Genomic DNA, 226,699 nt, shown 5'->3' with positions numbered 1-226,699 from the left:
TTTTATATGAAGTTTAATAACCAAACTTCCAGATACTTCTCAGTCAAAGAAGTTTTTACTGCTTCCCCCACCACCTTCATATTTCTTTTTAATAACATAGGGACAATGCAGGTGGTGATGCAATCACAACCATACCTGATTCAATACCCACTGGAGTTACTTCATTTAGATTGTGGGGGAGATTACATTACCAAAGATCCCTCATAGCCACGTAGGACTAGCTTTGTAAGCTGAGGGTACACAGGTAGAAAGATCCTGCCAGTCATCTGACAAGGACACTAAGGAGGACCTCCTCAGATCTATAGTGGGTGTCAAATCTGTGAGAACTCAGTGACCCCCCAGGGCACTAGGAGATATATTGCTTGACAGAGATGAAGACACAATGCTAGTGCTAACCTGGCTGGCTACTTCTTTCTTGGTGAAGTTAAATTAAAACTGTAGTTGTCTTTTTTTTTCTTTGTTTTGATTTTTCAAGACAGGATTTCTCTGTAGGTTTGGAGACTGTCTTGGAACTCTCTTTGTAGACCAGGCTGGCCTCGAACTCATCTGCCTGCTTCTGCCTCCCGAGTGCTGGGATTAAAGGCGTGTGCCACCACTGCCCAGCTCTTGTTGTCTTTTCTTTTTAAGGCACATCTTAAGTTGCTCTCTAATCTATAGATCAGCTAACTTCTAGTCTACAGAGGCTTGACTGGAAGTATCCACCAGCAGCTGCCTCATCTGAGGCTGCTGACTTCTCCAAACCAGATGCTACCCAGTTGCCCCTTCCCAGCTCCCTCCTTAGGCTGCTACAGGGCTTCTGCTAAACCCCCACAGAGGAGAAGGAATGGCCAGTCCTCTAGAAGTGGGCATGGTCTTGGGTCATGTGGCTGGCACAAGAGCAAGTAGCAGCCTCTTGCCTCTCTCCCTCCCAAGGATCCAATCACTCTCTTCTAGCCTCTCACGCACATGGTACACATACATACATACTGACAAAACATGCACACATATAAAATTTTTAAAAATAAAAAGGAAACAAAAACAAGGATGCTGATTATTTAAACATAGTTTCACAAAGGCCACCTGTTCTTTTCAATAGTAGGAAAAAAAGAGTCTGTGGACATTATGCTGGCTACTTTTTATGTCAACTTGACACAAGCTAAGGAAGTCTGGAAAGGATAGTTTTGTTTTGTTTTTTGTTTTGTTTTGTTTTGTTTTGAGACAAGGTTTCTCTGTGTTGCCCTGGCTGTCCTGGAACCCACTCTGTAGACCAGGTTGACCTCAAATTTAAGAGATCTTCCTGCCTCTGCCTCCCCAGTGCTCATGATGCCCAGCAGGAAGCAATTTTAATGGAGAAACTGCCTCATAGGATTGGTCTATAAGTGAGTCTGTAGGGCATTTTCTTGATTGATGTAGCAGGGCCCAGCTCTTTGTAGGTGGTGCCATCCCTGGGCAAATGGTCCTGGATGGTGTAAGAAGCAGGCTAAACAAGCCATGATGAGCAAGCTAGTTAGCATTCTTCCATGGCCTCTACATCAGTTCCTGCCTCCAGGTTCCTACCTTGAGTTCCTACCCAAGGCCCTTCTGGCTCAAGGCCCAAGGCCAATTAATACAATAGTTTATAACCTACCTAGAACCTAGCTATGGACATATTTCCACTGTTACTCAAGTGTTCCCTTTATTCAGTATTTTGTTCATGTCATCTACACAATGTCTTTCTTGAGTATAGATCTGAAATAGCCCCTATCCCTCATCCACTTTTTCAAAACTGATTTTATATACAGCCTGTAGAAGCATCATAAATACAGGTTATTTTTGCTATTTCTCTGGAGCCTACAGCAAGCAGTGTATGGCATATAAAGTGCTTTAAAAGATAGTTGAGGATCTCTCTTTCTCTCCCTCCCTGTCTGTTCCCCTCTCTCCCCGTCTCTTCTTTCTCCCCATTTTCCTTTCTCCTCTTTCCTGCTGCTCCTATCTCCTGAAGCTCATTTCCCCCCTTCCCATTCCCCTTTGCATGATCCCTTTCCCTAATTAAAAAAAAAAAAAAGGATAGTTGGGGCCAGACATTGGTGGTGTATGTCTTTAACCCCAGCACTTGGGAGGCGGAAGCAGGCAGATTTCTGTGAGTTCAGGGCCAGCCTGGTCTACAGAGCGAGTTTCAGCACTCTACATAGTCAGGACTGTGTAAAGAGATCCTGTCCTCCAATCCACTGCCCCCAAACCCACCAAAAAAGTTGGATTAGGCCGGGTATTGGTGGCACACGCCTTTACTCCCAGCACTTGGGAGGCAGATGCAGGCAGATCTCTGTGAGTTTGAGGCCAGCCTGGTCTCCAGAGCGAGTGCCAGGATAGGCTCCAAAGCTACACAGAGAAACCCTGTCTTGGAAAAAAAAAAAAAAAAGTTGGATTAATGGATAAAGGTTCCAAAGCATCAATTGTAGTGAGATCTTTAATGCTCTCAACTTTTTTTTCAACCTGTTTTTGTATGAAGTTTCTCATACTTGGAACCTAATACATACTACACTACTATTCAGTAAATAGCTCTGATCTAAGCAACCTGAATGGCAGGGACTCTACATTTGTCTTCTGCCAATCTATCCCAAGAAGGTAAACTCATGCTCTAAATGCACAGTAGAGGCTGCTGTGGAGAACGGTAAGAGATAGTCAAGGCACTGTTGCTTAGTGATTTATTCTCCTCTATAGGGTCCATCAGCAGGTGGAATGGAAGACGCCTCCTACTCTTACCCCTTGGGCAACCAAGGCATTATACTCCTTCACCGCCTGTTCTGTCTGGAGGACCCGTACATTGATGCCTTGTTTCTGGAGGTACTCCACAGTGGATGGAGGCACCTGGAAAGAAGGAAAAGAGATGAGTAAGAAGGGAGAAAGGGGCCCCAGAAACTGCTTTTCCTGTCATAAGGCAAGTGTACTTACAGAATTAGAACACCTGTCACTTCTCAATCACCCAGTGTATCACCATTCCAAAATGGCAGGGAGCCCCAGTGAGTTCCAGAGAGCTCCTGAGGAGCTGGGGTTGTACTGCCATGGTTCAGAGTGCATGCATGAGGCCCTGAGTTCACTCCCCAGTACCAGGGTGGGAAAAACGGACCACTGTCAAGTTCCCAAATGTCTCACACCCATACTTTAGCCCTGGTGAAAAGGAAAGGGGCAATGCAGCAGTTTTGACTCAGCCCTAGATTGAAGCCCTTCTAGCAGTTTAATTCTGAGTAAGGAATCAAACTCAGCACTTCTGTGTTTATCAATCAGGGATAGTCACATCACACAGGGTTAGCTGTGAGAACCAAGTTAAGATACAGAACATGTCTAACATGGTGCATATATATCCTATGTGGTGTAAAATTTTGAAGTTTAATCAGTGCAACTTAAGTTTAAAGTCGAACTTCCCATGTGCCAAACCAAAAGACCGTCCACTAACTTTTAAGCATGAACCCTCCCGTTTCCTCTTCCATAAAGTGGGGCTAACAATACTTCTATCACAGAGTTTATATGACGGTGTCACTGACACTGTATATACTCTGCAACTCAAATGTCTTCTCAGAGTGCACAGTGGAGGCTGGTATGGAGAACAGACCACTCATAAGCAGCCTACCCTAAGGCACCATTTGCTTACAGTATTTATTATCTGAAGTTATCTAGTTTTAGTTATCTAAATTTTTAGATTTATTTTATTTTATGTGTATGGTGTTTTGTCATGGACACTGAATGCAACGACGCACATGCATACATGTAGAAAAAACAATCTCTGAGTTTGAGACCAGTCTACTCTACATAGTGAGTGAGTTTCAGGACAGCCAGGGCTACATAGCAAGACACTGACTCAAAAAAACAAACAAATGGGATAGCATCTCTATAACTGCATTTATGAATATTTTAAGTATTTTTCTACAGCTCAGATACTGTCCCAGGCATTGAGGACACTGAGATAAATAAAGTGAGTGAGGTTTTATTATTATCATCAATCAAAAAGCAGGCTAGAGGGGGCTGGAGAGATGGTTCAGTGGTTAAGAGCACTTGTTGCTCTTGCAGAGGACCCAGGTTTCAGTCCTAGAACCCACATGGTATCTCACAAACTACCAGTAACTCTAGTCCTGGAGATCTGCCTTCTTTTGGCCTCCACAGACACCAGACACATATGTAGTATAAAGATGTTCATGCAGGTGGAACAACTAACTATACATAAAAATAAAGAATAAATCTTTTTTGTTGCAAACAATTTAATTTTGTGTGTATGGGTGTTTTATGGCATGCATATCTATGCACCACATTTAGTGCCTTTGTAGACCAGAAGAGGGTATCAGATCCATGGAACTGGTGTGATAGTTGTGAGCACTGTGGGTCCTCTGCAGTGTTGTTGTTGTGAGTCACTGTGAGCATCCTCTGCAGTATTGTAGCTGTGAGTCACTGTGGGTCCTCTGCAGTGTTGTAGCTGTGAGTCACTGTGGGTCCTCTGCAGTGTTGTAGTTGTGAGTCACTGTGAGCATCCTCTGTAGTGTTGTAGTTGTGAGCACTGTGGGTCCTCTGCAGTGTTGTAGCTGTGAGCACTGTGGGTCCTCTGCAGTGTTGTAGTTGTGAGTCACTGTGAGCATCCTCTGCAGTGTTGTAGTTGTGAGTCACTGTGAGCATCCTCTGCAGTGTTGTAGTTGTGAGTCACTGTGGGTCCTCTGCAGTGTTGTTGTGAGTCACTGTGAGCATCCTCTGTAGTGTTGTAGTTGTGAGCACTGTGGGTCCTCTGCAGTGTTGTAGCTGTGAGCACTGTGGGTCCTCTGCAGTGTTGTAGCTGTGAGCACTGTGGGTCCTCTGCAGTGTTGTAGTTGTGAGCACTGTGGGTCCTCTGCAGTGTTGTAGTTGTGAGTCACTGTGAGCATCCTCTGTAGTGTTGTAGTTGTGAGCACTGTGGTCCTCTGCAGTGTTGTAGCTGTGAGCACTGTGAGCATCCTCTGCAGTGTTGTAGTTGTGAGCACTGTGGGTCCTCTGCAGTGTTGTAGTTGTGAGTCACTGTGGGTCCTCTGCAGTGTTGTAGTTGTGAGTACTGTGGGTCCTCAGCACTGTTCTTAAGTGCTGAACCATCTCTTTAGGGCTGCTTAGTTCTCTGCATGTAAAGTAGCAAGCTGAGCTCAGTGGCTCATGCTTCTACTTCCAGCACTTGGACGGTAAAGGCAGGAGGGTCACTGTTATTTCCAGGCCAGTCAGGGATACAGAGGAAGACCCTGTCAAAAACTAAACTAAAATAAAAATGACACAGAACTGGAGATGGAGCTCAGCTCCTATGGTACTTGACTAGCATTCATGAAGCCCCAAGTTAATCCCTAGCATGGCATAAACTGTGTGATAGTGCATACTTATAATCTTAGCAGCCAGAATGTAGGGGCAAGAAGCCCAAAGGCTCAAGGACCAAATATGTGCCTCTTAATGGCTTTCTCAGCAAAAAATGGACCCCATGTTTAAGAGTGCTAGAAGCGTACATCACCAACTGACACTGCTGCAGCTCTGTGAACACACACTATGATGTTCACACAGTGATAAAGACAGACAGTGCACTACTCAGAATGTATCCCTGTTGTTGACCCACACATGACTGACTGGATAACTGCAAAACATGAGAAATTCTGGAATTGAGGTATTTTGTGAGAAATAGCTGAAAACAGGGTTGGGCACAGACTTGGAAAGCCCTATTCTGACTGTGGAGTAGTGTGTGCAGTCTTACTCACCCTAGGGCACTTACTGCTCAGCAAAATGAGAAGACATGATATGTAGAGTTGAACTCCAATGAAGGAGATACCTATGAAAGCTAAGGTCCAAGAGATAAGTGTCTGTCCTCACGAATGCTGCAATACCAGAACCTACCTTCAAAGCCTCACTCATTCCTCTGCCGATCACCAGAGTCTGCACACCCTTCTCAGCAACTTCCTTTACATCTGCAGGCTGCACCCCAGGGGAATGCTGCATATGGAGGAGAGAGCAGGAGGTACCATCTTTCATCACAACACAATTATTTTTAATTTTTTTTTTGCCAGGCATTGGTGGCACACGCCTTTAATCCCAGCGCTTTGTAGGCAGAGGCAGGTGGATCTCTGAGTTTGAGGCCAGCCTGGTCTACATAGTGAGTTCTCAGACAGTCAGAGCTATTACACAGAGAGACATTGTCTCCAAACAAACATACAAACAAAGATTTAGATTTAGGAAACAATTAAGAATCCTGGGGCTGAGGACATAAGGAAACATAAAGAAACAATGCCTTAAAAGTTAATTAATTAAAAGAAATGATAAAAGAAAAAGAAATAAAATAAAAAATGGAAAAAAAGAAAAGAAAAAGGGAAAGGTAAGCACAAAAGCCATCATTTTCACATTACAGATAAGGAAACTTAAGCTCAGAAAAAAATATACAACTTGGCTAAGATGATCCAGCTGGCAAGTGGTAGAGCTGGGATTTGAACTCATAAGGAATGTTCTTTACTGGGCTCCAATACCAAGGAGCAACATCCTTGAAACTTGAAAGAATGAAACATAATGACAGTTGGGCTAAGCCCAGAAACTGGCCTATATAAGTCCTATTTTTTTTCAGAGGAAATCTTCCTTTCTATTTCTCTCCTCTCTCTTCATTGGAGAGCTAAAAGGCTAGAGAGGAGACAGAATAAAATATTTAAAAGTACTTCATTAAAATTGAAAACCCATGGGCTGGAGAAATGGCTCAGAGGTTAAGAGCACTGGCTGCTCTTCCAGAGGTCCTGAGTTCAATTCCAAGCAACCACATGGTGACTCACAACCATCTCTAATGAGATCTGGAGCCCTCTTCTGGCCTACAGGCAGGGTTTCACTATATAGCTCTGGCTGTCTTAGACTCACTATGAAAATCAGGCTGGTCTTTAACTCAGAGATCCTCCTGCCTCTGCCTCTGCTGCCCAAGTGCTGTAATTAAAGGAGTTACTGTATCTGGCATCATACAAAACCTTTTATGGAAGTGTTCGAAGTAATTTTATTCATAGTAGCCTACAGTTGAAAACAGCAATAAATGATCATTAACTGATGAGTAAACTGATTTGTTACAAGTCACCTGATGGACTATTACTCACCAAGAAAAACAGAACAATTTTATGATACACATGTCAGCACTCTGGGACAGCTAAACTTAAATAAGGCCTGTGTATTAGACAACGGTATTTGTTACTTCCCGATTTTAATCATGGCCTCATAGTGGAAGAGAACAGAATTTGTGGGCTTAATCCAGTGGTTAAGAGCACCGGTCATAGCCGGGCATTGGTGGTGCATGCCTTTAATCCCAGCACTCGGGAGGCAGAGGCAGGCCGATCTCTGTGAGTTCGAGGCTAGCCTGGTCTCCAGAGCGAGTGCCAGGATAGGCTCCAAAGCTACACAGAGAAACCCTGTCTCAAAAAACCAAAAAAAAAAAAAAAAAAAAAAAAGAGCACTGGTCATAGTGGGCATGGTGGCGCCACCTATAATCCCAGCACTCGGGAGGCAGAGGCAGTTTGATCTCTGTGAGTTTGAGGGCAGCCTGGTAACAGAGTGAGTTCCAGGACAGCCAGAGCTACATAATGAGACCTTGTCTTAGAAAAACCAAAAACAACAACAAAAGAATACTTGTTTCTTTTCCAGAGGTCTCAGTTTTGAGTCTCAGCACCAACATGGTGGCTCACAACTGTCTGTAACTCCAGTCCTAGGGGACCCAATGCCTTCTTCTGGTTTCTGTGGACACTGCATCCAAGTGTTATGCAGACATACATGCAGGCAAAACACCTACGCACACAAAATAAAAATTAAAAAAGTATTTGTGATTTAAACATGGTTATGGGATTTTATTTTATGTGTAAGTGCTTTTCCTTCATGAATATCTGTGTACCATGTGCATATCTACTGTCTGTGGACGTCAGAAAGAAATGTTGGATCCCCTAGAAATAGAGTTACAGAAAATTGTGAGCCACCGTGTGAGTGCTAGAAGGTAAAACTGGGTCCCCTAATGAGAAACAAGTGCTCCTTGTTAACCGAGACATCTCTTCAGGCCCAGATTGTGATGTTTAAAATTTTTAAAAGGCAAAATTGGAAAAGGGACTACTCACATGATTCAACTACTTATTTTAAGACTATAAAAGGATTGGATCAGATGCTCTTCTTAGTCCCATACTCTGATCAATCCTAGACCCACACTGAACTTAATAAACATGATTAAAAAAATTTACATGTTTTGTTTTGTTTTTTTCCTGGAGCTGTGACCACAGTGAACATTTACTAGAATTACAGGTCAGGGTTGGAGAACTTCACCTCCCTTAAATAAATGCATTTATGCGAATTTTTGGGCAGTTACTTCATTTAACAAGAACAGCAACTGTTTTGAATAGAGCCACGACCCCCAAACTCTTAGAAGTAACTATCATGCAACAAGCCTGCTGACTGCTAAAAATGCAACGAAAGGTTGTAAGGAGTGCAAACTGTAACCCTCTGGAGATTCAGGTTAGAGCTAGCCGAAGCCCATCAGGGTTGCTTGACCAGTGGAACACATGTGATGAATTCAGCTGGGCTGTTACTGCTGCTGCTATCCTGCAGGCTCACGGTGTATACTGAGCAATAAAAGATAACAGCAGGGGCCTGCAGATCCAGGCACTGGCAGTAATTACTCTCAGCTTCTCCTGGAAACCTGGAATTGGAGCATCACACTGTTATCAAGGCATCTTCAACCTGCCCTCAGCTCCTGTATGCTTCCAGGTCCTCAAGGCAACCGAGGCTCTCATTGAGAATGGTTCTGCTCTTCATTAAGGGGCTTTTATCACACAGCCGAGGGTTGTAAAGCTCAGCTTTTTTCTTGGGGAAAAGCTATTAATTGTACAACAGTGTCTTGACTGCTACCCCTTAGGGCAGCCAGACAAGAGGATTTCATCCTTTGTGCCTCAGAAATCTTATCATCAAACTGAAAAGGAAACATGCCTAAATTAAACCTGAATCATTCCCTTCTGCCAAAATTATAGGCTTGGGAATGGTCAGTAGGAATGCTATTATCTGGCTGCACTGTGGTAAAAGTAGACTCTGTGAGGGCAGGTAAAGATTGCTGGAATCTATCGCCTGCAGATACTGAGTTGTGTTCTCATTGTCCTTACCTGAATGGATGGATCTCGACAGATCTCTTACTCTACCAAGGCACTGGCTGTTTTTCTGACACGGTATGGTGAAACTTCTGACATTTCTCCACAGTGATTTTAGCCCTCTTCATTTCAGCCTTTGGCCACAGGAGCCCTGAGTTTCACTTTCAACAAACAACCTTCTCATGATCCCACTAAATATGAGGAGGTTGAAAATGGTCTTCTAGGGCTGGAGAGATGGCTCAGAGGCTAAGAGCACTGACTGCTCTTCTAAGGGTCCTGAGTTCAATTCCCAGAAACCACATGGTGGCTCACAACCATCTGTAATGAGAGCTGGTGCCCTCTTCTAGCCTTCAGGCACACATGTAGACAGAACACTGTATACATAAGAAAGGAAGAAAGGAAGAAAGAAAGAAAGAAAAAGAAAGAAAGAAAGAAAGAAAGAAAGAAAGAAAGAAAGAGGGGCTGAAGAGATGGCTCAGAGGTTAAGAGCACCAGAGGTCCTGAGTTCAATTCCCAGCAACCACATGGTTGCTCACAACCATCCGTTATGAGATCTGGTACTTCTGGTGTGCAAATATGCATGGAAGCAGAATGTTGTATACATAATAAATAAATAAAATCTTTAAGAAGAGAGAGAGAGAGAGAGAGAGAGAGAGAGAGAGAGAGAGAAAGAAAGAAAAGAAAGAAAAGAAAGAAAGAAAGAAAGAAAGAAAGAAAGAAAGAAAGAAAGAAAGAAAGAAAGAAAATGTTGCATGTATGCCCATGACCAGCCCTCTCGGGAATGAGAGGTCCTGTGGGGTAGCGCATAAGATTCAGAACCAAACTGTACCAGGTCTAAATCCTGTGCCTGTGATACAGGATTGACGAGGCTCACATGTTTTGAGGACAAACCACATGTTGGAAAGGATCTGGAACCCCAATGGCCACCCCTCAACTCAAGGTGTATGTCTAGGTGTCTTTCCTTCAACCAAGCCAGGAGCTGATCTGGCCTAGAATTCTGCCCCGTAAGGACTGAATCCCCAACAACAACAACAAAAATTAGTCATTGCCAGAAGCTGGAGGTATGGGATAGAGAAAGTGGCATTGGCTGCTCATGGTAATGGGGGTTCTCTTAGGGGCTAATAAATTTTTCTTGGGATTACTATAATAGCAACTTACAAGCTTATGAATATGAATGGAATTTTGAGTCCATTATATTACATTGTGTAGTTTATTTTGTGTGTTTGGGTGTTTTGCCTACATGTATGTCTGTGATTCACTGATGCTGGAGGAGGCCAGAAGAGAGTGTTAAGACACCCAGGAACTGAAGTTACAGATGGTTGTGAGCTGCCTGCCAGGTGAGTTCTGGGGACAGAATCCAGGTCCTCTGGAAGAGCAGTCAGTTCTCGTAATTGGGGAGCCATCTCTCCAGCCTTACAGTATGCCCCTCAAAAGGGTTAGTTTAATGGTGATGAATATACTTGGCAGAGAAGAGGGAGAACTTGGCTGTGTAGGAGTTGGAAGTTACTTGGCCAGCCTCCTGTAGTGTCAACCAATCTAATCACTAGAGTCTTACCTCAGTTCCTGTTTCTCTCCAGTCCCAAGCCCGACTGCCTCCTGGCCATACTTTGCAATCCTTATAGGTTAAGTTAGAGCCTTGTACTTTCATTTGTCCCCAAGAAAGGGAAGCAATTATAGGAGAAGCCATAAGTTACTGAGCTGAAATCTGAAATTAAAAGAAAAAGATTTTAAGTCAGTCACTTAGGAAAGTTGAGACCACTCCAAAATTCAGAGATAGATGCCCCAATTCTCTACATGAGAGGTTCCCTTCTCTAACAAGGTCCTTACATCACTGTGAATGCAGGCCTCTACTGAGAATTTCTCTAAGACAGAAATTATTCTTGGGATCCGGAATCATGAAAGCACAGAGAGTAGAGATGGCAATTATTCCTCAGACTCCAGAGGTAATACTCAAGATAAAGTCTGAAAGTGGAGATTTATCTGGGGTGGTGGTGGTGCACACCTTTAGTCCCAGCCCTTGGGAGGCAGAGGCAGGCAGATCTCTGTGAGTTCTAGGCCAGTCTGGTCTACAGCCTGGTCTGTTAGTTGCTGGACAGCTAAGTCTACACAGAAAAACCCTGTCTGGAAAAAACAAAAACTAAAACAAAAACAAAACAAGCAAACAAAAAAGTGGAGATTTACTTCAGTATGATGGAATGAGGAGGTGGCTTGTCTTATCTCAATATAAACAATACAGCCAAAAAAATCCTATAATAATAATTTGGCCAGCAAGATGGATATCCAGCACCAAGCCCAACAACTTCAGTTTAATCCCTGGAGCCCACATGGTAGAAGAAGAGAACTGACACATTCACCCATTTACACATGGGTGCACACACACACACACACACACACACACACACACACACAAATATAAAAGAAAAACCCAAGCTGGCAAGCTGGAGATACAACTCTGCACTTAGGAACACTTGGTGCTCTTTCATACGACCTAATTTAGTTCCTAGTACCTGTAGGGCCCAGCCATGAAGGCAATACCTGGTTCCAGGAAAGGCCACAAACTGAGACACCCAGGCACCACCTGAGAATGGACCATCCAAGGAGGAAATACCTAACATTCCAACCACTGTAGATAGGATCACCAGATGTCCCTTAGCCCAGCACACACCCATCAAGTGTGTGTCTAAACAAGGGGTGTCACCAAGACACCCCTAGACAACTGTCAGCCAATCAGGCAGGGGTCCTGAACCTTGGAAATTCCTCACCCCAACCTCTGCTATGATTAAAAAAAAAAAATGAACCCCAACTGAGCTCGAGGATCTCTGATCCTGCCGATTCGTTGGACGACACAAAGGGCCAAAGTTCAAATTTGAATAAAGGCTCTTTGCTTTTATATATGGGATTTAGTCTCCTTATTGGTTTTGGGGGAAACACCGAGATCTGGGCATAACAGCAACCAAATTAAACAGCTCATGACTGCTGCTAACTCCAGTTCTGGGAATCCATTCACATCAGCCTCCAGAAGGACCCACACACAGGTGGCATACATGTATGCACACATTCATACTTGTAAATTTTAAAAAATAAAATGATGCCATGTACATGCCTTTAATCCCAGCACTCAGGAGGGAAAGGTAGGTGGATCTCTATGAGTTGAAGGCAAGCCTCGTCAATAGTGAATTCTGGCACAGCCAACACTGTTACACAGAGAAACCCTATCTCAAAAAACAAACAAACATGTGGCTAGAGATATGGTTCATTGGTTAAGAGCACTGGCTGTTCTTCCAGAGGTCCTGAGTTCAATTTTCAGCACCCACATGGTGGCTCACAGCCATCTCTAGTGGGATCTGATGCCCTCTTCTGGCATAAAAGCATACATGCAGATAGAGTCCTCATACAAATACAATAAATAAGTCTTTTAGAAAATTAAAAACAAAACAAAAAACCCAGCAAACAAAAACAAAACAAAATAATAAAGTGAAAGACAAGCTCAACATCTTGCTTTTGAAAATAAAACAATTATTTGTCCCTCTAGAAATAAAATTAAAGACCTGCCATAAACTGCCTAGTGCTTATTTATACAAACCACTGAATTTCAGATTAATGCAGCTCCAAGGAAGTCCCCTTTCCATATTCTGTAGGCAACTAAGTTCAACTAGGTAGGAGTATAAAAGCAAATAGGCTTCCTGCTACTGTAGGTAAACTAGGCAGGGACCTAAATTCTCAAAGTTGGAGAGCTGTTTGGAAAGATGGTTTAGTCAGTAAAGTGCTTGATGTGCAAACATGAGGACCCAAGTTAGATCATTAACACCTATCTAAAACAACACCAACCAAAATGAAAAACTCGGCATGGCTGCACACACCTGTAATCCCCATGGTGGGAAGGCAGAGGCGTGAGGATCCCTGGGGTTTGCTGGCCAGCCAATCTAGCTCAATCTTCAATGAGAGACCCTTTCTTAAAAACTTAAGGTGGAGAGCAATTGGTGACCTCAATGCTCACATGCATACATGTCCACACACTCCCTGATGTGTACAGTAGCACACACTAATATGTACATAAACACACACACAAGATGAAATTCTCAGAGGTGACACAGTCACAGAGGAGGCCTGTATAAACTCTCCACATATCCCAAGTAGAACAGAAGCCACAAGCCTATGTTCCAAAGGCCTGGGTAGCTTAATTCACGGGAACATTACAAGCTGATAACGCTTACACACATGAACAAAGATAAGTAGAAGGCATAGGAAGGTAGGCAGATATAAAAACCAATAAAAACAAGTGGGTCTTTTTTTGTTTGTTTTTTGTTTTTTGTTTTTCGAGACAGGGTTTCTCTGTGTACCTTTGGAGCCTATCCTGGCACTTGCTCTGGAGACCAGGCTGGCCTGGAACTCATAGAGATCTGCCTGCCTCTCCCTCCTGAGTGCTGGGATTAAAGGTGTGCGCCACCAACACCCAGCTACAAGTGGGACTTTTAATTAATCCTTCAGTGCACAAATGGATCCATTAGTAGTGCACAAAACTCTTGCTAGCTCAAGGTATATGGATATTGAATACATTTGTGGCTGAATACTAAACTACATAGACATAGAGGAAACCCCTAGAAAATCAGCCTTTACAGGCAGATCTGAGTTCAAGGCCAGCCTGATCTGCAGAGTGAATTCCAGGACAGCCAGGGCTACACAGAGAAACCCTGTCTGGAAAAAAAAAAAAAAAAAAAAAAAAAGTCGGGCATTTAATCCTAACAGGAGGCACAGGCTGGTGGATATCTGAGTTCAATGCCTGGTCTACAAAGAAAGTTCCAGGAGAGCCAGGGCTATACAGAGAAACCCTGGGTTGAAAGCAAAAACAACAAACAAACCAACAAACAAAAAAACAGCCTTTAAAATAAAAACATGATCAAAATAAAGGACTGAACAGGTATTCTAGTAGCCACACACTAGTGGGAATCAGAAAAATAACTTTTAGTATTGTGCTTTGAATATCTTCCAAATTTATGTGGAAATTTTATATATATATATATATATATATACACACACACATATATATATATATATATATATATATATATATATATATATATATCTTCATGGTTTCTCTGTGTAGCCCTTGATGTCCTGGAACTTGCTCTGAAGACCAGGCTGGCTTGGAACTCACAGAGATCCACCTACCTCTGCCTCCCAAGTGCTGGGATTAAAGGTATGCGCCACCACTGCCTGGTCCAAGATTTCCTTTTTAAAGTTAGGGTCTCAAGTAGCTCAGGATGGCTTCAAACTTACTGTATACCCAAGGACAACCTTGAGCTTCTGATTCTCCTGCCTCCATTTCTCCAGTACTGGGATTACAAGTGTATGTGTGCCTCCATCACCATACTTGGTTCCTTATATTAAAAGATTTATTTCAAGGAAATGGCTTACACAATAGTAGGGGTTGCTAAATCCAAAACGAGCAGAAAATGCTGACTGGTTTTAATGTCTGGGGCACAAGTGATTGCAGTGTCAAAGACTTATTTCTTCATCAAGAAGACATTAGTTTTGTTTTAGGCTTTTTACCTAATTGGAGGAGGTCTGCTCAGAGGATGAAGGACAATCTCATTTAATTAAGTAAAATAATTGTGGATGTTAGCTGTATCTACAAAGTAACTTCATAGCAAAATCAATGCAAGTCTTTGATCAGGTATCTGGACACTAGACCACAATGACGTCTGAAGTTAACATAGAGCTAACAATCACAATTCATTCTTCTTATATAAGATGAACACATGGTTTGTTTATCATCCTACTGTAGCTTTCTCATGTGCTACTAGCCTGTATAATCTGTGCATTCTGTAACCGTGTAGATGGGAACAAAAGTTTGAATGAGTAAAAATAAAATGGACATTGTTAACTGCAGAAAATCACAAGGCAGCCAGACTAGGTATAGAAAAGAAAGTCATTCAAGATATTCTCCACCCATTTATATTAATTTTAGAATCCATGAATGATGAGCTTACTCCTTGACATGGCCAACCTTGCAAGAGAGAAACTGACATGCTTTTTTTGGCCACCCTGAAGCTGAAGAACTTCTACATTCCTGAGATGTTCAGTCATGATACCAGTACAGGCAAATTTCTCTTTTTAATTATGGGTTTCTTTTTGTCATAATAATCAGTGATGCCCTGACCATTAGGCAGTCAGTGTCTTCCTACAGTTGAGCAGACTTTTATATGGATGTAACCCTTAGTCTCAGCTGAGAGTAAATCTTTATCACCAGGTGCATCAGCAAAGTTGAAATATAGAAGGTTCTGGAGATACTAGTATGATACTAGTGTGTAGCTGGTAAGTAGCTAAAATTCTTGTGGAGGCCACCCAGATGGCCTTGTCAGGAGGCCACAGTGAGGAGAAATGACGATAACTGATGAGAAATTACAGTAAGTGAGATGTTCCACTCTATGTTTGGGGTTCTGCTGGGGCATGGGCCCATGATCCAGTCTTTGTCAATTTCCCACCTCTCTCTCCTAAAAATATATAACCTTCAGTAAAGATAATTACAAAGTCATACTTTTACTCAACACCACTTAATTACCAATGCAATTTTGCTACTTCAATTTCTAAACAGCCATTACAAAATACGTAACAGAGAAGATATGCATAGTGAGACCCTGTCAAAAAAAATTTAACTTTTTGGCAGTATGTGTGTGTGTAAGTGCACACCATGTTTATGTAGAGGTTAGAACTGCCTCTCTCAGGCCACCTTGTGGGATCCCAGGATGGAATTCAGGTAGTCAGCTTCCACCTGAGGAGCTGTCCCCAAGAAAACTTTTGAGAAGCAGCACAATGAAAACAGCAAATTGGTATGAGCAGAGGATGTCTGTATCTGTAGCTTGAGGGATATGCTATGGTTTCTAATACAAAATACCACAGGTGGCTTAAATGACAGAACTTTTTTATTCAATGTGGAAAGCTAGGATATAAAACTAAAATGCCAGCAAGGTTGGTTCCTGATGAGCCACCCCTCTAGCTCCTTTCTGTAGGGAGAGAAGGAAGCCAAGTGAATAATATTCTGAGTGAATTCACAGCCATTAAAAAGATCAAGGCCTCAGACTCATGATTGGCAGTCTTCTTCCTTATCCAAGTTCAAGTGTTTACTGATGATTGATCAGTGTGTACAGAAACTATCAACTATAGCTCCCTTTCCCCTCCCCACCTTCCCCCATGCTGTACCTAATAAACACACCGAGGTTCAGAATTATTGAGGTAGTGAGTGCTACTTCATTAGAGTGAATACCACCCATCTGCCCCTTGCGTTCCTGTGGCCTAGTGGGTATATCACTTTAGTATTACTGTCCTTTCTTCATTCTCTTGCCATCCCCACCCAGTCTGGTTTCTAGATCTAAGCCACAGGCTTCTCTGCACCTGTCCTTTTTTGGAAGACCTGGTCTCACTATTTAGTCGTGGCTGGATCAGAACGTGGACAGAAACTTGCTTTATAGGCTGGCCTAGAACTCAGAGATCCTCCTGCCTCTGTCTCCTAAACTCTGGGGTTAAAGGTTTGTACCACCAGGCTTTATTATTATTATTTAATTTTATGTATATGGGTGTTTTGCCTGCATGCATTTCTATGCACCATGCACATGCCTGGTGCCTACAGAGGACAGAAAAAGGAGTCGGAGCCCCTGTTACCGTAGTTACAGTTAGTTGTGAGCTGCCATGTGAGTGCTGGGAATTAAAACCTGGTCCTCTGGAAGAGTAGTCAGTGCTCTAAATCACTGAGTTATCTCTCTAGCCTCCATTTACACTTACATTCATTATATCAAACATTACAAAGATGTTTGAAATCTTTCTGGTTCAAAATTATTGTTTGAAAATCCATCCTCGCTGGGCAGTGGTGGCGCACGCCTTTAATCCCAGCACTTGGGAGGCAGAGGCAGGCAGATCTCTGTGAGTTTGAGACCAGCCTGGTCTACAAGAGCTAGTTCCAGGACAGCCTCCAAAGTCACAGAGAAACCCTGTCTTGGGGGGAAAAAAAAATCCATCCTTATAGCTCAAAAGCAGTGTGTAAAATATATACTAATAGTAATGTTGTGCCTAGACTCTGAACCCCAAAACTATCATGAGACCAAATCCAATGCAAAAGCAGTCTTTATAATTAGCCAGTTAACTGGAATTAACTCAGTTCCTCCATCTGTCTGACACAGCAGGTGAGTAGGAGAGACCCTGAGCAGCCGTGGGGCAGGGCATATATTGGAGGTAGAGCAAGGGGGTAACTGGGGAGTCTGCTAGTTGCATAGTAATACTCTCAGGATTGGTGCACCTCCGGGCTTGGGCATCCTGTCCTGAGTTAATTGGTCAGCTGCCTAGAGGCCCTCACAGGGCAGCTGCTTCGCCCTCCTCCCCACTATTATCAGTAAAGCACACCTAGAGCCTGCCAACTAACTTCTGATTGGTTCCTTGCCATATGGAGGGTATACGGCTTCCTAGTGATTAGGGCAAGGTTGGGCAAGGTAGGGGCCTCAGAACATGTTGCTGAGTCAGGGGCCTACATCTTTCTGGGTCTTTTCTGCAGCCTGTCATGGCTGCCAAAGCAGAGGGCTGGGTGAGGGTCTGGGCACTTCAGCAATAATATCAATATGAACAAATTTCAGAAAATATTGCAAGGGCACACTACAATTTCCACTTTCTGATATGGAAGATAATATTGTAGGGCTGAATAGCTTTAAGAGAGTTGTGATTGGAACTTAAGTCCACCAGACTATCATCTCACCACACTGCCATGATATTTTCATTCTTCTGCAAGTAGATACCGCTAAAAACAATTTCCTCTACACTAAAGAGGTAGTGGTTTCCTTATTCCATTCAGTTTGATAAAATGATAATGAAGGACTCTTGGCTCTTCCTTACTTGCTATTTGTTTTATTGTTGTTTGTTTTGAAACAGGGTTTATCTGGGTAGCCCTGGCTGGCCTTGAACTCACAGAGATCTGCCTATCTCTGCCTTCCTCGTGTTGGGATAGCCCAGCATGTGCTTCTCTTGTTTCGCACCCTCTAATTCTTCAAACATCTGAATTATTTAGTTTCTTGTTGGGAATGAATTTTTTTTTTTTTTTTTTTTTTTGGTTTTTCGAGACAGGGTTTCTCTGTGTAGCTTTGGAGCCTATCCTGGCACTCGCTCTGGAGACCAGGCTGGCCTCGAACTCACAGAGATCTGAAGGCCTCTGCCTCCCGAGTGCTGGGATTAAAGGCGTGTGCCACCAACACCCAGCCCAGGAATGAAATTGTTACTTCCTGAATTTCTTATTTAGTAATTTCTCTTAGAGCATAAATGTTGTAAGCACATGATGCAACTATGAATTTGATGTTTCAAAAATTATTTATCTTTCCCCTCTATGTTTACCTTCATGTACTTATTTATTCATCCAGTTCCTGCCTATCAGTGAAGAGATGTGATGGCCCATTGAGTAAAGTGCCTGCTGCGAAAACCTGATTGAGTTCAATCCCCAGAAACCATGTGGTTTTTATTCCTTAAGATTTCTTATGTGGAATTTGACCATGCTCCAGTGAGTCTATGAGCAACACAAACTGAACATGGTATTTTTTTCTTCTTCTTCTTTTGGAGGGGGGTCACAGCAGTGACGGGGGACCTGGGAGGACTGGGAAGTGAGTGTCATCAGGGTGTATTATGTGAAATTCCAGAATAATCATCAAAAATTTTATGTTGGAAAAAAGTAAAAGCCCATGTCACTTAAGATAAAACATAAATTGTCAGGATGGTTGAGTAGTCTAAGGCTATGAGTTCAGTTAAGATGGAGTTAAATCCGCATAAACCTCTACCCACACTAATCTGAATATATTTTCTTTCTCTTACAGTTGCTTCTTGACTTGAGACAAAAACCTGACAGCTTAAAACAAAGGCCTTGTAGGCTTTTGTCTCCCACCAGCAGGCCCCCTGCTGATGGACCGGCTCAACAAGTTCAAGGCCTGCTCAGGAATGCCACACAACAGTTCTGAGACAATCAACCATCGTAGCTTTCCTCAAACTGACCAACCCTAAATTAGGGCGGAAGACTCTTCAGAGTTTCAGAGGATTCTTATCCCCTCCCCCCCCAAACACCACACACACAAAGAGAGTCATTTTTCAGCTTCCCGAGTCCTTCCTCTGCTTTATAGGGGTCTTTTTCCTTTCTGAGCCTGCTGTATATGTGTGTTTCTTCACCTTTAATACATGTTTTTCTTCAACTGCTAATTCTGTCTGTGGTGTTTAGATTTCTCTGCTGCACCGGGTGGTGGTGGCAAATGCCTTTGATTCCAGCACTCTGTGAGTTCGAGACCAGCCTGCCTACAAGAGCTACTTCCAGGACAGCCTCCAAAGCCACAGAGAAACCCGAAGAAGAAGAAGAAGAAGAAGAAGAAGAAGAAGAAGAAGAAGAAGAAGAAGAAGAAGAAGAAGAAGAAGAAGAAGAAGAAGAAGAAGAAGAAGAAGAAGAAGAAGAAGAAGAAGAAGAAGAAGAAGAAGAAGAAGAAAAAAGATTTCCCTGCTGCTTGCTACCTGTTGCATTTCAGACTTTTTCTTGCCTTTCAATTCCTTAACTAGCAGAAAAAAATGAACCCAATCAAGACCACTAGACTGTGGGGGAGGTAGGGGAGGAGGGGAGGGAGAAGGGAACTGAGATTGTCATGTAAAACAATCTTGTTTCTAATTCAAATAAAAAAATCTGGGGAAAAAAAAAAAAAGACCACTAGACTGTATTACTTCAAGACCCTTAGACTGACTGTGTCCCCTTTTTAAAATTCTCTTTCGTTTTCAGTATAATTTTGATCTTGATGCACTAAATTGATTGTAAAACACACCAATGTGTCATGAGTCACAGTTTGAAACTACTGCTATCAGCTGGGGGTATATTAAAATATTTAAGAATGAGACAGCATAAACATAGGCTACATAAAAATGAAGTGGTGTGCTGGGATAAGTTCTTTTTTGTGTCTGTATTATATATCCTATTGCTAGAATTTGTTGGAAAGGCACTTGCCAAACAGGACAGCAGAGGGCAGAGATATGCTTAGGAGACTCAGGGCAGGGCTCCTCTGAACCTAACATGTAAGCAGTGTGTTAGCAACTTTGTGATCCACACCAGTGAATATCAGTCTTTGCCATATAGCATACCAAACTGCATAATATGATTTGTGGGCTTAAGTATCTAATAGAAATATTAAAGTTAGATATAAAGGGCTGGTTGGAGAGATGGCTCAGTGGGTTAAGAACACTAGCTGGTCTTCCAGAGGTCCTGAGTTCAATTCCCAGCAACCACATGATGACTCACAACCATCTGTAATGAGAGCTAGTGATCTCTTCTGGACTGGAGGCAGAACACTGCATACATAATAAATAAATAAATCATTTAAAAAAATAGAAAAACAAAGTTATAAAGGGTGTGAGATATATCTATTGGTAGAGTGCTCCCCAGGCATAGTATTACTGAGCATGGTGACACATGGCTTTAATACTGGAGGCTGAAGCAGGCAGTGCTCTCTGTATGTTCCAGGCAAGCTAGGGTCAGAGAGATATAGTGAGCTCTGTCTCAAACAAAATAAAAGAAGTGGTTGACAATTGGGCTGGAGAGATGGCTCAGTGGTTAAGAGTACATACTACTTTTGCAAAGGACCCAAGTTTGGTTTTCAGCCACCAAGTCAGGTGACTGGTAACTGTAACTTTAGCTGGGAGGGGGGGGAAAGGGGAGGATCTGATACCTCTGAGCTCTGTAGGCACTCCCACATGTGTACACACCCATGCAAATATGCACATCATTTTAAAAAAATCAAAATAAATCTTTAAAAAGATGCAGGCCATGATGGCAAGCACCTGTGGTCTTAGTACTTTTGAGGTGGAGGCAGGGGATAAACTTAAGGTCACCCTCAGTTACACAGTGAGTTTGAAGCTAGTTTGGGCTGCATGATTATAGGCATGAGCCTCTGCCTGGATTGGAATTAGATTTTGTGTTTTGTTTTCTTTCATTTAGTTTATTTTTGAGGTTCATCCACATTGTAGTGTTGTTGAAAGTATATTCCAGTATTTGTGGTAGTTTACTTCAGGAATATATCATAATTTACAAATCACTCTGTTGGATATTTTGCTATTTTTAATAAACAATATAAATTTGAGCAAAACTCAAGTGAGTGCAAATTAGTGCTTAGCAATAAATCTATTCCAGGTTTAATAAATAGCTTCAATTTTATCTTTATATCCCAATCTGATATACACAAATATAATTCAGCTATCTAAATTCACAAAGTGGAATTAAACTCACTTTTTTACATTTTTATTTTCACTTTTTTGAGATGGGACAGGGGTTTACCATGCCTCTAGGTGCCTCTGAAACTAACTGTATACACAGTCTGGCCTCAAATTCAAGGTGCTCCTGCCTCCATCTCTCTAGTGCTGGACTGAGTATGTGCCAATAACCTGCAACTGCTATTAAATTAAAAACTTGTAACACACAAAAAACAAGAGATGGTAATAGTATTGTGGGAGTATGTTGCATATATATTTTTCAACGACAGACTTTGTGACAGCATGACCATAACTTTGCTTTGTAGCAAAGCACCTCTTATCTTTGGGTGGATACAATTTTCAGATGCCCAAGGACTTTGCTCTCATTCCAGTCTGGATTAGAAAAGCAGAAACTCTAGCCTTAGTTATCAGCCCCCTTTGGATAAGATTATGAATTAAGTAGAGTAAAAGAAAACTACAGCATTAAAGCCTTTTCTTTTTTTGGATTTTTTTGAGGCAGCATCTCTTTGTGTATGTAGCCTTGGCTGTCCTGGCCTTGAACTCAGAGATCCTCCTACTTCTGCCTTTAGTACTGAGATGAAAGGTGGTGCCATAACCAGCACCTAAGCCTTTTCTTTTTTAGGATGTTATTTTACAACCTCATGGAAAGTGGGAGTCAGGTGCTAGAAAAGGTGAAAGTTTCTGGGCAGTAGTGCCGAACACCTTTAGTCCCAGTGATTGGGAGGCAGAGGCAGGTGGATCTTTGTGATTTTAATGCCAGCTGGTCTACACAGCAAATTCCAGGACAGCCAGAGAGGTTATACAGAGAAACCCTGCTTCATAAAACCAAACAAAGAAAAAAGAAAAGCTGAAAGTTGGAGGTATGGTGGCTGGCCCCTGTAATCCCAGCACATGGGGAGGTAGAGCAGGGTGGGACACACCTGTAATCCCAACACTTGGGAGGTGGGGAGTAGTTCAAGTAGCCTCACACACATAGTCAGTTAGAGATGCCAGGATCAACAGTAGCCTGTCTGAAATACAAACAGATGAAAGTCAAGATAGAAACCTGTTAAGGTTTATATCACATGTAATACAGTTTCCCATTTCCTCTGAAGTTTCTTTCTATAGAAATTCTTTCACAAAGGTATAATTCTGGCTTAATGACTACACAAAGGATTTTAGATTTTTGTTTTTGTTGTTACAAAAAGGTTGATAAGGATGTATTTTGGGCCAGATTTTCTTTTTCTTTTTTTTTTTTTTTTTTTTTTTTTTTCGAGACAGGGTTTCTCTGTAGGTTTGGAGACTGTCCTGGAACTTTCTTTGAAGACCAGGCTGGCCTCGAACTCACAGAGATCCTCCTGCCTCTGCCTCCTGAGTGCTGGGATTAAAGGCCTGTGCCACCACTGCCTGGTTGGGCCAGATTTTCTTTCTTTCAACATTTTTTATTTTCCATGTGTATGTATGGAGATGCATGTGTGCTAAAACATGCTTGTGGAGGTCAGAGCACAACTTGCAAGAGTCAGTTCTCTTCTTCTACCATGTGGGCTCCAGGGATCAAATTCAGGCCATCAGGTCTTAAACCACTGAACCATCTCACTGGCCTCTGGTTCATATTTTCTTCAGCTGGGTCCCCAGGTTTCCCCTTTCTCCCCCCCCCATCCTCACATTTTGCAGTTTGAGACTTCTTAGTTTGATATTTCCAACTTCATTGGTTGCCTAAAATCTGTATTTTCCCACTTATTAAAACTTCATTTCCAGGGGCTGGAGAGATGGCTCAGAGGTTAAGAGCACTGGCTGCTCTTCTAGAGTTACTGAGTTCAATTCCCAGCAACCACATGGTGCCTCACAGCCATCTGTAATGAGATCTGGTGCCCTCTTCAGACCTGCAGGCATGCATGCAGGCAAAACACTGAATACATAATTGTTAAAAAAAAAAAGCAAAAAAAGCAAAAAAACAAACTTCATTTCCAGTAATAATCCACAGCCATATTATGTTTTAATAAAAGTTATTTTATGAGTATATGTGTGTGCCTGAGTGTTTGTATAGTTCATTATGTGTGTGCAGATGTTCTCAGAGGCCAGAGAAGGGCATTGATTCCTGAGAATGAGAATTACAAGTAGTTGTGAGCTGCTAGATTCAGGTGCTGAGAGCCAAACTGGGTCCTGGAATCTAACCTAGGTTCTTTGAAAGAGTGTTCTTAGCTTTGAGACATCTTCAGCTGCACCGCTTCTCCCCCTTTTGGGACAGTTTCACTGTGTAGTCCTGGCTGGCCTGAACTATTCAGAGATTTGCCTGCATATGTCTTCTGGTGCTAGGATGAAAAGCCTATGTGTGTGTGTCACCATATCCTGTCACAATCATATTTTCTTAAAGACTTAAAACAAAAACCCAGAAAAACTTTATTGTAGTAAAATATGTATAACATAGAGAACATTTAAATAGTTTTTAGTAGCAGCATTAAGTACATTGTTGTTTATAATTTCTTATATCAGTATGTCTTTTTGTTTTCTTTTTTTCAAGACAGGGTTTCTCTGTGTAATCATTGTTGTCCTGGAACTTGCTCTGTAGACCAGGCTGGCTTTGAACTCAGAGATTCACCTGCCTCTGTCTCCCATGTCCTAGGATTACAGGTGTGCACCATCATGCCTGGCTCAAAATATTTTCTTGATTTGAAGATTTGAATATTAGATTATGAATCGTTATTCCAGAGGCTGGAGAGATTATTGTGGGATATTTGTACACTGTCTGAAGATGTATTTTCTGTGAGTGATGTAACAAAAAGCTAAAAGGGCCAGTGGTTAGGCAGGAGGTATAGTCAAGATTTCTGTGGAGGGAAAGGAAGAAGAGGAGAAATCTAGGCATACAGAAGATGCCATCAAGACACAGTACAAGTTGGCTACACAAAATGGGAGACAGGTAAAAGCCACATGGTAGAATGTAGATTGATAAAAATATGGGCTAATTTAAGTTATAAGAGCTAGTAGGACAAAGGCTAAGCTAAGGCTGAGCTTTTATAATTAATAATAAGTCTCTGTGTTGTTATCTGTGAGCTGGCAGCACAAAGGAAAGTCCGACTACAGGAGATGGCTCAGTGGTTAAGTGTCATTGCTGTTCTTCCAGAGGACCCATGTTTGTTTTTTAGCACTTCTATTTAGTGGCAGGGAGATCTAATGCCCTCTTCTGAATTACACACAAACTCTTAAAATAGAAACAAACTGAGTATGTTGGCACACACCAGTATTATTAATACTTGGAAGGTTTAGGCAGGAGGATCAGAAGTTCAAGTCCATTCTTGGCTACATAGAAAGTTGGGAGGCCAGAATGAAATACATGGGACCCTGTGTAAAAATAATAAGATAAAAAGAATCATTATTCTAGGACTTAGAGAGATGGCTCAGTAGTTAGTACTTATTGCTTTTGTAGACGATCCAGGGTCCAATTCCCAGCACCTACATCTGTACCTCCAATTTTAGGGGATTGATGCCTTCTTGCCTCTTAAGGGCAGCTGCATGCATGCAGTGCACATAAAATCAGGCAGGCACACAGGCATATACATGACAGTAAGATGTCAGTAGGTAAAGGTGCTTGCAGAGTGAGCCTGACCTCTTGAGTTCAATGCCTGGAGCATACATAAAAGGTAGGAGGAGGGCTGGAGGCTCAGAGGTTAAGGGCTTTGGCTGTTCTTCCAGAGGACATGGGCTCAAATCCTAGCAACTACATGGTACCCTCTTCTGGTATGTAAATACACATGCAGTCAGAACACTGTATACATAATAAATAAATAAATTAGAAAAATAAAGATGGAAGTAGAGAAGTGATTCCACAAAGTTGTCTTCTGACCTGCAGGCAAGTAGCACAAATGTCTACACACACAAACAATATTTTAAAAGAATCATTACTACAAGAGAAACCTTTTTCTCTTGAAAAAACAAAACAAAGAAACCGAGATCCTTTGATAAAGAAAATGATACAGAGCTCTATGACTTTGTCTCTTTTTACCTGGAAATGCATAGCAAAATTCAGTGTTTATCTGTGAAGCCATTTTCCATGTTCCTGGCATAATTATCTGCCCATTAAAAAAAAAAATCTTTCTTAGGGCTGGAGAGATGGCTCAGCAGTTATAAGCACTGATTGCTCTTCCAGAGGACCTGGGCTCAATTCACAGTACTGACATGGCAGTTGACAACTGTCTGTAACTCCAAGATCTGACACCCTCACACAGACACACAAGCAGGGAAAACAGAAATGCAAATAAAAATAAATTAAAAAAATCTTTCTTTAGCCACATATTTTATTTCATATGATTCAGAATATATGTTGCTTTATATGAGTTTTATGAAGCAGATGTGTAAGCTTTAAATATACCCTTAAAATTTTGGCCTAACGTAATAAGTTATAGGCTAAATGTCACTGGATTCCATCTAAATTATAGGAACACTTTTTTTGATAACAAGAAAGTTTTGTTTATTTGAAACAGAGTCTCACTTTGTAGCCCCATCTGGCCTGAACTCAAGAGCTCTTCCTGCCTCTGTGCCCTGTCTGCTGCAATTAAAGGAGAGAGTGCGCCACCTGCCAGGACAAGGACTATTTCAAAGTACATACAATGTGGCAGGGAATGACTAACCACTTTATTGTGAATAATTTATGGTCTAGATACTATCACCTCACTTTACTGAAGTTCAAAGTAATGAAGAAACTTCAGAAGGCTATAAAGTACTTAGGGGTAGGACTCAGGTCTGTCTGGTTCAATCCAAAATTCTGGCTCCATGTATACAGTGTACTGTTACCCAAGCAGCACATTCTATTTTACATTGTCGATGACTTTTTCCCCCCCTGCTCTGGGATTCTTTCTGGGAGAATGCCGCATCTTATTCTTCAATGGAGTAGAACTCTGCTTCCTAGCAAACTTACTGCCATTCTACCAACTCCCAGCTCTCTATGTAGAGTCCTAGCTCACCTCACAGACTGAGCATCTTAGATCTCCAGTAGAGTCTGGTTTCTTAGATTCTGTCACCAGCAGGCAGGGGTGGGAGTAATTCCTCACTAGTAATCCCATTCCCCCCGACTGCCGGCAGAGCCCTGAGACTGCTGGGATTCTTGTGCTTCAGTGTTGTGTAAGACTTTCCACTCGCAAGATAGCTCTTTAAATAGGAACATAAAACAATGCAAAATGGATTCAGGAAGTCCCTGAAACTGACCAGATTCATTAGGTCCCTCCCTGCCAGAGTCAGCAATAAAAGCTGAGAGCCCCCCTCAGACAGAAGGAAGCCGAGCAGCACAAAAGCCTCTTAGACAAGCCGAGCTGCGAAGACTCTGAGGTCAGGCCAACCGCCTGGAACAAGCAGAAACCACCAGCTGAAGAGGTTCAGACCATAGTCTCTTGGAAACGACAATCTCCAACCTGTTGAGCTGCCTGCAGGCAGTGCTGGGTGCTCCAAGTTTCCTAGCTTTGTGAGCTGTCACCTGTGCTGGGGTGGGCCTTGGTGATGCTGCTGTCTTTGAGTTATTTTTGCTCCTGAAAGTAAACCCTCACCCATATTCATGTAAAAATAATACTCATTGGTTCACCAAGTTGAACTCTGGTGCTGTCTGTACTTCGGCCTGTCTGTGGGAGCCCTATCTGGGGTGAGGAGATCTGTGTAGTGTCTCACCCAGGAAAATTCTGTCACACAACACTCAGTTAGCCCTCGGCAAACTTTCTGAGAGACTTTTCTCCATGGTCCCGCGCCAAGCTACAACCATACCTTTTCCCACGTTTCCTAACCTCTCTCCACAGCCGCATTCCCACCCGTCATTCTCTTTTTCTGCGTCTTGGTGTCTCTGTTCAACTTCTCCCTCTTTCTCCTGGTCGTCTCCGTTCCCAGGTCCCGCAGAAAACTCACGCAGCGCTTCTGTTCTCGGTTGCTCCTCCGCTCAGCTCCGCGCCTTACCTCTCCCTGCCTCTCAGCTACCAGGCCTGGAACTAGCCACCGTCCAGCAGGCAACCAGAGCCCCGCCCCTCCCTCCCCATTGGCTAGCGCTCTCAGAAAGTCCCGCCCCCAGGCTCGCAGCCCGCCTCTCCGCCCCGCTTCCCTTGTTTTCATTCCCCCTGTCACACGAGGCAGTGGCAACCCCGAAGTGGGAGGGGAGAAGAGAAGAGGGAAGGGGACGGGAAGAGGGCGGAAAGTGAAGGGGCCCAGCGCGCCTCTCTGTCCCCGATCTAACTCAGTTCTCGACTGCTCCGGGCCGGCGTGGTATTGTGGGATCGCGGCGCCTGGCCTGAGACGCCCGCATCCGCAGGGGCGTCCACTCGAGAGCGCCTCCTGTCGTCCGTAAGGCTGCCCTGCCATTCCTCGGCCCCCCAACTCCTCCCGCCCCCCCATCCCCTCCTCCTCCATCCTCCAGTTCAAAATGGCGACGGCGGCGGCGGCGGCGGCAGCGGCGATGGCTCCTCCGGGCTGCCCCGGTTCGTGCCCCAACTTCGCCGTAGTCTGCTCCTTCTTGGAACGCTACGGGCCGCTGCTGGATCTGCCCGAGTTGCCGTTCCCAGAGCTGGAGCGGGTGCTGCAGGCGCCGCCGCCGGACATCGGCAACGGAGAAGGTAAGCGATCGGCCCGAACGCCCGGCGGGAAGCGGCCCTGGCGCGCTCTACCTCCCCATAGATATTTGGGGCTCTGCGGCCGGTTTCCTCCAGGGACTGGGCTTCGCGGAGTCTTTACTCCGCGTAGCCCGGGGGGTTCCTGGGTGCTGGGGAGGCGGGGCGGAGGCCCCCTAGGGCCACCGTGCCCCGCGGGGACGGAGGTGGGGGCGTCGCGGGCCCGGTGTGGGCCGGGGCCCGGGAGGGGGCATTGTGCGGGGCAGATGCCCTGGGGCAGGGTCCCCCGCGCCGGTGTTGGCCCCCAGTCCTTATCCCTTTAGCTGGCGGGGGAAGGGGAGAGCAGGTTCCGGCCAGCCTTGCGCTTTTCTCCTCCCCTCCTCCCACCAATCCTCCCCACAGTCTCCGGGGAGGCTGGGCCCATCTTCTCCCGGCGCCCCCTCTGCTCACTCCACCTGAGTGGGCGGGGGCCGGTGGACACTCCACTCTCTCCCTGAGGTGGGAACTCCCCCGAGAGAGTCGACTCCTGCCTCTTGCTGTTCCCTCGAGGGCTGGTCTAACCCCCCCAAACTCCTTCCTCTCTGAGGGAGATCTGCTCCTCCGCCCAGAGAGGGGGCTACCCCCCTATTCTCTCATAGGAAGGGGAAATGAAGTCGGCTCAGCTTCTCCACTCTGGACAGGAGAGGGTTAATTTCTCCTCCTCCATAGTTTTCCTCCTCGCCACCTCCCCCAAAATAATAGAAAAGCATCTCCCCACTTTTCACTGTCCCTTCCCCCTATCTCGGCAACAGAGCTTAGGGGAAGAAGTCACTCTTCCATTTGCAGGGTGGGGTGGGGTGGTTAGTCTGTAGGCTGGAGGAGGGGCTCAGACGGCAGGGGAAACAGTTGAAGAAGGTGCTTGTTGCTCATGTTTCTCTCTCTGGTGCCTCTGGTCTATTATTGGTGTTCGCAAGTGGTGCTCCTTCCACATAAGGCCACCGCGCGGGTGCAGGGCGCATGCTCTGCCCGGCCCCATTGAAACTTCCTGCTGCTGGTTCTTTTGCTCGAGCATCTCAGCGCGGTGCCTGTCGCTTGTAGCTCTCACACACTGAGCGCTAACACTCTTCCCCGGTTAACCCTGATCCACGCCGCTCCTTTTCTGGCATTTTATTTTCCTTAGAGAAGCTTATTTGTGTACTCCGAACATTGCCTTTGTCTGGGCACAGCCCTTGACAGAAGAAACGTTTTCCAAAGAGATCTTCCCCCCCCCCCCCCTTCGTTTTCTTTTGATCTGCGCGTAGATGCGTGTAGATGACCAGGATGGATATTGTACAGGATAGCTATGACCTTTCTAAGAAAGCAGAGTTGATTTTCGGTTCTCTGTGGAAATGAAGTTCCCGATATGATGTATTTACATAGTGAGGGAAAGACCCAAGTGTGAAGTTCTTCAAAGTAACCTGTAGTGAAAATGTGTGATCTACGGTGTTTTCAAACCCTAAGGCGGTTATTAGTACAGCGTTCTTATGCTCTTTCACCTTTCTCTTTTGAGACACCATCTCACTATTGCTTTGTGTTGTCTGCGGGCCTGGAACTCTTAAAAATCCTCCTGTTTCTGTCTCCCATGTGCTAGGATTAAGGCATTAGCCACCATGCCCAATTCTCTATCTCTTTTTACCGGTTTGAATTTTTTAGACTTTGGCTTATAAAAGGCTAATTTTTTTTAAGCTATGAAATTGGAGGGTGAATAAATCACTTTATATTACTTTATATTAAGACTTTCTGCCGGATTTCCTTAAACATTAACCTTCTAGTGTATTCATTTTGTTATTAAATTATGTTTGCATTCTTTTTTAAATTTTTTTTTTTTTTTTTTTTGGTTTTTCGAGATAGGGTTTCTCTGTGTAGCTTTGTAGACCAGGCTGGCCACGAACTCACAGAGATCCGCCTGCCTCTGCCTCCCCAGTGCTGGGATTAAACCATGCGCCACTACCACGATATATATATATTCTTATTGAAGGAAATAGTCACTGTGAGGTATGATGCCTCTAGTTAATTTTAGGATACCTTAGAAATAATTGTAATTTATTTGTCAGAGAGAAAAATGTGAGAATTTTAGGGGAAATTGGTGGTAAATTGTTTTTAGAATTTATTTGGACTGAGTTAAGAGGCAGGCATAGGTTTTTTTTGGGTGCCATTGCAGTTTGAATAGCAGAAAAGCTTTCATTCCTTTAAAGTTTGGCCATTGTGCTTACTTTGTATTAGTACTGGAAGAAAAATATTAGGGATGGTTTGATATATCTAACATTGAGCTCTGGGTCATCAGCTAAGCAAAAATGGGGAAGAAGTTGGAATAAGAGGAATCATTTAACTCAGGCACAGCATTACCATTGATTTAGTTGCTAAGAGGATTGATAATAATAGATTCTGTCATGGGAATCTAAGAATAATTGTTAATTAATCTCACAGTTCAAGAAACCTGGCAAATGAAAAGTCTCTGAAGGTGGAAGTTTTTACTGTGCAGGAAAAAGATTTTCAGAACCTTGATGATGTCTCAGACAACTTATAATAGTTTAGTTAATAGGATTGACTATCTTTTGGGAAAAGTTTTGTAGTGTTGAGCAATGTAATATATTGGTTGTAGAGCAATTGTCTCTCTAATATGGACCTTAGCTTCTGTAGTAGACAAAGGTAATGACTAAGAACCAAATGAAATCTTTCAAAAAACCCTTTTGTAAACCAGGTACTTAAAAATATTTCTGTACGCCTTTAATCCCAGCACTTGGGAGGCAGAGGCAGACAGATGTCTTTGAGTTCCAGACCAGCCTGGTCTACAAGAGCTAGTTCTGGGACAGACTCCAAAGCCACAGAGAAACCCTGCCTCGAAAAACCCAAAAAGAAAAAAAAAAAAAAATTCCTGTACTACAAATTACGTTAAAGATTTTTTTTTTCCAGTAAAGGATACATGGTACATTTGTAATTAGTCTTAAATTTTTGTTAAGTTGGGAGTAATTGGGGTGTCTGTTGTAATCAAGTGACTTTTGCTTTGTATAAGTTTTATTTAAAAAGCAGTTCTGGTGCCATTATAAAGTTCTAATTGGGCTGGCAGGATATATCAGGGGTTAGTGTGCTTGCTGCCAACTGTAATGATCTGAGTTTGGTTCCCTGAACCTTTATAGTGGAAGGAGAGGACCACCTGCAAGTTGTCCTAACGTCTACATGTGGTTTTTTAGCATGTGTGTACAGAGTGCACATACATGCACACAATAAATAAAAAAAATTAATTTATGTAAGTTTTGTTTTTTCCTATTGTGAATGGCCCTTAGACTATGTTTTAATTTGTCTTTTTCAGTTCTCTACCCTAACAACTGGAAAATGGAAGGGGACAAGTTTAATATTTGAATATAACATTTATTGAGGTAGACTTAGCAACAAGAAAGATATCGTTCTTTAGTAGAAAATAGTTTATTGATTTGTCCTGTTTAAATACATTGTGATCTGGCCAGGCGTTGGTGGTGCATGCCTTTAATCCCAGCATTCTGGAGGCAGAGGCAGGTGGATCTCTGTGAGTTCGAGGACAGCCTGGTCTCCAGAGCGAGTGCCAGGATAGGCTTCAAAGCTACACAGAGAAACCCTGTCTTGAAAAACAAAACAAAACAAAACAAAAAATTCTTTGTGATCTTTCCCCTAAAAAGTTGTTTGCAAGCTTTAATTTGATATTGTTTAGGATGCCCTGTCCCTTAGTCAAGAAGGCTCTCATGGAACAGGAAATAGATCCAATATCCATTCTAATTTTAAAACTTGGTAAGTTGTTCTGTGCCCCATAGTAATATTCCATAGGTAGTTCTGGTTGTAAAAAGATAAAACCATAAAAGTCTCAATTTAGTTGGATTAATTTTTGTTTTTAAAAAAGGAATGCCTGTTTTTACATGTATTCATGTGGTTCTGGTGCACTTGGAGGTCAGAAGAGGACATCAGGTCCCTGGAAGTAGAGTTACAGATGGTTGGGAGCCACCATGTGGGTGCTGGAAATCAAATCTGGGTCCTCTTCAAGAGCAAGGAAGGATTGGTGCACTCCTTCAATCCTAACACTCAGGAAGCACAGGCAGATGGATTTCTGTAGACCACAGCCTGGTCTACAATGCAAGTGTTCCAAGACAGCCAGGTCTGTTACACAGAGAAACCCTGTTTCAAAAAACAAAAACAACAAATTAAAAAAAAAAAAAAGATTGCTAGCTGCCCTGTGTGTGTGTGTGTGTGTGTGTGTGTGTGTGTGTGTGTGTGTGTGTGTGTGTGTGTGTGTGTGTGTACAGTGTGGCACATGAATATCATGATATAGAAATCAGAGGATAGCTTTCAAGAACTAGTTCTTGCCTTTTGAATTGCATTCTCTCTTGTTTGTGTTACTGCAGCCTGTTGTAGACTAGAGCTTTGGGACAATTTCTGTCTCCACCTTCCATGTTGTCATAGGAGGGCTGAAATTAGAGATGTGAGATTTCATACCTGACTTCTGTGGATTCACGTGCTAGAGCTCACTTTATGTGTTGGCCCATCTCCCGGTTCCCAAAGCGGGGGTGGGGGTGTCTTTTGTGTTACTGTTTTTTGTTTGTTTGTTTGTTTTTGTTTTTGTTTTTTTAGGACAGGGTTTTTCTGTATTGCTTTTGAGCCTGTCCTGGCACTCACTCTGTAGACCAGGCTGGCCTCAAATTCACAGAGATCCACCTGCCTCTGCCCCTGAGTGCTAGGATTAAAGGGGTGCGCCACCACCACCCAGTTTACTGTTTTGTTTTTGAGACAAAGTCTCACTATGCGGCCCTAGCTGGCTTGTAACTATTATGTAGAAATAGACTGAACTGGTGAACTGGTTTTCAACTCAAAGAGCCTCTTGCATGCCAGGATTGAAGGTGTGTGCCACCACCACCCCTAAAGAGAATTCTTTTTAAAAATGTCTTGTACAGGTGTGTTTTGAGAAGTGACATATCTAATAATGATATTGAATAATGTTATAATGTAGCAATGTATTTTTGTATAACATTAAGTAAATTGAATTTTTTAAATTTTGAGATGTTCTCATTATGTAGCCAAAGGTTAATCTGAGACTTTCTGTATATCTCAGACTAGCTTGGAACTCTATAGGTAGCCTAGAGTGGCACTGAATTTGTGATTCTCCGGCCTCAGTCTCCTCAGCTCTGGGAATGTAGGCATGTTTTCTGTTTGTTTTATTCTTTCAGTGCTGGGGTTCTAACCCAAGGCTTTCTGCATGGTAGGTAAATGCTCTGCCCCTAAGCTCCCTCCCCAGTTGAAACTCCATATGGAGTCCAGGCATGTTTTGAATTGGGAATTTTCCTGTCATAATGTCCAGAGTGCTGGGAATTCAGTCATGCACATTTGTTATTGTACTTAATTACAGTGACTTTAACTCTGCAGTCAAAATGTCAAGTATAAAAGGATATGTCTTTTATATTGCTATGGTTCTCACTTCATATTCCTGGTGCCTACTTGAATTCCATGATAGTCCTTTTTTGTATGCATTTGATGAAGTGAGAGGATGACCATTGTAATACCATCTCTTAATATAAGCATATCTCAGGAAGAGTGCCATATGAGTTTATAATGGCAAGTCATTGATGGCCTTACTGGAGCAAGAGCCTGGTTGTTTGAAATTTTCCAGTTTTAGCACTTCTGATTTTGAAGAAATAAGATTCTTTATTTCTCTTTGAGGTCTACTCTGTTGAGACTGGGTATCTGTTTCTGACACTATGCGGTGTCATTTTGGTTTTTCACAGAATTGAGGTAACCAGCAGTTTAGTGGAGAGGGAGGCTGTTAGCACTATTCTAGGACAAGAGGTAATTGGAACAGAAGACCTTTTGGCTAATGTGAGACTCTTAATGCAAAGTGGCCTGCTTTTTGTAGTCTTCTAGTTATTCAAATTTTTACCATGAAATTTCCTGTTAAATGTTTTAGAGGCTGGACAGGAGGCTCAGCAGTTAGGAGCACTGACTGCTCTTCGGAGGACACAGGTTCAATTCCTAGCACCCTCGCTATCTATAACTACAGTTCTGGTACATTCTGGTCTCTGCAGGCACCAGGCTTGCATATAGGCAAACCACTCATACACATTAACAAAATAAAATTTAAAAAAGGTCCTTAGGTGCTGGCTCATTGCATGAGGACCTCATTTTATATCCTGAGCACCTACATAAAAGCCAGGAGTGGAGTCAGGCGTTGGTGTCGCACGCCCTTTAATTCTAGCACTCGGGAGGTAGAGGCAGGTGGATCTCTTGAGTTCGAGACCAGCCTGGTCTACAAGAGCTAGTTCCAGGACAGCCTCCAAAGCCACAGAGAAACCCTGTCTCGAAAAACCAAAACCAAACCAAACCAAAAAAAAAAAAGCCAGGAGTGGTGGTACACACCTATAGCCCCAATGCTGCCAGGGAGATAAAGGGTGAGGGGTTAAGATAGGTGTGTCCTTGGAATTTGTTGGATAGCCAGCTGGTGAGTTCCAGGTTCAGTGAGAGACCTTGTCAAAAAAATATATAGTGGCTATAGAGGAAGACACCAGTTCACCTCAGGCCAACACATGCTGGAGTGAATATGAGCATATACCACACATACCTACTTACCACCAGTAAGAAAGATCACGGTGGTTACTTCATTAATTTACCAAGTATACTGACCATCTGCTGCATGGTAGTTCTAGCAAGTATTGTAAGGATTTAAAGATTTTCTCAGTAGGAAGCTAAACCGAGTTTGTACACTACCCTCTAAAGACGTTTTCCCTCTGAAATTTTATTAAATGGAGTAGTAGTATATGCATTCTAGACTACAGATTATAAACTAAAATTATCCCTCACAAGTTTTTGATAAGGTATGTGACCATATGTATTGTAGAAAAGTAAAAGTAACTAAGCTTAAAGAACATTTAACCTAGCTGGATGTTGGTGGTAGTGCACCCCTTTAATCTCAGTGTTCAGGAGGCAGAGGCAGGTAGATCTCTGAGTTTGGAGGCCAGCCTGGTCTACAGAGTGAGTTCCAGGACAGGCTCCAAAGCCACACAGAGAAATCCTGCTCAAAAGAAAAAACAAAGAGGGGCTGGAGAGATGGCTCAGAGGTTAAGAGCACTGACTGCTCTTCCAGAGGTTCTGAGTTCAATTCCCAGCAACCACATGGTGGCTAACAACCATCTGTTATGAGATCTGGTTCCCTCTTCTGGTGTGCAGATATACATGGAAGCAGAATGTTGTATACATAATAAATAAGTAAAAATTTTTTAAAAGAAAGAAAAAAAGGAAAAACAAAGAACATTTAATCTGAGCCATGTCTTCAAGGAGGGTATTTATAGGTGTTGCTAGATTTAAGAATAGTTATACTTTCTACCTTATGGATGTGGTCTTTTTTTAATATTTATTTATTATGAATATAGTGTTCTGTCTGCATGTTTGCCTGCATGCTAGAAGGGGACACCAGATCTCATTATGAATGGTTGTGAGCCACTGTGTGGTTGCTGGGAACTGTATTCAGGACCTCTGCAAGAGCAGCTAGTGTTCTTAACTGCTGAGACATCTCTCCAGCCCTGTGATGTGGTCTTGATATAGTAATGTTTTTTTTTATTCCTGACTTTACTAATATAGATGTCATAACAGAAGATACCAGGATGCTTTCTGTTTTCCAGTAGTGTTAGAATTGTATAATATCAAATACTGCTTGAGAAAATAACTTCATTTAGGAAGTTATTTCTGGCCAGGAGGGGAGGCAGGCAGATCTCTTTTTAGTTCAAGGCCAGCCTGGTCTACAGAGCGAGTGCCAGGATAGGCTCCAAAAAATTAAAAAAAAAAATAAAAGTGTAAGAAAATGAACACAAGCCACAAACAAATATGTGACATTAGAACTTACTTGGGGAGAAACCAAATTTAATGGCATTTTAAAATCAGTATTAAAATTTACTTAATTCCGAGGCTGAAGAGATGGGTCAGCAGTTAAGAGAACTCACTGGCTGCTCTTCCAAAGTACCGAGGTTCAACTCCTAGCACCCAATGGTTGCTGACAACCATCTATAATTCCAGCCTCAAGAGATTTGATGGCCTCTGTGGGCACTGCTTGTATATGGTACACACATACATACATACAGGCAAACACCCATCTACGTAGAAAAAAGAATTTTTAAAATTACTTAATTTTGAGAAATTTTTGAGATAAAAAGTATTATAAGATGAATAGCAAATATAGGTTTGCCATTTGTAATCCATAAACCACTCCTCACCCACTCCTACAGTACACACACACACACACACACACACACACACACACACACACACACAGCTGAAGAGTTGCTCATACATCTTTTTTAGACAGGGTTTCTTTGTGTATCCCTTGGCTGTACTGGAACTTGCTCTGTAGTCCAGGATGGCCCTAAAATCGAAGAGATCTGCCTGCCTCTGTCTCCTAAATTCTGGGATTAAAGGTGTATACCATGACTGCACTGCCTTTGTATTTTAAATCTTACAGCTTCATTATTTATCTTCACTATTAAACTATAAACTCACTTTAAGTTCAGTGAATGCAGGTGTATTATTTATGTGGCTTAATAATAAGTTGCAAAGGTTTATGTACAGAGATCTGCCTGCCTCTGCCTCCCAAGTGCTGGGATTAAGGGCATGCGCCACTACTGCCTGGCCTTCTTACACTTTTAAAAAGTAACTTATTTCATGTATGTCTGTATGTCTGCAAGTACAGCCGCACTCACATGGAAGGCAGAGGACAACATGTAGGAGTCAGTTTTCCTACCTTGTTAGTCTTGGGGATTGAACTCAGGTTGTCAGGCTCTGCAGCAGGTGCCTTTACTTGCTGAGCTGTCTTACTGACTTCCCACTCTGAAAAAGAAAACTTTTTTTGTGGACTAGTGGGTGGGACCCAGAGCTCTGCCTCTGTGCTTTATTATTGAGATATATCCCTGGCCTATTCTGCTTAATAAGAGGCACAAATTTTCTGAAGAGGCAGAGGGAAGGGGACAGACATGGATAGAGAAACAAACATGTTTGCATTTTTTCCATCAAAAATACCTGAATAAACAACTTGAAAGACAGAAAGATGATTTTGCTCATGGTTAGTAAGGTTTCAGCCCATGGTTGTCTTGCTTCATCTCTTGGATTGGTTGGTGGTAAGGCATTTTGATGGAAGAGGGTTGTGGTGAGCAAAGCTGTTCATCCCTGGAAGCCAGGAAGAGGGACGGAAAGGAAGAAAAGAGGGAAGGAGAGAAAGAGAGAGAGATCTGTAGCACAAATCCAATAAAAAAAAGTACTCTTCAAAGACATGCCCAAAGTGACCTACTTCTTTCAGTTATGCCCCAGTTCCTAATTGCCCATTCAGCTGTGAATTCATTGATGAGTTAATCCATTAGTGAAGTTAGTGCCCTTATGATCCAGTCATTTCTCAATAATATCACCAGCTGAGGAGCAACCCTTTAACACATAACTGTTTCGTTATATCCAAACTGTAAAAGCAGGCACACTAACACAAAATAAAAAATTTGTTAGGAAGGCATCTGCCTTGTGTCAGGGGGAACTTTTCCATACCCACACAGGGTATGAAAGTAGTACTAAGCCAGTGGTAAGAAAGAAAAGGATTAGGGAAGAACTTGACACATGCCTCCAGCAGACAGGTTAGGTTTCAGCCTTTTATACTGCACAGAGTTTACTTGAATTGCACAGTTAAGTATGCATGGTTCATATGCAGTGTTTAACAAAACATTCAGAAGCCAAGGTGGAGGTGGCAAACACCCAGGAGGCAGGGGCAGGAAGATCAGGGATTCAAGGCCAGCTTGGCTGTATAGCAAGTTTGAATTCAGTCTGGGCTGTATGAGACTTTGCCTGGAAAAATTAGAAACAAAAGACCAGCAGAGTGAAGGTTGAATCTGTATTCGTTGTAGATCCCAAACCTTCCCCGGTTTTTGTTCTCATTTATCTTTGTCATTTTCCCAAAAGTAGAATTAAAATTCTCCCATTTGCTTTTTCTTATTTTTTTGCATTTTGTTTTCTATAATAATCATACATTTGTTTGTCAATCACCAAAGTTTACTGAAGAGGCTTTCCAAAAGGAAATTTTCTTTTGCAGTAAATGTTACCATCATTTACTCTAACTACAAATACCAGAAACCAAGGACCAAACCCAGATACCAAGCAGCACGCTTTCTTGTTTGTTATCAGTGCTTACTGAGCCTATTGTCCTCCCATTTTAATACTCAGCCACGCTCTTCTGTTATCATTGTCAGGCATGCTGAACTGCTTACAAGTCCCTGAAGGTGTGAAAAGTTCTTTCACGTGCTTATGTCTTTTCTTTTTCCTTCCTTTAGAGTTGCACGCCCCTTCCCAGCCTTCCTTCCCTTGTTTGCTCACTGTACACCTGCTGGATAGGTCTGCTCTGGGAGCATCCAATGCTTCTCTGTCTCCTAGAGTGACTTATTCGCTTCCTCTCCCATGTAGATTGTCAGAGTCCTTATAATACTTTTTCACATACAGTCTAAGCTTGGAGGAATTTCTTGTTTATCCTTCCTTCCTTCCTTCCTTCCTTCCTCCTCCTCCTCCTCCTCCTTATTCTTTTTTTCCTCCTCCTCTCCTCCTTTTTTTTTTTTTTTTTTTTTTTGAGGCAGGGTTTATCTGTGGCTTTGGAGGCTGACCTGGAACTAGTTTCTTGTAGACCAGGCTGGCCTCAAACTCACAGAGATCCGTCTGCCTCTGCCTCCCGAGTGCTGGGATTAAAGGCGTATGCCACCACCACCCCTTGTTTATCATTTTAACCCTGTAACTAATGAGTAATAGTGTTTACTAAATGTTTATGGTGTGAAAGTTTTCCAGTTTTTTTTTATAGGACCATAATCTACTCTCAAACTTTTTTTTAGAACTAAATCTAATATAAAGTAAACTTTAAACTGTACACTAAACATTTGTCTAGCATATGAGAATGGAATTCTTTCCATTGACAGTTGAAAGTAATTGACACATTGGCTAGTGATACCACGTCAGTCAAGCAGGTTTTATGTCTTATATTAAGTGTAACATTGTGATGAGTGCATGTAACTGGAAATTAAAACATACTCTGCAATGGTTTAGTAGGTGTGGACAAATGGCCTGTGGGCAGAGTCTGGTCCCTCATCTGTTTTTGTAAATAAAGTTTTATTGCAGTACAGGCCTGCTCCTTTGTTTATATCCTCTGTGACTGCTTTCAGATTACTATGGCAGAACTGAATAATCAATCATCCAACATGTAGAGCCTGAAACACAAAGTATTTACTGTCTGGCTCCTTCCAGGAAAAAAAATGTATCAGAATATTTCTGTTTGATAATATATTTAGAATCAGTATAATACATACTAAATGCCTGGTGTCTTATGAGTGAAAATATCAGTATATCAATGCCAAGCTGAAGCTTGTTTATTAACAGGAGTATGTGGTGGTGCCGGCCTGAAATCTCAGCACTTGGGAGGCAGAGATAGAGGATTGCTACAAATCCCAGCCAGCCAGACCTCATCTTGAAAAATAAGAAAACAAAAACAATTCATTTAATGGTTCTTTTTTCCTTTCTTCTTTTTCTTTGTTTCTTTTTTCTTTTCTTTTCTTTCTTTTTTTTTTTTCTTCTTTTTTTTTTGAGACAGGGTTTCTCTGTATTGCTTTGGAGGTTGTCCTGGAACTAGCTATGTAGACCAGGCTGGCCTCGAACTCACAGAGTACTGGGATTAAAGGCGTGAGTCATCAATGCTGGGCTGGTTCTTTCTTTTTTTCTTTTCTTTTTTTTTTGTTTTTTGTTTTTTGTTTTCTGAGACAGGGTTTCTCTGTGTAGCTTTGGAGCCTGTCCTGTCCCGTAACTTGCTTTATAGACCAGGTTGGTCTCAAACTCACAGAGATCTGCCTGCCTCTGCCTCCTGAGTACTGGGATTAAAGGGGTGCACTGCCGCCGCCGCCGCCGCCACCACCACCACCACCACCACCACCAGGCTTGCTTTATTTTTTAAAAAAATATTTATTTATTATGTATACAGTTTCCTGTCTGCACGTATGCCTGTAGGCCAGAAGAGGTCATTGGATCTCATTATAGATGGGTGTGAGCCACATGTGGTTGCTGGGAATTGAATTCAGAACTTCTGGAAGAACAGCTAGTGTTCTTAACCTCTGAGCCATCTCTCCAGCCCAAAAGGCTTTATTTTCCATAACTAAATGATTATGCTTCTATGAGAGCAGAAAACTTTGTATGTATAGTAAAAGCATTGTGACTCATGACATAAAGTAGTAGGTGTTTCAGGCTGTGATTCTTGACTTTTGTGGACTGAGTTATGTGCTGGGGATACAGCAAGGGACAAGGACTGCCAGAAACATCTCAGATTCATGACACTGCTTCATTTTGAACTAATTTTTTGGTCATTGGGTGTTCAAAAGTATTTCAGGGCTATTAGAATTTTTTCAGCCTCTACTTCAGTCACATGTCTCCATGTAGGTCATGAGTTACAGTTTAAGAAACTAGGATTTGCTGAGGGAAGCCACACAAGTGGCTTGCTAATATGTAGGGTTGAGTGAGAGCTTGGTCATCAGTCTGTTCTCCAGGGAGAGTGGAGAGGCTTGGTTGTGAAGTCTTGGAATTTGCTAATTGAGTATCTCAGAGAACTAGTTTAGATACTTTACTCCTTTTGTGCTGAATAACCTCACAGTTGGCTTTACAAGTGTAACTGTAACTTCCATGCTTAAAGGTTAAAAATCTTCCAGGTTTTTTTCCAGCTGTGACTTTTCTTGCCGTTTGGACTATAGTAAGACTGTAGCACATTGACAAACTGTGACTAATCAACTAATAAAGGCTGTTTGCTTATTGTGGAGCTGGAGATGGAAGTCAGGGCCTGGTGCCTGTGAGTTGAACACTTCACTGGTGAGCCACATCTTCACCAGTGGAGGTTCCTTTTTATTCCCATTACACACGTTTGAGCACCATGAAGGAGCTATGTATAGCAGCCTAACTTGTTCTGTATCAGACATTCTGTAACTTTCCTAATTGTAGGCAAAAAATATTTTAATGCTGATTTTCTTTTTTTTAATCATAGCCTGGTTTGATTTGCCCTGATAACTTTATCTTACCCCTTTCCTATTTTCTCATATTTTGGACCTCTTCGTTCATCTTTATCAACTTCTACATTCTTATTTATTTATTTATCAAGCTGGAGATGCCCAGGATCTCATGCATGCACATGAATAACAATCCCTGAGCTGCACCTTCTCTGTTGTTTTTCATTCTGATATAGTGTGCTTTTCTATTGTGTGGGCATATATAGAGGACAGGACAACTTGTGGGACTTAATTCTTGGCTGCTACTTTCTGGGATTGGGATCAAACTGAGGTAACCATCCTTTCCCTTTTGTCTATCTGCACTGCATGCATGCAATGCCCATGGAGACCAGAAGAGAGTATTGGGTCCGCCAGTACTGGATGGAGTACAGATTGTGAGCTGCCATATGGACATATGGATGCTGGGGAATTGAACCCAGGTCCTCTGGAGGAATAGCCAGGACTCTTAACCAATGAGCTATCTCTTCAGCCTCTATTCTTTTTGAAGTGGGTGTGATGTAGTACATATTGAGGCCCCCCTTTCTATTTCCACTTTTATTTACTTTATTTTTTGAGATAGCCTTACACTGAATCTGAATCTTGCCATTTCTATTAGGTTGGCTTGCCTCCCAATTCCTCCTGGAATCCATTTGTCTCTGCATGTTCACTGTGGGGTTACAAGCACATGTAGCCACAGCTAGCTTCTTGTAGGTGCTGGGGATTTGAACTCTTGGTTTTGTAGGAAATGTTCTTACCCACTGAGCCATCTCCCTAGCCCATATTCTCTCTAGATAGATTAAACACATACACCAAATACACTTTTTCCTTTTCTTTTGGTTTTTCAAAATAGGGTTTCTCTGTGTAACAACTCTGGCTGACCTGGAACTGGATTTGTAGACCAGGCTGGCCTCAAACTCACAGAGATAACACCTGCCTCTCTCTGCCTTCTGAGTGCTGGGATTAAAGGCATGCACCATCACTGCCTGGTTTAAATACACGTTTTATATTGAGTCTGTTATACAGATGAGGAGCATCTAAGTGCCAGGCCAAAAGCTTATGAAAGCCTTGATACATGAAAGATTGTTTAGTGGTTGATATTTCAGTTGAAGTCCTGTTTGGAAAGACCATTTTTGTACCTGTTACATACAATATTAGTTAGACACCGTATGCTAACGCTAATCTGTACTATTATTTGTGGTATCAGTAAAAACGAATCAGTTAATTAGTGAAGGATAGTTCTATAATCTTGAGAAAAAATGTTACTGTATAAGAAATTATATACTCTGAGCAGTAGTGGCATATGTCTTTAATCCCAGCACTTGGGAGGATGAGGCAGGCGGATCTCTGAGTTCCAGGCCAGCCTGGTCTATGGAGTGAGTTCCAGGACAAAGCTGTCACACAGAGAAACCCTGTCTTGGGGTGGGGTGGGGGGACCGGAGGAGAAGAAGAAGAAGAAGAAGACAAGAAACGGTTCCATCCCAGACCTTACCTTAGTGCCAAACCCAGCCTGTCAAAGTAGTCATTACTTGGTATTTTAGTCCCATGGAGTTTGTTTTTTTTAAACTTAATATTATTTCTCAGCAGTATTTAAATTATATGTTATGATAGTCTTTTTTTTTTTTTTTAAAGATTTTATTTATTATGTATACAACATTCTGCTTCCATGTATATCTGCACACCAGAAGAGGGCACCAGATCTCATGACATGGTTGTAAGCTACCATGTGATTGCTGGGAATTGAACTCAGGACCTCTGGAAGAGCAGTCAATGGTCTAACCTCTGAGCCATCTCTCTAGCTCTTGTGATAGTCTTATCACTGTGTTTTTATCACTGTGTTTTTTTTTGGGGGGGGGGTTGAGACAGGGTTTCTCTTGGAACTAGCTATTGTAGACCAGGCTGGTCTCGAACTCACAGAGATCTGCCTGCCTCTGCCTTCCAAGTGCTGGGATTAAAGGCGTGCGCCTAGTTCCTTATCACTGTTTTGATTTCCATACTTTTCCTCCTTAGATTTGTTCCTTTGTTGTGATACATCTTTTCCAAAGAAGGTCTTTAAACACTAAACATTTAGTTCTGGCATGTTTGTCTTCTATTCTGACTACTGCTTAACTGAAAACAGTAGTCCAGTATCAAGAACTTTCCTTACAAAAGTTTGACAATACTGCCATTTTAAAAAGTCTTCTAGCATCCACTGTTGCTGATGAAAAATCTTTAAGTCTTATTCCTTTGTGAATGGCTTTTTTTTCCTTCCAGGATAATTTTATATTTTCTTTCTTTCTTTTTTCTCTTTTTTTTTTTTTTGATTGTTTGAAACAGGATTCCTCTGTGTATCCCTGGCTGTTCTGAAACTCACCCTGTAGATCAGGCTGGTCTCTAACTCAGAGGTTCTACCTGCCTCCTGAGTGCTGCGATTAAAGGCAAGCACCACCTCTACCATGGTATCTATTTTTCTTTCATTGCTTTCTCTTATGTATATGTGTTTTGTCTGCATGTATGTCTGTTTACCAACTCTAGTTGGTAACATGAACCTGGGAGAATGGAGCCAATATAAGAGGTACACTAAAGTCTCATGCAATAGCCAACTTTATTTAGAGCATTAGGCAATTTATACTGAGGGTTAAGAGGAGTCACCTAAGTATATAATCACAAGGACAAGCTACACATGGCAAAAACATGTTTTTCTGTAGAGGCATATAAACAATAACAGTATCCAGCTGTAATAAACAATTCAAAGTGAACTCACTCTTACAGCTACATCTGGGAGGGGCACATTCCAAGAACAGGAAACTGAAGTCACAAGACTATTGGTCTTGTTTTCTTGGAGTTTTTTCATAAGCACTCAATGCCCCTTCAAGGACCCCATTCTTGGACTGTGTTGTTTTTTATTTTTTAGTAGCAGGATATCCAGAGTGATTATGATTTGAGATGTTGTAGAAAATCTAATTGCCATTTGGTGGTATATGCATATCCTATAAGCAAGTGAATTATAAACCTAATAAATAATATTACACTCATGACACCAAGAACAGAGATCCAAATTATGTTCAATATTATTAGCTACCTTATTACATTGATCAGAAAAATCTAGAGGCGCATCAGAGGCCTGAAAAACCCTCCTGGGAGTGGCAAGCAATTGCTGAGAGAGATGACAGCAGCAGCTTCCAACAGTGGCTTACAGAATCTATTGTTAAGAAGTTCCTCTGGGAAAGAGCACCTGGGCTCACAGTGCCCACTACCATTTTCAGGTATGAGATACACTGCTGCTGCATTGGACCTCAGAACCTCAGCCCCAGTGCTTGGGAGGCAGAGGCAGGTGGATCTCTGTGTGTTTGAGATGAGCCTGGTCTACAAGAGCTAGTTCCAGTCTAGGCTCCAAAGCTACAGAGAAAACCCTTTCTCGAAAAACCAAAAAAAAAAAGAAAAGAAAAGAAAAGAAAAAGAACCCCACCCACACCTAGAGGAGATTACTGGAACCATGGCCCCGTTTCCACCTAGAGGAGTGATCACTGGAGGCTTTGTCCTGCCTGCACCTGAAGGAGTGGTCAATGGAGCCAGAGCCCTCAACTACACCAATGGAGGAAGAGGGACTCCCTGAAACGCAGGCTCCACAGATTGGAGGAAGAGATGGGTAGACAACTAGGTAAGAATACACTCAATAACAGAAAGAGCAATGCAGCACCATCAGAAAATAGTGGTTCTACAACAGCAAGACCTGAACATGCCAACACAGATAAAGCAGAAGAAAGTGACTTTAAATTTTATGAGCCAGGCATTGGTGGCACATGCCTTTAATCCCAGTACTTGGGAGGCAGAGGCAGGTGGATCTCTGTGAGATCGAGACCAGCCTGGTCTCCAGAGCGAGTGCCAGGATAGGCTCCAAAGCTACAGAGAAATCCTATCTTGGAAAAACAAACACACAAAAACCTAAAGCCAGCAACAAAAAGAGCTGCAAAGGAAAATGGCTGAGTAACAAATAAAGGCAGACTATCAGAATTACACCCAACTTCTCAATGGAAACAGTGGAAGCCAGAAGATCCTGTACAGGCTTTATGTAGACACTAAGAGACCATGGATGCCCTCCCAGACTGATACCCAACGACACTTTGAATCACCATAGATGAGAAGACAAGATATTCCATGAAAAATCTAGAGAATACCTTGAAAAGAGACCCATATGTTGTGGTTGGTTGAAAGAAAATGGCCCCAAAGTAAATGGCACTATTTTTGGGAAGTGTGGTCTTATTAGAGTAGCAGGTGTGGTCTTGTTGGAGGAAGCATGTCACTGTGGAGGCAGGCTTTGAGGTCTTATATATGCTTAGTGACTCAGATAACTTTCTGTTGCCTGTTAATCAAGATATAAGAATTCAAAGCTTCCTCTCCAGCAGCATGTCTGCCTGCATGCCGCCATGATGATAATAGACTGAACTTCTGAACTGTAAGCCTCAATTAAATGTTTTCCTTTATAAGAGTTTCTGTGGTCATGGTGTCTCTTTATGCTCTTTAATACAGTAGTTCTCATATTCTGTAGACTACAAGCCCATATTTGACTTTAATAATAAGAATATAATTGTTATGTCTTATACAAATAGGAAGTGATTTAAATCCCAAGGAAAAATTAAGTATCTGCTTATGGAATGGGAGAAGGTTGAACAACTTTCGTAATCACAAATTCAGTTTGTTTGAGAAAATCCCATAGCTTACCAGCTATATAATAATTTCTGTCCATACTAATCTGCAAATGAAATTCAAAAGTCCACAGAGTTCTGTAACACTCTTAAAAACTGATTGCTAGTTAAGGGTAAGATAATGCAACAAGATCAAACTCATATAATTGTTGACATATAATTGTCTTCCCCTGATTTACTAATTGAGTAAGAAGAGTAAGGTAAGCAGTTGCTAGTATTTTATGGCCCTTGTGGTGTAAATGAATCCATCCCAAAGGCTTATCCTCCTGTGCTATAATACCTGTAGGAAATAATTTAGTGGAGAAAATAACTAAGTTTAAAGGCAGTGAAGGATCCACATGATACACAAAGGCCTCTTTTAGTCTGGATTCAAATAGCTGTAGTTCTGCCTTGCCTCTGGAGATAATATTAGAGGGCTGTCCAATGCCATCTCTCCTAGCGTTTTAAATAGATTGGTTAGTGCATAATTAGGTAAACACTTTGATTTTGCTGAAATTGCACTGGAAACACCAGTCACAGCTCATGAGGCCAGGGAGGAATTGGGAAATAAGATGTTTTTCTGTGGAGCCTTAGCTTACATAGTTAACTTTTTCATAGGCTATCCTAAGTCCTCATCAGAAAGTAGAGAATATTCAAGATTAGATTGACTATCAAATTCCTTACCCCATGCTTCAGGGTCATTTTCAGGCAATGAGGGTAGATATTTAAAGGAGGCTCCAGTAAGGGAGCTGAGGAATGGTCATCAGCATAGTTATCAGTGGCGCCATGTTTACTTTAATCTTGCCTCAATAGAGAAAATCTTCTTTGACTCTTTTATTTATGTTAAGGTTTGATCATCCTCATGATTAATATCCTCCTTACCTTCCTTAAGCATTTTGATAACAGTTCGAATTAATGCCCAAGTGACTCACGATTGAACAAGGATCTTTCCCCTTTGTTTCAGCATTTTTTTTTTTTTTTTTCTTTTCCAGATTATGTCCCATACTTGGTCATCAGAAGTTCTTCTTTCTGGAAACCAGGGGTTATAAACTCTAATAGTTGTTATTTTGATACTTGGGCTCCTCCTTTCTTTAAAAAAAAATGGTGCAGAATCTCGACATAGTACATAGCCTTTCCTCGTTTCTACCCCATCCTGTTCACTCACCTCCCTTTGTGAGGCTACTCTTCTTTTCTCATAGCTGACCTCAGGTCCCTGAACTCACTCGCTCACTGCTCTCAACAGTGTGTGACTCAGAGAGTGGAGCCAATAAATGAGGTGAACTAAAGTCTCATGCAATAGCCAACTTCAGTCAGAACATAGACAATAAATATAAAATTTTCTGAGGGTTAAGAAGAGTTGTAAAGTGTACAACCACAAGGACCACCCTACATGGCAAAAACATGTTTTTCCATAGAGGCATATGACTAACACAGCTGAAGTAATCTCACTTCTATCTGCTACACCTGGGAGGAGCATAAAAACACTTTATAAGAACAATTGTGTTTTTGAAGAAAATCTGAGGTCACAAGATTTTTGTTTTACTTCTTGGAGTTTTCTAACAAGCACTCAGAATGTCCCTCCTTGCAGGACTCCATATTAGACTATGTTTTGAAATATGTCTGTGCATGTGTGTGCCTGCTGATGACAAAGGCCTATGTGTTCAAATGTATTTCCCACTTTCTCTTCTGTGAGGTTCAGGGTGGGTAGATTTATATTGAGGTCTTTGATCCATTTGGACTTGAGTTTTGTGCATGGTGATAGATCTATTGCATTCTTCTACATGTTGATAGCCAGTTATGCTAGCACCATTTGTTGAATATGTTTTCTTTTTTCAATTTTATATTTTTAACTTTGTCAAAAATTAGGCGTTCACTTCCATTCCATTGATCCACCTGTCTGCTTTTAATTAATATTTTTAAAAAACCCGACACTGAAATTTTCTATGATGTGACTTTCACATTATTTTCTCACTTTGACGTTTTTAAACAAGTGATGTATTTATTTTTATTTTTTGTGCATTTACATTTTGTTTGCATGTATGTCTGTGTGAGGATGTCAGATCCCCTGGACTTGGAGTTTCAGTTGTGAGCTGCCATTGTGGGTGCTGGGAATTTAACCCAGGTCCTCTAGAAGAGCAGCCAGTGCTCTTAACCACTGAGCCATCTCTCCAGCTGTATTTTACTCTAAGGACATTAAAGTTAAAGCTTTGTTTGAAGCCCTCCATGTACTGTTCCTGTTCTGAGTCCCTTCTTCCATTACTAAAGGCAAGCATTGCGACTTTTGGGTTGTCTCCACATGCTTTCACACTAAGTGTGTCTTTGTGTGTCTACAAACAATACATGTAAGCATTTACGTGCTTTAAAGGTTTATCGAACTCACTCTTCCCCAGCCTCTTTAGTTGGCCTTGACATTATTTTTGAAATAAAACCATATTAGTACATGTTGTTTTAGTTAGTAATTTCTACTTATTACATTAAAATTGTCTAACTCTTTAAAATTAATAGCTATTTAAGTTTGTTCTGTTACTCTAGCAGCTTTGCTAAAGGATAGAATTGTTAGATTGAAAGGTGTGGGCCTAGTTTTATCTTTTTTAGCACACCCAGTTACTCTACAAAGAACTTTATGAATTTGTACACTGCCAGAGTTACACGAGAGTTCTTTTCAAACTTTAATGTGGTTGTCAGGTAGTTTCATGTGGTGTCAGTGTGAAAGGAGGCATGTTTCATTCTGTTTTCAGACATGGTCTTTTGTGAATTGCTTTTTCATAGTACATGTTTTTGGTTTAAACTTTAAAAATTGGTGCTTAATAGTAAGCCAGGCGGTGATGGCACATGCCTTTAATCCCAGCACTTGGGAGGCAGAAACAGGCAAATCTGAGTTTGAGTCCAGCCTGGTCTACAAAGCTACACAGAGAAGCCCTGTCTTGAAAACAACCAACCAACCAAAGAAACCAAAAATTGGCGTAGTATTACTGCTAACTTCTAATCACCTTGAACTAGCTTCAGATTTCACAAAGAGTACATTACCAACCAAACCAACCATTGCCGCCATCACTTCATACCCATCCATATGTAGGGTCCTCAGGTACATGTATGTATTTCTGATCAACTGGCCACAAGTCTTAGGAGTCCCCATGACTTGCCATAGATTCTCTAATTCATTAGAACGACTATCGGGAAAATTTCGTACTTCCCATAATTATGGTTTTGCCATAAAGGATACAACTTGGAACTAGCCTAAGGACGAGGCACATAGTCCAAAGGAACACTTCAGAAATTACAGATGTTACAACTAGGTATGGTGTAGCCTAGCTCGTACCAGTACTTGGGAGGCTAGGGCAGGAGAATTAAGACATAAAAGACAGTTTGAGCTACAGAGAGGAATCCTGCCTCAACACCCCCCTCTTCACTCACTCTAAAACAAACCAGGCATGGTTGCACAAGACTTTAATCCCAGCACTCTGGAGGCAAAGGCAAGTCGGTCTCTGAGTTTGAGGCCAGTTCTATATAGCAAGCTCCAGGTCAACCAAGGCTACATAGTGAGACCAGGGGATCTGTCGACCTCTGCTGGCCTCCATGGACACCTGTACACACACACACACACACACACACACACACACACACACACACACACACACACACACACACACACACACGGGGTGGGGGGGGGAGAGGGAGAGAGAGAGAGAGTGTGTTAACAAAAGAGTTGAAAGAAAATATAGCATAAGGAGAAATTAAAGATTTAAATTGTACCAAAAAAGACACTTGTGGCTCAGTTGATAGCATGCAAAATCTGGTGTCTTGATTGCCGTGAAGAGACACACCAATACACATGACAGGGGGACTTGTTTACAGTTTCAGAGACTTAGCACACTATCACCATGCCAGAGAGCATGGTGGCAAGTGTGGCAGCATGGTGTTGGAGAAGTAGCTGATGGCCACATCCTGACACAGAGTGTGGAAGAGAGACTGGACCTAGCATGGGCTTTTGAAAACGCCAAGCCCACCCCAAGTGACTGACTTCTTCCAAGGCCACACCCCCCAGAATAGTGTCACTCCCTGGGAACTAAGCTTGGGAGGGGGGCAAGAGGCATTTTTATTTAAACCACCACACCTGGGTTGGGTTCCATCCCAGCACCACAAAAACTGAACTTGTTCTATAGACCAGGCTAGCCTCTAATTAAAGGTGTGTGTCACCACTGCCTGGAGTTATGTACGTTGTTTACCATTGTTTGAGTATGTCTTCCTATGTAGTATGTATTTTAGCTGCTTTAGATTTATTGAGATTACTGGGCCCATGGGCTAATGATATTAATCAAATCTGGAGATATTGTAGGCATCATTTCCTCCAATGTTTTTTTACTCCATATTCTTTATACATTTCACATATACTTTATTGGACTTGCATGATATTGTCCCACACACCAGTAAGATACTTGATTTTTCTCAACAGTTTTTCTTCCTGATGCATTTCCACAGTCCGATTTTAAGTCACTTTCAGTAAACTTTTTTTTTTTTTTTAATTTAACCTTTAAAGATAAAGAGTCTCATGTAGCTCAGGCTGGCTTGAAAGCTCACTACAAAGCTGAAGATGACTTTCAGCTTCTGGTCCTACTGCCTCTACCTCCTACCTCTTCCAGAGGATCTGGATTAGATTCCCAGTACCTCCATGGTAGCTCACAAATGTCTGTAACTCCTGTTCCAGGGGATCCAATGCCTTCTTCTGGCTTCCATGAGCACCAGGAATGCATGTAGTGTGCATAGACTTAAATGAAGCCAAAACATTTATGCACATAAAATTAAAATAAAAATTTAAAAAATACCAATTTGGGGGCTGCCAATATGTAAATCTTTTATCCATCCAAATATTCTTAAGAAATATTGGAGAAATGAAATTCTCAAACAAATTAAACTAGAGGATTTGCTGTGAACTAGTTTGTCTACACAGTAAGAAGGGACTAGACAAGGAATGTAATCAGATGGCTGGTAAACATTGCAAATAAATAGTCAATTCATTTTCTCCAGTTTTAAGTCTTTTAAAAAGATAATTCTGAAACAGGGTTTCTCTGTATTGCTTTGGAGGTTGTCCTGGAACTCACTCTGTAGACCAGGCTGGCCTCAAACTCACAGAGAACCACCTGCCTCTGCCTCCCGAGTCCTGGGATTAAAGGCACTGGCTAAAAAAAAAGATAATTCTTAAAGACAACATTCTTACATAGTGTAACTAACAAATATGTAGAGATAAAACACATGACAACTGTATCGCTGGGGATGAGAGCAGGGCAATGAGAATTTAATGTCACAAGGGAACAGAGTATTACCCTCAAAGTAAAGCAACAAGGATATTCTTTTTTTTCTTTCTGGTTATTTGAGACAGGGTTTCTCTTGTGTTAGCACTGGCTGTCCTGGAACAGAACAGCTCTGTAGACCAGGCTGGCCTCGAATTTACAGAGATCCATTTGCCTCTGGAGTGTTGGGATTAAATTCTTGTTCCACCACCACTTAGCTACTAGAATTTTCTTTAATGGCCCTATATAGTTAAAGATTCTGATTGTACAACTCACAGTAACCACTAAAGTTACAACGCAATGAGACAGAGCAGGTGTTTAGCATGTGCAGAGCCTTGCACAGTCTGCAGTCCTGCAAGAGTGAATAGAGGGGGTTAAAAGTATTCATATAAGTGAAGAACAGTTTCAAGTATGTAATACTGAATAAAATTTTCTAGTAAAACATGGAAGGGCATGCTGGGATTTATGCAAAGTAAATGATAGGATTGTGGTAAACTATTTTTGCTATTGTAGTGTGTAGTGTACTGCAGACAGTACAAGGTGGAATGAATGCAGTTATGTCTAGTTTCTAGAAACTAAAATTTGAATTTCCTGTAATTATCATTTGTCACAAAACACTTTTTATTTTTCCACCAAACCAAACTTTTTAAAAATGTGAAAAACGGAGCTGGGGGGTGGTGCACACCTTTAATCCCAGCACTGGGGAGGCAGAGGCAGGCCTGCCTAGTCTATAGAGTGAATTCCAAGACAGAGAAACCCTGTCTTGAAAAAAAACAAAAAAAGAAAGAAAAAAAAATATGGTGGTGACACACGCCTTTAATTCCAGCATTTGGGAGGCAGAGGCAGGTGGATCTTAAGTTCAAGACCAGCTTGATATACAACGATAGTTCCAGGGCAGCCAGCATGATTACACAGGAAAACCTGTCTTGAAAAACAAACAAACAAAAAAATGTGAAAACATCTTGAGCTCAAAGGCTGTATGAAAAGGGCTATTAGTGTCTTTTGCCCTGTGTGAGGGAATTTAGTAACTTTTGGTCTAAACTAGTGGTTCTCAACCTTCCAACTGCTATGACCTTTTAATATAATTCCTCATGTTGTGGTGACCACCAACCATAAAATTATTTTCATAGTTACTTCATCATTGTAATTTACTATTGTTATGAATTGTAATATAAATATCAGTGGGGTTGAGAACCACTGATAAAACCTTTTTTTCCAATTCATACCATCCAGTCCCATATGATACTTAATTATAGTTAAAATAAAAGATGGAGGTTATCTGAGTGGATAGGAAAGCATGCATTCAACTTTATACAAAAAGGTACAGACTTAAGAAAAAGGAAGATATGTGTGCAAAGCCCTGGATTCAACCCTAACACCTCAAGAAAAAAGGAAAGAATGGAGTGTCCAGAAAGGAATATGAAATGGGAATACTTTGTAATTCCAGAAGTGAATTCACCAGGAAGAAAGGATAATTTTCATTAATGGCAGAGCTTTAAAATTAACCAAAACTTGACAACTGAATGTGCACAGTCCTTGAGTATAACTAAGTTTTAACACTCTCTTAAGTAGGGTTAGGCATGGTGGATGTTATTGCTGGTGACATTGACATTTATATAGTACTTCATGCAGCAAAGTAAAAAAAAAAACCACTGGGATGTGTTGGTGAGCACTGTCCCAGGTGCTGAAGACAGACCTAGTAGATCTAGTCTCCAGAATTTTGATACCTTTTGATGCATAAGGACAAAGTGGGGTCATTCTTGGATACTAGGAAGGACTCTACACTGATAAAGTGCATAAAAGAATTATTTCCTAAGGGCCTATGCCTGAGAGTGAGGTAAGGTGCCTAGGATGAAGGAAGCTGTGCAGCCATGGATGCTAGAAATAGGATAAGTTCCAGGAAGTCTAAGATGACACATCTCTGAGGTATTAGGTGAAACTATCAATTCTTTATTCTGAACTTCTTGTTACATGAGTAAAAGGAACACTTTGTTTGTGAAGCCACCCTGACAGTCTTTACCTTAAATTCTTCAGCTTGTACAGTGATATTAGTATTTTATACCAAAAATAATCTAGGGGACACAAGAAAGGAAATTCTAAAATAGAACTAGCTTTCAAGAAAACAGCAGAAACATGAAGCATCCTAAGAATTTAAGAAAAAAAAATGATGCAAGGATGGGAACCCTGAACTGGTCCAGCCTAATATGCTGCACTTTGGCCATTTAACTATGAGCTGTATGTATTATGGTGAGTCCAGAGCAAATGGACAGGTAAGAAAATGGGTGTGTGTGTTAGAGAATACTCTAGGAACAAAGCTAGAGGAGCATGTGTTCCTTGAAAAGGACTTAAAAATAATAGTACTAGCATGTTAGTCAATAAATGTTCCTTTAAAATTATTTACAAACAGCAATCCAAAAATTCATTCTGTCATGAATAAAAGTACTTGAAAATTTTATGTTTTATGATTCTTCAAGAGACGGTGTCTTAATAAGTTACCTAGAAGAATATGTTTTCTTCTATAATGTAGCAGTTTGAACCAGTCATTGACATCATGGGTGTCTTTGTGAATATACATGTGAACATGTGTTGCTGAGGCAGGAATAGTTGGCTTTGAGCATGCTGAATAGGTGTCCTTCACTGCATCACTAGCCCCAACAATCGTCTTACTTTCAGTTAGGGCAATTAGGCTTTATGTACATAAGAGTAAGTGAGAATAGCAAGAATGAGTATGTTAAGTTTTCAACATAACTTTAGGATTCTCTTAAAAATCTTTGTATTACATTTATTGACTAACTCATTGTGTTGTGGGCATCTGTACATCATACCCATGGTTTCCATGATGCATGTGGAGGTTAGAGATTGCTGTGCCATTAATTTTCTCCTTCCCAGGGATTGAACTCAGGTTGTCAGAGTTGGCAGCCAGTATCTTTAATCAATAAGCCACCCCAACAGCCCTGTTTAATAAAACTTAAAAATAAAAAAACTGGTCTCAGGAGGAAGGATTATTTTTCTTTCCTAATCCTTCCTTCCTTCATTTTTTTCTCTTCCTCCTCCTCCTCCTCCTCCTCCTCCTCCTCCTCCTCTTCCTCCTCCTCCTCCTCTTCCTCCTTAGGTTTTTTTGAGACTGGGTTTCTCTGAATAGCCTTGGCTGTCCTGGAACTTGCTTGTGGACCAGGCTGTCTTCAAACTCACAGAAATCTGCCTGCCTCTCCCTCTGAATGCTGAGATTAAAGGCATGTGCCACCACTGCCCATCTCTCTTTAATTATTATGTGTGTGAGTGTTTGTCTGTGTGCATGTATGTGCACTGTGTTTGATTCTGGTGCCCATGATCAGGTGGCATTAGATCCCTTGGAACTGGAGTTACAGACAGTCGTGATTTGCCATGTGCCTGATGGGAATCAAATCTGGGTCCTTTGGAAGAGTACCCAGTGCTCTTAATTGCTGAGCTCTTTTTTCTTTTTCCTTTTTCTTTCTTTTTTTGGGGTGGTGGTGGCGGTGTTTGGAGACAGGGTTTCTCTATGGCTTTGGCGGTGGTCCTGGAACTAGCTCTTGTACACTAGGCTGGTCTTCAACTCACAGAGAACCTTCTTTTCCTTTCTTTCTTTCTTTCTTTCTTTCTTTCTTTCTTTCTTTCTTTCTTTCTTTCTTTCTTTTTTTGATACGGGTTCTCTGTGAAACAGTCCTGGCCGTCCTGTGTCCTAGAACTTGCTCTATAGACCAGGCTGGCCTTGAACTCACAGAGATCCGCCTGCCTCTGCTTCCTGGGTGCTGGAATTAAAGATGTGCGCCAATGCCGCCCTGCAATTCTGAGTTTTTAATCTCCAGTCCAGAAGGGCTCTTTAAATTGGTATTTTGAGTATCTTTTGGGCAATTCATATATGTAAAATTGAGCATATGTGCAGAATAACTTTAAAAATTATTTGGACTGAATAACTAAGTTAATACTGAATTTCCCAAGAAGCAGACCCTGAGGAAGGAATATGAGTGTATGTAGGTAGTTTGGAAGTGAGCCTCAGGAAATTCTGATAGGGAGGCCAGAGTTAGACAGAGCCAATAGAAGATGTGCTATCCAATAAGTTCTTTCTGTGAGCACCTGTGACTGAATGTCCCTTTTAAACTACAGGACTTGCTGGAGAGATGGCTCAGCAGTTAAGAGCACTGGTTGTTCTTCCAGAGGTCCTAAGTTCGAGTCCCAGCAACCACTTGGTGGCTCACAACCAACCATCTGTAATGAGATCTGGCACACTCTTCTGGCCTGCAGGCAAACATGCAGACTAAACACTGTATACATAATAAATAAATCTTAAAAACAAACAAACAAAAAACCCTAAAAACTCCAGGACTGTTGATGTATCTCAGATTTGTCCTAGCCATAGGTAAAGGAGCTTCTGTCAGTTTCTGATTGAGGCCTGGCTCCAGGAAAGGTTAAGTCCCAGGTGTGTAGTTAGAAAAGTCAACACCCAGACAGACTTAGAGCATCCTGTTCTGTTCTGGGGAGAAGCATTTGAGTGCTGACAGCTTCTGTCTGAGACCGTTGCTTCCATTTAGTTTGACGTTTTTCAAACTTGTTTACATACGTAGAAATTCTATGGTACTCACTAATTATTAACTTTTAGGAGGTAATAATGGTATTGTGGTTGTTTTATTTTATTTTATTGAGCCAGGTGCTGAGAGATGATTTTTGAACTTCTGATTCTCCTTCCCCCACCACCCAGGTGTTGGGATTACAGATGAGTGTCCCCACACCTAGTTTTTATGCAGTGCTGGGTATTGAACCTAGCACCTTGTGTATTGCTAGTTAGATTCCCTACCAACTGAACTAAATCCCTAGTCCCAAGTCCCCGTTGTGGTTATTTTGAAAGCTAGGCATAGTAACAATCTCAAAAGAATACAAAGCATAACATTGGTATTACAGGACTTGTATAAAGTAGTTAGTTCTTTGAAGTAAGATTGAAGGTATGAAAATTTTTAGGGATTTAGAAGATCCCATTATTTAACAATTTTCCTTGGACATACTTTTTATCTCTACAACCACAGATTTAGCCCAAGCATCTTGTCTCCTGCCTAAAGATAGCAATATCCTTCTAGTGTATTTGTCTGTATATGGGATCTTAACCATCTGTGTACCTCTAAAACAGTGGGAAATGTTGAACAGGGCAGAAGAAGCAATTGTGGGCTAGACAGAGGCCCAGCAGTTAAAAGTGTTCACAGCTCTTTTAGGGACCTGCGTTCATTTCCCAGCACCCACATGGTGTTCCAGAACTTCCTGTAACTTTAGTTACAGAGGATCTTATGCTCTCTTCTGGTCTCCTCAGGCTCCTGTATGCACGTAGTCCATGCAGGCTCACCAAGGCAAACACACACTCAAAATAATAAAGCATCAGTTTGTATAGTTGACTTTTCTGTACCTACCAGTTTTAGTGCAATTTAGTTTCATATGTAACTCTATCTTGCTTCTGCCCCTGCTTCTAGAATATTTTGAAGTTAAACCTGAATATAGATTGATCTTTTAAAAAATTTAAATCAAGGAACTTTTCTCCCTGTTCCTCCTGTGGATTCTCATTCCATTTAGAATAAATCTAAACTCTTAAACCGACTCAAAGGCTTCATTAATTTGAGTTTTGCTTCTCCAGAAACGTGTGTCCTCTCCTCGCCCCAGGTTCAGGCTTTGAACTCAGGGCCTTCCTCATGCATCTTGAGACTTTGAACATGCATTTCTTCTAAGCACATTTCTCTCTTCATTGACTTGCTTAGCTGCTGCTTATCCTTTTGTTCTGAACTGTATTGTTAGAAAGGTATTTCCTGGTGGCATTAACTCTGTGGCAAAAAATTGAGCACTTGGTCTGTCTAGAGTAAAGGCTTTTACTGTTACTGGTCTTTCAGCTTTTAAATAATTTTAAATGGTTGGAGAAAAACATTGGGAAATTTCTTTTTCCCCTAAAATATGACAATTTCATTATTCTCTTAAGTTGTTTTGGTCCCACCTTTCCTCTCATGATTATTAAATTGAGTAGAAAGAAAAAGCAAAAATAAGGTCACTTGATTACAGTTGCAGCACATGTTCCTTTGCCTTCAATGCCTGCTGCTGGGATTCTCTGTGTGAATCTAAGCAAGGTGTACTCCTGCTAAGACTGAAGGAAAGGCAGGCTCCATCTCCCTTCCCTGGAGGGCTTTCCTCCTTCCCTAGGAGGGTGACTTCACACAGGGCTGCAGCTTTACAGGCTCCATTTCCCTTAAATTCTATCAGCATTTGTACTAACTACATTGTTGATAGTAAATACATTTTCCACTTTTGGATTTGATATAATTTGAGCCGCTTTGGGTGTGTTGTTTTACTTATGAGAACAGAAATTCCTTTTGGAATGGAATTCTGAAACTAGAGTAGAGTGGAAGGACTCCATAGTCTCCTGCCTGCCTCATGGCTGTCCTTGGATACATTGTTAGAAATGGTAACCAGCTGAGTGTAGTAGTTTCTATTATTTTTGCCTAGAATCTAACTTGTGCTTTTCCAAGTGGCCTAAGTTGTAGTTCATAGTCTTGAGCCATTTCTTTGCTTTTAAGAAAACTAAGATGATTGGTTAAGTGAATTCTTTGAAGATAAGGTATATGAATACATGATTTTGAGGTGATTTCAAGGATCAAGTGGCCTGAGGGGGATCTGTCTCATTATTCTGAAACTCTGCATCCCACCAGTTTCCAACAACTGGGCATAGAGTAAAGCTTCTTGTAAGCTTGTCTTCCAGTCACTGGTCTGAAGTCAGTGTATTCTCATCTGTGACCAAGATAAAAATAACTGTCTTTATAATCCTGAGTCCATCTCTGCTCATAGGTGTAGAGAAAATGTAAATAACAGATTTTTAAAGGATTGAGGAAGATACTAGGCATTATGAGTTGCTGTAAATTTATACCATCTAAACAACAGAATTTCGAGCTGGAGAGATGGCTTAATGGTTAAGAGCACTGGCTGCTCTTTCAGAAGACCCAGGGGTACAATTCCCAGCACTCACATGGCAGTTCACAGCTGTCTGAAACTCCAGTTTCAGGGGATCTGATATCCATCCACATATACATATACATATACATATACATATACATATACATATACATATACATACATATATATGTAGGCAAAGCCCTAATGTATACTAAACAAATAAATATTTTTTAAAAAAATCAGAATTTAGCCAGGTGGTGGTGGCACAAACATTTAATCTCAGCACTCGGGGTGCAGAGGCAATTGGATCTCTGTGAGTTCAAGGCCAGCCTGGTCTACACAGTGAGTACCAGGATAGCCTCCAAAGCTACACAGAGAAACCCTGTCTCGAAAAACAAAAACAAAAAAACAAAACAAAAACAGAATTAAAGAGAATTAGGGTTGACAAAATGGCTCCTCAGGTAAATAAGGGAACACTGTGACACCTGATAACTGGAGTTTGAGCAGCCTATTAGCCACGTGGTGGAAGGAGAGAACTGACTTTGGCAAATTATTGTCTGTCAGACCTACACTAAATAAATAGATTTAAAAAGTTTAAAGAGTAAGTAAAAAGCTTAGCTGTAGTTCTGGAGAGACCCCTCAGCAATTAAGAGCTCTTGCTGCTCTTCTAGAAGACTGGCATTCAGTTTTTCAATAACCATGTTGGCTGGCTCACCACTGCCAATAACTCAAGCTCCAATGTCCTCTTCTGGCCACTGTGGGTCCTTACACTCACATCAGTTAAGTTCAGTGCCCTTAGAGATCATTACATTTTAGCTCTCTCTGTAAACAAAACTTAAATAAATTTACTTACTGTGTTAGTCGTTGTTCTGTTGCTGTGAGGAGACATCATGACCACAGCAACTCTTATAAAGGAAAAACATTTAACTGGGGTTTGCTTAAAGTCTATTGTCATGGCTGGACATGGAGGCATGGAGACAGACATGGTGCTGGAGAGGTGGCAGAGAGTTCCAAGTCCAAATCCACAGGCAGCAGGAAGAGAGAAGCCCAGATTTGGAATGGGCCTTTTGAAACCTCAAAGCCCACCATCAGTGACCTATTTCTTCCAGGAAGGCCACACCTCCTAATCCTTTCAAATGGTGCCACTCCTATGAGCTTATGGGGGCCATTTTCATTCAAACTATCACCACAGTTACCAAATAATGAGTTATGAATTTTAATTTAATATGCCAGCTCTGCACTCTCCCACACCATAGGCACCACTTACATTGGCTTCCCTGCTTAAAGCCTAATAAATTCGGTACTTACTGTTTTTATATACCTAAATCAACATAAACAAGACTTGTAAACATAATGAAAAGCATGTTTATTGCATGTTGAATTTTGTTTTCTCTTAGCCTTTTAAAAAGTAATACCAACAGAATAAAAATCTTCCATGATTTCTGTATGATGTGGTAGGTAGGTTTAAAAACTGGTGTTTGAGTCACCACTTGGTACAGGCAATAAAAGACATACTGGTAATGGAAAGCCTGAGCCTTACATTCCCAAGTCATTGGAAGATGAATATGATTCACATAAGGATATGGAAATTAGCTGGAAGGCTTCCACAAGGCACTCACAGGCAACAGCTACAAGAGGTTTAGTGGGCAGTAAACAAACCAAAGTGATTTTTTTCCCCCTTTTTGGTTTTTCAAGAGGGTTATTTTGGGGGGAGGGGGTGTGTTTAGTGGGAGTGAACAGACCAAAGTGACACCCCCCCCCAGACAGGGTGTGTGTGTGTGTGTGTGTAGCCTTGGCTGTCTTGGACTCACACTGTAGACCATACTAGCCTCAAATTCACAGAGATCCACCTGCTTGTGCCCTCATGAGTATGCCACCACTGCCTGGCCAGACAAAAGTGATTTCTATTGAGGATTTCAGTGTAGATGTAAAAGAAAGGCTTTGGGAGTTAGGTTGAAAATAATTGTCAGTACTCTGAGGCACGGGCAAGAAATTTAAGTGAGCTTATAGTATTTTATAGAGCTATAAAAATATTTACCAACTGATAAGTTTTGAATTCCCGGTTATTGGATATCGGCCACTGCTGATGTAATAAGCCAGTCAAACCAGGTTTAATGAACAGAGCAAAGCACTCCTAGGTGACCGTCTGACAGGTGGGAATCATATGGCAAATATGGCCGCCGGGTCTTAGGTAGCCTATAGGCATGGTCTTGAGCAGCACTGGGGAGGGACCACTGTTCTGAGGACTTTCTGAAGGGGCAGGGTCTCGGGGGAGAGAGAGAGGTGTGGCTTCCACTTAATCACCAGCTGCTAAATTGGGATATTGGTTTGAGTATATACTATCCTTTTTCTTCTTCTTCTTTTTTTTTTGGGGGGGGGGGCTGTCCTGGATCTCGCTCTGTAGACCAGGCTGGCCTCAAACTCAGAGATCCTCTGCCTCCCAAGTGCTGGGATTAAAGGCGTGGCCGCCGCCGCCGCCGCCGCCGCCACTATCACCCAGTTTGACTATTTACTATTTCTGACAATTGTTTTCTGCAGTGAGGAGGTGTGGCCTTCTCTATATGTCCTAGAAAGAAGGGGAAGAAGATGGCAAGTCGAAATGTAGTACACTAAGGTTAGAAGGTAGCAGGCCTGAGGTGTAGTGAGGTTAAACCGTGAACTCGAGTGTTTTGGAAGAGTTAAAGGCGATCTTAGTTTCCAATATCATGATAGAAATACATTAAAAGTGTTTCCTATAGTGTTTTGTAACCATAGTCTTATAATACAGATAAGAAAGTCAAGGTTCAGGGCTAAAGGACCTGACCACTTGAATAGAATGGAAGAACTGAGAATTGAGCCTTTGTACTGCATTGTCTTTGGTTTCCTAAGGCAGCACCTCATTTGGTTATTGCACTGCCAGCCTGTCACACATTTTATTGATTTTATTTCCTAAAACATTTCTCAGTTCTGCTCACTGCTATGTCTGTTGTCCTTAGTATTCAAGCTTAGTTCAGGCCACACTCATCTTTACAGATATTTCCTTGAATTTACTTCAGATTTTTACCCTGTACTCTAGCTCTTAAAGCAAGCAAATGAAAACTTTCATTTTAAAATCTTATCTCCTCTGATATAGTTATTGAGGCATTTCTAAAATGCAGAACGATCTCCTGCTTTAACTTGTAAATAAAATCAGGCTTTTTAGGTGGCGTTGTGAGGCTGTCTTCATGGTAAAAGTCCCGGTCTGAAGATTCATAGTCATTGTTGCTCTTTTGTTTTTTTACACCTACTCTTGTTTCTATATGACGTTTCCCACTCCATCAACTGTCTACTTCAGGTTTTAGGTTGTACATCAGGTTCTATATTTATTTGTGACTAACCCATCCATGGAAGATTTATTCATGGAAGCTCACTAAGGACAAGGACTGCATGTCTGTATGAGGGTGTCAAATTCATTAGAAATGGATTTATGCACAGTAATGAGCTTCCATGTGGGTGCTGGGAATTGAACCCTGGTTCTCTGGATGAGCAGCCAATGTTCATTTCTCCAGCCTCAATCATTGTTTTTTACTTGCTAATAGTAGACCCTCACAAATTGCTGAATGAGTGAATGTTACACTTCTAGGTTGTCTCAAGTTAGTAGTTCAGAGTAAAGCTCTTGAGAGAATGGAGGAGTCCCAACATGAGGGAAGGGAGTCCTGGGACCAGGGAAAGATTGAATAACTGGAGTGAATCTGACCTGTTTGTTTGGATCCACTTCAGCTCCCTGAAACTTACAAGAATCCTTAGAGTTTGTGGAAACATAAGTGTTAGACACATTAGCAGCATATTCTTATTAGAAGCAACTTGGCTGAAAGCATTAACATTTCAAAGTTGACAGATTTTTTTATGACAATGAAAAGCATCTTAATCTTGACCTTGTAGTTCTGATCCTATAGTGGTATTGTAGAACTTTACTATGAACAGTAACATGAGAAATAGAGAAATCAGGAACATATTTTTGTCTCAACTCACTTTATCATCACTTAAGCCTTTTTAATCCTCAGACCTTCATAACTTTAATTCATACACCTTACATTACCATCTTATACCTTCCATTTTCAGACCTTTATACCTTCCATTCTCAGACCTTCATAACTTGCATTTATCCACCGTGTTAGACATTTCCATCTTCAGACCTTCGTAACTACATTCCCAGACCTTCATACATCTTACACTTTCCTATCTTCACATAGATAAACCCCAAAATACCTGTTCCTGAAATCTGTTTTGCTTTTAAGTTGGCAAGACTCCCAGTCGTCAAAAGCATCAGAGTTCTTGAGAAGGATAAGATTTTACCCGAATTAATGATTAAAGAATAACAGAGACTTGCCAGCAGGCTGCATGGACAGCCATCCCCAAGGTCCTCCATCCATAGTAGCGGGCTGCAGGACACCTGCCTTCTTGCTGATAACATGTGACCTGTGGATTACAGACTATAGGAAGACTCGCCTACTGTTGGCCCAAGCAATGCGGGGGAAAGTCGATTCCACTGTCCTCTTGTCCATGATCCTGGAGTACTATGTAGCAGTTGAGGTGAAGGGTAGGGTTGCTCAGTGACCAGGGTTGTCATTAACTTGAGATGAAGTTTCTTCAGTGCCCATCAGTCTTCTTGGAGGAAATGGGGTGGAGCCAGCCAGAAGCTGGCCTATCTCTCTGTTATAAAAAGCTTTTTAACAAAACAGTTTAAATGCCATATTCTCTAGATCTCTGAGCATTTGAGGGCTGTCTGTTTAGTATCTCAGCAGTCAAAAGTTTGCCTTTAGTTGTTAGACCCCTGGAAAACTCAGGTATCCGGGGTCCCAGGCCACGACTTCAGTCACCCCAATCACCAGGCGGATTCGAGAGCTTGATGCAAACTGCACGAGGCTTTATTGTAATTTAACGAGCTAACCCCATGTTAGCCATGGCGGATGGCTCGCAAAAGACAGCTCCTAGGGCCTCCCAAGAGAGCTTATAGGGCAGCATAAGGGGAGTGTCTAGGGGTACACACAGGCTCACTATTGGTGTGCCTCCAGCCTTGGAGGGCTTGCTCTGTGTTGATTGGCCAACTGGTTGTTATGGCCCATAGGCCCTCCCAGGGTGGTTGCTATGCTTTGTGCGTCATTGCTGTGCGCTTGTCCGTAAAGCACACCCAGGGTCGTAAAGCATAGGACCACCAGCTAACTTCTGATTGGTTCCTTGTCACAAGGCAGGCATCTGACCTCTAAGTGACCAAGGCAAGGTTATGGCAAGCATGTGTTCAGCTGTTATGGCTGCCGAAAGGGAAGCTGGTCCCTTCATAGTTAGAGAAAAATCCCTTTTTGTAATAAAAGCTGTACCTTTGTAAATGGCTTACAGGATGAACTGAGTGGCATAAATATTTTGTTAATTTGATATAGACCTTTGTGATTTTAAATGTTCATTATCATTTAAAGAACATGAGTTAAATTTAAGTTGTATAGACTTAGCTTATATTTTAAATATAGTTAAATTAGACCTTTATGACTTTAAATGTTTACCATCATTTCAATATACATAGCAATTTAGAAATATGAGAGTTAGCACAGTTTAATTTAAGTTGTATGTAGAGTTAGGTAAGTATAAAGTTAAATTACAGGTACAGAGACAAGCAGGACTAGATAACAGTAAAAGTGGGAACCAGAATGTAATCTCTGAACCGTATACTGTAGAAAGCAGGCAGTAGATTTAAAGGGACAGATAGACTTAAACAGAGGGCCCTGGAAAGACACAGTATATTCTGTAAACAAGCCATGAGCAACAGAGCCAGTGAAAGAAGAAATCACAGACAAAATAAGATAAAATAAAAAGCAAAAAGAATCTGAAAGAAATAAAAAATCTGGCAGACAGGTTTGCTGGCACACTCCAGCACAGGCTGGAATGGGTGTGCCTACAGGTAGGTCATATGACCAAGATGGCAGCCCCCAGGTTAGCCCACATGGCCAAGATGGCGGCGACCATAAGCCGGTTTTTTGTCTTGTCTGTTTACCGGCTTGTTGGCTGCAACCAGAAAGGTTCCTTATGCATTTCCCATGGGTGAGGCAAGTGGAAAAACCGGCAAAAGCTCCTCTCTGGATGCCCGTTGGCCCGTGGGATTTGTCAGGGGCCTGGCCCCGAAGGGGACACAGCTGTCCCTGAAACCGAAAAAGGACCCAGTGGTCCGAACTGAAAAAGCAAAAAAAGCACCGCTCCTGGAGTGGGATCCCAAGCCTGACCCTAGGGAAATTGAAGTGATATCTTACTGGATTGTAGCAAACAGGCAGATGAGTGAGTTCCAGAGATGCTTAATTGGAAAAGCTGCGGAGTAGAAGTGTACAGAGTGTGCAGGCAGGAGGAAGTGCCAGGAAAAGCCGAGATGGAAAGTGGGTTATGAGTTCGGATTTTAGGATTCCCGAAATTTCCCATGCCCCTGGCAGGAGAGTTTACAGGGAAAGCCTATCCCGCTTGTAAGCTGCGAGCTTACGGAGAGAGCCTAAACTGAATTGAGCGCCAAATGTTATGTTTTTGCTCACCATAGAGAGGCAGAAGAGGTTCGAGAAGAGAGGGAAGTTGGAACTTTTAAAGGGAACACTACGCTTGCACACTGAGGTCCCACACATGTGTGGCAGGTGATGTGGTGATGACATAGCATGTTTTCCTGTGTGTGCCCTGACTGTTGTCAGGGGGCGAAGTCTGTCTCTTAAAGAGGTAGAGCTGATCAGTTAAAGCCTGAACCTTTCACCCCCTTTATTTTATTTTTCTTTCTTTCTTTTTCCTTCTTTTTTTTTTTTTTTTTTTTGGTTTTTTGAGACAAGATTTCTCTGTGTAGCTTTGCAGCCTGTTGTCCTGGAACTCACTGTGTAGACCAGGCTGGCCTCGTACTCACAGAGATCCACCTGCCTCTGCCTCCCAAGTGCTGGGGTTAAAGGCGTGTGCCACCACTGCCTGGCTGGTACCTATAATTTCTTTTATGTTGTTAGTGGTATTTGGGATTTGGGAAATACAAACTTTGGCAGCCATATCTGTCCTATATATTTCCCTTGGTTCTAATTAATATAATTTAAAAACAATCAGATCGTGTCTGAGAGATATTTAGAGGAACTCTTGTTGTTTGCAGTAAGAACAGAGAACCTGAGTGAAGTTAGAGCAATCTTTTTAAGTTTAAATAAGAGTTAAAACCCAGTGAGGAAGGTATAGGAAGGTAGAGTTTCTCTTAAAGATGGCCATCTAATGGTCAGTCATGTTCAAGTGCCAGTGCTTTGGAAGATAAGGACTTTTTTTATTTGTTTGCTTTTGTGTTTATTTCTCAGATAGGGTTTCTCTGTGTAGATTCGGGTCCTGTCCTGGAACTCGCTCAGTAGGATGGCCTCGAACTCACAGAGATCCACCTGTCTCTGCTTCCCAAGTCCTGGGGTTAAAGGCAAAGGAATCTGCCACTACCGCCTGGCCTTTTTTTTTTTTTTTTTGTCTGAGAAGGTTTGCAGACAGGGATCCATAGGATGTTACAGAGAAATTTAGCTGGTCATATAGGAGTTAGATTTAAAGCACGTTTTTTAGTTTAGTTTAGTTTGTTTGTTTTTGTTTTAAGTTTGAACTCTGTTAGGCTAGTTTCTAAAATGTCCACCAACCTGAGATGAATATTCTTCAATTCTTTTCTCATTGTATGATTTTGTATCTCGGTCTGGAATCCAAATGTATAACATGAGGAACACTAAGAAATTTTAGTTGTTTAGTTAAGTGCTTTTATTTGATGGTTATTTACTTATTTTATAAATGGGGGGTTGAACCTGTCCCCTCTACATGCTAGGCAAAGTGCTTTACCACTGATCTACATTAAAAATAAATGAATAATGGCTTTGTGTTTTTGGAGCAGTTTTCTGTTCACAGGAAAATGAAGCAGAAAGGCCAGAGCTTTGACTTTGCTCTTCTTTCTTTCACTCCTCCCCATCCCCACCCCATGTGGGGCCTGCACCGTGTGGGTCTTCTGTGACCATTAAACTAATGTGACTTACTCTGTAGTTTACAATAGGTCTCATTCCTAATGATAGTTCAAGATATGACTATTCCCCATTAGTTCTCTGAAAACAGTATTTAGTCATTTTTCATTCTAGTTTAGGCTTTTAAGGATTCAGGGATAAAGAAAGTAGAACCCGCAACATTCTGGGTTTTGAGAGAGGATTTAGGACTGGAGGAAGTGGATTTTTATTTTTGATTTTTTAAATCTTAAATGTTTGTATAAATATTTTGTTGGCTAACAGAACTTTTTCCTTTTTAAGTACCAAAAGAACTGGTGGAGCTCCATTTGAAGTTGATGAGGAAGATTGGCAAATCCGTTACAGCAGACAGATGGGAAAAATATTTGATCAAGGTAACTGCAAATTACGTTCTGACACTGAAATGCGCTCCCATTTAATATGAATTGATATTTGCATTTAGTAGCATGCGTTTAAAACAATTTATTAAGAGTTACAGAATATGACTACACTCCATGTTGTTATGTTTTTCTCTTTGCCGCTGGTAAGAAGCAGTTACTTTGTAAGTTCCTGTTGGGAAACAACATTATATATTTATTTAGTTTTGGTTTTGGGCAAACTCTGGGACACTCAGTTTAGCCTTAAATTTGAGATACTCCTGCCTCACCATGCCTAGGTGAACAACAGCTTTATCATGCCATGAGCATACTAGACAAAGAACTCTAGCCTTGTCGCACTCTTATTTCTAAAGTTAAGTTTAAAAGTTGTGCCTTTTTTTTTATATCCCGAGGATTTGTTTCGTTTTGTGGTTGTTTTTTAAAGCTGAAGTCTGTGTAGTCTAAGCTGGCTTTGAACTCCCCATCCTCTTGCATCTGTAACCTCAGTCCTGAGGTTTTTGGCACATCACCACTACCACTTGCTCAGAACTTCCCATACTTTTTCTCATTCTTTCTTTAAAATTAACCTGATCAAATAAAATATTTTTGTTTAAATCACCTAGAAGATATAGATAGAACCTGAATTTATTCCTGATTTGAAAGATAACTCTCAAGGCTATAGAGATCAGCTAAGAGCAATGGCAGCTTTTCCAAAGGTCCTGAGTTTAATTCCCAGCAACCACAAGGTGGCTCACAACCATCTTTAATAGGATCTAATGCCCTCTTCTGGCACGCAGGTATATATGCAGAACATAAAATACTTAAAAAAAAAAAAAAAGCTGGTGGTGGTTGCGCATGTCTTTAATACCAGTGCTCAGGAGGCAGAGGCAGGCGAATCTCTATGAGTTTAAGGCTAGCCTGGTCTACAGAGTGAGTTCCTGGAAAAAGATGAGCAAGAGGAGGGTGGGGGGAATCAACAGGACATCCTGGGCAATCTCAGCTTAAGATGGATCCTACTAACCCTTTGTAGGATGACCTTGAATTTTCTGCCTCCACTTGAGTGCTGAGATTATAGCAGTACTGTGTGGTGCTGGGGACAAACCCAGGGCTTTGTGCCTGCTAGACAAACATTCTACAACATGAGCTCCATTCTCAGTCTCCCGTCCTCTGCATTCAGACTTATTGTCCAGAATTGCATCCAAATGATGAGTACTTACCAAAGGCTAAGCTCATGTATTTTGTTGTACTTTATTTATATGATGCTGAGTGGGAGTATTTTGACTTCTGTAACATACTAAAGTATTAAGTTATAATTTTAGGCGATTGAAAGAGTTTTTTCTTGCCTACTTAAAAAAACAAAATTTTAATCAGCTAATTAGATGGCTCAGTGGGTGAATATAGGCCACCAAGCCTGATGATCTGACTTAGATCCCTGGGTTCTAACCAGAGGGCAGGAGTCCTGAGTGTTATCCTTTGACCTCCCTCACACACTGGAAATCACTTGAAAAATAAACAAATGAATTCAGTAAAACTTTAAAAATGCTATCCTGTTTTAGCAGGGGGATCTGTGTGATTATAGGACTCTGTGAAAAGAGTATTCATCATAGATAAGAGCTCTTGTTTTTATAATAAATACCATATGTACTATTTGGGTTATCTTTGTTTTATTATATACTACTCTAAATTAAGTGATAGGAAACAATGATTTAGATCAGTTTTTTAAAAAGATTTTATTTATATTTTATTTATTATGTATACATTTATCTGCATGCATGCTTGCACACCAGAAGAAGGCACCAGATCTCATTATAGATGGTTGTGAACCATCATGTGGTTGCTGGGAATGGAACTCAGGATCTCTGGAAAGAGCAGCCAGTGCTCTTAACCTCTGAGCCATCTCTCCAGCCCCATTGGATCAGTTTTTATCAGATTAGGAATAGCAAAAATCACTTCTATCATCCTCTATTTGCTGAAGTAGTGAAAACTCTGACCATAGCCAATGGAGGAAGAAACATAGACTTCCGACTCTAAATTTGTAGGACTGTCTTAACTTTTGAAAAAAAATCAATATAAAATATATTCAGCTGGGAATGTAGATCAGTGGGTGGAGTCCTGGCTTAGCAAATCCTGTGTTTGATTACCAGTACTGCGTAAACCTGTAATCCCAGCCACTCCAGAGGTAGAAGCAGGGGATCACAAGATTTCAGATCCATCCTTGAAATAAGCTAGCTACAAGGCCCCCTAGGCTATGTGAAATCCTGTCTTCAGAACAACAAAAGGAAAGTTAGATTTTTCTTCACAAACATGTACCTGTAAGCACATGAGTGCACACACACACAGGCACACAATTTAATCTAATTAAAAAGGTAAATGTTAGTAACAGGTCAGTCAAATGGCTCAGCAGGTATAGGTGTCTGCTGCCAAGTTTGACATTCCCTAGACACATGGTTATCCTGACATCCACAAGTGCCCTGTGGTAGATATGCACCCTCATGTACATGCCTGTGCATTTATGCACATATGCACATTAAATAAATTAATTTAATTTGCAGTACACTAAAATATAAGATAAAACACTGTAAAGTTGACTTAGAATTTCAAAGATTTTTATGTAATGGGATTTTCTAAAAGAAAAAATTGGTAATATTTCATTACCAGTTGCTGAAAACATGAATTTATGAATGATAAATGAATAAATTCCAAGTGATTTTTAAAATACCAGTGGAATTGATGTTTTTTTATTCAAAAATGATTAATTAATGAAGAGTTCAGAGCTTAAAAAAAGAAGCTGGGATATCAGGGCATTAGCTTTAACATAGTATTTAAAAATTATAAGGACTGATTTTTCTATTTTATTTATTTATTTATTTATTTATTTATTTATTTATTTATTGAGGCAGGGTCTCACTTTGCAGTCTAGGCTGGTCTTTAATTTGCAATCCTTCTGAGTTTTGAGATTACAGGTGTACTATAGTAAGCCTGGTTAAAAGATTTTAATTTCTTGCTTTTTTTTTTTCAATGTCTGAAAGCTAAGCTAGAAGTAAGTATCTTATATCCTAATCCTGGCTCTGTTACTAACAAACCTCAGTATGTTGAGTAAGTTAATATGTTAAATAATTCACTCTGAATTGTTTTCAGGCTTTGTAGGATGTGAACGTAGAGATGATGATTTTATAAGACTCTTTAGCCCTGTGATGTGGTTCTAGTTCAACTTCTTAAGTTGAGATATACTCACATACTGTAAATTCTTCCTTTCAGAAAAAATAGTTGAGTGGTGTGTAGTACATTCACAGAGTTGGGCAGCCACAGCAGTAGAAGAAACTTGGTACTCGTTAGCCACACTTCCCTGCATTTTATGATGCCATGAATTTGCCTGCTCTGGATGTTATATGTAATAGGGTCATCAGTGTACAGTCATTTGTGTTTGCTTTCTTTTATTTAGTATTTTCTGCTAGGGGTGTTATATTCATGGTGCTCTGCAGTGGCCGCTGTGTAGTTGCAGAACATTTTCATCACTAAGGAAACTTTGTATCTATTAAAGACTTCTACTTTGTACCTGTAGCTCAGGCAGTGGGTAATTTATTTGTCTTGGAGGATTTGCTTTTTCTTGACTGTTCCTGTAAGTGGAATCTTAGCAAACTGTTCTTGTGTCTATTTTCTTTCACTTAGCTTGATGTCTTCAAGGTTCATCCATTTTTTCTTGTGTTGGTATTCTTGTTTATACTTAATAATATTCCACTGTAACATTATGGTATTTGGCTTGCTTCCATCTTTTGCCTACTGTGAAGAGTGCTGCATTTTGAACATTTGTGCACATTTGGGGAATACAAGTGATTTCATTTCTATTATGGAAATCCTGTGTCATGTAGTAATTCCATATTAACTTGTATTATATCTTCCATGACAACTTACACAATTTTACATTTCTGTAAGGAATATATGAGGGTTGTTCTTCCATCATTCTTCATAGCAACACACTTAACTCATTTTATTTTGTTTTATAGTAATGATGATCCTAGTATGTTTGCATTTCTCAAATAATTAGTATGATGAACATTATTTTCATGTGTTATTTCTGTTTATCTTCTCTGTCCTTGCCAACTTTCTTTTTTTTTTTTGGTGGGGGGGTTTCTAGACAAGGTTTCTCTGTGGCTTTGGAGGCTGTCATGGAACTAGCTCTTGTAGACCAGGCTGGCCTTGAACTCACAGAGATCCACCTGCCTCTACCTCTGCCTCCTGAGTGCTAGGACTAAAGGTGTGCGTTACCACGAGTCTGCCCTTGCCAACTTTTAAAGTGGTCATTTGTCTTAGTGCTGTTGAGTTGTGTGTCTTGTATAGTTCTTCATGTATTTTGTAGACTAGAACTTTACCAGATACATGATTTGCAAATACTTCATTCTATTTTTTGAGTTGTCTTTTTACTTTATTGATAGTTTCCTGTGATGCATTAGAAGTTAATTTTAGTTTTAATTAATAAAATCCACAGTATCTACTTTTTCCTTATATTTCATACTTTGATGTCATGTTTAAGAAACTCTTGTGTAGCCCAAACTGAAAGGATTGTTGTTTTGTTTTGTTGAGTTGCTTGTTTGTTTTTTGTGGTGCTGAGTGTTGAACCCAGGATGTTGAAGACATGCTATCACTCAGCTTCATCCCTGACTCTCAAGGGAAAGATGTAATGCTATGTTTTTAGGTTGAGGTCTTGGATTTAGACCTGTGATCTACTTTGAGTTAATTGTTTATTCTGAGATGGCCATCTAATTAGATTCTCTGGCATGTGGATTTCAAGTTGTTTTACCATCAGTTATCAAAATGAAGTTCTTTCTGTCATTGATTTTTTTTTTCCCCCCCAAGACCGGGTTTCTCTGTGTAGCTTTGTAGACCAGGTTGACCTCGAACTCACAGAGATCCTAATGCCTCTGCCTCCTGAGTGCTGGGATTGAAGGCGTGCGCCACCACTGCCCGGTCTGTCATTGAATTTTGTTGACATCTTGGTAGAATGGTTGGTGACCAAGAATGTGATAGTTTTGTTTTGAAGTTTCAGTCCCATTCCATTTATCTCTTTTGTTATTGCTGTACTGTCTTGATTACTATATGTTTTTAGTTAGTTTTAGAATTGTTTATTATCCCCCTTCCCACATAGGGTTTAATGGTGTAGCCTTGGCTGCCCTGGAACTTGCTCTGTAGACCATACTGGCCTCATACTCAGAGATCTGCCTGCCTTTGCCTCCCAGGTGCTGGGATTAAAGGTATGCATCATCACCACCCTGCCAAAATGTTACCTTTCAAGATTGTTTTACCTCTTTTGCTCTTGGATTTTCATACAAATTTGGGATTAGTTTACCAATTTTTAAAAAATGCCAGCTTGAATTTGTGTAGAGATTGTGTTACCATCAGTAACTTTTGATCCATAAACAAAGTCTGTCATTTAGTTTTGTTAGGTCTTCTTTAAAAAGTTGTGTAGTTTCCAGAGTTGGGCTTAAATTCATTGTGCCTTGGTCTGTATAGTATTTTATAGATGTCAAAATCTACAGTTGCACAAATCTCTTAAATGGCTTCGTAGTTGGATATAACCGATATATGTCTTCTTCTATACATGAAATTAATTAATTAATTATTTTGTGTGTGTGTGTGTGTGTGTGTGTGTGTGTGTGTGTGTGTGTGTGTGTGTTGGTGTTTTGTTGTGTGTGTGTGTGTGTTGGTGTTGTGTGTGTGTGTGTGTGTGTGTGTGTGTTGGTGTTTTGTTTTCATGTCTATGCACCATGTGCATGCCTGGTGCCCTCAAAGACCAGAAGAGGGCATCAAATTTCCTGGAACTAGAGTTACAGAGGGTTGTGAGCTGCCATGTGGGTGCTTAGAATGGAACTCAGTTCTCCTGGAAGAACAGCTAGTGCTCTTAATTCCCAAGCCATTTCTCCAGCACCATGTGTTTGTTTTTGAGGTAGGGCATTACTATGTAGTTCTGGGTGGCCTTGTATGCTATATGTAGAACAAGTTGGCCTTAACCTCACAAGAGATCTGTGTGCTTCTGCCTCCTCAGTGTTGTGATTTAAGATGTGTGCCGCCGTATCTGGCTCCTAACTATCCATTTATCCTGAATACTTGTATTTTACCACTTTGATCCCTGTATTCTTGGGCACCTGAATACTTGGTCCCCAGTTTTGTTGGGGTAGGTTTAGGAGGTGTTACCTTGCTGGAGGAATGATGTCACTGGAGCAGATTTTGAGGTTTCAGGAGCTGTGTCATTTCCAGTGCACTTTCTTAGCTTCTTGTTTGCTGTTTGAGATGTGAGTTCTCAGTTGTTGCTCCAGCTGCTGTGTCTGCCACTGTTACTGTCGACCCTAACCACCTGAAATTGTAAACCCAAAATAATCCCTTCCTTCTATAAATTGCCTTGGTTTTGGTGTTTCACTACAGCAATAGAAAAGTTTTGAGACTCCTTTAAAGACTATCAGGTCCATTTGCTATTTTGAATTAAGAATCTTTAGTTCCGGTCAGCAGCTTGGGGAGGGAAGGGTTTATTTTGCTTACACCTCTGATCATAGTTCATCACTGAAGGAAGCCAAGTCAGGAACTCATTCAAGCAGAGACCATGGAGGAATGCTGCTTACAGGCTTGTTCTCCATGACTTGCTCAGCCTGCTTTCTTATATAACTCAGACTGATTGCATAGGGGGTTGCCCTTTCACATCAATCTGCTTTTTTGGGGGCGGGGGGAGGCTCGAGACAGGGTTTCTATGTGGCTTTGGAGGCTGTCCTGGAACTAGCTCTTGTAGACCAGGCTAGGTCTGAAACTCACAGAGATCTGCCTGCCTCTACCTCCCAAGTGCTGGGAGTAAAGACCTGCACCACCAACATCCGCTAACGTTTTTGTGTGTGGTTGTCTTGCCTACATGTATATGTGTATATCACATAGGTTCCTGGTGCTGGAAGAGACTGTTTGATCCCCTGAAACTGGAGTTATGGGTAGGCCACCTTATGTAGGTCACCTTATGGATGCTGGGAATCAAACCTGGGTCCTTTGCAAGAGCAGCCAGTGCTCTTAACCACTGAGCCATCTCTCCAGCCCTCACATCAATCATTAATCAAGAAAATGTTCCACAGGCTTGCCTAGGGGGCCAGTTTGGGAAACATCTACTAAATTGAGGTTCCATCTTCTGAGATGACTCTAGCTTGTGTCAAATTGACAAAAGACTAACTATCACAGACCTCAAAGTCTGCTGTGCTTATTATGTTGCCCTTTACTGAAAAAAAAAATGCACTTGACCTTTGATGAATATCATGCCTAGAATACTGCTGAGCATATACGCATCTAACCATTATTTGTTTTATTTTTATTTTTATTTTTTTTGAGACAGGCTTTCTCTGTGTAGCTTTGGAGCCTTATCCTGGCACTCCGCTCTGGAGACCAGGCTGACCTCGAACTCACAGAGATCCTCCTGCCTCTGCCTCTCCAGTGCTGGGATTAAAGATGTGGGCCACCAACGCCTGGCAATGATTATTTGTTGAGTGAATAAATGTTATTCAATAGCTTGGAAAAGACAGAGATGTATCTTTGATTGTACAGCCTTAAAAACAACAAAGTTCTCTATTGACAATAAAGAAATTTAGCTGGGTGGTGGTGGCACATACTTTTGATCCCAGCACTAGGGAGGCAGAGTCATGTGGATTTCTTGAGTTTGAGGCCAGCCTGGTCTATATAGCCAGTTTCAGGACAGCCAGCACTACACAGAGAAATCCTGTCTTAAAAAAAAAAAAAAAATCTATATTGTTTTTTAAAGGGGTATTATATTTGTTCATATATTATATAATATTTTTCTCTCTAAATCACCAAAAATGGGCATGATACTTTATATTGCATGAACCTTGTGTGTAGTTGTGTTTGCCAGGAAATTTTATTATTATACAGTCATATTATGCTTGTTATGGTTTAAATATGGAACTCCTCTCACAACTTGTGTGCTTGAGCACCAGATCCCCAGCCAGTAGTACTACTTTGGGAGATTGTGGAGCTTTCTAGATCTGAGATCTAGCTGGTGGACATAGATCATTAGGAGTAAGCCGTGAGGTTATATTTCCTGACTCTGCTTCCAGCCAGAGCTGTCTGTGTTTTTGGTCTGCCAGAATGTGGGTAATCGCAGCTGTATGTTACCTCCACTGTGCCTTCCCCACTCTAATGGACTAGCTGCTACACTGTGATCCAGAATAAACCGTCTTCCCTTATATTGCCTCTTTAGGTGCTCTGTCACAGTGATAAGAAAGTAACCAATAAAATCATGTGAAGGTTCAAGTTTCATTTTGGCTCAGGTTATATTTTTAAGATTTTCCTTTTTAGCCACTGTTCTGTCAATTATTAAAAATGCTATTGCTAGCCTAGTAGGAACTAGCAAACTATAGCCAAATCCTGTCTGATTTTGTAAATAAAGTGGAATTGAAACAGGGACAGGTCTGTGGGTAGATGACTTCATTCTACAGTGTCAAGCCAAGTAGTTTTAAACAAGAATTGAGTACATGATGCTTAAAATGTTTATTATTATCCCTCTGCAGATACAGTTGATTGATATCTGGTCTAAAGAGTGTATATAGATCATTGGCCACTATAAAATTAAAATGCTAGAAAATGACTGACCAACCTGATGTTAGGCATATAAAAAGGACAAACATCTCCATTTATATTAAAATGGTGGCCCAGTCAACAGATGTCACATAAATACATCAAAAGCCAGCTTCATCCTCTTTTAAACCTGTCATACCTATAGAACCCATGATGTATTCATGTTAGCCTGAACCAAGATTTAGGGATTGCCTCAGAGTTCTTTTTGCTGTTCCCCAGCAGCAATCAGTCAAATCTATCTGGTTTCCTTCCTGTTTCTCTGATCTGCCTTTTCATATCTCAGTTGTTCTGCTTATTTCATGCAGTTACCATTCCTTGCCTGATTCTTCACATTCTACCTCCTTTTAACTTTGGACCACCACCCTATCCTTGAACTAAAAGGTTCCAGGTACAAAAGTGTGTGTGTGTGTGTGTGTGTGTGTGTGTGTGTGTGTGTGTGTGTGTGTGTGTGTGTGTGTGTGTGTGTGTGTGTGTGTGTGTGCACATGTGCAGGCATGTGTGTTTATCCATTGGTACTTTATGGAAGCTGGAGCAAGCTAGCTGTAACATTCTTCTGCCTCATTCCCTTGAGGCAGGATTTCTCACTGAACCTGGAATTCTCAGCTAAGCTGGCTGGCCAGCAAGGCCCAGTGCTCTTCCTGTCTAACACATATCCAAACACATCAACACCCCTCTTCTCCTCCCCAGTTCCCAGCAAATGCTAGTATTACAGGTATGTGTGGCCATGCTTGGCTTGTACGTGAGTATTCGGTATCTGAACTCAGGTCCTTGACCTGCACAGCAAGTCCTCTTACCCACTGAGCCATTTCTCAGTCCACAAAAGGGACTTTTTTTTTAAACATAGAAATGATGCTATAATACTTTCAGAAATTCAGAAATTTTTCCTCTCACAATCTGATCTGTCTTGAACCTGCCATCTTTTTCTTGCATATGCTGTGTCTTTTTGGAATGCTTTCCTGGCAATCTCACTTATTCCTTAAGCCTCAGTTTGAGTATTACTGTCTTCTTAAGGCATTTTCCCAGGAAAATATTCCTTAGTTTAACTCCATTATAGAAACTATTGTTTGAATTTTTCCTCTGTGGATTTGGAATTAAATTCATTGTGGAAACTATTGTGTTTTGTTTTGTTTTGTGTTTTCCTCTGAGACAGTGTCTCACTGTGTAGCCTTAAGCTTCTGATTCTACTGTCTAAGCCTCTCTGGTGCTGAGATTACAGGCATGTGCCAAAAGACCTGGTTCCTATTGTGTGATTTTTATAATGAATATGTGCTATGTACTGTTTAAAACTTTACATTTTCTTTTGTGTCATTGTAACTTTGAAATACAGATTATCTGTTTTGTGTTTGAGGAAATTGAATTTGAGAAGCTAAAAAACTTGTACAGGCCCACATTGCTAAAAATGGCAGAGCCAGCATTTTGTTGAAGCCCAGGACTTGCTGACTCCAGTGCTTTGATGGGCCATTCCATGAAATGCCTCTCACATTTGTCTTTCTTCTAGATTGTCTCTTGAATGCTTGTTTCTTTTCACTTGTAAGCAGTGATGCTAGGTTAAATAGCCACTTAGACAATTCCAGCTTTCTTGTTTTTATTTCTCATTTACAGTTGGCAGTCAGTTCTGTGGTAGTACTTTACCTTTCTTTGCTCTATATTGTTTTCCTTGTAGTAGTGCTATGCATGTGTACTTCTGAGAGCTATTTCTCCTTTGAAGTAATGGGATATCATTAAATTAAAATTCTGTTTAAATACAGACCAAGCATCTGGCATTTACTTCCCTCCTCATCCTAGACTCAGCAAACTACACTACTGTCACCTCTTTTTTTTATGATTTTATTTATTTATTTATTATGTATACAACATTCTGTTTCCATGTATATCTGCACACCAGAAGAGGGCACCAGGTCTCATAATGGATTGTTGTGAGTCACCATGTCATTGCTGGGAATTGAACTCAAGACCCCTGGAAGAGCAGTCAGTGCTCTTAACCTCTGAGCCATCTCTCCAACCCTGTCACCTATTTCTTAAGTCTTCTTAGTGTCTCTTTAAAACAGCTAAACTAAGACCTATAGAGTGAGCAGGAATTTGTTTGGAAATTGCCAATAGCTTAGCCTTACTATATAGTACATCTAATAAGGTACCGAGAAAGCGTGTAGTGAAGTTATTGTGAGAAGCCAAGTAAATAGTGAAGAAGCCTAAACTGGGGTTTGGGTGCATTTCCCTTCCTTCCCCCTTCCCCACTCCCTTTCCTTTTGTGGAAAGTAAAACCAAATTGACAGAGCTTGATACCTCTGTGTAACTAAGGGTATTCTTTTTTGTTTCATGTCTTGCACTGTCTAACATATATTGTCCAGTGTTATCCAGAATAGAAGAGAACTCACAAATTTAATCTAGTTACTTTTTAATTTTAAGATAGACCCTTCTAAAAATAAACATGGTTTACTAGAACTTAAACTAATGATCTGCTAGGACCTGTTGACTTCTGGCTTGGTTGGGTAAGCCTTGGCCTAATGCTTCACATTCCTCTCACTTGGCAAGCCACAAAGAAATTTCTCTGTCATTGAACTCTCATACATGAACTCTCCTGTTTCCTTTGGTTGTTAATAATTTTAGCCCCCACAAATGATTTCAGACAACCTTGACTGTGGATAATAAATGTCACTATACTATATTAGTATATGCCACAAGTTCTTCAAAAGTGGCAAAGAAAGGGGATTGTAAAGGAAGCTATCTGGACTGGAGAGATGGCTTAGCTGTTAAAGGCTGGACTCACAACCAAACATACAAAAGAAGCTAGCCTAGCTAGGTGCAATGGTACATGTCTTCAATTCTGGTATTTAGCAGGCAGAGGCAGGCAGATTTCTGAGTTCAAAGACAGCCTACAGCTGGAACTTACTCTATAGAGTAAGTTCCAGTACAGTTGGGTACACAGAGAAATCCTACCCCCAAAAATACACATACATAAAAATGAATGAATGAATGAATAATCTAATAATTAGGGCCTATCCTCTTCTTTTTTTTTTGTAAAATTTTTAAAAGATTTATAACTACTATTTTCTTGTTTCATGTGTATGAGTGTTTTGCCTGCTTGTTGTATAGCTGTGTGTCATGTGTATGCCTGATGCCCAAGGAAGCTAAAAAAGGGCATCAGGTCCCATGGACCTGGCGTGAGTCACCATGTGCATGATGGGGATTGAATCCAGGTCCTCTGGAAGAGCAGTCAGTTCTCTTACCCACTGAGCTAGTTGTCTTTCCACTTCCCAACAACCTCCCCTCTTATTTATTTATTTTTTTAATAATTTATTTTATTGTTTTTTTTTTCCGAGACAGGGTTTCTCTGTGGCTTTAGAGCCTGTCCTGGAACTAGCTCTTGTAGACCAGGCTGGTCTCAAACTCACAGAGATCTGCCTGCCTCTGCCTGCCGAGTGCTGGGATTAAAGACGTGCACCACCAACGCCTGGCTCATTTATTTATTTGTTTGTTTGCTTGTTTGTTTGTTTATTTATTCAGGGTTTCTCTGTGTAGCCCTGGCTGTCCTGGAACTCAAACTCAGACAGCCACGGATCTCTGCATCCAGAGTGCTGGGATTAAAGGTGTGTGCCAATATTTCCAGGCTGAGGCTGTCCTCTTAAATTAGTTGTAATTCTAAGGGAAGTAGGTGACAGTTTAAAATTATTTTTCTTTGATTCTTTGAAAGCTTCATGTATTCTGCACCAGTGAGTTAGATAACTTTTTAAAGAAAAAGAAATTGGATCACATTGAATTGTTAATTTCCCCCCCCAACATAATATTTTTATTAATTATTTGGAAATTTCATACAATGCACCCTATCACATTCTTCCCATTCCTCTCAGGCCCACCATCCCACCCTTGTACCCCCCCCAAAAAACAAACAAACAAACAAAAAAACACCAAGTCCAATTTGTGTTGCCCATATACTCACTAAAGCATGGTCAATCTCCCAGTGCAGCCCTTAAAGAAAACTGAGTCCTTCCCCACCCCTCCAGCCCCACCAGAGGCCATCAGCTGTGTAGGACTATACTTGAGCATCTTTATTATAGTTTTTAAATACTCTCTTCTATAGCTTCCTGTTTGGACTGTTTCTTTCTTTCCCTTTTTTGGGGGGTGGGGTGGGGGAGATTTTTGTCACAGAAACCTTCAGTGTTAACCATGTTGATGTTCATGATGTGTGCTGCCACCTGAGGTCATGTTGATGTCTGTGGTTTGTGCTGTTGTTGGAGTCCCTGTTGATGCTGTGATCCAGGCTGCCATTGGAGACCATGTTGATGCCTGTGGTCTGTGCTGCCTCCAGAGGGCATGTTGATGTCCACGATCTGTGCTGCTGCTGGGGTCCAAAAGCAAATGTGCTTTTTAGACAATGAACAATTAAGTAATAAGTAAATTACTTTATGGCTTTTATGCAAAATAATAATGAGAAAATAACTTAATTTGGGCCAGTGAAATGGCTCAGTGGGTAAAGGCACTTGGCAGAAAGCCTGATGGTCCTGGCTTTGATCCCCAGGACTCACATAGTGGAAGGGGGGAGCCAACACCCACCTCTACAGTATTCTAGGACTTACCTGGGCATGGCTGTCCTTACACAAAATAAATCAATAAAAATGTGCTGGGCTGTGGTATCAAACACCTTTAATCCCAGTTCTTGGGAGGTAGAGGCAGGCAGATCTCAGTGAGTTTAAGGCCAGCCTGCTCTACAAATCTAGTTCCAGGACAGCCAGAACTGCTACACAGAGAAACCCTGCCTTGAAAAACAAAACAAAACAAGCAAACAGTAAAAATGTAATAGAGAATAACCTAATTTGTATCTTCTGGGGTGTGTTTGTACTCTTCCACAAGAAGTAATCTCATTGTTTATCTCAGTCTCCCCTCAGAACTAAAATCCCAATTGGTCCATCCATGTCCAAAGACACAGCTTCTTTTCAGGAATTTTTTTTCATACCACCAAAATTTTTAAAAATGTTGTCTTTTTTCCATAATGTAATAATGGCTGCTGATGTTTGGTACTGTGCTGTTGTACATGCACTGTCATCTAATTCATACCACATCCCACATCATATACAGATAACTCCCGTGGTGCTCTGAAGAATATAGAGGATGGCAAGGCAAGGAGTGAAGCCATGTTTGTCTGTAGATGGAGGTTTCTTTCCTTCCTGGTCATGCTGCTGATTAACTCCAAATAAGCACACTGAGACATATTAATTATGAAACTGTTTGGCTGATTTCTAGGGCTTCTTATTGGCTAACTCTCTAATTATTAACCCATTTCTATTAATCTTAAGTATTTCCACCTGGTCTTATCTTACCGGAGAAGGGTCTGGACCTATTACTCCTTCCTCAGTTACATGGCATCTCCTCTCCCCAGAATTATCCTCATCTGGTAGCCCCACCTATACCTCATGTCTGGCTACTGGCCAATCAGTGTTTACTCATCAACCAATAAGAGAAACATACATACAGAAGGATATCCCACATCATTTGTCTACTACAGCATGAATGCTCCGTCCTCACACAGCAAAGCATGCTCACGGGCGCTGAACCTTCAAGAGCACTGTTTATTCTGTGTTCATGTAATCTGTCAGTTACTTTGCTCATCACCGGGAGATTGTACCCAGTAGAAGTAACTTAAGGGAAGTTTTGGCATACACTTTCAGGGTTTTCCAGTCCATTGTTTAAGGAAGGCTTGCTTGCAGAAGTGGTTCAATCCTTGTTTGATGTCAGTCTTCTAGCTGGACCAAGAAACAGAAAATATCCCAAAAGTTTCATAACTTTACACAGCACCACTATATGGGAACCAAGTGTTCAAACACATGGGCTTGTAGAGGATATTTTATTTTATTTATTACACATGAATACCAGCAAGAGCACCAGATTTGTAATAAGAAAGTAGCTGACTCAATTCCTAAGTGCATAAGTTAATTACCCACTAAGTAAAGTTTAATTCTTATTAAATGTAGCTGTATGAATGCTCTCAGCATACAATTGTCAAATTGTTGGAGCCCAACACATATTGTATAAATATTAACAACTCATCAAAGAAACATCACTATAATTTTAAATAACGTTTTTCCCTTTTGTGGCATTCATTTCTTCACATATTTGCTTGCATTTGACACAGATTTATGCTTGTGGATATAGCAATGCTACATTGTGCTTTCCTAATTTTCTATGTGACTTCAGATGGTTTAATGACTGTTGTATAAAATAACATGTCTAGTACTTTGGTTCCTGACTGAACTTAGAGTGATAGAAGAATTCTCTCTCTCTCTCTCTCTCTATATATATATATATATATATATATATAGAGAGAGAGAGAGAGAGAGAGAGACTGTTACCTATAATGTTAAATACTATTTTTTAAATACAATTTGCAAAATGGAACATGCATCCTACTTCATGCCTCATATAAAAATGGTTCAATAATGTAAGACCTAAAGTTGTAAAACTCTTAGGAGAAATCTTTGTGATCTTGCATTTAAACTATATTCTCAGTTATGACATTAAAAGTATAGGCAACAAAAGCAAAATTTAGCTAAACTTTATTGAATTAAAAACTTCGTGCACGCTGGGCAGTCGTGTGTACACCTTTATTCCCAGCACTTGGGAGGCAGAGGCAGGCAGATCTCTGTGAGTTCGTGGCCAGCTTGGTCTATAGAGTGAGTGCCAGGATAGGCTCCAAAGCTATCCAGAGAGACCCTGTCTCAAAAAAAACAAAAACAAACAAAAAATCAAAGACAAAAACAAACGAACTTTGTGTATTAGAGAACATTCTTAAGAAAGTGAGAAAGGCTTGTCGAATGACATAGTTCATGCTGCAAATTATGTACCTTGCAAATCTGGAATGTTTATTATCCATAGTATATTAAGAACTCCTGTGTTGGAGAGATAGTTTAGTGGTTAAAAGTACCTGAGTTCAATTCCTAGCTCCCACATGGCAGCGCATAGCTATCTATAGCGCCAGTTCCAAGAGAACCATCACCATCATACAGACATACATACAGGCAAAACATCACATAAAAAAAAAAAAAAAAAAAAAAAAAAAAAAAAAAAAAAAGGTCCTAAGGGCCAAGGAGATGTATCAGTGGTTAAGCACTTACCGAGCAAGTTGAAAGACCTGAATTTGGATCCCCAGAATCCACGGAAATGTCAGGTGATTTTGGCAACCTGCTTGTAATTGCAGCCTTGGTAGGTAGAGACAGAATTCCCAGATCAAGATGGTTAGTGAGCTAGCCATATCTGCAGGCTTTGGGTTTGTTTGAGAGACCCTGCCTTAGTGAATAACAAGAACAGTCGAGGATGATTCCCAGCAACAACCCCAGTCTGCCTTTGACATGCACTCAGCACACATGTATGCACCCCCACCACATGTGTGTTCACAAACATGCATAAAACATTTGTGTAATACAATATATACACTCTAGGGAAATGGAGGAAGATAAAACAAACTGGTAAGCTGGTGAGATGACTTAGCAGTTAAGAGCACTTGTTGCTCTTGCAGAGGACCGAATTTGATTTCAAGTACCTGAGAAAAGATGCCCTTTCAGAAATAAACCGCTGGTTTACATATCCATTTCTAGGTGCTTAGGATGTAGCTCAATTGGTAGAGTGATGCTTAGTGTGGATGAGGCTCAGGGTTGGAACGCTGGATAAACCGGATGTGGTGACACACTCCTGTAGTACTTGGGAAACTTGGTTACATAGTGAGTTTGAGGCCAGCTTTGTCTTTATGAGAGTGTAAAATTAAAATGGGACATTTCCACAGAAGATGTTCATTAAGTACCTGAAAAGATGCCCTATTTCATTAGTGAAGAAAATGCAAGTTTGTTTTGAGACAGGTTCTATGTAGGCAAGACTGTTCTCAGACTTGCTACATATAGCCAACGCTAAGCTGTTACTGCCACACCTGGCAAAAACACAATCTTAAACTACAGTAATAAAATACTTTATATACAATAAGGTAACTATTTCTAAGGCAGGATATAACAAAGTTAGGAGGAAATTTAACCCCTTCCACATTCTTCAAGAGAATCTAATGGCAGTCTGCTGTGGAAGCATTGGGCATTTCCTTGGAAATCTAAAAGTTGGTTTGCCATATGACCTAGGAGTATCACTTCTAGGTATATATTTAAACACAGGACTTAGGTACTTTTATGCTGATGTTTATTGCTGCATTATTCACTAGAGCCTACAGGTAGAAACAAGATGTTCATCAAAGAGATGCATTCTAAAGGAAAACTTGAAAAAAAGAAACAAATATTCTCTGATTCCATGTATATGAATATTCTAGAATAGGAAAATCCTTATAGTCTGAAAGTAGATTACAAGCTCACCCCAGGTCCTGTAAGGTGAAAGGAGAATTAAATGGTTAAAGAATTTATCTGAGTTATGAAATGGTGTGTGTTTGCACATGTACTCATGAACACATGCAGGCATGTGTGTCCATACATAGCGGAGGTCAAAGGTTGATGTGGGATGTAATCCTCAGTTGTGCTCTCCATCTTATTTTTTTGAAGTAATCTCTTACTGAACTTATAGTCACTCAGCCAGGCTGTGTGACCAGTGAGCTTTGGATATCTGCCAGGCTGCCTCTCCAGCACTGGGATTATAGGCACACCTGGCTTTTTACATCAGTGTCAGGGATCTGAACACACAGCTTCATGCTTTCAAAGGTTACATTTTTCTGACTGAGCTATTTCTCTAGTCCAAGAAGTATTTTAGAAATAAAAAGTTATAATGGCTACTCAAAATCCTGGATAAAATTAATAATACTATGAATTATACAGTTAAAAATGTTAAAAGGGTAAATTTTATTTTAAACAACTTATATATAAAATAAGCTTAGTATATGTATATAAGTATCCACAGTAAATGAGATCTAATATAGCAGGTTTCTCTAGATTTAGCAAGACTCTTAGCTTCAAAATATACACTGTTGGTGCTGGTAAGAGGGCTAAGAAGGTACAGAATCTCATCAGCAAGGCTGGTGACTGCTTGACACAGAGAACCAAGTTGTCCTCTGCCTTCCAAATGCATGTTGTGGTGCATGCATGTGTGTGTGCATGTGTATACTCATGCACATAAACACAAATCATTAAATATAAAACTTGTCATCTGTAAAAACAATCACTCTCACAAACAAGACTCATTGGGAAGAGAAAGGGCCTGGCAGGAGTGGGAGGAGCATGAAAGTGGGTTACAGAGAGGTGAATGTGATCACAACAAATTACCTAGCTTATGATAAAAACAATGGTCCCTTGCCCCTAAAGCAATAAGTTATAAATTTAGTTCGGGGAGTTGGGGAGGTGACTCAGCTATTAAGAGCAATTGCTGCTCTTTTGGAGGACCCAAGGTTGGTTCTCAGCACCCACGGTTGCTCACAGCTGGGATCTGGCACTGTTTTTGGCCTTTATGGACACCACATACATATGGTGCATGTGTCTTCCTGTAGGCAAAACACTCATTTGCATAAAATAGATGAATAAAATAAATGGAAAAAATCAGTAAAATATGCATTATGTAAATGTATAAAAACATAATGAAATCCATTGTCATTAATATATGCTAATAACATTCAAAATTCACTATCATACTGGATATAGAATGTAACATTAGAAGTGGTTCAGCAAAATATATGGTTAATCCCCAGAAGATAAAAATTGGAAATTAAAATGAATCAATAACTAAAAATTATATTTATGTCTTAAACATGTTTCATACATATGATGAAACTAGTGTTGAAAAACAATATTTACCTACATTTTGAAGAGAACTAGCATACTTTTTTTAATCACCTCTTTTAACTCCTGTTTGTGTTCTAATTGATTCTTCTTATGGCTTTCTAGAATTCTTTTCAGGTTTGCATATATATAATGGAGGCATGACACAGCAAGTATGTGATTGGCACATTCCTTATCTTTTATTTGCCCCACACCTCCATTTACAGAAGAAGAGCCTGCAAGTCCAAGTCGAACAGGTGATTGACTCAACAAAGTCACCCTGCTGGTAGGGAGAGGCAAGATTTGAATCTCAAGCTATGTGGTTTTAAACCTCCATGTAAGTTCAACCCTCAATCAATAGACAGACAAAAGTGATCAAAATCAGGGCAGAAATCAGTGAAATGGGGTATAAAAGAAGAATATAAAGAATCAGTAAAGAAATGTTCTCTTTTTGTGGTTTTAATTTTAGTTTGTGTGCCTGCAAGTCATTTTTGTATGGGTATCCATATAGATTGGGACATCAGATCACTTATATCTCTCCCTATGTCTGTCAGTCAATCTGTCTGTCTCTGTTTTTCTGTCTCTGTCTTTCTCTCTTACACACACACACAAAATCTATTTTTCTATACTCTTTTTTTTTTTTGGTTTTTCGAGACAGGGTTTCTCTGTATTTTTTTGGAGCCTGTCCTGGAACTCGATCCTGTCCTGGAACTCGATCGTCTCTGCTTCCCAAGTGCTGGGATTATAGGCGTCTGCCACCAATGCCTGGCTGTCTTTCTATACTCTTGCTCCTTGGTGGGTAAAATGTCACTAATTATTCTAAACTGCTCACAAATGTCACTATTTGAATAAAAGCTTTGTTAGGTTTCTCTTCCTCCATTGGCTCCATTGTTATTTCTGTTCCGTGTTCTTATATTTATAGACTATCGATTGATTATATGGTTGACCAGTCAGTTGGATTTCTTGGTATAGGAACCATTTCTTTTTTGGCGTTGGTTTGTTTGGCGTGGCTCAAGACAAGATCTCATGTATCCCAGGTTGGCCTCAAACTGGCTATGTAGGATGTTGTTGAACTCCCAGACCTCTTACCTCCACCCACCAGTGCTAGGATTGCAAGTATGTACTACCACATCTGGTTTAAGCAGTGCTGGGGGTTGAACCTAGGACTTCATGCAAGCACTCTGTCAACTGAGCTACACCCACAGTCCCCAAAGATCACCTCTTAATTCACTTTTGCCTTTCCTGTACTAAATGTGTACTGTGTCACTATCGGTGTTCACATACTAACTTCAGTCCTCCTGAACAACTATGTTGTTAAACTATATTGTTAAACTATGTTGTTAAACAACTATGTTGTTAAACTATGTTTAAAACGTGGAAGACAGAGTTTAGTGAAAAGTTTCTATACCCAGATAAGCCTCTCTGCCGATGTATCAATCCAACTCAGACCAAATCAAACCAAATTAGAAAAAGTCCACATTTAGCCGAGTGGTGGTAGCCCATGCCTTTAATCCCAGCACTCGGGAGGCAGAGGCAGGCGGATCTCTGTGAGTTTGAGACCAGCCAGGTCTACAAGAGCTAGTTCCAGAACAGTCTCCAAACCTACAGAGAAACCCTGTCTGGAAAAAAACAAAACAAAAAAAGAAAAAAGAAAGAAAAGAAAAAGCCCATGTTTAATGGATACAGTGCTCCTGGGTGGCCTTTCAGCCCCCCACAGAGAAGACAGGAAAGGGAGACCTGAAACACCACCAGTGTGGTTTGGGGGGGGGGGCAGTTTAAATACCCTGTGGAAGTGGTCTTTTGAATCTCTGTGGGAAGGATCATCATTTGACTGGCTTTCTGAGATGCAGCAGGGTTTGGAGGGAGATGGGGGGATGGGACTTGTGTGGAACTTCCACCATAACATCCCAGACTCTTTGGGTATATATGGATGCCAGTGACTGGGGTGAAGCTTCCACCATAACACTTAGTTCTGGTAAGGCATAGTTTAAAAATATCTATAAATTTGTAAATAAGCTTAGTTCTGTATCATATCTCTTAGTGGAAGCTGACTTCTATTAGGAGAGTAGTGCCTCACTTATTAGACAAAATACAACCGCTTTGCCTCATTTCCTTCCTATGGATGAGAACATTTAGATTATTTTTTTACATTTCATAAAGTTGATGCTTTTTCCAGATGTGGTGGCATACATTTATAATCCTAGGACTTGTGAGATAGAGGCAGAAGGATGATTTGTTCAGAGTCAGCCTCAGGTACATAGTAAATTTGAGGCTTTTGTGACATGAGACTCTGTCTCAAAAGAACAAAATTAATAATTTTAAAATAAACAGTTTGGTGGGTTTTGTTGTGGTGCTGGTTTTTTTTGTATCTACAAGGAATTTGCTACCTATCTTAATTTCAAAACACTTACTACTCAAAAGTGAAAGCCATGCACATTAGGTCTTACTCCCTGTTTGTCTGTTTCCGCCTTCTCCCCTGGTATCTGAGTTGTTCTGATAAAATGCTCTGACAAGCAGCTTGAAGGAGTAATTTAGATTTGTTGTGGATCACAGTTTGAGGTAGTTTATCATGATGGTGAAGCTAAGGCAGCAGGAGCTTGAATCAGCTATTTACATTGTATCTAGTTATTGATTGCATTCTAGGCTCAATTTTCCATTTATCTAGTCTAGGATCCCTGTTAGGGAATGGTGCCACCTACAGTGGGTGGATCATCTCACCTCAGTTTTTATAAACAAGATAATCTACCACAGGCATGTCCTGATGGTCTAGATTCTGTCAAGCTGACAGGATTAATCAGCATATCTATTAACTACTAATCTATTTTCTGTCTCTGAATTTCAGTTTCAGTACTTTGGATGTTTTGTGTACCTTGGAATCAATAGAATCCTGTTGTAGGTATCCTTTTGTGTGGTTTCTTGCATTAGCATGTTTTCCAGATTCATTCAGGGAGCCATATATATATATATATATAGTGATTCTTCATTTTTGTTGTTGTTGCTTTGTTTTTCCTTTTTTTTTTTTCCTTTCTTTTTCTTTGTGAGGTGGGCAGTGGGGATAGGTCTAAGGCCTTCCCACTCTATACAGCTAAACCACATCCCCATCTGTATTGCATTCTTTGTTAAAGCTACATAAAATTCCATTATGTAGACCAGTATTTTGTTTTTCCTTTCTTCTGTTGACATTTGGGTTGTTTCTATTTGTTATTGGGAACAACATTGCTCTTTCATGTTTTATTTTTGTATCTAAATTCTTAGAGTTACTAAGTAATGTAGTAATTAATTATTAATATTTGAGAAGCTAACAGCTTTGTATCTGTACCACTTGGCAGTCTAGGTCTGCTGTAGCCTTTCCATACTCATTATTAGTTTTGTTCATTGGAGTGACCCACCTGTACAGCTTTTGATACAGTCATTTCATGTCTACTCCGTGTCAACTATGGTTTTCCTTTAATAGCATCTCTTAGCTTTTTATTTGCTTTATTACATTAATATACACATACACATATGAGTACAGAACAATGCTGTCAATTAGAGGGGATTTTGTGGCATACTAGGAAATGGGGAATTTATCCTTTCTGTGAGACTTTTTACCATTTTCTATATAGTTCTTGGTTTATTTTATATTCCTCCATCCTATGCTTATTCCTGGATTAAGAGGGTTGCTGAAGCTTTCTCTGTTGCCTGCTTGTATGTTTCTCTGTTTTAGCCAATGCCCTGGCTTCAGAATAATGTTTCATCTTGTATTGGTTCTACTGCTTTGGGATTCATTTTGCTATTTGTTTCCTAAATTGCAAAAAGTAAAAGCAAAACAACAATAAAAATTCTAGGATGTGGCAGATACATTTGCATAATGTTTTATGTTAACTTAACAGCTTCTAAGATCAGTATTATTGCTGTGTGTGGTGTCAAGCACCTTTAATCCCAGGACTCGGGAGGCAGAAGCAGGCACTTGTCTGAGTTCAAGTCCACCCTGGTCTACAAAGTGAGTTCCAGGACAGACAGGACTACACAGAAAAACCCGACTCAAGAAAAAAAAAAAAGCAAACAAATCATCATTATTATTCTTAGTCTCCTTTTATTGCTTGAAAAACAAGCAACGGGGGAAAAAAAACCACTTTGTCAGAGAAGTCATAGCCCTCTGGAATTTTGCACTTGAATCCTTCCTAGCTTCTTATGAAAGAATCTAAAACAAGAACTCTGTTGAACAGAGAGTGTTTACTTCACTAGCTGTGTTGTTGTGTGAGACAAGGTATCACTGTAGTCCAGGCTTTTCTGAACCTTGTGATCCTTCTCACTCCACCTCTGTGCAGATTTCAGGCATGACCCCACACCCAGACTGCACTGACTTTTGAGTGGAACATTTCTATGTCATCTCTTCCGTCTGTTACGGTGGCTCTGATTTGACTAAAGTACTTATGTAGGAAAAGAACCCTGAAACATTCAAGGTAAATTCTGTTACTGAAGTCTTAAAGTGACTAGCATAGAGTTTTTACTGTACCCATAATAAACAGGAGGACACTGATTTGAAGAGAGGTTCTATTAAATATATTTATAGAATTTGACGGTTTTGAACTTCTTTCTCGTGATAAAAATGAATAAGCTGTACTCTTAAAAGAAATTCAGCCTTTTGAGAGACAATCAAATAACTATTCTCAGGTGGAAAAATTATAACCATAACATACATGTGAAGTTGTTCAGCAGAGTAGAAAACAACAGAGACTTTTTTCAAGTCATTGTTAATGCTTTTTAGATTCATTTGCTTTTTATATATATGCGTGTTTTGCCTGCATATATGCATGTGTACAATGTATATGCCTGGTGCCTTCTGAGTTTAGAAGATGGCATCCGATCCTTTTGGATTGGAGTTTGTGAGCCGCCATGTGGGTGCTGGGAATTGAACTGGCATTCTCTGCAAGAGCAGTAAGTGCTCCTAAGCACTGAGCCATCTTCTTTAAGTTGTTAATATTTCTGATGGCTGTAAGTAGCATGCATTGTAGGTTGGAATTGGATTGGTGTGTCATTTCTGAACTCTTTCCTCTATATATGTGTATTAATAAGAATACCACATAACCATAAAAGACAACCGGTATTTATTGTTTTTAATCTTTATGATGCTGTGACCATATAGCTAAGAAAACCACGTAAACAAGGAAAGAATTATTTTGGCTTTTGGTTTCAGAAATTTTGGTGCATGGTCACTTGTTTCTGCGCCTGCCATGAGGCAGAGCATCATGTCGATGTATGTGGTTCAGGAGTCTTCATCACATGGGATCCCAGAAGCAGAAGTAGGCACAGGAAATAGTGACCTACTTCTACAGCTAGCTGCTGCCTACTAAACTAATAAACTTTCAACACCTGAGCTGTTGGGGGGACATTCCAAATCCAAAGTGTAACAAATGTCAACAAAAATAGTTTTCATGTATTAAGCTATTCATTTTCTCTTACAGATATGCCAAGAATTTAACAGTACCTGGGCATGGGAGATGGAAAAGAAAGGCTATCTTGAAATGAGTGTTGAGTGCAAACTAGCACTCTTAAAGGTAATGCATGTATTTTTTTTTTTAAAAGTTTACTTTGACTCTTAAATTACAAAGTAATGAAAAACAAGTGTCAGCAAGATAATTCAGTGGGTAAAAATACTTGCTACCAAGTCTGACAGCCTGAGTTTGCCTCCCTGACACCTATTTGGCTGAAAGAGATATGACTCTGGAAAGTTGTCCTGTGTCTTCACATGTACACTGTAGTATGCAAGTACACCCACTAAATATGTAAATACATAAAGGTAACAACAAAATTTGAAGTAAAAAGAAATTGATTATGGATGTGCACATCTGTGATCTCAGTAATTGGGAGGATGATTCAGGAAGATCTGGGCTATTTCTTATATCCCAACAGAAAGAGGGAGGTGGGGAGGGGTATGGTGAGCATTTTATAATTAGAGGAACAGTAGGTTCTTTCATTATTTTTTGTTTCCCCCAGTGGCAAAAAGTCTATTCTGGGTTGAGGAAATGGCTTTGCAAGACAAAGTCCTTGCCTGAGAAGCATGGAAATCAAAGCTCAGATCTCCAGAACCCACTTAACACCCAGCCTACCTACCTATGGTCCCACCCTTGGGAGGCAAGCTGGGTAGATGGTACACCAGGCAAAGCCTTGAGCTCTGAGATCAGTGAGGGACCCTCTCTCTATAAAAAATGGAGAACAGTCTAAGAGGACATACTTCATGTTAATCACTGGCCTTCATGTGTGGGAACTCCCACACTCATGCAAAAAGTGCATATGCACAGCACACTATTTTTAAGGATTGTCATTACAGTGTATCAAGGTTTAATTATTTCCGATTAGAGATATAGTAATAGAAAGGGAAGCAGGTACTTTGACACCTTTATCATTGTTTCAGCTGTCACCTTCATCAGTCACTATATGTGACTGGGTAAATAAGAAAATAATAATAATGAAAATAATAATTAATACATTTTAAAGTCCTCATTGTTTTCCAGATAACTAAGGGCATATCATTGTGTTAATAAAACCATCATGTAACCAAAAGTATTCAATTAAAATAGGTCCTCTCAATCTCAACATGGGGTTGCTTTCAAGTTTCAGTTTTCTTCTGTTTCTTTATATTTTTTCAAATTACTAATCAGTGGTCAGTATAACAGAAGAAGCTAATATGTGAAAAAGTGAGACAGGTCTTCATTACTTTGAAATTTCCCAGTGATTTATCAGTAGCATCCTTACTCATAATGCCTCAAGGTTTTTTGGCAATTCTTTTTTTGTTCATGTTTTTGTTTGTTTTTTTGTTTGTTTTGTGTGTGTTTATTTGTTTGTTTCAAGACAGGGTTTCTCTGTGTAGCCCTGGATGTCCTGGAACTCACTCTGTCAACCAGGCTGGATTCAAACTCAGAGATTCGCCTGCCTCTACCTCCTGGAGTGCTGGAATTAAAGGTGTACACCACCATCCCCTAGCTAAGTGATTCTTAATACACAATATCAACTTGTCTGTGACATAAGATATGGTGAAGGAGTAGCTTTTATTTATTGTTAGGTGTTAATTGCTCTTCTAGCTCACATGAAAAGTCAACAAGATGCATATAGCAGACCTTATGGAGGTACCCTGTTCACTTAGCTAGTGTGTCTAAATTTGTCTTTGCTTTTTATTTGTTTGAACCTGGACTTTACTATTTTGCAAAAACTTGTCTTAAACTCTTAGGGTCAAGCAGTCCTTCTGCAGCCTTCACAGGAGAGGAAAAATTAGGATTTTAAAAATTACTTCTGAGAAACAAACTGTGTGACAGTTTGCTAAGAAATGTTTAAGTGGAATGACATACCAATTGATACAGCACTGCCACTGCTGGCTATAAATCTTGTTGAAATGAAATCATCATTAAACCCATTCTTGTTCTCTTGTGTACACTACGGCTGTAATTACAGTATCAATGAACCTTACTGAATAAGAAATGTGTGGTACATACATACACATGATGGGATGCTTTGTAGTCTTTTTTTTTTTAAGTTTTGGTATACAGCTCAGTGGATAAAAGCAACTACTCTCAAGTCTGAAGACTGAGTTCAATCCTGGGACTCACATGGTGGAAGTCGAGACCTGTTCCCACAATTTGTCTTCTGACCTATACATCCAAGCTTTGATACATGTGTGCCCCCACATACACATAAAGAAAAAAATGTAATTTAAAACAATTTGAATCAGGTGGACATCATATTAAGTGCAGTAAGCCAGGCACAGAAAGAAATTACATGATGTCATTTCAATGTAGAACTTTAAAGAATCAGGAATACAATGGTGGTTAGCCCTGGTCAGTGGGGTAGCAATCAGATTGGAGAGATTTGGAGTAAACATACAAAGTTTCAATTAGTTGGGTTGAAGGTGATATTGGAATGTGATTGAACACATAGATTTTAAGTGTTCTCATCACAAAATATGCTTGAACTAACCATTCTACATTGTTTGTATATTGTATCATATATATGATTTTATTTGCCAATTATACTAATAGTTTTAAAAACAAGTGAAAATTTTAGTAGATTGTTATACCGTGATATAATTGGAGCTTTTAGTGCACATAAACTTACCATTTTAGTAATATAATTTGATTTGTGTATTAGTGATTGTGTTAAAATTCTACATTGTTGACAGACTTTGAAGATCCCCATGGAAGGCCTCACCCTCCCTGGGGAGCAGAAAGGGGTGGGGATAGGGGCCTGGTGGGGGTCAAGGGAGGAGGATAGGGAGAGGAAACTGGGATTGACATGTAAGAGAAGCTTGTTTCTAATTTAAATTTAAAAAGAAGGGAAAAAAACCTCTACATTGATGTAAAATTAAAATGTTACCTTCAAATTTTTCTATTATATTGATAATTTTAAGCAGATTCTACATAATAAATTGAAAGAGTAGTGCAAAATAAATGACCTGTGTGATCTCTAGGCTCTGTCCCTGAATCACTCCTGAAAGTGTATCATATTTATTGGAGAAGTGTTTGTACAGCATTTTAAGCCACAGTATAACTGTTTTTCAGTATCTCTGTGAGTGTCAGTTTGATGACAATCTTAAATTCAAGAATATAATTAATGAGGAGGATGCTGATACTATGCGTCTCCAGCCAATTGGGCGAGACAAAGAAGGCCTCATGTACTGGTACCAGTTGGATCAAGACCACAATGTCAGAATGTACATAGAAGAACAAGATGATCAAGATGGCTCTTCCTGGAAATGCATTGTCAGGTATCTTTATTGGGATCTCTTTACATATTGCTTTCATTGATCTCTTCTCTACTGGAATGTGACCTATGAGACCGGAATGCTCTTTTTCTTAGTGGAAATTGACAGATTTTCTATAGCTAATCTAGTCTTCAGCATAATGTCCATAGTAGGTACTTAATATTTGTCAAATAAATTTAAAAAGCATTTCAGTCCATATCAGAACATATACTTTTTGCTCAAGATGTTATGATCTGAATATTAATGTATTAGTTTTACACAAGGAAGAAAATATTCTTAGATACAAATATAACAAAAGCATTGTTTGACTCTCTCTTTTCAGTTTGAACAGTTTATCTGTACATTTCTTTCTTGGGGTTCTGGAGAACATTTTGCTTTTGTATTGTAATCCTTAAATTTTTTTGTTTATCATTTGTATTGACTTTATACACCTTGAGATTAGGTTTTGTTTGTTTGTTTTTTTCTTTTTTTGTTTTTTTTTTTTTAAATAGGTGAGTGATTCTGGAGCTTTGCAGAGAATTTTTATGTTTTTGAATTTTTTTCTTGCAATTTCATTATTTATAAATATTTCATTAGTAGCCACATTATGTGGTAATTTTGGAAACATTTGTGAATGATAAAATAGGGAAAATTCATATACACCTAACTCCTGGCTATAAATAGTTCCTTTGACATATGAACTCTTACCTGTTTTTGCCATGTTTTTGTTTTTAGCATATTTTTGTTAGTGATTACTAGTCCATTCATTCATAATATTCATTTTAGTAGTAAATGTCAACTTTCATTCTCCAAGAATCAGTGTGAGTTGAAGGAATTAATGGGGTGTTATTGGTAGGTGATTAGTTAAGTTCCTAAACAAAGGTAAGCGACAAACTCATAAAATACAATTTATCCACTGTTGTTCTCTGTGAATGTAGACACTTAAGATGTTTTACTGCAAGGTACTGTTCTCCATAGCAGCCTTGTGTTGTTCAAAACCATATTCTTTCCTGCTTTGCATATCAGGAAAATATTCCACAGAAAAACAGCTATCCATGTTTATTATTGCTCATGTTTACTATACACTTAAAACAATTTCACATGTACATGTTATTTTAGCTAATATGTGTATTTGAATCTGGGTTTATTTCCTTGCCACATGTAGACACATTCCTTCTTATTTGTTAACATTTTTTTTCCTGTGCTTCATTTAATTTTTGCATATGTTTCTGTGTATGTATTGGTATGATGTGTATGTGAGCACACTGAGTACATTAATGTGTTGGCTGGAGGCTAACATTGGTACTCTTCCTCAATTGCCCTCCGCCTTCCTTGTTCATTGAGGCATGGTCTCTCAGTTAAAGTCAGAACTCTCCAACATGGCTAGTATGGCTAGCCTGCTTGCTTCAGGGAACTCCTATCTCTGCTTCCTGAGTGCTGGGATTACAGGTGGGCTGCCATACCCACCAGGCATTTATGTGGATTCTGGCTGTAAAAAGTCTGGTCCTGTTTTTTTCCTGGCAAGCACTTTCCCCACTGAACCATCTTCCCAGGCTTATGTTAAGATAATAATACCTCCTTTACAAGCTGTTACGAGAACTATATGAAAAATTATACTAGGACCATATTGCATCCTCAGTAAACATTTGCTCTTTTCTTCCCTTTTTTAAAAAAAGAATATGTCACATTAAAAAAGTTTAAATTTCTTTTATTATTACTGAATGTGTGTATGTGTGTGACACATGCATGTGCCACAGCTTACATGTGGGGGTCAGAGGACACCTTTGGGGAGTTGTTTCTCTACTTTCACCTTTATGAAAAGGCTAGTTTCCTTACTTGAAATAGATACTATAAAGGGGTACTTTTCTCTTGTTTGAATAACAGTTTTTAAAAGACTTACTTTTTATGTATATGGGTGCTTTTGTCTGCATGTACATCTACACACCAGAATGGGACCTTGGAAGTCATGAAACTACAGTTACTGGCAGTTGTGAGCTGCCATGTGGGTGCTGGCATTGAACCCCGATCCTCTGGAACAGCAGCCAGTACTCTTAATCACTGAGCTATCTCTCCGTTCCCAGTATATTTCTTTATGAAAGTAAAAGAACCTTAAAATATAGACTGACAAATGTGTTAGTAGGTCATCAGTGAGAAGGGAATTTTAACAGAGATCTTAAGTAGATAAGACTCAGTCAGGTGCCTCTTTAGAATCAGAGTGACACTATAGAAAGTGTTCAAATTCTAACTCTAGTCCAGAAAAAAAAAAAACAAAACAAAACTGATGTAAATAGTTGAATGATTATTTCAACAAATGCGAGTTCCCCATGGAAACCACAATTAGGTATGACTTATTCTCAAAATGATTAAGTGAACATTACTCAGACTATCAGATATTAACAAGTATACGAGCTTACATCTCACCTGCTAGAAATAAATGTACTGCAACTTCTTCGGGTAACAGTTTGGTGATGTTTTCAAATATTAATAAACTGTTATCTCCTAACATCAGTTTCATTCCTTTGTACTTATGTTAAAGACAAAAAGACTTATATAAGCATTTTCATTATATCTCTATTCTTTTGTTTGCGTTTGCATTTTGAAACAGTGTCTTACTCTGTTTCCCAAGCTGGCCTGGAACCCACTGTGTCAGCTGCCATACTTGGTATAGCATCACTCTTCCTAACAGTATTCATCAGTGGATTACTCTTAACAGTAAAAAGGAATGAGCTCATAGGATAGGAATTTTCTCAAAAATTCTTATTTGTGTAAGAAGCCAAAATCATGTACTGTTTGGTTGCATTTGTTTTAAGTTTGGGTATTAACAAAACTAATGAACTGTGGTTATAATAACCAAAACTCTGATAGTCACCAGGTGTGGATACATACACCTACAGTTCCAGTACTCAGGAAGCTGAGGCAAGAGGATCTTAAGTTTCAGGCTAGCCTGGACTATGTAATGAGTTCTGGGCCAGCTTGGGTTACATAGTAAGACCCTGCTTCGAAAACAAAAACACTGTATTCCTTCTTGCTTTGATAGGGGATGCAATAAAAAGGGACGTTAGGGAGTATTTTTGTGATACTTATGGTATCTGGATAATGATGGTGTGTTAGTGTTTGGATATATATCTATGTCCGTCTCCCCCCAACCACTCATGTTCTGAACACTTGTCCCCAGCTAGTGGTATTGTTTATGGAATATTTTGGAATCTTTAAGAGATGGAGAAACTAGCCTGAGGAAGTGAGTCAATGGGGGCTAGCACCTGAGGTTTGGTAGCCCTGCTCTACTCCATGTCTATTCGCTACTTCCTGTCTGCCCCCCGCTTTTGCCACCATCCTTTCCCAGTCATGTTGGGCTGTAACCCTTCAAACAAAACCCTTTCTTAACATTGCTTTTTGTCAGATATTGTTCACAGCACCAAGAAGAATTGCTAATATATGAATGTCTTTGTTAAAGTAACTGAATTAATGCTAAATGAGTTTATTTTAACCCTAGCATGATGGAAAAGCCTGTAACCCCAACATTTCTGAGGCTGAGGTAGGAGAATCATTAATTGAAGGCCAGCCTACTCTTTATAGAAGACACCATTTTAAAGCAACACAATTGTACAAGTAAACAAGAGGTTATGCTAATTTCACAGTATATGAGTTAAATTGATTGTGGTTTCGACAGTCATTTACAGAAATTTGTTTTCTAAGTAATGAATACAATTTTCATGTACCTCTATTTATAGACCATCAGGATGTTTTAAAAATTTGTTTTACACTATATATTATATATATATATATATTATATATATATATATAGAGAGAGAGAGAGAGAGAGAGAGAGATCCGTGTGTGAATGCAAGTGTCTACAGAGTCCAGGAGAGGGTGATGGATCCCCTGGAACTGTAATTACAGGTTGTGAGCTGCCTAATGTGGGTACTGGGAGCTGAACTCAAGTCCTCTGCAAGGGCAGAGAGTGCTCTTAACCACTGAGTCTTCTCTAAAATTGTCAGGAAATGATTAAGAAGGTGAGCCTAATGCAGGGTGTGTGTTGTCTGCCTTACAATTCTAGTACTTGGGAGACAGAGGCTTAAGGATTACCAAAATTAGACCAATGAACTGCTACAATATTAATATAAAATAAAATGTACAAAAATATGAAATTAAATGATCATCTAGAATTCAGTCCTGCTGTCGCCTGAGGGAAATAGTCGAACCTCTTTGGATGTCTTTTTTCACTTTGTTTTATTTTGAGAAAGGGTCTTGCTGTGTATCCTAGACTGTCCTTGAACCTGTGATCTACTTACCCCAGCCTCCTGAGTGAGGGTATTATAGACATGCATTACTATGCTTTTATGTTTGAGTTGCATTAAAGAATGAGTGTTATCTTGTTAATAATATTGTGGACATTACTAACATGCTTCTGTTTTCTTGGCTTCTGTCAAAGACTATTGTCACTCTCGGGTTTTTGTTTTTTGCCACCTCAATAACATGTAGCTGATACGTAAGAGACAAACTAATGTTGCTGAACCCTAAACCATGAGGAAAATTAATATAAAATACTTGCTATATTTATATTATGTGCTTCATTTTGTGGGAGAAAGATCTAGGGTCATAACTGCTAAGACAATACGAGAGAGCTTTGATGGAGAATGTCCCAGGGTGCCAAGAAAGAGCCAGAAGTAAAAGGTTATTTTTTCAGTTATTTTTGTTCCAGTTTGTCAGCTTTTGTTACTATTGGCTTTCCAGTGCTATTATTCCTGAAGGTTTAGTTCTTACCACTAACTCACACTCTGAACAGCTGTTAGTCTGGCAGAGAGAATATTACATAAATAGTGAAGACAGTGTGTCCCATCTCTCCAAAATGTAAGTGTTGAGTATCTGGTAAATTTGGAATTAGTCTGCCCTAAAATGAATCTAGAATTCCTTCACATATACTCTTCAGGAATATGGACTATATCTACAGATATTATAAACAGCATGACAAACTAACTCCCAACAGACTTCCTTCTACTGGTTGGTTTTTTTTGGGGGGGGGGATTATTTTGAGACAGGATTTCCCTGTGTAGCTTTGGAACCTGTCTTGGAACTCACTCTGTAGACCAGACTAGCCTTAAACTCACAGAGATCAGGGCTGGAGAGATGGCTCAGCGGTTAAGAGCACTGCCTGCTCTTCCAAAGGCCCTGAGTTCAATTCCCCCAGCCACATGGTGGCTTAAACCATGTGTAATGAGATTTGGTGCCCTCTTCTGGCCTCTAGGCATACATGCATGCCAAACACTGCATAAATCACTTTTTTTTTTTCTTTTTTTTTCCTTCTTCGAGACAGGGTTTCTCTGTGTAGCTTTGGAGCATATCCTGGTACTCACTCTGGAGACCAGGCTGGCCTCAAACTCACAGAGATCCGTCTGCCTCTGCCTCCCAAGTGCTGGGATTAAAGGCATGTACCACCACTGCTCTGCTCTACTAAAAGATGTATTTTTATGTGTATGAGGGGTTTTGTTTCAATGTAATAAAGTGGAGAGTGATAGACCAAGGCACCTGACAAAGTCTTCTGGTTTCCACTTACCCATACACATTTTATACTTACAGCAAACTCACATGCGTCATACTTACATATATACACAAATACATTGCAATTGGTTAATCTTGTGAAACATGTCCTAAATTAAGAGAATAGAAGTACAGTCATAATGTCCTAAGAGAACATGATATGTTGGAGAGATATGGCTATTATATGCTTGAAGGAAGATTGGTTTGAAGGAGATAAAAAGAGAGGAGGGAAGGAAAAATATCCTGATTGTTGCTAGTCCACTCTGAAAGATCCAGTTACTAGCTTAGCACTCAGGAGGGATAGGCAGGCGGATCTCTGAGTTCCAGTCCAGCCTGGTCTACAGAACTAGTTCCAAGACAATCAGAGTTACACAGAGAAACACTGTCTCAAACAAATAAAAAGATCCAGTTATTGTGGTTGGAGAGATAGCTCAGTGGTTAAGAGCGCTTGCTCTTACAGAGGACCTTGATTCAGTTCCCCAAGCACCAATCATGTTTCACAGATCTCTAACTCCAGTTCCAGCAGATACAGTACTCTCTTCAGGCACATACAGGCAAAACACATAAAAAATAAAAATCTAAAGGAAAAAAATTTTTAGTATAGTTAATTTGTGTGTAATATATATATATATATATATATATATGTGTATATATATATTCTCTCATGAGTACTTTAAATGTAGTATATTTAACTTATAGCACAATAAATCAGCACAAACTAAGAAATACCTATGTATAGGTAGTTTAAAAACATTAATCAGGTTAAAAGCCTTTTAGGGAATTTTTCTTTTTTGTAAATTTCCTTTGCTACTTAGAGTAGCATAAGTAATTTAAATAGATCTTTTTCAGTAATAAGGACATCCAGTGAATAACTCCTACAATATACTTCTCAGAACACGGCATGACTCCAGAAAATAACACATGGGTAGAGGCATGCTACATATAGAATTATGCAAGGAAAAGGAATAACACTATGTGTTTATATAATCTTGGTAAGAGACAAACTGGTGTAGCAAATTATTTACATGTAGTTGAATCTTATTCTTTGTATTAAAGTGATATATTATCAGAAAAGACTCTGAAAGAGCATCTTATCTGTAATTCTATTAGATGGTTATAGTTTATCCTCCTATTGGGTGGTGGCAGCGAATGCCCTTAATCCAAGCACTACAGGAGGCAGAGGTAGGCGGATCTTTGAGTTCCAGGACAGTCAGAGCGACACAGACAAAACTTGTTTCAACATTGGGGAACTCTTGCTCCCAGATTGATAGCTGGGATACCAGCATGGGACTGATCCAGACCCCAGGAACATGGGTTTCAGTGAGGAAACCTTGGAAATCTACAGGACCTCCTGTAGTAGTTCAGTACTTATCCCTAGCATAGGTGTGGGACTTCGGGAGTCCATTCCACATAGAGGAATACTCCCTGAGCCAAGACACACGGGCGTGGGCCTAGGCCCTATCCCAAAAGATTCGATAGATTCTGATGACACCCTATGGAAAGCCTCACCATCCAGGGGGAGCAGGGGGGATATGTGATAAATAGGGTTTTAGTTGGGCGGGGTGGTAGGGGAGGATGGGAGGGAGAGGGAACTGGGATTGTCATGTTAGAAAATCTTGTTTCTAATTCAGATAAAAAAAATCTGCAAAAAAAAAAAAACTTGTTTCAAAAAGACTGAAAGAAAAGAAAAAAATATACTGTTTATTTATGTGTATACATTATATACATACTCCCACACTTGATAAAGAGTTGTCATTTTAATAGCTAAGGGATTTCCATTAGTGGCCATTTTCTTACTTTCCCAGGGAGACCAATTTGATATATTAAACATAATTTGGTCTTTGATTTCTTGTATGTGTATAAAATCTAAAATGGAAAATAATCTAAAATCTCTGATTTGTATTAACAACATTGTGCTTCAAGTGGAAAATTCCACCTCCGATCTCGTGTGATTGGTGCTGTCCTGTCAAAAACAGGCATTCGGCGTAAAGTTTATTCAGCATCCTGAAGGAGGGAACAGACACCCTCATAGGCCTCTTTGGCGTGGAGCTCTTCCTCACATTGTCTAGCACAATAGCATCCAGAGAGGGGAAAACATTTGTGCAGTCCAGGTGCACTAGTGACAAGCTGCATGTCCCCCATGAGGCTAAGATCTACCTGCCTTTCACACTGGTTTTTAATTTTTGCTTTGGAATCTAAAATTATTGTTGAATCAAAAAGTCCCCCAGATAACAGGTCTGTGAACAACAGGTATACAAGAAAGAAGTATTTATGTTTGTCTTTGGCACAGAAGGTTAAGTTGCTAGAGCGGCTGGGCATTAGTCTACAGCACCATCCAAAACCTGTGGTGTGTTCAACCGAGTTCAAGGATGGACTGCAAATGCTCTGTGTCAATAAATGAAGTTAATAGAACGCAGAGAAATGATGCAGAAAACTTTAAATGGCGGTCTTGCTCATGTACAGAACACGGGATTCATCACTCATAGTGGCTATCTGCCACTCAATGCTGTGCTGCTCAGTAACTAAGTAAAGATCTGTTTTGACTAAGGGAATGCTCGTGGGACTGGTGAATAACTGACGGGCTGATTACAGAAATGTAAGGAAAGGCTAAGAATTAATGTCTGAAGATTGAACAGACTAAGGATCTTAATCATGAGCTATGGGAGTTTCTTGGTGGACTTGTCCATACCTTGCTGATGATGATTTCAGCAGGACAAGTCTACCTACTGGATAGTGTGTGCTCTGTAGCACATGCATAGAGTGTAAAACAGCAGTGATAGACCAAAGTCCAACTACTTACTGCTATGACTTTAGTCTACTCTTACGCTAACAAGAAGGCAAGGGTCACTAAAGATATCTCATTAAGAACTTTAAAAATAATTTTCTTTAACAGTAGTTCATGCTCATATGACAAACCTGGACTGGATAGGATGACAAAATTTTATTATTCATTGACAATGATTCTGCTCATCCCAGGTAAAATTCTCTACAAAACCTTCATTCATCCCATGTACTGTACTGTAAATGTAACTTCATTGTTTCACCCTTAGCTTAAGAGTAAAAATTTTCCCTCTTTCTTTCTTGGGTTTTGGTTTGGTTTTTTGAGACAGGATTTCTCTTTGGCTGACCTAGAACTCAACTTTGTAGCCCAGGCTGGTCTCGAACTCACAGAGGTTCGCTTGCCTCTGCCTCCACAGTGCTGGGATTAAGAGCATGTGCCACCACTGCCAGGCCAAGAGGAGTTGCTTAAACTCAGGACATTGTGACTCATGCCTGTAATTCTAGCACTTCAGAGATAAGAGGTAGGAAGATCAGAAATTCAGGGTCATCCTGGGCTTCATAGAGTTTAAAACCAACCAGGATACATGAGACTCTATCTCCAAGAAGTAACAGAGGGGAAGGAGCCTTTGTATAACCAGTGAACTCTATGCTTTTACCAGTGCTTGGAACATAACAATTAAAGACACAGTTGTGCCAGTTTAGTACAATTTCTGCCTTCCAACTTTATGTAGTGGTGATGATTAACATTGAGGATTTCGCATATCAAGGAAACACCTTTTAAATTTTTTTAAAATTATGTGTTTTGCCAGCATATATGTGTGTGCACCACATTCGTGCCTGGTGCCCATGGAAGCCAAAATAAGGCAGCAAATTCCCTGGAACTAGAGTTCCAGATATTTGTGAGCTAACATGTGGATGTTGGGAATCTAACCCAGGTCCTCAGAAGAGCAGCCAGTGTTCTTTACCACTGATCCTTCTCCAGTTCCTGTCTATCAGAGATTTCATTACACAGGGAAAAAAAACAAACACAAACAAACAAAAGACCAATGGGAGGCTCTTACAGTAAGCTGGAAGAAATAGGTGTCAACTTTTTAGCTTCAATTCTGATATTTCAGTTGTTCATTCATTGACCCATGATGAAATAGTCAAAATGGTTGTGAACCACCATGACGCAGACAATGGAGGTGAAGATGATGTTAGTAACTGCAAAAGATGTTGTTGTACACTTTGCAGGGGGCATTCATAACAAAATAAATGTCCATTTTAAAATCAGATTTCTAAGATAAAACTTGAAAGAAATTTTGTATGTGTGGATCTGTGTTGGTGGCTCCTTAATGAGTATGTTTGCATATATGGGCAGAGGACAACAGCCTCAGGTGTGGGTCCTCAAATGCTATCTACTTATTTTTTAAAAGAATTCCTCACTAGCCTGGAACTAGGTTCTCTGGCCACCAAGCCCCAGGGATACATGTCTATCTCTGCCTCTCCAGCTCTAAGGTTGCAAGTGTGCACACCATACCCAAGCTTACTAACACTGATGGAACTAGACTCAGGTCCTTATGCTTGTAAGGCAATCACAGCACTGAATAAGCTATCTCACCAGCTCTTGGGAAACTTTTTTTTTTTTTTTTTTAAGATGTTGGGTCTTTTGACATGAGACATAACAAAGGGAAGAATTGCTTAAGCTCATGTTTTCAAAGGTTCCCTACAGTCCATCCTGGTCCTACTGTTTCTGGGCATGAGGTAAGAGAGAATCGTGGTGGTGTGAGCATGTGGTCACGGCTGTCTAGCTCATTCAGATGGCATGCAGAGAAAGGAAATATAGGAATGTACCTGAGGAAGATACACACTCATTCAAATATGCACTCTCAGTGACCAGGACTTGAATAAATTCTATCTGCTTCCTACCCATCCTACCCTCCCAATGCCATTATGGTAGTGCTTTAAGAAAAAATCAAACCAGATTATAATCAAATGCCCACCAACTGTCAGTCAGGCCCAATACTTGGATCTATGGGATCGTTTCAACAGCTATTCGAAGAATATCTCCTTATCATTAAGGAAGGGACTCATTTCTAGATCCCTCAATTGCTCCAGATTTTTCTTGTCACCTTGAACAAAGAAAACTCAGCTATACATGACAGCACATTAGTAGCATTTGGGACACTAAGACAGAAGGATTGAGAGATTGAGAACAATTTGAGCTGTACAATGGGACCCTGATTCAAAAATATATTCAAACTGGAAGAAACTGTACAATAACCTTTTGCCTTTTTTGGTTATGAGCCTAGTCTTTAATGGTTGAGCCATCTCTCCAGCTCTACAGTAGCCTCCTGGTCATAGAACAGCACCACAGGTAGAGATTGAAAACCTGCCATTGGTTGCTGTTAAACATCTGATATTGGCATTCTGGAGCTCCTCTGCTGCCTGGTTTCCCCAAATACATCTTATTACCGGAGTGACATATTCCAGTTATTTACATGTGAACAAGTATAAGAAAATAGTAATTTATTGGGGGCATATAAACTCAAGACAAGTATAATATTGATTCCTATTAAGTGTAGATTGTCCACATAGTTGGTAGAAATAGTATTATCTTTGCATCCTTTTGGCACGATACATACCTTCTTTATTTAATTCAATAAATTATTGGAAATGTTGTGTAAAGTTATCTACAGATTGTATTTATAGGGTATACATGATACAGAGTCTGGGGAAATGGCTGGGTGGGTGAGTGTTGCCCAATTGTGAGGACTGAAGTTCAGATTCCCAGCATCCATGCAGAAGCTGGCACAGTGACAGGCATCTGAAACCCTACCACTGGTATCGGGGTGGGGGAAGGGGCAGAGATAGGTGGATCCCCGGACCTATATTAAAAAATAGCATGGGTGGTAATTAAGGAAGACACTCAAAATACCATACAGAAATTTGAATTGTTAAAAGAGTCACAAACAAGGATTACACTGATGTCCTTAAAGATTATAGAATACTTGAAAAGTATTGTATAATATTGTATCTACCTTTGCTTCCATCCAATGTTGTGTGTTGCTGTTCTATTCAGTAAGGAAGAATATAATTTGTTTGATGAACAGTACATCTTAATGTATGTTCTTTCCCCAATATTAGTGTTAGAATCTGGGTTGTGTTAGGACTGCTCCCAGACTTTGATGTTCTTCATTGTGTTGTTTTCCCCTTATTTTAATTTCCAGTAGCTGCTGTTCACAGAGTTCACTAGACTCAGAAAGATTTTTATGCTGTCTTATTTTTTCCCTTGTTTAGAAATCGAAACGAGTTGGCTGAGACTCTTGCCCTCCTGAAAGCACAAATTGATCCTGTACTATTGAAAAACTCTAGCCAACAGGAAGACTCTTCCCGGGAAAGTCCCACTGTAGAGGATGAGGAGACTAAAAAAGAGGAAGAAACACCTAAACAAGGTTTTTTTGTGTGTTTTCTTTTGCTTTGTTTTGTAATCTCTTCTCTTTTCTATTCTTCCACACAAATATATAATCCTGAATTTTTACCTTAATTTTTCCAATTGATAGCCTTCCTATAAAATACTTTATTTTAAAGGGAAAAATGTTTCTTCTTTCAGACACTTCAAAAGTATAAATCAAATATGTTCAAGTCATTAACATGTGTCTTACTAATTTTAGAGTCTTGGCAGGTGTGGTGCCACTTGTACTCTCCACACTTGGGAGGCCAGAGGCAAGGTGTGCTGAGTTCTGGACCAGCCTGAACCAGACCAGAGCAGTAACAGTACTAAGACTGAACTTGTTCAGGACATGTAAAGATAGATCAGAAACTTGACAATTTTAAACATTTTAGGTTTATAGGGTCTGGAGCATTTCAATCCTATACTTAGCATATATTGTAGTCTTCCCCCACTAAGTGTCTGAACAAGTTAAACATTAAGATCCTGTTTTCTCTGTCTGCAGCCCTGAGATCTACTTTCTGTCATGAATTTGCTTATTGGGAACCTCAGAAGAATCAAAAACTGCTTTCCTTTGTTTCACTGTTTTCAGGTGTCTGTTTTAGTATATGTGTGATGGTTTTCTTTCTCTTTAAGAACAAATAATTCACTGTGTAGGTACCACATTTTGTTTATCCATCAGTGACCATTTGAGTTACTCCCTCCTTAGGCTGTTGTGAATAATCCTGCTGTGGATATACTAATACAGATACCTCTTTTAGTTTATACTTATGCTACACACTCATGGGTGAAATTGCTAAATACTGCTTTGTTTTTTTGAGGCCTTACCATACTTTTTTTTTCTTGAGGCTGAGTCTCACTATGTAGCTCTGGCCCTCCTGGAACTCACTATGTAGACTAGGTTGGCCTCAAATTCTCATCTTCCTCTGCCTCCCCATTGCTGGGGTTAAAGGCATAAACTATCACTCCCAGCTTTTGTTTTGTTTTGTTTTTTGATAATTCATCCTCATAAATATGAAATGCTATCTTATTCTAAATTTTAGTCCCTAATGAGTAATGGTGTTCAGCAACTTTTCAAATGCTTATTGATCTTTTACATATCTGTGAAGATGTATTTATTAAATTCCTTTGTTCTATGTTCTTATTGTATGAGTTAATTTAAGTGTCACAGTGACACTTAAATTAAAACTGTGACACTTAAATATGAAGCTCATATTGGTCTTGAGCTCCTAAGGTAGGTAATTCTTCCTAAGACAGAGTAGCTGGGATTATGTCACCATGCCTGGACTGTCCATTTTTCTTTCTTTTTTTTTTAATTTTTTTTTTGTGGATTTATTTTTTATATTCCAATCCCTGTTCCCCCTCCTTCCTCTCCCCCCCCCACTCTCTTCACTGCCCCCTACCTCCTATGTGCTCCTCCAAGAGGGTAAGGCGTCCCCTGGGAAGTCTACCAAGTCTGTCCCATCAACTTGTTTGGGCAGGTGGACTATCCATTTTTCAAACTGGAGTGGATTGTTCACTTTTGTTGTACTAATTTTTTTTCAAACTTTTAGTTATTTATTTATTACTTATATGTCTAGCATTCTGCCTCTATGTATCCCTGCAAACCAGAAGATGGTACCAGATCTCATTATAGATGGCTGTGAGCCACCATGTGGTTGCTGGGACTTGAACTTAGGACCTCTGAAAGAGCAGGCAGTGCTCTTAACCTCTGAGCCACCTCTCCTGCCATTGTTGTACTAACTCTTAAGTTTATGACAATTATAATTACTTAACCTATTTTTTGGGGGTGGTGGTTCAAGACAGGGTTTCTCTGTATTGTTTTGGAGCCTGTCCTGGAAGTCACTCTGTAGACCAGCCTGCCCTCGAACTCATAGAGATCCTCCTGCCTCTGCCTCCCTAGTGCTGGGATTAAAGGCGTGCACCTCCAACACCCGGCACTAAACCTATTTTCATTGAGTTTACTAATTTTGTATCCCAGCAAATAAAGGAAAGAACCAGGTACTGACTTGTAGAGAAGAAGTCATCTAATTCCAGTGCACATTCATGGTACTGGGGTATGCCTGTGTACATGTATGTGAAGGCCACGGATCAACTCAGGCTTCATTCCCCATTTACCTTGTTTTTTTGAGAATGTCTGTTATACTAGGTCCTGGGATTCCCTGATTAGGCTACACCAGCTAGCAAGTGAGCTCTAGGAATTCTCCTCCCCAGCACTTGGACCACAAACATAAACTGCCACATCAGGGGTTTTTTGCCTGCCTGCCTGCCTGCCTTCCTTCCTTCCTTCCTTCCTTCCTTCCTTCCTTCCTTCCTTCCTTCCTTCCTTCCTTCCTTCCTTCTTTCTTTCTTTCTTTCTTTCTTTCTTTCTTTCTTTCTATGTTGGTTCTGGAGAGTAAGCTTGGATTTGCACCACAAACACTTTCTGAACTGAGCTATCTTCCCACCTAAGTTGACATCTTTAGTATGGGAGAGATATTATATACATATTTTATTTTTACAAATTTATTTGTTTAATTGTTTGTTGGTTTTTCAAAACAGGATTTCTCTGTGTAATAGTCCTGGCTGTTCTGGAACTCACTTTATAGACCAGGCTGGCCTTTAACTCACAGAGACCCACCTGCCTCTGCCCCATGTGTACTGGGACTAAAGGCATGTGACACTACCACTGGTTTTAGTTGTATTTTTTCTTTTTAATGATGGAAGGAATTTGCATTTGCATGCCCTGTCATGTTGTCTCCCACTGGAAGCCTTTGTTTTATGTCTTACATTATGTTCTTTCTTTTCTTTGATGCTTTGAAGAAACTATCCATAAAACAACCCCTGTATGTAGGAAACATTGCTTGAAAACAAATAATCTCCTTGTAGTGAAATGATGTTTCTATAGATTAAGCATTTCTGTAGTTAGATCCTAATTATCATGCTTATTTGTCCATTGTTCATATGATTTCAGGTACTCGTGGTCGTCTTACTAGTAAGCTATGTTTTCATAGATATGTATGAAGACAGAACACCCATACACACTAAAAATCTTAAAAAGTAAAAGTCACATAGAATATGGGTGGGAACAAATAGAATTTTTTTTTTTTCTCTCTGTTGCTCTGGCTGTCCTGGAACTCACTTTGTAGACAGAATGACCTCTCACAGAGATGTAAGATTAAAGATGTGTGTCACCACATCTAGCTGCAAAATAGAAATTTAATTGGCAGTTAACAGGGTTTAGGAGTCTTTAAATTTGATTTTTTAAAAACATTTTTATATTTATGGTGCTGGAGAGTAGGATCAACAGTTAAAAGCACTTTGATACTATTGCAGAGGATGTGGGTTTGGTAGTAAAGTTTCTTTATATTTATTTTATTACTGTGTGGATATGCACATGCACAAGTACATATGTGCCATGTGTGCACAAGCACTTTCCCCACCAGGCCCTTGTTGACCCTTCCTCGGTAAAGGAAAACTCTTCCTACTGTATAATTCAAAAATTCCTCTGTGGGGCCTCAGAGTAGAGGAGGGGAAAAGTGATGTATAGGAGCGCTTCTTCTTCTTCTTCTTCTTCTTGTTCTAATTTATATATTAGTTCTGGTTCGGGAATAGGAGTGCTTCTTAAACTCACGTGTGCTCATTGTCCCCTTGAGGATGTTAGTAGGGATATATTGACTGTAACTGTTGATGCCTTTTTGCAAAGAACCTGTGTGATGTTGCTACACTTGTCAGGTCTGTATAGGGAGGAGCATGGCATGTGGAGGCTGTTTTCTCCTTACTCTAAACACACGTGCCAAGGCTTTTCATATGCCTGTTCCCCAGACACTTCTCAGTACATGCAGCTGGTGTGCTTCCTGGTAAAAAAGAAGCTTCGAGTGATAGAGGACTTTTCTGGAGGGCGCAGGGAGGAGCAGGCTATTGGGGTTCCATTCTCTCGTCTTTCGTGGCACCTAAGGGGAGCTTAGAGGAGAGAACCTGGTGAGTTCACATTTTGCTATAGGCTCAGCCTCATGAACCGCAAAAAATAAAGACGAAATCAACAGAACTTTTCTGCATCTCCTTATTCTGACAACAAAACGTTTATTTTTTAAAGATTTCTTTTTCTTATTCATTCATTTTATAACATTGGACATCTTCTTTTGATGAATCATACTTTCTTGCAAGGAAGTTCAGTAAACTGAAGCACACCAAAAAATAGTTGTTTTTATGAAACTTACACTATATTGGACACAATAACTAACTCGTGTGCCATTCACCTCAGCCTGTTTTGTTCTAACATGATTTCCACAATACTTGATTGCATAATCTAAAGCATAAAACTCAGTAAGTTTTCAGGAACCCAATTGGGTATCAGCAACTGTAGATAATGCTGCAACTTATATATGTTATAGTTTTTCCATACAGGTAAATTTTAACTTATAAATTCTGTACATTAAAAAGATAAGAAACAGTAAGATAGAATCCTCGAACAATGTGCTGTAAGTAAGTTACATAGATATGATCTATCACTTGTTCGCCCCCACTCCTCTGTACCTTTTTTCCTTTAGGGTTGGGTTATACTTGAATAGGTAACTGAAGCCATAGAGAGTAAAACCATAGGTAAAGGAAGCCTACTAGATATAATTACTTCCAGATCAGGGAAATAAGACAAAGACTGTTGTAAGTAGCTTTTCTTAGGTTACATACTCTGTTACTGGCCACCTCAATATTCTAACTGAGATTGTGTGTGTATCCAGAGGTCAGTGTTGATTCTCTGCTTAATTTTTGAAGTACCATTTCTCATTGAACCTGAGCCCTCCATTTCAGCTGTGATGGCTGCCCAGCTAGCGTCAGTGACCGTCTTGTGTCTGCCTCTCCAGCTCTGGGCTAAAGGCAGATGTGCCAGTGCTCAGGTTTTCCATGGCTGCTGGAGTACTTTACCGGTTGAGGCGTCTCTCTCCAGCGCTTCTGTGCCCGTTGATGCTGCACTTTTGTATAACTTAAGAGGTAGCTCATCATTCAAAACCTTATCTCTTATGCTGTCTTCTCAGATGTAGATGTAATGACCACAATCCACAATCTGCCCTAGCGTGAGATTAAAGAAATTTGATTCTTAGTTGGTCACTTTATCCCTCTTGTTCCATCAGCAAATATTGCTGGTGGACTTGGTAGAAAATGGGAACAGCCTTCAGTGTGTGATGTAGATAGATGCAGCTGGAAGGTAGAACGTGGCAAAATTTTAAAAGTGTAGTTGCAATTTGGAAATTAGGCCAAAAATAAGAAATGGTTGCTTAGTACTGGAGAGAATTTTAAGGCCATTTTTACCACTCAAATAGATCTTTAATCAATTAGTCCAATGGCCATGCTTTAGACAACCCCAGCAAGATGATTTTATCATTTCTGTTTAGTGGGTGCAAAGGAGAAGTACATTACTGTAAACTTATGCACAAATCCGAAAATGACAGAAAATAGCCCTGAATATTTTACCAGCAACTGATGTGGCATTAGCATCAAAATCCTGGCATCAGGTGGTGATGCACACCTTTAATCTCAGCACTTAGGAGGCAGAGGCTGGTGGATCTCTCTGAGTTTGAGGCCAGCCTAGTCTACAGAGTGAGCTCCAGGATAGCACAGGCTACAGAGAAGCCCTGTTTTGAAAAACCAAAAGGAAGGAAGGAAGGAAGGAAGAAAGAAAGAGAATTGCATTTAACAAATGTTAAATTTTCCCAAGAATGCTTTCTATAAGCTCCCAGCCAGCCCCACCGTGCCTCTCCAGTTGTCTTCTGTTACTCTGGGCTTTGATTTTCCCCTCTGTCTTTTCCTGTCCTGGGCCTCTCCTTCAGATGCTGTTCCCTCTCACCTGCTGTGGGAGGCCTGATTATACTCTGTAATAAACCTTTTCATCCCTTTCTCAGTTTGTCTGGACTACTTGGTATTTTGTGCCACTTATGTTAGAGCCATTCACAGCACATGGTAATAGCTGCCAAATGGTTAAAATTTAAATTCCAAACGATGGTTGACATTCAAGTGAATGTTCTGGTCCTGCTAAATTGTTGTGCGTTCAGTATGTGCTTTTAGGTGGTATAGTACTAGGAGGTTACAGTGCTTGTAAAGAACACAATAACATTTAATGCCCAGTGATGGGGGAGTATTATTTTAAAGCCTGTGACTTTTGTTTATGCTGCATTTGTTTAACTCTGTGAAGCTGATTCTTTTGCCTATCTATAACACCTGGTGGTCATAATAAAGAGCTGACTGACTATCAGGGAGGCAGGAACAAGAACAGGCTTGGCTGGCAGGCAGAGAGGATAAATAGAAGAGAAATGAAGGAAGGAGAAGAGAGCAAGTGAACATGGAGAGGAGGACATCAGGGGCCAGTCACCCAGCCAGCCACGGAGAAAGAAGGAAAGTAAGGTATACAGAAGTGAGAAAGATGAAAGCCCTGAGGGAAAAAGCAGATGGGTTAATTTAAGAAAAGCTGGCTAGCAGCAAGCCAAGCTAAGGCCGGGCATTCATAAATAATAATAAGACTCCCGTGTGTGATTCGTTTGTGAGCTTGGTGGTGGGCCCCTCAAAAGAGAAAAAACATTTTATTACACTATATACTCTGTTCTAATTTAGAAGGCATAAAAGATGAAAAAGAAACTTGTGAGAAAACGAAGTTGAGGAGAACTCAACTAGCCTTTAGGATAGCTTTACTCTTAATTGGAAAGGACTTTAGTTAATTTTTGTGTTATATTCTTCTGCCCACATGTCAGCTGGTGAAGAAATGTCATTTGAGGGTCTCCAATTCAAAATGAAACTGTAGACTGGCAGTTTTCAGTCCTAACTTAGTCTGTAAATATCTTAAATCTGTACAGCGTTTGAATCTTATTTTCTTTCTTTCTTTCTTCCTTTTTCTTTTTCTTCTTCTTCTTCTTCTTCTTCTTTTTTTTTTTTTTTTTTTTTTTTTTTTTTGAGACAGGGTTTTACTGTTTAACAACTCTGGCTGTCCTGGAACTTGCTCTGTAGTCCAGGCTGGTCTCAAATTCACAGAGATCCTCACACTCTGCCTCCCGAGTACTGGGTTTAAAGGTATGCACCACCTCTGCCCTGCCAGTGTTTGATTTTGAAAGGCTCTGATAAACTTACCTTTTAAAGGTTTATAGTTACTAGTTTTCTGTATACTCGTGATATAGGAAACCATAACCATGATCTAATTCTATCACATTTCCATCAGCTCTCAAAGAGACTGTAATCATTTAGTGGCTGTTGTTCACTATCTCTCCTTTTAGCCCCTGGAACTGGTTATGTACTTTCTCTATATAAATTTGTCTCTTTAGGACATTTTATATAAATGAAATAAGTATTATATTACACCTTTTTGTTTGAGTTCTTTCACTTAACATGTTTTCAAGTTTCACCCATGTGTGCTTTATCAATATATTGTTTTGAAGGATGAATAATGTCCCTTGTATATATGTAGTACATTTTGTTTGTTCATTTACCACTTGGACATATGAGTTATTTATTTATACTTTATAGCTCTATGAATAATGCAGCTGTAAACATTCATGTGAATTTTTTTTTTTTTTTTTTTTGTGGGAATACGTGATTTGTAGGTGTTGGCTGGTGCTAAGTACCTAAGTAAGGGCTTCAGGAATACATTCTAGGCATACACAATACTCCTGAGTTACATCTCAGCTTTAGAAGTGTGGTGGGTTTCCCCCCCTTGTTCTTTTTTGGGGAGAGGGACTGTTGGTAGTCCTGGGAATAGAACAAATGGTCTCTTGCATGATGGTTGAACATTCTACCACTAAATTGACCTAGAACTTAATATTTTCCTGCCTCAGCCGGGCAGTGGTGGCACACACCTTTAATCCCAGCACTCAGGAAGCAGAGGCAGATGGATCTCTGTGAGTTCAAGGCTAGCTTGGTCTACAGAGTGAGTTCCAGGACAGCCAGGGCTGTCTCAACAAAAAACCCCAAAAAACACAAATCCTCCTGCTTCAACTTTCCAAGTAGTTTTACAAGCCTGCCCCAGCTCTATGTGTGTGTGTATCATTGGGAATTGAACCTCAAGACTCACATATGCTGTGCTATCACTATGCTACCAAACCACGCCCTCAGTCCTTAACTTTACTGTTTTGTTTTGATTTTTCTTTTTAAGTAGAAGGTTTCTGAGTGGCCCAGGCTAGCCTTGAGCTTGCAGTTCTTCTGCCTCATACTCGCTAGTAGCTGTTTATATGTGCCTGACTTTAGACCACCATTTTCACAATAGAAATGAGATAACCAAGTAATACATGAATTGCAAGACCCTAACATAGGAGTAATTCAACACTGTACATGAGGGTAATCATAGCAGACTAGGCAGAGAAGCAAAATCTGGCCTGCCACTTGTTGTAATCATTAATAAATTTGTAAAATTTTGAAAGTAGGCAGAGAGGTGTACATTGATAATTCCAGTACTTGGAAGGCTGAGGCAGAGAGTTCATCATGAGTTTTACACTAGCCTGTTCTATATAGTGAGTTCTAGGCCATCCTATATACTACTTGATGAGACTATCTCAAAACAGAACAAAACAATTTTGTTTGTTTCTTGTTTGAGCCTGGGTCTCAGGACACTGCCTAGGGTGGTTCTGAACTCCTAGGCTCAAGTGGTTCTTTCCTCAGCGTCTCAAGTTGCAGAGACCACAGCCGGGGACCACTATACTGAGCTGTCAGTTCAATTTAACTTTTGTTTTGTTTTTTGAGACAGGGTTTCTTTGTTTAACCACCCTGGCTGTCCTGGAACTTGCTTTGTAGACCAGGCTGCCTCAAACTCAGAGAGCTCCACCTGCCTCTGCCTCCTAAGTATTGGGAGTTCTGGGATTAAAAGCATGTGCTTCCACCACCTGTCGTAAATTTTACCAATTTGCTTAGCATTTTTCAGTAGCTTTGGGTTTAGTTTATGACAATGTGACTTGTAAGACTTAGAAACAGGAAGATTGGGGTTGGAGAGAAATGCAGACTCTGCAGTGTTTAGTGTTAAGTGTATTAAGAATCTGAATAAGATTAGATGGCCTTGATGAGCTTTTTTTATTGGTAATTCTCCTCCAGGAGTCTGCCAACAGTTCTTGTTTCTGTCTTTCATCTCTTTATTCTCAGAACCGTACCAGTGAGACCTCATTAAGACAAGTGAGATGGAGACACCACTGAAAACAGAGTAAACTGCAAGAGATGAGGTCTGAAGCAGGAGTGGTAGACTCTGCCCTGCCTGAAAATAGGTGTCTGTGTTTGGGAAGCAGTAGGTTTATGTCTGGTGATAAGAGGGAGCTACTTCCTTGTGGCTTCTGTTTTCTCTGTGAAATTGAAGGCAGAATCACCTGAAATGTGGGTATGACAGAGAGATTGTAGACTTAAGCATAGGGAAGAAGATTGAAGCTTTGCTAGAAAAAAATGGGAAAGTTACTAGTTACATATCTTTATTTTTAGGCATGGTTACTGTTGCATTTATTTGTTGGACTTATGTGGTAAAGAGTTTTGTGTCTTTTGTAGTTAACATTCTATTCTAACCATTCTCCAATGTGTTTCTTCTTTCAAGAAGGAAGTTCTCTAGGTGCAAACAGAAGTATTTGATACTGAGTAGTTGCACTTGTGTATCCTTTAACTACAGAGAGAACCGTTATTATTGGACTTTACTTTCTTTGATGAATTGTATTGTTTGCATAGTTCATGTTTACTTTGAGACAGTCACTTGTAGCCCATACTGACCTTGAATTCACTGTATAGCTTTAGGATAATCTTGTTCTTCTGATCTTCCTCTATGTCCTTATACTTGGATTCCAGTCATGTGCCACCACTCCCTGGTGTATGTGGTGCTGGGGGCTCATACCCATAGCTCTGGGCATGCTGCCAACTGAGCTATTCCCAGCATTTTGAACATTGAAACCACTCTGAATTGTTGATATATATCTATAGTTCTGTATGTTTTAATAGCTTTGGTTTTATCTGGTATTTTAAATAGTCTCTTAAATAAGTGTACTTAGTAGTTCTTGGGCACACTGTATCATAGTCTGTTAAATCCCCTCTCACTTTCTTACTTGTTCACATATAGTTTTAAAAGGGTATTGATGGGGACAGAAGAGGTGGCTCAGGGATTGAGAGCAGGTGCTACTCTTAGAGTGGACCTGAATTTTGTTCCCAGCAGCCAGGTCAGGCAGCTCATAGCTGCTCATAACTGTCACTGTAAGGAATTTGATGCCTTTGCCCTCCATGTGCATCTGCACACACATAAACATAATTCAAAAAATAAAATAATATTTCTTAAGTTAATTTTTTTTGTTAGTTTTACATTTAGTCTACAATTTATTGCCTTTACAGTTTATTCAATTAGATCAGGTGTTTTGAGTGTCCTGTAGGTAAAAACCTATGATTCTGCCTCAGTAGTAATTCTTAGACTAGTTGAACAAATAAATGTGTGAGTAAATAATTAGGATTCTGAGTTGTAAGTGCTGTTAAAAACATACATATAGTAATATGTAATCAACATAGGAAATCATTCTTTATTTAAAAAAAAAAAATACAGAATTACCCCGGCAGTGATGGTGCAAGCCTTTAATTGCAGCACTCGGGAGGCAGAAGCAGGTGGATCTCTGTGAGTTCGAGACCACCCTCATCTACAAGAGCTAGTTCCAGGACAACCTCCAAAGCAATACAGAGAAACCCTGTCTCAAAAACCCCTCGACCCCAAAACAAAACAAAACAAAAATACAGAATTAAAACTTACATAGAATGGATTTTAATTGGGCTTGAAAAATTTAAATTTTGCCAGTAATTATATTAGCCAACATTGAGAGCTTGCTTATGCTACTCCAATATTGTACTTGTATAATAAGTATACATGATATATACAAGTAATACTGGCAGATAGTTGCAGGTATTCAGACATTTTTCAAGGATAGGTAAAGACAGTAGTAGAATACTTTCCTGGCTTGCCCAATGCCCTGGGTTCTGTCCCCAGCGGACCATCAGCCAAAACATTCTAATGTTTCAGTGGGGGGGAAAAAAAAAAGACAACATGACCCCAATGTTGTGGAAAATAGAGAGAGATGGATGGAAGTATAGATAGAAGATAGGTAAACAGACAGAAAGACAGACCTGAAACCATTAGCAGAGATTGCCTGTGACTATTAGACTTGTGGGATTTTTCTTTGTTTCTTTTCATTTTCCCCGACAGAGTGCTCATGTTACCTTAGTGACATGAAATACTCAGTGAATCCTATACAAGAACATTTCTCACTTTATTTTAAAAAAAAATTATCTTTTAGGACTGTTTTATGAAGCATTTCTATTTCATATTTTTGAGACAGCGCTTGAGTTGGAATAAATTACTTGAACTGTATAAATATTTGTATTCCATCAAGAACACCGAAGCTAAATGTAGAAAGCAGAAACCTGAGTCTATATTTTGACATCTAGAAATTGTGACTCACAATTTTTTGTTTTCTTTATTGTCAGTTTTTTAATCAAAATATCCAGTTACAAAAGACTTCAGATTGAAATTGAGAAATAGGTATTGTATTGTCTAAAAGATATTTTTTTAACCTAAAAACTTGTATTCATGTAAGCTTTTTTTTCTGGTTTTAGAGGGATCGAAGGAAAACGAAAAGACAAAAGGTAATGCACAGCCAGTAGATCCCATACAGCGCTCTGTGGACAATGTTCTGGAAGAGGCAGCTGTGAAAATTGAAAAAGAAGATGAAAAGGAGCTCATGAAACTGCCTGTCATTGTAAAGCTTGAAAAAACTTTGCCAGAAAGTGAGGAAAAGAAGATTATTAGAGAGGAAAGTGATTCCTTCAAGGAAAATGTCAAACCCATTAAAGGAGAAAAAAAGGAATGCAGAGTGGACTCCAAAGATCTCAAAGGCAGCTCAGAGAGACTGGGTGCACAGGAGCCTGAGCGAGTAGAATTTGGTGGCAACATCAGATCTTCTCAAGACATCACAGAGAAATCTTCTGAGGAAACAGAGAAGCTTAAAAATGACCAGCAAGCCAAGATACCACTAAAAAAACGTGAAATTAAGTTGAGTGATGATTTTGACAGACCTCTGTGTAAGTCAGCTACTCCAACAAAAGAGTTTTTGAAAGATGAAATAAAACAAGAGGAAGAGACTTGTAAACGGGTCTCCACCATCAGTTCTTTGAGTCATGAAGGGAAACAGCTAGTGAATGGAGAAATTAGTGATGACAAGGTAGCTCCAAATTTTAAGGTGGAACAAATGGAAACACAGCTTTGTGATACAAAGGACGATGGCTCTGCCATCCCTTCTAAGGATGGAAATAATGTCATGGAGGGAAATGGTACAGAGTGCTTAAACTCTGTCATAACAGGCACAAAGATACATGAGCTTGAAAAGGAAGTCTCTCTAGAGAAGGGTACGGACAGCTCTGAATCTGCCTTAGAGAACCACTGTCAGAAAGGAGCGTTAGAGGAGTCTGAGCCTCCAGACGTGGAAATGCCTCTTGAGCCTTCAGACATAGCAACAGATCTCTCTTTAAAACATGCTGTGTCTGCCACTGAACTCTGCACTTCGAAAGTCGAAGAGAAGACCCCCAAAAGTAAGAAGGAGAACCACGCACCAGGGATAGAATGTCTGGAAAAGGTGGAGAAGGCCAAAAAGACTGCTGTTGATAAGGAAAGATTGAGTCCAATACCTGAGGAAGTTGTAAGGAGTCCTCTAGAATCAGAAAAGCCAGGTCACTGTGAAGTGGCTGAAACTTCCCTCCCACCCGAGATAACTGACCCCTCCAAGAAACTGGCCTCAGAAAAAAAAGGTGTAGAATGTCTACATAGAGGTTTAAGTGAAGGTCAGTCCCCTGAAAATGCAATTCCAGAAATTCTAAAAGAGGATTCTGAGTCCATGAAAGTAGACATGGCCAGTCTGGATAATGCCCAGGCCTCTGGCTTGGAGGATACTTCTGAAACAAAGGGCTCTGTTCAAAAGAACAAATTCAGATATAAGTTAATTCCTGAAGGAGACAGCACTTCATCAGAAAACACAGAAATCACCTCTGAAAGGCAGAAGGAAGGCATCAAGTTAACAATTCGGATATCTAGTCGGAAGAAGAAGCCAGATTGTCCCCCACAAATTGTAGACTCTGAAAGCAAGGAAGATAAGGTGGGGAAGGAAAAAGAGAAAATAAGTGTGGGGCGTACTTTACGAAGGTCTCCAAGAATATCGAGACCCACAGCCAAAGTAGCTGAGATAAGAGACCAGAAAGCCGATAAAAAAAAGGGGGAAGGAGAAGATGGAGTGGAAGAAGAGCCCACAGCCTTGCAAAGAACAGACAAGAAGGAACACTTGAAAAAAACAGAGAAGGATACAAATTCCAAAGTGAGCAAGGTAAAGCTTCCACCGAGTTTTCAGTGTTAAAATTTTAAAAAATTATTTTAATAGCCTCTGTGTTTGACATGTGCATTGGGGGTTCAGAGCACAACTTGCAAGTATATTCTCTTCTTCCACAGTGTAGATCACAGGGATCAAATTTAGGTCATCAAGTTTGGCAGCAAGCTCCTTTACCCACTGAGTTTTCAATTAAATATTTTTTTTGCATGTGTACATGTGTGATGCATGTATGTGAGTGTGCGTGTGTGAACATTGGGTGGCTTCCTCCATCCCTTTCCCCTTTTGTGAGACAGCTCTAAGCTTAAGGGTTCAACTAGGCTAGCTAGATAGTGAACTTCAACAGTCCACCTATCTCCATTCCCAACCCGCCAGGATTACAGTTGCATACTGTTATAGATGGCTTTTTATTTGGGTTCTGGGCATCCAAATCCAGGTCTTCATACTTGTGTGACAGACATTTTACTGAGCCATCTCGAAAGCCTTGTGTTCTCATTTTTAATTAGAAAACTAATTTGGATCTAATTGTTTATAGCTTTGCCATTCAAAGATAACTAATACTAAGCCTTCCCTTTCAGTAGTTATAGCTGCACACTAAATTTCAGACCATATAATGTTATCTTTTAGACTTTTTTCTATTGCAAGCAGTTATAGAGATACATTTTATAAGCTATTCAGCTACTAATGAGCTTGTAGAGTGCAAAAACAAAACTCCCCATACCCACTGTTAACAGTTTTGGGGATACATTGTTTCATTCCGTTTTCTAAGCATTTATGTGTATGTTTATGAACATTTTGTTCATAAAAATTTTAAGATAATTGAATCACACCTATTTGTTTTACTATGAGTTTTTCACTTTAACAATGATGTCTCTATTCTTATGTTAGTAATTACAGTCTACTTTTGTTTATTAGTGGCCACATAGTATTTCATAGGGTGGATATACCTCAGTTTATTTAATTACTCCCTGATTAATTGACATTTAGGTTGTTTCCCATTTTTCACTATTACAGGCAATGCTGCATTGAAGATCCTTTTGGACATAAGTGAGTATTTCTTTAGAATAGACTCCTAGAATTGGAATTACTGGGTCAAGGGGCATGTGTGTTGTAAAATTGATAGTTATTGTCACATTGCCCTCAAAAAAAGCCCTATTAGTGTACCACCCATAACCAATTTACCATTTTCCCCATTTTAATCATTAGTTTTATGAGCAGGAAATTTCTTTTCTATGACCTTAATTTCAGGCAAAGTCTTTAGTCCATGGGAGTTTGCTGTTAAAACTGCTACTCTTTTCATTTAAATGGCCAGGTTATTATTCATTGTCAGTCATTCCTCGCTCCCTGAAATTGGAATTTTTAATTCCTTTGAAAACCTTTTTTCTTTTGTTGGAATTATTTTCTTCTTTCCTAGAGGCCTGTAGAATAACAATGAAGTGAAATAGAAGTTAAAAGACTGAAACTAGGTGATAAAATGGTGTATCAGGATCAGCTTATTCTCAGAATCTTAATATTTTTAAAGCTTATTGGGACTTTTATATGCAGCTTTGACCTGCTTGAAAAATTTTGTTTGCTGGGGCTAGAGAAAAGGCTCAGTGGTTAAGAAAACTAACTGCTCTTCCAGAGATCCTGAGTTCAATTCCCAGCAACCACATGGTGGATCACACCATCTATAAACAGATCTGATGCCCCTTTCTGGCCTGCAGGCATACATACAGCCATAAAAAATACTGTATACATAATAAATAAATCTTTAAAAATTAGAGGGTTCTTTTTTTTTTTTCTTTTGGTTTTTTGTTTTGTTTTGTTTTGTTTTGTTTTGGGTTCTTTGAGACAGGGTTTCTCTGTGTGACAGCCTTGGCTGTCCTGGAACTCCCTGTGTGGTCCAGGCTGCTATCGCAGAGATCCTCCCATGGCTGCCTCCCAGTGCTGGAATTTAAGGAGTGTGCCACCATGCCCAGCCTTTAGAGTTTATATTTTTCAAAAAAATAACTGTGTCAGTATATCTTCCTGCTATTGATAGAGCCTTTAAATGTCCATGGCCTTTGACCCAGAATCCTGTTCAAGGAATTTATCCTAACCACAAAGATGGATGTAAACATTAACATCTATGAGGGTACATCATGAAAGTGAAAAAATGGGAAACAACCACCCAAACATGTGAATAAGATCATACAGCTATTTTTGACATATTTAAAGACATAATGGTCACTGTATAATCCCATTTTTAAACCCACCAAATGCAGAATAATGAATACACATACCAAAACTTAGTAGTAGATAGACCTGATGACAAGACTATAACAATTTTCATCTTTTCTTTCTGTATCAGCTAAATATTCTCCAAGGGACATGTAATTGGAGAAATCTGAAAAAAATTCTCATGTCCAATTGTCTCATGTTTTAATTTATGTAAGGTAAAACCCAAAGGCAAAGTTCGATGGACTGGTTCTCGGACACGTGGCAGGTGGAAATACTCCAGCAATGATGAAAGTGAAGGGTCTGACAGTGAAAAATCCTCTGCAGCCTCAGAAGAGGAGGGAGGAAAAGAAAGTGAAGAAGCCGTCCTTCCAGATGATGATGAACCATGCAAAAAATGTGGCCTTCCAAACCATCCAGAACTAGTAAGTACCTGCTCTTAATGAGCAGTGCTCATCTCATGGCTATATGCAGTTATTTGGAGTGACCTAGTTTTGATCATGATTTCAATTTTGTTTTTTTGAACCAGTATCTCACTGTTAGCCCTGGCTGGCCTGGATCTCATTAAGTTGTCTTACTTACTTTTCTATTACTATGATAAAGCACCATGGACAAGGAAACATAAAGAGTTTGATTATGCTATGGTTCCAGAGGGTTAGAATTAATAATGCAGAGCGAGAGAATGGAGACAGGTGGCTAGAGCAGCAGCTGAGAGCTCACGTCTTCATGCACAAGCAGACAGAAATCACACTGGAGATGCCCTGAGTCTTTTGAAACCTCAAAACCCAAGCCCAGTGACTTACTTTTCTTCAGTAAGACCATGTTACCTAATCCTCCTCAAGCAGCTACCAACCGGGGACCAAGTATTCAAATGATTGAGATGGGGAGGGGGCATGTACTTCAAAGCACCACATAATGAGCACAGCTGTGAAAGTGAAGGCTTTAAAAGTGTTGAGGATGTTTGAAGATTTGATCTCTTTTTGAAGACCTCTTTTCTACCCTCTAACTCAGAGAATCAGCAAGGCTTGTGTTTGCCATACCATTTCCCAATTTATTTTATTTGTTTGTTTGTTTGTTTATTGGCAAAATGGCTTTAAAAAGTAAACAAGCTCTAGGGACAAAACAAGTGTGAGGAAATAGTGTATTGAGCAAAAGTGACAGCAAGGAGATCCACAGGATTTCACTTTGTAATTATAAGTAGTTGGGAAATCCCATTTCTGTTTACTGTGGCAAAGAGAATGAGGTTGGAAACTGAAGTTCTACAATCTGGTGTGTTTCTTATGCCCTGCACTTGAAGATAATCCCAGGTCAAAATTAGAAGCAATACCCAGGCTGTGGTGGCCCGAGCCTTTAATCCCAGTACTCAGGACGCAGAGACAGGCAGATCTCTGAGTTTAAGGCTAGCCCCGGTCTACAAAAGGTGTTACAGGACTGGAAGACAGAGAAATCCTGTATCAAAAAAAAAAAAAAACAAAAAACAAAAAACAAAAAACAAAACAAAACAAAAAACAAAACAAAAAAACAAAATTTGAAGGAATAATAAACCACTATTGTATTAGTAAAGGCCCTTTTTCTTGGTGAATAGAAAAGCAATAAATTCAGTAAATCTAGAACTCTTGTCTGTTCTAGTTGTTTTAGGTAAAAGCAATGGATCATTGCCTGAGACTTAGAAATTCTTTTCTGTTTGTATGTTTTCCTGTACAACAGCTCTAACTGTCTAGAACTTGAAGAGATCTACCTGCCTCTGCCTCCCACATGCTGGGATTAAAGGGATGAGCCACCACCACCCAGCAGAAATTCTTATGTAGTAATAGGTATTCAGTGGAATTTGGGATTTTGTTGAGGTGTAAGACAAGTTTTCCTTTTAGAAGTAAATTAAATTGTAAAGTTTTAGTTTTAATTGTCTAAATCTGAAATTTTGGTTAGGTTTTCTGTTAGAAACAATGTGATTAATGAAATTTGGTGCCAGGCTTAGTCCACATATGCCAAAGCAATGGATTTAACAGCTATTTATACATCTACCATGGAACTGCTTTCCCAGCTCATTTATTTTATTTTATTTTATTTTGACAAGAATTTCAAAATGTTGCCCACACTGGCCGTAAAATCTGATATTTTACTTTCCTAGTAGGTGGGATTACAGGCATTAACCATAAGGCCCAGTGAGCTTTATTTTGAGGGTAGAAGTATGAAAATAAACAGTATAACTTCTAAGTAGAAAAATAAAACGCTACTTAAGTAATCAAAATTAATATCACAGGTAATAATTTGTATTATGTATCCCTTGTGTGGTGGTTTGAATAAGAATGGCTTCCATAAAGCCTCGTGTGGTGGTGCACACCTTTAATCCCAGCACTCAGGAGGCAGAGGCAGGCAGATCTTGGTGAGGTTGAAGGCAACCTGATCCACATAGAGAGTTCCAGGACAGCCAGAGCTACATAGTGAGACTCTGTAGAAAGAAAAAAAGAGTTATCCTAAGTTTATGAGCTGGAGAAATTGTTCAGCAGTTGAGAAAACTTACCACTCTTCTTTACAGATGGTTGTGAGCCACCATGTAGTTGCTGGGAATTGAACTCTGGACCCCTGGAAGAGCAGTCAGTGCACTTAACCTCTGAGCTATCTCTCCAGCCCCGACTGCTCATACATGCTCATATATATATACACACACACACTCAGACACAGCCATACACAATCAATCAATCAATCAATAAATGTTTTTTAAAAAGAAGAATGGCTCCCATAGTCTCATGTATTTGATTGCTTAGTTACCAGGTAGTGGAACTATTTGAAGAATGTAAGGATTAGGGGGAGTGACCTTATTGGATTAGGTGTGATCTTGTTGGAGGAAGTATGTCACTGCTGGTAGGCTTTGAGGTCAATAGCCCACACTAGGCCCAGTTTCTCTCTTCCTGCTGCCTGCAGATCAGCATATAGAACTCTCAGGTACTTCTTCACCACTATATCTGCTTGTGTGCTGCTATGCTCTCTGCCATGATGATAATGAACTAATGTCTGAAACTGTAAGCACACCCCCTAATAATTGTTTTCTTTTATAAGAGTTGCCTGGGTTGTGGTGTCTCTTCACAGCAATAAAACATTGACTAAAGACACCTTGATATGTATGAGGGGACATTCTCTCAAACATGGATCCTCAGCGTAATCATTTGGAAACATAAACTCAAATTCTGAGTTGTTTATAAAATGTTTGATTTCTAATATTCTACAGACTGTTAAAGTCACAAAAAAAAAGAGGGGGGGAGGGCTAAACATCTGTTAGTACCAGAGAATGAGAGTAGGGAAACATATCAAATACAGTACAGTCTAATAGCCTTTTATTCATAATCAGAAAAATGACATTACTGTTGGGAAAGGGTCTTATGAAACTTACTGTGTTGATACTAAGTTTTCAGTTTTGAAAGAGATGGGTAAGATTTTAGCTTTGTAACTGGGAGTGCTGGCACACACCTCTAATCTTACATTTGTGAAGGTGGAGCAGGTGGATTGTAACTTTGAGTTCAGTTGTATATGAAAAAAATTGTAGTGTTGTGGAAAGTTGAAGGAAAAACATATGAGGGTACTTTAACATTTTTGTAATTCATGTATAAATTTAAAAGTACTTTCAACTAAATACTGTTTTCAGTTAAATGATTACCAATAAACTGTGGTAGGTTTTAAATGACTGGTCATCTAGAGTTCATTGCAGTAAAATATAAGGTAAAACTAGTTGATGGTGTGGGGTGGGGGGTAGGTTGGAGGTGGGGGAGAAGGAATGGGGGTAACGGGAGGGAGAGGGAGAGGGGAATTACATGTGAAACAAGCCTGTTCCCTAACTTGAATTAATAATAATAAAAAGAGAGAAAAAAAAAAAAAAAAACTAGTTGATGGTGGTGTTAGTGTTTGAGCAGGACTGCTCTGACACTTCTAGTCCTTCCCTGTGTGTCAGTCTCTTCCTTATCTGAATTTACAGAATAGAAGAACTGTATTTCTTATGTAAAGGCAATTTAAATGTAATTAAAATAGAAATACTTTATAATTCTCCATATACTAGCTTATTTTATGATACTGCAACTCTGATATTCTGTATAAATAATGTAAGATTACCCCTGGGGCAAACTAAAAATTGATTCCAGTTCAGAAAGGTCTTAACTGTATTTCACTGATTTATATACCATAATATTTTTCTTAGGTTGTCAGAGGGGGTGCTTTTTAATTTTTAAATTCTTTTTGTTTTTGTGAAACAGGGTTTTTCTGTGTAGCCCTGGCTATCTTAGAACTTGCTTTGTAGTCCAGGCTGGCCTTTGCCTCCCTAGTGCTGATTAAAGGTGTGTGGCACTAATTGTCAGAGCAATTTCATTTGTTAGCTTTATACAAACACTATACTGTTCATGGAATGTCTGTCTTTACCAAGAATGGTGTCATGTACCTGTACAAACCCATCACTGCGGAGGCTGAGATGGGAGTATTACTGAGAGCTTGAAGCTGTCTTGTGCTACATAGCGATCACCAGCCTAACCTGTGCTATTAGTATAGCAAGGCATTGTCTCAAAAAAAAGAAAGGAATATCATTATTGTAACAAAATGCAGTTGATTGATATTAATGTGTTTTTTTTTTTCAGATTCTTCTGTGCGATTCTTGTGACAGTGGATACCATACTGCCTGCCTCCGCCCTCCTCTGATGATCATCCCTGATGGAGAATGGTTCTGCCCTCCTTGCCAGCATGTACGACCCAACTTAATTCTGTCTCCAGCCCTCCAGTTTTATCTTTTTTTAAAAGAACTGTGTTTTTGTTTTTGTGTTTTAATTTATTTATTATGCATACAGTGTTCTGCCAGAAGAGGGAACCAGATCTCATTATAGATGGTTGTGAGTCACCATCTGATTGCTAGGAATTGAACTCAGGACCTCTGGAAGAGCAGCCAGTGCTCTTAACCTCTGAGCCATCTCTCCAGCCCCAGCCCTCAGTTTTATATTCAATACCTTAATAATACTTTTTAGCAGTAATTAAACACCTTCCCTTTTCAAAGCAGTTGTTAATAGTGTTTGCCTTTTGTTTGGGTCTCTACCTTCTATTAGTGTCTTAGGCTTGCTTTTTGTCTTCTATAAAACTTCTGGCTTATGTAAAACTATCTGTTTTCTACTTAAATTGTAATAAATATAAATAGCACCAACTAATATGAAATAAATATTTCTGTAGTTCACCGATTTTTTTTTTTTTTTTTTTTTTTTTTTTTGGTTTTTCGAGACGGGGTTCCTCTATGGCTTTGGAGGCTGTCCTGGAACTACCTCTTGTAGACCAGGCTGGCCTCGAACTCAGAGAACCGCCTGCCTCTGCCTCCCGAGTGCTGGGATTAAAGGCGTGCACCACCAACGGCCGGCTGTTCACCGAATTTTTAAAACCTCGTTTTTCATTACTATATCCATTTTTGTTGCTAGCACTAGAAGAAATATCACTCTGTTCTGTATTAATTCACAGTTTCTTGTAAACTGGTGAACAGTAGATTTCTGTTCACTGCACCAATTGGATACTTTGTTTCCAGTTGCTTGTTTGGCTTTCAATATAATGGCTTTTTTCTCTGAAGTTATCTTCTCACTTCGCATAGCTTGAACTATATTTTTTATGTCCTGTTTTGATCCAGTAACCATGTAGCATTGTTTTGTGTATTTTTTAATATTGGCATTATGCTTTGTCATATATATGCGTATATATAATTTTTCAAAATTATTTTGATAGCCTTATTTTTAAATAACATTGTTTTGAATAATAATGAACAAAATGCAATTTTGAATAGTAAAAGCAGAGTAGGCACAGAATATGCCTTTTTGTTTTAGTTTTTGCAAAGCTATGTTTGTTTGGCATGCTTTTGTTTTGTTTTGTTTTGTATTTTGTTTTTGTCGAGACAAAGTTTCTCTGTATTGCTTTAGAGCCTGTCCTGGAACTTGCTCTGTTGGCCAGGCTGTCTTCGAACTCACAGAGACCTGCCTGCCTCTGCCTCCTGAGTGCTGGGACTAGAGGTGTGCACCACCAACACCCTGCTTGGCATGCTTTCCTACAGACATGCTGTGCTCATCATCCATTAAATGGATCCTGACTACCTTTTTAAACAAAGCATTTTCAATATTCATTCACCATGTAACCATTTTCAGATCATAAGGCTTTTATTATCATTAAGACTTAGTAATAAGCATGTGATATTTGGATGTGTTCTGGTATTAAAAATAACACACATATATATTCCTTCAGAAACTACTGTGTGAAAAATTAGAAGAACAGTTGCAAGATCTGGATGTTGCCTTAAAGAAAAAAGAGCGTGCAGAGCGAAGGTAAATTGATATATGTGTTAATGTTTTCCTTAGGAATTTGGCTGTAAAACTGTCTTGCAGTTTAGATGAACACATCCATTTAAATCAAAGACTGGCGAACTACAGGCAACTCAAACCTGATCTGCTCTGCTTTCTTCATTGCCTTCTAAGAATGGTTTTTATGTTTTTAAAAACATCACTATAAACTCATTTCATGATGTAGGGAAACTACATGATAGTTACATGTCATATCCCGAGAAAAAAAACTTTACTAGAACTCAGTTTTGCTCATTTGTTTGTGTGCTTACTATAGCTCCTTTTGCTTTACAACAGTGGCATTGAGCAGCTCAGTAGAGACCCAGTGACTTCCAAACTTGAAATACTATGTGTCCTTTTACACATGTTTGCCAACCCCCTTTGTAGAGTATCAGAGTCTACTATGGAAAAACATTGCCCCACATCTTGTGGAGGAAATGTACTTAACTATTACTGAACACAGGAAAAATTTAAGAGCCTGCTTATAGTTTGTTTACTCATATTATCTTTTTGGGTGGGCTATATTTAATTGCTGAACTGTGTCCTACTGATAGTAGAATATACTGTCATTATGTCACTGCAGTGTAGTCTAAAACAGTTGTGTTATCTTCTTGGAGCAAATAAGATTGACCTTGATTCTAATACTTACTAATAGAAAATTCAGAATGAGTTTATATTTATTTGTTCTTTCTTTGGTCATTCCATTTCTAAACATTCATTCAAATCCATGGCATAATTAACTCAATAGAACAGATGAATCTTGTTTACATTGAACTTCCTTTCTACCAGAGAAAACAGAGACCCAGTGATACAAGAAAGATTTAGACACAGAGATTCAACATGATACGAGAACTTAAAGGAAGAGCATTTTAATTCTCCTAGAAATGGAATTATCAAGGAAGGCCTTGGAAGAGAAATTGGGTTTATACAGGCAGACATAGAAACATTTCCAGTTGGTGTGTACAAACATAATGAGTAAAGGCAGAGCGTAAAAGTGAAGGTAGCAGAATGGTGTGAGATGATCTCCATACAAGCAGAGGAAGCCCAGACTGAAAACAGCTTTGCATAACTGGCTAGGGAATTCCGAGTGTTCTCTGTTGGTAGTAGTGGAGTATCAAAGTAGGGATATGCTCTTCATTTCAGAAAATATGACCTGGTTAGTGAGAGGAATGAGTGAGAATTGGAGTGTTGTAAGAAAGCCTGGAAGTAGTGCCACCATTGTAATGATGTAGGGTCAAGGTGGTGGCTTCATGCAGTCTCTGAAATGACCTCTCTAGTACTCATCTATCCTCATACTACAAGAGCATCTGTATCCTAACCCCATTGCTTTCTCCTTTTGTATTCAGCATTTAACCAACTTTTATTGAATAGCTGTTTTATGCCAGGTAGTGTATTCAATGATAAAGCCTACCCTGTTTCTCCCTTACATATTGTACAATCTGCAAAGAGGGTTATGACAATGAGTTTTTAGTGACTACCCAGCAAATGTCTACAGCTCTGGAATCTGTTGTTTTAGAAATCTCTATTTTGTGGTTTATAAATGTTCCTTCTAGAGTATGGTGTCAGAGATAGTATGGGAATTCTGAAAGCTCTGTTCTCCGGACTACAATTACTAGTGCTTTTCCTAGCAGGAAGTTGGATTAATTGGGGTTGGAATTTTCCTGGTAATGACAGTGGGAAGGAGAGAAAGAGACAAGGAGTCCAAAAGTGTACGAAAAGCAGTATTTATAATGATGGATTGTAGAGTGTCAGCCAGCTAAGAGGGATAATGATAGACAGTGCTTAATAGGGGGCTTAATAGGGGCTAGAGTAAGTTGAAGTTCTGCTAGAGTCAACAGATTATTGAAATCTTAGCATTTAAGGTGGAGTAAGTTGGCCGTTGAGTTAGAAGTTAGACAATAGGATGTGTAAAACTGAAATTGTAGAAAGAATGGGGTTCTTGGTAATGACTAGGTCTGCAGATCTAGGTAGTGAGATGATGTGGAAGGCATCATGGCAGAAGATTACTATCGAGAATGATACGAGGAATCACGTCTACCTTCAAGATCTTGCACAACAGTTAATTCATTTAAAGCTGCCCATCATTTCTCTGGTCAGATGAGATTAATCTATATCTGTTCATGTTTCCAGGACAGTTGTTCAAAATGGTCTGTAGTCAGTTGATAACTAATTGTGAAGGCAGAAACAATGTCTTTCACTCTCCAAGTTTGGCATAAGTCTACCAATGATGAACATGAGCAAATGTCTCTTCAGTTGAATTGAGAAGAGCAATAGTAGGCAAAGAAAGCCGTTTGAAGATTTAAAGGAGAAAACTGGTATTTCAATGAATGTGGTTTTTGTAGGAACAGATGTATATCACACATATGTAATAACAGAGACAGTTCAAACTATGAAATATTCTGATTGTCCTGGTCATTATTAACTACCTGGTATCTTACAAAGTTTTAATAAAGTGATTTTAATCATTTTCATAAATGTAATAGCTTCTCCATCTGTTCCTAAGATTCTTGTTAGCAGGTCAAGAGTTCATAGCACATTAGAAGCTCCATTCCAAAAGTCTAGACAAGTAAATGCATTCATTTCCTTTCAGAAGGAACATCACAATAAGCAAGAAAGGGCAGTTGCTTTTCTAGTTTAACATACTGTGATGTTCAGAGCTCAGCTGTCCTCAATATACTGGATTAACATAGAGATGACCAGAGCAAGCACCTGCTGTATAGAACTGTTTGCTATTGTTTTTTGAATTAAAGTAAACTGGGCTTTTGTTCATCTGTTTGTTTGTTTGTTTTTCCCCTTGGGAATGAAACCCATGGAGTTGTTGTTAGGAATACACATCCTTGTTTTCTGGCACCACCACTATCTTCATTTGCATTGTTGGATGCATAGCCATGTGTCTGCATTGCAGTTTTCTTCTCCACAGCGAGGCAAGAGTGTCTTTAATGTTATTCACATTGATCTGGTTTTGTTATGTATGGTTTGTTAGCCATTATTTTATAGTGATGTTTAATACCATATACTTTTATTCCATTCAAGACAGGGTTTCTTTGTGTAGCCTTGGTTGTCTGGGAACTGTTCTAACTGGCCACGAATTTACAGAGATCCTTCTGCCCCTGTCTCCCAAGTGCTGGGACTAAAGGTGTGCACCACTACCACCGCCCAGCTATTAATTATATACTACATAAACTCATAATTGTATACCACACTCAGAACATTACCCATCACATCTAATATGCAAAGATCTAGTTTGTCTAGTCAGAGTTAACTTTCCAAATTTAACCACATTGTCAATTCACAGTTTGAAATTTATTTCGGTTCAAAAGTATAGCTTTCATACAGGTAAGAAAATTGGTGGTTTTCATCAGTACTAATACTCTACTAAAATTTCACTTTAATATCTGTGACAGCCTCTTAATTACCATGAAATTGTAATTTTATTACTATCTACAATGGTATTTTCATACCAATTTCATTTTTAGCAAATCTTATTTTATGCCTTTTGTTTTTTGGTTTTAAGGAAAGAACGCTTGGTGTATGTTGGTATCAGTATTGAGAACATCATTCCTCCGCAAGTAAGTTTATAGTTTTTTTTAAACATTTTATATGTGTGAGTGTTTTGCCTACATGTATAGTCTTCGTAACTCATGTATGCCTAGAGCCTACAGAGGTCAGAAGAAGGTGCCAGATTCCCTGGAACTGGAGTTACACATGGTTGTGAGCCACTCTGTGGGTGCCAAGAATCGAACCTGACTCCCCTGTAGAGCAGCCAGTGCTCTTCATCACGGAGCCATTTTCAATCTAGGTTTATACAGTATCTTTAGAGGAGATGCTATATGCTTTCTAAAATTTAACCCAACTATATGTGATTTTAATATTTTAGATGCCTATGCTGTTGAAGCTAGACATTTTAAGCACTCGGATAAATAACTGATTATCATATTCAAACTAAACTTATACGTTATTGCTTTGGGTTAAACAGAGCAATTTGTGATTTGCTTTATAATGTGTTATTTGCATAAAATAACTAAAGAATATTTTGGGGATATTTTACTTTTAATTTGGTACCACTGAAACTTTGATTTCTATTATAATTTGGTTTCTATGAAGAACTGCCATTATTTACATTTGTTAGTCTATAATTAAGCATACCTTGTGAGTATTTTGCATATTAAACATAGTTTCCAACTTGATTTTGTTGTGGTTTTGTCACTGTTGATTTTAGATAGTGTATGTAACCCTCACTGGCCTGGAACTCAGATACACTGCCTCTTTCTCTTAAATGCTGGTTTTGAAGGATGGGATTAGAGGTGTGAGCTACAACATTCAGTAGTTTCCAAATGAAGATTTACTGTTTCATAATTAAATCACAGCCTTAAGTAGCTTATCAAGTTGTTCTTCAGTTTAAATCAAATCATCTCATGATTTTGGCATACATATCTATTCAAAGTTTTCTGTGTATCATATTTAATTGGCTAAAAGATTAAATTGCTGGTGGTGGTGCACACCTCTAATCCCTACACTTGGGAGGTAGCAGCAGGAGGATCTCTGTGAGTTTAAGGCCAGCCTGGTTTACAGAGTGAGTTCCAGGACAGCCAAGGCTACACAGAGAAACCCTATCTTTTTTTTTTTTTTTTTTTTTTTTTAAAGTGTGAATTGGTAGAACAACTTCATCCTGTTCATTCTGGTTATTTTCATAACAGACTATTGTAAACTCACAGAAGTTTAAGAATTTCAATACAGAAATAATTTATCTATTTGACTAGCAATGTCTTTAGGTGTATAATCTCAAGAGTTTCTCAGGCCTCTCATGTGTGCTATGTAGGTAGAATATTAAAGTTGTTCATTCCAAGGACTATTTCTGTCACACCTATGTATGTTTATCTTTAAAGGAGCCAGAGTTTTCTGAAGAGCAAGAAGAAAAGAAAAAGGATGCAAAAAAATCCAAAGCCAACTTACTTGAAAGGAGATCAACAAGAACAAGGAAATGTATAAGCTATAGGTATGAGATAAAAGAAAGTTGTTATAGTAAAAGAACTTAACATTTTTTTTTTTCCAGTTAGATAAAAAACAGAAGTGGGTGGTACTCTCAACACAGTGATTTATAACTGTTATGTATGTCACCTGTTATCTTTGGGTGTTAGGTTCCATGACCTCAAGGCCAGGGTGTAGCTCAGTAGTAGAGTACTTCCTTAGCATGAGCAAGGTCATATGTCCAGTCTGTCCAGTCCACACCACATACACACCCATGCTTGCACACATACAAGCATGAGATTTGCCACAGAAATTGTTTGTACAGTTAGCATGGCTAAGTTAGTTCATCTTATGGTTACTTGAGCCCTAAACTAAACCGATCTTACAGATCATTTCTTTTTGTTCCGTTTCTTTAAACCAGAAGAAATAGTCCTTTAAGCAAAAGTACATTTATCTAGTTCTAAATTTTGATCACCTGTATATGAATTTCTATCACACAATTATTTTCATTAGCAATGATAACCAGCCTTAACACTTAACTGTGGAGCAGTAATTTTGTCCAAATTACTTTACCATGCCACTTAAGTGTTTAGAAGTCAGTCTTTAGGCCACAGCTTGCCAACTGCTAGGTTTTGTATAGTCTGTATCCCAAGAATGGCTTTTACATATATACATGATTAAACAGCATTTTATGAGAACCATACGTAAAAACTTAAGTTTCAGTGTCTGGGAAGTTTTTGTTACACAGCCATCTACAGTTACTTAACATTTGATTAACAATTGCATTTACTTCACAGTGGCATAGTTGATAAAGACTTTATAATCTAAAAAGTCTACAGTTAACTGTCAGATTCTTGGAAGTTTTTACTTGTTTATTGATTGTCTAGAGTACATATATGTGTGAGTGGTAGGGTGCTTACCTCACATATGTAGTTCTTGAGGGCAGATCTAGTGTCTGGTGAGGGCCTTGCTTCTTTGTGTATGTGGCCGTCCTTTTGCTTTAAAACTTCACATGGCAGAAGTGGCCAAGGGATTCTTATTTTCTCTTTTTTTCTCCTGTTTAATGAGGACATTAATCATATTCATGGGTGCCCATGTTCTGAGATCATCACATATGAGTTGGGGTGGGGACAAAATCAGAATCTTGCAGCCACTTTCTGTAGGTGGTCTTTGGAAATCAGACAATAATACAGCTTACAGTCTGATCACTGTGCTTATTTTAGATTTGATGAGTTTGATGAAGCAATTGATGAAGCTATAGAAGATGATATCAAGGAGGCTGATGGAGGGGGTATGTCTACCATTTATTCTTTTTCACATAAGATTATTTCTCTCCCCAATGCTAACACTGAATAAACTAGCTCATATTCAGAGTAATCTACTAACATATGCCAGAGTATTATGTCAGAACGTATTACTAATTTGTGTATGATCTAATGTAAAATTTTAAATTCCTTCATTGATCAAACCATTTATATCAGGTTCTAATTAGAACACTCAGCAAACTTTGCTATTGTCTTTACAACAAAGTCTGAAAATATGTGGATAAATCTGAATTTGAATGACAGTGTAAAACTGTTACAGATCAGGTTACTGATTTAATTGCCGTCTCTTTCTTTTCTTGGTTTTTGTTTTGTTTGAGACAAGGTCTCTCTCTATAGTCCTGGAAGTCACTTGCTCTGTAGACCAGACTGGCCTTTAACTCAGAGATCCTCCTGCCTCTGCTTCCTGAGTGCTGGGATTAAAGGCCTGTACCACCATGGCCAGCCATAATTGCCTTTCAAAACAGCACTGTAGAGAAATTAGAAGTTACTAATTAGCCAGTTATTAATGCTCTGTACAACTTTCTGGTTTCTACTTGTTAATGTGAAAACTTCAGGATGGATCAATAAGCAAGTTTTTTGTTGTTGTTGTTGTTGTTTTGTAAAGAAATTGATGTCACTTCCTTTTTTGAATTAGGTCTTTTAGTTACATCTTTATCGATTTTTTTTTTTTTTTTTCCAAGACAGGGTTTCTCTGTGTAGCTTTGGAGCCTATCCTGGCACTCTGCCTCCCGAGTGCTGGGATTAAAGGTGTGCGCCACCAACGCCCAGCTATGATTTTTTTTTTTTCTGTCCTTATTCAAGAAGAGTTTTGAGCAACTGCTAATAGGTATAAGGCTGATTTTTAGAGAGAGGAAAGTGATGCCAGTAAGACAACTTTGTGACCCATCAGAAATCTGAGTTACTTTCTTTAAAAGATAGGTCTTGGGCTGGAGAGATGTTTCAGAGATTAAGAGCACTGCTTTCTCTTCCAGAAGACCTGAGTTATATTAGTAGCAACCACATGGTGGCTCACAACTATCTGTAATGGATGCCCTCTTCTGGTATGCAGACATACATGCAGACAGAACACTATACATAATCAGTTTTTAAAAGGGGGGAGGGGATCTTGGTAGGCACTACTGGCACACACTTTTAATGCCAGGACTCAAGAGGTAGAGGCAGGCAGATCACTGTTTGAGTCCAGCCTGGTCTACAGAGTGAGTTTCAGGACAGCCATACAGATGCAGAGAAACCTATCTCAAAAAAACCAATAAATGAATAAAATGAAAGATGGGTGTGGAGAGATGCCTGAGCAGTTTTGAGAACTTGCTGCTCTTCCAGAGGACTAGAATTTGGTTCCCAGTCTCCATTGTGGATAGTTTACAACTGCCTATACCTCTACTTAAAAGATATTTGATGCTTTGTGGCCCCAGACAGCACCCACACAAATGCTGCATTCACTTACAAAAGCACGCGCACGTGCGCACACACACACACACACACACACGCACACACGCACACACACGCACACGCCAGGCAGTGGTGGTGCATGTCTTTAATCCAGCACTTAGGAGGCAGAGGCAGGTGGATCTTAGTGAGTTCAAGGCCAGCCTGGTCTGCAAAATGAGTTCCAGGACAGCTACGACTGTTAAAACCCTGCCTCAATGAATGAATGAATGACAGCATATGAATTTTATTAAAATCTTAAAAGCCATGAGATCTGAGTGCTGGCAAGATCCCTTAGTGCATAGAGGCACCATTTGCTCACAGTCCTAACAATCTGAGTTAGATATCTCTTGGACCTTACCAGGTGGCAGGAGAACTGATTCTTGAAAGTTGTCCCCTGAGCTCTATAAGTGTGTGTGCCTTGGAATGTATGAACACACATACAACATAAAAGAGGGAAGGGAGGGAGAGAGGGAAAGGAGGAAGGAATGAAGGAACAAAGGAGTATGTTGAGGGATTAAACAGATGACCCCAAGGTTAAAAGCACTTACTGTTCTTACAGAGGACCCAGGTTAAGTTCCCAGTACCTACTTCGTAGCTCACAACCACACTAACTCCAGTTTTAGTCAATTCAAATCCATTTTCTAACCTTAGGTGCCAGGTATGCATGTACTATACATACATAGATGTAGTCAAAAAATTTATGTACATACAATAAAGATTATTAAGTCATGATACAAATCTATAAATTAGGGGGATAAGAGAAGGATCACAAATTCAAGGCCAACCTGGGCTGCACAGAGAGATTTTTTTTTAATGGCCCTCTACCAAATAAAAGGCAATGAAATAAAGGGGGAGGGAGGCATCACTAAGTCATCAATCATACAAAATATACAACTAGGAGTTGTGAACTCATATTCAGTATGATATGCATGTTAATTCATTCTTTAGATCATTGTTGGTTGATGTTGTAAGCAATCTGCATATTTCTGAGAAAATTAAGCAAAGAAAGAGCTGCTGCTTTTACAAGTCTGGGGAAGATTCAGTAAACATACAGTTATCTCTTCCTCTCAGGAGTTGGCCGAGGAAAAGATATCTCCACCATCACAGGTCACCGTGGGAAAGACATCTCTACTATTTTGGATGAAGAACGAAAGGAAAATAAAAGGCCTCAGAGGGCAGCTGCTGCGCGCAGGAAGAAACGCCGGCGACTTAATGATCTTGATAGTGATAGCAACCTAGATGAGGAAGAGAGTGAGGATGAATTCAAGATCAGTGACGGGTATGTGGCCTGCCTCAAGACCCATTCTTTTTTTTGTTGTTGTTTTTTTTTTCCGAGACAGGGTTTCTCTGTGGCTTTGGAGGCTGTCCTGGAACTAGCTCTTGTAGACCAGGCTGGTCTCAAACTCACAGAGATCTACCTGCTTCTGCCTCCCGAGTGCTGGGATTAAAGGCGTGTGCCACCACCACCCGGCAGGCAAGACCCATTCTTTAGGTGCCAGCTTACACAGAGCCAGGTTCTGAGAGAGCCTTGGTTGAACTATGTTATGGCTTTTATTCTTCGTGTACATGGACAATCTGTATTTTTCAGGACATTTAAAGCAGATCTGAGATTACTTGTTTTGATTCATTTTAGATTAAAATTAAAGCTACGTTTATGGTGGTTTAATATTTAATATTACATTTAAATTTGATTAACTGTAATTGAAATTTTATTTGTTGAAATCTTTCTCTATACTACCTTTTGCTACCCAATTCATCAGTGGAGTTTAATAAAGTCTGGTAAATTGTAAAGGAGTAAGTAATTACTGTCTTCTGGTGCACTGTAGAGGTTTGGTAAGGGGTAACTAATCCAGTATTAGGTTAGGACGGCTTCTATGCAAAACAAGTATAAACTACTGCAAGAGTTTCTCCTTTTGACTCAGTAGTACATGTAGTAGGAAGTCTATAAAACACAGAAAAGTTACTCAGCACTGCCTGCCTCTGTAATTTAGGTAAAATAAAGTTAGGGTATATAGGGTATAGCCTTAGATGTGTCCATCTAAGGTAGTCAAGGAAACCTCACAGTAAGAAGTAATGTTAGCATCAACATGTACGGAATAAGTATTTTGAACAGCTGTATGAGTTTAGAGGCAGGGTAAGAAAAGAAAGCAACCTGAACAAAGACGCCAATGTTCAAATGTCAAGGAATAGTTAGAAAATTCCCTGAAAAGCAAGAATATGGAAATGATGGAGCTGGAGAAATGGCTCAGAGGTTAAGAGCACAACTGTTCTTCCAGAGGTTCTTGAGTTCCTTTCCCAGAAACCACATGGTGATTCACAACCATCTGTAATGAGATCTGGTGCCCTCTTCTGTTGTGCAAGCATACACACAGGCAGAATACTGCATACAAAATAAATAAATCTTTAAAAAAAAAAGAAAGAAACAGAGAAGTTGAGTATGGGGATGAAATAGAGAATGCTCTGGTAGAGCTGCAACCAGAACATAAAAAAGAACAATTATGGAGTGGGTTTTTTGTTTTGTTTTGGTTTGGTTTGGTTTTTCAAGACAAGGTTTCTCAGTGGCTTTTTAGAGGCTGTCCTGGAACTAGCTCTTGCAGACTACTCGAACTCACAGAGATCTGCTTGCCTCTGCCTCCCGAGTGCTAGGATTAAAGGTGTGCACCACCAATGCCTGGCTGGGGTGGGTCTTTTCTATTTTTCTTCTTTTATCATGCATACAAATTTGAACTTGTCCTGAAAATGTTTTTAATAAAAATACCCAAAGGGTTATGGTGTGAGGTTAAAAGAGGAGTCAGGATACATACCATATGTCTCTGGATTGGGTTATTGATGGGTGAATGATTCTCAATACCAGATAGCAACTACAGGTGTTTGCCACCAAAGTCTGGCAACCTTATTTCAATCTTTTGAAACCTTGTACAGGTGGAAGGATAAAACCTACTCTACAATGTTGGCTGATATCCACATGCAAGTACAAGTACCCCATTCCTCCCCATAAGAAGAAGACAGGTTTTTTGTATTCAAAAATTTAAATATCAGGCTGGTAGATAGAAGAGGAGAAATAATGAGCATTTTGGGGTATGTTGGATTTAAGATGCATCCCAAAGAGGACAGTGACAGAAGTTGTCTATGAAATTTAGAATCACGTTTTTATTTTTAAATAAGGTATTATTGACAACAGAGAACAGTAGCATCTTTTTAAAAAACATTTTTTAGATTTATTTATTTATGTATTTATTTATTATGTATACAGCATCTGTCTGTATGCTTGCAGGCCAGAAGAGGGTGCCAGATCTCATTACAGATGATTGTGAGCCACCATGTGGTTGCTGGGAATTGAACTCAGGACCTCTGGAAGAACATCCAATGCCCTTAACTTCCGAGCCATCTCTCCAGCCCCTCAGCATCAGTTTATCTTTGTGGCTTTTACAAAGAGGATAGGTGATAGGATATTCGTTTTATAGACAGAAGTTGACATAATTTTCTAAATGTGTCTTTAAATATTACTTAACGTTTCACTGGAATATTACTTAACAGTTTGTGTTTGGAACTATGAAAAACTGATTATCACTTCCAACTGTACCATTACAAAACAAACAGAGCACCATCATGACATATGTGGCTTTTCCTGCACAGATCTCAGGATGAGTTTGTTGTGTCTGATGAAAACCCAGATGAAAGTGAAGAAGATCCACCATCTAATGAGGACAGTGACACGGACTTCTGCAGCCGAAGACTGAGGAGGCATCCTTCTAGGCCAATGAGACAAAGCAGGCGTTTGCGGAGAAAGACTCCAAAGAAAAAGTATTCTGATGATGATGAAGAGGAAGAAGAATCTGAGGAGAATAGTAGAGACTCTGGTAAAAATGCCTTCTGTCTGTATCAGAGCAACTCAGTTGCTTCCTGTGGCTTCTGGAATTCCAAGGTGTCAGAATTATATTCAGCTGTGACTTAGGCATCCTGATGAGACTCTAGAGTCATTTTCTTATGATTTACTAGTCACTTTTTTCATACAGAGCACATCTGAGAAAATTCATATAAATTAATGTGTTACCTTCATGCCAACTCTTTGAGAATGTTAAATTATGATATTGAGAATGTTAAATATGATAAATCGTTCCGGTTCCAAGTATTTCTGAGAATATTTTGAGATGTTGCAGCGTGAATACCAGAACCAATTAACCCACCAGGGCTTCTTAAACTTTCCACTCACAACCTTTTATTCCTGAGAAGCTTTTACACAACTTCCAGTACTTAAGTATATGAAGTAGGTAATAGAAGTCAAACATTGAATCAATCATAAAATTATTAAAATATTTCTCTCTCTCTCTCTCTCTCTCTCTCTCTCTCTCTCTCTCTCTCTCTCTCTCTCGTTTGTTTTTTTGAGACAGGGTTTCTCTATGTAGCTTTGGAGCCTATCCTGGCTCTCCCTCTGTAGACCAGGCTGGTCTTGAACTCAGAGATCCACCTGTCTCTGCCTTCTGAGTGCTGGGATTAAAGGCATGCACCACCAATGTCCAGCTCTTTTTCTTTTTTTAATTTATTTTTTTCTGTGCATTGCTGTTATGTTCGTGAAAGGGTGTCAGATCCCCTAGGACTGGAGTTACAGACACTTGTGAGATGCCATGTGGGTACTGGGAATTGAACCTGGGTCCTCTGGAAGAACAGTTAGTGCTCTTAATCACTGAGTCATTTCTCCAGCCCCTAAATAAATGTATTAAATGTATTTTTAAGCCAGTTGGTGGTGGTGCATGCCTTTAATCCCAGCACAAGGGGCGAGGGTGGGGGGGGGCATGCATCGACAGGCAGATCTCTCAGTTCGAGGCCAGCCTTGTCTACAGAGCCTGGTCTATGTAGTGATTTCCAGGCCAGCCAGGGATACATAGTAAGACCCTGTTGTTTTGCAATTAAAAAAACTTTTTTTTTTTTTTTTGACCAGAAAGATTGTTCAGTGAGTATAGATACATATTCACAACCTTGTGTTTTATCTCCAAGACCCTTATGGTAAAGGAGAGAGCCAGTTCCTGTAAGCTCTCCATGTTCACCATGGCACTTACAGGAGTTGCCTAGGTCCTCTGGAAGAGCAGCCAGTGCTGCTCATCTCTCCAGCCCCCAAATAAATGGAAAAAAGTTTAACTTAAATAAAACAATTACTTTGGAAACATAATTTTGTGTACTTTTGATAACAGATGTACTTATATTTTCTTTATAAAACTCAATTGAGAAATTCAAACTATTTTTAAAAATCAAAACATTATAACAATGAAATCCATGCACTGAGGAATGATAATAAATCTTAAAAACCATATTTGCTGTAATTAAACCATTATTATTTTAGAATCTACTTTTATTGAGAATTTCATAATACATAAAATGTACTTCAGTTATATTCATTCAGTCTTTCACTGCTCCCCAATTCCTCCCAGATCCATCCTCTCCCCCTTCCAACCATATGGTATGTCTTTTTGTATTATTTTTTTAAGTCTACCAAATCCAATCTGTGTTGCTCATCCATTGGAACATGCCTATCTGGGACCACACCCTTACCAAAAAACTGACTTTCTCTCCCCTAGAAGCAATCAGTACCTCCTCAGCTCCTCAGTTCATGAGCCCCTTCCTCCTGCATGCTCGATGTGTCCCGACTTGATCTTGTGCAGAGATCCACAGCTCTGTGAGTTCACAAGCACAACTATCCTTTCTTGTCCAGAAGACAGTTTTTCTCTGGTCTTTCCTAGCCTCTGGCTCCTACAGTCTTTCTACCCCCTCTTCTGTGATGGTGCCTGACTGAGCCTTGGGGGAATTGTGTGTGATAATAGATGTCCTGTTTGGCTAGGCACTCCACACTTATTCTCTGCACTTTGACCAACTGGTTGTTCTCAGTTGAATGTAGTATGGAGTTATAACAGCATTCCCCCTTCTTTTAGCATTGCTTGGGATCAAGTGCCAAGCATGCACTCTACCTTTGAGCTGTACATCCAACCATCTTCTCCTCACCCTTTATCTACTCTCCCTTCTTCTGTCCTATTTTCTTTCATATATGCATATATATATATATATATATATATATATATATATATATATATATATATATCTTGGAAGTTAACTAATAATAGTGTACATTTAATAGGCTGGGCTATTCAGTTGATGCTTGCCTACCATGCTTGAAGTACCACTGTATATGGTGGTGGACCCCTGTAGTGTCAGTATTCAGAAAATGGTGGTAAGAGGAACGGAGGTTCAAGGTCAGCCTGGAATAAGGACCTAGTCTCAAAAAAAACCACAAATGTACATTTGTTATATTTTGCAAGCTGATTTTTACTTTAAAAGAAATTAAGATTTATAAAACTTATTCAACTAAAGTGCTTAAAACTAGACTCTATTAATTTTATATTTTTATAGCCTAAAGCTTGTTAAAATACCAATGGATTTAAATTTTGTTCTTCCTAACCCCTCCCCCTTTTGTTTTTCTAAACAGAAAGCGACTTTAGTGATGACTTTAGTGATGATTTTGTAGAAACCCGGCGAAGGCGATCAAGAAGGAACCAGAAAAGACAAATTAACTACAAAGAAGATTCAGAAAGTGATGGTTCCCAGAAGAGTATACGACGTGGTAAAGAAATCAGGCGAGTTCACAAGCGCAGACTCTCCAGCTCAGAGAGTGAAGGTAAATGTATCTCCTGTATGTAGGAGGAGGGCAGGCAGAACTCACATGGAAAGAAAGTTCATGCTCTGGTTTATGTGCTTGATCTTTCTCTTATTTATTTGTTTGTTTGTTTGTTTGTTTTGTTTGTCTGTCTGTCAGTCTGTTTATATTTATTTATTTTTTGAGACAGCATTCTCTGTGTAGCCCTGGCTGTCCTGGAATTTGCTCTGTAGACCAGGCTGGCCCTGAACTCACAGAGATCCACTGCCTGACTGATTTTTATTTTAATTGATATAATCGATAGTGTCACTGGGATGAATCTTAGTACTTTTCTCCTATTTATTAATTACAATTTAAATAAACCACTCTTGAGAGGATGCTAATTTTTTTAAGTCCCCCTTATTTATTCCTGTATTTTATGTATGAATGCTGTATTTTCATGTATGCCTACATGACAGAAGAGGGCATCAGATCCCACTATAGATGTTTGGTTGTGAACTGCCATATGGTGGCTAGGAATTGAACTTGGGACCTCTGGAAGAACAGCGGTGCTCTTAATTGCTGAGCCATCTCTCCAGCCCCCAGATGCTAATTTTTTAAATTTATTTTTATTTTATGTGCATTGGTGCATTATGTGCATTTTGCTGCATGCATGTCTCTGAGAGGGTGTCAGATCTTGGAGTTACAGACAGTTGTGAGCTGCCATATAGGTGTAAAAGAAAAGTCAGTGATCAGTGCTCTTAACTGCTGAGCCATCTCTCCAGCCCCTAGGTGCTAATTTTTAAGGGTTCTGTTGTAGTAAGTTCTTCTGGCATGTTTTGTGGTTTATTCTGCTCCTTTTTGTTGGTGTTCTATTTTGAAATAACCTGTCATGCACTGAGTAGCTGAGCACTTTCAAATAGTATCTGTTCTCCTTCCCAACTTTTTTTTGTTGTTAAATTTATTTTATTGATTTTTCTTTTCCTTTTTTGTTTATTTTTTTATTTTTATTTTTTTAATTTTTGGGTTTTTGGTGACACGGTTTCTCTGTATAGCAGCCCTAGCTGTCCTGGAACTAGGTTTGTAGACCAAGCTGGCCTCAAACTCAGAGATCCGCCTGCCTCAGCCTCCTAAGTGCTGGGATTAAAGGTGTGGGCCACCACCGCCTGGCTCTTTCCCTTCTTTCACTACGAATTTCAGTTGGTGTCTGTTTTATGTAATAGCTTGAGCTATACTATATCAGAAAAGTTATAAAATATTTGTTTGTGGGGGCTGGAAGGGTGTAATACCCACATCAGGCAGCTCACAGCCCTCTCTAACTCCAGCTTTGGAGAATCTGATGTCTTCTGATGCCTGTGAACACCAGCACACAGGGCACACACACACACAGGGCAACAGGGCACACACACACACACACACACACACACACACACACACACACACACACACACACACTCACTCACTCACTCACTCTCACTCACAAATAAGATAATAGGATCCAGGCCTCTTTCTAAATTCATTTTAAATGACCTTGATGTTTTTGGTTTTTCAAGACCGGTTTCTCTGTGTAACCTGGCTGTCCTTAAACTCACTCTGCAGACCAGGCTGGTCTCAAACTTCAGATACCTTGACTCTTATCTCCCACCTTTTAAGGCATTTAATCTATAATTATTTGTGATCTGCTTTGAATATATTACTTTCACAAATTAATCATGAAATAGAATTTGAGAGTATGAGAGCAGGAAAACAGTATGTGAATGGATATAGGAGTCTTAAAGGAGGTGACTTAGTCTTGAATATCTTCACGTCATAAAGAAAAAATTAAATTCATTAATCCAGCCATTAAAAATGAATATTTTTTGAACTAGACACTGGTGTAAGTACTAGGAATTGGACAGAACAAAGTAGCCCTCATGTAACACTTGAGGTAGATGCAAAGATTGTAAAATAAATATTAGAATATAAGATGTTAGATAAAGGGTTTGGACACATGGAATTTCACATTTCCTCAGTGAGAAAGACAATATTTAGGGGGCAAAGTTAGGACTTAGTGGTGGAATGCTTGTCCAGCATGCATGAGGCTCTAGGACCAAACATAGACACTGACACACACACACACACACACACACACACACACACTGAATGTTGGGTAGGAGTTACATACTTATCTAAAGGAAGAGTGATACTGACAGAACAACAAACCCAAAGCCAGCATATTCAGGAAACAGGAAGTTCAGGGTTGTTAGTACTGAATGTGTCAGAGAAGCCAGCAAGCTATCGTGCACATGGTTGCATAAATAAACTTTTTTTTTTTTTTTTTTTTTTTTTTGCAGATCAGGTTTTATTAGAAGATGGTCATATCTGTTATTTACATGTTGTCTATAATTGCCTTATAAAAAATTTTAGGAGTTTTCGTAGAACATGGAGGTCTCACCTGAAGCCTCACCCCACCCCCCAAAAAAGTAAACCAGTGGTAATCTCAGTTAAAGAGCAGAGCTGTCTAACTAGATTTCTGCAATGATGGGGATATTCTGTATCCATGCTGATTAATTCAGTAAGCACTAATTTCTTGTGGCTTAGAACACTAGAAATGTAGCTAGCTTAAACTTGGAACTAAATTTTTGTTTAATTGATTTTAAATGATCACATGACTAGTGTCTACTAAATTAAGTGAATAGGGCATTGTATGGATTGTGGATTTATTCTGTGTGAGATGGGAAGTACTTAGAAGATATGGAACAATGGAGTGGTATAATCTCATGTGTGTTCTAATTTGCTAGAGTACTTATTTTATCAATAAATTGAAGGACAGGACAGTAGCTTGGAGAACAGTAGTCCAGGGATGAGATGATGCTGGTTGGAACTTGGTCCATAGCTGTTAGAGTAAAATGTTATCAAATTGTGGATAGTTTTGCTAAGATTTCTATTTATTTATTTATTTATTTATTTATTTAATGTGTGTTTTTGTATACTTCCCAAGTATAGGGATTGTAGGTGTGTACCACCATGCCTTCCTGTAGTTTTAACCTTTCCTTATTAATTTGTTCACGACTCCTCAATTTTAGGAATAAAAGGAGGAGTTTCTCAGTTTGTGGCTAACTTACCTTCACTTAATTCAAAGACCATCAGACCCTCTTCTTCCACCCCCTATCTGCTTTTTCCTAAAATCAGAAGTAAAATACACAGTTGATCTTATTGAGCATTGTTACAGGTGATGGTAGTAGTTAGGTATCTATCAGTCTATTTATTACAGAGCAGTATTTCATAAGAGCAAAGCATGGGGTGGATATGGGAAAGAAAGGACTACTTGAATGTGTTTATGTTAACTGTGCCAATAGCTTAAATATTTGTTTATTCTAGAGAGCTATATGTCCAAGAACTCTGAAGATGATGGGCTAACAAAAGAATCTAAGCGGTCTGTTCGAAAACGGGGCCGAAGCACAGATGAATATTCAGAAGCAGATGAGGACGATGAAGAGGAAGGCAAACCATCCCGCAAGCGGCTACACCGTATTGAGACAGATGAGGAGAGCTGTGACAATGCTCATGGAGATGCAGAACAGCCTGCCCATAACCAGCCCAGGGTCCTGCCCTCAGAACAGGAGAGCAGCAAGAAGCCCTATCGGATAGAGAGTGATGAGGAAGAGGACTTTGAAAATGTGGGCAAAGTTGGGAGCCCATTGGACTACAGCTTAGTGGATTTGCCTTCCACCAATGGACAGAGCCCTGGCAAAGCCATTGAGAACTTGATGGGCAAGCCAACTGAAAAGTCCCAGACTCCCAAGGACAACAGCACAGCCAGTGCAAGTCTAGCTCCCAATGGGACAAGTGGTGGACAGGAGGTGGGGGCACCAGAAGAGGATGAAGATGAGCTTTTGCGAGTGACTGACCTTGTTGATTATGTCTGTAACAGTGAACAGTTATAAGACTTCTTTCCATTTTGTGCTAATTTATTCCACGGTAGCTCTCACACCAGCGGGCCAGTTAGTAAAAGCTGTTTAATTTTTCCTAGAAAACTCCACTACAGAACGACTTTTTAGAAGAAGAATTTAAACAAATCCCAAAGTCTTTCTGTGAAGTGACCAGTTTTGAACTTTGAAGATTAATAATTGCTGTAAATTCCTTTTGATTTTCTTTTTCCAAGTTCATGGTCCTTGGTAATTTCATTCATGGGGGAAAATCTTATTATAATAACAACAAAGATTTGTATATTTTTGACTTTATATTTCCTGAGCTCTCCTGACTTTGTGAAAAGGGTGGATACAAATGCATTCCAAATCTGTGAGGGCCCAAAACAGAATTTAGGGTGGGAGAAAGCACTTGTGCTTTAGCTTTTCATATTAAATATATATTATATTTAAACATTCATGGCATAGATGATGATTAACAAACTGTTTAAAAGTTCAAGTCTGTACTGTTGCAGTTTGAGAATTGTAGATACAACATCGTACATACGTCACTTAGTAATAGCCTTCGTGAAATCAGTTTGTTTACTATTGGAGTTACCACACTTTAAATAAAGAAGAGACCATGGAAGTACCATCATAAAAACACTTTAACCTAAGTTTCTGTTATAGCAGAGTTTCTTGTTTTTTAAAACACACATACACACACAAAATCATCTGAAAAGCATTTGTATAGTAAATTGTATAATGAAGCTTTGACAGCCAGATTGTGCTAGCAGGAGTAGCTATTATGCAGTAATAATATATATGATGGCCTCTACTACTCTGTGTCAGGTGGGGAATTAGTGAAGTGAATGTGGACTTTACTGAAATGCAGGTACACTATAATCTTTGCCAGTAATGAAACTCTTCTGGCCATATGATGTTAACTGAGATGTCATTTTGAATATAATACATCTAAATATAACATATATGGAGACGCTAAGCTGACAGTGGTATTTTAGCACATTTGAAAACTGAGAAGGGATTTTTAGGTGAATTTTAACTGGTCTGTTCTTGCCCTTAGTATCTACTTCAAATTGAAGTCTACAAACAAAAGCAGTTCCTTTGGGAGGTTTTTAGTTTTGAGTTTAAGAGTGACTGAGAGTGTGTGTGTGTGTGTGTGTGTGTGTGTTGGAATTTTCTATCAGCCTGGATACATTAGCAGGGTTTGAATGTAGTTCTGGCCTTTGGCCATTATATACTTCTATTAAAATCCATTTATAGTCACACAACCAACAGAACTGAGTGAGAACCACTGATATACTTAATAGGCATAACTTCCATTTTAAACATCTCAACCCTCTTAAGGATTCGCCCTTTGCTTCAAGAATAGGCGGTTTCTAATTAATGTAACATAGCTGACACTAACATGAATTTTATCTTAGTTTCTGTTACAGTTGTGAAGTTTCAGGCACAGCCCTAACCCTGTACAGCTGTAGCATTTGTGAGTCTTCTTGCCTGGCACATCCTGAAGCCTTTAGCATTGCTTCAGCATGTGCTTTTGCCCTAGGATTCAGGTTTTCTGATCCAGTGTTGTCTGTTGCCGGCAATAGACATACCGTTTCTGCTGCTGGCCCACGGAACTTCATTTTTCTTTTCAGATTAAGCATTATATGTGGTAGTCAGTGTACAGTAAACCACTTCTTTTTTATTATTAAAAGCTGGCATAAGACTTGCATCATAAAGACCTCTCTGGAAACTTTATGCTCCTACTTCGACAGATATTGCCCTTAAATCTTCTGACCTTTAAAGTTTAGTGCTGATTTTTTTCAGTTACTGAATTTCTGTTTCATTTTAGTTCTGTAGAAATTGACCAATAATATTTTTGCTTTGAGTCTAGTGATGAACTTGTATTTGTGTAATGATGAAACAGTGAAAGCAACCTTTAAAAAAAAAAAAAAAAAAAAAAAGATGCAGCAGCTGCTGCTACAGAACCAGTTGTGGTTTTATCTTGAAGCAGTGTTGTGCTGGAAGGACAGGGAGGGCTTATAGTCACACAAAGTAAAGGACTAAAGCAGAGCCACAGTCACTCAGAGAACTTCCTTTCTAGCTGTTTTATTTGAAAATGAGCTAAGTAAACATTTTAACTGACTAGAACAAACAGGCAGAAGGATTCCTACTAGTGCATGGTAAGTGGTTCCTGCCACCCTGTCTCAGAACGTGTCAATCCTGCAGCCAGGTAAAGCCACTGTGGTGTAGAAACTCTCCCATGTGCCTGTCTCTACCTCTGCACACACCAGCTCTTGCAGCCACCTATCAATTCTACTCATCATTTATACAGATGATTAGAAGTAGTAAATGAGTAGCTAATGCAACAGCATGCGGAATGTGAAGTAACTGCTGTTAAGGAAAACCCACAGTAATCTTTACAGTAAAGACTGAGTATTCCACTTAGCAAATGTCCCACTGACGGGTTTCAAAACCACTTTGTACTATCTGATCCTTACTAAACTTGAGTGTCAACCTGATACTGAGTGTCTCCCTTCTAACCTTACATTTTCATTAAACCAACTGGCTATCAAGAGTAATCCAGGCAGCTAATACATACTGATTCTTAGTATCCAGAGAGTTCAGCTGCTTGGCTTTGTTGTTTCTGTTCATGCTGGAGATTGAATCCAGGGCCTCATGCATGCTGGGTAGAACTCCTGCCCTGTTTAGTCTTTAGATTCAGTCCCTCAGAGTCTGTTATCTCTCAGAAATATACTCACTTGGAAGATGCTCCCAATGAGGTTTCTGTTGCTGCTGTCAAAATAAATCTTCTGTATCAAAAATTTTGATACATCCATTAAGAAATGGAGGATGGAAGGGAAAACAGTAAATCATGTAGGGGTCGACTCTTCAATCCATGATAGATTAGGATTTACAATAGATCAATAGAATATCTCCTTTTAGTAACTTCAGTGACCCCCTCCTACCTTTTGAAATACAAGTGTTGAACTTGTATCAAAGCTCCCAGCATCAGACTCTTAAGTCTACAGCATATGCATTATGGGAAGATACAGTGTAGTATTCAAAGTGTTTAGTTTGCCATTTCAATAAAGTTTAAAAACTAGCCAGGTTTTTACAGTCCAAGAACTTAGAATTGAAATAGTGTAGGAAAGGGACTCAGACTGGTTTCTGCCTGTTGGATGATTAGATGGTGTTTATTGTAGAATGTTACTGGAAAGTGGTGTGTCTTTAACAATACACATTGAGGTTATTTCCTCCTTGACATCTTTTTCCAGTTGGTCAAGGTTGCAGATTCAGAGGATAAAAAAAAATTCATTAAGATGAATTCATGTTTACTGGTAACTTATTTTTTAAAAAGTGATCTGCCAAAGAACCAAGAACTTCAGATACTAATGAAATTGTGGGGGGAAAGATTTTTAAAAGAATGTTACTCACTTTTCACTTTCTAGTTGATAGAACCTATCCTATATAATAGACATTCAAGCAAAGTGCATATATTAAGAAAAATGTGGATGCTTCTTTAAATTGTGAGTAAAATGCTGGCAAATGTGTTAGTAATTTTTAAGTGGGATGGTTGGAGTTCCCTTTGTCACAGGAATGCCTGTTTACCCTCAATTGTAAGCAGAGGTGTTGGCCACTTACTAATTGTTCTACCAGAAGACAAAAAGCACCTAAGAAATAAGATAACGCTGTGACTCCACTGCCAGCTGCTGCAGCAGAGCAGATCTATAGTTCAGGACAGTCTCAGCTTTAGAACAAAGACCAAGATTTTTAAGAGGAAATGTGTATACATACACATTCTGGATAACTACAAGAATGCTGAATTTATCATGAACTGACATAAAAATATAAGGCAAATAGTTGTGACAAAATTATGAATATGATTCAATTATAGAAAGTTTAGAGAAAAAATAAGTTTTTTGTTGTCGGTTTGACATTCTCAAAATATATTTCTGGTTCTCTTAAGAAGCAGAGAATGCCAAAACCATATGTATGCTGTAATCTACATAGTCCTTGTCTGTTTTAATATGATCCATTATTAAACTCTGAGAATAAAATTCATTCCTATTTTATCCACCATTCCTAGTGTAACCTTGGAAGCGGCAAGCTAATTACTGGTTTATTTCCTTACTGTTTGTATCCTGATCCTGAGAGAAAACTGCTTTGATCAGTTTTTTGTTTTGTTTCTGGACTGGATTTCTCTGTCCTGGCTGTCCTGGAACTCAATCCGTTGACCAGGCTGGCCTCGAACTCAGAGATCCACCTGCCTCTGCCTTCTGAGTGCTGGGATTAAAGGCATGTGCCACCACTGTCCAGCTTCATCCAGTTTTTAAACTGGGTTATTGTGTTATGCTTCCACTTAATTTTCAAAATATTTCAATCTAACTTACATAATTTAACATTTTTTGAGTGCCAAGGTTTGCTAGGTAACTGGCTGCATTAACACTGAGGATAAGTCATTCCCATGTAAACAGTCGTAAGCCAAAATACAGTGGACTTGGTATAGAACCACTTTAGATTGTACGCTCAACATGTGTTACTCATACAAACCCTCTCAGAAGTTGATTAGAATAGAGTTCCCTTAATGTTTCCACTCCTTTTGGTCATGTACACAACTCCCTGCCCCATCTCCTATTTCTACCACTTTGCTCTGGAAGACACTGTTCTGGCACACTAGTCTTTTCAGTTCATGGAGCTGTTGCTTTTATCTTAATGTTTCAGATGTGTCTGTCCTATACACAATGTATGTGAAAGAACGTAACAAATCACCAAATGAATAGGGATTTACTAAGCTCTAGACATTCTTAATGAGAAAAAAAAATTAAGGAACTATATTTGTGGGTTTGTTTTTTTTTCTGCCAAACTGGTACAAGCTAGAAAATGTGCAAAGGACTGAATAACCTTCCTTGTTCTTTTTGCCACTGGATGATATAAGTTAAGAATGAGCTTGTTTAACTATATATTTTCTTGACTTTCATCAGTTTCAGAAGGAGTCTAACTTAATTGTTTGGGGTTTGTTTGACCTGTATTTATTGCATCCTGGTCCTAGGCCAGGAGCCTGCATGTTATGTTTATGGACAGCCAGAACACAGTCATTGTGGAACTTAATGGCTCAAGATCTTCTAAATCATTTAACTTATTTTGTACGTTGGAAAAAAGAAAAAAAAAGTTTATTTTGCTTGAGAGTCGCATTTTTTTATAACTGTACAGCTTTTAAGGGATGGGAGGTGGGAAAATGCCCTAAAATAGGATGTAGATTTTTACAGTTGTGTTTATGGTAGAACATCTACAGGAGCATTATGTAATTAAACCTCAAATTGTTTAAAACCTTGTGCCATGGTCTTTTTCGTTCTATTGCCTTTTGGCAGAGTTGGTGCATGTCAATACTGCACTGCTGTATGGACAACCCTTGAAATTAGAATAAAACCTTTTTCCAAGTTTTCATACCATTGCATGAGTATACCCGAGCCACATGTGTGTACATACACACACATGCTCACACACACTCACACGAACAGTTTATATTAGTGTAAATGGATCTTCAGGTTCACTACATCGGTAACATCCCAAATCTGGCAATTGGTAGCATATTTTTTCAGTGCATGACTGTGTAGTGCCTGACTAAGGTATTGTTGATGTTGGTGTGTTTTGTTCTCCTATCAAAGTAGCTTCTTGATCATAGCATCTAGATAGTACCTTGCCTAAAACTCCCAAGAGGATCCATGTGCACTTTAAGAATGATGTCCTATGTTGAGATGGAGGTGGGAATGGGGCAGGGCTAGTTTCTTATGTGTAAAAGGAAAAAACTAGAATCATTTGACTATTCCATAGACTTACCCAACTCCACACAAATAACCTGCTGAAACTTGGCAGGAAGGGACAGCACGTTCAACTTTCAATCCCTCATTTGGTAAGTAATTTTGCAATCTCTTAGAACTGCTGGCAGCAGTCTTCATGGCACATTTTACCATGCTGTCGCCACACCTTTTTAAATGCCAGTACTTTTTTTGCTATCTGATAATTTTAGCATTCTAATTTACTACCTGTAAAGCATAACTATTCTTCCATGGAACTGAATTCATCTAAATGTGTCATAATTTCTGAGTAACCTTCACCTGTCAGCTAATTTGGGAAATAATTTTCTTTGCTTAGGGGCCATGAATTTCAATGTGAAGAGTACAAATTCCAGATAAGACTTTGTAAATTGTCTTATTTTTGAATCTCACTTTGATTTTATAAAGTAGTAACTCAGTTAGTTCCAGGAAGCATCCAATCAGAACATGTCTTGGATTTTCAGATGTGCTTATATGAAATACTTTATTTTCCCGATGCATAAAATATAAAACATTGGAATAGTTCTCAAAATACTGTTTTTAGATGACAGCTATAGCAGAAGCTCCAAGATTAGCATCAAACTAACTCTTGATATAATCAGGACCATGCTGTCAGTCCACGAGAAGCTGGAGTGTGCTGCCATAGTGTAGTCCCGAGTGTGTAAACTAAGTGCAAAGGGATCTGAAGACTGGGAACTCGATTCTGACAACACAAGTCAAGTCTGTGTGTGAGAAGCATGGCAGGCCCTGAGAGTGCAAAGCTTCAAGAGTGTTAGGACTGCAGTGCACAGTTGTTGAAATAAAATATTCCTGTGACAACCAAAATATGTTGTGGCTGGTGCCAATATTTTCGTTAATGAAATGTTGAATGTCTGTCTCAGTACAGTCTGATCAGAATTCTCAGTGTAATAAGCCAGGCCTAAGCCATTTTACAGCTCTTGGCCTAACTGTAACTTTTTTTCCCAAATGTTTTATTATAATACTTGTCATTTCTTTCACTTAATATATGTCAATTGTCATAATAAAAAGTTTAAATAAGTCAATGTACTTAGCATTGTGTTTGAACACTTACCTAGAGCACTCAGAATTTTCACTAACTGGTTCATAAAGGGTTAAGATGGTCTGTATCACCCAGGAATAGACTATTATTCATGATCTAGGAAGCAAATTTGCAAGTAGACCAACTTCCTTAAAAATAGTTTTAAAGGCTACTCATTTATTTATTTATTTTGGTTTTTCAAGACAGGGTTTCTCTATGTAGCTTTCGGGCTTGTCCTAGCACTCACTCGATAGACAGGCTGCCTCAAACTCACAGAGATCCCCCTGCCTCTGCCTCCTGAGTGCTGGGATTAAAGGTGTGCACCTCCAATACCCAGCGTTTTTAAGGCTATTTATCAGCTAGGTCTATACAAATGACAACACCATTCTTGGTTTCTGTTACTTAGCCTCTGGAGAGTTGACACATTACAGAGTCCAGGGCTTTGTTCTCTGAGAACACAACCTCACCAGAAATCAGCAGCATAGGGCAAAGGTTTTCAGTTCCTTTCCTGGCTGGGGAATGGGGTTGGTCTCTCTCTCTCTCTCTCTCTCTCTCTCTCTCTCTCTCTCTCTCTCTCTCTGTGTGTGTGTGTGTGTGTGTGTGTGTGTGTGTGTGTGTGTGTATGTGTACAAACACACAAGAGAAGAAACACAAAGTAGTAGTCTCATCTAAATGCTGATACCTTTCTTAGTATACCTAAAGTTTTGTTTTGTTTTTGACTGCAAGCTAGCAAATCTGTCAGTACTTGAAATTCCAACTCTAAACTACAGATTAACATTTATGTAAAGAATGTCAATCAGGATTTCACTTAATGGAATAATTGCTGGCTTATGATGGTAAGAAAATCGTCAGTTATATTCACAATTTGAGATTTTTAAACAAATCAGCTAAGAATCAGTCCCCGATGGCCTTTTGTTAATGTTTTTATTTAATGTGTATGGGCGCTTTGTCTCCATGTATACCTGTTTACCATGTACATGCATGATGCCCTTGGAGGTTAGAAGAGGACATTAGATCCCCTCAACTGAACTGTTGTGAACCACTACATAGGTTCTGGGAATTGAACCTGGTTCCTCTGGAAGAGCAGCCAGTGCTCTTAACTGCTGGACCATCACTCCAAACCACAGCTCAAACAATTCATTGATTCTTAGCTGAGCATGGGGCTAGAACATAGCTCTTAACTTTCATCTTAGATTAAGAGACCAGAGGATGATTTCTTTAAAAATCTAAGATTTAATTCACTAAATAATGATCATTTAGTAGAAGTGGAATTATAATAAAACTATTTTAATGAAATTAAATGTTAACAGTTAGGACCCTTCTGGATGAGGTAAATGCTTACGAAATTTTGACTGAGTTCTGTATGATTACTAAAGTCCAAATGACAATCAAAGAGAAAGAACATTAAGAGGATATGACCTACGAACACAACATTAATGCATACAGTCATATCCCATAGGAAAAGTTAGAACCTACAATACATGTCCACAGTATAGGCCACCTTCCCTACTCAGTAACACTTTCCCATTTCAGAGCCACTTGACTTAAGTTTCTATCTTCCTTTCTAGCCTGACTCCAAGAAGACTTTTTGTAGCAACCCCCTGTATATAATACGTCCTTTACCGGGTAGCCTTCCTATCATCTTTCCGTCTTTCCTGTCTCAGTTCTGTCCCTGATTTCCATTCTGAATATTCCTATGAGATGTCCTTCCTTCAAGGTTGAAAAAAAAAAATGCGTCTGTTCCCATTTAATGTCTTCTAGTTATTTTTTGCTTGATTTTCAGTATTTAAAATAAACAGATCATGGAACTGTTAAACTGAATTTAGAAGTTCTTACAAAAATGAAACTAGTTTCTAAGAGAAATTCCAAGAAACCAACAGGCTTTATGGCAACAATTGAATACATAATCACAAACAACAGTTACAGACAGCTGACATAACAGCACTCAGGAGACATAGGTAGGGGGATCACAAGTTGGAGGCCAGCCTGGGCTACACAATAAGTGCTAGAAGTCCTCAGCAAGTCACATTTTCTCACCTTTAATTTTAACTGTAAATGGGCATAACAACTACCCTGCCTACCCTCACAAAATTACTATAAAGGAGATAATGGGTGAGGAAATCATTCTTTTAAAAAGTAAAACACTGTACAAATTTAAGTGCCTACTATTTATGCTATCCACAGGGATTTTTATGAGGAGCAAAAAATATAACCCTTGCTCTTCCAGTACTTGATGCTGGTCTGTTTGTCACATTTGCTTAACCACCTCCTCTGGCTGGCACTATGAGTTCAAGGGTTCCTTCACAGAGCTAACATCCCTTTCCTCAGTTACCATCTTAAATAAAATGTTTTGCCATTGAGCTATCATTCTGTAAAAATGACTAAGACAAGTTAAGAAATTATTACACTGGTTTTAGCCAGTTTTCACGTGTCATACATGGGGATTCCATTTCTGAGCAAAGCATTGGTGGTTTCATCAAATGTCTTAGGGCAAACCTCGAATTAATTGTTTCTCAAACGTATTTTTTTTTTTTTTTTTAAAGTACTGGGGACGCAACTCAGAGCCTCACATATACTAGGCTAGTAGTTCTGCCTGAACTCTGTTACCTTGGAACCTACTCTGGAAACCTTTCTGAATTCTCCGACTTAGAAATAAATAAATAAGCCTACACCTACTCAAGTTTTGAAAGTGGAAATTTAAAAATGATATTTAACCTCTTCTTTTTGACTATTCTCGTCTACACGTCTACACCTTCACAAGCTTTTCCTCTCACTCTATATCAAAAGTATGAGGATTTTAACCTTCGACGAGCTCTAGATGACTCTTTTGTCACCCCTCACCCTTACTGCCATCTTCTCACCTATACCAGGGCCACACCTTCTCCTTCCTGTTCGGTGCTTCTCTCTCCTAGTCTGCTACCAACAAACTAACCAGTCTCAGGACTGGAGAGATGGGTCAGCCTGTGGGAGAGCCTAAGGCTTTTGTGGAGGACCCAGATGGGTTCACAGCATCCACTGCCTGTGATGAGCTCTGGAGGAATCCAATGCTCTCTTCTGGATTCTGTGGTCGTCTGCACTCACACGTACACACACACACACACACACACACACACACACACACACACAGTTAAAAAGTAAAAATAAATCTTAAGAAAACATCTCCACACTAAAGACTCCTCTGTTGAAAAGATACCAAGAAGAAAAAACAGGGGAAAAAAAAAAGAAAAACAAAACTCTTAAGACAATCTATATGTTTTGTCATCCAACCTAAACAGCCCTAAACCCATAGCTATTACAACTTTTTTAAAATGGTTTTTCAAGACAGGGTTTCTCTGTGTAACAGTGCTGGCAGTCCTAGAACTCATTTTGTAGACAAGGCTGGCCTAAAACTCAATGAGATCCACCAGCCTCTGCCTCCCAAATGCTGGGGTTAAAGGCATGCACCATCACCGCTCACCCGGCTGCTGTGACAATTTTATAGTTAAAAAAAAAAAAAAAATGAAGCCTAGAGATTGGCTGACTGAATTCCATCCTCTGGGTCTCTCATTTCTAAACTCTAGCTTGTGAGTTTAATGCCTCAGCTCTCATGTGTAAAACGGAGTCAGTTAATAGAAAACTTGTTCTTATTATTTATCATAAAGAAAAAAATATGAATTAAGCAGATGTGGTGATGCTTGCCTGTAACAGTACTTGTAGCCAGAGTAGGGTGCATGTGGATAAAAACAACAAACAACAAGAATCCATGAAGAAATGAGAGTGGTAAAGTGCTTACGCTGTGTGGCACATAGCCGTCGGCTACGGGTGTCTATTTACTAAGTCTTCACTGCTCTTTCTTTGGGGCCTAGAAGTTCCCGATCAATGGCTGCCTTTCCCCTCGGCGCTGTCTTTGGACTGTCTCGCCGCCCTTTCGTTCAGGTAATGTAACCTCTTTGCGCTGCTGTGGCGTGGCACGTGGGGATGGGGCGCTATGAGGCCTAAGACGGAGGTCTGGTGAATGGCTGTGTGAACCGGTGAGATCAGGCCCGATGAGGCGGGAGCAGGAAGAACCGCGCATCCAACCGGGGGACTTCTGACCTCCAGATGAGTGTGGACTCTATTTCCCGTGCGTCCTCCTAGGCCCGTTCCGGGTTTTGTTTTGGAAGGCACAGTATTCCTTAAACATACTCTCTCAGGGATTGCTGTGACGACCTACAAATAGAACCACAGCGAAAAACACTGTTATTCTAAGCCTCCTCAGAGGGGCGGGGCGGGGCGGGCGGGGTGGGGCGGGGCTGGCGGGGCGGGCGGGGCCGCGAGTGGGGGTGGGTGGAAAGACCCATATCACGTGACAAAAGCCAGCCGGGTCCTCACGGACCTCCGGCGTCTAGACCGTCCCATCTCTATGGTCAACGGCTCGCCGAACCCAGCGGGGAGGAAGTTGTTCTTCCGGGATAGCGCTACTGCTTCCGGGCCTGCTCATGTGGCCTGGGGTTGTGGTGCTCCGCGTCTAGGATCGTGCGGAGGGAGCTAAGAATTCACCCGCAATGAGCTTCCTCAAAAGCTTCCCGCCGCCTACGTCGGAAGACGGGCTCCGGCTGCAGCAGCCAGACACCGAGGCTGTGCTGAACGGGAAGGGTCTCGGCTCCGGGACCCTTTACATTGCGGAGAGGTAGGGTCCCCGGGCTCCGGCGCTGGCCTCCTTCGGGGGCTCCTTCCTCCCTTAGGCACGACCTCGGGGCTGCTGCGGGGAGCGGGGAGCGACGCTACGAGTATGGTGGTTGAGAGGGCTCCCCTCTCCCGATCCCACCTGGCTCTGTTCTCTAGACGGTGTTTCTCCTTAACGACTTGTGCTTTTTACCGGCCTGTCTTCTGGAGCCTGGCGCGTGGTCACGTTTAGAGTTTTGAGTCTGCAGAGCCTATGTTAGTTCTCGATGTGCCTGGCTTTCTTAATAATCGTGTGAGCTACCTGTTTTTACCTGCGTAAGATATGTGAGTTCAGTGTAGATTGTGAAGGGTTTGGGACCTTTGGTTAATGAGCATGGATTTTTCTGCTCAAGGTGTGGGTGGGGAAAAAGAGCATCTTCAGGCCCACGCAGGGCGGGGTCATAACCAGCCGGCCCTGACTCCGGTCCTGGAAGGAATCTTACTGTTGTTTGACTACAGCGCTTTGTACTTTCACAATAAGGTAGACACGTCACTGGAACACACACTCTCTCTCTCTCTCTCTCTCTCTCTCTCTCTCTCTCTCTCTCTCTCTCCTCTCTCTCTCTCTCTCCTCTCTCTCTCCTCCCCCCTTCCTGTCCTTCAGAGTGTCTGATTTACCTTCTGCTATATTTCATTTGTCCTCCACGGAGTACATCCTCTGCTTTTAAAAGCTCGTGTTATAATATTGGGCCTGACTAGAAAATCCAGGCTAGTCCCCTTATTTCACCATCAGCTGATTGTCACCACAGGGGCCGAGAGAGAGAGAGAGAGAGAGAGAGAGAGAGAGAGAGAGAGAGAGAGAGACAGAGAGAGAAGGTATTAGAATGACTTACAGGGTATGGTCCAGCTAATCCAACAATGGCTGCCAATGAATGGAAATTTCAAGAATCCAGAAGTTGCTCAGTCCAAGAGGCTGGGTCTCTCAGCAGATCTTCAGTGGATGCTGGAATCCCATTTCAAGATCAGTATTAAAGTCTTTCTGCCTCAAGATCCAGATTAGAAGTGGATTTTCCAATGGGTGCTGGTGCTGCATGCCTTTAATCCCGGCACTAGGGAGGCAAAGGCAGATCTCTGTGAGTTCAAGGGCAGCCTGGTCTTCGGAGAGAGTGCCAGGACAGCCTCCAAAGCTGCACAGAGAAACCCTATCTCGAAAAACAAACAAAAAAGTTACTTTTGAGCTTAGAAACAATGCCTCTTTGCATGTCATTCCAAAATTAATTTTAAACCAATTAAGGTCAGGGTCTCTTACTTTTCTGTACTGTTTTCAACTCTTCACCAGAATTAAAAGATACTGCTTGTCCTTATTCATAAGTGTCAGAGTTTAACAAAACATTTTTCAACTGGTGTTTACTACTCTTTTAGTTCTTGTATTTGCATTTATGACATTTTGTTTTGTTTTTTATGACTGGTCATAGTTAATTGTATATCTTGGTTTTGGAGTACTTCTAGAATCTGTGACAAGAGACAAAGCAGGGTTAGAACTTAAGTCAAATAAGTATTGCTTGCAAGTGCCACATCCATTCTTCATGAGCCTCTCAGAGGAGCACTGTGCAGAGACAAAATGCTGTCATTCTTAGGGGCTAGATAATGATTTCAGCCTCTAAACCAAAGGCCATAATTTGCTAGACACTGATTTGATTTAGATGCTAACTTTTCCACTGCCCGGTGGAGTTAATAAAGGTTTTGTGGCTCTGAATATTTGAAATTATTTTGGATGGGTAAATCTGAATGTTCCATTCTAAATTGTGGTCATGTCAAGAGATTTTGGAGGTGAGAAAGGAAACATAGTTTGCTAGGTCTATTCTCAGTACCCATGAGCACTGTTTCATTCCCACATTAGAGAAGAGCTGTGTGTGGGAAGGGAGGATATGTGCAGCACACAGTCAGTTACATAAGAAATCTGTTCCGTTACAAGCAGTAGGGACGAAATAATTCCTCAAACTATTTTTTCCCCCTGAGATAGGGTTTCTTTGTGTAACAGCCCTAGCTGTCCTGGAACTCACTTGCTCTGTAGACCAGGCTGGCCTCGAACTCACAGAGATCTGCCTGCTTCTGCCTTCCTAGTGCTGGGATTAAAGGTATTTGTCACTCACTACCTAGTTATTTTGAGACCTGGATTCTGTGTAGCCTAGACTGGCCTGGCATTCATTATGTGGCTCAGGTTAGCCTTGAACTTAACAGCAGTTGTCCTATAGCAGTCTCCAGAGCGCTTGTATTATACCTGTGATCCATGGTCAGCTTGTCAGAACTGTATGGAAAGTAGGGTGAGGCTGAGTATGGGGGCACAGGCTTGTAATTCCAGCACTTGCCATGTGGAGTCAGGAAGAGCAAGAGGAGAGTCTAGAGTTTGTGATTATGGCTGGGCAGGGTGGAGCAGGTCTTTAATCCCAGCACTGGAGGCAAAGGCAGGCAGATCTCAGTGAGTTCTGAGAGTCAAGCCTATTTAGAGACCTTGTCTCCAAGAGGGGAAAAGGATCATGGCCAACCTGGGCAACAAGCTAACATGAGCTAAATGTCAAAGCTGGAGGAATGGGGAGGGAGGGAGGAAGAGAATAAGGAGGAAGAAATTGGAGAGGGTACAGGATATGCATATGTTCTGCAGAGGTATGTCCCTATTCCTTTAATTTCTGTTTTAAGTTTTAATTAGTATACAGTAGTTGTATAAAAAATGACTTTTATTAGGATATTCCCTTTTAAAGTAGCATTATTGACATGGTTTCCATGCCATACAACTTATTCATTTCATTCATAGAAGTTAATGGTTTTTATTATGCACTTTTATCTTCACTCAGTCTTAGAACATTTTGTTGTAGCCCCCCAAACAAACAAACAAACAAAAAACCCAATGCTCATTTTAGTAGTTGTTCCCTGTTTCCTTTCAGCTCTGAAAATGTTTTTGTGGCTTTTTTGGGATCTTGCCTCCTGCCAAGGTCTTTTCACTGGTTTTTTCTAGATTGTACAATTCATGTGGGAGAAATACTGCCAAGAAAAATTAGGCATCATCTGTTAAAATTCAACCTACTAACTTTGGTGATATGTTTCCTTTGTTATACCATTAAAATATTTGTGCACTTTTAAGGGGAAAGTGTTTTGTGGCTTTTTGTTTTTCTTTGTTTTTAAAAATGTTATTTTATTTGCATGGTATTTTGCCTGCATGTTTGTCAGTGTATCATGTGTGTCCCAGGTGCCTGTCAAGGCCAGAAGAGGGTGTCAGATCTCCTGCAGCTGGAATTACAGATCATTGTGAGCTTGGAATGTGGGTGTTTGGAATCGAACCTGAGTCTTCTGGAAGTGTTCTTAACCACTGAGCTGTGTCTCCAGCCCCTGTAGCTTTTTCTTAAAGCTGGTAATAAATGGGAACTTTTATCTTGTCTCCTAAGGTAATAGTAAATTTTTTTTTGAATTGTGATTGCAATCACATCTGTTTTGTATATATATCATTTAATATATGAGGTGTGGAAAGGTTGATGACCATTTATCTTGCATGCTTACCTACGAAGAACTGTGCTAACATTTTTGAAGAATGTTGAATAAAGGGATGGAAGTAACAGAGTACAAACATGGTTCATTAGCCTACTTAGTGCTAATGTGTGTTACCAAGCACAAGTGAAGTTTGGAACAGAAGTGGTCCTTGTAAAAAGGAGGTCTCATGGAGTTATTGGGGACTTGACTAGGTGAAAAGATCTGTACAGCAAAGAGGGTAATGGAGACATTCTAAACAAGAATGAGCACAAGAAACAAGCACAGGGAAGGGGCTGAGAGCTGCTCTTTCAGAGGACCGTAGCTATATTACCAGTACCCACATGGAGTGTCGACAGTCTCCCTTACCTTCAGCTCCAGGGGATCTGATGCTCTCTCGGCATCCACCAGTATCCACATGCATGTACACATAGTGGAGAAATAAACACGGATGACTTGCCTCTCAATTCTGTTTGAATTTATATTTAGAGGGAAAAAAACATAAAAGAAAAAATTCAGTTCTTGTTACAAAATTTTCTTATTTTAAGGAGTATTTCTAATATTGTCAATAAATTTGAATTTCTTTCCATGCATAAAAGTGTCCTGGTTGAACATTTATATATTTTGGAATATTAAGTTATGATTTAATTTTTAAAAATAATGTGCCTAAACCATGTTTTTCAGCCGCCTGTCTTGGTTAGATGGTTCTGGATTAGGATTCTCACTGGAATACCCCACGATTAGTTTACATGCTGTTTCCAGGGACCCAAATGCTTATCCTCGAGAGCATTTGTATGTTATGGTGAATGCCAAATTTGGAGGTATGTATGGTGTAATGTAATGTAGTGCTTCCTCTGATAGCAAAGTATATTTTAAGGGACAGTGTTTGTTTTGAGATGAAGTCTGACAGATTAGTTGCTGTCAGTCCTGAACTCCTGGGCTTGAGTAACTGTCCTCATCCTCCCAGATACTGACATTTTAGGTGTGCCACTTTACCAATCTAAAAAGCAATCTTTGATGATGTAAATTTTAATCCAGTGACCCACATTGCATAATATCATATTAAGCAAAATTAAATTACCTAAAATAATTTGGCCATTTGAATTTCTTCTAATGGGAATTGGGTTTGTGTATATCTGCCTTTTATTTCCTATATATTTTTACTTAGAACTCTTCTATTAATATGAATATATTTCTTTTTTTTTTAAAGATTTATTTATTTATCATGTATACAATGTTCTGCCTACATGTATGCCTACAGGCCAGAAGAGGGCACCAGATATCATCATTACAGATGGTTGAGTCACCCTGGGAATTGAACTCAGGACCTCTGGAAGAGCAGCCAGTGCTCTTTACCTCTGAGCCATCTCTCCAGCCCAATATTAATATATTTCTACTTTTTGTTTTAACTGCTTATTCTTTCTCCTTCTAAAGGCACTTCAGAGATGTGAACCAGTATATTTTGTCTATACAGAAATTTATTGTTTTTATTTATTTAGTTTACCGATGTATATGCAAGTGGGGGTTAGTGCCTGCATTTATGTCTGTGTACTGTTTGCGACTGATGCCAGAAGATACCAGAAGAGGGTGTAAAATCCCCTAGAAACTGAGTTACAGACTATGTGTATGTGTTTGTCTGTGTGAATGTATGTGTGTGGATGCTTGCAGAGACCAGAAGAGGACGTTGGATTCCTTGGAGCTGGAGTTACAGGAAGTTTTAGGCTAAACAATATGGATTTCGGAAACTGAACTTATAGAGCAGTGTATTAGCTACTTTTCTATTGCTGTGCCAAAATACCATGACCAGCAACTAAAGAAAAGAGTGACTAATTGGGCTAATGTTCCAGAGAGGCAGACGCTATGATGGTGGAGCAAGGCAGGCAGCAGGGACAGCCCAGAGCTCACATCTCAAACCACAAGCAGAGGCAGAGACACACACTGGAAATGGCAGGGGTTTTTTGAAACCTCAAAGCCTATCCCCAGTAACACACCTCTTCCGATAAGGCTACACCTCGTAATCCTTCCCAAATAGTTCCTCTAACTGAGGACCAAGTATTTAAACAGATGAACTTATGGGGGCCATTCTCATTCAAAGCACCCCAAGAAACAAACACTCTTAACCATTGAGCTATCTCTCTAGGCCCATAATTGTTTTTATTTTGTTATGGTGGTGATTCTCAATAGATGGGTAAGGAGAATTTTTTGTGCTGCCAGTGGTTGGTGAAATTATAATTGGAGGAGGAGGGATGCTACTGGCATCTAATAGATGCCAAATTCCCTGCAACAAAAATTATGTAGTGCAAAAACGTCAGTAGTCTAGAATTTCAGAACCTTTGAATTACAAGGTTCCCAAGTTTTAGTGTGCAAAAAAATATAATTAAGTTGTTAAGATAATGGATAGTTTTTTTCTGAAATCTTGTATAACGGACAGTCCCATTAGTTTGTTCCTGACACCTTCCAGTTGGGGTTTTCTCTTGGTTCCAGATCTAATCATTTTTATTTAGTTGTGAACACTAGTTGCTAGTTTTTAGAACTCTGGCAAGCCATGTGTTATTTAATGATATTGACTAATCCAGCTATCCAAAAATATTCTCACTATAAGACTTTAAATACTTGCTGTTGGAAAGGGTTCAAAGGTAGATTAAAAAGTAATAGATTTGAGCCAGGCAGTGGTGGTGTATGCCTTTGATCCCAGCACTCGGGAGACAGAGGCAGGAGAATCTCTGTGAGTTCAAGACCAGCCTGGTCTGCAAGAGCTAGTTCTAGGACAGCTTCCAAAGCTACACAGGGAAACCCTGTCTAGAAAAACCAAAAGTAAAATAAAATAAGAGATTTGAAAAAGGATAAAGAAATGTTAAAAGTTCTTAGATATTGGAGTATAGCATGACTTCCTAATGAGGTATTAAGCACAAAGTTCACTTGGTTGACAGAAGGAGAGGGATTGTATGTATGTATGTATGTATGTATGTATGTATGTGGCTCACAGTTTCAGAGATATTTCAGTCCATCTTAGTGGAGAATACATGGCGGCGGGCATGTGAGGCAGCAGCTGTCCACTTGGCAGCAGAGACAGTAGCATCAGAACCAGGGGTGGGTAGACCCTTCAGAAGCCTGGCCCTAGTGCTGACGTCTGGGCAGCGAGTATTCAAGACATGTGGCTGTGGGAACATTTTAGAACTCAACCATAACACCAAGTAAATGCAACTATGATTTTTATAATTGTTAATTAGTATACTATTTTTATGACAAGGGGGGGACTTATTTTGGCTTGTGAGTCACAGATTTCATCCAATTCTCACTTGACCCTGTTTCTTTCAACCTGTGTTGCCATAGTATATCATGGCAAGAGCACATGGTTGAGGAGGCTTTAAGGTAATAAATAAAAGATTTGCTCATATTATGACAGCCAGAAAGCAAAACTTAGAGGACCTGGAGTTCCCATTTGCCCCTTCAGGATAAGCCACCAGTGATCTAACTTTCTGCATGGCCTCACCTGCAGATTTTAACGTATACAAGCACCACAGGCTGGTGACTAAACCTTTAATATTCGGGCCCTTTAAATCACTCAAGACCCTAAACATAGCAGTAAGTAGGAAAATTAGGTGTTGTTTAAAATGCAAAACTTTAAAAGTACTCTCTCTCTCTCTCTCTCTCTCTCTCTCTCTTCTTTTCTTTTTTCTTTCTTTCTTTTTTTCTTTTTTTTTTTTTTTTTTTTTTTTTTTTTTTTGGTTTTTCGAGACAGGGTTTCTCTGTGTAGCTTTGGAGCCTATCCTGGGCACTCGATCTATAGACCAGGCTGGCCTCAAACTCACAGAGATCTGCCTTCTGAGTGCTGGGATTAAAGGCGTGTGCCACCACCACCCAGGTTCATTCTCTCCCCTCTCTCCCTCTCCCTCCCTCCTTTTCTCTCCCCTCCCTCTCTCTCTCTCCCCCTTCCTCCCCACTCCCTCCCTTTCTTTCTCCCCTCCCCCCCCTCTGTCCTGAAACTCACTCTGTGGACCAGGCTAAACTCACAGAGATCTACCTGCCTCTGCCTCTTGAGTGCTGGGATTAAAAATGTGCGCCACCACTGCCCAGCTTAAAAGTACTCTTGTCAGTCAGTCCAAATGCTGATGATGAATTGGAGCCAGTGGTGTGGCTCAGTAGTGTGATATGTGTTTAGCATATGTGAAATCCTGAGTTCAAGTTCTACCACCAAAACCAAAATAAATGTTGCTGCACAATCCCCCAACTTTTACTTGTCCAGCAAAAATCTAGTGAGGTAGGTATTCGGTAATACTAGATAAGAGGATAAAGCACCCCTAGTAAATAAACTGTGCCTCACTTGCCAGGTGTTGAGTCATTTTCTCATGAGTCTCAGTTTCATTAAAAAACAAAAAACACAACTCTAGACGATTATGTTAGTCTCACTTTCCACATGGCCTCATCTCTTAAAGAGTCTGCTGATTCCTAGTAGCACCACAGGCTGCTGACTAAACCTTTAATGATGGTTTGGAGCCTGAGTGCTGCTGGGTTTTGTTCATGCTGAGGTTTAAACCCAGTGCCTCGCTTATCCGTGTTTTCATACTATTCTACACTGAACTTACATTAAATAAGTACTGCATTAGTGGATGCCCCTTGTTTACCTTGTCAACTTTACTGGATGGGGAAAACAAGTAAAATGCACTTGTGTGTATCTGTGATGGTATACAGGTATTTCCAGAGACATGTCGCTAAGGAAGTTGAGGGGAAGAAGCCCAGATGTGCCCAGATGGACAAAGGAGGAAGCCTGTTAGGGTGGGCGTTTTCACCCCCCCACACACATACTTCTGCCCTTGCTGTTCTACACTCTGCTTCCTGGCTGCCATGAGGGAAGACTCTCTGCTCCATCTGGCCCTCTCTGCCTTGATTCGGTTCCCTAACATGGAGCCACTGCCCATGGTCAGCCTCTGACACCAGGAGCTAAAATCAGTCCTTCTTCCTTTCTGTTGATTCATCGGTATGTTGTCACAGTGATGAAAACTGACACAGCCCCTGCAAGTAGATTTCCCGTGTTAACAAGTGTTTCTCTGCTTTTTCTTCATCTGCATGGATGATTATTTTTAATGCTAGCTTTAAATGTAAAAGTTTATTCTTTTCTTCCTTGCCCTAGCTAAGGGTTGAGCCCAGGGCATGGAACATGCTAGACAAGCACTCTACTACAGAGTTACATCCCCAGCCTCCCCCACCCCACCCTGCCCACCCCTTTTTAATTTTTGTTTTGAGATGGTCTTGCTAAATTGCCACAGTTGGCATCTAACTATGAATGTTCCTCCATTACCCTCCTGAGTAGCTGGGACTATAGGCATGTTCCACCACATTAAGCTCAATTTGTATTTATGTTTGTGTTTGTAGTATGTGTGTGTGGAAGCCAGAGAACAACTTTGGATTTGGTTCTTTCCTCCTTTAAATAGGTACTAGGGATCAAACTCAGTAGTGTAAGCAGAACCACCTCATCAGCCCTTAATTTGTGTTAAGTTTGCTATCTCAGCAAACATGTTTGCTGTTTGGTGGGCTCAGTTTAAATATTTTATTGACCTGTTTTTCATAATAAAGTGGTTCAAACATAGAATAATTTTTCTTACTTTGAGACAGGATTTCTCTTTGTAGTCCTTCCTGTCTTATAACTAACTCTGTAGACCAGGCTGGCCTCCAATTCCTAATTGCTGGGATCAAAGGTGTACACCACCACCACCTGGCTAGAGTAATTTTCTAATATTTAGTATCCAGTGTCAATTCTGTCACATTTCCCTGATTACTATAAATTTTTAAGGGAAACAAAACACTGTTGAAAGCTGCCCCTTTTTCAGGGGCAGGGTGTCTTTATGTCCTGGCATTCACTGTATACACCATGCTGGTCTTGAACACACAAAGATCTACTAGCCTCAGCCTCTGCTAGAATTAAGGTTGTGTGTCACTGTGCCCAGTTTGAAAGCTGTTTTGTGTAGATCCCCATTTCATCCTCTACTGTCTTACTCAAGTTAAACAGTATTGTAAAGGTAGTGTGTCTGCTTCCTCTATGTGCTTTGTATTATTATTATTATTATTATTATTATTATTATTATTTTATGTATATGGGTGCTTTACCTGCATATGTGTGCATCACATGTGTGCATGGTGCCTGTCAAGGTCAGCAAGAAGGAGGTAGATACCCTGGCACTAGAGTTATAGACAGTTGAGAGCTGCTGTGTGGTTAAATGAGCCTGGGTTCTCTCGCTTTTAACTTTTACTGAATATGTATATGCCATCAACCAATGTAATGGTTTTATGTTTAAGATTTTAATTAAATGGTATTGTGTATTCTTCAACTAACTTTTCATCCAGCTCTTTTTTAAAATGTATCTGTGTTGATACATATATGGCACTGTTTGTTCATTTTTTCCAGTGCAAAGGCTTAAACCCAGGGCCTACTGTGCAAAATGACTACTCTACCACTAACCTATTATTTTCAGCTAATTCTCTTTGAATGTTTTTGTTATATCTACAAACTGTTGATTTATTTGCTGGTAGATTAACTTTCATGAACTTGAAATAGTCTCACTTGAATGGTGTTGTATTCTCTGTGTGTTACAAGTGCTTTGCTGCTGAGCTCAGCCCCAGAACCTTTTCCAACTCTAAAGTAACCAGCAGCAAAAAATTGAATTGCAGTATTTAGATATACCAATACATTTCCTAGACTTTTCTTATTTTCTTATTTTATTTATGTATTTTTTGGTTTTTTGAGACACGGTTTCTCTGTGTAACAGCCCTGACTGTCTGGGAATTCAATTTGTAGACCAGGCTGGCCTTGAACTCAGAGGTCCACCTGCCTTTGCCTTCCAAGTGCTGGAATTAAAGGTGTGAACTACCACCACCCACATCAGGTGACTCAAAGTGCTTCTAACTGCAGTCCAGGGCATTCTGATGCCCTCTACATATTGTACACATAAGTTTATGCAGACACACATAAGTAAATCCTAAAAAAACCTTTAATGTCTAAAATGATTATTTTTATTTCTTTTATAGAAGAATCAAAAGAATCTCTCTCTGATGAAGATGAGGAAGACGGTGATGATGTTGAACCCATTGCTGAATTTAGATTTGTGCCCAGCGATAAGTCAGCATGTGAGTGTTCTGTAGTATTGATCTTTTCTCTTTATGTTCTCCTCTCCAGCTGGTAATACACACACCTCTCACCTTCATTATGGTCACCTCCATTCTATTGCTTTATCTTCATTTTGGTCTCCTTAAAGTCATTGAGAGTGGCTACTTACTAATGTCAAAAGTTGTGAATATAGTATGAATATTGTGGACAGCGTAGTACCTGGTCTGATTTTTGCAAGGAGGATTCTGGTTAGTGTTATTGACTGATGTTGCTCACTGAATGTCACCTGTGGGAAGCACTTCCAAAGCTGGAAATACTGAGACTGATGGAAAGTAAAGTATCCTGTCATTCGATGGGAGCTTTACCCCCCCTTTTTTTTCTTAAATATTTATGTATTAATATATTTATTTATTTATTTATTTATTATGTATACAGTATTCTGTCTGCATGTATCCCTGCCTACCAGAAGAGGGCACCAGATCTCATTATGGATGGTTGTGAGCCATCATATGGTTGCTGGGAATTGAATTCAAGACCTCTGGAAGAGCAGCCAGTGCTCTTAAGCCCTGAGCCATCTCTCCAGCCCCGGGAGCTTTATCCTAATCAGCAGTGTGACCAATGCTCTGACCTCTTCTCTCTCTCTCTCTCTCTCTCTCTCTCTCTCTCTCCTTCTTTCCCTCCCTCTCTCCTTCTCTCTTTTTCTTTTCTTGTCAGGGTCTCTATGTAGTTCTGGCTGTTCTAGAACTAGCTGTGTAGACCAGGCTGGCCTCAAACTCACAGAAATCTATCTGCTTTTGCCTCCTAAGGGCTGAGATCAAAAGTGTCAGCCACAACATTTGGCTTGGCCTATTTTTTTAAATCTAACCTCCCATGAAGAGATCTCGGTAATACCTTGAACTCTTACTTTGTGACTTGTTCATTGTCTCAGACACTTTTGGAATAGGCTGTGCACTTTGCATGATCAATTTTTATTTGAACTTTGCAGAATTTTATAAATATGGTTATTCTAGTAAACCTTTTGTCTGCTTTTAAATTTGTTTGCACTGATGATTATTTATTCTAAAACTTTGTGGTCCACTGGAAAAGAAGTATTAGTTATAATTTAATGTCTTTGTTCAGTGGAGGCAATGTTCACCGCAATGTGTGAATGCCAGGCCTTGCACCCAGATCCTGAGGACGAAGACTCTGATGATTACGATGGAGAAGAATATGATGTGGAAGCACATGGTTAGTGACTTGGGTCTTATGTGTTGGTTTCAGTGCTTCATTTTAAGCACTTAGTTGTACTATGGGCACAAGATTTTAGTTTTTTGTATCTCCATAAAGTTAACAATGTAAGGTGGTTATAAATAAAGGGAATGATACATTGGCTCACTTTGTGTCTAGGCCCTCTCAGTAGACAGTTTGAAGAATGAATGAATTTCCCAAGCTCAGACAACAATAAGAGTATTAGGGTTGGGGGCTGGACAATAGAAACAAATGGGAAAGAAAATTAATAGCTAGAAAGTAGATCGTCAAGAGCATACTTTAGGCTGAGCTGACTGCCCCCACTCTACCTACCCATTGAGAAGTCTGTTCATATGTGTCTCTTCAAACTTATTTTTTATTTATTTTATATCACTGGGTGTTTTCCTTGAGTTTATGTATGTGCAGCACATGTATGGCTGGTGCCCTCAGAGGCCAGAAAAGGATGTGGGAACCCCTGGAACTAGAATTACAGCTTAACTGCCAGCTGGGTGCTGGTAACCAAGCCCCAGTCCCCTGCAAGAACAGCTAATGCTCTTAAATGAGAGTCATCTCTGCAGAGTCCTGTTGATCTCTTTAATCACAAATTTCTTGAAACAGCTTATGGACATTGTAATCTTCTTTTCCCCAGAATCGTACTTCATTTATATCTACAAATACTTCCCCTTGCCTTCCTAGGCCAAGATGCATTCACTCACCTGATAGGCTTGTAGCCTGAGGCACAAACTATTCTATTTGCATTCTACTCTGGTCTTACACATACTGGTAGAAGTATCTGAAGTCTTTTCCTACATATGAATCCAGTTCCTGGCCTGAGACTACCCATTTCTGGGATTGTTTTCACATACATAAGTGTGTGTTCACTTCTTAGAGATTTTTTAAAGTGGTTTTATATTTTGTCCTTTTTATATTTTTTAGAATTTCTGATTTGTTTTAAAAGTAACATGTTAATTCAAAATCCCATCAGTGTCAAATTAATTTGTATTTACTTGTAAAATTCCCACCTTTGGTATAATAAATGATTCATTGATTTTAGAAACACCCTCTTTTCCTTCTAGACCCTAGACCAAGGCCATTCTTTGGGAACTAATATTTACTAGTTTATTATCTCTTAAATGTTTTCTCAGGCTAGAGGGTAGGGACATTTTTTTCTTTTTCTTTTCTTCTTTGAACTCTTTTAAACCTAATCAGTAAATTTTGGAAGTCTTTATGGGAGCCTGTGTATCTTAGGCAGATGCACTATTGTTTATCATTTTGAGTTTTTTCCCCAACTGTTGTGTAATAGCTTAATGAAAGCTTTCTGTTTGTTTAGAACAAGGACAGGGGGACATCCCTACGTTTTATACCTATGAAGAAGGACTGTCCCATTTAACAGCAGAAGGACAAGCCACATTGGAGAGGTTAGAAGGAATGCTTTCTCAGTCTGTGAGCAGCCAATATAACATGGCAGGAGTCCGGACAGAAGATTCAGTAAGAGATTATGAAGGTGAGTTCTCTCTCTTCAGAGTAAGTAAATGGCTGTAAGGAAAATCTTAAACTGGAAGGCAATGAAATATCACAATTAACATAAAAGTCTAGGAAGCAAATGTAGAATTACTAGAATGAGAATGTTTTTTGTTGTTTTGTGTCCTGTTTACCCTTGCCTCCCAAACTGTGTCAACTATACAAATGGCCTAGGGCCAGCAAGATGCTCATCAGGTAAAGGTGCTCTCTGGAAGCTGTATGGTGGGAGGAGAAAACCCACTGTGTCTATTTAGCAGCATAATAGTACGACATCCCTAGGGCCTATGACTGACCCATCCACAAGCTTTTGGCTCAGTTAATGGTACTAGGCATTAGTTCCATTTGTGGGGCAGGTCAAAAATCCAGTCAGAAAGTGTGGTCTCCTTTAACATTCATGCCATTGTTGCACCAGTGGGCCTAGAGCTCTCAGCATTTACAGCTGGGTAAGATTGTCCATTTTCTCCTCCGTTATTGTGGATAGCACCTTCTAGAACTATGAAAGCTAACCAGAGAGATGCTTCCAGGTTGGTGTCGGCTTGCTTTCTCCGTGTTCTATCACTCAGGGATGTGGTGTCTTCGGCAATAGGCTCCTTTCTAGCTTTTTTTTTTTTTTTTTTTTTACTTCAGATGCACATGGGATGGTCCATGTGTTACTATCAGAGGACGACTTTTGGGAGTTAGTGTTCACTTTCGACATTGTTGAGGCAGGATCTCTTTGGTGGTCTGCATACTATGGGCTTTATGGCCTTTAAACTGGGGGGTGATTCTCCCATCTGTAGCACTGTAGTTGTGCTAGATTCCAGCTCTACATGGATTCCCAGGACTTGGAGCCAGCTCAGGTTATCAAGCGTGCACAGCTATCACTTTGGCTGGCTGAGTCATTTCCCCAGCCTCCATTATTCAGTTTTGGCTCTGAAGGGATGACATTCTTTACCCCAAGTATTGGCAGTACTGTACCTTCTAACCTCAAACTGATTATGTGCCACTCCTGGATTTAACATTTATATGTATTTACTCATTTAATTCTTCTAAGAACTCTGTTGAATAAATTTATGATCCCCATTTTACACATTAGACAACTGAGGCACAGAACAATTGCATTGGTTGAGACCAGACTACTGATAAGTGGTAAGAGGATTAAATGAGCCATTATACAAAAATATGCCTGCCACTGTCAGTTTGCATTTTTGTTTGTTTGGCTGGTTGGATTTTTGTTTTTTTAAAAAAGACAGGGTTTCTCTGAGTAGCTTTGGAGCCTGTCCTGGAGTTTGCTCTATAGACCAGGTTGGCCTCAAACTCACAGAGATTCTCCTGCCTCTGCCTCCTGAGTGCTGGGATTAAAGGCGTGCGCAACAACACCGGGCAATTGCAGGATATTCTTGAAGTGGCTATCTTTAGTTTTTCTTCTATTGGTATACTTACATTTCCCATAATGCTGATTGGTATCTCCATGCATTATAGCTTATTGATCCGGGGTTCTTGGAGTTCTGGTCTATTTGGGGTTGGGGGCAAGAATTGTGTCTTACTATATTGCTAATGCTGGTCTCAGACTAGTAAACTCAAGTGATCGTCTTATCCCAGCTTGCAACATTACATATCTAGGTGATAGAGTACCAGGGGTCTTTTGGCAGAAGTTTGTGTCAGATAAAGAATTGAGTGAGTCAGGAGTGAGAAAGTAAAGAAAGCAGCTGTAGACGTTTCTTTTTAGAGCACTGTTCTGTCCTCCTCTCACACCTTTTTAAAAAATTGTATGTGTGTGTATGTATTACTTTACCTGCATATATGTCTGTGCACCAGTTGTTATTAGTATCCTTGGGAGCCAGGCAGGGGGTGTCAGATCTCCTGGCACTGAAATTACAGACAGTTGTGATCTGCCATGTGGGTGCTGGGAACCAAACTTGGGCCACCTGAAAAAGTGTTCTTACCTGCTGAACCATCACTCCAGCTGTCACCTTTTCAGTGAGGTGACAATAAAGGGGAGATAAAATTCTGTTCTTTTCTTTTTCCCACTATGCTGTGTCTTAGACTTTTTGAATGTAATACCAAATACCTTTAAATAATGTCTAAAGAATGAACAGTTGATGCCTACTACATTTGAAAATTCCTACTAGCCAGACATCCTAGCACTTGGGAGGTGAGCCTGGACTACACTGTGAGTTTGAGTCAGCCTAGGCTACTTAGCAAAACATTGTCCAAGAGATTTAAAAAGAAAAAAAGGAAGGAAAGACATAAGTTGATTCCTACCTAGGATTTCTGGGAGTTGTATGATAGTGTGAATTTACAAAGTGAATGTTAAATGTTTGGACTGCTTTTTACTTGACCTGGATCCACAGGAGCATTTTCCTTTCAGTCTCTTTTTGGGTAATTAGTTTTCACATGGAACGTGTGGAAATGGAGGCATGAGATAGCCTGGTGTGGTGCATCCCTGTAATTCTAGCATGGAGGGACTGGACTGAGGTCAGGAACTGAGGACAGCATTAACTTCGTGAGATGGTATTTCAGAAACAAACAAAATGCCAAAATTTTAAAATCCAGCTATTATTTTTATTTTATACTTTGAAATTGGGTCTCACATGTATCTTTGGCTGGCATGGAACTTACTACACAGTCTAGGCTGGTCTTAAACTCAGTTCTATCTGGCTCTGCCTCTCAAGTGGTGAAACTAAAGATAGGCATTATCATGCCCAGTTTTTAAAATGTTTATTCTTACCACTAGAGGGCACTGGCATCCTTGTTGAATCTGCCTTTTTGTTCAGATGGCATGGAGGTAGATACCACACCAACTGTTGCTGGACAGTTTGAAGATGCAGATGTTGATCACTGAAGATGATTTATGCTGCTAAACAGTGAGTAGCTTATTCTCTCCTTTGTCACAGCACATGAAAATCCTGTGAAATGATTGTTTGGTTTTAACTCACAATTTAAGAGAACTCTGTATAGTGACTGAACTCTGTAAGGTTAGCAGTTTGAAAAAATGTCATACCATCTCTGGTTTATGAAAAATTACATTTTTTTCCCCTAAGAAATCAAAAGTGTGTGAACATTGTAGTATGGGTTTAATATCTGCCAAGCACTACACCAGGATGGTAGAGTACGTGTATGACAAAGAATAAGTGAATTTATGAGAGTAACAGTTGATGGAAGCCATCTGTTCGGAAGCAGACCTCCCTGTTGTCCTGCAGGAGTGACAGCCTAAGCATGTCTTGGTCTGCTCTCGAGTCACTTTTTCTCATTTGTGTTAGTTGAGCCCTGTTCATGGTTTGTTGCACCTTACTGCTTTTCAATTCAGGGAGGAAGTAATGTAATTCCAAACTGAGCTTAAGACATTATAATCTTGTATTGCTGTCATGCTTTCTGGGAGCAATCGGGGATAGATGTCCTATGTACCTTAGTGTTCAAGGCTGATTTGTCCAGACCACGTACAGTCACCCAAAAGCCATTATTTCCCTGAGTTCTTTCCTGTCTGCCCTTCATGGTTGACATACTAGTCTCTGCCAGTTTTGTTTCCTGGCACATTCTGGTAAGCTTTGTCTTAAGTTTGTCCCTGAGTATTTGCTACTCTGCAAACCCTGAGAAATGTATTGGCTTTTCCCGGTGTGAGTAGTTAGGCTGTTCTTTGTTAGATAAGTGAAGGTCAAGGACTAGCAGCTGCAGAGTCCTTTCTTACTATCTGCAAAACTTTTCTTTGTAAAATTGTTGTTCTTTGTTCCCTGTAATAATGTTGTCCTTCCTTCCTTCTAAATACTGGCTGTTTCCCGGCCTGTTAGCCAGTGTTGTCCCAGTCCTTTTATCTTATTAAAGCAAGACAAGACAAAATGTGTATAGTTTGACTTGACGCTGCCACTACCATCAGTCATCTAGTTATGCTTTGACTATCCCATCTAGTTATACCTTCACTATCCCCTACTGTGATTGTGATTCAGTGTCAGAGCACTTGCCTAGCATGCTCCAACCCTTCAGTTCAGTCAGTCCTCAGCTCTGGGGAGGAGAAAATTCCCTTTTGTTCCTTGCTTTGTTCTGGTGTAGATTTCATTCTGAACCTTAAAATTGTCTTTTTTTTTTTACTTGGAAATTTGAACTTTTCACTCTTCTACTGTTTTGTTTTAGAAACCAGCCTTTAAAATCCCAGTGTTTGGGCTGTAGAGATGGCTTATTGGTTAGCAGTACTTCTTTTGCAGAGGACCCACATTGCAATTCAGTTCCAGGAGGATCTGACGCTCTCTTCCGGCCTTCACAGGCACTGAATGCACATCTATCTACACATCAATGTTTTGTTTAATTCCAGTGTTTATAAATTGTTATAGTTGTAAAACTATGAATTATAACATTGGTTCTCTGTTTTCTTCTAGTATGGTTATCAAAAAATAATAATAATCTCAAAGAAATTTTGCGCTTCTGTGATTTATATCTCATCCCATAAATATTTCCCTTTCTTGCATCTTTGCTTCTCTCATGTAGTCTGCAGGCAGCAGCATTCTCCTCTCTAACCTCAGAGGCTTTTCACTGGCGCTCGACTAGGTTCAGCTCTCACAGTCCCAGGTGTCACTAACTTCATCTTTCTACTTCGTGGAGAACCACCTGCTCCCAGTTTTGTCACCCTTCATCACACTAAGATTTATTTATTATAGCCATGTGGTGGTGGTGACGCACGCCTTTAATCCCAGAGGCAGGCCAATCTCTGAGTTTAAGGCCAGCCTGGTCTATGGAGCGAATGCCAGGGCAGGCTCCAAAGTTACATAGAGAAACCCTGTCTTGAAAAACCAAAAGAAAAGAAAAGATTTATTTATTATGTATACAGTGTTCTGCCTGAAGGCCAGAAGAAGGCACCAGATCCTTATAGATGGTTGTGAGTCATCATGTAGTTGCTGAAAATAGCCCTCTGAGCTAGCCCTCATCACAGTCTCGATAGGTTTTGTTGGTTTGTTTGTTTTTTTGCCAGTAGCTGTCATTTGTAAGTGTATTGCCTGGAAGACAGTATTTTATATAATGTGGCTTTCCCATATTTCTTTGAAAAATTGACTGTTGAGAGATTATCAATCTGTTTGCAGCTATCATGAGAAACTCAATTGATATGTCACTAATGGTTACACACTGGGATTCTTGGATTCTTTGTAATGGTGAAGTTGCTGTGAATATTCTAATGAGTGGCTGTTTGTTTTCTGCTCAGTTTATTCTCTCTGCTCAATGTCAAAGAAATACTATATCCATAAATTTTATTCATGCTCATTTGAATAGTTGACCTGATTTCTAAACAATGTGATTTTTTTAATCATTTTAGATTGTGTGTGCTTTTAAAGCCTGAACAAGGACGAAAATGTTCATGTAACTATTACTGCTTTCAAAATAATGGACCTCTGGGTGCATTAGATAGGGTACAGAATGTCGTGCAATCACAGCTTCACTGGTGACATGTATGTGCACACTACCATCAGGATGTGGCATATATATAACTTAACCATTCCTTGGTTTTCTCATCTGTCAAGTGAGGGGCTTATTACAAGGCCTGAGAAACAGTCTGGAACCCTACAAGGCTAAACAATGGCTATTAGTAATAACACCTATGAACCTTTTGTCTTTCAGATTCTCTTATAACAGTAGGCGAGAACTTGGTACCTCTTCCAGTCCAGAGTGGGGCTGGTGAAAGGCTTTTTCCTTCTCCAAAACTTACTTTGCAAGACAGACTATAATGAGACAGCAAGCTGTCACCAGCAGAAGAGACTGAGACCTTTATCAACAAAGGTGAATTAACTGAGCGGGTATTTGTGGTTCTCATTTACCCCCAAACTTCCTGGGTCTAGGTGTCTTCCAAGTAGGCCTCTAATTCCTGCCTTTGCTGTGTGCACATCTGTCAGCCAGAAAGCCTATGAGGTGAAATGTACAAAGCTCACACTGTATAGACTGGGTGAGAAAGATGCTGAGGAGAGAGTATAGGCCTCAGAGGGGGCGGGCTTAGCCTTTTCCACAGAGCCAAGGGTCCTTTACTTCAGGCTGACTCTAGGTCATCTCTGGGGAACATCTCAGCCACACCTGGACCTCAGGACACAATCCTTCTGTGCTAGCTTCTGCCCTCCTCTTCATTCTCCGGTTGCTCTATTACATTCTTCAGCTTAGGCCCTGACTGTCTGCCCTGGTAGCTTTCTGTAACATAATAAGTAATCTGTAATGAAGTCTGCAAAGTACTCTTGATGTTTTTGTCTTTGTAATAGTTAACAAATAAATCTAGGTTTTCTATACCATTGTGGTTTTGTTCTTGACTAAAACCATTAATGAGAAAAAATTCAGATTTATTATTATTTTATGTGTATGAGTGTTTTTCCTGTGTGTATGCATGTATAACGTGCATGCCTAGTGCCCATGGAAGTCTGAAGAGGGTGTTGTTACCACTGGAACTGGAGTTAACAGGCACTTGTGAACTGCCATGTGGGTGCTGGGAATTGACCCTAGGTCCTCTACAAGAGCATCAAGTATTTTTAACTGCCGAACCATCTTTGCAGCCCAGTACTTGCTATTCTTTGGAGGACCCGAGCCCAGTTCCTCCAAATCTATCGGGCAGCTCACTGCTGCTATAATGCCAACCTCTTCTGGTTTCCATGGGCACTCAGATAAACATGCAAAGACATACACCCATACACATAAATAAGTAATAAAGTGATGCTGGGGCTGGGGCTGTAGATTAGTTGCTAGAGTGCTGGTCTAGCTACAGGAAGCCCTGGGTTTAGTTCCTAGCATTTTATAAACTAGGCCTGGTTGTATATGCCTATAATCCTAGCACTCAAGAGGTAGAAATGGGAGGATCAGAAACTAAAGGTCATCCTCAGCTAGGTATCACATAAATACAAAAGTAATATATTAATACTTGGGGGCTAGAGAGAAGTCTCAGCAGTTAAGAGCTTGTACTGCTCTCTGCAGAGGATCTAACTTTGTTTCCCATCCCACATGTCAGACAGCTCACAGTCAACCTATATCTCTAGCTCTGCAGGATCCAGCAGCTCTAGCATCCACAGGCATCTGTGTGCGCGCATGGAAACCTAAGACTGACATTGGGGTCTTCCTCACGCTATTTTTCTTTTTTTGAGACAGTCTCAGTGTATAGCCCAGGCTGGCTCAGAACTCACTGTGTAGACCAGCCTGGCCCAGAATTCACAGGGATCCACTGCCTCTGCCCTCTTAGTGCTGGAATTAAAGGCATGTGCCACTATGCTCATTTTTACTTTTAGTTATCTGTATGTACATGCCAGTGTGGTTGCCTAAGGAAGCAAGAGGGTGTCAGATCCCCTAGATCTGGAGTTACAGGCAGCTGTAGGCTGTGTGATGTTGCTGGGAAGTGAACTTCAGGAATAGTATGCACTTTTAACACTGAACCATCTCACCGGGCAGTGGTGGTGCCCGCCTTTAATCCCAGCACTAGGGAGGCAGAGGCAGGTGGATCTCTCTGAGTTTGAGGCCAGCCTAGTCTACAGAGTGAATTCCAGGAAAGGCTCCAAAGCTACACACAGAAACCCTGTCTTCAAAACAAAACAAAACAAAAAACGAACCATCTATCCAGCTCCATCCACCTCCTTCCCTCCTTCTTTCCTTCCTTCCTTTGTTTTTCAAGACAGGGTTTCTCTGTAGCTTTGAATCCTGGCCAGAAGTTTTTCACTGAGTTTCTCATCCTGCAAAGTAAGCCAAAAACATTTCTTTTGCCTTTTTGTATCTTAAAAACTGGATTTTCAGAAGTTTTCAATTTGTTAGACTAAGCCAGGTTAAGAGGCCAATTGATTATAAAAATTAAAATTTTCTGAGGCCTCTTCAGCAGCAGCCACTGCTCTGGGTTCTTCCCATATATGGTGTGTGAGGCAGCAGTGATGCTTTTAGCACCGTGCTAGGAGGAGCTGAGTCCTGGAGAGAGGACTCTCCTAAAGCTCTGCAGATATTGAACTGTGTATTTTAAGACTATTTTCCAAAACACTGTACAGCCTTAATACCTACCAGCAGCCGGCACTCAGTGCAAACTCCCTTCTACAAATTCCTCTACTCTCAGTTTAAATGCACCCATAATTTATCCTAGGAATGTGCTCATTGTTCACTAGGGGCCACGACTTTCTCATGGGTTGATTATAGAAATCTTCTTGAATCTTTCTAACGAAGTGGTTCTCAAACTGGGTTGCATCCCCTTTAGAGGTCAAATGACCCTTTCACAGGGTCACCTAAGACCATCAGAAAACACAGATATTTACATTATGATTCCTAACAGTAGCAAAATTACAGACATGAAGTAGCAACAAAAATAATTTTATGGTTAGGGTCACCACAACATGTGAAACATATTAAAGGGTTGCAGAATTAGGAAGGTTGAGAACCACTGCTCGAAAGGAACAAGTTTCAGGAAATTATGTGCACTCTTCTTTCTGTGGGGTTTACAGTGGTTGGCTTGCTACTGCAGGTGACACAGTCAAAAGGGGGGGGGACTAGCTGTCAGTTCTGTTTTAGTAGACATCTGGGCTTACTCTGTCACCTGTAAATGAGGGTGTGATACTTCAAAGACTTGTCTATCATTCTGAAAGGTCAGGTCAGACTTCTTAAAAATGAAACTCAGCCTGCTTCAGGAGGGAGAGGCAGGTGGATCTCTGTGAGTTCAAGGCCAGGGCTACATAGTGAGACCCTGTTTCAAAAATGAAAGAAAAATAGATTAATTTGTAATTATCAGCAAGCTACCATTTACTGTTTCTATTTTAGCTTTATTTATTTTTTTTTAATTTTTGTGCTTAATTTTGTTACTGAAATTGTCCTGCTTACATAATTTTGTAGACATTCTTCTCTTCAGTTTGACTCATTGAAATATCACAGAAAAGTAGGGCTGGCAGTTCTGTTTTCAAATCTATCATTAAAAGCAAACAAAACACCATTGAGAACACTGGTTGCTCTTCCCTTGTGGCCTTCAGAGGCACTGCATATACTTGGTGCGCAAACATACATATAGACAAAACTCATACACATAATCTGGTGTCTGGTTGGAAGGGTTTCATAATTTCAAATGAGAAGTCAGAGACTAGGTATGGTGTGTAATCCCAGCACTTGGAAGGTAGAAACAGGAGGCGCAGGAGTTTGAGCCTTGCCTGAACAATGAAATCAGACCCTGTCTTTTAGAGAAGTAGCTTGAGGGATAAGGGAGCTAAATCACATATATACAGGGTAACTGATACTGCTTGGAATTTTTTGAGATTGTTTTAGAGATTATTAATCATTGGTATACATAACATGCTTATCACAGCAGTGCCTAGGAAGTAGCTTAACAGCTATTGGCAAGGTTAGTACTGGCTTCATTTTGTTTATTTATTTTGAGGCAGGAGTGTGTGATGCCCAGACTGGGCTTGAGTTTGCCATGTAGTTTAGGGTGACCTTAACCTTTTCATCCTCCTTCCTCTACCTCCTAAGGCTGAGATTACAGCCACGGCCAGTCTTGATGTGGTTCTAGGGATCTAGCTCAGGGCCCTTGCATGGTAGATAGACAACACCAACTGAGCTGCATCCAAGCCCTAATGTTGACTTCAAGAGAAGGTGTAACTAACCCGCCACTGAGGTTAGGATACATCTAAGAAACTTGAAATGCAAAATTCCACTAAGCAGTTAAACATGAAGCCCATGCTTTTTTACTAGCACCTGCAGGCCTTGCACTGCAGGTTCCTGCTTTTGCTCTGTAAAAAGACCTAATGCAGTGTCTGGTTTCCAGAACATCAGATGAGTAGAGGGAAGGAGTTGTTGAGGTCATTTCAACAAGAACAGTGAATTACTACAGCATTATGATGAAAAGCAAATACAGAATCCTTCCAAATAAACAGTCTAAGTACATTGTAGTGCAGAGTTAAGCTCTCAACATGGAGATAGCAATTTTCATAAAATAACAGAATTGTAGTGCTAAATCCATCCAAATGTAGCTAGCTTAAGCAGGAAAGAAGCCGTTAAGAGAACTGAGGACATAGATTAGTGGTGGCACACTTACCTAGCATGCACAAAGCCTGGGTTCATCCTCAGCATCACTCTCAAAAAATAAATAAATAAATAAATAATAAATAAAAAACACAAACAAAAACTTGGACAAAGCTGAAATAAACCAGATCCCTAAAGTGAATTAGAGATCAGGAGTAGTTACATAGTGTGAATCCTTTGCTGGTATTAGATGGGTTTAACTGTTACCTTGCTCACCACAGTCAAGGTTCAGTGTTAGCTTGGATGTTTATAAATTGCAAAACCAGAGATCATCTGGCCCTTTCAGCTTTTTTAATAGAAACACACTGGGCCTGTCCAGACTCACTCAGGAAGGATTTATAAATGCTCACTTATGAGAAATGTACAGGGCTAGAGAAATGGCTCAGCCATTAAAGGCTAGGCTCACAACCAAAAATATAAGAGAAATGTACAGTATCTATTGCAACTGTGAGTCTAAAGTATGTGTGTATGGATGGGTGGATAGAAAATGACAGTTGATATTGTGTTCTATTGGACATAGAATAAGCACACAGTTGCATTTGGTTAAGTTGTAGTTAGTATGTGTTAGTATGATAGACAGGAAAGGGATATAGCAGGCATGTTTGTGACAGTGATTGTCCAAATGACTTAAACTAAGTAGAAAAGAATACTTAAGATCTTTGGAAATGAGGTACTAGAGTGAGGGAGCTAAAAAGCGGTTAGAATTGGAGGTTAGATTATTTGAGCTCATAGATTTTGTTTACTGATAATGACAAGCTTGTAGCTAAGGGGAACGCTGAGGCCAAGACATTGGAAGGATCCTTTTGTGGGTTTCAGTTACCGAGACACAGAGTAATGTAATGTTCCACAAAGAGGAGGGAACTAAGATCTTAAAAGGGGGGTGGGAGAGATGGTTAAGAGCACACGCTGCTCTTCCAGAGGACCCGAGCTCAGAACTGCCTAGAGTTCCAGGGGATTCAACAGTCCTCTACACACACACACACACACCATGTACTGACGCAGACACATTAAAATAAGTTGTTTTCTTTAATAAAGGAAAGAGCTGTTTATTTTGGCTTAATGGTTTCAGAGGGACGAGAGTCCATCATGGCAAGGTAGAGGCATGGCAAGCAGCAGGCATAGTGACAGGAGCAGAAAGCTCACAGAACACAAATACACAACAGAGAGCAAAACAGAAGCAGGCCTAGATTATGTACTCTCAAAGCTCACCCCCAGTGTCATACTTACCCAGAAGGCTGCACCTCTTAAACCTTTCCCAAAATAAAAGAACACTAGCAACTCAAGCAGCAGTGAGGACAGGAACTTCCTCCTCAAGGGCCAGTGGGCAGAAAGTGGCAGAAAAAAGTGCCACCCTGAGAGGAATGCAGGGCAAACAGCAGATGCAGTGCTCATAATCACTGCTGGAGGTCAGAGGTCAGGCATTTCCACGGTAATAACCCCTCCCCTTTCGGTCAAGCCATGGAACATGCGTGTTAGTAAAGTGAATAAAAAGTTCCTACGTTCTGTGAAACTAAAGAAAACTCAGCTTCATTTTGGAAGGCAAGGGGTGGTTTTAAGGAGAATGATCATTATTTGGTAGTGTTGCCAGGATGGAGTGCAGGTGTCAAATTTGAAGAGAAGCCAGAACTATGAGTGTTTGTATAAAAATATATGTGAAAGTGGCCTGATACAGGCCAGGTCAGATAGAATATGCCCTCACCGCTACTTCAGTTAAAACAGACCATCAGCTACCTCAGTACTCCACAGTTACCTATTGTATCACCCCCATGAGTACTTTTGTTAAGGTGTTTTTTTCTAAAAAGATTTTATTTGGAGGTAGGTTTAGGAGGTACACATTTTTAGAGGAAGTATGTTACTGGGGAAGAGCTTTGAAAGCACATGCATTTAGTCACCCTGTCACAATTTTGAAGTACTATTATGATACATACTAGTGCATGATAAAGCTTCTGATTATCTAACTGGCTTCTGTGGTGGACTCAGCTGCACTGCCCCAGCCACTGTCTGTAAAGTCATCACCACACAGTGCTTGTGTTAGCTGGCAGTTTACCAGCTGAATGCTCATTGTTACTCAAGCAGGTCGTATCTCACCCCACCACCCCTTATAAAACCAGTATCCCGGTCAAGGAATATGCACAGATTATATGGCCTGCAATTTTTCTAATTAGACTTGAAGGCCAGCAAGACAGCTTGGTGGGGTAAAGGCATTGCAGCACAAGCCTGGCAAGCCGAGTTCCATCACCAGAACCTAAGTAAAGGTAGAAGCAAACCTAATGACATGGAAGTAAGGATCCATGGAGACATGCTCTTATCTCCAAATGCATGCCATAGCATGCACTTACACATTTTACACACAAAAATAATGACATAAAATTTTAAATAGAAAAAAATGGACTTTGTAATAAGGCTTCCAGTGAAGAAAAGTTAAGGCTTTTTAAAACTTAAAAATGTCCTGGAGAGATGACTCAGTGGTTAAGAGCACTGGCTGCTGTCCAGAGGACCTGAGTTTAGTTCCCAGCACCCACATGGGAGTTCACAACCTGTAACTCCAACTCCAGGGGACCCTCTTCTAGCATCCTTGGGTACCTGCACAAATATGTGCATATATATACATGCACTTGCACGCGCGTGCGCGTGCACACGCACGCGCGCACACACACACACACACACACACACACACAAGAAAAAGAGAAAACACTGAGTTTCTAAATTTAATAAAAGGAATTTAATGTTTCCTCAGAACCTTTCCTCCAGTTGGTGATGACTAAAAAGAATTTTTGTTGCTGAAATGTTAGTGTAGAGTTACATTTGCCTCTTTGACGGTGGGTGGGGCCACAAAGCACACCTCTAGGCCTAGCTCCCGGTCTTGTACAATGGAGGTTAAGAGTTTATTTCCACATTTTGTCATTAGAATGTCATTTGAGTATGTCAGTATATCATTACAGAACTAAAGCAACATAGAAAATCTACCTGCATCTCCAGGTAGCTGTCAAGTGCAGTTGAGAAAGTGAAAAGATCAAATCTTGGCTGTGTGTGGGTGTTTTACTATGTTCTATTAAAGGAGACAATTTGACTAAAATTGTCTACTTGAGAGAAATATTTGAGGCATTAGAATTTATTTAAAATCTAGGAAGCCTGAGGCAGTTGTAGTAGTATATACTTACAATCCCAGCATTCAAGAGGAGAGTGAGTTCAAGGCCAGCCTGGGCTATGTCATGAGAGCCCATATCCCCCAAACAAAAACAAAACAAACCCGGGTTGTGGGGGCACATAGTAATCCCAGCACTTGGGAGGCAGAAGCCAAAGGATCACTGCACGTTTGAGGCCAGCCTGACCTACATAGGAAGCTTCAGGCCAGCCAGGCCACAAGTGAGACCTTCCCTGTGTCAAACCAGAAACCTGTTGATGAGTGGATATAAAAGGTATTTCCCAAGCAAACTTTTTTATTAAAAGGCGCCAACACTGATAGTGTCAGTAGGATGTGGCTGAAAAACACCTTCTCTAGCTCTGTGAGTGAGATGGTTGAGCCTTTAAGTCCAGCTCATTCAGAGGGACACAATACAGAATTTCTTTGGTCCTGCCCAACCAGTGGTCCTCCCCGACTTAACTTTGTATTCACTTGCTTTTCATCACAGTAAGTAATCACCTGGGATTTATAGAGGTTTAATGAATGAGCCTTTTCTAGCAGCATTTAATACATCACTCAAAAGAACAAGTCTTAACGGAGAAAGACAGGCTACCTCATTTTCACAGTACAGTGAAAACATTAAGACACCTTCCACAAAGGAAGCTGAAACAGTGACGAGTCCAGTGCAGGCAGAGTTTGACTGTTCTGTGACTTAGTCTTTGGGAGTGGTTATTCCTTTTTATTAGTCATTTGGTTGTTATGCAGCCATGGAAGGAAAAAGCTGAACATCAGGATCATCAACAGCACACCTGAAAGACAGAACCCAGAGTTTGTAGAACGTGATAATGATTAATTAATGATTGCTGCTCTCTTTCTCCTCAGTCCTTACAATGACTGTGTGCTGAGTAAGTACATGCACAGTGGGTTCAGTGACACGGGGGCCAGTGTTAGAAGCTTTACTTCTGCTTCATTACAGACTTGGTGAGAAGCAAGCCCTGGACTTGAGTCATTTGTCCTTCTGCAAGATGGCAGAGCTTCCTCCATGCCTCAGAGGTGGCTTGGGAGGCAGGAGTTTGCAGAATTGTAATGTCTTTGTTGTTTTAAAGTAGTGCAATCATAGATTAAGGAAAAGAAAAAATCTCTGGATAATAGGTGGGACTCCAAGGGAGGAATACCTTGATAGCTCTTGGAATGTTCACCCATAATATCTAAATATGTATGGTAGGCTCTTGCTCTTTCTTCATGAGCCCCACCATAGTGGGTTTTACAGTGCATCACAAAAAAATACCTAAAACCAGTGCTTAAGTCTTTAAATATAGTTTAAAAGATTACTTGCATATTAGTAATGCTTCATTTTTGTGTTTGTTCGTTTGCAATGTTGTGATTCAAATTTAGGCTTTGCATATAGTAGACAAGCTGGGACCACTGAGTAGCAACTCCAACCCCAAATCTTCAATCTTTTTTTAATTTTTATAAATTACTTTTATTGTATAGGCATTTTGCCTATTTAGCTGATGACTAAATGAAAGCAAGAAGTGCTGGTAACATAAATACTGGTAATAAATAAAATACACATTATCATTATAGTTATGGTAGATGATCCCTCTTTAAAAGAATTTTTGTTTTTCTGATACTATAGGTAGAGCCTCGAGCATAATAAGCAAGCACTTCTCGGGCCACGTCCCCATCCTGATCTACATTGCATTAACTTGAATGGGACTTAGGAGTCATTTAGAGGCTATGTTGACTACAGTGTTGTTGCACAGGTGCTCTTTGACAAATAAGGAAAGAGACCTAAATGATTAAATAACACTTGGTTTGAAACTCACAACCTTGGGGAAAATAATTATTTAGCAAAAAAATTGAGCAATCGATTGATTTGTCTCAAACTCACTGTGTAGTTGAGGGTGATCTTGTACTTCTGATCCTCTTGCCTCTACCTCCCAGGTGCTGAGACTGCAGGCATTACTGCCATACCCAGCTTTATGCAGTACTGGGGATGAGCCCAGAGCTAGGCAAGCACAGCAGCACAGCCACATCCCGGCTATTAAAAAAATTATTGTGGTACTAGAAATAGAACGCAAGAACTTGTGCGTGCTGGGTTAGTTCTCTTCCACTGGGCTGTATCCTCATCCTTTTTACATTATATTTTGGGACAGTAAGTTGTCCAGTCTGGACTTAAATTTGCTTTGAAGACCAAGCAGGCCTTGCCCTTTTAATCCTCTTCTCTCAGCTTCCTGAGTAACTAGAATTTGAAGGTACACACTAGGTCCAGCTAAAAGATTATTTTTGAATGGAAGTAATGACCCTTCATTGCCCCTCCTACTAGGAAAGCACCTAACTATTTCTGCAAGCCTCTTTCAAAACAGCATTAGGAGCTGGGGAGTCGGCTCAGTGGGCAAGTGCTAGCTGTGTAATCATGAGGACCTGAATTTGGATCCCCGGCAGGTGCATAAAAGGGTTATGGCAGCATGTGCCTTGTACGTGGGAACAGAGATGGATAGACACTGAGCTCACTGGTCAGCCAGTCTAGATAAAACAGGAGAACTCCGGGTACAGTGAAAATCACAGCCCCCAAATCACCCTCAGGCCTCCACACCTGCACACATACAACTTTGAAGGACACTGCGCAAAATAAAAATCCTTTCAAGCATGTTAACTAAGTTTATTTTCTTTTTATCTCTTCTCTGGTTTTAGAAATTGTCATAACATTCTTGTGTGTTGTCTTTTTTTAGTTTTTAGTTTTTTAAGATGGGGTTTCTCTGTGTAACATCCCTGTCCTGGAACTTGCTTTTGTAAACCAGCCTCTGCCTCTGCCTCTGCCTCCCTAGTGCTGGGATTAAAGGTGTGCATCACCACTCCCAGCTCATATATCATCATATTTTAATATAAGATATAATGTTTAACCATGGAGGCTAGAGAATGGCTTGTCAGTTAAGAGCACTGGTTGCTCTTCAGAGCAATTGGTTTAAATTTCCAGTACCCATATGGCAGCTTACACCCATCTGTAACTCCAGTTCCAGGAGATCCAAGGGCACTAGGCACACCAACAGTGCACACCCATGCATGCAAAACACCCATACACATAAATTTTCAAAATATCCTAACCTATAATAAATAAAAATATGCTTACCTAGAGAAGGAGCAAGCCAGTATACTACAAAAAACTGATAGAAAGATTCATCAAAGCACGGGAAGTGCAACGAAAGTGCCAGTGCTGGGTTAAACAGTGCTCCGGTGAGGCTCCCTCCTGTGATAGCAACAAAGGTTAAAAAGAAAACAAAGTTAAAATGAGTCCAGTAGCCCAGGACATCCTGAGCACACCCAGGCCTTTGTATTAAAAATGGAAAATAAAATAGACCAGAGCATTACTATTGGATCCATTTTTACTCATCAGCAGAGTCCTTAAGTGACTGAATGGCAGAACTCAAGAAAGAAAGCAATTATAAAAAGAAATGAGGGCCGAGGAGATAGGTTGGAGGGCAAGAGTGCTTGCTCTGGGAGTATGAAGGAAGACCTGAGTTCAAATCCCCAGATGGATATGTGCCACGTGTGCTTATAACTTCAGCACTGGGGAGTGGAGAAAGGGGATCCTGGAAGATTGGTGGCCAGCCAGCCTAGCCAAAATGGCCCACTGCAAATTTACTGAGAGACCCTGTCTCAGGGGAATAGGGTGGAAAGTGATGAAAGTACACTCAACATCCTCTGGCTTCTTCACACACATACATGGACACACACACACCCACTCACCCACACCCACACACGGACACATGCACACACACAGCATCTGGCTTCAAGCACATACATGGGTGGACACACATATACACACAAAGTCCATCAGTGGAGTAGACTCATGTCCCAGCTCTACATAGCCTAGGGGTTTATGGTTCTGACCACACAGCCAGCAAGGGAAGGAAGGCTGGATGACTGACCAACACCACTCTAGAGCTGAGATTTCCAAGAGAAGCTTCTTCACTCACATGGAGTCTGACACTGACATAGGCCTCTGTAGCATGTTAAATGTCAATCAGAGTTGGGAATTATGAGCCTTTCCTAGGACTTCCCTACTGATACTTCCCAGGCCGAGAATAGCAGCATTGAGAGGAAGTTGTTGAGCAATGCACTAAATTCAACCAAATGACTGAGGTTTTCTCTAGCATACCAGCCTGACAGCACAATTGCTACTCATGCCTCAGCAGTTATAAAGGATGCCATCTGAGGATATCAGAATCATTCATGAACAGTTACCCTGGAACATTAAACCTAATGAGATCTGCCTACCCTTAGCATTCAAGAGAATTGCTTGATTGGCAGCTGCTCACTTCAGTTTTCACAGAAACAAAAGTAAATTGAGTCCCTTTGTACTAAACACCATGGGCAGAAAGATAAGGACTTCCAGATCTTTGTTATGTTATAACTTGGAAACTACAAGTGCCCTGCTGCTTTTAAAGGCATTTATCATTAGAAATGCTGAGCCATTGACCTCACAACATGTTCGTTTGCTTCAGTACTGCAGGCAATGGCATATGAAGGCTCAACATGAAATCTCTTAAAACTCAAGCTGTCCTTTAACTCTAGCAGCATCAATGCTCTTCAGGCCTGTGGGAACTGCTACTATGACCATGATATCCCTCAAATGTGGGTAGCTCTGACTTGAATTGACAAAGTACAGCAATGGTCACACTGAATTTTGAATACACAATTCCAAATTGGTATGTTGTTTGGAACCCCCACTTTTTTGCTCTCTTGGAACAATGCCCTGAACCTTAAGTAGTAGTCTAGGCTGCTGGAGTATGAGAAGCTACATGGAGGGGAACCAAGGTGCCCCAGATGACAAGCACCAGTGGCCAGGTGTGAGCCAGGTTTCTTGGCTTTGGACCCCACAGTCCTGCTGGAATGAAAGCAGCTGCATGAGTGATCTCTAGCTGGGAGGGAATGCTCCTCAGATAGCTGGTGGCTCTGATGGGCTGTCTTCATGCTGCACTGCTGACTAGAGGATTAGCAATCCTGCAAAAATGGTCATGTTATACAGAAGATCTGTGGGAAATCCTAGGGCAAAAGAATAAGGAAAAAGGTAACTTTTCCTCATTTGCTTTATGCCAGGAAGAAGCTGCAAGTTTGGAATGTAATTCCTCATGCCTGTTGAGCTAGTAGTATCCATCCTAAAGATAAGAAAACTGAGGAACAAATATTTAAGGGAACAGCCCAACTCATCCTGGCCTCTTAACTACGAAATTAGACCAGTATAGTAAAAAATTTGGGACCTTTGTTTACACTAGTTTTTGTTTGTGTTTATTTGGCAAGGGGGACATGTCTGAGTACATTAGCATTTATGTGGTGGTCAGAGGACAAATTTCAGTGTGGTTACCCTTCCATCTTGTGGGTTCCAGGGACCAAACTCAGGTCATAAGGCTTGGTGGCAAGCCTCTTTACCCACTGAACCATCTCACCAGAAACTCATTTTTATTTGTAAAATGGTGATTGTATCCATTTTATTTAGTTCCATTTTCTTTGACAAGTAATCTCACCTGCAATCATGGCTGGAAGGATACTAAAACCCAAACTGAGTAATACGATGGGTCGTGGTGGTTAGTTACTTGGTGTGGTGATACCCTGCTGAGTTCTAGTTACATGGAAAGCATGTCTGATCTCTACGCATAGCTTATTGTATGTAGAGTCATTATGTCATAGACATGTATAATTTAAAATTCTACACATGAGAGACAGTACTCTCATAAATAATAAAGACATCTTACACGTTTAACATTTTAAAATACCTAACCATGCATAGAAAATAAATACAATTCTCCATTACCTTCATTAACAGTTTATAGCCTGACAATTCCAGGCCTGGTGTTGCATGCCTGGAATCCCAGCTGTTCAGGAAGCAGAAGTTCAGCTAGCAAGATGATTCCAAAGCTTATGCTTGACACCTGAGTACAATCTGAGGGACCCACGTGGTGGAAGGGGAGATTTGACTCTTAAGTTGTCCTCAGACCTCTACATATGTGCTTTAATGTACACATACCCCCCCCACATACATACATACATACATACATACACACACACACACACACACACACACACACACACACTCTCTCTCTCTCTCTCTCTTTCTCTCTCTCTCTCTCTCTCTCTCCCTCTCTCTCTCTCTCTCTCTCACACACTAAATGTAATGTTTTTAGAGAAAGGAAGCTGAAGTGGAAGGATCAATTAATTTTGAGTTTGAAAGCAGTTTGGATAACAACATAGCAAGAAAAAAAAATGGTTTATGGCTCTGCTTACCTCCATTGCTTTTGTCTTTTGTTAGGAAAGCCAGTAAGTATATAACCAGTAATGACAAGTGGCCTCTGCTTATATAAGAAAATTCAGTTCTGGGTAAAGCATGTGTTTAGCATTCGCTATAGGCTAGTTTCCAACCACAAAAATGGGGTACTAAGCAATGAACACACAATACTTGGCTGCTCAAATTGTATCAGACATTCAACTAGTCCAAGGTAGTCCATCCTCTGTGGATCAGTTAAAACTTACATCTGGAAAGTGACAGGAATGATAAGCTTAAGTGTTTCCAAGGTGGTTCTCTTGGGCTACACACTCTGGACAAAAGGACTTCAAGCCTGGTCCACATCCTCCTCTTGGAGTTTCACACTACATAGGAGCAGAGTGATGTCTCTGAAAGGCCTTCAAATTCAAAGCCTGTTTAATCCAGGGGTCAAGGACTCATTGGCAACAGAATTGCTAATAGCTAAAAAATTTTAATTTTCCTACACACATATGTCATAAAGTGTGCCATTTTCTACACTGTTCTTTGTATTCACAGTGCCATCTGGCCATCAGCACCATCTTTTCCAAAAGTATTCCAGCCCCTAAAGTTTTCCCAGTGTCTCTTTTTCATCCTGTTTATGATAGAATCTCGTGTAGCCTAGGCTAGGCTCAAACTCACCATGTAGCCCAGGATTACCTGAATTTATTATTCTCTTGGCTTAGCTTCCCTACTACTGGGGTTACAGGCCTGAACCACCGTACCTGACCAACGTTTTCAAAAATTTTTTCAAACACAAATCCTGCACCTACTCAATAATGCACCCCCACCCATTCTTTCCTCATCCCTGTTCTAGTAACCACTGTTTACTTTCTTACTCTTTGAATTTGCCTGTTTTATGTATTTCCCAGAAGTAGAGTCACACAATATTAGTCCTTTTGTATCTGGCTTCTTCTGCTTAGCATATGTTCATCCACATGGCGTACATCAGAACTTCATTCCCTTTTGCAACCAAGTAGTATATGATTGTGTGTACTTTTGTAACTCTTGGGGAACACACTACAGAAATGCTGATAATGAGTGTTAAAACAGTGTGAGCCATGCTTCCAGCCTAGACTGTCTGCAACCCAAGGCAAGTCATTTCATTTCTGAGTGTCCCTTGCTTTCCTTAAAGTGGGAATAATAGTGTGCTCGTCCATGGATAATTCTAAGAATTAAGATAACTCATAAATCTCTTAGCAAAGTGATTTGGTCTCTAACAGGCACCCGAGGGTACTCACATGCAATAGATTGTGAATTTATGTAGCTTTGTAACTAGTAGTGTATTTGGTTCCACCCCTGTAGTCTCAAGCCCTGTTCAATACTGTAGCCACCGGCTACAGTGCAGTGTGATGAGTGAATGTGAAATGTGTCTACTGCCTGGCAAGTGCTGAAGCTTTAATCTAAATAGGCACATGGAGCTAGTGGTTGCTGAGTTGGACCAGGCAGGTTTGGACTCTAGAACAGTGTTCACAATTGTGGTTTCATAATGCATCACCTGGGGAGAACTTTAAACTATGCCACTGCCTAGGCTCCTTCCCAGAGCAGTTAGATTCTAAAAGCTGCACCAGGTGGACATATTTTTAAAACTCCTCAAATGATTTGCGAACAGATTGTTGAGAACCTCTGATGGTTTACCCCCGAGTGAGTAGTCACATTTTAAGAAACCGGCAGAGTTTCAGATACCTTAAACTGACATTGTAGAGTCCTTCTCCACTTGCTTTTTACTTGTGAACAACTTTAAGTGTCACTTCTCTTTTGAATGGCATTTTTACCTCCTGGACAAGACCAGGGCCATATGCATACAGTAGAATATAATTCTATCTTTGAACTACATCCTGAGCCCAGGAATAGTTAATAGTGTGTACATTATTTATGGAATCATAACTTGGTTACTAAAAGTTACCATAAAAATACAGGAAGAACATCAACTTCACAACAATAAAGGCAGGAGTAGGAATTGGGGGTGAGAAAGATCCAGGTATAATTAATGCCTTTCTTTTCCTTTTTAAATTATAAAACCACCTCAAATTTTTATTTTTTTTATTTGCTTTTAGAAACAGGTTCTCATGCAGCTCAGGCAGGCCTCAAACTCAGTATGTAGTAGAAGATGACCTTAATTCTCCTGCTTCTACCTCTCCAGTACTAGGGTTATAGGCATGAATTACCAGCCCAGCTCTTTGCTGCTTCACTTGGCAAATACAAACTACTCTGTGGCATAATCCTGTTCATGCATAGCAGTGTTTCTGCTTTAGCCCAAAGTCTTCACTGGCCTCTCAAATATGCAAGTGCCCTCTTCTGTTACCCCACACAATGTATTTTCATGTGTTTCTACTAAAAAACTAGTATTAGATTCAAAGAAGGGAAAATTGTGTAATCTTTCATGTTACCCTAGGAAGTCAACACACACTTGAAGTATACATCTACTCAGTTTCAAGAAATTTTGTTTGTCCTACTGGGGCCTGAACCCAGAACCTAATGAATGCTAGGAAGAGCTCTTTACCACTGAGCTACATCACCTCTAGTTTCACTTTTAATGGGTAGAAGAAAGGCTGTTATGGTAAGTTTCCTTTATCCATGCCTCTAGTAAAGTATTTCATTATTTTAAAGGACACACTATGGCACATTTTATCATTAAACAGTTTTTGAATTCCTACTGCAGCTGAGGTTTGTCAAGGTAAATAAGTATATAAGACTTCTGGAGAGGTTTTTTTTTTTTTTCTGGTTTTTGTTTTGTTTTATTTTCCTTAGACAGGTTTTCAGTTTTTAGTACTGTCTGGCCTAGAATTTACTATTATCCTCCTGCCTCTGCCTCCTGAGTGCTGGGATTAAAGGTGTGTGCCACTACACCTAGTTGAGAATTATTTGTTTTTAAAGAGAATCTTCAGGTACGTTTTAATTTTGAAACACACGTTTCATGAGAGGCTACTTAAGTTCTCATCTGACTCAACGTAAGGAAATATGACAAGTAATTTGTAGGAAATGTAACTACAGAGTTTCTACACCCCTGTTAACTACTAAGCAATCATGCACTTTAAGTGGGAAGGAACTTTAGGACGGGATCATTTCTCAGTAAGGGTGTCAAAAGCAATCTATACCAGCTTGGCATGAGAGCAGTAACTGATAAGCAGCCTTACTGACATTAAAACACCCCCGTTGTAGGCTATCTAAAGCCCTTGGCAGTAATCTAACAAGATCTTAGTTTCGGCACCGGAGTGTTTGCTTTCTCTGGGTGTTCAAAACAGTACAGAATGAAGATCTATACGTTGGCTGCTGCTAGGCACTAGCTGCAAGATGGTTAGAATAATAAGGTGGCGGGGTGGGGCGGTGTGTGTGTGTGTGTGTGTGTGTGTGTGTGTGTGTGTGTGTGTGTGTGAGAGAGAGAGAGAGAGAGAGAGAGAGAGAGAGAGAGAGAGAGAGAGAGAGAGAGAGAGAGGGAGGGAGGGTGGTGGTGGTGGTGCATGTATTCCCATCATATTGGAGTAGGGGGCTCAAATGTATCGGTAAAGAACTTGGAACCTCGGGTCGCAGAGGCTCAGTACTGCCTAGTGTTTTGTGGAAATGACAAACCTGCATAGGCCAAAAAGGTGATGAGTGCAGCCAGTAAGTGGATGCGAAGCTTGGTTCGGACCTCCTGGAAGTGCAGTAGAGCGCTGTGGAAAATAAAGGAGCAAATGGCTTCTGTGATGATCGCTTTGAACATGTCCGTGTGGATGGGATTCTTGCAAGCTAAGCTCCTCTCGATGAAGTGGTACTTGGTCAGACTCAGACTCCAAAGGGCCCTTACGCAGTACCTGCTGCATAGGGCGCTAACCAGCTGAGCCAACAACCTCATGGCACCCGTCTCGGGGGACATACCCCCTAGAATCATCTGCATCATCACGCCGCACGGGTTGCTGGCTGTGCCCACCAGGGTCAGACCATGCACCAAGGAAAAAAAGTAGATCAGTGTCAGCGTCCAAGTGGGGTGCGCGGTCTCCTGCTTGCTCAGCAGTTGGAGCTCATGGGTGCAGCAGCAGAGCTGGAAGGTGGCTAGAAACTCCAAGACGAAGGCGTGGGCAGTGGGCCTGTGCAGCTGTTGCCGGGCGATCACGCGGGCCAGCCCCATGAGTAGCACGACCAACAGCATCAGCCCCAGCGAGGTGCAGGTGTCCAGCACCTCGGGCCGGAGCCCCAGTAGCGCGGACATGGCTCCCTTAGAGCCAAGGATAGATAGCTGAGGGCGTCAGGGAAAACCGAGCGTGGGGGCTGGAGTCCGAAGTCCGCAGCCCCGCCCTCCCACGCCCCTCAGGGCGGGCCGAGCTGAGAGTCCCGGTTCCGCGCTGGAGGACTCCTCCCCTCCCCGGCTGCTCTGTGGAGATGTGACCCGAGCCGGGGAGGGGGGGGAGGCGAGGCGGCAAGGGAGCTGTCCCTGAGCTCCGGCGGAGGGGCAACGGTCAGCAGAGACCCACGCGTACCCGCCCTCAGCCACCTCCCTAACCTGGGGCCTCTGCCCGAGACCACTGCGCATGCGCGCGGCGTGCACGCTCAGGGCTTCGGGAGCCTAAGACTTCGCGGCGCTAGTGGCAGCGCCTGTTGCACCCGGAGCGTGGCTTGGGAACATCACCTTGAACTTCGTGCAGTCCGGAAACTGTACTTCCCGGAGCCCCAAAGGTCATGCAACCACCCCATTTTTACTAATAGACTGAAGTTGAGGAGCAAAGTGCCTTTCGGGGAAGGAACTGTGATCAACTGGGAGTGGTTGTGAGAACTGTGCGACAGGGTGTTGGAGCCTTGATTTTCTTCACCTACCCCAAAACTTTTTTGTAAGTGTGCAATATGTGTGTGTGTGTGTGTGTGTATACATTTTATGTGTGCAATTGATTGTAAATTATATTCACACTATTATCCAGATATCACTATTTCCAGAGTTTGAAGTGTCGGTTCTCGTTTTTTTATTTTTATCACATGCATTTGATTAATTAATTATTTTATTTGTTTTATATTTATATATAAATACATTTATGGGGACACTGTGCCCCATCTCCTGTGTGGACCAAGAATCACCTGCAGTAGTTCTCTAGCTCTCTCCTCCCACGAGGTGGGTCCCAGGGATCAAATTCAGGTCCTCAGGAAGCACCTTAGGCGGATGAAGCATCTTGCCTGCGGGTCGTGGTTCTTAGACATGGAGTCCTCTAAGTTTATAATGGCTTTGCGATGTTCACTGTGAAATATTAAAACACATAGAAAACATTTTTTTTTCTTTTTGCTTATTCGCATTGGTGTCCAGTAGGGGAAGGAAACCCGGAGTAAAACTCCGAGAGTTTGGCTTCCTGGGTCACTCTGAGGCAGGATGGAAGAAGGGCGTTTAAGGGGCCATGGGAAGGGTGCTAGCCTGGAGTTGAAGTCCTTCACCAGTTGAGAGTCAAGAATTTCATCACATTATCATCTGTTGTGAAGTTAGCCTGTAGAGACTTCAAAGAAGAATCTTAAAGTAGTTCTGCAGGTCGATGTGTGAGGCGACCTTCCCCCTCGTGTGGTCTTTGTGACTTCCACCATGGCATTCTGTAGCCAGAGCCAGAAGGTGCAGAGACTGATGGTACAGCAGGTCAACTTCGAAAGGCAGATGTTGGCAGATCTCAGGTTCCAGTGCAGCTGCGAGCAGGTAGAGGGCTGTGTTATGAGCTTTGCTGAGTACCTGAACCTTATATTAGATGATTCGTTCTAAAGCCAAGTCAAGGAAACAACTGGGGTGGATCATGATAAAAGGAAATATCACTCTGCTCCAATTTGTTTCCAACTAGAAATGGTCAAGGACAGGAGAAACAGTGTTTTTAAAGGTGTCTTCTGATGGGAACACAGTCTGGAACATTTAGTCATATTGTTTTGGTGGCCCTTATGTTATGTGACAATAAGGTCTATGAGATTGTTTTTGATACCAAAAAGAAAAAAAAGAATGTTAAAATATGGATGCACCATACTTAGGGACTAAGCAAATATAACCTTTCTCCTATCCCAGCTGTAAACCTACAATTTTCTAGTTATCTCATGAGAGACTCCACTTAGTGAAAGATATATCTTATCTCCCTTGCATAACTTTTGTGACCCAGGGTTTTACCTCACCAGATTGCAGTCCTATCCAAGACATCTCATGAACCCCTCTGTAATCATATTTACCAAAAGGACGGATGTGTGTGTTACACTTGGAGCAATGGAATTCCAAAAGCCTCTAAAATCAACATGCAATTGTGTGAGCCAATTAACTACAGTTCTTGAGAAGCCCACACCCACACATGGCTGCCTGCCGTCTTTTTCCTGAGTGCCTTCCTACTGATCCCCGAACTTAAGTCTGTGTGTAAACAAAATCTCTTCATTATAAACTCTAATTCACTTCACACCAACTCATCCAGAGGTTCTCTTCTGTATTGAGGAATCTGTGTGATAGGACATACCATAATCTCAGTCAAAGCAGGCAGATCTCTGTGATTTCAAGGCCAGCCTGGTCCACATAGAGAAAACCTGCACCACTCCCAAACCCCAAATCATCCTGGTTTCATCTAACCAGGGGTCTCTGGAAAGAAGCCCTCAGGCTTCCACAATCAGCAGTGTGGAGCTGTGTCTCCTTCCATACTCCACTGCTAAAAAGATGACGTCTGACTAGTTTCAGAAATCATGAAAACTCCTTAGCACAGAGCAAGAAGTATTTAGTGAGTGGTAGCTTGAAATCGAAACTTCTTGTTTTAACAGCCTGAGTCCAAGAGTCCATGCCAACACCACACTCCCAACAACTCACCCACTTGGGCAGCCCACGGTGATTGAGGGAGTAGAAGAGAACTCCTCTTGTACCTAGCAATGTTCTGAGCTCATGCAAGGTTGCCATGCTTGGCTTAGTTAGGAGGTTGCACATGGCTAAGCACTATTCTGCCTCAGTCTTGTCCCACATGGCTCTATCACCCACAAGCCCACAGTACATAGACCTGAGAGGGGTAGGGTTGGATAGTGGAAGCCGGGGTGGGGTGGGGCGGGGGTAGGGGAGGAGCTGTTACCCTACCATGATGGTGGCTGAGGTAGGAAGACTGCCTCAAATTTGAAGGAAAATTCCCTTGTAATGCTAAGATTCTGTGGTGCCAACAGAAAAAAAGTTATTTCATAAAATAAAAATTATGTAGAGTAATGAAGCCGTTTCTCTTTCCTGTGTCTATGCCTGAGCAAAAGAATTTAGGGTAATTTAGGCATTGCTAAGCCACTGTTGGAAGAGATTGCTTTAACACCAACTCTGAGTGTAAGTTTTTTACCAATCCCCTTGAGGAACAATTATTCGAATGTACCCATGTCCTGCTATGCTAATCAGTCACTTTTGCTAGTAAGAGCCATATAGAAAACCTGTCTTTTGAACTTTGGTAAGGATTTAAAAATCATCATCATATACATTGTCATTAAATGAACTTTGGACATTGTTTCAATTAAGAAATAAGAGCCAAATAAACTTCGAAGATTAGGTGGTGCCCTGCTCTGAGTTATTACATATTGTGTAAAACAGTGGTTTTCAGGTTGTGCTTTGCCCTGCATGACTGCATTTCACAAGCTCCATTTGGGTACTTTTTGTTTGTTTGTTTTTGAGACAGGCTGTCCTGGAACTTTCTTTGTAGATCAGGCTGGCCTCAAACTCACAGAGATCTGCCTGCCTCTGCCTCCTGAGTGCTGGAATTGAAGGCATGCACCACCACTGTCCAGCTGGGAACATTTTGAGTACAAATAGAGAGGTAAATGGCTCTGTATCTCATGCACACAGACCTGTCCAGCCCCATGAGGTACAGACTGACAATTGTCTTTAAAATATTTTATGTGTATGAGTGTATATGTACTTCAACTCCATGTGGAGGCCAAATGAGGCCCCAGATGCCATAGAACTGGAGTTATGGATGGCTGTAACCTCCACGTGGTACTGGGGATGAAGCCTGCATCCTCAGAAAGAACAGGAAGGATGCTTAACCACGGAGCCATTTTTCTGAACCCTAAGCATTCATTATTTTTCTGACTTTGTTTTTGAGACAGGGTCTCTCTATTATGCAGTCCTGACTATCCTGGAAATCTTATATAAACCAGGCTGGCTTCAGACTCATGGAGGTCCACTTGCCTCTGCCTCCCAAGTGCTGGGATTAAGGTGCCACCACCGCCTGGCCTACTCACTTATTCTTAAAAGAATATTAGCACATGGGCATATTAAAACCATACCAGAGAGATGACTCTCAGATGTCTCAGTGGGCTCACACTGCCTGTAACTCCAGTTCTAGGGGTTCATACACCATCTTCTGCCTTCTGCTGGCAGCTGCACACACATGGCACACATGCAATACACACACACACACATATGCAGGCCCACACACAATATGCATAAATAAAAAAAATAAGTCTTTAAAACCATATCAGAAAAACCAGACTCTAGGACTTGTCAAACATATCAGTCTGGCAGAAGGTAGAACACCTCAAACCCTATAAAAAGGAGGACACCTAATGTTGCTATGGCAACCTGTCATCTGACTGTGTGGTGTGTGTTTCCAGGGACTGGCAGGCCCAGAACTTACCTCTCCCAAACTTTACCATGGCTTGGTACCCTGTGCTTGATACAGCCCACTAGTACTGCTGTCTGTCCATCATTCATTTGTCTGGACGGTCCTGTACCTGGCCTTCATGGTTCTGCCTCTGGGCAGCTCAGCTTTGTTGCTCTCCAGGTGGGTTTTGTAGTATCTTATTTAGCCACCTCCAGTGACTGCCTGTATCAGCTCTATACCTCTGCTTCTAGTAAGGCCTCTTTGAACTCTTTGATGAACTGGGGCTCTTTTAAGTCCTTTGTAACCATTTTATAACCTATGTATGTTTGTTTGTGTGTGTGTGTGTGTGTGTGTGTGTGTGTGTGTGTGTGTGTGTGTGTGTGTATGTGTGTGTGTGTGTACACATGCAATTACTGTGATGTTTAATTGTGATTTGAGAGTTAATGATAGTAGTTAACATTGAGTATAACAGGCCGGGTGGTATACAACTGTAATCCCAGCACTTGAGCAGAAGTATCAAAAGTTGAAGGTCATCTTTGGCTACATAAGACTCTGTTTCAAAAAATAACTAAATAAATGGAATAAGCCATTAAGGGAAATTCAGACTGCTTGGTAAATTGTAGCCCCCAAACCACAAGAAGCTTGTGCGTTTACTGTTATTTAATAAATTCTGACATTGTAAGAAGGCTCAGATGTATTTGACTATATTTCTGGCATGGCATGCTTAAGATACAAACCTTTAGTTCAGTGGTTCTCAACTTTCCTAAAGCTGTGACCCTTTAATACAGTTCCTCATGATGTGGTGACCGCAACCTTAAAATTATTTTCATTGCTACTTCATAACTGTAATTTTGCTACTGTTATGAATCATAACATAAATATCTATGTTTTCCAATGGTCTTAGGTGACCCCCATGAAAATGTTATTCGACCCCAAAGGGTCACAACCCACAGGTTGGAAAACACTGCTTTAGTTAATTACTTGAGGTTGAATGTTTTACACTAGCTAAATCAGTCTCCCTGATTTCAGAGTCAAGAAAACACTGACACCCTTCAGAGTGACAGTAATAGCTAATACCTCTTAGCTTTAGTGAAACCCTTGCTGTTTTATAATATACAAGAAAGATCAGAAAATTAGAATCCCCAAGGCCAAGCTTGGTGTCACACATAAGCAATCCTAGCACTCTAGAGGCAGAAGCAGAGGAGATTCCCTGCAGGTTCAAGGCCAGCCAATGTGCTGTATTGAGACCTGTCTCAAAAAACTATAAAAATATAGTAATTATGAAGTGGGGTCGGTCTCTGAAGGCCAGGGGAAGACACCACTAAGACTTCAGGGAAGAAGGAATCTTGTATTTTGTACTATAAGCTAGGGAGTGACTGGGCTTGTATGTTGGTGCTGTTGTGCAGTCATGTGAAACACTAAAAAGGCTTGAAGATGAGGCACTGAAACAGAAATCTGAAGAAGCTGGGAACAGACCGTGGATGTGTGAGGGAGCTCCCAGGCTGAGGGAGCAGGAAAAGGGAGGAGGTTGGTAAGCAGAGGGGAGTGAGGGAGAGCATGGGGAATGAAATCAGAGAGCTGGTCCTGGTGGAACACGTGGGAGGGTCAGGAATATTGCATGAGAAGAACCTGGGGGAACTGACACACAGCGCCAAGCCCTAGCACTTGGGAAGCTCAGCAAAACCCAGCGGGAGGTGTTCACATCAGTACTGTGACAGCTCAGTGCCGAGGAGGGAGCACTTGTCTCATTGATCGAATGCTAGCAATTTCCCAGGATTTACCTTTGCAGCAACACTGAGATGGTTGGGATACAGCTCAGCGGTAAGGCACTGGCCCACTATGTATAAGGCCCGGGATGTGACCCACAGCATCTCAAAAAGAAAACCAGACAAAACCACCACACAATACCATGAGATAAGTATAGTCTATGTGAAAACAAAACAAAACAGACAAAAAACCCTCAGGGTTTACAGCGGGTAAAGGGCTTGCCTCAAAACTGGCACCTGGTGACCCAAGTTGATCCCTGTAACCCATGTATGTAAACAGTGAAAGGAGAGAAATGACCCAAAAAAGTTGTTCTTCAACCTCCATATGCATGCTGTGGCGTGAGTGCACTTGAACACACACACACACACACACACACACACACACACACACACACACGATTTTTAAATAAAATGTCAGTCCTCAGAGAGTAACTTGACGATGGGTATACACCATTAGTAAACACAAGGAAAGGGCAGCATTATCGTTGTGTCTTCATCTCTTGTCTTTCTCATGTTGCTGACTTCGATTCCTTTTGTTTTATGTTTGGAAAAACAAAATGGTGATAAAGTTGGAGAGGCCACAGAAACAAGGCAGAGTGACAAGCTCCAAGGATGAACGGCACGCCAGCCAGCTTTATTAGGTAGAACTGTGTGACTGTGTGTGGTGTGTGGTGCATTCTACCACAGGTGGCAGCACCTTACACTCGTTCCTTCAGTGGCCACACAGTGTTGTTTCTGGTTGCTGTTCTCAGTATAAATAAATATATTTAATGAACTGGGTGTGGTGATTTAAAGCTGTAATCCCAACATTCAGTAGTCAGAGGCCAAAGGAATGCCACCAGGTCAGCCAGGTCTACATAACGAATTCCAGGCCAACCTGGGACACATAACAAGACCTTGCTTCTAAAAGCCCAAACAGGCCAGATAGATGGCTCATCAGTTAAAAGCGTTTGCTACTTTTTCAGAAGACCGGGGTTTGGTTCCAAGTACGCACACTGGGCATCTCACATCACCTGTAACACCAGCTGCAGGGAATCCAATACCCTCCTCTGGAATCTTACTGCCCCTGAACTTACATGCACTCAGACAGACAGACAGACAGACATTCAAGCACACACACACACACACACACACACACACACACACACACACACAAATACTTTTTAAAAGCCAAAAACAAAAAAAAAATAGTTAAAATTCATCAGTTATAGCCCATATTTGGAAACTGAATTTTAATTAGAAATACCTGGTCAGAAATAGACTTTTGCTCTAAGTTCACAGAAGTATTCCACACACTGGTAAGTTTAAGGATCTTTTTTAATAATTTATTTTTATTTAATTTGCATTGGTATTTTGCCTGCGTGTATGTCTGTGTCAGGGTGTCAGATGTTAGAGTTACAGACAGTTGTGAGCTGCCTTGTTGGTGCTAGGAATTGAACCCAGGTTCTTTGGAAGAACAGCCAGTGCTCTTAACCACTGAGCCATTTCTCCCGCTCCCAAGTTTTAGGATCTTGACATTTGACACCAGGCAAGCAGGACAAAACAGAACACAAACGTCATTTGAGACTGACACAAAGTGGAACATGGTAATAGACTTTACAATGGGGGCATCACAGAGGCCCGAGCACTGGTAGGTCCCATACTTAGAGACCTGGCAAGGGAAAAAATATCTTCCGGTTTCTATAAAATCCCACCCCTCGGGCCAGTGGGATGGTTTGGTGTGGAAAGGTGCTTGCCTCAAAGCCTGGCCATCTGACTGTGATACTTCGAACCCTCAGAAAGGTTAAAGGAGAGAGCAGACTCTATATGCTGTTCTCTGATCCCCACAATTGGCTACATTTCTAATAATTACTCATATGATTATTGTTTGTTGTTTTTCTCCTTTGAGAACCTCTAGAGAGTATTCCATCTACTGGTTCTCAACCCTGGATGTACTTTGGAATCATGTGGGAAGCATCAAAAAGTCTGGCACCTGATTTAGTGGGTATGGGATGTGATATAATAATTAGTTCTTGGCTTTGGTTTTGAACCTATGGCCTCATGTGTGCTAGGCACCTGCTCTTCCACTGAGCTATATTCTCTACCTTCATTAGAGTTTTTAGAATTCCCTAGATGGAGCTACTATGCCTGCAGGCTAGATGAATATTCCTCTAGAGTCTAGAACGACATCCTCACTATTATCCAAGAGGCTCAGAGGGTGGAAATGACTTGTCTGGTGACCTGAGATTAAGAACTCAAACAAAAGATGGCTGACTCAGAGCCTTGGTCTCTCTTAGCACATATAGCAGCCCCTGGCTCACTGCTGTGCCTCCATGCCAGGTCCATCCTTTGTCTAACTCACAGCAGTATAAGCTGCAACTCTAGTGCTTATTATGTGCCAAACACTGAGTAAACCCCAGAACACATTACTTCCAGTCCATCCAACAATGTTCATGGGAGGCGAGGCCCCGGTTGAAAGCAGAGGAGGGACAAAGGAAGAAGTGAGAGGCAGTAAGCCTCTGTTCAGAGAATCCAGGAGACTAGCACATTCCAGTAGAGAAGTCAGTACTGTGTTGGATGGAGGCCTTTGGGCTCTGAAAACCAGGCTCTGCTTTCAGTGTCCCCCACCTTCTCCATTTTATAGGATCACATCTCCATCCAAAACCAGCTATAGGGAGTGAGTTCATAACTCAGGGATAGAGATGGTGCCATTATTCACTGGGACACACACACACACACACACACACACACACACACACACACACACACACACACACACACAATGGAGCTGGAGAGATAGCTCAGCAGTCAAGAGCACTGTCCGCTCTTACAGAAGATTTGGTTAGATAGGTTCCCAGCAACCGCATGGCTGCTCACAACCATCTGTAACTCCAGTTTCAAGAGATCAGATGCCCTCTTCTGGCCTCTGTGGGCACCATACGTACATCTGGTGCACAGACATACATAGGCAAAACACCATACACATAAAAAAATAATGAAATAATAGTTTTGGAAGTTAAAACAAAATAAACAAAACCCCCACCATCTCAGGCCTTCCAGGATATATTTCCTGACTCCAGTTTCAGGGCCTTGTTCACCCACATTAGGCAGGCTCTAACTCACAGGGCATCCATTCTGTCCTGTATGTGACCTGATATCTTTTCCACGGCCGAAAGGGGGCTTCCTCTATCTGCATTTCGATCAATTGGAGCTGTGACAAGAGTGATGGACTTATACGAATAAGACACTAATATTTAGTGTTTTGTAAGCTCCAGCCTCAGGATGGTCCCTAGGAGAGGAACCTGACAGTCCAGGAGATGTTGAAATATGAATTGGGAGAAAATGTGGCACATTTACACAATGGAGTACTACTCAGCGGATAAAAACAATGGAATCTTGAAATTTGCAGGAAAATGGACAGAACTAGAAGAAACCATCCTGAGTGAGGTAACCCAATCACAAAAAGACAAACATGGTATGTACTCACTCATATTCGGATTTTAGGCATAAAGTAAAGGATTACCAGCCTACAATCCACACTGCCAGAGAAGCTAGTAAACAAGGAGGACCCTAAGAGAGACATACAAGGTCCCCTGGAGAAGGGGAAAGGGTCAAGATCCCCTGAGCAAATTGGGAGCATGGGAAGAAGGGGGAGGGAACTAGGAGAATGAGAAGGGGAGAAGAGGGATGCAGAGGACATGAGGGAGCAGAAAGGTTGAGTCAGGGGTGGAATAGATGATAACAAGAATGGAGATACCATAATAGAGGGAGACATTTTACGTTTACTGAGAAATCAGGCACTAGGGAAATGTCTGGAGCTCTACAAAGATGGCACCACTAACAATCTAAGCAACAGAGGAGAGGCTACCTTAAATGCCCTCCCCTGATAATGAGATTGATGACTGACTTATATGCCACTCGATAGCCCTCATCCAGAAGCTTGTGGAAGTAGAAGCAGACACCCACAACTAATCACTGAACTGAACTGGAACCCAGATTTAGAGAAGGACGAGTGAAGAGCACAGGGGTCCAGACCAGGCTGGTGAAACCCACAGAAACAGCTGACCTGAACATTGGGGAACTCTTGCTCCCCAGACTGATAGCTGGGATACTAGCATGGGACTGATTCAGACCCCAGGAACATGGGTGTCAGTGAGGAAACCTTGGAAATCTACGGGACCTCCTGTAGTAGTTCAGTACTTATCCCCAGCATAGGTCTGGACTTTGGGAGCCCATTCCACATAGAGGAATACTCCCCGAGCCAAGACACATGGGGGTGGGCCTAGGCCCTATCCCAAAGGATAAGATAGACTCTGATGACACCCTATGGAAGGCCTCACCATGGGGGGGGGGCGGTAGGGGAGGACAAGGACGGGAAGGAGAAGGGAACTGGGATTGTCATGTAAAACAATCTTGTTTCTAATTCAAATAAAAAAATCTGCAAAAAGAAAGAGAAAGGAAAGAAAGAAAGAAAAAGAAAGAAAGGAAAGAAGGAAGGAAGAAGAAGAAGAAGAAGAGAAGAGAGAGAGAGAGAGAGAGAGAGAGAGAGAGAGAGAGAGAGAGAGAAAGAAAGAAAGAAAGAAAGAAAGAAAGAAAGAAAGAAAGAAAGAAAGAAAGAAAGAAAGAAAGAAAGAAAAGAAAGAAGGAAGGAAACATGAACTGGAAGTTCTGGGCTTGCTTTCGTGGGAATAGTCCCTCTTCCCCAGGTTAGCCTCTAGGTGTCAGTCGACACCCTGGTTCCGACACCCTAACCGCAGTAGGAATTTTCCTCTGTACCACACAAAGCCAGGTTTTTCCCTCACAGAACATTCAGTCCACAGCCGCAGGCCGGTGGTCAGGATCCTCCTGTGTTTGGGGAACCGCTTCTGTTTGCCCGTCTTTACTGAGAACACTGCTCTTGATTTTGTGTGATACTGACACCTTGTAGCTTCCTCTAGGTGCTGGAGTCTAGGAACTTAGTGTGCCTGGACCTAGGCAGGGCTGTCTCGCATTGACGCTGCTACCTAAGCAGGGACTTTGCCGTGCACTAGGAGCAGGGCTGCTCTCGGCTGTCCGGCCCACCCGCTCCTTCCTCTGGATCAAAACATTGTACATACACCCTTGGGGATCAAGACAGAGAGGAAGCCTGCCACACGGCACCCCTGCCAAGCTGTGTTTCAGGTCTTAAGGTGCAGGGTGGGGGTTGGGTGGGCGGCAGTCTTTTCCAACAGAACACAAACACTTGGAGACTAGATATGTGTATATTTTGGGGAGAAATTTGCTTTTTTACAAGGCTATATGCGTGGACATTTTGTTACACAACATCTACTTTCTCTAATTAAAAAAAAAAAAAGCAAAAGGACACGCCTTTAATCCCAGCACTGGGGAGGCAGAGGCAGGGGCAGGAGGATCTCTGTGAGTTCGAGGCCAGCCTGATCTACAGAGCGAGATCCAGGACAGGCTCCAAAGCTACACAGAGAAACCCTGTGTCGAAAAACCAAAAAAAAAAAAAAAAAAAAAAAAAAAGCAAAAGGAGTTGAATGTGGTGACAACTGCATTTAATCCCTGCCTTGGGAAAGAAGAGGCAGGGAATTGAGTCGAGGACAGTCCCGTGTATATAGCAGATTTCAGGCCAGCCAGGGTTACATTGTGAGGTCCTGTTTCAATAAACAAATGAATTAATAGGGCTGTAGAGATGGCTCAGAGGAGGATCTGGGCTCCTAGCACCCAACCGTTGCTCACAACCATCTGTTATCACAATTCCAGAGGATCTGATCCCCTATTCTGACCTCAGGCACCAGACACTCATGCAGTACACAGGCAGGCATGCAGACAAGAACACTCATACACATAAAAGAAAGAAATCTTAAAGGACCTTAAAAGGAGCTGGGGAGAGCGAGTTGTTTTTTCAATTGGGAGTCCACTGGTGCTCATGGCCCATAACTCCATCCATGTTCATGCAAGCAACCATAACTAAACTCCGTGTGTTACAAAACCCAAAGCAGAACAAAATAAAGACTCAAGAGTAGGAGAGGGACTTGGGAGTGAAAGAGGCAGATGGGAGGGATTCGAGAAACTACTTTATGTAAATGTATGATATTGTCAAAGAATAAAAAGATAAATTTTAAAGAGACTAAAAAAATAAAAATCAACTAAAATAAATAATAACGAGGCATTACTGGTATACTTCCTGCTCCTAATTTTATGCTTTTTAAAAAGATGTGTGGAAGACTGCAGGGCACACGCCTCTAATCCCAGACTTGGGAGGCAGAGGCAGGCAGGTCTCTGAGTTTGAGGCCAGCCTGGTCTACAAAGCAAGTTCCAGGACAGTCTGGGCTGTTACACAGAGAAACCCTGTCTCAAAAAAAAAAAAAAAAAAAAAAAAAAGTGTGGAAGAAATCCAGTGTCTTTTCCTCCAGGAATCTGGAGATGGAGACTAACTCACTCACACATACATTAAGTCAGAGTCTACCAGGTATGGTCTCTGGGTCTCTGCTCAGCAGTCAGAAGGTCACTGGGCTTGTTGTTAATAAGCTGATGGTGAATTCAGTCACAGGTCTGTCCACTTTTACATGGCAATTATAGCCACAGGAAGGAACCAGCATTTGCTGATTATAGTCTTCCTCTTAGAGAAAGGGCTGTCTGCCTGCTTTGACTGCCTGATAAAATTTACATCTTATGAACATCCCTGAGATAGCCAATGGATCTCTGCATTTTACCAATGAGGAAGCTGGGCCTTAGTATTTATACAACCTGACCAAGGACTCACCACTGCAAAGTGGTTAAAGCTGCAGGCTGGATACAGAGCTCCCTAACCACAAAACCACCACAGCTAAGGGCCTCCCACACGGCTCCTGGCTCCCAATGACAACCAAAGGAACACTGTGATCCCTTTCTGTCACGTGCCTCATAACTTTTGCCTCAAAATTTCCTTTCAAGTGTTCTAACTCAGATCTCTCCATTTCTTTTCTCTTTTATTGAAGCAGGACCTCATGTAGCTCAGGTGGACTTTGAACTCATGATCCTCCTGCCCTTAACTCTCAAGTGCTAGGATTACAGAAGTGGATAATCATGTCTGATTTTAAGCAGTGCTTGTGTTGAACACAGGGCTTCCAGCATGCTAGGCAAAAATTCTATCACATGAGCTTTGTTCCTAGCCTGGTTTGTTGCTGTTTTGTATTTTATAGAGTGATTTGTTTGTTGTTTTATCTGGAAGTCAGGCTTCGTCCTAACAGCGCTCCATTATAAACTTTGACACAGGGAAGAATACATGAAAACCAATTGCAGTAATTTGGATATTTGTTAGTATATTTTTCTTTCCGAGATTAGTTTTCTGATTATACTTATTTATATTGATCAGTTGCTGTGATTAGAATACCAAAGGAAATTTTCAAGAAGATAAAATTACCTCATCTCAAAGTCCACTTAATTATTTCTTTTCTATTTTATACCATATATATTCACATTTTCTTTCTTTCTTTCTTTCTTTTTTCTTTTTTTTTTTTTTTTTTGGTTTTTTGAGACAGGGTTTCTCTGTGGCTTTGGAGGCTGTCCTGGAACTAGCTCTTGTAGACCAGGCTGGTCTCAAACTCACAGAGATCTGCCTGCCTCTGCCTCCCGAGTGCTGGGATTAAAAGCGTGCGCCAACACCCGGCTTTATATTCACATTTTCAATTGTAAATCCTTAACATAAGATATTTTTTTTTACTTTTTTTGTTTCTGCTTTTTATTTTGCTTTGAGACAGTCTCACTATATAACCCAGGCTGTCCTGGAACTCTCTCTGTAGACCAGATTGGCCTCCATCTCACAAAGATCCTCCTGCCTCTACCCCCCCCCCCAAGTGTTGGGATTAAAGGTGTGTGCCACCTTACTCAACAAATTTTAATGTCTAATTTGTATTTATTTTATTTTATGTGCATGAGTCTTTTGCCTGTGTGTGTGTGTGTGTGTGTGTGTGTGTGTGTGTGTGTGTGTATGTATGTATGTATGTATGTATAACACATATGTACCTAGTGCCTGCAGAGGGCAGAAGAGGGCATTGGATGCTCTGAAACTGAAGTTATGCATGCTTGTGAGCCACTTTGTGGGTGCTGAAAACTGAACCTTGGTCCTCTGCAAGAGCAACAAATGCTTTTAACTGCTTGTCATCTTTCCAGCCCCCATTTTTATTTTTTCACTCGGTATTATTTAAGAATGTGTGTGTACATCATATGTCTTTATCTATTCATCTGTGATGGCATTTAGGTTGTTTTCTATCTGAGCTCTTATAACAGTTCCACGTAAACAAAGGACTTTTTTGGCGGGGGGGTTTGGGGGGGTGTTCAACACAGGTTTCTCTGTGGCTTTGGAGGCTGCTCTGGAACTAGCTCTTGTAAACCAGGCTGGTCTCCAACTCACAGAGATCCACCTGCCTCTGCCTTCCGAGTGCTGGGATTAAAGGTGTGCACCACCACCTGGCTAAACAAAGGACTTCTAATGTCCCTTCAAGATCCTCACTTCAGTTGTTTGGATTAATATGCAGAAATGGGATTACTGAATAATACCGTTCTATTTTTAACCTTTTGAAGAACCTGCCTACTGTTTTCTATAACAGGAGAAACATTTTGCATTTCTGACAACAGGACAAAAGTCTTTCATCCACATTCTCATCACCACTTCTTACCTTTCTCCCCCTTTGATGGTAGCATCCTGAAAGCCGAAGGAAGGCAATATCTCTTTGTGGTTTTGATTTGCATTTCACAAAAGATCAGTGATGCTAGCCATTTTTTTCCCCACATGCTTGTTGGCCACTTTATTTATTTCCTTTGGAGAAATGTTTCTTTGTCATCTTTAAAATCAGGTTACTCATTTTCAAATTTATTAATTTATTGGAACTGTTTGTTTTGTAGGTTAACACTTCACCAATGAACTTGAAAAGGCTTCCTCCTCTTGCAGGCTGACTCTCACTCTGGTGGCTGTTTACTTGCTGAACAGCAGCCTTTTAGTTTGCTGTAGTCACAACTGTTCCTGTTGTCTGTGTTTGCTGTAGTCACAACTGTTCCTGTTGTCTGTGTTTTGGGGTCCTGCCTACGAGACCACATCCACTAATGCCGTGATGCTTTCCCCTCTTCTTCTCTAGGAGTTTTACACTCTCCCTTTTCAGAGCTTGGGTGATGATTGTTATTTTGGCTGGGGTTTGAGCCCAGGCCCTGTAGATGATAAATGTCCTCTGCCAGTGAGTGTTGTGGTTCCTGCCAGGTGTGGCGTTGGTCAAGATTTTCTCCCATCCTGGTTGCTGTCTCTTCACTGCTGATTATTTCCTTTGCTCTTCACAAGCTTTAAAATTTCATATAATTCCATGTCAGCTCTTGGGATGATTCCCCATGTTGTTGGAATCCTTTTCAGAGAGCCGTTGCCCAGGCTTTTGTCTGGAAATACTCTCCCTGAGTTGTTCATTAACAGCTTCCTAGTTCCCACTCATACACTAGCTGGGCTTCGATCCAGTTCTGAACTTTTTTTTTGTCTTTGTGTGTGTGTGTGTGTGTGTGTGTGTGTGTGTGTGTGTGTGTGTGTGTAGGGTAAGAGATAATGGATCTAGTTTTATTCCTCACGTGAAAATCCAGTTTTCCTGGCACCAGTTGGCAAAGAGGCCATGTTTTACCAACATACATTTATTATGCCTCTGCCAAAATGTAGGTAACAATAGATACTTGGACCTATTGATGAGTGCTCTGCTGTATCCCATTGATCCACACGTCTGTTCAGTACCTGTAGCTTTTGTTACTATGGCTCTGGTGTAATGTGAGATTGAGGGTTGTGAGTCAGCAGCGTTGATCTTTCCACTTAGGCTTGCTCAATTTAGCGACTCAAGGTCTTCTGTGTAAATTTCAGGATTGCTTTTTCTAGTTCTGTGAATACTGTTGGTGGAATTTTGGTGGGGATTGTGTTGTAGATTGCTCTTGGTAATACAGGCATTTTCAAAATATTAATTCTGCCAATCTATGAACGTGGTAAGTCTTTCCATGTACTAGTGTGTTCAAATTCTTTCTTCAGGTCTTTAAAGCTCTCATTGTAGAAGTTTCATTAGTGGGTGTTTTGTTTGTGTGTTGTTTTTTAATATATTTTTTAGATTTTTTTATTATTTGATGTGATGAGTGTTTTTCCTGCATGTATGTCTGTGTACCACATGCATTCCTGGCGCCCTTGTAGGTCAGAACAGGACATATTGTATTCCCTGGGACTGGAGTTAAGGTGGTTGTGAGCCATTGTGTGGGTGCTGGGAATCTGACCCAGGTCCTCTGGAAGAGCAGTAAGTGCTCCTAACCACTGCATCACTCCTCAGCTCTGTTTGTTGTTAAACTATTGTAAATGGGAGGTGTTTTTCCTGATTTGTATCTCAGCCAGTTTATTATCATATAGGAAAGCTACTGGTCTCTCTATATATTGACTTTTATATTCTGCTACTTTCTTAGACATGTTTTCTAATTATATGCATTTTCTGGTGGAATCTTTAGGTTCTTTGTTTTAATTTGGTTTGATTTTAGGAATAGGGTCTTGGTGGCCTGTGTAGCTCAGGATGATCTTCCTGCTTCTGTTTCCTAAGCTCTAGAATCACAGCTGTGCCCACCGCATCCAGCCCACTGCATCCAGCTAATGTCTTTTAATCAAAAGATCAAGTTTTCTGTAAAGAAGGCTCATTTGACTTCTTCCTGTCCTGTATTTCTTTTATTTTCATCTCTTGCCAGTTTCAAATATTATATTAAATAAGAATGGAAAGAATAGATACTCTTTTCTCATTTAACACACTTCGGGTGTGTGTGTGTGTGTGTGTGTGTGTGCGCGCGCGCGCATGTATGCACATGTGCAGATGTATATGTGAATTTGTATGTGTGGATTTGTGTGTCAGTGAGTGAGTGAGCATATCAAAATACATTTTTTAAAAAATTTTAAAAAAATTGTTTTGTGCATTTGTGTTTTGCCATGGGTATTGGGTCCCCTGGAACTGGACTTACAGACAGTTGTGATCTGTGATCAAATAAACATGTGCACTTGTCTCTTGTTAAGCTTTGTTCTCGTGTGAAGGTGTTAGCCATGACCATTTATGATGGACTGGAAACCCACCATCCTTTTCATTGCCACTACGGTGGAAATGTGGTTGGTGAAGAGCAAACATTAGTTTGACAACCTGGCGTGACTGTTTGGAGGTTTCAGAGTAAGTTCGAATCTCTGCCAGGTAGTACAAAGCAAAGGAGTGTTGACTTGTCTTTACCCAAGGGAAGGGGAACTGGAAGTGAGTGCTTTAGCATTCACAGCTAGAGGGGATTGGATCTGGAAATCATAAAACTGAGGAAGAAGGTTGGGCCAGAGGGGCTAGACAGTAGGCAGATGGATGGCTGAATCTTCCGGTGTGGACAATGATCTTACTCTTGTTTGTTTCGTTTTTCAAGACAAGGTTTCTCTGTGTAGTCCTGGAACTCCCTCTGTAGACCAGGTTGGCCTCGAACTCAGAGATCCGCTGCTATTAAAGGTGTGCACCACCACCTGGTGATGACCTTACTCTTTAAAGAATTGCCTTCAAATGCTGCTTCAAGTTATGTTTTGATTTAAGCTGGTCTCTCTTACCTCAAATCTTTCTTGAGATCATGCTGAACTGTCAACCCTGTTAGTCCTATCTATTCCAGGAGAGGAGGGGCTGAGGAAGTATCCAACAGTGTGACTCAGTACATCAGTGACCTGTAGAAAAAGTCAACAGGATATTTGAGAAGACTTAAAGACTTGAGTGGTTCTCAACCGGTGGGTGGCAACCCCTTTGGGCTTGTATATGAGATATACTCCACATCAGATATTTATAATCCATAACAGTAGCAACATTATAAGTCATGAAGTGGCAACAAAAATAATCTTATGGTTGGGGTCACCACAGCATGAGGTATTAAAAGGTCACAACATGAGGAAAGTTGAGAATCATTGCTTGAGAGCTGTAAATACTAACAAATATAATAAACATATTTTGACAAAGATGTTCATGGATTGGTTACTAAGTAATCTTAAGGAGTTTTCGTTAGTTATTATGAATAATAATGCATTGTAGTTGTGGGTTTTTTCTACCTTTCAGAGACTGAAATATTTATGATGACATATCTCGAATTTGCTTTATAGTATTTCCTATAGAATATGTGTGAGAGTGGCTGGAGAGGTGATTCAACAGTTAAGAGTGCTTGCTGCATTGTCCTAAGGACCAGCATTTGGCTCCCAGCACCCAGGTAACAACAAGCCAGGTGAACATGCAAACACCTGTGTCCTGGTTAGTTTTCTGTTTACGTGACACAAGCTAGCATCATTTGAGGAGAACCCCACCAGATTAGCATGTGGACAAGCCTGTAGGACATTTTCTTGATTGATGATTGATATGAGAGGGCCCATCTTACAGTGGGCGGTGCCACTCTTGGGCAGGTGGTTCTGGGTGATATAAGAAAGCAGGCTGAGCAAACCATGGTGAGCAAGCCAGTAAGCAGCACCTCTCTGTGGCCTCTGCTTCAGTTCCTGCCGTGAGTTCCTGTCCTGACTTCATTTCATGATGGCCTGTGATGGGGGCATATAAGCTGAAATAGACCCTTTTCTCCCCAAGTTGCTCTTGGTCATGGTGTTTTATGGCATCAATGAAGACAGGCAGATCGCTGGGGCTTGCTGCCTTGCAACAGCACTGATACTCCAGGTTCAGGAAGAGATCCTGCCTCAGAGCAGCAGGTGCAAAGTGAAGGCAGAGGAAACTCAGTGTCTCCACCCACATGAATAAACATGTGCATCCACTCCCACCCACAAAATAATCAATGTAAAAAGTTTAATTTATGTGGGAAAATAAAACACTGACAGAACATTAAAATGATTATTGATTCATTACACCATTTCTTCCCTTCTTTTGTGTCTGTTTGAAACTTTCAATAATGGAAGTTTTCAAAATAAACCTAAAAGCAAGCACGGTGTGTTAATCAGCTCATCTGGTGATCCAGGACTTGCTGCAGGGGCTGTCCTCAGGCCAATGGGAAGTTTGTTGGCTTTTCGATCAGCACAGTCTGGTGTGGTTCCCGGCTCCGCTCCTTACACACCATGTGACCTTGGGCAAGTCATTAGCTTCTGAAGTTCAAGCATGGGACACAAGCATGGGTTCTATTACCTGCTTCAGAAGGTGGAAGGAACAAATGAGTCCATATCACATGCCTGGCACACAGGAGATGCTGTATAAATTCTTAATTACCTTACAACAATCCAATTATTTTCTTTTTACTTAGTTGGTTTTTAAAATAGACATAAGAAATATCAAAGTCTATGAAGCTGAGGTGAAACTTCCCTTGCCACACTCACTAGTCTTCTCTCTAGAGGGAAGAATCTGCTTAAATTAAAACTTTAGTCTGTATCTTTCCAGATTTTTTTTAATCTTTAAATATATATAGGCATATGTATCCGCATACACGTATATTTTTAAAACAAAAATAGAATTTTACATGCTGCTCTGAAATTTCCTTTATTTTATTTTATATTTATTTGTTTTTTAATGTGCATTGATGCTTTGCCTGCATGTATATCTCTGTGAGGGTGTCAGATCTTGGAGTTACAGATAGTTGTGAGCTGCCATGTGGGTGCTGGGAACTGAACTCAGGTTCTCTGGAGGAGCATCCAGTGCTCTTAACTACTGAGCCATCTCTCTATCCCTGAAATTTCCTTTTCCTATTATGTTGCAGTGTGTGTGTGTGTGTGTGTGTGTGTGTGTGTGTAGGCCAGAGGCACCCCAAGGTTGCTCCTGTCTCTGCCTTTCCAGTACTGGGATCACAGTTGCATACCCCCACGAGTGGCATTTTACATGGGTTCTGGGGACCAAACTCAGGGCCTCACACTTGCAAGGCATTCCTTAGCTGGTTTTACCAACTGAGCCCTGTCCTGTCTATAGTGTGTCTCTGTTTATGGCAGTTATGGCAGTTCCTGTGGCTCTGTAGGCGGGTTTCATGAATTTTATTTACATGCATCTGCTCCCAGCTGTAGGTGTTTATATGAGCTAGAAGTCAACAGCAGAAAAGGTCAAAGGGTTCGAGTAGAGTCTGGTAATGCTGCAAATGGTGCTAACAGCCCGCTACACGTACTGAGAGTTTTTGTTTTGTTCTGTTGTTTTAATTTATTTAGTTTTTTACATTGAGGCCTCAGTATTCTTGACTTTCTGTATGTTTTTTTAAATGCATACTGAGAGGTACCATCTTTCTTGGTAGCACTGATTTCTCAACAAGCACTGAAATTCGGTTTGATTTGGTCTGATCAGCCTCAGTGGGGAGAGTCAGGCTGCATTCTGCTGTCTGTCCCAGTTGGAGGATAGCAACAGTGCACGCTGTTGTCAAGGCCAAAAGCAGCAGTGGGTTGGATGAGATAAATGGGAGTCCCAGTTTTCTTTGTGCAAAGCCAGTGAAGATTCTGTGAGGCAGGAGCCTGAAAGAATAAAGCAAGAAAGCCTCCCCTCAAAAGAAATCCCAGAGGTTGGCAGCCGTGGAAAGGTGGTGAGGAAAGAAGGCACTGAAGAGGCTCGCTTTCCCCTCCCGTTGTCCTGGTGACCTTTAGAGAGGACAGATTCAGGAGAAAGATGGTTTCAAAAAGTGGGGGGGTAAAGCCAACTGAGTCCAGCCTGCCTTACTTATGCAAGCGCACCTGCCATGCGCTGTACAATAAGTCCCAGCAGACTCCTTAGAAAGCTGGCTTTGTAAGCCACTCTCTGCTCACGGGAGGCCAACAATTGCAACAATTGCCCTTTGTCCATGCAGCTCCCCCATCATTCCGCTACAAAGCTTCTGGTTCCAACCACTGGGAGGTTTGGGCAAGAAGAAATTCTCCCATTGTCTGTTAGAAATGAGATCAATAAGGTGACGTCATTCATGATGTAAGGCTTGCCCTGGGTTCCGGCTGTCCCAGGTGCAGGAAATCACGAGAGGCCTCCTCGATACATGTATTTCTTTAAGCCCTTAGGCAATCTGGACACAGAAAATGAAACCTTCAGTCCCTTTCCTCTTCCTCCTTTCTGCACTATAACAACCCTGGCCTGTAAGCCCACAGCAGGCTCTCTGCGTTCCTGGACTGGAGATTTCCCTTCTGCAGGCTTCTTCCCAAACACAGTCTATGCTGTTATAGAGTCGCTCATTCTCTTGTCTGCCTTTACTTTTTGCCAGCCTTACAAATGGTTCAGAGGATTGAAGTTGGGAAAGCCCTAGGGAAGTGTGCTACCATGGACATATGTGCTTAGCCCCAGAGGCTCAAGGTTAAGTGACACCACAAGGACACAAATGGACAAATTCAGAGTAAGGGATGGTCCATGAAACAATAGAACTAGCTCAATCCACAAACAGAAACAAACAGAAAGATGTAGTAGGGAGGGGGAAATTGTCCTAGATTTTAAAATTCAAAAGACAGGGTTGTTGAGATGGCTCATTAGGAAAAGATGCCATGCATGCCTAGCCTGAGTTCAATCCCCTGAACCCACGGGAAAGTGGAAGGGGAGAACCAGTTTCACAGTTTGCCCTCTGACCTCCATGTTCACGTGTGGCTCATGTGCCCATAATACCCTTTTTTAAAAAAATAAAATTTTATTTAAATTAAAAACAATCTAATTTTACATACCAATCCCAGTTCCCTCTCCCTCCCTTCCTCCCACGCCCCCCACCAACCCCTACCCCTCCATCCACTCCTCAGGGAGGGTGAGGCCTCCCATCGGGGATCATCAAAGTCTGTCATATCATTTGGGGGAGGGCCTGTGTATCTATGCTGAGAGAGTATCTCTCCATAGGGAATGGGCTCCCAAAGCCCATTCGTACATAGGGATAAATACTGGTTCCCACTGCCAGAGGCTCCCTAGACTGCCCAGGCCCCCTCAACTGATACCCACGTTCAGGGGGGCCTGGTTCGGTCCTATGCTGGTCAAACACTCTTTCAAAACACACACACAATAAATAAATAAACAAATAAAATCCAAAAGACACAATTATCAAATGCATGCAAGAACCCTTGTTTGGATCCTGATTTTAACAAAAGATTCATAAAAGGGCATTTCTTTAGATGAACGGAGGAATCATTGCCTTTTATTGAGTATTTATTGGCTGTGATTATGTCGGAGTATCTGCATGTGAAACATCAAGGGAGGAAATAACATGGGCTCTAGAATTTGCTTTAAAATGTTTACACGGTTAAAGTAGGTGTGAATGTGTGGCATTCCTGGTAAGCGTTGAAAATAAGTGGTAAGTATTTTTGTGCAATCCTTTTTAATTTTGTTGCTTGAAAACTTCATAAGGAAATAGTAGTGTGGGACCAGCTAGATGGCTAAGCAGGTAAAGGTGCTTGCCTTGCAATCCTAAAAACATGAATTTTATCCTCAAAACTTGTGTAAAGGTGGAGGGGGAAGCAACTCCACCAAGTTCTCCCTCACCCCCACCCACCTGCTGCAACATGTGGACCCTCCCCTCATCGTGCACAAATACACGATAATAAAGTACATCAATTTTAAAAATGAAAGGTGGAAGTGTAGGAGAGACAGAGCTGGTCTGCTCGAAAGTTCAGCCTGATCCCTGAGTTCAAGGGAACAAAAGGAACAAGCCACTCCATCTTCATTGACAGCTGGGCCGAAGCACATCTGGCAGCAGGGATCACACCTGAGGCGATGAGATCATGGGAGGAAGGGATGCCGGGAGGTGAGAGTCTCATTACTGCCCACACCTTAGGTGGCACCTCAGCACAGAGCCTGAGCAGCTGCTGAGGTTCGTTTGCATCTACGAAATGTGAATCACACTCCAAGCTATTGCTGATTCATGGGGAATAATTTGTGATTTTGTGAGTGGATGGAACACTTCTCTTCCTCCTCTCTCTCATCTTCCCTTTCCAGTTCTTCTATGATTACTACAGTCAGAGACAGGAAACATAACCAAGTATGTTACCCACTCTCCTCTAGGGGTAGGCAAGCATCAACTATAATTTTCTTTCCACTCCATATACTGCCCTATTGATGTAACCTACTTGATATTGCTACGCAAAAGAAAAAGAAGAATCTTGAAGTTGATTTGCAGAGTGAAGAATTTTCCTTGCTGTCTCTTCATTTCTGCCGTGAAACAAATAAAAACAAAAGTACCTCCGATAGGAACTCGAAGTGGCTGGAGTGTGGCTCAGGAGTAGATCATATGCTGTACACGAATGAGGCTTGGGTCCACTCTCCAGACCCAAAGGATTGGTTTTAAGGAAGAAACATTCTGTGGGGATCATTGAAATGTAAAATAATTGTTTGGAAAGATTATGGTTTATGACGATGATGATGTGCACATTGTGTGTGTGAGAGAGAGCGCGTAGATGCACATGTACAACTTTCAGGGGTTGGTTCTCTCCCTATGCCATGGGTTCTGGGAATTGAACTCAGGTTGTCAGGTCTACATGTGTACCCTATCAGGACAGTGCTAAGATACTTTAAAGTCTCATTGAAACTGGGCATGTTTTGCGTGACCTAAGAGACAATCCGTAATCCATAAGGTCGAGGTATCTTTATTGAGATAAATACCAGCCAAACGCAAGCCAAAGCATGCCAGGGGCAGCCGAGCATCGAGGCCAGAAAGAGGGGTAGCACAAGAAGGGGCTTCCATGTGCTCACGATTCCTTAAGAGCCCATGCCTCGTCATCCTGACCTCACCTTGACCACGCCTTGATGGGCATGGTCAGGCACATCTGTAACCAGCCTCTAACAGGCGTGGCTTACTGTCCCCTACAGGCATGTTCTTATTTTCTAGAGTGATTAGGGACTAAGGACTTGACCATCAACTGTGGCCTTTTAGACATTCATGACATTTTCTTGCTCAGCATTTATTCTCTTCTTTGTCATAGTATATTCTGGATGCTGGGGAAAGACAGTCTTCCTTAATCTATTTGAGCTTTTGGTTATTGTGGCCTGGAGTAAGATTTGCCACCTGGATTTTAAAACATGAACAACAGTAAATTGCCACATTGTTTGCTTGTTTGAATTTGGTTGGTGTTATTTCTAGACAAAGTCTTTGGTGGTGAGGCCTGTGGCTGATCGTTCAGTCAACATTTGTGCCATTGGCCCCTCTGTTCTAGTCACTTTGCCACCCTGCAGTACAGAACAGAAAGGCAGCCCTGTCTTTCAGGTCATAGCTAAAGAGTCAGTGATCATACAGCAATGACACAGTAGATGCCACAGAGTGCTGAATGTGTCCCAACCGCTATTCTAAGGACATCATAATTCTTACAGTTACCTTGGAGATGAATTATTTCCATTTCAGGGAGGGAAAAAATGAAGCATGGAGAAGTTAAAGATCTTATCCAAGAGAGTCCGGTAGTGGTGGCACAGGCCTTTAATCCCAGCACTTGGGAGGCAGAGGCAGGCGGATCTCTGTGAGTTCGAGACCAGCCTTGTCTACAAGAGCTAGTTTTAGGACAGGCTCCAAAGCTACACAGAGAAACCCTGCCTTGAAAAAAAAAAAAAAAAAAAACTGAAAAGGAAAAAGATTTTATCCAAGGTCACCCAGTTCAGACATAGATTTGGGGCTTAAACTCAGGTACTCTGGTTTTTGGGCCTTACATTCCATAGCCTCCACACATGTGTCTTGAATGTTCAGGCCCTGGCTTGTGGTGCCATTTTAGAGCCTTGAGGAAGTGGGGCCTGGTTGGCAGGAACAGGTCACTGGAGATGGTCCTAGCAAGGCTATATTCATGTGTCTTTGTAACTACAGTCCCTGCTCCCTATACCCTGGAAACAGCCACTGCTACACACTCCACTGCCATGGAGGAAGCTGTTCCCACCCACTAAATATCTTGGAAACGGTGAGCCCCCTATAATATAGGCATTATGGCTATTCTTGGTTATCAACTTGACTACTATATCTGGAATTAACTAAAATCCAAGTGGCTGGCTACACCTGTGAGGGATTTTTTTTCTTAATTAAATCATTTGAAGTGGAAAAACACATTTTAAACTGGATCTTTGGGGGTGGGAAGATCCGCCTTTAATCTGGGCCATACGTTATGCTAGTAGCTTATATAAATGATACAGAAAAAAGGAAGCTTGCCCTCTTTGCCTACTTGCTCTCATTCTCCCTGGCAAGTCCATTCCTTCACTGGTATAAAGCTTATTTTTCTGAATTTCTCTGTTATATACTGAAGATCACCTGAGACATCCAGCCTCATGAGCTGAACAATTACTAGATCTTTGGACCTTCCATTGGTAGACAGTCATTGTTGGACTAGCTAGATCCCAGCCTGTAAGCCATTCTAATAAATACTATATATATATATATATATATATATATATATATATATATATATATAGTGTGTGTGTGTGTGTGTGTGTGTGTATACACATATATGTGTTCATTCTATAAGTTTTGTTCCTCCAGAGAACCCTGACTAATACAACAAGGAAGCTTAGTGTTCCTTTGAGTGGTCCCACTCCTTCTGGAAAACATCCTTGAATATGCTGGGGGAGTTCTCTGAGCCCCTTATAAAGTTCATGTAGCCCTATAACAACACCGTTTTGCAAATGAGGCATTGGGAAGTTAGCTCAGGGCTGAGTTAAATGTGCACCAGGAGTAAATGGTGTCTGTTAACAAACTAATGTTTTCCAGGCACACACTGTGGAATTCAATTAACAATAGTATCAGACTGGAAAATATGAATAAAAAGGTGTTGAACTATCATCCCTATGAAAGCTAAGTTGTAAGCTTTAGAAAGATTTAATAGAAAAAAAAAAAGAAAGATTTAATAGTTTCTTTTAAGAAATTTGTTGTCCAGAGGGCTCAAGGGTCATCTCTGACTCTGTTACCTACCTGCTTTGGGACTCTTTCCTCTTACTGGGTTGCCTCATCCAGCCTTAATAGAGGACATGCCTAGTCTTACTACAACTTGATATGCAGTGGCTAGCCGATAAACATGGGAGCTCTGCATTTTTTCTGAAGAGAAAGGTATTGCGTGGGAATCAAGATTCACTAGACTCAGTACAGGTTATGTGAGGTTTATTTAGGGAGAATGCACTTACAGAAGAGGCGGGTGACCACCACAGGTTCCAGCTCAAGGATCCTCCCAGGCTGCTCTGTGACCTGACTGGAAGCAAGAGAGAGCTCTGGGGTCCAGGACCCCAGATCTAGTCCTCCCTCTGACATGTCCTCACTGTTTGGGCATGGTCAGTGATACAGGTGTGGGTGGGGTGCATTCCTCACTACAGAAAGGAGTGGGTAGGGGGTGGGCATGGAGGTGGGGGAGGGGCTAGGAGGAGAGTAGGGAGGGGAAACTGATCAGTCTGGGAAAACTTAATTAATTAATTAATAAAAAGAAAATAAAATTGATGTTAAATTATATAGAAGCATGCCCCTGCTTTCCCTTCCTTGCCTGGTGCTACTATTGATGATGTTGTACGGATAAATGAGACCTATTACCATGTTTTCCTCTATTGAATGCATCCTTCAGAATTCAGTTCAGATATGATCTCTGGAAAGCAGCAGCATGACTTACACAACAGCTCTGCCTCTCATTAGTGACGTCTCTTTGAGTTGTAGAGTCTGCATCCATGAAACAGAAATGGCAATGTCCTCCTTGCAGAATCATCATAAGTAAGTGAGGTGGTGTTTGCAAAGTTATCTGAGTCGATGAGAGAAGTGCAAATAAAATCTTAACGTTGAGCTGGGCATTGGTGGCAGAGACAGGCGGATCTCTATGAGTTCGAGGCCAGCCTGGTCTCCAGAGTGAGTGCCAGGATAGGCTCCAAAGCTACACACAGAGAAACCCTGTCTCGAAAAAACAAAACAAAAAAACAGAAAACAAAAAACAAACCCTTACATTGAGATTTCATCTTCCCCTAGCCAGAAGGGCAGCCTCCAAAAACGAACAGCACCCATTGGCCACTGTTGTTTGTCAAAAGGAGCCCTTGTCCACTGCTGGTGGGAATGTTAACTAGTCCAGTCACCAGGGAGGTTCCTCAAAATACTGAAAATAGATTTACCATGTGACCCAGAGATATCTGGATATTTACCCAAAGGTCTGAGTCAGTACGTCACAGAGATAGTCACACACCACTTTAATGCAGCTCTGTTCACAGTGGCTAAGTTATGGAGCCAGCTTGGGTGCCCGACAATGGAGGGATGGATAAGGAAAATGTATATACACCATGGAACTCTTTCCAGTTATAAAGAAGAACAGTTGTGTCATTTGTAGAAAATGGATTCAACTAGAGATAATCAAACTAAACAAATTAAGTCAGTATCAGGACATACATTTTATGTTCTCTCTCATTTGGGGATCCTAGACATAGATTCATAAAACCATACATGTACAATGACTTGAAAGCATTGAAGCAAAACTACCTATCAAGAAACAAAGAGGGAGAGGAAGGTGAGGAAAGGGAAGGCAAAGAAGGGGAGGGTAGTGGGATATAGGGAAAAATAGGCTCAGAGTTCATTATATATGTACATGAAAATGGCCTTGTATAAACAGTTATCATATTGGGTATAGTGGTGTTCACCTTTAATCCTAGCACTTGGGAGATAGAGGAAGATGAATTACTGTGAGTTTAAGGCCAGCCTGGTCTATATGGTGAGATCCTGCCCCCACCAAATATTACCTAGACCATAGGGGATTATTAATGAATGGCACTAACTGCCTTGTGCCTCACTGGTCATAAATTAGACCACAGTCAAATGAGAGTCTGCACCCCAAGAAGCCATGGACAAGCACATGACTATGTCTCCTTGCTCTGAGGTGAGCCCAGGTGGATCACAAACAAAACAGAAACTTAACTTTAGACACTGACACCATTATGTCATCAAAATTCTCAGTTAGTGTTTGATTAATGTCCTCAGGGCTTGGGGCACCAGCACAGAGCCTTGATTCATGAAGTGTTGTATCCGAAGCTCAGAGGGAGCCACAGGCATGGTTTCAAGAAAGGCAGGTTCTGATTGGAGGAAGGGACAAGGAACAGGGTCTGGGGTCCCTCCAAGTAGGTTCACACCATGGTTCCACCACACAGGGGCTATTTGACTTTGGTAAAATTACACATTGGTCCCTAGTCAATTTCCTCACCAGGAAAGAGGGGGTAATTCTCATTTCCTAAGATTGTAATAAGGGGAGTGTTAGAGGGAGCATCAGTCATTCCTCCCTCTCCATGCGCTGTGGTCCCCTGCAATCCTCAAGCCTGTTCATTCCACCCTCAGCGGAAGCTCGAATCTCCACTCCTGCCTACACTGACAGACGTGAGTCATCCATCTACAAAGGCTGGGAATACTGCCAGAGAGAAAGTTTGGTCTGCAAAGTTACAGCCTTCCCTGCTCAAAGGCAGATAAATAACCGTAGGCTGGGGAAAAGAGTGGAGGCCAGAACTCACCACCAACGGTAGAAGTGGGAAGAAATGGGGAGTGGGGAGAAGGGAGGAGGGTGGCATGGAGGGAGCAGGAACCAGAAAGGGGAAGCACTTCAGTGACCAGCCTTCCTTGGTGCTGCTGTCTGCTGCAGATAGACTGTCCACTGCCCTCAGCATTCCCAGGCTCCTGGGCATCTGGTTTGGAATGAGCTCTTTGGCTCCCAGAGCCTGGGCCAATGTTCTCTGTCTCACTTTTCATGTTGTAGCAGCATCAACTCTTGTAAGGCCCAGAACAGAAAGTGAGGAGACATGGCCTCCTCCAGGAGTCACGGTGCTCTGAAGGAAGTCCTTAACTGGAGTGAGGCCAGGCAGAAGCAGTCAGGTTTTTCCTTTGGGTTGGCATGGTAGCGGGGCACCTTTACCTTGTTCTGCATATCTGGAACTGCGAACACTAAGGATATGAGACTCTGTTAAGTCAAATTGGTGACTGCCTCCATTCTGACTAGGCACTGTACAGTCCGTGTAAAAGCCACCTGCCAAAGATGACACTGTGTAATGTGATCACATGCACAGTTCTGATTTAGTTGTTCTTGCAGCTTATAATTAGACCTTGTTGTCAGGAAGAAAAAAAAAAACTGAAAGCAGCTGTGTTTCACTGCTGTTCAGATCTGTGACTGACCCAGTTTATTTAAATTAAAAATGTGGCGCTGATGTTTGTCACGTCTTTGCACCTTGCTGGCACTCTTCAGAGTGGGTCTGTGTTCTCTGAACTGTGAGGGTGGAGGAGGAGGGGCCTGGGAGAGCAGCAGACACACCTCAGGAAAACTCCAGAAACAGAACTTCTTCCTCTGAACTTCACCTCCACAAACTACAGGGAAGAGGCAAAATAGACTTTCAGAAGGTTAATCATAAAACATGGTGGGTCAGGAGCCAGAAATGGCTCAGTGGGTAAAGGCACCCAGTCTGACCACCTGAATTCAGCTTCCAGAACCAACATGGTGGATGGAGAAAGCCAACTCTCCACAGTCGGTCTCTGACCTCCACATGTGCCCCTGCACTTCCTAGTAAATGAATATTAAAAAATTAACATGATGGATCTGGGGCTGGGGCTATAGCTCAGTTGGTATATTCTCAAAGGTAGGAAGCCCTAAGTTCAGTCCCTAGCACTGTGTAAGTTGGGCATGGTTATAACCTTGCATGCTTATAGCTTCAGCAATGGAGGAGTAGAGGCAGAGGACAGGAATTTCAAGGTCAAAAAGTTGGAGGCCAGCCTGGGCCACACATGATGCTGTCCTTAAAAAAACAAAACAAAACATAACAAGCAAACAAACAAAACCAACAATGGATCTTAGCCAGGTGTGGTGATGCCAGACTGAAATCCTAGCACTAAGGAGCTAGGAACAGGATTGTGCCAAATTCGAAGCTTGGTCTTTATATTGAGACCCCATTACACTGCTTTTTTACCCCTTTGAAAAAAAGGGGCATATTATTTGGAAGCAAATAGCTATGGCATTTGTTATGGTATCTTCATGGCAGAGGTGAGCTATTGAACTGTAGCCTTCCCACTCAACCTTCCTGCCCCCTTCCCATGGATAGGAGGTCGGGCCACCAGTGTGTGTTACTGGAGCTAGGTTCTCTGGTTCAGAAGCAGGGAAAGTCTATCTGGACCTTTTTTATTAGGACATCTGCTTGAGATGGATTGGAGACACAGCTCTGAGCAAGTCAAGTAGTGCCTGCCCAAATAAATAAGGATTGAAACTGGTAAAGAGTACCAAGTTCAGACTGCCCAGTGTCAGGTCCTCCATAATAAAAAAGAGAATGTTGGTCAGTGTAAGCAGTGAGTAGGTCAGCTTTGAGGATCAGGACAAGGCAGGTTTTTTGGAGATGTGTTACTAGGATATGTTTGCAAGGGTTGTAGATTTCATTTTGGAGCTGCACGTGAACTCTGGCTTTGTTGTGAATATGCAAATAGGTCTAATCCCTGAAGCCCCCTTCCCAGTATTTAATTGCTTCATTCTTCTTTTGGGTGATCCCAGCTGTCCCAACAGGATCTTCTCTTGATGTTTGCAGAAAAGAGGTTTGGGATGGGCTGTGGCTCGGTTGGGTAGAGGACCTGTCCTGGGTTTGGTGCCCAGCACTCTGTAAATCAGGTGTGGTAGCCCCTGGGATGTAGAGGCATGAGGATCAGAAAGAAGCCCAGGGTCATCCCCTGCTGTATATAGTGGGTGGAGGCTAGCCTAGGATACATGAGACCCTGTCTTTAAAAAGGGGAAAGGTTTAAAGAAAATGAATTAGGACTTTCTTTTTCTTTTGTTTTGGGTTTGATTTTGGAGGCAGGATTTCACCCTGTAGCCAGCTTGAAATTCACAATATAGCCCAAGCTCATTTGACATGCATGCCTCCTTTCAACCTGGCTCTTAGGTTTTCCAAATTAATTGTTGTTTCCCTCTCTGCTTATTATGAAAAATGCTACTGGGTGGTGGTGGCAGTGACGGTGGTGGTGGTGGTGATGGCAACAGCAGTGCATGCCTTTAATCCCTTAGTCCTAGCATTCAGGAGATAGAGGCAGGTGGATTTCCGTGAGTTTGAGGCCAGCCTGCTCTACAGAGTGAATTCTAGGACAACCTTCAAAGCAATACAGAGAAAATGTGTCTCGAAAAACCAAGAAAAAAAAAAGAAAGAATAAAAGAAAGAGAAAAAATAAACGCTAGCAAACAAACAAGAAAACCACCTCATCTAAAACAAAACAACAACAAGGGCATTAGACTGGATGAATGCTGCATTATTGAGTATACTTCTGACTTAAGAGAGCATGTGTTCCTCTCCCCCCAACTGCCAGTGAGTTACAACCCCTCCCATTATAATTTTACACATCTGATGACTGGAAGAATAGGAAGGTTTTCCCACAGAGTAACTTGAGACTCCGTTTTTGTCGGTCTTTGATTCTCCACTGACTGTATTCCTGTTGTGCTAGGTACAGTAGCCACACTAGGATTGCACATTAGTTGGTGCCAATGGCTTAACACTGCCTTGTCAGTGTGGGTTCTGTCGGTACAGTGGGCAGTGTGAATGGTCCTGGATGCTGTCCCCAACCTGGAATAACTGGTGGTAATTATATGTAATAGTTATTGTGAACCACAGAATACATCCACCTCAGCCAGACTTGGTGGCTCACTGGTATCCCAGCCCTCCAGAGGGTTAGGCAGGATAATCATTGTGAGTTAGAGGCCAGCCTGGGACTACATAGCAGTGAGTCCCAGGACAACCTGGACGACAGAGTGAGGAATAAGGAAAAAGGAAACAACAGCTCTTTATCTTGTATGCCTATGTCTTTATCTATATTTAATCTCCAACTCAATCAAAATTTAAGGTATCCTCAACTCAACTTCCCCTTGGCAGGGTGCTCAAAATCTGTAGTCATTCCAGTGCCATCCTACATGCAGAATCATTTCAGTGGAAATAAAAAGTGATCTTAATTGATTGTGATGAAACGATTTTACCTTTGTAAGATTTCAGAAACATATGTGAGAACATATGGCCTTGCGGCCACGTCGATGCAGCCCTTCCAGGTCCAGGAAGGGGCCTGTGCCAGGCCGGCAAGCTTCAGTCAACAGGGCGGGAGGTGTCAGAGTCACGTTGCCTTGCTTCAGATTGCAGGCCCACAGGTAAGCTATGGTAAAATCAGGACAAGGTCAAAACAAAGACAGCCGGGAGCAAGTAGTGTGGAGGGGGACGAGCAATGGGCAGTGTGGAGCAGATAGAACAGGCAGTGTGGAGCAGTGGGCAGTGTGGAGCAGGGGGCAGTGTGAAGTGGCCAGAGCAATGGGTACTGAGAATACCCCTGGAAACTGTCAGAGTTGCTGTTCTCATTACAGTGTTCTAAATGAAGTTGCTTTCTTCAAAAAAAAAAAAAAGTGTGAGCGTGAGTGTGTGTGTGTGTGTGTGTGTGTGAGAGAGAGAGAGAGAGAGAGACAGACAGAGACAGAGAGAGAGAGAGAGAGAGAGAGAGAGAGAGAGAGAGAGAGAGAGAGAGAACAGATTGAGCCACATAGTGAGTTCTAGGTCAGCTTAGGCTACAGAGTGAGAGACCATGTCTACCAAAAATAAAATAAAATAAATAATAAATATAGACAGTCTTCAACATACAACTGTTTGAATCTTCAGCTTCATGATGGTGTGAAAGCAAACCCTGTACTTCAGATTTGATCTCTCCTGGGACAGCAGAGTGTGGTCTGATACTACCCTGTAGTGCCAGGGCACTCCAGATTACGGCAGCTCCCATCCCACCATGGGATCCTGAAGGTAAACAATTGCTGTTCCATACTTCCTATTTCTCCAACAATTTTGAAATACAGGTATTCAATAAATGACTTGAGATATTCAACACTTTATTATAAAATAGGCCTGGTGTTTTGGTGATTGTGCCCAATTGTAGCTTAAGTAAGAGTTATGAGCGTGTTGAAGGTGGGCAAGGCTAAGCCAAAGTGTTGGGTAGGTTAGGGATATCCAGTTCGGATAGACCCAATGACTTTATTGGGATGTCAGTATTGTAAGCCAGAGAGCTTCTACACAGACTCATAAAGCCCCTGGAACTGGGCCTCATATAGAAAGCACTCTGTTGTTCCTGGCACACAACTTACCCAGTCTCAGGTGCTGATGACTCCAAAATTTAGCATGTGTGTCTAGGCCACTCCTCTCTGAAGGGTCTTCAGAACAACTGATAATGCCATCTACCTGGCTAGCCTTT

At 40.7% G+C, this 226,699-nt stretch overlaps 4 protein-coding genes and 1 long non-coding RNA gene across 15 annotated transcripts; 2 read left to right on the top strand and 3 right to left on the bottom strand.

Moving 5' to 3' along the window:
• Positions 1-2,647: 2,647 nt before the first annotated feature.
• Aamdc (adipogenesis associated Mth938 domain containing) lies at positions 2,648-27,323 on the bottom strand. 9 transcript variants are annotated; one of them, XM_027407689.2, is made up of 5 exons: positions 27,210-27,311; positions 22,268-22,357; positions 10,642-10,791; positions 5,842-5,937; positions 2,648-2,826 (listed from the first exon to the last, which is right to left on the bottom strand). In XM_027407689.2, exons 3-5 carry the CDS (start codon positions 10,771-10,773, stop codon positions 2,686-2,688), a joined length of 369 nt encoding a protein of 122 aa, XP_027263490.1. In that variant the 5' UTR covers positions 10,774-10,791; positions 22,268-22,357; positions 27,210-27,311; the 3' UTR covers positions 2,648-2,685. The 9 variants fall into 9 exon arrangements, with proteins under 9 accessions (XP_027263490.1, XP_027263487.1, XP_035298275.1 ...); XM_027407686.2 differs by having other exon boundaries at positions 27,072-27,310; XM_035442384.1 differs by having other exon boundaries at positions 27,092-27,310.
• Positions 27,324-27,470: 147 nt separating this feature from the next.
• Rsf1 (remodeling and spacing factor 1) lies at positions 27,471-150,417 on the top strand. The gene is made up of 16 exons (XM_027407693.2): positions 27,471-27,907; positions 66,112-66,203; positions 89,971-90,063; positions 93,058-93,263; positions 104,838-104,992; positions 116,557-118,313; positions 120,731-120,937; positions 125,129-125,233; positions 126,756-126,835; positions 130,365-130,419; positions 131,737-131,846; positions 133,042-133,109; positions 135,643-135,850; positions 138,208-138,431; positions 141,047-141,235; positions 144,554-150,417. Exons 1-16 carry the CDS (start codon positions 27,718-27,720, stop codon positions 145,117-145,119), a joined length of 4,305 nt encoding a protein of 1,434 aa, XP_027263494.1. The 5' UTR covers positions 27,471-27,717; the 3' UTR covers positions 145,120-150,417.
• LOC118238563 lies at positions 137,704-156,195 on the bottom strand. Its single transcript, XR_004769129.1, has 2 exons — positions 155,735-156,195; positions 137,704-138,594 (listed from the first exon to the last, which is right to left on the bottom strand). It is a non-coding gene; the product is annotated as an uncharacterized LOC118238563 (long non-coding RNA).
• Positions 156,196-156,395: 200 nt separating this feature from the next.
• Positions 156,396-176,188, top strand: Clns1a (chloride nucleotide-sensitive channel 1A). Of its 3 annotated transcripts, none has more exons than XM_027407696.2 (7): positions 156,396-156,610; positions 160,789-160,925; positions 167,128-167,226; positions 168,326-168,433; positions 169,764-169,937; positions 172,671-172,800; positions 175,535-176,188. In XM_027407696.2, the coding sequence occupies exons 1-6, from the start codon at positions 156,486-156,488 to the stop codon at positions 172,754-172,756; spliced, it is 729 nt and encodes a 242-aa protein (XP_027263497.1). In that variant the 5' UTR covers positions 156,396-156,485; the 3' UTR covers positions 172,757-172,800; positions 175,535-176,188. The 3 variants fall into 3 exon arrangements, with proteins under 3 accessions (XP_027263497.1, XP_027263496.1, XP_027263498.1); XM_027407697.2 differs by having other exon boundaries at positions 156,460-156,610; positions 172,711-172,800; XM_027407695.2 differs by lacking the exon at positions 172,671-172,800.
• A 7,379-nt stretch (positions 176,189-183,567) lies between these two features.
• Aqp11 (aquaporin 11) lies at positions 183,568-193,833 on the bottom strand. Its single transcript, XM_035442383.1, has 3 exons — positions 192,919-193,833; positions 186,181-186,297; positions 183,568-183,856 (listed from the first exon to the last, which is right to left on the bottom strand). The coding sequence occupies exons 1-3, from the start codon at positions 193,535-193,537 to the stop codon at positions 183,777-183,779; spliced, it is 816 nt and encodes a 271-aa protein (XP_035298274.1). The 5' UTR covers positions 193,538-193,833; the 3' UTR covers positions 183,568-183,776.
• Positions 193,834-226,699: the final 32,866 nt, after the last annotated feature.

Source organism: Cricetulus griseus, chromosome 3 (assembly GCF_003668045.3).
Source record: "Cricetulus griseus strain 17A/GY chromosome 3, alternate assembly CriGri-PICRH-1.0, whole genome shotgun sequence".
Lineage (NCBI taxonomy): Eukaryota > Metazoa > Chordata > Mammalia > Rodentia > Cricetidae > Cricetulus > Cricetulus griseus.
The sequence above is the reverse complement of the archived record's forward strand: the minus strand, read 5'-3'. Positions and strand labels throughout refer to the sequence as shown.

Excerpts from the sequence above, each read along its gene's own strand:
- Aamdc (XM_027407692.1), bottom strand. The coding sequence starts at position 10,773 with ATGGCTTCTCCTATAATTGCTTCCCTTTCTTGGGGACAAATGAAAGTA. Across the intron at positions 5,938-10,641 it reads GGAGAGAAACAGGAACTGAG|CATTCCCCTGGGGTGCAGCC; the intron begins GTAAGACTCTAG and ends CTCCATATGCAG. Across the intron at positions 2,827-5,841 it reads GAATGAGTGAGGCTTTGAAG|GTGCCTCCATCCACTGTGGA; the intron begins GTAGGTTCTGGT and ends CCTTCTTTCCAG.
- Rsf1 (XM_027407693.2), top strand. The coding sequence starts at position 27,718 with ATGGCGACGGCGGCGGCGGCGGCGGCAGCGGCGATGGCTCCTCCGGGC. Across the intron at positions 118,314-120,730 it reads CAAATTCCAAAGTGAGCAAG|GTAAAACCCAAAGGCAAAGT; the intron begins GTAAAGCTTCCA and ends AATTTATGTAAG. Across the intron at positions 131,847-133,041 it reads AGGAAATGTATAAGCTATAG|ATTTGATGAGTTTGATGAAG; the intron begins GTATGAGATAAA and ends TGCTTATTTTAG.
- Clns1a (XM_027407695.2), top strand. The coding sequence starts at position 156,486 with ATGAGCTTCCTCAAAAGCTTCCCGCCGCCTACGTCGGAAGACGGGCTC. Across the intron at positions 160,926-167,127 it reads GGTGAATGCCAAATTTGGAG|AAGAATCAAAAGAATCTCTC; the intron begins GTATGTATGGTG and ends TTTCTTTTATAG. Across the intron at positions 168,434-169,763 it reads ATATGATGTGGAAGCACATG|AACAAGGACAGGGGGACATC; the intron begins GTTAGTGACTTG and ends CTGTTTGTTTAG.
- Aqp11 (XM_035442383.1), bottom strand. The coding sequence starts at position 193,537 with ATGTCCGCGCTACTGGGGCTCCGGCCCGAGGTGCTGGACACCTGCACC. Across the intron at positions 186,298-192,918 it reads CACCTTTTTGGCCTATGCAG|GAGGGAGCCTCACCGGAGCA; the intron begins GTTTGTCATTTC and ends TTGCTATCACAG. Across the intron at positions 183,857-186,180 it reads CTGGCTTGCTCCTTCTCTAG|GTGTGCTGTTGATGATCCTG; the intron begins GTAAGCATATTT and ends TCTGTCTTTCAG.